Source organism: Carassius auratus, chromosome 2 (assembly GCF_003368295.1).
Source record: "Carassius auratus strain Wakin chromosome 2, ASM336829v1, whole genome shotgun sequence".
NCBI classification, from domain to species: domain Eukaryota; kingdom Metazoa; phylum Chordata; class Actinopteri; order Cypriniformes; family Cyprinidae; genus Carassius; species Carassius auratus.
Window position 1 is genome coordinate 13,413,800 of NC_039244.1, and position 260,103 is coordinate 13,673,902.

The following is a 260,103-nucleotide window of genomic DNA, read 5'->3' on the forward strand; positions in this document are numbered from 1 at the left end:
GTTTACAGAATCTGAATTCAGTTTTACTCGCTAAGTTACAGTTACGAGGAATTTGCCTTTGTCAGTTTTTCCATTAATAAAACTGCAGTTATAGTTATACATAATAAATTACCTAGACATACTGTACTGTACAATATATCAATATGCAGTATATCTGAAGGCTTTTCAAATGTCTTATCAAATTCATGCCTAGAAATATGTAGCTCTTCCCTGAGGGTGAGAATGCAGATTTATAAATAAAGACCAGCAAGGAACAAATTTGACATATTTTTGGAGAGCTTGACCATGTTTGACCTTTACACTCATGAGAAGCTGGCTTATCTGTTTTCATTATGGTACAGTTGTGGGAGCTTTGAGAGGATGACCAACCCGAATTCGCACAGTGCATAAACTCTATCATGTTTAATACACATTATTTATGCATATTAAAACACTTAAAAAAATATATATCTACTGTATATATCTATCTATCCATTAGGAACCATGTACAATATTTAACATAAATGCTTGCGTTCAATGCATTGCACCAGATTTAGCTAATTTTCAATATAACTGAAAGGAGCTGTTGAAGTACATTCAATCCAGTTGCTGTTATCCAAAATTAACAAGCTCCTAAATAACATGAGCAGAGAGACATCTTGTGTTTGTTGTAAGTAATGCACCTTTCAAATGGAGAAAAAAAAAACTTATGAGAAATTTAATGACATTTTTTTAATCATATTAATCATCTGTTTCCACTCTGTTCTTATAGGGCTCCTTTAGTGATGCAGCTTATTAGGCTGTGAAACTGTGGGTGTGTTTGACAGATCTCCAAAATGGACAACATAACAGCCGACGCTAATGTGGGACTCAAGCTCACGTGTAACATGACCTGGGACCACAATTTCATCTTCACGTTCATCCCAGTAGTCTACAGCTGCACCTTTATCATCGGAATTGTAGGCAACAGCTTGGTAGTCGCCGTCATCTACTACTGTTTGAAGCTGAAGACCATTGCAAACATATTTGTTTTGAACTTAGCAGTGTCAGACTTGACTTTCCTCCTCACCCTGCCTATTTGGGCCATAAACACTGCAACAGGATACCACTGGCTCTTTGGAGACTTCCTATGTAAAGCCATTGCTGGTATGGTCCTCCTTAATCTATATACTAGTATTTTTTTCCTCACTGCTCTCGCCATTGACCGGTATCTGGCCATCGTTCATCCCGTCAAGTCCCGACGGTGCCGTACGGTGGTGTACGCCCGTGTGACGTGCATCTTGGTTTGGGTGGTGGCTTTTCTTTTAAGCCTTCCCACAGCCGTTATCCGTAGGACCCATTTTATCCAGCATAACAATGTCACTGTATGTGGCATCCTAGATGGAGATCTTGGCAATGTGCAGGCAGCTCTCAGTCTGATGAAGAGTGTTCTTGGGTTCCTTCTGCCCATCACCATCATCCTCACGTGCTACTGCCTGATCGGTCGGTCTCTGCTCAAAGCACGGGACATTCAGAGGAATTCGAGATCGAAAGAGGACGAGGTGTTGAGCATGCTGGCCGCTGCCGTGCTGTCGTTTTTCCTTTGCTGGACACCACATCAGATCTTCAACTTCATGAACATGCTTGTTCAGCTTACAGTGATCACCAACTGCAATGTCATTGAGATCATTGACACCGTGATGCCGTTCACCATTTGTATTGCCTTTTTTAACAGCTGCATGAACCCAATCCTATATGGTTTTGTTGGGCAGAACTTTCGCAGGAACTTGCTGAAGCTCTTGAGGTGTTCCTCAACGGCTGTGGCCTCTCACCCCACCCTCAGTACCAAGATGAGCACTCTCTCGTATCAAGCCTCGGAGTCATTTCACCTCTCCGTCCATAAACCGTCCTCAATACCTCAAGCCACATGAGATAAACAGGAAGTGAATGAATCTCCAATGAATCATCGTTCTAAATTCACTGATTCAGTTCAGAAGGTGACTCTTGCTTATTGTGTTGTCGCTTGATGAATGGGAACAAAATATTGTGATTCATCTTTTTGTCTTTTAGGGCATTGTGTCTTCAGTGTAAATGTACTGCAAAGGATTCATTATCGACATGCTGGTATGTGTACATTTTATCCAGCAACATTATACTGTATATAAGTGTTAAGTTAACTTTTTCACTTTTTACTTTCGCCAAAGGACCAAAACTTTCTGAAAAAACTAAATATATATCTCATCCATCTAAACTGTTAAAGTGTCAATTGTGTATGCAGAATATTGTGAAATGCTGTATTTTTTCACCAGTGTGATGAATGAATGAAATTTGAATCAGTCTACACATTGAACAGCATTATGTTTACTGTTTTTAATGCAACATGGGTTCCTGTGTCTCATAGCTCCACTGAACAGGCCAGGGGTTTGCAAACTTTTTTGTCACATACACCTAAATATGATGATTTCCTTCCGAGGGACCTCCTTTATAATTTATATATAACTTAAATATTTTATACATTACCTTAATATTAAATGAACAATACATTTCTATAAACTGCATTATTTCCTACAAATGTAACTACACTATTGACAGTAATAATTTTCTGCTATTCATTTATTAATTCACTATAATAATCTCATGATTTCTGACCAGTCTTAAGAAAGCAGAATGAAACAGTGATAGTGTCAAATTCTGTAATCTTATTTATTGAAACAAATGTATTTAATTTACAATTTTTACACTACTTTTCCACAAACCTCCTAGCACTCCCTTGTGGCACTCTGAGGGTCCCTGGTCCCTAGTTTGAAAACCCCTGGATTAGACTTTGGCATGGGATCTAACAAGATATGGTAGTTTTCACATATGTTGTGCCATCATGGTCACTGATGTTTACTCTTGGTACAATCTATCATCTGATAAAAGTTTTATTTTTCTTTCACCACTTAATTATTTAGTATTCCACACAGGTTCTTGTTGCTGGTAAAACTGTTTATTCTTGTGAAAAAATGGTATTTTGCAACATGCTGTTCTATATAGGCCTAATGTACTTGAGTCTAAAATTGTATGTTAAATTTTGTCTTTTAACAGGAAAGCAAAATTTAAATATATTAAGTATCCTCAAGGTAATGAATAATTGGGGAATGTTTTTTTTTATCACTAGATCGCATCAAATGCAGAGGAGACACAATTCAATTGTTACTGCTATGAGACAAAAGAGGAACTTCCAGCTGCATTTGAACATGAACTGAAAACTTTTGTTACATTCAATTATATATTTAAACGTATGCATAACTAGTTTTTTGTATCTCAGATCATACTTGAAAATGTGAGTTTCGTGGTGTAATGCCTCCCAATGTTTTTAACTGAAATGTGGTAAGTGAGGGGGGCGTGTCTGTTGTCAGGGGTCATGTGACCACGAAAGTCCTGTCACTGGTATAAATCCTCAGACAGACTACATACTGCTTCTCTAGCAGTCCTGTATCCGGTTTGGTCCTGCAATTACGTGAGCTATGGCAGGTAGGCAACGTTTTGAACCGTTTTATATCGCCTGTTCCTGTAAATGATGTAAATGGCAGTTGTTTTTGCGCAAGTAACCTTAGCATAGTTACAGCCTATAGCACGCGCTACCTCCGAGGTCGCATGACTTGCTGGATATCCGAGCTGAAATTTAGTTTCGGACTAGGGTAGACTGTGTTGTCCTCTAATAGTTGACGATATAACTTACACAGTTTAGCGCTTGGTCTACTGCGTGAAGGGCCTGTTTGCCTCTCGTACGCAGTTTGGTGCTCAGTCAGCGTTTACGGTAGCTTGCACTGGCCTGTCATGAAGGAAGAGCTGCCATTAGTGTCACCCCGATCTCGGTAAGAGTTGAGCTCGGCGGTGCAGAGTTTGAGTCTGTCACGGAGAATACAGCAGTTTATCTTGCTCTGATGTATTGTGACCAGTTTCTCTCACATGTAACGTTACTAGTGCATCGGTTAACGCAAATATCAACAAATTGTCGGTCGCACACAAAAGTAACAGCACGTAACCGTTATACTTATTATTATTATTATTATTATTATTATTATTATTATTAATAATAATAATAATAATAATAATAATAATAATAATAATATCCACGTTTAGAGGCAAATAAACAAGTACCTACAAAAATAAATTAATTGTATTTTGTATTTAATGTATATTTATGTATAAAATGTATTTATTTTTCCTCGATCAAAGCGTAGAGCGTGTCGTCTTATTTTATATGACAAATGTTAGTTACATTTTCTGACAGAAACTGACCAGATATATTTTTCTTCTTTAAAGTGATAGTTTATCTGCTTACCCCCAGGGCATCCAAGATGTAGGTGACTTTAGTAGAAAACAAACGAAGATTTGTAACCGAAATCGTTGCAGTCTGTCAATCATATAATGGAAGTGGATGGGAATCATGGCTTTGGGAGTCAAAAAAAAACCATACACCAACAAAACCAAATTAAACCCTGTGGCTTGTGATGATACATGGATGTGTGAAAAGACACAGACCCATCAGTCTGTGCAAGAAACTGAACAGTATTAGGCCTGGGCACAAAAAAAAAGTAAATTTTTCAATAAATTCGTTTTGATATAAATTCTCAAAAGCCGTGAATCGATCTTTTCTAGTATTTATTTCAGCAAACATTTAAAAGAAGATCTGCTTAATGTGAATCTTTTCATTAGTCTTCTCCGCTAAATGTTACCCTCTTATTTACCTTGCGCAATGTCACAACAGAAAGCCTGCCACTCATTCAGTGCTTATGGCAGAGATACTGCTGACAAGAACCAAGACCAAAGCGTGATTTGTAATACTCTGTAAAATTCTATAGTAAAACTACAAATCCGTGGAAGCATTTGACGTGTAAAAGTGGCATAATTTCGGGAGTGAATGAATGGCGGATGGTGCAACACAGTTTACACAAGCGGGGACATTTTATATAGCCCTATTTTTGTTAAAAAAAGGACACTATAGCCCTATTCGGACGGGACTAGTTTTACAGGGGTTCGTTAGAGAAATTTGTGTTTCACAGACGTACTTGGTGATTTTAATCCTGTCCGAATATGCCACCTCTGTGTTTTTCTCACACAACCTCCGTACTAATTCCAGAGCAAATTACCTTCTGTTTTTCAGCAAACGCCGTGATCCTCTGAGAAAACGAATCCCGTCTGAATGCGAATGTCTGTGATTGCTGGTGATATTTTATTTCACAACGCGTTTCCTCATGTGTTTTGGCCAACGCGTATTACCGTAGCTGCTCTTACCGCGTGCATGTTTGGTATATTTGCTTTCTGGCAAAGAAATAATAATATAGGCAACTCCAGTCATCGAGGGCCACGGTCCTGCAGAGTTTAGCTCAAACCATAATTAAACACACCTGAACAAGGCAATCAGTGTTTTCGGGATTACTAGATAGATACAGGCAGGTGAGTTTTTATGAGGGCTGAAGATAAACTCTGCAGGATAGTGGCCCTCCAGACCCGGAGTTGCCTATCCCTGACGTAAACCATTAATACTGGCTATTGTAATATCAGCATCAGGTAAGATTTCTCACATTCATTTATGCACTCAGTTACATAATGTTTTAATTACAGATGTACCTTTATAAACATTTAAACATGGGTTTAGCCTACTACTACTACAAAAAAAGGAAAAGTTTAACTATACTAAAGAAACACATTAACATGGTTTTGCTATACTAGCCATTTAGTATTTATTGTGTAATAATTCGAATGGTAGTCAATCCGAATGACAATATGCAATGCACGTATACCGAGCGCATGATCTCTGTGATGCCCAGATGCACAAAACAGACCCTCCCACCTCCAGACCCTCCTGTAATAAACATGGAGATGTAGTCCCGTACGAATTGGTACATGGAAATTGCAGACGTCAGGTGGTAAGAGTCGAAACTCAAACGTAGTTTAGAAAAACTAGTCCTGTCCGAATAGGGCTTATTTATATAAAGGTTTAAAATACAGGCCGTTGGATCTTAATTCTTTTATGAATTCACTATTTGTATACTGATGTTTACGCTTCATTTTCTAGAAATTTCAATAGCATTTGTATTAAAGCTATATGCACAATGTAATAATAATAAAAAAAAACATAGAGAATCAAACCAAATCGAATCAAGAGCTTGTGAATCTAAATCAAATCGGGACATCTGAATCGATACCCAGCCCTAATTTATATAACTTTTTACAGCAATGTCCGAAATGTTTTGAGTGCGTTCAGGTCGTTATCTTCTTGCTTTACAGCAGATCGCAGCAGATTTGTAAGTGCATTATCGCCACCTATCTTTCAAATGGCCATTGACCATTTCAATCAAACCATTGACATGATCTGCAATTAGGATAAATTTTTTTTCAGAACCAATCCAATACTGAAATTTGAGTATCTGCTGATACCGATCCGATACCAGCACAGTTTTTTTTCGGGTGCACAATAATTTTATAAAATCTAGATAAATAGGACAAAACTAATATTCAAGAAAGAATATTAATAATATTTGATTGCACAGAAAACTATTAAAATACTAAAGGTGCAAATACAGAGCGTCTCAGAGCGCTTGTGTGCATCTAATGCTCAGAATGATGAGCTTGAAACCAGGGTGCGATTTGCCGGGGGGGATGCGTGGGATTTCCCGCTTTCTGGTCAATGTATCCTTGCCTCTGCTTAATTATTTTTATCCTCGGTGGGGACAAAAAAAAGTGATCAGTGCTACTACACTAGTGGCGAGACGGATCACAGAACTTATCACGGATCCGTGGTTTGATTAAAGTAAATTTTATTTTAAAATGCGCTACTTTGGCTGCCATGTAGTGTTATGTCTCGCCCATGGCACTATCTGATTGGTTACACCTCATGAGTAATAGCCTATCAACACTTACGAGACAGTTGAACTTGAAGCCGGTCCGCTGGGTAGTAGAGTTGCCAACTTGGCGACTTTGTTGCTAGATTTAGCGACTTTTTTCCAAAAAAGCCACTAGCGACAAATCTAGCAACTTTTTGGCCAATCATTATTTAGTCTCTGAGACTCTCTGGTGCTGTGAAAAAATTCACAATAAAACCTAATTTGGTTTCTATACACTTTCTGTGATTCTCCACGGCATATTTGAATATGTATGCAAGCAAAAAATACTTAATGAATGAGTAAGGGGCCATTCACATATACAATGGCAATCCATATACAGCTATGATCAGCTGTTCTTTCATCTTGGCTGAGCTTTCAACGTGGTTATGGGAAAGGTTGAAGCTGATTGGTTAGTTCTTGTCACATGACCTGCGGCGTGCTTGCGGCATTCTGAAAAGTTGATGTTTTTAACTAGATGCGGATGCGCCTGAAAAGAACGGGCACATCGAACCGCGTGCGCATCCCGACCGCGTCGCCTCCATTATGAGCGCGCATACTGCGTGCGTGCCTACAGCCAGTATGTGAACGGCCCCTAAGAACTGCGGTCTTCTACAGTACTTCAAATATGCCGTGGAGAAACACAGAAAGTGACTGAATTGAAGAACATTGTTGCGGCATCTCTCAAGCAAAGAATAAACACCACTAACTTGGAGAATGCAGTGAAAACTCCTCTTCTTGCGTCTGCCCTAGACCGTCGGCACAAACATCTCCGGTTTCTCGATGAAAACATGAGAGAAGTAGGAAAATGTGAGTGGTGCGGATGCAGCCGCCACCACCAACGATGAAAAGGATGCCCACTCGTCGGAAAAGGCTGAGCCAGATCTTCAGCGATGATTACAGAGAGTCCAGCCATGACGAGTGGGAACAATTTGTGCTGGAGCCATGTATTCCACCAGATGAGGATCCCATTCAGTGTTGAAACGAAAACACGAAGCCCTGCACAAAACGTATTCACTTGGTACATCGTTATTTGTGAGTCCCGCCAACGTCTGTGCTGTCAGAGTGCGTTTTCTCTGTGGCCGGCATTATTGTTAACAGACTAAGGAGCCGACTTTCCCCCAATCATGTTTGCATGCCCGTATTTCTTAACAAGAACATGTAAAACAATAGAAAAAAAGCAAAAAGGATTTGCTGAAAGTTTCAAAGTTAAGTGTAGGCTACGTTCTACAATAGCCTAATTGCTGCAGGCTGCTTTAAGTGTTTTCTTTGTTCACTTTTTTTTTTTTAAATCTGTACTTTTGTTTGTTTGCACGCATTGTTAAAGGTTTTCAGCTACAAAGCGTGTAATGTTCAAGCTTATGGTGTGTAAGCTTTTTCAAAATGACGGAAACAATAAATGTTTCTGAAAAATAACGTCTGTATCTTTAAACTTAATTTAAATAAATATTCAAATATTCGTTTTTTTGTGAGCTCAAATATTCGAATGTGATATTTGTGGAAAACGGCCATCCCTAGAATAAACATCACAATCTGATTATCTGTTTCTATGATGACAAGCAGAGTTAGTGTCCCAGTCACACCCCTGAGAATGGCCGAAGTTACACATACGGTGTTTCACTCAATTGAGGCTAAAGCAAAGGTTTTTTGATTACTCACTCACTCTTGAGCTTCTGCCGCGAGTGATTTCAATGTTTAGCCAATGTAGAGGTCCTACGGCGCGAATGAGGCGTTTAATTCTAGCATGTTGTTTTTTTATTGTGCATGATCACAGTTCATATGTTTGGGGCAAGATAAGCTATTAGAGTAAAAATATTGCATTAGACTGCTTCATGAGTTAATAAGAAAAAAGATTTTACCCCCCTCTCTGTTTTTTTCACAACTCTCACCCTTCTTGAAACAACACTGAGTCACAGTGTGCAGTATGCGCAGCTCTCTGAGTCTACATAGAACAGTTAGTACATCACACAAGCTGCTCGGCTCGTGTTCATCTTCAGTTCTCTCTTCACAGCAGTTCTGTCAGTGGACTGTTTGAGTAAATGAATTACTCCTGGATGTTGGTTTATTTCGACTTATTTCGAGGGAGTGTTAACCAAACAATTTCAAATGATTCAGTCCGATTTGGTGAACCATTTCAACTGGTTAAATCGAACGATTTATTTGTGGACCAGACATCACTAGTACAAAGGGAAGAGATATTGATGAATAGTGTATTAAATCTGTGCATTAGTTTAATGAGCCTTTTCTTTGAACAGTTTTAAGCCTCCGTTACTGTGCACTCTTGAAGAGAGTTTCACTGTTTTGATTGTAGTAAACTCCATTCAGTCTGATTGCTGAAAGGAGGATGACAGACAGCCGCAGCGGAAAGAGTTTGTGTACTTGATGACTACAATATTAGGGCTGTGTATTGCCAGTAATCTGCTTATATGATACGCATCACGATACCTGGGTTGCGATACGATATATTGCGATACATTGCGATTCTGTAAGCAAGGAGATATATTGGGATATTTCTTATTTTAGGTATTGTATATATTTTTAGGAAAGCTGTCATTTTATGAACACACCGCCATATGCAAACCTTAGCAATTCATAAAAAATTATTTAACCCGAACACATTGGGCTCTGCATACAATAATCAGTCCCAGTTAGCGATGCACCAGTTGACCGGCCATAAATCTGAACCGGACGTTTTTTTCGGAAGTGCGCCCACGTGCACAGGCTACATTGTAATCATTCGCTATCATGTTATTTGTGTGGAAGTATTTCGAAATCTGTGCGCAGGACACCTGCACCCGTTCAGCACTGGAAGTGCAGAGCTACATGTCTGAGGCACAGATAGCAGGAAAGCGCATAGTCCTTGTCTTCTCTGTTTTTTTTGTGTATCTCTGTGGAAGAATTACTGCGCCACATGCAGGTCTGGCATGTATACTACATCGTTTTTTGGTTGCATGTGGACGCAGATATTTCTTGAGATGAGGGGAAAAATAAGATCGGGGGGGAAAAAAAAAAGATCTGGATTTTGAAAAAAAGATCTGGATTTTGTGTGGACATAAAATAAGATTTTTACCAAAGCAACCCTGCCAAAAAACGTGTATTTTATCCCTGGGTTGCAGTTTGTATCGGGGAACCCCCTGGAAATGCATTGTGCTAGTTTTGGACTAGTTTTGAGAAGCAACTTGGCAGGCTTTGTTGTGAACCTAGCAACCCTGATCTGAACGCACGTGCTGGAGATATAATACTAATTACAGGACTGCCTTTTGCTGACAAGATGAGCATGAAAAATCTTTTTTTTTTTTTTTTTTTTTTTTTTTTTTTGCACAGCCCTAGTTTGAAATGTTGCTTAATTTAAATTCGACTAAAATGCTTGTATTTCAATATTTTTGCATTCTGCCTATGATAAAACTGTGCTAGATGTTAAGTTTTGTGAAGGAGGGCCACTGGTAGCAAGCTTTTTCACTGTGTTTATTATCAATATGCATAACAGTGACTGTAAAATATGTATTTTAGGTATGTAAATGTCATTTTCAGGTTTATTGGGATATGGTCATTGGGCATACTTTGGGCAATACTTTAACCAGCAACCAACCAGCCCCCGCCCTGCCCACACCCACTGTGCTCTTTTTGGAAAACCAAAATATGATGAGGCTACATGGCGTTCATGCGTGCACAAAACTTCTAGAATGGTACTTCTGTTTCACAGACACACCTGGAAATTAATGTTGAATTGCTATGCTTGTTAAGATAATGTAAATCCATGATGCAAGAAAAACTTCTGGTTACATGAGCCTAAGCTCTTCTCAATAAAATCCATGCAATAGTTAATATCAGATCATTTTAGAATACAGCATAGGATGTACCAAATATTCTTCAGTTTTATGCAAAACAGAAATGAAACGAATAGAATCTCAGATCTGTCATATGGCCAAAAATTAATGCAAAAAAAAAAGTGCTTTTTTTTTTTTTTTTTTTATGCATCGTTGTGTTTGACACCTGAAACTCCAATGTATTTAACATGATGTAACCTTGCTCTCACTTGAAATGTGTCCCCACATTTAAGTCCTTGAATTTGAGTGTATCGGACCTGGAAAGTCCTTAAATTTAAAAGTTAATCAATGCGTGGGAACCCTGTTAAAAGTTACCCATTTTTTGTGTGTTTTTTTTTTTTTTATAGCTCTGGTGGCTGAAGTGTCCTCCCAATAGTGAATTATTATTATTAATATATATATATATATATATATATATATATATATATATATATATATATATATATATATATATATATATATATATATATATATATATATATATATATATATATATATATATATATATATATATATATATATATATATATATATATATATATAATTTTTTTTTTTTTTTTTTTTTTTTTTTTTTAAATGGCTTCGATATTGATTCTCAAAAACCGCGAATTCATCTTTTCCGGTATTTATTTCAGCAGACATTTAAAATAAGATCTGATTAACGTGAATCTTATTACTATTCTCCACTAGATTTCACCCTCATTACCCTTGTGTGATGTTAAAACAGAAAGCCTGTCACTCATTCACTGCTTATGGCAGAGATACTGTTGATGAAAACGAAGAACAAAGCAACAAGTGTGATTCGCAATGCTCAATGAAATGCTATAAGAATACTATAAATCTGCGGAAGCATTTGATATCACGCATAAGGTGTCATGATTTCTGCAACAATCAAAATAAAAGTTTAGTTTAACGTTAAGAAGCGTCAGAATACATTACTATTTAGCAGCCTTAAGACTCAATGCTACTATTGCTAATACATATAAATCTTTATTTTGAAAGGAATCATCATATTTTTTCTATTGTGCAGCACTTTGTTTTGCCAAAAAATAAAAGGGTTTAATTTTCATTTGATTAGGATAAATTAAGTCATTTTATATTTTATGCCTACATCTGATTACCAGGAAAAAATAATAAGAAAACTTTATAGGGCCATATTATTGTTTAAAAAATGATGTGACAATTAGAGATTATGCTAATACACCTACTGTTGTCACAGTACCAAAATTTCAGTATTCGGTTACAATACCAGTGAAAGTCAACGGTTCTCTGTAAAAAAGCCAAACAAAAACGTTCAAATGCCCTTATAAAATAAGAAAATAAAAAAAAGCCCAGAACCGCTTTTCTGACTGATGACACAAACAGTGTTAACCATTTGTACGTTCTCTAACATGCATATTTTAACTTTACACAACAGAAGCTTTTAAATTAATTGTGAAGTAGTAAGTATCATCATTTCCTCCTGTTTTTACCCTTATAAATGTTATAGGAAAATTAGTTAATAAAGGAACTTAATTCTGATGCTCATATTAGCGTTAGCCGCGCTTATGCTCATGCTTGGCAACTTTTACAAACTTTTGTAAAATAACTCAAATGATAAAAGAAGCATATTTTCATCTAAATTACACAGAGGAAAGGATTGAACCGCTAACCAAACAAGGAGCACATCAACCTGGAGAGAGCTGGAGGAAGGTGCCTAATGGGACAAACATCACAGACAATGTGCATGAAGTTACTAGTTTCTTGCTCAATAATAAATGCACATTCATGATACAGCATGTTATTAGCTTGTGTGTGTATATATAATTGTTCAGTTAAGTTAGTTCCTTCAGATTAACAGTACATTGTGTCCTATTTTTCACAGACTTTTGTGTAGCACGCAAACTAACTACCAATACACTGCTTAAAATTGTTCAGAATGTGCAGTTTTACTAATTAATATGAAAATGCATAAAATAACTTTAATAATTTAAATGTAAAAAATCAGATCATAAAGATGTTACTTTCACAAATTAAAATGTTATGTTTATATAATTTTTATACTAACTATGAACTAATAAAAATTTTTTTTGCTGAAATTCCAGTGAACTCATGTATCCTACGTGAAAATGCTGTTTTGTGTAATGACTATGCAATGACGTCATCATGCAATGACATCGCAATGTTGTTTTGCAACTTTTTAACAACAAATCGACCTGCTTTTAGCAGCTTCCATTGAAAATTTGGTGGCAAGACTGAGAGAGGTTTCCCGGTAACGGCTGTGATCAAATAAGTGCTGAGCCTGTGCTCCCAAACGCTGTTCAGGCATTACAGGAAAGATTAAATAAAAATGATATCCATCATTCTTTGAAGACAGTCGGTTTTCTTTAGAAATAAAGGGTTTCGACTTTGACATGCACAGTGCTCATGTTTATTCAACGATGTCAAAGCTTTTTGGAAAAAAAAAAGTTTGATCCATTTCCTCATTTTGCGGTCGCCATGTCTAAAGTGCTTTATGAAGAGAGTGCATCAATGCATCTTTCGGATAGTGCATCAAGAACTGGGTTGACCTGATACTTGGTACCACCGGTACTTAATTTTTTTTATTTATTTATGTACCGACTTGGTAGAGAAGTACTGGGTCAATTGACAACACTAATACACACTATACTCAGTCACGTAATGCTGATGTTGTTAACATTAATGATTTGAGAATAAAGTATAATAATAATTTGCAGGGTTTGATGTGATATGAGCTAATAGTTTGCTACACTTAATCACCATTGGTAGCGCGGTTTATTGTAATGCGTTTTTTCCTCTGTTGGTCAGAACAAAGCTTGGCAGATTTGTTCAGGTGATTAAAAATTCTTATTTGGGTCATAAGACGTAGGCTAGAATCTGTGATTGCTAAGTTCAGTGAATATCCACACCACGATGACTGACATCTACACATTCACCTCAAAACAAATTCATCCGCTGAATCGCGACCAACGAATGGAATATAACTCCACAAGGAACTGCTATTCCAGTTTTTTAAACTTAGATGGCAAACAAGGATGACACGGAGGCAAAACTTAGGAACTGCAGCTTTTACAGTCAGACTTTTTACACCATAAACACGCATACTTGTGATTTGTGACCAATTAAAATGACAAACACTAGTTGGCAACATTAAGCAGCATGAACGTTTTCTATATAGTTAATATAAATGAATGTGCACGTAAAAAAAAAATGGCTGCACTCTTAAAAATATAAAGCTATTACTTAAATTAGAATGCATACAAGTAGGTCATGATGATGTTGTGTTTTTATGTGTGTTAATGTAGACCAGGCTTTTGTCACCCTCGCCACAACTGACAACTATGCCAAAGGAGCAATGGTACTTGGCAAGTCCTTGAGGAACCACAACACATCGAGGAAACTAGTGGCCCTGATTGGCCCCCATGTCTCAGAACCCTCCAGGTATAGTGCTTGCTGTCTTTTGTTGCACAGCTTAAGTAAATTAGTTGGTTTACAAAGATCATCCAGTCTCACATTGTGCTCTGATGCTACGTTACAGAGCAGTGCTTCGTAAGGTCTATGATGAGGTCAGGCTGGTGGATGTGCTGGACAGTGGGGATGCTGCACACTTGGCCATGATGAAGAGACCTGACCTGGGTGTCACCTTCACCAAACTCCACTGCTGGACTCTTACAGAATACTCCAAATGCGTGTTTATGGATGCAGATACTCTAGTGAGTGCTGTCTCAGAGTTTTCATTATGTCTTTGAGGGTCTTTTATTGGCCTTCCCTCTTCTCTCTAGGTTTTGTCTAACATAGATGAGTTATTTGAGCGGGAGGAGCTCTCTGCTGCACCAGATCCCGGCTGGCCTGATTGCTTCAACTCTGGTGTGTTCGTCTTCCGTCCCTCCAACGAAACTTATGGGAAGCTTCTCACCACCTGTTCAGAGGATGGCAGCTTTGATGGCAAGTGACACTTCTTTAGTGTTAAATTGAAGAAGCAATAAGGGGTGTTTTAACATTTCCATACTTTAACGGAGGGTTGCATAACTGCATTGCACAACGTTTTGGAAAAGAAGTTTAACCACATACTGTGGAATTCATTCGACTAAGATATTTTAACCCTGGCTTGTGAAAGAGTTGTGTAAACTTGCTAGAGCCATGAGTAAGTTCTTTATCAGGCATGTAAGCAGAACACAAGGTGGCTCTGTGATTTCTGTCATTTTGGGGTGCACCTGAGGGAGTTATTCCTAGGCTCGGTGTAGGATGAAGTAAACTGCTAAACCCTTGTGAACCCGTTTGGTTGTACTGTACTGGAACTGTCATTTATATATACCTGATTACATTTAAGTGTAAGTGCATGTTCAATTCCAGTCCATTTTTATGACCAATTATGTATTAAGAGACCCTGTGCTTTGATGTCTAACCCAAATTATTGTTTAAAAGGACTCTTCTTCTGTAGTTTGCTTATTAGTTAGAGACCTAATCTTGAACAAAGAATTAAGCCTCAGAGGTTATCAGTAGGCCTCTGTTTTAAAGGTCTTTGAGGCAGTTGTATTTCTGTTTCATCTCAGTATCACTCTGAGTAAAAAAAAAAAAAAAACACTTGCCTCCATGTTTTATCTTTCTATTTATATAGCACAAAATTGAGGGTTCTTGTTATGTAATCGATAAGTCCCAGTCACCATGCTATACAGCCTATGGCTTATTTCTGAATGTCTAAAAAATATCTGGCTTCTACTAGTGAGACATTTACTCAATAATGAAAAGTCATTTACTCACCATAAGAATTTTTGTCTTTCATTTTATAATTTACTTATTTTTATTCACACTTAAGAAGCTTTGGTTACATGATGGACTTTAAGATGTACAGAAATCTTTCATCTAAAATATATTTTAGGTTTCGATAATAAAAAAATCTTATGGGAATGGAATGACATGAGGAGTCCATAATTAATGACCAAATATTCATGTTTGATTGAACTAGAACTATATATAACTGTTCTCAGTCATAGTTTTGTCATGTATAGGACGTCATGTGCTTTTCATATGTAACACGAGTCACTTGTTCACTGATAACCTTAGGTCAACTAGACTGAGGTTAGTTTTCTTTGCATGCATACCTTTTGAGAAAGCAAGGGTCAAGGTTAAGCAAACAGCCAAGAAAGAGTCTCCTGAAGCAATCTTACATGTTCCCAACCCCTCAAAGGCTGAGTTTGCATAACTGCTCATTGCTTCATCTATTTAAGGAAGATTACAGATCTCCTGTAAATATTTTTCAAATCACAGTGAAGCAGCTGAAACATCTGCTTTGTTTTGACTTGTTTTCATCAGGTGGGGATCAGGGCGTTCTCAACAGCTTCTTCAGCAACTGGGCAACAGCAGACATTTCAAAACACCTTCCTTTCATCTACAACCTCAGCAGTATTGCCATCTACACCTATCTCCCAGCATTCAAGCAGTGAGTGAGATTTAACATGGTCGATTCCTCAAAGAGTTTTGGAAGTGGCTGTTCCTTTCATATGAGCCTTGGTGTTCTCGTATTTGTAGTTTTGCATGAAGAGTGCCCAGGTCAAATTAAAGCTCAATCACACAACAACATTGTAACGATCAGAATCCAGCACCAGAAATCCTTTCTGTTCCTGGCCTCGCACTTCAACTTCCTCCAAATACATACTGCTCTCCAAAAATAGTGGGGCTATTTTAGGGTCTTTACACAGAGACTAAATGTCATTTTGAATAGTTTGTTACATGATCTTTTTTCCATGAGCAACACGTACTGTTCTCTGGTTAGTCAAGCTCTCATTAGGATCGAATTTATATGTACATTTTGCATCTGAATGCTACAAACTGACAAATATCTTTATATAATATTCCTGTGACTATCCTCTGCTTTATTAAATCTGGATGGTTGTAGGAGGCAGAATTAATTTATTTTATATTCGTGTGTTGAACCGAGTGCATTGTATATGATTGTAGTATTATTATTGGCAGGTGCCTTTTAGCACATCCTGGTTGGCAAGTGTTGGGGATTTCTAAATCCGTGTAATTTTGGCAACAACAGTCTGATCATTCCTTGTTCTCTTAGATACGGCCGTGATGCCAAGGTAGTTCATTTCCTTGGCAAAGTCAAACCGTGGGATAACAGTTATGACACCACAAGCAAAACATTAAAGGGACAGTCCCAGGATGCTTCTGACATGCACCCCAACTTCTTGCTGCAATGGTGGGAGCTTTTCTCTTCTTCAGTATTGCCCCTCATGAAGGAGGAATACGGTGAACAGCCTTTCTATTCCGGATGCACAGAGGTAAGCAGCAGTGGCACGATGATCATATAGGCAGTGTTTGGCCAGTTTTTCCATTAGAATTTATTTGTTACTCTGAGTCAAATTGGATATGTAATAAGGAAAAAAAATTAAGGAATTTTATTTGAATTTTATAGTAGGAGCTCAATAACTTATCAAACAGTTTATTTTGTATTTTAAATGGCATGCACTAATAATGCAAAACAAAAGTGCGGTCACATGAAAAAGGGTCCATTGCATGCTGTCAATTTTATTTATTTTTTTATTAGGGCTACAACAAACTAATTTTGATAATCTAATTTAACGATTATTAGAATGATTTATCAACTAATCATCGATATTTAGCTGATTAATCAGTAGACATTTATTGATTCAGCTTTTGCAATTTGTTAAAATGGTTATGCATATTCTAACAAATGAAGGTAGTCACTTCTGCTTTTGAAAGACATGTAATTGCAGTTATACAGTTAATTTATACAAATATATTATGCACACAAAATGAGATGGCAGAGAAACTCTATTCAACATTTAATTACCTAAAATGCATTTTTGTGAGTCTTATGGATAAGAACCAAAATAATGGTTAAGTGATAAGACAAAGTTTTGTTTTTTGGTTTATTAAACTAATATTCACAACATAATCTCTCTTAAAATACCTTCTAGGGTTATGAGAATCAAAACCGTCCCGAGCTAGATCAATCTCTGCAAACAAAACTAACTTTGATGAAATGCTTTTTCACGACTAATAAAAAGATTCTAGCATTTGAAAATCAAGTTGTAATTCTAAATGAAAGCGACACTGATTTTCATGTTTAATACTGTAAAGCTGCTTGATTCAAGGCTATAAAGTACTTAATAAACGTGACTTTACTGGAGTACTGCACTAACGTTACAGAGCTGTGCAAAAATCCACATCTCTGTAATGAAGTGTTTTAAACTGCTGCCTTCTCACCACTGTCAGTTTGTGGTGTTTTTGTTGTTGAGAGGAAAGCGCCCAGTGTATATATATATTTACATATTCATCCAAACACCCCTCAGCAGGCTCAGTTTTGGCTGCCTTCGTTTGCTCTGAAGCGCTGCTGCTGCATCTTCTCTTGATTTGCATCAGAAGAGCTGAATTACATGTGTGCATTGAGAAGTAAACCGGTTTAATAAATGTTTTCCTTAATTGACATAAACTCCTAAATATTTACATGAAGTTCACTTCTGTTTAGCTGAAGAGAGAAATAATGAAGTAATCTAATTTCTGAATTCAATTTTTATTTCTCATTTTAAAATCATATGCTTGGAGTTCTGTGGTAAGACGTACCATGTACTGTATTACTGGGGCATTTACTATATGAAGTGTGAAGTAGTCGTCTTTATAAAGAAAACTTGATAAGACTAAGACTACAGCTTGACTGGTTTAGGCTCTGCTCTGGTGGATTGTGTATCCTGGGTAAATTTGGGAAGGTGAGGTGATGCAAGTAGATCGCTCTCTGAAATATCAGTTTTTGAAACCATGATCGCTGTTTTCAGCCTCTTTATGCTCTAACTGTCTACAGTTTAGGTTTAGAGGTGGGACTTCCTAATTTTAGCAAGTTGGTAAAAAGATGGGAAAATGTTCACTAATTGGGAAATGCCGAGAGACATAATTCTGCTGTAAATTCACTTCAAATATGGACCTAAGAGGATTTTATAAAACACTTGCTGTGGTTTTGGGCTTCGTTCATGAAATTTCATTTAACTGAACACATTTCACATGTCACATGGGATATTGCAGCCTACACGGACACAACTATTGTTAGAAATGCTGTTGTGTTGGGTAAAAATCTCTTCCTGAATGACTTTCCATCAACTGACATGGTTCACATATTGCACTATTAATAAAATAAGGTGATTTTATAACCATAAATGCATGTAAAAATTCTACTGTTTGTGATTTTTGCTTTTGCTTTTTTCCCCTTAAGAGTGATCCTCAGGTTGACGTGGCTCAGATGCACATTTCCCATCATCCCCCTCCACCCCAGATGTCGTCTCAGGAGCGCAAACAGAAGTGGGAACAGGGCCAAGCTGACTACTTGGGAGTGGACTCTTTTGATAACATCGGGAAAAAGCTAGATTCTTTCTTGAAGTGAGAGACTCGTAGAAACAGAGAATCAGATCTAGTTTTGTACTAGGGTATGTATAGGCCACGAAATTACATAAAATAAAATAAAAATACATCCTCTAATTTTTATACCAGTCCAGATCATCTGTGCAGCTCAACTACTCGACCTCTTACAGAAGGTGATTGCAACCGTTATTAGATGACAATGTGTCTAAATTTCAGAGGAGACACAACATAACCAATCAGTCATGGTTTCTGATCTCACTGAAGAAGACACTGTTACTTTTTTTATTATTATTTAAAATACCATAATGTAAATGTTATGGGCCTACAACTTATTTGCCTTTTGTGTGGTTGTGAAGATCAGAAACATTTGAAGAAAAAAAAAAAATATGAGAAACATACAGCAAACAAAACAATACCAAACCTTGTAAATGTCAAATATACTGTACACCACTCAATGTTCAATCTTAATCATCTAATGACCACCTTTGCAATGATATTGTGTTTACAATACACACTGTGTGCTGCCAACTCGCTTGCATTGTTAATACTGGCTCTGATACACATCAGCAACTCTTATTGTGTGAACCAATGTCATTCTGCTCTTGCATATTGGGCAATCACTCCCTGCACCGGGGATGGGGCACAAGGGTTTTGCTAAACCTTGTTATAATGCTGGTAACCCTGTAGCTGTTGTTAACTAGTTCATAACCTCTGTAGCTCTGCTCCAACCTGCAACATCTGAAATAAAGATCTAGTAATATGAGTCTTAATTTACTGTCATTAGAACCAGTTTAATCTCATGAACATAAAAATTGTATGGTGTTTATGGTAATAAAAAATAACCATCTTAGATTAAACTGACATTTTTGTATGTAATGCGAGTTGAAGAAAAAAACATAACTGAACAACTTGATATAAAATAGAAAGTCCTGTCTTTAATAAAGCAAATCATCTGAAATGAACAGACAACAGTAAAGTTATCTTAGTATATCTAAATCTCCGTGAGGGTTTGGATCTCCTCTATCGGAGCCCGTTTTAGGTCATGTGGCTATTTCACACTGAAAGCTTTGTCCACGAGCTCCTGCTTCTTCCTCTGAATCTTCAAGATGTTCTCTTCCACAGAATCTTTCACAATAAACTAAATGCAACCACAAAGAAAGAGTCATCAATTGCAAACTTCCTGTCTTGAAAGGCCAAACACTAATCAAACAATGCATAGTTTTACGCTGTCGGTCTTAAAAGCTTAATGTGCCAAAAGTACGTGTAATTCTTTTTGAGCAAATATTCCTATCTGATTGAAAGTTGAATGTAGACTAATTAAGTGTAAAACTACGTGACTTTTGAAAAATGTCTTGGCCAATCAATTTTTATTACAACAGCATTGTGATAAAAGAGAACTGTTGTGAATGTTGCTTTTAATGTATTGTAATGGAGATTTTGAAATACTGCATAAAAAATGGACTGAAACGGTGGTGTGCATCAGATCTAAAAATGTGCATTAAAACCTTTTTATTTTTACCTAAGAAAACAAGCATAAATTACAATGAAAATGCATTCATCTAATAAATTTGATTCACAACAAAAAAACATGGTAACTTGCCTCAACAGATCATGTACTGGATAACTGAAATGGTGGACTGATCTCATTGCACATCTCAGGAATAAAAGGGTCACATGCTTCCCTGGTTGCTGCAACTTTCAGTTACATTGCATTAGTTTCCCAGGAAGTTATGATTTTGTTCTCTTGAACACAGAATGGAAACTGTGCTTTATTCACAAATGTTTTATGCAATATTAAAATTTTCTGCACTAGTTAAACCCACAATTTTGGATAAAAACGTAGCTACTGTCACATTAAACACTAATGAATTTCAGTCGATGACTGGTGTAATGACAGTCAGACGGCGGTCTCACCAGCGTAATTAACGGTTCTTGGTTCATTTTGAATATAATATAAGTGAAAAATGCTCAAAATGGATATTCTGTAGTCAAAGTCAATAGTCAACAAAGTTTTTGTTGCTCACATTATTCCTTCTTATGTGTTCAGAAGAAAGTCAGTCATACAGGATTAGAACGGCGTGAGTGGGAGTAAACCACCAGTGAACTGTCCCTTTAATTCAACTGATTACCTGGGTCTTAAAGGTATAGTTCACCCCAATTTTAAAATATTGTCATTCTTTAAAGCCTCATGTCATTCCAACCTTACACGACTTACTTTCTTCAACAAAGTGTCATACCGGTTTTGAAAAACATGACGGTGAGAATATGAGTGCCAGATCACACTCTCTAAGGATGTAACAATATCCCCCAACTGTAAAAAATTTTTTAAAGGTTTTTTAATGTTATTTTCATTAATGTTAAGAGCTGTAGTCACGAGTTGATAAGAAAACCATTAATATCATGTATCATTTGTCAGCACTGTGTTTAACAATGAGAATAATCTCAGATGTGTAATAATTATTGCTGCAATCAGCTGCTAACTTTCCTCTGAGTGCCTCCCATGCAATGAATAAAAGACTACCTTAGTGATCACCACATCTCTGCTCTGGCCCAGTCTATGACATCTATCAACACACTGATCCTCTGCTGCGGGAGTCCAAGCCTGAACAAACAGTAGAGAAAAAACACACAAACAAATGAGCTCTTTTGAGTACATAAGAGTAAATACATTTCTTAGATAAGAGCTTGTCAAGTAAGTTTGCCACTATATATATATATATATATATATATATATATATATAATTAAAAGATAATTTAAGAAATTAATTGTTCAAAAATAGCACTAGAATTGCCTGTGATCGACTTTTACATTCTCTTTTGTAACTGATAGTGGGTTTTAGTCTTGCGTAGCCAAAGTATAGGTCTCTGCAGGAAAGTAATGGGAGTTACCAGATCAGGGTGTTTTACACCATGATACCTGAATGGCTGACGTCATAATGATGTTAGGTTTAGGGGCGGGGTTGGGTAAGGGGGATCATTTGAGACTTAGGTCTCTGCAGGGCAAAAGTGGGCATTTGTCACCATGTGGGTGTTTTCAAACTGCTGGGTGTTTCTGAATCATGCAATCTAAATGATAAACTCCCATCACTTTCTTGCAGAGACCTATACTTGGATAATTCCAGATGGAATGTTAAAGAACGCTACACACATTTCTAGCAGAAATCCTGTAGAATTCAACCAATGTGATGACGACTTCAACACTCCAGAAGTGTTTCCACTTTTGTATCCCATATGCATCAGGTCTGACGTCTGAGGCTCAGACTTAGTGAGCAGTTACTCTGTGTTAAAGGGGTCATATGATGCTGCTAAAAATAACATTATTTGGTGTATTTGGTGTAATGAAATGTGTTTATGCGATTTAAGGTAAAAAAAAAAACATACAAAAAAAACATTATTTTCCACATACTGTACAAGATTGTTCTACCTATGCCCCACCTTTCTGAAAATCATCGATTTTCATAAGGCTCATCTCTCTGAAAAGCGAGGTGTGCTGTGATTGGTCAGCTATCCAGCACATTGTCATTTTCCGAATGCCTCAAGCATGTGATGGAAATGTTACACCTCTTAACATATTGTGAGGCCTTCTTCAGCCGGAGCGACGAGACATAAACATAAAACCCATTATAAACGTGATATAAACATGATTTCTAGTCGTGTTTTTCTTCTGAGAATGGCGCAGCCGGCGGATTCTACAAAGGAGCGTCCATTGGTCTTGCAGCAACCGCATGTGATGACCCCGGGCTGGACGCTGCTTCATCCATGGTGAAACTTTATTCGGCAAACCACAGCGCAAAGTTGATGTATTTCCTCAGTGACCAGCACAGATCAGATCCAGGCATGTCGAAGCAGATAACATCTACTTTTGGAAGGAAAACAAAGTTTTGCTTTCACAGTGAAACACACAGCATCTATATGACAGCATCTATATGACAGCATCTATATGAGTGAGGTGGCAACAACAATACTACAACGAGAATAAAAGGTACACCTTCTTTCTTTGCTTGAACATCTGTGCTGCGTTATGCAAATCTTCCCACATGCTGACGTAGATATGTGTGGCCCTGTTAGAATGAGCTGTTTCAGGGGGGCGGGACGAGTGTTAACTTTTATAAAGAATATCTCTTTGGATTTGAGACTTTAGTCTTTGCAACTTCACAGATCTTCTTTATTCACCAAGAGCTTGTAACACTCCAAAGAGAAAGGAAAATATTTAATCGCATCATATGACCCCCTTAAATCCTATAGTTGGACAGTCATTAACAAAAAGCCACATTGCAGAATGGATAAAAATAAGTCCAAAAATAAAAGAGTACAGAATAAGCCCATTAATGGCATGTTTGAGTCATGCTCTTAACGAACTAGGTTTTATTTGCTCTTTCCATATTGCGAATAATAAATGTGTATCATTTTAAAGCCTAACTTACTGTAATAATTATTTGACGTAGTTTACTTTTACACAGGATCATTCCTTGGCATCATCACGTACTAAAGCGCATTTGTTAAATTGTTTTGCGTGCTGAAGGAACGCTATTTCGTGCAGAGTGACAACATTTAAACTCGCTGGTGAGAGAAAATGGCACTAAAGTGTCAAAATCACTTAAGACGAAGTGATTGTGATTAACTGTCTCTGTCAAGACAGATATATTTTCAGTTTTGGCCCACGGACCGCCTGTTGCCTACTACTGTCCTCAAACAACGACATTGCTGCCACCTAGTGGCAGATCCTGGGGAAATTCAACCCACTGGATCCATCATGAAGACCTGAGAAGCAGCGGTCAGATTAACACAAATCTTTCCAGTTTAACATGATGGTGGGTCTTCCTGGAGAGAAGTCTTGAAAATCCTGAATGGCCTTTGCTCTGGTCTTCTGAGCCATAGAGCATCAAACCGTGTGAAAGAGAATCCATATTCCCTGCAGACTGAAGCAGTGTCAGCACTCTGAACCACTTATGGCTACTTCTTTTGGTATGTAGTATAGTCTGTAGTTTATAGTAGCCTCAGCAATGAAAAATACCTCAAGGGATCTTCTGTAAGATCCATAAACCTGGTAAACTGAGAAGCTACAAGACTCTTCACAGTGGGGTCTTCATTGCAGAGCTTCAACAGGCTGCATTCAACAAAGCATCCACCTGCGTAATGGAAAGCACTTTATTGAAATATGTCAATGTTTACAACTTTAAATAAGTATTTAGTATGGGAAGATTTTTAGTTTCTGAAACCATTTCCCACGGTTTTTTTTTTCTCTCACACACACACACACACACAAAAGCAGCCCTAAAAAGCAAGGTGAAATATTTACACTACCATCTAAAAGTGTAGGGTCTGCAATTTTTTTCTCATATGCTCACAAAGGCTTAGTTTATTTGTTTACAAATACTGTAAAATATTAATATAGCAAACTATTTTTGTAATTTCAAATTATTGTCTCCCTTTTAAATATATATTTTAAAATGTAATTTATTCTCGTGATGTCAAAGCTGAATTTTCAGCATCAATTACTGCAGTCTTCAGTGTCACATGATCCTTCCGAAATCATTCTAATATAGATTTGCTTGAGAAACTTTTTTATCAACGTTGAAAATTGTGAAGAAAATGTTGCTGATTTGTATTTTTGTTCAAAACATCAACCTTTATTTTACATAGAAGTATTTTGTGAAAAATTACTTTGGAACTTGATCGCAGTTCTCCCCGTTGGCTGGTCCATCCTCTGTTTCTTCTCCAGGATACTTCACCAGCTCTTTGGTCTTGATCTGAGCACGACACAGGGGAAATCGGGCCTGCTCCTGTGAGACAGGAACAAACAATATCAAGAAATCCAATACAAGAGTACAGATGGCGCACTCCTCACCTGAGCATCAATGTGATCTGATTGATGAGACACCCCCGAACCTCACTTCATAGGCATTAATAATCTGTTCTTTTGCAACTATTTAATGGCAAAACATCATGGAAATTAAGAAATAATCCAAGAATAAACAGGTAACCTCCTAAGTGAACGTACCAGACAGGATCCACCTGCGCTCTGACTGCAGCTTCAGTACATGCTTTTTATACTTTTCTGGACCTTGACAGTGTAACATACTTGGACAGTCACAAGCCTCCTAGTTTTTATCCAAAATATCTTAAATAGTGTTCTGAAGAAGAACAAAGCTTTTACGGTTTTGAACGACATGGCACTTAGTGCAAATGACACCTAACTTAGTATAAACAGAACTCTGTCAAGATTCAAGGTGAATTTTATGATATTTTTATCAATTTAAAAGATCCACAGATTGGTTTCCCTCACCATGGCTTAGCATTTTGTAATGACAAACATTCTCTAGCAGCAAAAACATGAGACTGTGTTTTAAATCCACCATCCAAAAATAATATAATGATTGCACATGTTAATAATCTACAACAAATGTGACTTAATAAATAAATAATAAATACATTTGTCATCAGCCGAAATCCCACCAAGCACTTTTTTCTGGCCTTTCCTTTATATCAAAGTTAGTGAGAACAGTAAAGTAGAGGCCATGCTTCTCCTCCCAGAATGGGGGCAGATCGTTGCCGTTCTCACAAGAGGTCAAGAGAGCGCCTGCTTTTGATGTTGGAGCAGGGAAGTGCACACTGCCTGCACGGTCAGACATGAACAGAGACATCTGTAAGTGACTGATGGATGAGATGAGATTGACGGTACAAAAACAGATGTGTGTTCTTTCTGTGCTCTCACCTCTGCTGGCTCCATTTCTCTGGTTTTATCCCCCATTAAATCAACAAATAGTGTGTCAAAGGCATATGTTCAGCTGATTATGATTTAACAAAAATAAGTTTTATTATTCAGTTCACCAAAATTGTGCAAAAAGCACCATAAACATATTGATTGGTGGTTCTCTACTGGTGTGTTGATTGTTTGTTCCAAATCGATGAAAAATAGAATGTTAAATGAATGCTAAATGAAACTAACTATATCATCATGCCTCATATCATACTATGTATAGTTAAGACAGCAAAATATATCAACTTATCGCCTTTTAAAACTAAAAACAAGCCTCCCATATTATTTGTTGTTGACGTCAACAGCTGTGCATCCGATAAAACAAAATTAGGCAAGGAAAAAGTAAATATGGTTCATATTATATTAAAGAATATTAAAATAAATAAGGCTTATCATTTATTTATTTGTATTTAATATTATTTATACTTTGTAATGCGTGATTATACAGAGATTTTATAGATATTGTGTTGTGTAGGGGAAAAAAAACTTGTGAGAACCACTGATCTAGATTTGACCATATAAAGTCATACCAGACAAAGAACAATAATTCATTTGGACATCTTATAACTAACATCCGTCACATGGAATTTGCCAGGAATGGCAGATATTTTTGAAGACAAACCAAGCAGATCTCTACCCACAAATGTTTGTGTAGTCCCTCCTAAGATAATAAAATATCAATAATATAAGTGTTATGCGTTCACCAACTAAAATAAAGAAGCAAATAAACAAATGGCTGAACCTTTGACCTCAGTGCTATCTCATCTGATTATGCACAGCTTCTCGGTTCTCCTCTTTGCCCCAGAGTGTGAGGTTTACTGGCATTGAAAATGTATTTTTCCTCTCCATATGACACAACCCTATTAGGGAGATCAAACACAAAAGTAATCTGTTGCAATCAAATTGCAATAACAACCCCAACAAATAACAAATATGTAGAAAAGACACTGAGGAACTACTATACCCTTCCATACTGGCCAAATTGTTGTCCATAATGTAGGCCATTGTGGCTGCAGGCTCTTTCCTGATGTGCCCCACCTGACTTCCAGACACATTAACAACAATCACCGCATTTCGGTCATAGGGTTCTGCGGCTGCCTCACCACGGACACCATCTCTCCTCTATTGACCTACAGCACAAGCACACGTCATTCTTGTTATTAAATGAGATTCATTCCATGATAACTTAAACCACTAGAGGGCAATATATACTGACTGTTAGGCGTGTCAGAAGAATTAAGTGGATAGAAATGGCGGGAGAAAATGAATGGCGCATGTTGTACTGCAATACATAATACTGCATTCTTATAAATTAAAGTAGTGCGAGGATTGAAACTGCACCCTTTTTTCTTCTTCCTCGGTTTTATGGCAGGTGGCACCAATGTTAAGGTCCATCTATTGTTTTGGAGCGTGGACTAGAAGTAGATCTAGATTAGTTTCTTTCTCTTACAGAACAGTAATTTTGTAAACAGTAAACAGACTTTGGTCACTTTTGGATCCTCTGCAGTGAATGTGTGCAGTCAGAATAAGAATGTGAAGTGAAAATAAGCTGTGTTTGCTGTAAACAAATCAGTTGAGACGTTTGTTTTCCATTGCTTTCAGCTAAAATATTAACTCAGGTATGGTTCCAGCATTATGCTATTATATTAGGGGACATGGGCAGTGTGTTTTGGATTGAATGTGTTGTTTTGGTTATCCAGGCCTATGCTGGCTTGCTTATTAGATGATTGTAAGGGCCTAAAAATAGGTGACTGTACATTTTTTTAAAACATATGTAACCTTTTCTTTTCTTAATTGGCTATGTATCATTTTTTAATTTGTGAAATGTAATGGGTGCAGTAAATATAGGGATCCCGAGGTGCTGCAGTACCCCCTTTGGTCTCAGTTTTATAAACTATAAATAAATTATATAAAAACTATATCAACTCAGGCTTATAAAGTTAACAAGGCAACCAGAATTTTATTTTCTTTGTATATTTTGTGGTATGTAGCTTATAGATATAAAAGTATGTTGTATAAAAACTGTGTGATATAGATTAAAAGCTTAAATGCATTTAATAAAAAGACAAACTTGTATGTATAATACTTTATTATTTATTATTAAAAGTTGCACTTATCATTGTTAAGTAAAAGCAAACTAAAAGTTCACTATGGAAGGAAACAACATTCACAGTATACAAGTTGTTACAATTACAAATTAGTAGAAGATTTACAAAACATTGTGGTTCAGCTCTGAATGGGCTATAGAAATGGAAAAATAGACTCTGTAAAAGCTCAGTGTAGATTGTAAAGTGAACAACATAGCAAGAAATGTCATGAGACCGGCTCTTTATATTCATTTAATTAAATGTATAGGTAGAAACTGCATTGCTATTTCATTTAGAATGATGTATTCTCCACTTTTTAAGTATCCTAACACTCTTTCAATTTCAAAATGGAACAATCACAATAAGCCTATTGCATGAACATAAAGGACACACAAAGGGCAAGTGAGGAAATTATTTTTGGACTGCTGCAATGGAACAGCTGAACACTTACAACAATAGCTTATAATCCTGATATACTAGACTTTGCATTTAAATGTTGAAAATCCTAAATTGGAGCAATGCTGAAGCAAACACATCTCTACTGTATGCAATTGTAAATAAACTAACATTTACATTTAAACATTTCATCAAAAGAGATTCCACACTATCTTAATGCACAGTCAACATAGTTTCATGTTGTTGCAGATGAATAACAGGGTTAGATGTTACAGAGTCTGTAATTCTTAGTAGGCTCAGGTTAACGCTTTAATCAGGTACAGTTTATCTCCATATTCGCTGGTATATATGGGAGCCTTTTTGTAATGTTCCACCAAATCCTCCATTGAGCTGAACTTGCGCTGACCAATGCAGTAGAGCCCATCTATTAGCTGCACCTTGAAATGCTTGTTCTTGTACACTGCCTTCAGAGAGATGGAGAAGTCGTTTGGCTGGAAAGTAAAAAATGAAACGTTGTGTTCACAACAAAGCACAAGTGAAAATGTTTCTGACTCTCTGCATAGTCTAATTATAGTTCAACCAAAAATGAAAATGTGCTGAAAATGTACTCCTCTTCAGGCCATCCGAAATAAAGATGAGTTTGTTTCTTCATCTGAACAGGTGTAGAAATTTAGCATTACATAACTTACACCACCAATGGATCCTCTGCAGTGAATGGGTGCCGTCAGAATGATAAAAACAGCTGATAAAAACATCACAATAATCAATCAATTATCATCTTGTAAAGAGAAAAGCTGCGTGTTTGTAAGAAACATCCATCACTGTTGTTTTAACTTTAAACCGTCACTTCTGGAAAAAAATCCATAATCCAGTTAGAAAGAGCATCCTTTGTTGTCCTTTCACATCAAAATCAACAGACATATTTGTTTAGAACTATTTTGGACTGTTTCCGCTTGTAAATGGTACTTGATCTGTGCATATTTCTCTCCTGATTCAGGCGAGACAATTATATTTCAACCGGATACAACAGTTTAAAATGAAAAAACATAAAGATGGAACTGTTTATTATAAACACTTCAAAAAAGGTTAATTAATGCATTGGAGTTTGGTTGTGGATTATTGTGATGTTTTTATCAGCTTTTATCTTCCTATTCTGACGGCACCCATTCACAGCACAGTGAATAAGTGATGACATGCTGAATTTGTTCACATGAAAATCACACTTTGCATGGCCTGAATTTGAGTAAATTTGGATTAACATTTAAATTTTGGGTGTATTAAATAATTGTAATTGTATTAAATAAATATGTAAAAAATTCAATTATCTCAATTTTAAAACCAGTTTCAATTCAACTGAGTTACCGTAGACTCGCTGTCTCTGATGAGGAAGTCACCATCCACTCCCCTCTGGTTCAGTACCGTCTCAGCCTGATGCCGTGTCAGTTTGCCATAGTACCATGGTTTTCCTCCAAACTTTCCGCCCATAAAAGGCTTAATGTCATAGTTTGAAGAAAGTGGTCCTGAATTCCCCAGTTCTCTATGTGTCTTCTGCACAACTGTAACATAGTTCTTGGGCACTAAACCCACTTGCCCATTCTCCTTTCTACACTTCCACCATTCAGGATCGTTCTCAGGTTTCTCCAACACGTCCATAAGTTCATCCTTGTTGAAATTCAGCTCTTCGACATTGCCAGAGCTGAAATGATAAAGTGCCTGTACAGTCTCCAGAACCTGAGAGCCGTTGTTATTGTGCCCCACAGATGTCAGTCTCATGGAGTCGCCCCTCATCGTCCCATCCACATCCTCTGTGACATAATTGGAGGGAAACCATCCAAAAAGGCCATTATTGGTTCCTCGCCACCAACCATCACTGCACTTCTCTATGACGATGATCCTTGTGCCCTTCACCAAGGAGAGTTCATCGTCCCGCTCTGCGGTGTAGTCGAACTTCACCAGTGCAGGGAGATGGAGGTCATACAGTTGCTCATCACAGTCCAATTTCTCTGTGCTGGAGGGCAAATCTAGCATACAGCCTTTCTGCTTCACCTTCCCAATACCTGGAGAAAAGAATTATGTAAAAAGAGCATTTGGACAATGTGTTTCTTAAATAGCAAATGTGCTGTTCACAAGCTAGCATGGTCCTACTTTACCATTAGAAACTGACAGGATTTAGCTTTATAATGTGAAATTGTCAAGGTTACACTCATATGATACCACAGTTAACCCCCAAACAAGACAAATACAGATTTTTTTTCAGAGTTCAGAGAATTATAACATCTAGTCCTATTATGCGAACTTAAAAGTGAGGAGTCAGTAAGGATTTAACAGAAGTCTGTTATGCTCAACAAGGCTGCATTAAAAATACAGCAATTTTGTGAAATATTATTACAATTTAATATAACAGTTTTCTAGTTTTTCCTGTCAGCTGCCTTCGGTGTAAAAGGATCCTTCAGAAAAAATAAGCTGATTTGCTGCTCAAGAAACACTGATATTGTTGAAAACAGTTGAGCTACTTAATTTAAAAAAAAAATATTTTAATTATTAATTTTTATCAGGATTCTTTGATGAATAGAAAGTAGCTTATTCAATAGATATCGTTTGGAAAATTATAAATGTGTTTACTGTAAATTTAAAGAGTTAATTTCCTTAAAAAAATACATAGTGGTACATCTTAATCATTTAATAAATACATGTTACAAGTCCACTTACATGTAACAATTTATATGTGTAAAAGAAAAATTTTCTATTGAATTATTCTTCTCCTCTGTCCCACTTTTGTTAAATTTGTACAACAATGTTCCAGTTGCACAATCACAGACCTGACAGCCAAAACCGTAATAATTTATATGCTACAGACTTCAAATCTGCAAATCATTTATACCAACTGTGTCTTCATGACTTAACTGAGTATGCCAATAATCTAAACCCTGACAAACTGACATGCCATCCATGTTTGACATGTCTCTTGCATCAACTGTTTTACATGACTACGAAATCAAGTCAGGAAAAACACACCCCGAAATTCAAATGTAGTTACTGGGTAATGAAACGTCAATTTTGATCAGTTTAAAACACTAATTTCTGGGCCCGAATCCACTGGATGAGTCTGTGTGTCTGCATAAATTATAACATACATTCTTCTTTAGGAGTAATGTGGATCATAATAAAGATGCAAAGATGCAAAAGCTGTTTTATAATCATTTGCAACTATTCTAGCAAGCCTCAAAACAAGCATCTCTGCATACACAGGAAGAGAAACATATGGAGTAAAATATGTCTATCGTTCAAAAGTTTGGAATCACTATGAAAGTTTTTTAAATAAACTGATATATGTTCGCCAAGTTTCATCTCATGCTTTCTGCAGCACTTCCCACAGGTGTTAAAGCCTTTTTTCATCGGCCTCCTATTTGAACAATTCCCAGCACAACTTCTTATTTGCTTATTTAAGTTACAGATTAAACCATATCTGTGAAACTCAGTCTAAAGGCCAGCAGCTTCCCACAGTCTTTTCCTAACTGTTGCTGATGAAACTGATTATTTGAAACATATAGTTTTCAATGAAGCGTCCAGCTGAGCACCAGTGAGGGGGTTGTTTCTTGTGCTCCTCATTTTGTTGTTGTGCAGCAGCCGTCCACTTCTCTCTGTACTGGTTAGATCCAGTTTGTGCCGTTCTTTCAAGAGAACAGTCAACGGAAAAGTCTTCAGAAGAACAATAGGCTGATGAGTTTCCACAGAAACATGTTTCTTTTTGACCTTTGTTGAAGCTAAATTTAGGCTTCAGAAATGTGAGTGTACCCAACACTCAAGCAATTAAAAAAATGATGTTTTACACATTTTCAACAGTGCTAATACTACGAAAGGTGCCAGACCAGAATAATGAAATACTACAACTGACATATTTTACAATAAGTATTTGATTTATATACAAATGCCTTTTAAATTCTTTTCTATATTTTTAAAGATTGAAATGAAATTTATAAATGTATACATTTCAAATAATATTTTACATATAAAATGTAGAAAATATAATACTGTTATTTCAAACAGTCAGAATAATTAGATAAATATGTGCAGTTATATCAGTGGCACTTTGGTTAACAGAACTATTGTTATTATTATTTAAATATTATTAAAAAAATCATCATAACTTTTTTAATAGTTTTAGCATATATGTCTATCTTTTTTTATGATCCCAAACTTCTGAATAGTGTTTCATCTGAAATATAGCTGGTATATGTAAATGACACACTTATGTTTTGGTATACCACACTGATACACTTATTCATAAACATATTCATAATTCCCTTCAACCAGAGATGCATTCATAATTAAGAGTTGTTCGTACTGACAATAAAACACAGTTATTAGAATGTCCAAGAAAAAAAAAGGGATCGCCTTCTCCAAATGAAAAGGATATCTATTTTTTGCCCATCCATGAATATCAACAGGAAGAAAAAGCAAAAGAGTGATATTAGAGCTTCCTGTAAAATAAACACCGCAAAAAAAAAAAAAAATGTGGGAAAGAGCATTGAAATATAAAAGAGCCTTGTGATCCAGTTAACTCATTCATATGTGTTGAATTACAGAGTTCATCTGGTCCATCAAAATTAAACTTTCCAAACTCATCCATAGCAGTCACTGTACTCCAACGACCATGGAAACATAAAAAGTCACTGGAGGGAAACAAGCTGTCAGAGATAAATCGCTGTCATGGTCATCTGTGACGTAAACAATTCAAGAGGTAAAAGCATCATGCAGGCTTGTGGGAAAGCCAATTAAATAGATTTTTTTTTTTCAATGCAAATTCCAGAAAACGGTAATAAAAGCAGGATCCACACAGATCTAAACTTTCTTCATGACGTGTCTCAAGGATGGAGCGTGAGGCACTGTGTCCTATCTGCTTTTGTTCAATATGAGAGGAGGTTGGGAACAGCACTGAGATGGTCAAAAAGTCTTCGAGTGGACTTCAACTCAAAACTGAACAGGGATGCAAAGAATAGGTTTTGTAACCGAAATGAGTTTTCATATGTCTGACGAAGTTTACATGTGGCTTTTTTCCAATTTCACCATTTTTCCAAAGAAGCATGACTGAACATAATTTTGTTGTCATCTGCCCTCAGTTTTGAATGAGATCTCTCGCTCAGCCCAGGTTTCAAAAAAGCTGAGTGTGATTATCAGGGTAATGTGACCCGTGGCAAGCCGCATTCTCATATCCACGACAGAAACTGAGCGAACGCAGCCAAATCACCCCTCCTTTGTTTCTTTACAGACCGAGCTTACTCAACCAATGACGTCATGAGACAAATAGTCTCTTCTCAAACAGATGTAGCATCCAAGAACTGTCAGCAAAGGTAGCGCCGTTAATTCTCAAAGCAAATACAAACCCGTGATGAACTTGAATGTGTTTCTGTTCACTTTTGACCTCACAGCTGCTCTGCCCTTTTTTTTCCCCCATTCAACCAACGATAAGTTTGTTTTGTGGCAAATTTTCCACAATTTCTGAATGCAAAATTACACAACTAAAACTGCTGGAATTGGTCACGCCTCCGTTTGCTATACAGTAGCTTCTCTGAACTTCCACGGCTTACTAATGCACATATAGAGAAAGAAAGGCAGACGCAGAGATCAAGAAAGAGAGCTGGCAGGTGGCCATCAGAACAGCCTGCAGTTTCCCCCTCTTCTCTTGAATTTTCAAGTTTGGCTATTCAAAAGTGAGCAAACAAAACGAGTGTGAAAAAAGTAAATACTCAAATAAGGAGTATTGTTTGTTGAAGAGTTCTGTCCCGTTGCTACTGTTCTTTTGTCCTCCAAAATCCACTGCTTCCTTCTGCCAAGTCACGATACTTGTCCACTGTAATACGGGGAATAAAACACTTGGAAATGCTGAATGTGTTACAATGAGAGAGAAAGAAACCCTGAGTCAAAGGCTTTAATTATTAATTGCCTCACATCCTTCTGTTTTCCTGAGCTAGAAATCTGCTTTGAATTAGAGAGCTTCCGTCCGCCTTCACAGAGCAGCTCGAGTTGACAGTAGAGGAGGTTGAGAGAGCGGGAGCCTTTATGGGTTTCTAGCTTTGATTTTTGTTTTTTAAGAGTGTCCAAGCGACCCCGAAGGGCCTGGTGCTATTTCCTCCCTCTATTATGGCCAATAGTATAGAAAAAAGTACCTGAGTGCAGCTTAACTGCCCTGTTAAATGTATGTCAATGTGCTCGCAGATGTGCGTGTGACATCAGATGAGTGGCTCATCCAGGTTTACAAAAAACAACGACAACAAATCATTATGCACTTCAACCCTTAATAACATATTTGTATTCTTAATATTATAGAGGAGAAACACATACTCTGAATAATACCAGACTGAAAATAACTGTAATTTACTGTGCACATACAGTCTTTGAAACCCACGTTCAGCTGATCATAAAAATAACAACAGTAGCAGTTACAAAGTGCTGACAACACAAGTACAACTTAAAAATCACATCCAGTATGAAGAAACTCACAATAACGGTTCTTTCTTCAGAGATTTAATACAAAAATACATGGATACATGGGAATGGCTACAACTATATTAAGCAAAAGTGTTATTTTTAGTCCTTCAAGAGAAAAGATAATAAATATGTACTCACGAAAGAAGTGTTTGAAAAGGTTGGCCATATCCATTCCCAGCTCTGCGAGCAGCCCCCCTCTCTCACACACTAGCGCTCTCTCTTGCTCTCTCTGTGTGTAACAGAGGAGCAGCTCTTCCATGAGAACTTCCTGAAAGTCCAGAGTTATTGACAGAGCGACTCTCCACCCCACACACATGACTGTCCTCAGCCAATGGCTGTCAAGGGGTCCTTTCTGTAGACTCTGTATTGGCCTCAGACACTCACAGGGTCTTCTGTGGAAACTCAAGGCAACTATCTACATCACTGTTATAATTTACAGACAGATTGTGTGGCCTGCTGAGCCACAAAACATGCAAAAATGTTATTCTTATCTAGCCTTCTAATAAACATTGTACACTATGACTATTGTTGGCTCTGTGATGAATTAGAGCGCTTTGGATAAAATTGTTTGTAAAGTGTAAAAATGTAAAAAGCATACTATATTTACATTTACACATTTAACAGGCTTATACTGCATTCAAGGTATACTTTTCTGTCAATATACATGAATGAACTTGGTGTCACTGGCAGTTCATGTGAAGGAGCAGTTATACCAGTTCTAGGACCTGTATTTCATAATGATAAATATCACAGGCAAATTGCGGTTCTCAGTCTCAGTATGAGTTTGAAACTCTAAAATTACTAACTGGGGTGAATTTAAAACTAAAAGTGAGCTATAAGGAAAATAATAATAGTAATATAAATGACAAAAGGATTTAATATTACTAAAAATTCAACTAAAAGATCAAATGAGCATGTCAAATATGAGAACCGGGTATGACCCTTTTTATGACGTATTTTTCCAGAACAGTCTTACAGAAAATATAAAAAGGAAAAGAGGGTGTCTGGGTTATTAAACTAAATCAAATGAGTACCACCGGTGTATATAATGGAGAGTGAATCTACAGGTTGTACTGCAGTTTGATTGTCCATGTATGGGTCTTCACGGGTCATTTAATAGTTGGTCCCCCAGTGGATCAGTATTTTGTGTAATGTGAGTAGACTACACTGAACATGAGCAGCTTCTCCCAGCTCTCCTTGCTGTCATCTGTTTACAAACCTGCAGAGCTGTTGTGAAAGAAAGGTTGTCAGATGTACCTCTGGACTGGAGCACCTGGTCCAGTGAACAGAGCTGTAATTTCAGGGAATGAGCTCACAGTTAAAGGGAGCAGAATCACTTCCTGAGAGGTGTGAGAAGGTTCAATGACTGACAAAGGGGACAGGCATACATGCTATATATGAAAAAGTAAGTGAGGGTTAAAGAGAGAAAGAGGCAGAGCTACAGAGGCAGAGAGAGACGATAATAAACTCTTATTAAAAACTCGATGGAAGTCCATACTTTTGTAAATCATAATTATGATATAAAAAATGGTAATTATGACATATAAAAGTCAAACTTATGTAATACAAACTCATAATTATGATATAAATGGTCAAAATTATTACATAAAAGTTAATATTTTGAGTTAAAAGGTAATAATTATGAAAAGTCTTTTTTATAATTATATTTTTATAATTACCCTTTATCTCATAATTTACCTCTTAAATGAGCATCAATCCACTTTATTATCTCATATCTGTCATGGATATTTTCTTTATTTTTTATTATTACTCTGTCATAATTTTGACTTTCTGTCTCATCATTGACTTGTCATAATTTTGATTTATATTTCATAATTATAATTTTGTATCTCATAATTTTGTATTATGCCATAATTATGACTTATTTCCGAATGATGGTTTTTCATATAATTCTTTTAACTTTTCTCTCATAAATGTCTTAGTGTCATAATTAGAATTTGTATGACATAATAATGATTTAGCATCTTCATAGTTAAGAATTTTTACTGCAAAATTTTGACTATTTTTTTTAGTTTTTATCTCATGATTATGTTTAGTTTCTAACAATTTTTACACCATTCTCTTCATCTGCCACGAATGATTATGAGATATCTGGAACAATCGCAGCACCAAAAATGAACCTCACTTTATTTTCCTTTAGCTGCTTGAAGGAAGGATAACAAAGCCCTCATAAAATCACAAACACTGAAGCGTTTGTGACCTCTCCGAAACCTACAAATGCATGACAGCTGTTTACTACAGGAAACGCCTGCAGCCGCCCTCGCTGGAAATGAGGGTTAACGTGCTGGGATTTCATGCAACAGACAAATAAATAATGGAATAACAAAAAAACATATTGCCACATGTCATTCAGTTTGGACTTCACTTAATTATGGAAAACAGAAGTGAGAGTCATAGCCCATCCAGTTTGGAAGGCTTTCCAGGAGTCGAGGGAGAATGGCGTGGGGATATACTTCAGATGGCGACAATAATCAAGATATGGATTATCAGGAAGTAAGATACAATAAAGTAAAAAATGGGTGATGGATCTGACTGTAAGCAAACAATTAATAAAGTAAGAATTGCAAGAATTGACGCTGATAAAGAGGTGAAAAAAAGATAAATCAAAGTCATAATAACTTTTGCTAAGCAGTCAGAACGAAAAAACTCATCCTGTTAAGCTATCAAAAGCAGTCGAGAAAGAAATAGGAGTAGTGAAAGCTGTTTCTTGTCTTAGCAATGGAAGAATTGTGCTGACAAACTGCCTGGGAGCTCCTCAGTGGTGAAACTCCTCCTCCTTCAATCAGTGGTGAACCAGGTGGAACAAATCTTCCAGGTAATCTGAGTGTGCCAGTACCTGGCTTTGTTGTCTTTAGACCGCACTCAAAGGAGCATTTAAGGATCCACAAGACCAAGGGAACCATCTTTGTCATCAAGGTGACTGTGCAAGACCAAGCCTTCCACAATACTGTGAAGGACAGCCGGTAAGCGCCAATTGGCCATGTTTGGCTAGACTGCCTTAAGCAGTGCAGTGCTAATGGTACTCTGGAAAACACAAACTCTTGAACTCTTGTTGACTTTGATAGGACTTTTGCAGTGGTATTTGTAACTTCAAATGTTGTTTGTGGGGTAACCAAATTCCAAATTCATTGTTTGACAAAGAATGTGTTTGAAACTGTTAAAAGTAATTTCAACTTTGTAGAAATCTTAAAAAACAAAGTTCTTAATTCAGTTAAAAATGTATAGTCTAAAATTATTTGGCTAAAGATACTTCGTTAAAAGATAAGGTTCTGAAAATTAAAATAACAATTGATTGTTTTGTAAAGGATATATAGTTGTGTGGCTACAATGATGCCTTAGAATAATTCTTTACTATGAAAATACTTCTTAAACGTGGAAACCTTGTATTTTGTAATGACAGTACTGTGTTTATCTGAGGTGAATGTGAAGAATTGTTTAGTTTGGCTGTCAACTCAAATAATAACTGGTATTTGTCATTTCTTTTGAGGTTTTTCACCTGTTTACTGCTATCAAGGAATGGTAAATAAGACAAACAACTGTTCCCATGGCTGTTTATTGAGTGAAATCCAGTTAAAAGCTTCATGTGGAGGGATTGTCCTTTTCAAGTGGGGAATTGCACAAGGAATAGATCAGAACTTGACAAGAATGATTAAATTCTGGGATGAAAAACAGAAGCAAAAAATTCTGAAAATAAAAACACTGGCAGGAGGAAGGACAGCATGCGCAGAAGTACCTGGATGATATTAAAGGAAGTCTGAGTGGAGGCACAGTCATCTCTGCTAGAAGCATGCAGATTTGGAAAGACAAGAAAAGATGTGAAAGCATGAGCGTAACGATTCAGTTTGAAGGCAGTACTCTGCCGATTAGAGTGAAGCTAGGATTTGTAAGCTTCTTGGTATGAGAGTTCATACCTTGACCTTTGAGATGTTTCGAAATGTCAATATATGGGACCTACTGCAAATCTTTGTAAAGGGGAATGCAGTGTGCAAAATGTGGGGGAGAACATGAATATGGCAAATCTGTAAATGCAGAGGAGGACCTACAACAAGAAGCTTGTGAAGTTCAAAAAATAAAAACAGCGCAAAATTTTACATAAGTAGAAGCTACCCGTAAGGTAAAAGGAATAGTTGAAACAAGGAGAACTGATGTGCAAGGATTCAGGGCGAAATCCTATACACAGAAAGGATTCAATCCTGAGAGGAATGAATCAGATCTACATATTATGATGAATAAAACTGACTTTGTGGCATTCATATTTTTTTAGGTGGTTAATAGTGCTTCACAAGTGGGAAGGAAATCGGACAAGTTAAAGATTATCATAGGATGTTCTAACAAATATCTCAAGTTAACGGGAGTTACAGCGGAGGAGATCCATGGGATTTTGAAAGCAAAGGAAGGAACTGCTGCTTTGGATATGACTCCTATACATATACAGTAATAATACATAGCTGTATAATGTCTTTCCTACTACTATACAATGGAATGCAGGAGCTTAATAGCAAATGGGCAAGAATTAAAAAAAACATATCATAGAAATGGGAAGGGTACCAGGCATCATGTGTTTTCAGGAGCAGGGCCGTAGCTGGGGTTTGCGGGGCCCCAGTGCAGGTTGCAGCAGTGGGGCCTGTTTGAAATTGTTTAATAGGAGTGAAGAATCTGTTAGTGGCACTCACACGTCACTCCTATTGGTTGTCACTCCTTTGTGGTTTGCATAGAGTTAAACAATTCTTAATTTTTGTCACTTGACTTGCATGTCTTGACACGCCCACATTCTGTCGCCAATGCTCACTGTATATTTCTGAAATAATAATCAATTTAATCATTGTGTAAATAACACAAATCAATAAATAGAACGACTTTATTCCAACACACAGGGTAGCATTAATTTATGTTTACGTTTTTTCAAGCTTGTAGGTGTCCAGGTAGAAACTGAATAATCAAATGTAAAATAGCATCGTAGTCTTCACTTTGAAAATTAAAGACTTTATAAACCTTCTTCTTTATCTATGTGCTCTTAATACAGCATAGCTGTGCCACATATTAAGAGACATTTGCATTACTATTTGCATTTCAAAAAAACACAAGTGGTGAAATACATTTTCCTTTTTTTAAATTGTGCATAAACTCTGGTCCAGTCTGAAGGTTATCCAGCGAAGAACTGATCTGCCAGACCAATATGATAACACTGATATAGCAATCAATTATAGACCAGTGTAAATAAAAAAAAGTTTCAATCCATGATCCGCTGATTATAAATGATAAATTAACAATTTATGAATTATACAAATTAAGTCTGGTCTGCTAAAATCTGATCTAAAAGTTTCTAAATTGCAAACTATCAGAAAAACAGGAACATCCAATCAATGTGGAAGGCCAAGTATAAACCAATACGTGTGTGCTGTGACTCAAACACTAAGGCTTTCTTCCTCACAACACTGAACTTCTGCTTTGAGAAGCAGCGTTAGACACGTCTCACAGTGGTGATGGGGAGAGAGTGGCTGAAACTGATATCCATAGAGACATGGGTTTGTGGGACAAAACAGACCGAAATGACCTAAAGAACATGAGAATTCGGGAACATGCAAAGCTATAAAGATATTTATGAGATATATGACATGTGACACTTCACAGCAAAGCCCACTCACTTCAGATTTACACATCCTGTTTCAGTTCTCCGTTTCTAAACTGATTCTTTTCAGGGGATGTTCAAATCACCTGACATGCCTGGAAAGACCTTGATCAAATCAAATCAATTAAAATCAAATGAAAAGCTATGGACAGGTCTTTGCAAAGCTACTTTTTATTTTATTATTTTTATTTAATATAATTTTTTATTATTTCCTTGCCTAGCATGAGTTTTTTTTTACTAAGCTCCAACACATCAAAGGATCCTTTAGGATGTAGCTGTTTGTCTGATGAACATGTTTTCAAGCAATGTTTTTTTTCAGGTGAATTCAGTGTGCAAACTCTTAAGAATTAAAAGTCCATCTGTGAGTGATATTGTGAGAAGTCCACTGAGCAAGAGACCACATCTGCAACTTATGAGGCCTCTGAGCAATCACTTCTCTACAGTCAGAGAGCTAAACTCCAGCACACACTCAGATTTCAGTGAGCCAGCAGGCTGCCATTCTTTGAAGCAGCGGTAACAGCACTGATTGGTCCTTGATCCAGACCGGTTTATTTCTCAAGGGAGGCAATAAATGCTTGCACATGATGTTATGGGATGAACTTCATGCCTGTGCCGATGATATCAGAAAACCCACAAATCTAAGCCTACAAATTTCAATGCGCTGAGATTAATGTGTTTGAGTGTTTGTTATGACGACATGGTTGCACACTGAGATGATGTCATACAGTCCACAGATAAAATGTATAGGAAAGATTTGATACTTTACCACTGCAACTCACATACTGGTTTCATCATCTTTTTTGATTTTAAACTTAAGCATTAAATTAATTTCAAACATATTTATTTATATATTTTAGCATTTTTAAAATCATTTTTTGAAGCAACATTATTAAAATATAAATTCACTAGCTTTATTCAAGTTTTAATGTGATTATTTGGCCATTCCTACCACCTTAATTGTAAACACTGTGGAAAAAGTCCTATAAAACCTTCAAAACACGGAATATTATTGTGCTTCAAGAATTTGTTTTCTTTTTATAACTTGGTTATCAAAAATGGTTAGATTCTCACACAAATGCACAGTGAAATAAATACATGCTTTTATTAAAGAGAAAACAAATCTTTGTAAATATTTCAGTTTGAAACATTACACTTTTTGCTGTTATTTTTTTAAAGATACAACTCTGATATATTCAGGTGTTGTAAATGAAATTATGATTGTATGAAAAATCTTAAGTTTGCATGGATCGTGCATTGGCTTTTTTATTCCAAGAAAATGCATTTACTTTTATTTACTTTGTCAAATATTTTGGGTCTGTTACAGAGACTATGCAACCTTTTGACTTTAACCTCAAATCTGAGAACGCCTTGCCAAAACATATTATTACAGTACAATGGTTAAAACTGAGTAAGACTCTGGAGTGAATCATTACTACATCACTGTTGCAAAACTGATGTGATTCACTCAGGCTAATCAGGCTGTTCCAAAAATTGTTGCTCCACTTCTCATGGCCATGTAGTCACAAAATACCAACAGAGGGCACTATTGAGCATGTCAACTTGGAAAATTGCAGTGCATATTTATGAAAAGATCTCTTGTTGTCATTGCAACCTTTATTTTGATGTACTACCTAATGAAACATGATATGACATAGCTAAACATATATAATTACTTCATAACGGGCGAGAAGAATCCACCACCTTTTTGAGCTTCACATAAAACACCAAGACAACTTCACAATGGCACTTCATCAATGAATAAACTTTACATACTGTAAACTTCACATATAGCTTTTTCTCAAACATTCACAATAACTTTTAGTGTCTAAGCAAAAACCTGTGATTCAAGGCCTGACAAATCAGACTCAACAATAATATCTATAAAACAATAACTTTGATCACTTTATCGGTGAGTCGAGGATCTCTTCATACTCCTGTCTTTTGCTCTTGCCCACCCAGAAAAGCTTTACGGCTGTCAGCACGACTACACTGATGATGATGATGAGACCCCCGATGATGTCATACACTGAGGGGACCATGTGGAGCACAATCAGCTGCAGAAGCATAGCCACAACGATCTCCATATGCTGAACGGTGCTGACCAGTGCGGGATGAAACTTGTTGAGGGCATAATAGACCCCCAGGAATGCCACAGTGGAGCAGACGCAGATGCCGATTAGATACCCCCACGTTTCTCCATCTAATGGAATGATGGGCTCCTGCAGGATGAACATAGTGGACACTCCCCATACGGTTCCGGTCCAGCCGAAGGTGAAGAGTGCAGTCCACATGCTCACCCTCTCTTTGATGGCACGGTATATGATCATGGACAGGGCTGCCATTAAGCCTGCCATCACTGTCATGGTGTAGCCGAAGGCCTCCTTCCAGAAACCCAGAGACCGGTGCTCGCCTACAATGTTGGGAATCATGACCAAGCAAAGGCCGAAGACGCTACTGACTACTGTCACCACGTCTGTCATTCCTAGTCGCTCATCAATGAGTAAAAACGCCATTATGGCACTGAAGACCGTTGTGGTGGCTCTCCACATGATGGTGCCATTGCTGGGCGGGACGATGGCAAAGGAGGTATACGCACACGTGATGGAGATGACATTGCACACGCCATAGAAGAAAAGACGCAGTCTGTAGCCTTGAGGACCGAAGGGAGGCTCCTGGTAATGAAACACCACCACGATGGACAACACCTGGATGACGGAGCGGATAAAGAGAAGTTCGAGCGATGGCACCCTAGAGCGGTCAGCAGCTAGACGTGTGATGAGAGCCACGCAGCCGTGGGCCAGAGCCGCCCCAAACAGAGCGGCCCATGTCATGCGTGAGGCGAACACAGAGGCCTCCCCGAAGCTCTGCAGCTGACCTCCGACCCCTTTCTCGTTCTGATCCCTAGCCAGTTTGGACCGACTGTCAAGCGCGCCAAAAAAAGTCCTGCCTGACTTGCTGTCAGTGAGGTGCTTGCTGTCTGAGGTCTCTTCGACAAATGAGCCAAAGTCTTCAAAAGATGGAGCGTCATCATAGCCCTCGTCTCCAGGCTGGGGAAAGTGAGTGGCGTATTTGACCGTCACTGTGTTTGGGTGGATTTTGACTCTCTTCTTGGAGCCAAGAAGATGCTTTGATGGTGAATCATCCATTTTCTTATAGGCTAATACTTGTTGTTGAGTAACTCCTGAATGTAAAAAAAAAAAAATGCAATCTGGATCAATGACCATTACTCACACTGACTTTACCACACCATAAAACCTAAAGGCAAACTCTTTCTTTACAAAAACTTCATTTACTTTATATTACACGCTTTTTAATTTTACATGCAGGTAAAAACTGTAATTCTGAGAAATACTGTATTATTACAACTTAAAATAACTGTTTGTGATAATTTTAAAATATATTAATTTAATACATTGCTATGATGCCAAAGCTGAACTGAAACAAGTCTTCAGTGAATAAAAGTATTATTGTTTTTTTTTTCTCTTATATTTTTGTATGTTACCTGTTTGCTGCCTGTTTCATATATTGTTTTAGACTACTTTTTACATGTGCTTTCTTCCTCTGAAACTTTTGTTGTCAATTAATTGAGATATATTACATTTACAGTTACATTTATTCATTTAGCAGACGCTTTTATCCAAAGCGACTTACAGATGAAGACAGATATATGTTTCTACAAGAACTGACCCCCAAAAATAAACCTACACTGAGAGTAAAAAGTGTGACAACTAGCCCCGCTGTCCCCTACAAGCCATTCTGAAAACATGGTCTACTGTATATTATGACGCCTGCTTCGATGGTGTCACATGACGCAGAAAGCAGCGGATGAATTTGTCGTAGGTTATATGTGAGTGACATTTAGCAGAGAGAAACCGATTTCACTCCGGATACTGATTTTATGAATGAAGCAGAAGGCGCGCTGTCTAGTAGGCTACTACAGCACTGACTGTAGGCTAATCACGCCCCTTCTGTTATTCATGACATGATACATACCTAATATATCGTTCAATGTGAAACAATATGGCCATTTATAAGAAAGTAAGTCGGATATTTCTATTAAAAACCTCCTGCGCAATACCCAAGACAAACGATTCATTCTCACCTATCCTCTCCTCACACCGCTGAAGATACGCGAATGAATGTATTAAATCCAGCGATCATTGCTGTGTTTTTGAGGCAATATGTTTAGACTTCCCATGCCTTTTTTTCTGTATGGAAACGCTTCTAGATTTGTGAGTAAAATAATGAATAAAAGCAGGGCACCTCAGCCTCCAGTCGGCTCGCAGTAGGTCTCCTAGAGGCTCCTCTCGCAGGATGCTGGAAGTCGATGTTTTTTCTGGATTGTGAGATGATATCTCAGTCGAGCTGCATGCATTCACTACGATGAGGAGCATTTGCTCTAAGCGTGCGTCAGCACTCAGGAGGAGCATGTCATTGACGCAGTACAACTTCACCTAACAACATTTGAATCAGTCTATCACTCTTCATTATGGCCTGAATATCATTTGTATATTAACAGAATAAATATTTATTAAAGTAGCCTACTGTATGTAGGCTAATTTCAGAGCAAGGTAAGTAAAAGCGTGACTAGGTCGCGTTATGAATCCAAATGGGTCATTTATTAATAAGGATGAAAACTACATGGGGCTTTATACATTTTGGAATTAATAAAAAATAGCCAATAGCCTATTAATTAGTCATTAGTGAATTTAATTAGCCTACAAGCAATATTTATACAGCTTTATTATGCTGTTTGTCAGTAATACAGGTTTGAGACAACATGACGTGGCAGAATTAAGTGCACTTGTTCTGTCTATAAAATGAGGTTTTCAAATGCCACTGTTTAAAAGATGCTTTAAATGTGAGCAGGAGCAAAGAACTGCATCATTCATATTTCATGATATGATATGACCCCCGGGACTTGTGTTACTATATTGAGGGGAGATCTCAGCATGTTTGACCTCCCATCAGCTGGATGATTATTTTAAAATAAAATGTTTGAAAGCACATTTTTTCCTCCAAGAATCATCATACCTTTGTCTTGCCGGCTGGATTTGTTCTTGTCTTTTTAGTCTTAACCAATCAATTTTCAATTTAAGGAAAGCTTAAAAAATATTTGGTCTAGTTTATCATGTCTTGAGTGAGATTGTATTGCCCCTTTGTTAGTAATTACACATAGATACCCTTTAATATTTATAATAACCAAGGCTGTAGTGAAAATGGTAAGGCCCTGTTTCCATAGTGACTACACAGAGAGTTCACCAGAACATGCAGTTTAGCTGAGAAGACCAGTCATTTATCTTGAAGTGTTTATTTTTAATGCCTGCCTGTGAAGCTCCCGGAATAAACAACACATGAGTAATTGTTCTCCATGCTATAAACACTACACAGTCATTGAGACATACACACTACTCATTAGTGTTTGCTTCCATTGATTTCACAGATTTTGGAAGTGGATCAGTTCAATCATCAGATCAGTGGATCAGATCAATTCTGCCAATAGTGGCTGCTTTTACCTCTAACGAATTATAAATGCATAACAGATTTTATGTGCGATATCTGAATGCTCCTTCTGTCAGCGACCATTCTTCTGTCATTGTGACAGATCAGTGAGCGTATAATCACCTCTGAACTTTTCTCCTCTCTGTACTGGTGTGGAGAACGATGGGTGAAACTCATTCTGCAGACACAGAGAGCAAAGAATCAGTGCTATCTTCCCTGCAGCACAGAAAAAGTGCTTTAATGTGCTTTTAAGACGGAATTAAATTGTAACACTCATACATATTATTTAGCTTTTCATTCTTTAAATGGAATGTTTTATTACATTTAAAAAAATTACAAAAAAGTATCACATTATTAGATATACTCTAAAACATACCAGCAGGGGTAATTTTGGGAACCAAGTACTGTGTCAGAAAGGACAAACTCAGCAGCATTGTGTTGTTTTGACCCAGTAAATGCTGGGCTGTTGTTTGTTTAACACACATGTAGAATGACAACACAAGCAAAATAATCAAAAGGTGAAATTTATTGATAAGCAAGAACACTTGGACACAAATGCGCAAAGATATCAATATTAAAAATGAATGAATCATTAAACTTAAAAGCTTAATAAAACTAAAATGTCAAACATAATGCTGTTTATGTGAAAGGCCCAGCCATTAATCTATAATGTTAGACTTCAAAGACAGATCTCAACTGTGACGTTCAAACAAGTGTCATTCCTTCAAAAGTCCTTACTGACCCTCTCACAGAAAATTTCTTGGGTAAAAAATGGACTCACTATTTAACTAACTATACAGGGCTGGTTAAACCAGATCATGAAGAACCAGTGTAGTCTCACTATCCCTCACTGGTTGTTTATACTGGGCAAACAGGCGCTCTGTAACCAATATACCCACTCTCTTTAATATGAGCTACTCATAATGAATAGACTGCATCTTCTCCCTGTTATTTTGAAAGCATTAAATACACCAGCTCACTCAAGCACGCACAAGAAAATACTGATAGACTAAAACAGTAAAAGTGATGCAGCAAACTCCCATTTGACTAAAGAGAATAGCTATTTTTATTTGATGCATCTCCATTCAATGTTTCTAAACACTGTTCATTCCATGTTTTATGATTAATAATAATCTATAAAAATATATCAAACATTAAACTAATTTCATTAAGTCATATATATATATATATATATATATATATATATATATATATATATATATATATATATATATATATATATTTCAGAACATACAGCTCGGCATACTATCGAGGATGAAGGTTTATTCACCATGCACAAAGACAGCAGGTGTCATTATAATTCTAGGAGCTGCAGGCAGGATACAGCTGTCTTGGTGAATGAGGATGCTGAAAAACTGTTGATATATGATGATACATTATGATATTAATCATACACAATAATTATATTCATCATACATGAACCAGATACTGCATATCCTTATCCAACCTCAGAGTTAGTTATCTTGTCAGTCAAAGACTTTTCCCCAATGCTAAAAACAGAATAAACTGCAGAATACAAAACAATAATAGCTTTGTTCAGGACATTGGCATAACTGAAATAGGCTTGTAATCAAACACTAAAAGGGAAAAGGCATTTCCTGTTGAGAGGAACAATTGCTGATTGCTTTGGGAGCTGAAAATGCTAGTCTGAATATGAAACAGCTGAGAACATCAGTGTGATTTATTAATGTATTCTGTTTAATGGTTATTATTTTAGATTCTTTGTTGTCAGTCAAAACATTTAAAATATGTTTCTGAAAAAAATATTACATTAAGGCCTGAAACATATTCTACCCAAGGATGTTAATGCAGGTACAAATGTTTGGCTTTGTGCATTGTTGCATTCTTAAACCTGATCACTTCTTAGTGGTGCATATTTTCTTTAAGGACAACTGCTGACATGGTGGAGCAATGGTTTGGCAGTGGGCAGTTGCATTGCAAACCAATGAACAGGATGCATGTGTAACTCTCACAGCATTAATAACCTCATTAAAGTTAACTTAACTGCTTGACAGGTGACAAAAAGTTTGCATGTAATTTTACTGTAGGTTACAGTCAGATGCTTACCATGTGAATTACCTTGAGGGTCTTCAAGTGGCAGCTGGCATGCTGTCTGAGACGACATTTTTAAAACAGACACATAAGCAGTAAACATTACATTTCTGGGAAATAAAATGTTAATGTAATAATAAATAAATGTATTAAATAGCCATAACTGTATATCACTTTAGCTGTATCAAAATTATGAGACTGAATTACAATTTGAAACAGCTCTTGAGGTCAAGAGGTCAGTTTGGCCAAAATTGCCATTTTAGAGGAATATAGATAATTTGATTTGTTTTAAAATAACTACTTTTCATGCTAAGTTCATTTTATGTAAGTGGTTTAGGGTTTAGGGTTACCCTAACCCTAGTTCTATACAATAAAGTATAAATTAGTTAGCAATTTTTTTTTAATTTTCTGAAATAAAATGGTTAAAAATTATTTCATAAAGAAATATCACAGGATATTCGAATGTACAATGTGTAAGAAAAATGGAAAAAAAAAATACAGTTTTTAGTAATAAACAATAAACAGTTTACTGTACAAACATTTTAAGGCTCACACAAAGGCTGATAGCTGTAACAATAACTATAAAGTTTTAATTGCATTAATTCTATGAGAATAACAAAGTCCACGTGATAGCTATAACGACACATAGGAATCATAGTTTAAATTATTTTCACAATGTTTTTTCATTTTTTATTTCTAGCTGATGAATGATAAAAGCCGATCAGAATCCGTCCTGCTTCAGAGTTTGAGCATATAAAGCAGCAGACCACATAACTGTGGCATGCCTATAATAAACAGAATGTTTTCATGCACTGGTTTGGATGCCAGTGACGTTATTAGGTTTATCAGGCCCCAAAAAGGACGTTTCAGTTCAACTTTTGACCATCTTCTCCGATTCTCTCATAATCCTATTTTCACCTGCATCTTGAAAAAAACACACCATACAAGTCCCAAGCAAACCCAAGCGTCAAGTCCAAACCACTAATTGGAAGTACTTGTAACGACAGGTAAAAGAGGAGGAAGCAATTGCAGGCAATCAGATGATGTTTATTAGAAAGAGAGTCCAGAATGTTGGCAATGGCAAGGAAGGTCTACGGTGGCGTGAGAAGAGCTGGATGGTGAAGTCGATGGTGCAGGTGAAGGAGGTCAATGGGTGAAACCAGGAACAGACCGGAACACTGACACGAGGACGACAACACGAACCCAATCCAGCACACGAACACGGAAGACGATAATCCAACTAGGACACGGAGACATGAGAGAGGATCTGACAACAGAGAGAGAGCGAGGTGAGTATAAGTAGCTGAGGTGTGATGAAGATCAGCTGGAGCGAGACAATCAACACCCAGGTGATGACAATCAACTAAACGAGCACATGGAGACAACGTAAGTACAAAAACAACCACAAAACATGACACGGAGGAAACACTGGATTTCCTACCGTGACAGTACCCTCTCCCCTAGGACGTCACCTGACGTTCCCAGCCTGCTTTACCTGTAGATTGTAATCATCTATAAGGTGGTGATCCAATATGTCCCGAGCAGGAACCCAGCTTCTCTCCTCCGGACCGTAACCCTCCCAATCCACCAAGTACTGAAAACCGCGTCCCCTCCGTCTAGAGTCCAGAATACGATTAACCGAATAGGTGGTTTCCCCATTAACGAGACGAGGCGGGGGGGGAACCGGGGCAGGCGGATTAAGACGGGAAGAAATCACCGATTTAATTTTGGACACATGGAACACGGGATGAATCCTCCTGTACGCCGGAGGAAGGCTAAGACGCACGGTTACCGGATTAATAATCTTGGTAATAGAAAACGGGCCAATAAATTTGGGAGCAAGTTTGTTAGAAACGGAACGCATAGGAATATTCTGGGTAGAAAGCCACACTCTTTGACCGACGACGTAACGGGGAGGCTTCGACCGGTGGCGATCGGCCTTAGCCTTGGTGCGCGACCTAGCCTGGAGCAGAGCTCTGCGAGCTCTGGTCCAGGTGCGGTGACACCTCTGGACTAGTGCGTGTGCGGAGGGGACCGAAACCTCGGATTCCGTACTGACAAAATTAGGTGGTTGGTACCCTAAACTACACTTAAATGGAGACATGCCCGTAGATGACACTGGCAAAGAATTGTGTGCGTACTCCACAACTGAGAGTTGCTGACACCAGGACGAAGGATTATTGGAAGCCAAACATCGCAAAACCCTCTCGACATCCTGATTGGCTCGTTCGGTTTGACCATTGCTCTGGGGATGGAACCCGGAAGAAAGACTAACAGTCGCTCCTAACAATTTACAAAATTCTCGCCAAAATTTGGACACAAATTGGGGACCCCTGTCAGAAACCACGTCTGTCGGAAGGCCATGTATGCGGAAGACGTGGTCAATGACAGCTACCGCTGTTTCCTTGGCTGAAGGTAATTTGGGCAAGGGAATAAAATGAGTCGCCTTCGAGAACCGGTCCACTACGGTTAAAATCACCGTATTGCCTTTAGAGGGCGGGAGGGCGGTGATAAAATCTAGCGAAATGTGGGACCAGGGTCTTGAAGGGACAGACAGCGGTAAGAGTAACCCATCTGGAGGTCGATTGGAAGTCTTACCAATAGCGCAAACAGAACAAGCCAAGACGAAATCGTGGACGTCACGAGCCATACCAGGCCACCAAAATCGTTGCTTGACTAGAAATCTAGTTCTACTAACCCCTGGGTGACAAGCAACACTGGAACAATGACCCCACTGGAGAACGTCTGACCGTAACCCCTCCGGCACAAACAATCGGTTCGGTGGGCAACGAGCCGGGGGCGTTACCCCTTCTAAGGCAGTCAACACCTTCGATTCGACCTCCCATCTGAGCGCGGAGATAATGATGGTCCCCGGTAAAATGGGCTCGGGAGTAGCAGTACGATCGGAACGCTCAAAAAGACGGGATAAAGCATCGGGTTTGATGTTTTTGGAACCCGGCCGGTAAGAAAGTGTAAAATCGAAACGACCGAAAAACAATGCCCACCGAGCCTGCCTGGAGTTAAGTCTTTTGGCGGTTCTAATGTATTCGAGATTCTTATGGTCCGTCCATACAATGAAAGGTACACCCGACCCCTCAAGCCAGTGACGCCATTCTTCCAGTGCAAGTTTGACTGCCAACAACTCTCGATTGCCAATGTCATAATTAACTTCTGCAGGAGATAAACGGTGAGAATAATACGCGCACGGATGCACCTTTCCGTCTGAGGATGCGCGTTGGGATAACACTGCTCCTACCCCCACCTCTGACGCGTCGACCTCCACTATGAATTGACGTGAGCGATCAGGGGTGACGAGAATGGGAGCTGAAACAAAGCAGCTTTTCAATTTGGCAAACGCAGCCTCAGCTGCGTTTGACCACCTGAACGTCAAACTAGGGGAGGTCAAGGCGGTCAGAGGAGCGGCTAGTTGGCTGAAATTGCGAATGAAACGCCGGTAAAAATTGGCGAACCCCAGAAATCTCTGCAGGGCCTTGCGAGACTCTGGGGATGGCCAATTTACCACAGCCTTAACCTTCTCAGGATCCATGCGAACACCCTCAGTCGAAATGATGTGTCCTAGAAAAGAAACAGACTGTGCATGAAAAACGCATTTCTCCGCCTTGACAAACAATCCATTCTCTAGCAACCGCAGAAGCACTCGTCGTACGTGTTGCACGTGTTCCTGGAGAGACGAAGAAAAAATCAATATGTCATCCAGGTAAACATATATGAACAGATCGACCATGTCTCGCAACACGTCATTAACGAGTGCTTGAAAGACTGCCGGCGAGTTGGTTAGCCCGAACGGCATCACACAGTACTCAAAATGGCCTCTAGGGTTGTTAAAGGCAGTCTTCCACTCATCCCCCTCCCTGATGCGGACCAAATGATAAGCATTACGTAAGTCCAATTTAGTGAAAACGGACGCTCCCTGCAACCTCTCAAAAGCTGAAGACATAAGCGGCAAAGGATAGGTATTCTTTACCGTTATGTTGTTCAGCCCTCGGTAGTCAATGCAAGGTCGCAAGGATCCGTCCTTCTTTCCCACAAAAAAGAACCCCGCCCCCGCTGGAGAAGAAGAAGGGCGGATAAACCCCATTGCTAGAGAACTGGATATATATTTCTCCATGGCCGCCGTCTCTGGAATAGACAAAGAATATAACTTGCCCTTAGGCGGAGAAGTACCTGGCAATAACTCTATCGCACAGTCATAGGGACGATGAGGAGGAAGAGAATCAGCACGAGACTTACTGAACACCTCCTTCAGGTCGTGGTACTCCGCGGGCACGCTAGCCAAATCCACTGCTTCCCCCTGAAACACAGACTCAGAAACATTAACACCAGCAGACAAAAGACAAGACAAATGACATTCCTCGCTCCAGCTAACCACGGATCCAAGGCGCCAATTGATCCTGGGGTTGTGTTTCTGAAGCCAGGTGTGACCGAGAACGATGGGGGATTGAGGTGAGTCCGTGATGTAAAATGAGATCTCCTCAGTATGGTTGCCAGATGTGATGAGAGAAACAGGTAAGGTGGTCTGTGTGATGAGTGGTAGTCTGTGTCCGTTGAGAGCAAAGGGTGCAATGGGGTGTTTGAGGGAGGTGAGAGGAATGTTAAGCTTACAAGCGAACTTGAAGTCCATGAAACTACCCTCTGCCCCAGAATCCAACAAAGCGTGATGATCGAGTGCGTGGGTGGACCACCGTAGACTCACCGGAAGGAGTGTCGATGTAGATGAGGTCTTCCTGGCAGAGATCCCACCCGATAGTAGCCTCCGTTTTACTATCGGGCTTGGTCTTTTACCGGACAACGCTGGATGTGATGTTCTTGGCTGCCGCAGTATAAACATAGTCCCAGGGATCTCCGCCTGATCCTCTCCTCCCGGGAGAGCCGAGCTCGCCCCACCTGCATGGGTTCAAGATCTCCCGGTGGGCTGAACGCAACCTCTGAGCGCTGACACTGAGCCTCCGGTCTGTTCGCGAGAACTGCTCTCCCCCTCCGTCTGGCGGCTTGATCGAGTCGGTTGTCAACTCTGATGGTGAGATCAATCAGGCTATTGAGAGAAGTGGGGAGCTCGACGGCGCGGATCTCCTGTTGGATGCGGTCAGCCAACCCATGCAGGAAGTGATCCCACTGCGCCTCTTCGTTCCACTTACACTCCGCCGCCAGGGTGCGGAACTCAATCGAGTAATCGGATACAGACCTGTCCTCTTGATGTAGGTCCGTGAGAAGTCTAGCCGCTTCCCTCCCGGCGACGGAGCGGTCGAAGACCCGTCTCATCTCCTCCGAAAGGGCGTGGAACGAGGCACAGCAGCTGTCTTGATTCTCCCACACCGCCGTCCCCCAGAGGGCAGCCCTTCCTGTCAGTAGTGACAAGACGAATGCCACCTTCATTTCCTCGGTGTAGAACGTGCGGGGCTGCATGGCGAAGTGCAGAGAACAATGAGACAGGAATGATCGACAAAACTCTGGCTCACCCGCATATTTCTCAGGGATGGGGAGGCGTGGTTCGGGCTGGGAAATACCCCCGGAGACGATCGGCGGTGTGGGTGGCGTGGGAGGCGCAGCGGGTGGCTGTTGTTGTTGGTGTTGAGTCTGGAGAGCGAGCTCGGACACCTTCGTCACCATTGCTTGGAAGGCTCGACCCATCTCATCTATCGCCTTGTCTTGGCGATCCATACGACCCACGGCTCTCTGCAGAAATTCCTCCAGATGAGATGGGGAGCGATCGCCTGCTGCTTCCATGATGGTCAGATCCTACTGTAACGACAGGTAAAAGAGGAGGAAGCAATTGCAGGCAATCAGATGATGTTTATTAGAAAGAGAGTCCAGAATGTTGGCAATGGCAAGGAAGGTCTACGGTGGCGTGAGAAGAGCTGGATGGTGAAGTCGATGGTGCAGGTGAAGGAGGTCAATGGGTGAAACCAGGAACAGACCGGAACACTGACACGAGGACGACAACACGAACCCAATCCAGCACACGAACACGGAAGACGATAATCCAACTAGGACACGGAGACATGAGAGAGGATCTGACAACAGAGAGAGAGCGAGGTGAGTATAAGTAGCTGAGGTGTGATGAAGATCAGCTGGAGCGAGACAATCAACACCCAGGTGATGACAATCAACTAAACGAGCACATGGAGACAACGTAAGTACAAAAACAACCACAAAACATGACACGGAGGAAACACTGGATTTCCTACCGTGACAGTACTCTTTGACAACAAGATCATAAACGGCTATGAATGAGGGATGAAGCTTGTTGGCTCAGTTTGACCAGCCAGTGATTGCCCATCATGACTATGACTGTCTATGGAGTATTCTCAACCTCCTCCATTTTTTATTGGTGCAACAGAGCACAGACACCAATGAAAGAGGTGGAAAAGTCAAAGAGCGGCTGTGAGAGCTCACAGCAAGGTTACTGTGCTTTAAAAATAGAGCTAGGCTGCCGGACATGATTGCTGTTAGCTGTCCTTGCTTCAAAGACATTTGCTGGACAATTGTGTTGTTAAGGGTGTTTACAACATCACGCTGAGTTGTTTTGTGCCAGCCTTTTCTCTTAGTGAAATTTCACTGGAATCGCAGATCTGAATTTATGGACAGCTAAAGCAGTAAATATTTTGTGACAAATGCTTGTATGAGACAGTGGCCTTTTCCCCCTGCATTATTTATGTAAATTGTACATGCAAATTCTCTATGGACATATGATGAGAGCAAAGCACAATATATTTTAATCCATATAGCTGTGAAAGGTGAAAATCATGGCGATTAATGATGAAAACATCCCTTTAGAGACTGCTAGTGCAATTTATAACTCTTTCAACTAGAGCTGTTCAGAGACAAAGCTTTAATGATTGATCAGACTTGCAGATGTCTAAAACTTATCAAACACTGAACATTCTGTCCAAGTGAAAATGTCTTGCTAAGAGGAACCATGATCAACAATTAAAAAGCATTCAAACTGACTGAGCAATCAGGCAATTGCTCACGAGTCACGACAATTGCTTGTGCGGAGATGTACAGAAAAGGATACATGAAATCCAATTGGTGATTTAAATGTCCATGATAATTGGGATTTACAAATAAAAGTCTAAAAAATGCTTATCAAAAAAAGTGTAATTTATATCTAAATAGTTTTATATGTACATTGTATATACACACTATTTACATGTAAACATTTAAAGTCTAAGAAAGTGCTATTAAATAGACATGTGCTACATTTTTAATTTAAACACTATGACTATGACAGTAGTCATGCAGGATAAGAAATGATTTGATTAGCTCATCACTGACCTGTTAGTCAGTTAAAACTGTTATGTTCCTTTCCACCTGCTGTTTCTCCCTCCCACCAAATGTGTCCCAGTGAAACGGAAGCAGGGGATGAGGCATCTTCAAGTACTTTTGGCCAGGGTAATTACATCCTTTATGTCAAGTTGCGCTGGAGACAAAGAGGAGAGCTGCAATCAGTGCAAACATTTGCAGTGGCTGCAGGGAACGGCTTTGTTTGAACCTTCTGCGACATGTGATTGTGACTAAGAAACTATGAATTAGTTGTGAAATATGGTGATTTAAAACTGGACAATAACATGGCATGGTAGAAGAATCATTTACATACAGCAGTGAAACGTTCAGCAGCAAATCATGACGCATAATGGGAGCAAATTAAACTTCGAACAGTAACAACACTAATTTATCTCTTCACTTTTAATAGTCCAGAAATTTCAATTTTCCTTTTTTTTAAATACAGTATGCATAAATAAGCAATATAAATGAAAAGCATATAAAAGAAATATTAAATACAATAAAAAATAATAAAGTGTGAAGTGAAGTGACATTCAGCCAAGTATAGTGACCCATACTCAGAATTTGTGCTCTGCATTTAACCCATCCGAAATGCACACACACAGAGCAGTGATCACACACACACACACTGTGAGCACACACCCAGAGCAGTGGGCAGCCATTCATGCTGCGGCGCCCAGGGAGCAGTTGGGGGTTCGATGCCTTGCTCAAGGGCACCTAAGTCGTGGTATTGAAGGTGGAGAGAGAACTGTACATGCACTCCCCCCACACACAATTCCATCCAGCCCGAGACTAGAACCCACAACCCTTCGATTGGGAGTCCAACCCTCTAACCATTAGGCCACGACTTTAATACTAAACTTTTATGACTAAACATATTAAAGACTGCTGGTGGACGATTCCCAATGAAGACCAATTGATGCTATTAATCAAGGGCCAGTTGCATAAACTGCATAGACTTGTCTTAAAAATTAGACATCTAATTTATTTCTTCAAAACTGGCTATAATGTTTTAATTTCAGTTACAAATAAAGGTAAACTGGTCTTAGTGAAATCTGAAAAGTAAGACTGATTACCCCTTGGCTAACTGCTAATTGGTCAAACTAGTTATAAAATAGTGTTTATACAACTGTCCCCAAAAGAGTCTCATTATTCCTGTCTATATTATATATTTCCTTCGAGCATGTGTCTGTCTGTCTGAGTTAGTGTTCAGTGGAAAGACTGTGAAAGTGAAGTATTGATTCCCGAATGAACTTTACACAGACATAGACGTTATGAGAGCGGTGGGAGCATGAGTCCCCGCTAAATATCATCTTTGAAGATGGCTTGAGATCAGAATACGAAGACCTATATATAGTGATCTTTCAGACGTGTGTTTAGTGACAGAAGCCATGTGTGCCAATAGACCCATTCCCTTCAGTGACTCACTCTTTCCACCCTTTTCCATTTCCATCATTCGTCTCTTGGAAGAAGAATGAGGCCTAGTAAATTCTCCTTTGTCCTGCGTAAATCTAGAGTCAGCTAATTGGGTTAGAGTGTCTCGAATCTATCAGACTGACAAAGGCCACTGCTGGGGAGAGATTCTAGTGTACAGAAACAACACTGGGACTAGCTGATAAATCCAGATGGGGGAGGGAACAGGAAATTCAAATGCAAAGAATATGCATGTATAGATGAATAAAAAGTGCTCTCTTTGATCTTCCGTGTTTGTGAGGAGAGTAATAAGCTGGCCTGGTCTTAAAATGATGTGTTCTGCAGCTCATACCATATCCAGTATTGTTTTGTATCCATGTAATCCTTATCATGCAGTGCAATTTTGGATCATTGGTTGTCAGCATAAGCTATTGTTTTCATTTCACACATTTTTATTTTTTTGTAGGCAAACAGCACAGAAAGAACAGATGAAGAAAATAAATGTCATCTCAGTTTTATGTTATTGTTTGCCACAGCATCTGAGGTGGCCTAATGGGTTGTTTTCATTGTAATTCAGACCTTTCTCTTAATTTGAACGATTCATCAGACCTAGAAGATGAGAGGCCGATGTGGACGAGACAACAGCTCCAGGCCTTCTGACTGTTAAGACCACCCATTACACTCCAGACCCCTGGTGCAATTACTCAAAGGTCACAACAGATTAGTCAATTAGTAAAGACTGAGAGCTTTAATATGTTGTTTTCACATAGAAAAAGTGTGCATGAGGGCAGTCGAAGAGATTCAGTTTAAGTAATCAGAAAAAAGGGAGACATTAAAAGGAAGTTAAACATGATTATACTTGAAACAAAATCAACAGATTATTCAATATGCTTTGCAAGTGAAAACAAATTTATGGAGAGTTACAAGGAATACAAATCATTATAATACATATAAGTCTATATATTCAACAGATATATTCAACAGATTCAAGAGCCAACATTCAGACACAATTCTGGGAAAGTACTGCAGCTGTTTACAATTTATAGAGCTCCTGAAACATCAATCACCCAATGAAATATAGCAATACAGTTTATTATGTTGACTAATTATGTTTTAGAATTCTGCAGTTTTAACGCCTTTAAGCCCGAATAACTTTTCTTTCAAAGAAGAAACACATCAGGACCAAATTGGTGCTATTTTAGCGCCTAAACTGCAGACATGCTTGTCCTGGTGGTGAGGGTCTCTCCGCCTCCCCCTGCCGCCCGCTGTGCGTCGTCTATTCTCGGCTGTGTCCGCCAGAGGGCGCTCGGGCTCCGGTGTCAGCACGCGCCATTCGATTGAGGAAAATGCCACCAGATGGCGGTTTAGGATTGCTGCTCTTCTGAAAGGCGCGGTTCCTTCTCCCGGTCCAATTTTCAATTAATAAATCCATATTTAGCAAAACTTTTATCGAATTCCGAATAGCGGGAACGCCGACCTTTGCGGCCATGAGCATCCCAGGTGAGTTGTATTCGTTTGTGTGCTGTTAGTGGTGTGTGAAGGACAGCGGGTCCGGAGATTAAAGATGGAGGACGGCGGGGCTGGTGGGGGATGGGCGGCTTCTCCTCTCCTCAGGCCAGAGACACACTCCCGCAGCCGGGCTGCAGCGGCTCGTCTGCGGCTCTGAGGGCGCAGGCGGCTCGATCGTGAAGAAAAGACTCGCTTTCTTTAATGCAGAAGTGTAATTGAACTCATATGTGTCTGCAGAGCTGCATTGGTTTTGTTGCATGTTTTGAGCTGCACTCATTATCTAATGATCAGTTTATGGCAAACACTGATTGCTGCAGACTTGTAAGTTAGATGCTGGTTTGTTTCTCAAGGCCACCCCCCCCCCCCCCTTTTTTTATTTTTTTATTTTTTCTTTTTTTTCTTTCTTATGACATAATGAAGGTGCTTATATGTTTATTTTAGCTTTGAAACCTCATTGTCATGTGATCATCAAAAACAACATTGTATTCTTAGATTTAGACAGGTCTGGACAGATTTTTGTCAGTTACTTGTGACTTCATTTCTGGTTATTCTTGTTATGTTCATGATTTTTAATATATATATGTATGTGTGTGTGTGTGTGCATATATGTATGTATGTACATTAAGTCACACAAATTTCATATTGTAATCACCGGACTAAAATCTTATAGCTGGCTTCTCTTCTGTCTTAAATGTCAGATGCTATAACGTGTGTTGCACTTTGAGACGAGCAGCGGTCAGGAAAACCACTAGCTGACTTTTTCGTTGATGTGCAAATTATATAAATATTTTTATGCAGGGATACATATCATAGCATATCCTGTGGTTAAAAGTGTGGGCATTAAACAAACCATCTGAAGAAACGGACTCCAGTTCAGTGTGTGAATTATATACCTGACGTTAGAGCAAGTCAACCGTGTAGTTCCTACTTTGCATTTTCTTTTCCTAATGGATTGAAAGGATAAAAATCCTGCTGTGTGAAACTGAAAGATATACTTGATGTTCAGTCGCTGGTCTCAGGGAGAACAAGAGCGTTAATGTCTGATATAGAGGTGTTTAGTCCTTTAGCAGCCAAAACCCACTGTGTGTCCACATCTCCATCTGTTCACCATTACTCCGTCCTCACAGCACAGTCATAATGACATCTCAGTGAGAAGGCATGCGTGCTTTCACTTGTGTTTGTTCAGAATGATCTGTTTGATGTCAGCAGGGTTTCCTTTAGTACCAGACATGCAGAAAAATCAACAAATCTTTGAAAAAGTCTCGCTCTGTCTTTTAATATCTAGATATAGATAAATCAAATGAATCTGGCATTAGTCTGTGTGTATACATTATTTATAACTCAAGCTCTTTCATTGTGTAAGCTCCTATTTATGATCACCTTGAGCTCACTTTTACAAAATACAACAGGCTAGATATTAAACATGATCAATGCCAAATAGTTTTGGATGAAATATGATAAGGTTTAAAGCTAATACATCATGCAAAAGTTCAATTCCAGCTTCCTTGCATCAGTGCTGAGTTTATTTTGAATGGGTTTTGTGTTCGGCGAAGCAGATTGTTTGCTGGCAGTTAATCAGTCTTTCTCAGACCTGAGGCCAAAGTCTGTCTAATGAAGAGAGTGAACAAGTTGAAAGGTTCAGTCTGATGATACAAATGCCCTATTAATAAACGAAAGAGGCTGTTTTACTATTGAAGTACTGTCCTCTTTGATTTAATTTGTATCAATCTCTTCAGCACGAGGCAGTTTCAGTAATAGTTGGTTGATTGAACTACAAAGAAGGCGTTTTAAGCAGACATTGCAAAACTCATACGAAGTCAAATATCTGCAGCTTTATTCTGACACTTTTTTTTTTTACACCCCGCAAGACCTTCCATTATTGAACTTTATCAACCTCAATTTTTGATTCATGTTTTTGGACTGCCAAAAGATGGCATTTTTATACAAAATTGGTGCAAAAATGGTTTTCCAAGTTAACCGAAAATGCAACTGAGGTGATTTGACAGTAATATAGCGTGCTGGTGTTGAAATATTAATTGGTTTTCATTGAAAAAAAGTTAATTAAATGAACAGAAATAGCCTATTAGAAAGGGCTCTTTTAGAAAAGAAACTCTTTTAAAACCCACTTTTCACATTCTAAGTTGTTTATTTTGTATAATGAGCCTTTCTAACAGTGAACACACATGAAATATTTCAGGAGAATTCTACTTGTGTCACCAGTGTCACTTCTATCACAGAATCATTTCCATTACAGTGTCATTACAGCGTTATAATAACATACTGGAAATGACATTGTAAATTTCACATTTCATTTCTCCTTGGTAAATGAGCTCACTGGGGGAAAATCAATGATTATGGTGGGGAAAACAAAAACTGATGGACGTCATTATTTGCGTACAGATTCATAAATGTCGAAAAGCAAGCCATGTGTTTATTTTATGCTTTAATTAGATACTGTAATATAATATTTTTTACAGTGGCTTTTTAGTGTGTATCTTTATAGGGTTTTCATTAGGTTGGGTGCATAACCGTTGTTAAATATTGATATTTATACAATTAAAAATATATATATAATTATAAAGGTATAGTAAAAAGTTTCCATGATAGTTTATTAAGACCATCAAATAACAAAAAGGATATTAGTTTTAATAATGTTCAACCACTGGGTCATAAAAGCAGCTATAACTAAAGAAGCACCAGTGTATTTCCAGTAACTCTGTGCCAGATTGGTGAGATTTTACCAGTTATTTCACCTGACATCTTCAGTTTGTCAGCACACTGCAGCGATACGTCTGACAGTATGGATATACGATTATCTTGTAACAGAATGTGATTGAAGCTTGTTAAAGTGCAGCAGCTCTGAGAGGAAGATGTCTCTCCTCCCTCTCTCTCCTGCAGTCTCCATTTTGTGATGGCCTGCAGCGGGGCGGCCATCACTGCCGCCGCAGTGACACCAACACAAAAACACTCTGCCTGTCCCATTCAAATGCATGTGACCGGCGCAGACTAACTGCTGTGAGGATTAAAGTGCTTTTGTTGTTCAGGCTGCTGTTTGTAAAGGATTTAATGGTAAAGTGCGTTGTATTCTGGTGAGAAACATTGCTAACCTCTAGTGAAGCTCCCAGTGGCTCGGTCTCATCAGTTATTACTGTGGTTTCTCTCACATACAGCACCAACTGCTGGTCTGTGTGTGTGTGTGTTAGAGAATAGGAAATGTCTTTCTCAGTCTTCAGGACCATCTCTTTTTTCACAGTTTTTGTGTTTGGTATGGCTGCTGAACAAACCCTCCAGAATAAAAGCAGGAAGCCAGCACAATGACATTATACATCATCCTCAGAGCTGCAGCTGCATTCACACACCACACCTAGAAAAGTGATTTTACACTAGTCAACAGTCTGCCTTTGTTTATTAGCTTTAGCGTGCATTCAGTTCTTGGGTCTTTGATAAATGTGAGCCAAAATCATCACAGTTAAAAGAACCAAAGACTTAAACTACTTCAGTCTGTGTGCACTGAATTTATTTAATACACAAGTTTCACAATTTGAGTTGAATTACTGAAAATGTATAGGTATGCATACAAACTCTTCCAATATAGTGATGCACCAAAATAACATCTTTATCGAAACGCTGTTGAGATTCGCTAGAAGTTAAAGGGGGGGTGAAATGCTATTTCATGCATACTGAGTTTTTTACACTGTTAAATTAAGTTGTACATTTGAAGGAGTATTTTTGTTCCAAAAATACTCCTTCCGGTTTGTCACAAGTTTGAAAAGATTTTTTCGAGTATGGCTCTGTGTGATGTTAGATGGAGCGGAATTTCCTTATATGGGTCCTACCAGAAGCGCTCTTCTGCCAGAAGAGCGCGCGCTCCCATATAGCGAGGCTGAGCAGCACAGACATTTCACTGATCAGAGCGATTCACTGATCAGAGCGAGAGCGTCGTGAAATGTCACAAAAGGAGTGTGTTTTTGGTTGCCAGGGCAAGACAACCCTGCACAGATTACCAAAAAAAAAAACAGCATTAAGGGACCAGTGGATGGAGTTTATTTTTACAGAGCATCAACGGAGTTGTGCAAGTGTTTTTGTTTGTTCCCTGCATTTCGAAGATGCTTGTTTTACAAACAAGGCCCAGTTTGACGCTGGATTTGCACATCGTTTATTTCTTAAGGATAATGCAGTCCCAACGAAAAAGGGTCACGATCGTGTGTTGGAACCGCAGGCGGTGAGTAAAACTGCTTCAAATATCTCTGTGTTGTTAACTTAGCTATCGACGCGTAAGCACATCAAGTAAACAACATGCGATGTTATCATCAAACTGCACTTTCCACATGTACAGCTTAAAAAAAAAAAAAAGACGACAAAGTGGAACTTAGTCATTTTCCAAAACCGCTGAGCAAATATATACAGTTTCAGTACATACCACATAGAGACGTCGTTGCTGATGCTGCTCTTGTTAAATTTCAGCCTCTGGATCTGATTCTGGATCATAAATATACGCTGAATCTGACTGTTAGCCATGGTTTGTTTTGGATGGTTTTTTCTTCACGGTAAGGTCACAGCTTCCAAACGCTCTCAACGCAAAAGCTTACTGGTGCTCGTGATTCTTTAGCTCCGCCCACACGTCACGCCTCCAGCCGGTCGTGTTTTTCTGGGAAAAATCGGTACAGACTATCTTTCTCTTATGAATATAATAAAACTAAAGACTTTTTGGTGTTATGAAGGATGCAGTACTACTCTTTAGGTACTCAAGATTAACAGGATATTGAGTGAAAACGAGCATTTCACCCCCCCTTTAATGCTCTATCTATCGGGTTGGAAATATGCTCTACACCAAACCCAACCCTAAACCTACCGATAGTATTTACAAATGCAAAACTGAAATAAAACAGCATTTATTGATGCAATTTCAACTTCCTTATATGCAGATTTGAACTGTTTTGTCTAGGGATGTTCATTTTTACTGGTTAACCATAAACCAATCGAATAATACAATCAGTTAAACTGTTTAAAAAGTCATTTATTTTCAGCAATTTATCAAAATATTTAAAAGGTTTGCCGCATTGTTAAAATAGGCTATGCTACGTGTATAATTTTTTTCGTGAGCAGTGTGTTTTTTTTCTCCATTTGTTTGACTGACTGTATTTTATGATGATAATGAATAGGCTGCATTGTCAAGGTAGCAAAGCTTATCCTCGTGCGCGCATGCAGCGCCATCGCAATCACTTGATTTTTTTGCCTTCTAACAGTGGAAGCAACTTCTCCTTTTAGTAATAAAGATAATTGGAATTGTAAATGGTTTTCATTTATTTTTTACATTCACAATTAAAACAAATCTTTGTGCGTAAAATAAGTCTAAAGCAAAATAGGTTGCCGCTTTCTGCTGTTTCCTTCGTTTATTTTCATAATTTATTATTCAAGTAAATTTTTTTTCTTGAATAGGCCTATTTATTCGCTATATATAGCCTAGCTTTACTATGTTTTTCTCCGCTCGCAGAAGCGCTGCAGGTGCGTGATGTGAAATGGAGACCATGTGAATCCTCATGTTCTGTTGTTTGTTGCTTTATGCACATGTAAAATTAATCCCCAGGAAACAAATGTTACTATTTTTTTAACAGGTCAGAGACACTTATCCTTTCTAATTTAAAATAATCTTGTCGGTGAACGTTTAATAATCGGTTAACGAGCGTCGGTTATCAGTTAGGAAAAATAAACAAAATGAACATCCCTAGTTTTGTGGAACCATGGTTACACGGGATTCGAACCCTTGTCTCTCAAGTACATCTTCATACTCCATGAGCTACCAAACAAACCTACCATCTATGAAAACACATAGATATGAAGCTGGATATGTGCGATGCTAACGTTCAGAAGCATCAGTTTTCAAATCCCCCAGCATACTAATATTGTTTTGAAGTCATAATAAAAGGTGTCTGGGTTTTACTGCCTCTAGTTTTCATTTATTTTGAAAACTGCAGTGATATGTACTTTTTGGTACGTATTTTGCCTCTCGCTTAGAAGTGACACAAGGTACGTTTATGCCATGAGACCAGGTACATCACACCCTTATCTTAATAATTCACCCAACTCCACCATTATGAGTAGACACGCCATAGATCACCGTTTCGGTCAGAGGTTTTGCCTAAAAAAAACAGGGCTGTATAGCTAACCATTTTTGGGTGCTGATTTTTTAGTGCATCAGTATTCCCATATCTTTTGTTGTTGAGGTCAATGTCCATGCGTCCAATGAAAAACTATGTCAACAATTCAGATTTAGGAGAACCTATAGGACACACTGATATGTTTTACTGCCTGTGTGCTTTTGCTCATGCTGGGCTGTAGTATTGTTTAGCAGACATTAATGGTGGAAGATTATAGCGAGCCCAGCATTCAAAGTTAATCCTGAAGACTTCCCATCAGAGGAGAAAGATCCCTGAAGATTAAGGGCTTCTCATGTCCCCCGGGTCAGTCATCTGCTATTTGGAGAACCTCATCCCATTAGTGTGCAGTTAAAGCCTTATGCTTTAAACGGTCTATTTTGTCTCTGAGATTTAGCTGTTACATAGAGGGGCTGTGTGCTTTTATAGTTACATAGTGCTGTAAAACACTTCGAAATGTATGAATGTCAATGCTTTAGACTGGAAAAGGCTTCTGCAAACAAACAGTGCTAGACCTTTTGCTAGAACAGTTTTCACTCTGAAGCAGATGCATTCAGATATTTCTTCTTCTCCACCTTATGTGTATAAATCAGCATGGCAATGAGTAATATATCTGAATAAATACAATTTCTAAAGCTGACCTGCTGCTTCCATTAAGATTATGAAATGCACACTTTATATGACAGATGTGATGTCTGTGGATCATATTTATGAGCTCACACTAGACTAAGAATTCAGTATTAGCCTATTTGCTTCCGATCCCAGATATGGGTAACAGGATATGATGGCACCTTCTAGAGCTCCAGTATTGGATTAATAATGAATTTAATAGTAATAATAACAATACATTTCATTATATTGTTCAAATGCAGTACCTTTCCGCAAAACTGCAAACCATAAAACTTTGTGTTGAGCCTGGAAGTTTTTCTTTGAGGTTAACATTTAGATTTACATTTAGATTTAAACTTTTGGCCTGAAAAGTATGAAAAATGAAATAAAATGACATGGATATATTAAGTTAGCCATTTTGGGAGCCATTGTATGGAGACATTGATTGGCCTGCGAATATGTCTGGATTTGTTATGACTAAGTAATAGATGGACAAATTGAATACTTACAGGTTATTATAGTTCACTAAAACAAAAACAAATAGTATTTTTTACAATTTATTTATTCTGTATTTTATTTCAGCTAATTGCCAAAGCAACATGTTTCATTTTCATTTATTTGATCTTTATGTACCAAAATATATAAAACGAAAATAAAAATGATATGGACATATATATATAAAAACTAATGCTAATAATAAAACTTATAAAACTTATAAAATTATAAAGATGCACAACAAAATTACTAAAACTTTAATATGAAAAATACAAAAATAAACGTACTAGTTTAATTTGGTACTAAAATAACAGAGTCTATTTTACTCTTTTGCTTTTGTTGTATTGACCATAAAGAAACCCAACTGGTCAGTCAACAGTAGCATCATTGCAACTCTTGTTGGTTTTAATTTTCATCTTATTCCCACATCCTGTCGCTTCGGGCGTTTCTTTCTGTGCACTTCAGACTGTGATTCTTAAAACGCCTCTCTGCTCAGCCGTCATCCCCTCCCCTGACATTCCTCTCCCGCAGGTGAGGGCAGACGTCTCAGAACCTCTTTCCTTATGATGACTTGTTTCAGCAAAGCCCTTTTGTTAACTTGGTTGGTTATGGGCAGACTAAGGCTTTTACTTCATCGCTTTCCGTATGTTCTGTACGCACCGGGCTCTTTCCCCTGGACAAGACCGAGGGTCCTGAAATATTTGAGATTGAAGGAGAGCAGATGGAATTGCAGACTGTGGTGAACAAATCAACAGAAAACTCAAGCTGCTGATTACACAGATCTGGTTTCACTAATGCGTTTTGTGTTGCAATTCTCCTGCTCTGTAATGCAGAACGTTTCCACTTATGCAGTCAATCGGATCATTACTTTGGATGAAAATAATGCAATTTTTGCAACTGCACCTTTTTACAAGTATAACCACAGAATCCCATGCTGCCATTATCTTGTTTTCCTCCCTCTTCAGAACAGATGGCAATTTTAATATTCAAGAAAATAAGCTTCATTTATGTGCCACTAGCTCATTTCAGATCTGTTTTAGCATGTTTTTTTGAAATACCCATAATTGTTTTCATTTCTTTAATTTGTTTGGTAATGGTGGACTAAAAAATTACAAGAGAGTCTTTGATCTGTACTTTACGTCACAGTTAAGGAAAATGGAAAAGCCTTAATATAGTCACAAGGCTTTAAAGAAATCCACATTTCTCCTCGTAGACATCTGCTTCTGTATCCCAGCATGTCTTTACACCCTCTTACTCTGCCCTGTGTCACATTAAGAGGCAATCAGTTTAGCCTGTTCACCAGTCTCCCATCACCCTCCATTGATTTACTCTTAATAGAGTTTCTGCCCTTGACCGAATGGAGGTAGAGTCATTCAGCTAATGCCTTCACATTTTGAACATCGCTGCAATAAATAGATCATTTCTAAATGCCTGCTGTTGCTTTTTTTCCTTCAGTGAAATTTTTTTTGTTTGTTAAAGGAACACTCCGACTTTTTGGGACTTTAGCTTATTCACAGTACCCCCCAGAGTTAGATAAGTCCATACATACCTTTTTCATTTTTCATTTCATTTTTGTGCGTTCTGTAAGTGTAATTTGATGCACCCACCGCTAGCCTATCTAAGCACAAAGACTGGATGTAAATGGATACTGTTAGCATAGTAATCCCAATAAGTGACAAAATAATGCAAACATTTTCCTATTTACATGTTGTGATCTGTATAGTCACAGCGTGTACAAATAACAAGGCTATATGAGACAGAGACCATTTTTAATCGTATAAATACTGGGACCTATATTTAGGCGGAGTGATTTGCGCAGCTATATTAAAGTGTTCCTTTAAAGTCAGCATGCAACCATTTTACTTTTCTAATTTGATGTTTCTCTGAGTGAACCAGGTATTCAACTGTATTCTTGATTACAAAGATAAAATCTTTTCTAAAAAATAACCAGGAGCATGCATGAAAAAAGTAATAGATTTTATGTTGAAGCATATAACAAATAATAAAATCTCACAATGTGTTAACCTACAAACCTAATAATCCATATAGAATTAGGGGAGATTTCACAGCAAATCATCAGTCCTGTTCTTAGCTCTTCTGAAGTTCTGTCAAACTTTATTCCATTATTTTCTTTAGGAGCGGATGTTTTAAATCCAGTGCAAGAATTTATATTTATATGGAAAAGGTTTTGATATAACAAAACGTTGTTGTTGCACGAGATGTCCTTCAAATTTTATTCATTAAATAGCCTAAACACTTCAGAATTGTAAATCTCTCTCTCTTTACAATTTTCTAAATTCTTCTGCTTAAATTCCAGTTTTTCAATCTGATCTCAGACTTTAATCCCTAGTTTATATAATTTTGCCTGTAGTTGTGGTCTTTTAAATCTGAGTCATGTTAGTCCAGTCATCTTTATCTTCTTCTGCAGTGCAGCCTTGATGTACAGCTGTATAATATTTAAATTTCATGCATTCGCTGTGAAAGGCATTAAAGGAGTCAGCGTCCTTGAGCGAGTGAATAAACTTCTCACTCTGGGTGCATTGAAATACATTTAAGTTGACTGTAAGTGGGTGTTATTTTATTAAAAACCCTGCTCATGTAATCTTTAAGTATTTTTTCTGTATCGCTGAGTATTTGTGAAAGCGCACCTACTGTCTCTCACATGTGTGCTGTTTGTGGCTGGTGGATTAATTAATAGCTCTGTGTGTGTGTGTGTGTGTGTGTGTGTGAGTGAGAGGTTTAGTAATAGTTGCCAGGGATGTGAACGTGCTCCACGCATGCGTGTGTTGCTTTTACTGTAAAGCACTTAACATGCATGACATGTATTCCAGACGGCAGGCGTCCCCATGGCAACTCGTGTAGGTCATAAGCTGCAGGTTTGATTTGATTGGCTGAATGAAGCGAGCGCACACGGGAGAGAGATCAGTCAGCGTGCAGGACTGTTTATCTACTGGATGTCCTTTTGGATCTGCTCTACCAATCTGATTTCTCTCTTCAGCTATTTTATGTTTAGAAGCACTAAGGATTGCTCTGGCATTCTGTATCAAAACATGCTCTGTGTTTCATATTTAGTTTGAGGATTGGGATTGGCTGTGATGTGTCTGAACTTGTGTTATGGTTTGTTTGTTTGTATAAAGTCAGATTAAAATCATATTCTGACTTTTTATGTCTGTGAGTTACTTGCATTTCTCACCTCATCATAATAGGGGTGGGTGGCATGACCAAAATGTCATATCATGATCCAAGTCATTTATTTCACAGTATGGGCCAGTATCACAACATTTTATTTCGTTTTTATTTTATTTTTATAATCCAGTTACGGTAACTAAATACAGTGGAAAGGTAAATTGAAACTTGAGTACACATATTCATAACATACGCTACAGTTTAAAAGTTTTGAGTCAGTAAGATAAAAAAAAAAAAATTCATACTTTTATTCATCAAGGATACATAAAACTGATTGAAAGTGACAGTAGTAAAGACTTTTATTGTTACATAAGATTTCTATTTCAAATAAACTTTCTATTCATCAAAGAATCCTGATTTTTATTTATCACAGTTTCCACAAAAATAGTAAAGAGCACTGTTTTCAACATTGATAATAAGAAGAAATGTTTCTTCTGCACCAAATCAGATTATTATAATGATTTTTAAGGATCATGTGACACTGAAGACTGAAGTAATGACTGCTGAAAACTGCTGTCATCACAATAAATTACATTTTCAAATATATTCCATCAGAAAACAGATTTCATAAATTTTTATAAAATCTTAATGACCACAAACTTTTGTAAGGTAGTATATATTATTTCCAATATTAGGCTATATATTATAAATATTATATAATACCAACCGACTCTGTTGCAGATGTGCCGTTGTTTTATGCATGCAGTCTTGCAAGGATAACTCAAACTTTGCATTCAATATTTTGAGACTTAAATATGATGAAATATGATTTCTTTAGACCGGTTGACAAATTTCTACTGTTGCATGGCACACACTTCCGCCCACTTAATTTTTTTTATATCACACTATAAAAATGGATAATTGATGTCATGCAGGATATGTTGAAAATTACAGATGAATAAAAGAATGTGTGAACATTTTCTTTGAAATGTGTTTTCTTTTTTTCTTTTGCCATCTTGGTCTATTTAATTACTATTCTCTGTCAGCCTCAAAACATCAATGCAAATAATTCATCTCTGCATCTGAGTGAGTGTGTGTGTGTGTGTGTGTGTGAATGGAGGACAATAATAATCTAATGTGTCTGCGTTCACATACGTGTCTGCTCCTTCCATCATGACATGTTGTGTCTCTTAACATTTAATCATTTGCTGTGACAGTTTTCTTTGGGGCTTTAAACTCAATGGAGCAGTAGCCTCGAGAGTGAATACAGAGCATGTGGGTAGTTGATGAATAACATCCATTTTCTTAACAGCATCAAGATTTTAGGTTACCTTATGTGAATGCCTGAGGGAAAGTATAGGCTATATGTTGGGTACTGTAAAGCCCCTTTCACGCGAATCATTTTCAGAAAGATTCTGAATAATACATGGGAAATGTGTCCCGGCAGTTGTACCCGGATCGTTAGGTTTTGGTTCATTCACACTGCCAGTGATTTCCCGGAATCTGTGCATGCATTCACACAAACCATAAACGTCCCGCAATGACACGTGACATCAGGATATGATGTGTAATGTACGAGTCAAAAACGCTAGGCCGCCAAGAAACGAGAAGAAGGAGAAGCAGCAAAGCAGAAGTGTTTTCAATGATTTCTAAACATGGCAGCAGATCAGGTACCAGGGACATTGTTTTTAATGTATAAAGCCTCTTTCACACAGAAATTCCAGAAAATACATGGATAATGTGTCCCAGGATCATTTGATTGTGGTTCATTCACACTGCCAGTGATTTTCCGGAATCTGTGGGTGCGTTCACACACATCCCGTAAAGATCATGCAAAGACACGTGGCATTGCGATCAGTCCCAGGATGTGTTCACACAGAAGGCACTTCGGCAATTTTCCAGGACCAAATGAACTGGTGAAGAATGTATATATGCTGTATTGACTATAACTAAGAGATCATTCAAGATTCTCTTCGTGATTTTTTTGTTGTTGAGGGAATTAAACATTGTACTTTAATATTACTGTTATTTATTATTATTATTGGCAAAGAAAAATAAATAACATTATTAAATGGTATGTTTTCTACTCAAACCGGTTTTACAGAGGAACGCAGGAACAGAAACAAAAACATTCTTCTTCTCAGAGTGAACCAATCTTTTTTTCTCTCTCTCTTTTTAAGCCCTGATCGGTATCGGAATCGCCCCCCAAAAAATCTAACTGTGCATTCTTAATTAATAGGGCTGCACGATAAATCGCATGTGATATTTAATGCGCATCTTGTCAGTTGCAGGTGATGGATATTTACCGATGACTACAGAACCGGCTTTACTGACAAGATGCGCATTAAATATCGCATGCAATTTATCGCGCAACCCTTCTAATTAATATATACACACACTATCCCTATGCTATGTTTGTTTACACTGTGAATTATAATCAATGTATGTTTTTAAATAATGCTAATGCTCAAAGAGGGCAAATATCAGCTTTGAGTTTTCTGAATTCGCACACATCTTTTTAATGGCTTGAGCTGAACTCTGGCAATGGTAAATGCCCCATTTATGTCATTTAAAGTGTTGCTTGACTTTTCGCAGCTGGAAGGTTTCTGTTAATGAAACAAGAGTGGCTTGGAAGGAACAGATATTGGAATAGCTTGTGGAATTTCACCTTCTTGTAAAACAAAAAACATCATCTATGAACAGTGGTCATGTTCCCACCTCTGAAAACAAGACTTGTTAGGAATGCATTGGTGTTAGTGGTAATATGTGATGTCATAATATTTATTAACCATCTCATTGCTTAATTATATATATATTCTTTTTTTCTTTTTTTTCTTTTTTTTGTAATGTTTGTCTCTTAAAAGCTTATGAAAAATAAAATCCCAGGTGCTAAACTTGTGGCCACTGTTATTTTGATTGTGGTTTTCAAATATTTTTCATTAAAACCCATCCAAAAGAGGACGTTACCAAGAGAGAAAGGGCCCCGTTCCTGAGCAGACCGGTGTAAAACAGAGGTTGTTGCATTCAGAACTCACTTTGTTTTACACTGCTCAATGTCTCTTTGGAGGCTTGTTTGGGATCAGTGCATTTGTTACAAGCCATTGTGGATTAAAATGCAGAAGATGGTCAATAATACTGTCTCGGCTCAACTTGGCAGCCACACTGGGTTGGCAGCCGGTGACTGAAGAGCAAACAGTAACATGCTGCAAAACTCTGATGTAATTTATTTGCATCCCTTTGAGAATGTTGCACAATTTCTGCTCTGCCCTCAAACCACCAGTGTAATTGAATAATAATCTGAGTGAGTAATAAGCTATTATGATGTGCCCTGGCTTGACTGCCTTAGTAATTCACATACTTTCCAGGTCTAAAATAGCTCATATTTCAAAAGATTCAACAGACAAATTTATTATGCATCCAAGTCAAAGAACATTCGATGCAACCCCCCCAAAAATTGCATTTTATTATCTCTTGAATATGAAAACACAACAAGGCCATTTGTCTTAAAGTGGTGGAACATAGTGCAGAACAAAGTGCAGTCATTAGGTTGCCCCAACAGGATATTGTGTATCAAAAAGTTAAATGAAAATAAATAAATAGAGTGAAAAAAATATTACATCTTTATAATAAAAAAGGTATACTGTGCCTGAAAGAAAATTATGCATTTAACTGTTTGGTTACCAACATTCTGCAAAATATCTTCTTTTGTACTCACCCTTAGGTTTGCAACTTAAGGGTGACTAATTGATGACACAGTTTCCATTTTTGGGTGAACTTTCCCTTACGAAAGCAGTTTTAGTATAAGTAGCCTACAAGCAGTAATGCAGTGAAGGTACAAGTAGTTTTATAAATTTACATAAACATATTTGCATACTATACTTTGTGATGTAAATATGTAAAATATCACAGATTTTATGAATAGGCACATATTGCTTATTTGACATTGATCTCTTGATTTTCATGAAATGAATGATATATATTTTTAATATAAGACTATTTAAATATTTAGTTTATATATTATACTTGTTTATTATATTCATTTATTTATTTAGCAGATGCTTTTTTCCAAAGCGACTTACAAATGAGGACAGTGGAAGCAATCAAAAACAACAAAAAGAGTAATGATATATAAGTGCTATAACAAGTCTCAGTTGGGTTAACACAGTACAAGTAGCATGGGATTTTAAATAATATAATAAATAAAAAGAAAACAGATAGAATAAAAAAATATAAAAAATAAATAGAGCAAGCTAGTGTTAGAGGTCTTTACACACACACACACAATTGCATAAAAAATGAAAAGAAAATAGAATACAAAAAGATTAGAAAGGTAGTTAGATTTTTTTAAAGAATAGAATTAGAATAGTGAGTGTTAAAGTTAGAGGGTCAAATAAAGATGGAAGATATTGTTATTTGTTTATATATTTTATTTATTTATGTTTACTTATTATTGAACAATCAGGTATTTTGATTCTTAGAGGTGCATTAGTTAAATGAAAATAATAAATAAAAATAAATCAAATGGAGAAAATATCACATTTATATAATAAAAAAGGTACACCTTACACATTTTTTTAGGCCCATAGTATTCAATGTCTGACTGTAGTAGGCGATTTCTATATATAATTCTGTAAATGTAAACTCATTAATTGTCTGAATTTCAACATTATAATGGAACCATATAATGCAATATTTTGGCCTTTTTTTTACAAGACAAAATGTCATAAAAGAGAGAAAAATATAATCTACAGCAATTAATCCCATTGTGTTAGCTCTTTATCTTTCCATTCTTCCTTTTGTATGACTGACTGAAGTTTGTAAACTGCTGCTGTCACTTGAAAACTGGAAATCCCCCAACACACATAGGATAACCCTATCAAATTAAGGTCTACTGTACAGTAGAAATGTCAGTTAAAGGGTTAAGTATGTTTAAGGTGGGATATTATGAAAGCAAAAAGCATTCAACAAAACCAATAACCTTGATTTATTAACCTATTAACACAATACAGGTCCTTCTCAAAAAATTAGCATATTGTGAAAAAGTTCATTATTTTCCATAATGTAATGATAAAAATTTAACATTCATATATTTTAGATTCATTGCACACCAACTGAAATATTTCAGGTCTTTTATTGTTTTAATAATGATGATTTTGGCATACAGCTCATGAAAACCCAAAATTCCTATCTCAAAAAATTAGCATATCATGAAAAGGTTCTCTAAACGAGCTATTAACCTAATCATCTGAATCAACTAATTAACTCTAAACACCTGCAAAAGATTCCTGAGGCTTTTAAAAACTCCCAGCGTGGTTCATTACTCAAAACCGCAATCATGGGTAAGACTGCCGACCTGACTGCTGTCCAGAAGGCCATAGTTGACACCCTCAAGCGAGAGGGTAAGACACAGAAATATAAATTTCTGAACGAATAGGCTGTTCCCAGAGTGCTATATCAAGGCACCTTAGTGGGAAGTCTGTGGGAAGGAAAAAGTGTGGCAAAAAACGCTGCACAATGAGAAGAGGTGACCGGACCCTGAGGAAGATTGTGGAGAAGGACCGATTCCAGACCTTGGGGGACCTGCGGAAGCGGTGGACTGAGTCTGGAGTAGAAACATCCAGAGCCACCCTGCACAGGCGTGTGCAGGAAATGGGCTACAGAGAAGCAGCACTGGACTGTTGCTCAGTGGTCCAAAGTACTTTTTTCAGATGAAAGCAAATTTTGCATGTCATTCGGAAATCAAGGTGCCAGAGTCTGGAGGAAGACTGGGGAGAAGGAAATGCCAAAATGCCTGAAGTCCAGTGTCAAGTACCCACAGTCAGTGATGGTCTGGGGTGCCATGTCAGCTGCTGGAGTTGGTCCACTGTGTTTTATCAAGGGCAGGGTCAATGCAGCTAGCTATCAGGAGATTTTGGAGCACTTCATGCTTCCATCTGCTGAAAAGCTTTATGGAGATGAAGATTTAGTTTTTCAGCACGACCTGGCACCTGCTCACAGTGCCAAAACCACTGGTAAATGGTTTACTGACCATGGTATTACTGTGCTCAATTGGCCTGCCAACTCTCCTGACCTGAACCCCATAGAGAATCTGTGGGATATTGTGAAGAGAAAGTTGAGAGACGCAAGACCCAACACTCTGGATGAGCTTAAGGCCTCCATAACACCTTAGCAGTGCCACAGGCTGATTGCCTCCATGCCACGCCGCATTGAAGCAGTCATTTCTGCAAAAGGATTCCCGACCAAGTATTGAGTGCATAACTGAACATAATTATTTGAAGGTTGACTTTTTTTGTATTAAAAACACTTTTCTTTTATTGGTCGGATGAAATATGCAAATTTTTTGAGATAGGAATTTTGGGTTTTCATGAGCTGTATGCCAAAATCATCAGTATTAAAACAATAAAAGACCTGAAATATTTCAGTTGGTGTGCAATTGTCAACAAAAAGCACTTATTAGTAACATTAAAATTACATTTGTTTGGAAGGGGTTTGCCTTTGCCATGCTTCCTGGAAGTAGGGGCAGGAACTTGACATGTGACAGGAACGAAGTGAATATCTTATTATTTATTTATTTTTTTAAATCCTTTATTTGGGTGTTTGCTTGCATGTCATTGAGAAATAAAACATGGATAAAATCTAGAACAACACTTAAAGGAAAATGACAACTATAAACTGGCAATTATAGATGCCGTTGGGCTTAAATGGGTTCAAATTAGTACATTTTTCTTACCCCACGGATCCTTTTCACATTTTCAGATTCTTAAAAGCAGGAATCATCATAGTTGGATGAACTTCCATAGAGGGGAACAGTAACTACAACACACATCATTTTTGCATTCCCAATTGCTCTAAAAGTAAAAAAGAAGGGGGAAAAAAAATCCATGATAGTGTTTCTATGAGAAAAAAAACCCAGAGAAATTGTTGATGGTCAGGAGAGAAAAAGATGTTATTTGATGTAACTCCCTGAGCCGTTGTATTAGAAACAATCACACAGCAGTGTTAAATAGGTTTCTTTAATTCAAGCCAAGATATTATATCACAAGGTACAGTGTTATAAATGTACAATAAAAAAAATTGTAATGAAAAAGAAAAAGAAAACCCTGCATAGTTAACAACAGTGGATACACATCACCACAGTCTGTGAAAATGGTCCATTGGGAAATTTTTGTTTACAAGTTTTATTTTCTGCTGTCAATAGTGTTGTGATTTGTCCTGTTTTATTTTTTTATTTTTTTGGTGATGCTGTACATGACGTGCATGTTTTTGGTTAATTCGCAGTGTTTGTGTATTTTCCTACCATATAAAGCTACCAATGTCTGTTTCATCAAAGCTTGCAGTTTGAGTTTACCACCAACTAATGGTGTAGAAGGTTGGGAGATTTCTTTTTTTTCACAAATGTACTTTATGGTTTATTAAGTTGAGGGAAGAAGACAAGGTCTGTGAGAGCTGTGAAACAGAGGTGATTATATCAGAGAAGACCGATCTAAAAAAAGAAGCACAATTTTTCTTCACAGTAGTGCTCATTAATCATATCTCCACACGAGAATAAGAGAGCGAGAGAAACTGTGTAAAGCCAAACTACTTTACCTGCTGAATCCATGTAATTTATTTCTGGAATTCAAAAACAGTTTTCATTCTCAAGCAATCCTTCAAATATTCTCCTGTTGTGTTTACACTGAAACAGATAACAGCATGTTGGTTTTAACAACATTAGAGTGAGTAAATAAGGATACTGTTCATAAAGGCATTGTTCATATACAGTTCATTTAAGGCGGGCGTACAATTCGCGATTTTTGCTGTCGTACGAGCTCGCAGACAATTTTTTTTTTCTCGGGAGAAAGTCGCAGATGTTCGCATGGTCGCGGCTCGTACCGTGTTCAGAATAATTACGGGTCGATCTGAAAATGTTACTAGCACCTCCCAACCTTCCGATAATTTTCAAACATGTCTAAAAAAAATCGGACGCTGTTGGTTTAAATTCGTGGCAATCGAATTTAACGATTTAATTCGAATGTAATTTAATTCGACAGGTTTTGGCAATCCATCTGAAGTTGACCAATCAGAAGATGACAAAATCCAGTCTTTATAGTAATTTTTTTTAATTATACAGCTCTATTTTTTTATTTGTTATCCTGAATTGTGCCAGATATGCCTTTCAGCTTTATGAATTAATAGACCTTATGTATTTCCAGTAAAATGAGCAGAAATTCAGAAATAGCCTTCTCACATATAGTTGTGCATGAAGAACAAAAATGTCCATGCTTTTTTTCTGCTTTTCAGCCATTCTCTTTTCCATGTCTTAGTTTCTTTTTTCGGACGTCACAAGCCATAGCTGCCACAAAGAAAACTATTTTGTACTCAGAATCAATATTTTTAGGAATGGCGCAAAACATAATGCTTACATCAGAGTTAGTAAAATCGTAGTAAATTTGTTTCGTTGTGTGAATGATTTCCAGATAAACTCAATCTTGACGTGTGACGGCTCTCGACATTCTGACCTCCAGAATGGCACTGTGTACGCCGGCCTTTAGATATGCTCCTCATCGGTTAATCACTGTAATTGTGAGTGATATATTAGATTATTAGTCTGTTGTTCTCCTTGTTCATGTTCTCTGCTTCTCTTGCTCTGTTCTATTCTCTGTTATTACTTTGGCAATAGGAAGCAATTTTGTTATGCCAATAAAGCACTTGAAAGAGAGAGAGTGAGGGTCCGTCTCAACTGCATTAGCCGTTTCAGTGCGCCTCAGACTGATTCTGCTGGACATGAGGAGCAGATGAAGGTTGTCTGTTTACGCCCACACTCATAATGTTTTCATATTGTAACTTTTTGCTGGTTGTTTTCTTTTTCCCCTTAAGAAATGCTCATGGTGTAGGCTTAAAGATTTTATTTTTAATGCAAACCCTCTTGCAGCCTCTCATTTTAGATGTTGTTATTAAATATATATTTGTAGGATTGGGTGATATGTATTGGCTCATGTTTGGCCCTGAGTGAGTCCGGCTGTGAAATCAAACAGAAAATCAATATAACACAGAGACTCACTGAATCACTTCCAGAAACAACATAAACAGGCTCTCTAACACCTTTATTTAGACATTGATCACTCACCCTCTCCGCAGAGGACTCAAAGCCACGATCTGGGAAAGAGTTCATTGCTTCTTTTTGTTCACTGAGAAAAATTGAGGTTATCGTAAATGCTTTAATATGTGTCAGCTGATACACCGTTCACATTAAAAGCATGTGATAGAAATTAGAATGATAATTCTATTGGTAATTCCGGGCCGGAATGTCAGCCTTTGCTTTGGTTTGTGAAACCCGCCCACTGCCAGTTTACACAATTGCATCACATGGGAATATTAAGCCGACCATGATTTTTTCAGCATTTCATATGAGTGTTTTAAGATTGCATTAAATGCTCCAAACTAGGGAGGTTCATTTCAGTTATTTTTCCTAACTGACAACCGATGCTCCTTAACTGATTAGGCCACCCTTAAAAATATTCTTGTTTGTCGTAACCTGACCGACCCTGTCAATTTAGGACCGACTCAATTTTTTTTTTTTATTTATTGTTTTGCTTTTAGTCTGACCATCTTGCCGGTAGTACATTTGCGTTAAGACCGACCAATTATTTATTTTTTACTCTTCAAACAACTAATACAAAAGCAATAAAATAATATGAATTATATTTTATTAAGTATTGTAAATATATAAATTGCCTAGGCCTACATACAAACGAAGGCTACGTTCTTTCTTAAAAAAAAAAAAAAAACGTGGCCTGTGCGTTCGCTTCGTCTCCTCTCATTCACTGTCAGAGTCAATGGGAGTCTTGGTAATGATGGCTGCGGCTGCAGTAAACAAAATGTTCGCGGCCACTGTTCAAAGTCATACGGGTTCGGGCACCATAATACATCTAAAAATTTCATTAAAACAGCTCGACACCGCTTTAACTTGGCACGAAGTTCTGGAAAAACTGTGCCCAGATCTTTTCCCATCCATTCTTCCCTCCAGTCTAAAACTTTGAAAATCTATTTCACGAATTGATTGGACCAACCAACACAAATTTCGAAAATGAAAATAGGAAATTGATTTTAACGGCCTTCTCTTGGAGCGCGTCCAGTTTTCTTCTCTTTTTTATTTCTTTTTTTTTTGAACACGTGTCACACAGCAGCTGCTGCTTCAGACACACGCAGAACAGCAAATAATACTTCTGCACAATGTTTCTCTTTTTACAACAGAAAAGTGAATTCTGCTGGTAACTTCTTATATTTTTTATTCTTGTTTTTAAATACTGTTAATTGAAAAGATTTGTTGTGGAGTGAGGGGAACTAAAATAGAGAATATGTTAACAGTGCTAATTATAATGTTGGTAAACATTTTGCCTCGGGATTAGACCTATTTTTGAATTTAATTGTAAAAATGTAAAAATTTTAACAATTTCTCTCTTTCTCAAAAAAATAAATAAAAAAAGTATACACGTAGCGTATTTTAACCATGCAACAAACCTTTTTAAACATTTTTATAAATTACTGAAAATAAATAATTCAGTTACTTTTTAAATCTTTTAACTTTACAATAATAATAATACACTTATTAATCTGCCAAAATTCCTAATGGTCGGTTAACGGTTAACCAGGGTTTATTTTAATATTTTTTAAATTTATTTAAAAAATTTTTTACTGGCCTTGAATTGAATGATATGAAATGTGACATAACAGATAAAAACAAGAAATAATTACATCGGTTTTTTTTTGTAATTCAAAGTCGATGTTGGTCTCTGTCTGTAGCATTCCTGCTACAGTCTATCCCTGTGTAATTTGAGGGCGGTGTGTGTTGTTTTCTCTGATGTCACTGAGGTGTAATGTGGCCGGGTGGTGGTGAGGGTTTAGCAGCAGTGGGGGAGGGGAGGTCATATTTGGAGCGCTCTCATATGTGAACCACGAGGTTACAGGGTCATATTTGAACCACTCAACTTTCCTACACTCTTTTACTTGCATATATCCTGCTTATTTCTTGTCAAAGCACACAAAATGCGGCTTTGCTTCTGCAGCTGTTTGTGTCCCTGCGGTGGCTCAGTTTAACTCCACTGCAGACTCGCACATGTAAATCGAGTCCTCCAGGTCCAGGACACCTACAGCGTACAGCCATCTAGTGTCAGTCTAATGAGAATAATATACACCTCATCTTTACCTTCACTCAAATCTGTCAACACTCACATCCCCTCCTGTTGAGCGTTTCAGTGAGCTCTCATTTCATTGACTCTTATTCACTATATGATGATGGTCAAGATGAATGGCCTGGTTTTCCTTGTGCATCATTGTAAGTGTTCTCTGCATTAAAAGGGAGAGTGATGGAAACAGCTAAAGAAAGAAAGTGTGTAGTGTGAATCAACTCATGTGCATGGAAGTATTAGTGGAGAGGGAACGTTTTAATGAAAACTTTCTTAGCCTGCCCCCTACTGTTGCCCAAGAAGTGCTTTACATCCTCTGGAGTTCAGCGTTGTGTTACTGAGAGAAAACTAACTCAAATAGTCTGTTTATGATCAGTACGGTCTCTTAGAGGCAAAAATACATTAATTTAGATTTTTATAGGTCTGGAAATTATCCAGAAACACGTTTCTTTATGCCATCAACGAATCATTATAGGTCAAGTACTTTATGGTTCATACTGCCCCTAGTGGTGATAGTTAACTTCAGTCAGAACAGCATTCACATTCATACAAGTCTTTTTAAATTAATTTGTAATGACTCTTTTTAAAATTAAATGCTTAATATTTTGTCTCCATGTTGTAATAACCAATCAAACAGACCCTTTTTTTCTTCTGTTGTTTAGAGAGATGAAACTTAATGCTAATTAAATCGGACTAATTCACTTTTGGCCAGTCACTGACAGTTTGTCTGATATTTCACCTAATGTTAAGGAAAGTGTTAATTTTATGAACAGAAAAAAAGTTTATCTGAATTTAATATATATATATTTCCCAGTGATGTTAATTTGGATTTTATTCTGCTTTAAAAATGTTTAATGAAGCAGGGTAGCGGATGTCTGTGTGTGTGTTTGTGTGTGTGTGGATCTGTTGAGATCTTCCCTGTGTTTATGTAGATTGACATCTCTGTTAACGATGTGCTGCTGTAGTTCATCAAATGACCAGTTGGTGTCTCTGTTTAGCCTTTTAAACTTTACTTCTTATTCACTTCTTATTCATAATAGTGTTTCAGAGGGCTAGTAAGGTTACAGACCCTGCACGGTAGGTCAGGTTCATGGCTTTGGCATCAGAAATGCATTTATGGAGCATTATTTACACTAATCCAAATTTCTATGGACCAAAAATCAAAATCTGCAAATTATCACTGTATGTTTAAATTAGAAATATATTGACGTATATTGCGTATATAAAGCATGCTTTTCTAGTCCATAAAGACCTGCTTCTGTAGAAACAAACGTTTGATGTATTTTTTTCCCTTCTGTCTCCTGCAGGCTCAGAGCTGCAGTGTTAATACTGTCATCAGCACTTAAAGCTCACTGAAAGACCTCCTCCCAGCAGAGCGCTACACACAGCAGACCTGTAACACACCACCTGCCCCTCCATCATCATGATCACCTCAGAGCTGCCGCTGATACAGTGAGTCCCGCTTCATTTCCATTCACACACTGAGGTCACTTCAGCTGCAAAGAAACCACATGTCAATGTTGGTAGTGTAAACTACAACTAGCTTTTGGTAATTTAAATAAAGCTTATACGTATTAGAACTTTCAACTTTAAAAAAAAACCTTGCAATAAGTTAGAATAAATTTAAGTACTAAAATGACTAAAGCTAAAACTGAAATAAGAATAAATTAAAGCTATTATTTTTGTAAAAAAAAAAAAAAAAATATATATATATATATATATATTATAATATTATTTAAATGATTATAATGAAGTTTGCATAAGACTAACTAGCAGTATTTAGTGCACTTCATCAGATGTGGACATCTTTCATTGGATGACTCGGATGTTTTTGGCTGTGGCAGAGTTCATGTGGAGCTCATAGTGTTTTCCTCCCAGGGACTCCGTTGAGTCGGGTCAGGACACTGTGAGTCTCAGTATGAGTATGAGTGAGCTGGACGACATTGGAGATGGAAAGACCAAGAAGAAGAGAGGAAGGCCTGGCAGACCACCTGTATGCCTCACACGAAAACCGTTTCCTTGATTTGCCACAAAAAAAGATGATGTATTATTCATTGTTTAACTTTAGCATCTTTATTCCCTGACTCCAGGCACCTAACAAGAAACCTCGGAAGTCACCATCAGAAAAGGGTCCGATGGGAGTCCAGCGGGGGCGGAAGGCCAATGGGATGTCCCAGCAGAACGGAGAGGGCGATCCTGTCACTCTGTTTGAAGTGGTCAAACAGGGAAAGAGTGCTATGCAGGTATAAAACACTAATAAAATCATAAATGGCGATAATAAAATAGTGTTAGACTTGTTCACTACCATTCAACATTTGAGGTCAGTAAGAACTGCATGCATTAACACATTCATCTGAACAGCCCTAATTATGAAATATAAATAGCATGTATTTTTCAGTGTAAAATGAAGAGTGAAACGTATATCTGGTATCCAAATGTTTCAGATCAGGAGCAGATGTCGAATATGTAACAGCTGGAGGTGTGCAGCTATTACATCCACCATGTCACACTCACTTAAACTCAATTAAAAGTCCAGACTGTTCTGCTTATGGAGCAAGTGTTGAGCAGATTGTCCGCTGTGTTTATGTAAACAGTGACACAGTTGTCCGTGACTCTTTCAGTCGGTCGTTGATGATTGGATCGAGTCATACAAACAAGACCGAGATTTAGCACTTCTGGACCTCATCAACTTCTTCATCCAGTGCTCCGGCTGTAAAGGTACAAATACTTCACGCTCATAAATGTCAATCAATAATAATAATAGTATATTATTCATGATAGTAGTGATTACTGGCCGTCCTTCATTTCAGGCACTGTAAGAATTGAAATGTTTCGCAACATGCAGAATGCTGAAATTATTCGCAAAATGACAGAAGAGTTCGACGAGGTATCCTTTCTGACGGATTTACAGAATCTTTTGTAGTCGAATAATATTTGAACTCTAGTCTGAGTAGGTCATTTTTGTGCTGTCATGCAGGACAGTGGCGATTACCCCTTGACCATTTCTGGCCCGCTGTGGAAGAAGTTTCGCTACAACTTCTGTGAGTTCATCTGCGTCCTGATCCGCCAGTGCCAGTACAGCATCATCTACGACGAGTACATGATGGACACGGTCATCTCTCTGCTCACGGGTCTGTCGGACTCACAGGTCCGAGCCTTCAGACACACCAGCACTCTCGCAGGTAAACCCAAATTTGAGATGAGAATAACAATTCTAAATCCGGTCTCCATGTGGGTTTCAGGCACAATAGAAGTTTGCTTTCATGTTCAAAAGCAAAAAACTGAAGACCGCCATCGATATAAGTTTTGTAATTGTATTAGTTTTGTAAGACAGCTGACGTAGAGAGAGAGATTTTTAGATTCTGTTAAAATAAACAAAGTTAAGGTTGCATCCCTGTCCTTTGTCCTTTTGGTTTCAGCCATGAAGCTCATGACAGCTCTGGTGAACGTAGCTCTGAATCTGAGCATTAACCAGGACAACACACAGAGACAGTATGAAGCCGAACGCAACAAAATGGCGGGAAAGAGAGCCAATGAGAAACTCGAACTCCTACTTCAGAGGAGGAAAGAGGTATGAATTCCTACACACTGTTGTCTTACTGCATCGAAAATTCAATTATAGTGGCCCTTATGAAATACCATGCACAGGACTTCACAAATCTGCAGATTTCCTCAGAAATTAAACATTTCCTTCAGAAAGTGTGCAATAAATCTGCAGATTAGCAAACAGTCATTCTATTGCTGACCATTTACTCATATGAACAAACCTTCTCACCAGCTTCAAGAAAACCAAGATGAAATCGAAAACATGATGAATTCAATCTTCAAGGGAATCTTTGTTCATCGTTATAGGTGACCAGACTTGCATGCCTTCACATTAATAGCGTGCATGTAGCTGTGGATGTCTGGGCTTATCTTCTGTGTGACTGGCAGGGATGCGATAGCTGAAATCAGAGCGATTTGTATAGAGGAGATCGGTGTGTGGATGAAGATGTACAGCGATGCCTTCCTGAATGACAGCTACCTGAAGTATGTGGGCTGGACCTTACACGACCGGGTACGCCATCTGACTCCGCATACACAAGCAGCAGCACTATTGTCCCTGTAATATATTCATTTTCAGTGTATTAATATCAGCACCCTCCGTTCCCAGCAAGGTGAAGTACGCTTGAAGTGTTTGAAAGCCTTACAAAACCTCTACACAAACCGCGAACTGTTTCCAAAGCTCGAGCTCTTCACAAACCGTTTCAAGGTCAGAACGCTGTTCAGGAGAGGTATCACAGTTCTCGAATGTGTTCTCCATGATGATGCTGATGATCAAATCTCCTGACAGGATCGGATCGTGTCTATGACGCTGGATAAAGAGTATGATGTGGCTGTGGAGGCCATCAGACTGGTCACGCTGATCCTTCAGTGAGTAAAGCTCAGATGCTGAACGTAACCGCAGTCTGGATGATTTCCTCCATCAGCTGTTCTTCATTTGTTCAGGGGTAGCGAGGACGCTCTGTCTAATGAGGACTGTGAGAATGTCTATCACCTGGTGTACTCGGCCCACCGGCCTGTGGCAGTGGCTGCTGGGGAGTTTCTACATCGAAAGTGAGCCGGCTAACATCCTTTAAACAACAACCAGTTTTGGGATATTTATCTCTTTGGCTTTTGTCTGATTATTTAATTTCAGTGCATTTATTTTAATTTTTTCTAAGTTAATTTTCATGAATTTTCTCATTTCTTTTCATGTGCAGGTTGTTCAGCAGACATGATCCTCAGGCGGAGGAGGCTCTGGCCAAACGCAGGGGCAGGAGCAGCCCGAATGGAAACCTCATCCGCATGCTGGTGCTCTTCTTCCTGGAGAGTGAGGTAACGCCACAACTGATGAGAATAACGATGGGTTTACACAACATTGGTCTCCTGAGGTGGCATCAGAATCCAGCTAGTTTAATTTATATTGGTCTAAGGCTTTAGTTGGTGTCGGAGCTAACAGTGTGTGTTTGTATTTACAGCTGCACGAACATGCTGCCTATCTCGTGGACAGTTTGTGGGAGAGCTCTCAGGAGCTGCTGAAGGACTGGGAGTGCATGACCGAACTGCTGCTGGAGGAGCCAGTGCAGGGCGAGGACGGTACGGCTTTCACTGCTGACCACTGCAGATTATATTAGACAGAACGCAGAAGATAGATTGGAGCTCGTTTTGACAAGATCAAAAAGTAGTTTAAAAAGCTGTGCTGTTTCAGTAGTTGTTTTATGTTTCAAAATTGGTTTATTTAAATCTAGCTGTAAAGCACGCCTCTTTAACTCCAGTCCTAGAGGGCCAGTGTCCTGCTGAGTTAGCTCTTATCAAACACACCTGAATAAGCTTTTACGGTTTTAAGGACATTAAGGCATTCAAAATTGCTTGAAAATTAAAGACCGATGGTTTAAATTGGGTACTAAAGCACAATGGTTTTCAACATTAATGATAATAATATGAAATGTTTTTTGTGCAGCAAATCATCATTTTAGTGAAATCTCTACAGGATTGTGTGATACTAAAGACTTGGGGTAGTGACTGCAAAAAATTCAATTTTTCCATCACAAGAATAAATTGCATTTGAAAGTCTATATTATACAATATTTCTGTTGTTACTATAATTTTGATCAAATAAATGCAGCCTTGGTGAGAGCAAGAGACGTTCAAAAACCAACCCCAAACTTTTGAATGGTCAGTACGTCAGATGGGCAAACAGTCAAATTGAGAAATATGGAGTAAAAGGTGCCCCATATTTTCTCCCCTAATTGAGTAGGGGTGTAACGGTACACAGAAGTCACGATTCAGCATGTATCGTATTTTTCGGACTATAAGTCGCACCCGAGTATAAGACGCATCAGTCCAAAAATATGTCATGACGAGGAAAAAAACATATATAAGTCGCACCGGACTATAAGTCACATTTATTTAGACCAAAGAACCAAGAGAAAACATTACCATCTATAGCCGCGAGAGGGCGCCCTATGCTATGCTATGCTATGCTCTAGACGGTAATGTTTTCTGTTAGTTAATTTCTCTTGGTTCATGTCAAATTAATTTTGATAAATAAGTCGCACCTGACTATAAAGTCGCAGGATCAGCCAAACTATGAAAAAAAGTGCGACTTATAGTCCGGAAAATACGGTACCTCGGTTTTGGGGTCATGGTTGGATACCAGTTCGTTACAACAGGAAATGTATTTTTCATTTATTTTGAACAGACAGTAATGGCAGAGATTGTCTTACTATAGGGAGATGAGAGGGTCTGTATTATTTACTACTGGAGAAAGCGTAACGGTCAACTTGGTTCACGTGTGCCTTAATAACCAATCACATTACAGCCTTGACATCACTGGATTTCAGTCGAGTTGTGCTTGTGCGACACTCAATCGCCATTCACGGATACCATAGGAATGAATGAGAAATGCCGTAAGCTGTATCCTAACTCTCGCAAAAAGTCGTAGTTCAATCCAAAACTATTGCTCAGTGTAAAACATGTTGGAGATTAGCTGAAAGGCTGTCGATTCATTAAATGATTAGCTATTTTCTCTAAAAAGCTGTAAAAAACTCCTCCAGGCCTCAAGTGTTAGCATTAGCCGTTTATGCTTTTTTTTGGCTAAAGGTTGCAGGCTTGCCTTCTAGTGGCTTTAGTAAAGCTACACACCAAAACATATAGACTGACTGTATTTGTCGTCTGACTGCATTCTGTGATGTTCGGGACGAATACATGTACCGTTACAGCAGTTTTTGGGTGAGAAATCCGTGTCATACATCTACTTCTCTTAAATGTATGCATCTGCAGCATAAGCACGTCTCTTTCTGTCTCTCTGTTTGTGTTCAGTGTTGTTGGAGCGGCAGGAGAGTGCCCTGATTGAGCTGACCGTCTGTACCATTCGTCAGGCTGCTGAGGCCCACCCGCCTGTGGGGAGAGGGACTGGGAAAAGGGTATGACCTTTACTTGACAAGCTACACTATATAGTGTTATTTCCATCAGTATTAAGTGAAGTCCGTCTTGTTGTGCAGGTTTTGACTGCAAAGGAAAGGAAGATGCAGATCGACGACAAAAACAAATTAACGGAGCACTTCATCATGGCTCTTCCCATGTTACTCTCAAAAGTAGGATGAAAAGTTTCCTGTTTTCAAGCTCGCATACATCATGACCAGGTCAGTCGTATGCTGATAAACCCGTTCTCCATCTACAGTACCAGACAGATGCAGAGAAGATAGCCAACCTCCTACAGATCCCGCAGTACTTCGACCTGGACGTGTACAGTGCTGGGAGGATGGAGAAGGTAAGCAGTTTCTCCAGCTGGAGCTCTGTAAATGCTAAACCTGAGCTGATAGGCTGCATCTGAATGTTCCAGCACTTGGAAGCGTTACTAAAGCAGATCAAGTTCGTGGTGGAGAAGCACACGGACACGGAGGTCCTGGAGGCCTGCAGTAAGACCTACAGCATCCTGTGCAGTGAGGAGTACACCATCATGAACCGCGTGGACATCGCCCATAGTCAGCTCATCGATGAACTAGCCGACCGCTTCAACCACTCGGTGGAGGAGCTGCTGCAGGCGGTGAGGGCAGATCTAGAGAGTATCAAATCAGTTACAAGAGATATTGAGAAAGCACTTTATCAAAGAGGAGACTGGTTTAAAAATGAAATAAAGTAAGGCATGGTTCACCCCCCAAATGATAATTGTTATTATTAAATCAGCCTCATGTTATTTAAATACTTGTTTATAGTGACCACAGCTGTTTCAGCATCATACAAATAGTCCTCATAAACCCCTTTGCTAAAATTCAATAAATTGATCAGTGAATTAATTATTTTTTGATTGATTTGATCCAGTTTAGAAATTGAACTGAATTATTCTTTAACAAATTGGACTAATCTGCTACTCACTTGAGTTCAACTCAATAAATAAAAAATGTGTTAATATTAATAATAATAATAATAATAAATAGAATAAATAAATAATTGGAATTTATTTTATGGAAGGAATACAAATTATATGTAATTATAAGTAAATAAATAAAAAATCTAGTAGATATTTCAATAAATAAATATTTTCCAAATAATATTTTTTGTATGTATATTTATAATAGTCATTTTTGTCTGTAGCATGTAAAAGATTGAAAACCTTGCTATAGACTGCTTTTACTTTTCTTTTCTTTTTTCTTTTCTTTTTTTTTTGACTTTTATAGATGGCTGAATAGCCATGGTCACAGTTTTGTTTTTGGTTGAACTATCCCTTTAACATTTCAGTGTTAAGACATCTCAGAGTTTCATTCATTGTTCTCTCTTTTAAAGTCTCTTTTAGGCCGTTGAAGTTGAGTTTGGGAACATTGTGTAGAATTCATAGGATTGTGCAAGGGTCTCTGATCAAACATTTGTGAACGTCTGCCTCATTTACAGGGGGAAGAGGCGGATGATGACGACATCTACAATGTTCTCTCCACTCTTAAGAGACTCACAGCCTTTCACAAGTACGCTGCCGTCTTGTTAAATCACCATGCAAATGCAAGTTACTTCTGACCACTTTAGTTACTGAGTGCTAATGAACAAGCAATGTGTCTGTCTCTCCTCTCCATCAGTGCTCATGACTTGACACGATGGGATTTGTTCGGGAACTGCTACAGGTTGCTAAGGACAGGAATAGAGCAGGGCTCTATGCCAGAGCAGGTGCGTCTGTTTCAGATATGAGACGAGGGAATCAAGAACATGTCCGGGTCACACTTCAACCCAAAATTAAAGGAACGAAATAAGAAATTACATTAAGAAAAAGACACAAAAGAACCGAAGACAGTTCTCAGAAGTGTACATTTTAAAAAAGCAGTATTATTTCAATGAATTAAACTACTGGTCAGATGTTTGGTGATAAATAAAAAAAAACAAGTCATATTGCATTACAATTTAAAAGAACTGTTTTTATTTGAATGTATTTGAATATGTCATTTAATATTGAATATATTTGATTATGTATTGTATATGTAATGTATTCCTGTGATGGCAAATCAGCCATTACTCCAGTCCTCAGTGTCACATGATTCTTAAGAAATATTTTGAGTTTACCGATATGCTGCTCAAGAAACATTTCTTTTAATACACTCCGGAAGAATGTTTTCTTTGCTGTTTTACAGAATTGAAAATGAAACATTAATTCATCAACATTTGGCACAATTTAGTAGCATTTAAAAAGTTTGTATAATGCAAAAAAAAAGTAATCATAATGCTATAGTTGACCAATACGAATCAAATATTCCAGACAAAGAAAATATCTTGCAACTGTTATTTGATTTTGCACTTTCTTTATAAACAATTTTGTGGGATTCGCCCAGTTATTAGAGAAGTTTTCAGGTGACATTGCAACATTGATTTGATGTAGATCCCATTATGTCCTGATCACTCACTGAGTGTGTTTCACTGTGTTTGTAGATCGCCGTACAGGCTCTTCAGTGTTCTCATTACTCCATACTATGGCAGCTTGTGAAGATCACAGATGGAGCTCCATCCAAGGTATCTCTAAAGGCATCTGTTTAATGATTCAACTTCTTATTTAGCAGATTGATTTGATGCAACATCTCATCCTATATTGAAGGTGACTTGGCTGAACAAGCATAAGAGAGCTGTTCATTAACTGATTATCACAACCTCAAACCAAAAGCATTAAGTTTTCTTTGATTTCAGGATGATCTGCTAGCACTACGGAGGGTTGTCAAGTCTTTTTTAGCTGTGTGCCAGCAGTGTCTTTCAAACGTCAACACGCCGGTTAAAGAGCAGGTGAGCTCCTGCGTTCATCCTTCCATTCAGGAAAGAGAAGATGCGTCTGTGCAGTAGTCATTCATGCTAACACTTCCTCCAGGCGTTCATGCTGCTGTGTGACCTGCTGATGATCTTCAGTCACCAGCTCACCACAGGCTCCAGAGAGGGTCTGCAGCCTCTGGTCTTCAACCCAGATAGCACCCTGCAGAACGAGCTGCTCAACTTCATCCTAGACCATGTGTTTATAGACCAGGATGACGAGAATCAGAGCATGGGTGGGCCTACAGTCAATATTAATGACATTTGAAATAAAAAACAAATGATATCTGTAAATAATGTTTGGAAGTGGAAATTCAAGTGTTTTCACGTTCGCTACCAGAGGGTGATGAGGAGGATGAAGCTAACAAGATTGAGGCCTTACACAAGAGGAGAAACCTCCTAGCTGCCTTCAGCAAGCTCATCATTTACGATATAGTAGACATGCCAGCCGCTGCAGACATCTTCAAACACTACATGAAGGTAAGATAAGCAGTTATCATCTTACCTGACATGCCCACTGTCATGAAAGCAATGAGTTCAAGCTGCATTTGAAATCAGACGATGTGATTTCAGCACTTAAATGAACAGAAGCTGCTTCTGGCAAACATCAGTGCCTCATAACCGTAACCTCATAATGATTACTTTAACTCTTATATGCATAAAGTTGAACGTTTCTTAGCTTTTTATGCTCTCGCTGCTTGTTCTGCCCCATGTCAGTCCCTCACCCAAACATCATCTCGCTCGCTCTGTGCCAGTGGACATGCGTTGTATAATGTACTGCTATCTACAACACACATTCTAGGGTAGTTCTTACATATTTATCAGACTGTTGTAAACCGTGTGTAGTACTACAACGATTATGGAGACATCATCAAGGAGACTCTAAGTAAGACCAGACAGACGGACAAGATACTGTGTGCCAAGACGCTCATCCTGAGCTTACAGCAGGTGAGGTGACAGCCTTCATTTCGAGGGATATTCTAGCATAAGGTTCACATGATATCTGCATTATTATTATTTCAGATCTTGATTATTCTACTAACCCTGCTATTTTTTCTGTTCTGTTCTTCAGCTCTTTAATGAGCTCATCCTGGATCAGGGGCCTAACTTGGACAGGACGTCATCTCATGTGAGCGGCATTAAGGAATTGGCCCGTCGCTTTGCCCTCACCTTTGGCTTGGACCAGATCAAGACCAGAGAGGCTGTGGCCACACTGCACAAGTACCTTCTCTTTAAGATTTAAGATTATTACTCATCAAGCACCGGACCTCTTCTTAATTTTACAGATCACAAATAATTCTGTTGTTTTCAGAGATGGCATTGAGTTCGCCTTCAAGTATCAGAATCCTAAAGGACCAGAGTATCCCCCTCCAAATCTGGCCTTCCTGGAGGTCCTCTGTGAATTTTCCTCCAAGCTTCTTCGCCAAGACAAGAAAACAGTGTAAGTTAGTCTGAGAAGCACTTTGTTTAATGTTAATTTGGTTAATTACCAAAGTTTGGTTTAACGCTCATTTTCTAGAGCTTTGACTTTGTAATAAGAGACTTTGACTGACTGTAAAACATCATATAATGATGAGCGAAATGTCTTTTCACTGGATGGAACCTCTGAGAACATGAGCAGAAAGATTGCATTCATGTATATAAATGATGAAGAAAAAAATGATGGCTCTCTCAGGCACTCATATCTGGAGAAGTTCATGACTGAGCAGATGATGGAGAGGCGGGAAGACATCTGGCTGCCGCTCATCTCCTACAGGAACTCTCTGCTGACGGGTGGAGATGAAGATCGCATGTCCATCACCAGCGGCAGCAGCAGCAGCAAAGCTGCGTCCGTACGGAGCAAGAAGGGCCGTCCACCACTACACAAGAAACGCATCGAGGGTGAGGATGCCAGTAGATGTAATCTTACTGATGTGAGACGCGAGGCCTGTGGGTTGGTTCAGGTGATCGAGATGCCTAAAAGTAAGCAGTCATGGGCTGTTTTGTGTGTGGTGTCGTGGTTCTGCAGAGGAGAGTGTGGAGGGCTCTTGGATGATGAGGAACGACACCCTACAGACCCCCGGAGCCCTGCAGACACCCCAGCTCACCTCCACCGTGCTCCGAGAAAACCCTCGGCAAGCTGCTGAGCACCTCTCTGAGCAGAACTCTGAGCCCGGCTCCGAATCCGACTATGTTCATAAGTAAGTAAGGGATGCAGGATGTGTCGTTTAAACATCGATATCGCGATGTACAAATCCACGATAGTCACATCACAGGATGTGCGATGTAGGCTGTCGTAGTTGATCTGTTATTCATTAACTGTACGGTCGGGCCAGCTGCTCCCCGGCCCTTGACGAATGTGATTCGCGGATTAATTGCACAGCTTAACCATCATAGAGGGAAAGTTTTGACAGGGCCAAGAGAGAGAGAGAGCACGCGAGAGATAGAGAGAGCACGAGAGAGAGATAGAGAGAGCGCGAGAGAGAGATAAAGAGAGCACGCGAGAGAGAGAGAGAGCCCCGGCTGCACGCTCACTGTCTTCAAACAACACGAGCGTTGTCTTGCTCTCCCTCGCTCGCGCATATTAATCACTTGACACAATGGTGTCGATGTTTAAATCATTTAAAATTAGAATGTAAGTGTGATCACCCCATTTTTGTTTGTAAGAAAAAATTTGATTAGATTTCATATCGCAATATATATCGCATAAAAATAAAATATCGCAATGTCATTTTTTCCCCAATATCGTGCAGCCCTACTACATACCCAAACGTTTGTGAACAACACTGGTTGTATTACGTCAACTATTATGAGTGTAGTGTAAAGTGCTTTTCCTCTCGGCCAGTCCTCAGATGCAGATGTCCTGGCTTGGCCAGCAGAAGATGGAGGAGGTGAACAGGAAAGAACGCACAGCCGTGAACTACATGAAGGCCCGTAGCGGAGGAGTACGGCAGACTGTGTATGTGGAGAAAGACATGTGGGGTGTTTCACACGAGGAACGTGCAGTAGTTAATGTTACTTTAATGTCTCTAATCTAGACGTGGTCTCATGGAGGACGACGCAGAGCCCATCTTTGAGGACGTCATGATGTCATCGCGAGGTCAGCTGGAAGACATGAGTGAGGAATTTGAGGACACCATGGTCATTGATCTGGTAATCAGACGATGCTAGCAAATAAAAGCATGTCAGAGTACATACGTGATTATATATAGAAAGAAATTCCAAATCCCATGATCTCATCTCCTCTGCAGCCTCCATCCAGGAACAGACGGGAGAGAGCAGAGCTGAGACCGGACTTCTTTGACTCTGCAGCCATGATTGAAGATGAGTCGGTAAGGCTTTGACTCATTCATTCATGTACTGAACACTGCCCTGCATCATATTTGCTGAAGAAAAAAAATCTATTACGTTTTTCTCATTAATTTTGGGGTGCTGAGTCCAAAAATACCGGCTGTTTTGCCAGGAATTTTTTTCCAAGATGCAAGCTGTGAAATTGGTAGACCTGTATGATTATTCAAAATAAATCCAAAAGCATGATATGACAAAGGCTGCAGTTTCAGTAAATATATGCAGTGCACATTTTAGAGTGAATCGCGGCTCTGTTTTTTTCACAGAAGAGCTCATGATCCAATGTTTTCAGTGTCTCGTTTGCAGTAAATTCTGCTCCATGTCAAGCGCTATGAGTTTGGCTTTCGTTTGTAACTCTGTCTCTGACAAAAGAAAAGTTTTGAGGTCCAATTTGTCTGCCAAATAAAAGCGCTTTAGTTTAACATTTAAAAGCCAAGAAATTAGCACACCATAAATTTGGATTTCAATTTTACAGTTGTAGCTACTATTATTATAACACTTATTATTACTATTACTATTTTTACAGTTATATTTAATAGTTTTAATTTGGTAATTATTATTAATATTACAATTATATTTTGTAGTCACAAAAGAAATTCCCAAATTTTGCAGTGGTTCAAAAAAGCACATCAAACCTGGAGCTTAAAAAAAAATATCAGTGTCTTAAATCACAATTAGATATTTCCCCCAAATCATGCAAACCTAATTATCAACAAATAATCCCGTCATTTTTCTCCAGGGTTTCACTATGCCCATGTTCTGAGGGGCCACGACAGATGGAAAAGGAGCATTTGAAGCGATCAAAGGCCTGAAGAGACAAGCACTGGTACCCAGGTTCTGAGATTCTGGAGCAAACCCTCGACCGTCCTCTTTTATCAGATGCCACATCAGAGGAGCTTTTATTCAGCCAGAGATTATCCAGTCATGTCACATACAGGGATGTGATGGTTTTTTCTTCTTCTGTTGTTCAAGTTCTTTGTCAGCTCATTTGAATCGCACTGGATGGAATTTACATTGTGGTACAAATTTATCATGTAAGAACATACGGTCCTCTATGTTCAAGATGTACATATTTGTGTTTATCCATCCTACTATGTATATGCCCTGTACAGTTCGATTATGAAGTCACTTTTACTATCAGGTCAATGAATGGATTCTTCCTACCAAAACAAGCAGTTGTACATGTTGGTCAAACGTCAATCTGTCTATTTTTACATAAAAAAAACACTAAGTAGACATAATTATGGAAGGAAGTTTAAAGGAAGCTTAGAAACATTTGGTCAGTGTTAAAAATGTTGTTAATATTGTCAGAAAGCCAAAAATCTCTGTGACAGTTGTCCTGATGGGGCATTCCATTACATGTGCTGTGTATTTTGGCTTGCAGAAGCATTTGAATGGTCAGTATTTTCTTTCCAGTAGATGTAGTTTTAATGAGGTGAGGTTTATTTGTGTCAAATGTCTATACGGCAGGGTTTCCATCAGTTGCTCTGGTCCGGGGCTGCTGTGTGTGCCAAGTGTTGAGTGTGGCCCGTTCAAGTATTGCCTCCGTTTAAGTGCTTTATCATCCTGTGCTATCAAGAAGTGAAACGTTGTCCTGTCAACATGAGTTTCCCATGATATCCTCATTCCCCCACCTTGAGCCCCGGTTAGTTTTGCTAGCGTACCTGTAAATTGTACATTTTCAATATAAAATGATTTTCTTTTGTACAACCTAGAAACGACGTACCACTTTCCCTTTTAATGGAAAACTGTTCTAAACCTTTTCTTCAGTGAACTTGTGGAAAACTTTTTCAGAAAAAACAATTAAATCTGTAATCATGAACCGTGGGAGTGTTTATTGATTTGAGAATGCTTAAATAATAGGATAATGCATATGAGAGAAGATAAGGCACAATGAACCATGTGGAAAAACATGATATTGTTGTCTTCAATCTAACCACGGATACCGCTGTAAAAACGCTAGAAAATGAGTGTTGAGAAGAGATTTACAAGGGAATGTTTGCGTGTTTTTTCCAGGGGTTGGTCTGCTTCTTGCTGGCGAGCACCTCCAGGTCTCTACAGATCCTCATGCGTGTGGTCGAGGGCTGAATGATGTCATCCACAAAGCCTGTGAAATACATTCATTAATATTTAGCGATAATACACAAGCAGAAGCAGAGGCGAGCGCATGAATGAATGTGTTGTGTGTCTGGTGATGCACCTCGGACAGCAGCGGGGAAGGGATTGGCAAACTTCTCCACATATTCAGCTTCAGCCTCGGCTTGATTCTCCTTTCCTCTGAAGATGATTTGTACAGCACCCTTTAAAAAAAAAAATGAAATTATATATTACTATGTAGCACATTTAAGAAATTTTTTTTAGGGTTTCACACTTTCGGACCAATCAATTTCCGTTGAATTGTCCAGTAATTGTGATTACTGGATTTTTATTTTTAATACATTTCACTAACAATAAAAGCCAAAGAAATGCATATCCTAGACGAAATGTAGTTATACCCGTATTTTTCGGACTATAAGTCGCACCTGAGTAGAAGTCGCATCAGTCCAAAAATACGTCATGACGAGGAAAAAAAACATATAAGTCGCACTGGACTATAAATTGCATTTATTTAGACCCAAGAACCAAGAGAAAACATTACCGTCTACAGCCACGAGAGGGCGCTCTATGCTGCTCAATGTAGACTACAGAGGCACTGAGCAGCATAGAGCGCCCTCTGGCGGCAGTAAACGGTAATGTTTTCTCTTGGTTCATGTCAAATTAATTTTGATAAGTTGCAGGACCAACCAAACTATGAAAAAAAAAATATATATATAGTTGTTTTTGTTTTTAAAAAGAGCCTCTGACAACAGCTACAAAATAATGTTTAAAAACAGTAATATTTTGAAATATTGCAATTTAAAAACTTTGAAAATAGATTTTTCGTAATGTAATTTATTCCTCTGATGTCAAAGCTACCTGTAGTGTATCAGTTTTTGTTTTTAATTGAATTTTGTTAGGGGATTTGTTTTAGATGTTATTTCAAAGAAATCTGAAAAAAAAAAAAAAAATCCAGGTGTCCACAAAATTATTAAGCAGCACAAATGTATGCACAAAATGATTTCTGAAAGATCATGCGACACTCAAGACTGGAGTAATCAGCTTTGTCATCACAAGAATATATATAAAAAATATTCAATTAAAAAACTGTAATGTTGTGCAGTTCATTGTTAAGCTGTTTTGTAATTAAAATGAATTACATTTTATCATTTTATTAACTAAATGCAGCCTTGGTGAGCATAGGATGCTTCTTTCAAATACAGTGGAAAATCAGTGAGCGTCATTGTTGCTTTAGTGTCACTACTGGACACCCAGCAGAAACATTTATAGTGTGTATTTGAAACAGTCAACATGTGATATGATCTATGCCATCCACACTCAGTCCGCAGCACCTGTTACTCAACTCAAAGCGTGAGCCTCCTGCGTAGAAATGAAACGGACAGCAGCATAGTGATCATGGCTGCAGTGTAAGTGTAGAACAGCAGAGATCTGTGAACACTCAATTCTGTCTGCTACTTACAGTCTTCAGGTTACAAGAATTTCTTAACTCTTATTACAGACTGCTGGAACACAGTTTTCTATATGAGATAGGACCAAATTTGAGCTATTTATTTAGGCCAAAAGATATCCTGAGATTGAAATGCAGCTCAATGGAGGGGTTTGGCTTAAAAGCTCATGAATGCCTTAGAAAGCCCCAGAATTCACTCACAGTACACATTTATTATGCATTAGTGCATTAGCCATGTCTTCAGGTTTACCTTTGCACCCATCACAGCGACCTCAGCAGATGGCCAGGCGTAGTTGACGTCTCCTCTCAGATGTTTGGAACTCATCACATCATAAGCACCTCCATAAGCCTGGAGACAGAACATGCCATATTCAGCACACGAGACAGTTAGTACACACACACACACACAGGGGTGTTTTTGTGAAAAGTGGGCACATCCCATACGCGTAATGGTTTTTATACTTTAGAAACTTTATATGCTATGGCCCTACACCAACCCTAACCCTCACAGGAAACTTTGTGCATTTTTACTTTCTCAAAAAAACTCATTCTGTATGATTTATAAGCGTTTTGAAAAATGGGGACATGGGTTATGTTCTCATAAGTCACCCTCTCCTTGTAATACCTGTGTCATACCCATGTCATTATACAAAGTTGTGTCCTGATGTGTCACAAAAACATACACACACACACACAATTCTGTCTCCTACCTTCCGGGTGATGACAGTGATTTTCGGAACGGTGGCCTCTGCAAAAGCATAGAGCAGTTTGGCTCCGTGTCTGATGATGCCTCCGTACTCCTGAGCTGTGCCTGTGGAAACAGAACGTTCTGTCAGTGTCTGATTTAAAAAGGGAAACACGCTGGTAATTCAGGATAGAATTAATTTATAGAATAGAAAAAACTGCAAAGTTAAGGTTCGGATAATGAAAGTTTCTAGACACCTGGCAGGAATCCAGGCACGTCCACAAATGTGATGATGGGAATATTGAAGGCGTCACAGAAACGAACAAAGCGAGCCCCTTTAACAGATGAATTTATGTCCAAACAGCCTAAAAACACAAGACAAATCATACATTTTTTTTTTTTAAACGGGGTACAATGTTTATTTTTTTTATTTTTTTTAAGTATCTTATTCCCACCAAGGCTGAATTTATTTTATATATACAGTAAAAACACTAACATTGTGAAAGAATTATTACAATGTAACTTTTTTCTATTTTAATATTGTAAAATGTCATCCTGTGATGGCAAATCTGAATTTTCAGTAGCCATTTCTCCAGTCTTCAGAAATCATTCCAATATGCTGATTCGCAAACACGTCTTATTATCATCAACGTTAAAAACGGTTTATTATTAAGTTAATTTTGGAAGAAACTGATTCTTTTTTTCCTTTTCAGGATGTTTCGACAAAAAGCTCAAAAGAACATTTATTTTAAAATATTTGTATGAAAACATAAGTCTTTGCCACTTTTGATCCTTTGGTGAATAAAGCTAATTAAAACAACACTACCACTCACTGATCTCGAACTTTTGATAGGTAATAATAGAATAGAATAGAAATCACCAACCAGATGCCACTTTAGGCTGGTTTCCCACTATGCCTACAGTCCGTCCATTCATCCTGGCAAATCCCACCACAATATTTTTGGCGTAGTTGGGCATAATCTCAAAGAATTCTCTCTCATCTACTATCTGAAAGAGTGAGAATACAACCAGAAGAACTGTGTGATGAAATTTGACCTGACTGTCTGAATCATTTCAGATCACAAAAGATGTACATACACTGTGAACAATGTCCAGCATGTCATAGGCTTTAGTGCTTTCAAAAGGAACGACAGTGTCCAAACCAGGAACCGGCCGGTCACTGAGGAACATAAATTGACATGATAATAGAAGATTGCATGTGACTGAAGACACTGATAATTAAAGACCAAGATAATTTGACTGATATTAAAAAAAAAAAAAAAAAAGTTATGCAACAACAGTTTCTCACTGAGGATCATGGCACTCTGTGACCGGAGATGGGTCTTTGTTGCTCAGTGGGAGAAAGTTGAAAAAGTCTCGCAAGTTCAGAAGGGCATCAACGTCATTCTCAAAAGCCCGATGAGCAACACCTGAAAGAAAACAAAATGCCAAACACAGTCACAAAACACATTCAGATGGAAGCACAGGCTTAATAAAACGACCTACCTGACACTGTGGTGTGTGTTTTCGCTCCACCCAGCTCCTCCTGGGTAACGTCCTCATTCGTTACAGACTTTACCACATCTGGGCCTGTGATAAAAAGATAGGAGGTGTCCTGCAAGCACAGGCCACTTCATGAAACACGAGTGTGCCATCAGGGATCAAGAAACTTACAATTCATTTAATAAGCGTCTATATTCTCACCTTGACCATGAAAGTGAAGTCTGTGAGAGCAGGCGAGTACACGGCACCACCTGCACACGGGCCCATGATGAGAGAGATCTGAGGAACTACACCTGAGGCCATCACGTTCCGCTGAAGAACACAGAACATTCTCCACTCTTAGTCCTGCAGTATATATACACTAAACATTTTCTTTGAATTTTATATGTAAAGAATCAATTGTCTTTAACAAAAATATATTCTATATGCAGCACTACCGTTTTCAGCTTTTGCATCACAGAAGTCAATTGAATTTTAAAACATAGTTGAATTACTTCTGATCAAATAAATGCAGTCCTGGTGAAAGACTTGGGTTCGGTAGCGCATAACTCAAATGTACAGCTGTGTTAAAGCTTTCAGCTCACCAAGAAAATGTCGGCATATCCTGCGAGGGACTCGACGCCTTCCTGAATGCGGGCTCCGCCGGAGTCATTGAGCCCGATTACTGGAGCTCCCATCATCATTGCCTGGTCCATGATCTAGAGATTCAGTTGCAGAAGTTTTGTGTGAGATCTCACCGTTTGACAGCCTTACGCCCGTGTTTAAACAAAACCACTTTAGCCAGGTCCGACGACGCTCGGCAACCAACCTCACCTTGCAGATCTTCTGAGCGTGAGCTCCTGATAAACTGCCTCCAAACACCGTGAAGTCCTGAGGACAGAAGAGCATTTCACTCATGAGAGCAGAAGTGAGATAGTAATAAATAAGATATTTTGTAACTGCAAACACCGATATTCGAAAGCTAGTATCATACCTGGCTGAAAACATACACCAGTCTGCCATTGATCCTTCCCTGTCCGGTCACCACGCTGTCTCCTGGGTACTGAACACACAGATGCATGAAAAAGACATGTGATTAGTGTCCCTCATTTACATTTGTTACAAATACTAATAAATAGGTTATGCTAACATCTAAAATGTGTTGTTAGAGATAAAAATGTAACTGTGGGTATATGTACACGACAATGATGTTGTAAAAATGGAAAGTTTTTCCTTAGCGTTTTGAGTACTGATGTCTATGCTGATAAAACAAGTCCACATGGATCCATGAAAATGACTAAAAAAGGCTGAATTATGCATGCCAAGCCAGTAGTCACTTTGTTTCAAAAATACAAATAAATAAACTCTAAATACACATGCACATAGACAATCTTACACAATCTTCACGTATTCAAACGCCTTATATGCATGAGCATGACATCACCATGTTCTCAAATGTGTATTTTTGTAGTTTACACAGAGACCATGACTGTATTGTTTTCGATAACTTGCACTTTGTGCATCATTTTAAAAAGTTTTTAGGCCCCCAAACCACCGATGTCGTGTGAATGACTGACCAAAATCCATAAGCTTTCTGTTTTTAGTTAAAAATGGTTTTGTGTAAACACAAAATACAGTAACTTGATGAGGCCATTAGTTATGATAATGCCATTTTTAAGCTGTTACCAACCTTCCTTCTCCTTGCTGTAGTACTAAATATGCACCATTTAAAGGGGGGGTGAAATGCTCGTTTTCACTCAATATCCTGTTAATCTTGAGTACCTATAGAGTAGTACTGCATCCTTCATAACTCCAAAAAGTCTTTAGTTTTATTATATTCATAAGAGAAAGATAGTCTGTACCGATTTTTCCCGGAATAAACATGACCGGCTGGAGGCATGACGTGTGGGCGGAGCTAAAAAAATCACAAGCGCCAGTAGGCTTTTGCGTTGAGAGCGTTTGGAAGCTGTGACATTACCGTGAGGAACAAACCATCATCCAAAACAAACCATGGCTAACAGTCAGATTCAGCCGTTTATTTATGATCCAGAATCAGATCCCGAGGCTGAAACTGAACGAGAGCAGCAGCAGCAACGACTCACACCGAGCAGGGCTTGAACCCGGGTCTCCGGCATGGGAGGCGGACGCACTAACAAGGAGGCAGAGATATTTGAAGCAGTTTTACTCACCGCCTGGGGTTCCAACACACGATCATGACCCTTTTCCTTGGGATTGCATCATCCTTAAGAAATAAACGATACGCAAATCCGTCGTCAAACTGGGCCTTGTGAACAAGCATCTTCGAAATGCAGGGAACAAACAAAAACACTTGGACAGCTCCGTTGATGCTCTGTAAAAATAAACTCCATCCACTGGTCCCTTAATGCTGTTTTTTTGGTAATCTGTGCAGGGTTGTCTTGCCCTGGCAACCAAAAACGCACTTCTTTTGTGACTTTTCGCGACGCTCTCGCTCTGATCAGTGAATCGCTCTGATCAGTGAAATGTCTGTGCTGCTCAGCCTCGCTATACGGGAGCGCGCGCTCTTCCGGCAGAAGTGCCTTAGGACCCATATAAGGAAATTCCGCTCCATCTAACATCACACAGAGCCATACTCGAGAAAAACTTTCCGAAACTTGTGACAAACCGGAAGGAGTATTTTGGGAACAAAAATACTCCTTCAAACATACAACTTAATTTTTGAAACTTTGTCATGTTTAGCATGGGAATCCAACTCTTTAACAGTGTAAAAAAACTCAGTATGCATGAAATAGCATTTCACCCCCCCCCCCCCCCTAAATACTTTAAAAAAAATGTATATTGTTAGCTATTTATTAACACTTAAACCCCTTAAAATATCAAAAAATATCTGAAAATATCTAAGCTGATATGTGCCTCTGGTATTTTTGTAATGTACAACAATAAGCTATTTTCCACATACACACACACACACAAATATATATGTGTTTTTGGGTAGCATTGTAATTTTAGTGTAATATTTTATCACGTGAATACAATTACACTTAATTTTTTACTTATTGGGCTCCACTGCAAGTTTGCCCCCTAGTGGGCCCCGGGCCCCAGGCTAAGAATCACTTAAGCCATTTACTTTTTTTTTTTTTTTCTTTTTTTAAACCTTTTTATCTTTTAAACTGTTCAACTAAAAAAATATATTTTATTTAACGCTATTATTTCATAACTCATGACATGCAAATGTAAATATTTCTGATGATGTGTTACGTAAATTCTTTGACTGGAAGGCGTTGGGGTGTGTCATACCTTATTATGATCTGCCTCCATGCCAAAGTCAGAGCAGCGATGCTCCACAAACATGTCATACTCCACAAACGAGTCCGGGTCCAGCAGGAGCTCCAGTCTCTCGCGCGCTGTCAGCTTACCCTGCACACAGCAGTTCATGGCTCTTCAGACTGTTGTGCTTTCATTTCTGTCAGCTGCATTCATTCTCCAATAAGTTTTCATTACTCACCCTTTTGTGCTGTGCAGCTATCCTCAGCTGTCCTCCTCCTATAAGCGCTGCCTTTCGTTTCTTCTCGATCCTCTCCTGCACAGACAGATGCTTGACCGAATAGCATCTTGCATTTTGAAAACCTTTCGCCTGTGTAACTGCCCCGGCGGCAGCGCCGTGCGGAATCTGACCTACACTTTTAAAAGAACATTTCAGACCATGTAACAGTCCCAGGCTGCTTCGCATTAACGCATAGGTCGCCATCACACCTTCACTGAGGGCACATTCTGTCGAAAAGAGGTCGGTGTCTTCAGCCAATCACAAAAGAGTGTGTACTTTTTACAGCCAATCACTACCCGGTTAGTGAAGAGGGCGTGAGTGAGTGAACCAATCACCGCAGAGATGTGTGTGGTTAGGCGAACTTGATAGATGTAGTCCGTACCTAATGTCAACCATGATAAACTACAGTTCCCATCAGTTACTCGGTTGTTGTGAAAATACACGATTTTGAAGAAGAAAAAAAAACTACTGGAACTGTTCACACCCTTGGACTAAGCATAGCTCCTAATGAATCTAGATACTAAATGCATTTGAAAAAATAATATAAGGCTAGATTCGTTTTAAAAGTGAAAATGAATTAACATCATCCTCTCTATTTACATTTATAATTTATTTCCTTCTTTTCCTTCCTTTTTCTTCTTTTACTAAGACATCAGATATAATAAACAAGTTAAGAAAGTAGTCAATTTATAGGATTCCATTTACATAAGATCATAACAGGGGACAAAAAATGGCTAAGAAAATAAATAAATAAAACACACATTTTATTATGGGTTTCCATAAATACATAAACATTACTGCATAAAGTTGTAGAAAAAAAAAATAATGACATATTTGTCAGTGCGCTTAAAGTGTAGTAACATATTGTTTTCTAAGGGAAAATAATAATAAAGATGTTTAAAGATGAAAGGTTTTTTTTTTCTTAACAAGGTGACACTTCCAGAAGACGTGGGATAATGTTTCAGGTTAATTTTGTCAAGCGTGTGGTTAATACAGTCAGACACTAGAGGGCAGTAATCACTGCAGGCCGTGTTTAATTCCACGAGCTCTTTTACTTTTGTTGGTATTGTTCCTCTCAGGATGCAAAAGTTAACAGAGGAACGAAGCTGGCTCTTTGCACAGGCTAATGTATGTAAATATGCTGTAGCTCAGTTGAACGCTACATAAACATATCCCTCAAACGTAAGGTTATCGCACTCGGTTAAAGAAAGAAAAGCGCTCTTATTCAGCAAGACGAAGAAAAGTCAGCAATATTAGCTAGCTAGCGAACAAGTAGACAGGCGAACCGTGATCTGTTCTGTTAAGCCTCATGAACAGCCGCTGTGTTGGAATATTTCAAAGATTATACTTTTTTCTCAACCGAGACTGTTTTTCCAGTTCGTATTTGTGGACTGATCATTCGCGAAGCTCGTGCCACCGACAGTACAGCTCGAGGCCTGTTGTGCCTCTTAGTAAAATGCTGTTTATTGTCCAGTCCTTCGTGTCTGTGTTTTTTGTTTTAAAGTGTAGCGCTCTTTCTGTTGAGGCTTTTGGGATCTGACACGCATGGAAAGCAGACTTTAGTCGGTGCTATACCGCCTACAGCACCTTATTTTCTCCGGACTGACCGTCTCTGGAGGATCTTCGAAATACTGAGCAAAGCTTTGACATGTTAACAAGCAGACGACTCCGAACTGCTCATCTGCTTGCGAGTCATGTCAAACTACACTCTTTGTGTGAGGCGTTGGCTCAAGCCTGGTTGATTGTGTTCTCACAGTTATCGTCCATCAAGACTGGCTCAGAGTAGCCGATCAGCTTCTCTCGTCCCGCTGTACACGGACCTCGCGGAGATGAACCCGGTGAACGCCACCGCGCTGTACGTGTCGGCGTGCCGCTCTCTTCTGCAGTGCGACCCGATGGACCCGGGTACATACGGAGGGTTGTTTAACGTCTTGCCTTTCTTTAGAGACTCCCTATCCTGCTTGGTGTGTGGTAAGTGCCTTTATGCATGAGAGCCCGTGCTATGTTTTCGCAGTAAATTTGGCATTGGTAAGCAACACGCGCAGCGAAGTTGAGGTATCGGCATTATCATTCATAAGTTTGCACTACAGCGCAGTTTCGAGTGTCTCATGGCTTTTATTAAGCGTAATATTTTCTGAATTAGTAGTTTTTAAATTTAAATTGTATTTTACTATTGAGTTGCTACACCACAGCAACGAAACAATCTCCGCTTCGGGGTCATATGGTCAAAAACTGTATCAACAAATCAGCATTCGGGACCGCTACTGTGTGCTGCAACATTGCCCGCCCACTTTTCAGAAGCCTCTGTCCTGCTAGTATTTTTTCCCGCGATGTTTTGGACAAGTCTTCATTCGAGTTATGAGCTATGAAACAAACTAACCAGCTGCAAGGGGAATCATAACATTTGGTTTGGAGGAAAAAGTATTTGAAAATTGGACTTCAATCTCATGAAGCCTTGATTTAATGATTAAATAAAAACGATGGATAAGTATGATATTTAATTTTTAATGGTTTATAATTTAATTGTTAAAAATCAGTTTTCTCTATGGAGACAATTAATAGGATTAAATTTTTCTTTCAGAACTTGACTGTTGCACTCACAGAACTAAATATAGTAAGATGTTAATTAGCTATGCTTAATTGCTTTAATGTGTTGTTTGCTTTCTATATAGGGAATTTGCTTCAGGATCCAGTTGCTCCAAAAAACTCCTCCTGCCAGCACTATGTTTGCAAGGGTTGTAAAGGCAAGAAAATGTTTTTAAAGCCATCCTGCAGCTGGTGTAAAGACTATGAGCAGTTTGAGGAGAATAAACAGCTCCAGATTCTGATCGACTGCTACAGGAATCTCTGCGAGTGTGTCTCAGTGTGCGTCACATCCGAGCAGAGTGCCTCGGGGGTCAAGGGTTACCCCGAGGTCAACAAGATACTGGAGGAGGTGTTGGGGGTGAGTCAGGAACACGAAGACCTCAGTCCTGGCAGAGACACTTTGGATGTTCCTCATCTCAAAACAGAGACTGACTCTTCACAAAGCTCTACTGATGTCAACCTGACTGACTCGGATAAACCCTCTGAGCAGATCCCAGCTGAACTAGAGACCCCTGAGCCTGTCAGGGCTGACGGACCTCTGAAATCTGACTCATCACTACACATGGGTGCTGTCACTGTTAACGCAAAGTCCAAAGTTAGTCAAGAGACAAGCAGTGAATCGTTGCAACTCAATGCGGAGAGCACAAGCGTCCTGGAAGACCTTAAATCTGACATTACGAGCAAGGATGTATCATGCGGACAGACTAAAGCAACACCAGAGCCATGTCAGAACTCATTACAGTCCCAAACCAGCGGCGCCCTCGCGCCAGCACTCCCTCCGCAATCTCAGACGGGCCTGACTTGCCTCGCCACAGCCCACAGAAAAGTGCATCTGAGCCGAAAGCGCTCTCGCTCTGAAAGCGACAGTGAGAGTCTCCAACCTCTAGCCATCACCAGCCTCATCCAGGGGCCATCGGTAGCAGCCACAGTCCCGCCTAATACAGCATTTGAACCGAAAGCGCCCTCCCCACCTGCTGTCGTGCTCACTAACGGAGGCGTTTTGAAGGTTAATAAGGCTGTGCTGGGTTCAACAAAAAATATCCAGATAAACACAGACCTAGGTAATAAGAAAGTTCAGGCGAAGTCTAAAGTGGCTGTCCCGAAGGCAAAGGGAAAGGCAAAGGACAGGCTGCTGTCAGCTAGCGTTTTAGCAGGACAACCAGGACAGCCCCATAAAGCCGTGTACAAAAAGACACAAGAGAAAAAAGGCTGCAAGTGTGGACGAGCCACCCAGAATCCAAGTGTTCTTACCTGCAGAGGCCAAAGATGCCCCTGCTACTCCAACCGTAAGGCCTGCTTGGACTGCATCTGCAGGGGCTGCCAGAACTCATACATGGCCAACGGGGAGAAGAAGCTGGAGGCCTTCGCCGTGCCCGAAAAAGCCCTGGAGCAAACCAGACTCACGCTCGGCATCAACCTCACCAGTATATCTGTGAGAAACGCTGGAACGAACGCTACAGGAGTTCTCGGCCTGTCCGCGGGCTCCCCTATGGCCTCTTTCCTCACGTCCAGCACCGACGAGGACCAGAGCTTTGAAGAGGCTCTAGAGATGCATTTCGACTGTTGATAGCTCTCCTGCTACTGATATCTCTCCCAGCCGTGGCCGATTCCTGGTTTATGTCGAACAGAAACTGTTTGCCAAAACTCTAGTCTGTAGTTTTCATGTTCAACCTCTACCATAACAAACAAACACACACTGCTGTAATGGAAAGTTACTGTGAAGCTGTATGGCACATTTTGTTATTCTGAAGGAATTGTTTGCTTCTGTGTGGCTGTTTTATTCACAATGAACTTAGGATCTGATAAAAGGCTGTTCTTTTTCTTTGACTATTCAATGACCCCAAACTTACAATGAGTTCCACTAGTGTGATGAGTTTGTTGGGTAACACGTCTAGCAGCTCATTACAGACTGTCCAGAAGCAGTGATTAATGTGTCTACATTCTGTGGTGAATTTATTCCCCAAATTAATTTAAATATATATAGCTTCTAAACATTAATTGAAGGTAAAATTATATACAGCTATGTGTAATGCCTGTTTAACCTCGAATAAAATCACAATTTACTAATGGTGGAAATGTAGCACTTAGTCCCAATAGTGTTAACTGGTTTAGACACTGTCCTGGTTGCTATAGTGATCACTTCCTGTGTCACATCCCCCAACTCTTGGTTATGGGACTGGGTGTCCCATCAGGATATCGAGTTATTTTATTTTCTTGTTTAATAGATGGTTCTTTGTTTTTCTGAATGGAGAGTAATGGCATATCTATTATAATTCATCATGTTCCAGGTTTGAAAGAAAGACATTTACATTCCTGTGGTTTTGTAAGGATGATGAAGCACAAATTTGTCACAACAGCTATGTTTTTCTGACTTCGAGAGTTCATTATATCCTCACTATTGTTCATTGTTAGTTCAGACTGAGCTTACTGTTTCATCAGTACAGTAAAGTGGGGGAAATATTTATTTGATCCTCTGCTGATTTTGTAAGTTTGGCGACTTACAAAGAAGTGAGGGGTCTGTCATTTTTATGGCAGGTTTATTTTAAGGTAGAGGTAGAAGGATGTAGATCCACTACTCTTTACAGATCCTATCTAAATCCTTAAGGTTTCTTGGCTGTTGTTTGGCAACTAAAAGTGTCAGCTCCCTCCACAGATTTTCTACAGGATTGAGGTCTGGAGGCCACTTCATGACCTTAATGTGCTTCTTCTTGAGCCACTCCTTTGTTGTCTTGGCGGTATGTTTCGGGTTTTTGTTATACTGAATGACCCAGCTTCAGTGTTCTGGCTAAGGGGAAGCAGGTTCTCGCTCCAAGATTTCGGTCCATTTGCCCCTCAATGTGGCCCTCAAACTTACAAAATCGTCAGGGGATCAAATAAATATTTTCCCCACTGAATCTACAAAGATTTCTTAAACAAGTGAATGTAAGAGTGTTCAGTGTGTTGCCTGAGAATGTATTCATGGCAGTGATTATTTTTAAAGCAATATGAAAAACAAAATGATAGATAACCATCTTTTTAAAACCTTTTCCCCACACAGTCATCATTTTTGTTTAGATGCAAACTTTAAATGAGTATTTCAAGATGTTTTGTTCTTTAAACGTTTGCCTGAGCACCTTTTAGCACCCAGTCATGCCTCTTTACTATGATCCTGATTTGTTGTGTTTGTCTTGCAATTGTGTTGTGATTCCTGTTCTAGGGACCAAAACTAGAAATATGTGTCGAGAAAGGTTAGTGAACATGTGTTTACTGTTCTACTGCACCATATTATGTCTTATGTAATGAAGCAGGGGAGACAGTGCTTCATCCGTATCCTTAAATATGATTGAAAACTCTATCGGTAGGGCTTTGACCAAAAATGGAAGAATCTTCTAGTTAAATCTTGGATCTTAGTGGGATATTTTGTTGTATTTTCAAATCGTATAGTTTTGGTATTGTTGTTTTATTCCTTCCTTTGCTTTTCAATGGTCATTACTTGAACTCAGATTTTAGTTTCTTGATTTGTGAATTACTGGAGAACCTCTTATTGCTGGTTTATTCACTGCCACATTGAACTAATGAAAACTGCAGAAAACAAACAAAAAAATAAATTATAGTTTTTTATTTCTTGTTTTTCAAACCGTTGTGTCGTGTCATGTTTTGTCTTATGCATAACAAATATGATTAAGACCTTTAGTAGGTTTCATTGTAAAGCTTGGCATACTCCGGTTTATAGTTAATAGCCATACTTCTCATTAAAATATCAAAATGCTAATCTTTTGGTATAAGGACAATTTCATAATTTGAATATAATGATCAGCTAAGGTTCACGAAGACAGTGTATTAGGATCATTTCATCCTGCCCTTGGTTATTATCTATTGTGGTGCCAAGTTGGACAAAGTTCATCTGAACTGGCAAATCAAAGTCATCCTTTAACATGTCTCTCCAAAAACAGATGGTCCTCTATTAATAGCTACTGGATGTTATCTTTTAGGTTTTATACTGTTTATACAATGTATTATATATACTAATTTTTATTAGCTCTCTGTAGATATGATGTATATTATATAATGCAACAATAAGTTGAGTATCTCTTAAGTTTAATGACAATTTTATTATTATTATTGTATTATTATTGTTATTTTGATTCTGTTAAAAAGACATGGCCTACAAATTAGGCAACATAACCTGCTATTTCAGTTTAGAATAGAATATAAAAGAGCTTTCCAGCTCAATTTTTTACTGTTACTTCCTGTGAATTGTCAAATAGCATTCTGGGAAATGTAGTCTTTATCATTTATTCTTACCGACCATAATCATTGCACACTGTGCTAACAAAGACAATAGTCTAAGTGTAATACCTTATTTAATGGACATTCATTCTCACTAATAAGGTAATTTCAGTTCATTTCATGCAATTGATGAAGTCCTTAAGGAAAAAAAAGTCAAAATCTACCGTATTATATAATTTCATACTCCAATACACACTTTTATATTTTTTGAGTCTACACTTTTAATATACCTGTGTAATATGGTAATTTTCAGTAATATCAGGTTTACTCCTTGACCTCAATAGTCATGTCAGATGTCTACCACTAGGGGTCATTGTTGTTATGGGAAAAAACATCACAAAACATAGATGATAGAACATTTGTTAGATCTTTCTATATTTTAATATAAACACATTTTAACAAATATTTAAACATATACACAAATATAATAGGCATAAATAAAATTATATATAGGAGATAAATACCCTCACACTTGTGCAATTGAATCTAAGATCAAGACAATTCATTTTAATTGTATTAAAATGCAATTGTGAGTTTCCAAGTAATTAAGTAAAATACTTTTACAAAGCCATATTGATCAATGCAAGGGCAGCGCTGTTTGCTATTTACCAGGGTAAAAAATACCTATATGGACAGCACAACGCTGATCCTTAGTTAACAGTATAAAGTAGTAGCAGTGACCTGGTTTCAAAAGTGGTCTCACAAATGCTGACGAAATAGATTGTGTGACAAAAATGACATATTAAGCATATGCCAAGTGAGTAAGGTCTGCGTTTTGAGTTGAAAACCAGACAGGTTCTAATGGTAGGTTGGACATTTACCGTAATCTCTCCTCACCACAGTCCATGCATGAAGTCCATGTGCCCTGAGCTCTTCTGTCAAAACCATCCCCAGCCATTCAGGATTTTTGTTACTACTGTGCAGTGATTACTGTAATTGGAAAAAGACTGCGGCTAGCTCACTGAGGACTGCCAAGTCAGGAGAAAAGAGCAGTAAAGGTTTCTGCCATACATTGTGCTCTTTATTCATCATAACTGTAGTTTCTGCATTATCTATGATCCCTCCACTCTTATTATGACTCAACTGAGGTATATGCAACTGTTTGCGTTTGTAAAACGACTTCGGTCAGAGTTGAATTGTTGAAGAGACAGTGAGACAGTGACATTGAACTGAAGAACCGATTTCTGTGAAACTAAACTAGAAAAAGAAAAAGTTCTTAGTAATCGACAGATTGCACTGCTATAACTTTATAAGACCATTTATGATACAAATTTTCTTTGGTATAACTAGCATATGGCTAGCACTGACCGTAACTTACCGGCTTGTAGCCCAAATATCCATAATAAATCAGAGAGAAATGAAACATTTCTATATGAAACCATCTGTGGTGTGAAAATAATTACAACGAGACCAAAAGTATTATGACTAGATTGTTATAGGAGGTTTAAAAGAACTAAAAAGGATTAATGATGCTAAACCCATGCTCACTTGGTTTCAATGGTCCTTACTTACTTTCCAAAACAAACATGTAGTCTTTCTTTCTCATAGATATTGCGTCATAGTGATAATTCATAAATCAGATGTCTAAAGAATGATAAAAGAAAATCTGATTTAAAACTCAAAGGATCCGTGTGCCTACCTCCAACCTCTCAAACTCAAAAATGTCATTTGTCATGATTTTTTTAAAGAGTTCTGTATTAGCACTTTATTCATTTTTGATATTTTTTATCTTATCTGACAACAGTGTTTTTTTTGTACAGATGTGGATAAACAGGCTGAAATGTTTCTCTCCCTCCTCTTACAGTAAATGGTCATCTTTCATCTTCACACATATTGGTAAATCTATTGTTCTCAGATGCAGTATGATTGAAAACTGAGAGTGCCATTATCTCATTGTTTAGATATGTGATATGAGACAAGTCAAGGAGCGAAAGAGATTTTTAAAGTTTTATTATTACCAAATCTCCTCAGTGTTAAAGAGCTTTTAGGAGGACGTGGGGCTCCTCTGTTCACCACTGAGACCAGCAGTAGTGCAGGGGGTCTGGGCTGTTTTATGTCCCTGGTTCATGCCATTCCTGTCCTGTTTTTAGACCGGGTCCTCACTGGTGAAAGGTACAGCAAGGGGACAGTGACCCTTTCAGGCTCTTCTTGGCTCCAAAATACTCTCAGTGTTGACAGGTTGACTGATCTGAATCTTGTGTCGAAGAGGCACAGCAGATTTTGAGAGGTTAGTGTTTAGTGTTAGACTGGAATGACGAGACCTGACATCTTTATACACAGATATCTTACAATAAAACTTGCAGTAAAGTAATTGATTAGATTCAGATTAATAAAGAACTTTCCAGAAATGAACTTGGTAACATGATTTTTTTCACCCAAAAATTAAATAAAAATCTGTTTTATTTAAAAATAACTGCTGCAGCTTAATACACTGATGTATCATAAAATTTGAAAGGGTGTAACTCTTTTAGGGAGCAACACACCCCATATCACATATCAACAACTGTAGAAAGACTCACACTTGGCTTTATAAGCTTTGATAATAGGTATTGGCAAAGCCACGGAAGGCAAATCCAGGGCTAACCCCTTGAGAAGAGATGTAAGACAACTATTCCCTTTACACAGTGTTACTTGGATCAGTAACACCTGGTTCACTGAAAAGCTTGTTGAAAACAAAAAGAGGAGGCTTATTTCTCCATATGGGGCATTTTTAATATGCCCTGAATGAGAGACTCTGCTTTTTTTACTCACAATGACATCATCTCTCATCACGTTCCTCTGGGCTGCTGTCCCAATCAGCAAAGAAGCATCGGCCAACCTTCATTTACTGCAGCTCCATCTGAGAGAAGAGAGAGGACCGATGAAGTCACAGAAAGTCTGTAAATGTCAAAAGACTCCTTAATCCAGGCCCTTACTGTGCTAATCCAAAGAAGTGGCTTTAATGATTTTTTGAGATTAGAGTTCTTTGATACCCCTATCAGCTTCTTTGAGTGAGAGTTGCCAACTCTTGTGTCCCAAGAGAAATGAAATTTAGAATCTGAGCACAGATGACTGCTCCTTAAGGCCCCACCGCTGTTTAAAGGAACAACTGACACCTAAAATAAAAATTCTGTCATCATTTACTTACTCCATGTCATTGCAAACCTATATGACTGGCTTTCTTCTGTGAAACCCTAAATAAGATGTTTAGCGGGATGTCTAAGCTGCTCTCTTATGCTGTCAAACTTTAAAATGTCAACATAAAAGTAGTCCAGACAATTCTTTTGCTATATTCCAAGTTATATAATAGCTATGTGTGATGAACAAACTGAAATGTAAATCATTATTCACAAAAAATCTCGCTTGCTTAGTTATTGTATGGAAACAAGCAGGACATTCACCTGATAAAGATGAGTAAATGACTGAAATATTAATTGATTTTTGGCTAAACATTACATGTGGGATTTGTTTAAACTGAAGACAGTATACTGTGTTGATATCCAGATGGGCAGTTGTTTGGTCACTACACACAAAGTCTAGTTTCCATAGCAGCAGAGTACACTGGATTCTGCTAATAATGTGTGGAAATGAAGGGATCATGGGGTATTTGACTGAAAATGGATTAGAGCTGTAAATTAATTCTAAAAATGAATGGCAAATCTTAAAATACCATGTTCTGTCATGGTTACGGATACTTAGCTCATTAGGAATGTACAAAATGTACCTGCAACCTTCATGTAGCAGCAGCAAAAAAAAAAAAAGCAACAAAATTCTAAAAATATAAAGGAAGGAACAGAGCATAGAGGATCAGTAATCCAAGCATGAAAGTGTCTTTCAAAATCTAAAAACATGTAGAAATAACCCTCAGGCATCCCAGCCAAGCCACGCTAACCTGCACCTGTCTTCTGGTTCATATGATATGATGAACTTGTACAAACAGGCAAAATTGATGTATCCTATTCTCAGCTCTTAACAAAAACCCATAAATATGGATACAAATGTTGAAAGGTGCTCTTTTCTTAAACATGCTTTACACATAGTGTGTACATATACACCTATGTTTGTAGTTTCATCATTTTGACTTTTTGACTCACACTTTTGATTTATTATGTCATAAGTTTGACAGTATGTCATAATATCAATGTTTTAACCCTTTTAATGTCATCCCATACGGGACGCCTACATTCACTTCACTATATTACAATTAAATCTAATCTAATCTCGACAAAATATATATCGTTGGAAAGGTCTAAGACACCCGAATATATCTTTTACCAATATTTTTTGTTAAAAATTATGACAATAGTGCACCCTCAAAAATCTAAATTATAACAGGAGTTTTGACCTTTGTTTAAAAAAAAGACTTTTTCGTTGCCTTTTTCTGTATCACATTTTTGAAATCATCAGAAAACTTAAAATCTCAACATTCATCCTTTAAAACCCATTTTAAAATCAGACATTGCATTACCATGTAAATGGTTCATCAGTATCATGTTACAAAATGTTTTCATTCATGAATTATACAAATTGAAGTTTGGATCATGCACTACAAAGTCAATGTTCAAAAATATGAGTGACAGTTAATTAATGCATTGCCAAATGTAATTTTTAATCTCACAGTTATGACGTGACATACGGTGAAAGTGACGTGACCACATAATTACATAATTCTAAATTATGATTTTATTTTAAAGAAGATTTTTTTTAGAACTGTTTTTAGAAATGTTACAGGGTGGTCTATCCATAAAAGAATTAATTTAAATTATTTTTTTTTTTAAATGAACAAATAATAACAAATAAGTCACCACTTGCCATATCTATATAATAAAAGTTAATGGATCCCAAAAAATACTGAATTTCACTAACTTTCACTGTATGAACAAAAAACACAGAGACATTTAAATCTTCTTTTGTGTTTCACGGAATAAAGACATGCATACAGATTTGGAGTGCTTTTTATTTTTTTGTCTTCATTTCATTTCACTCCAGTCGGCAAACTCAAACAGCTTTCCTAAATGTCATTGTGAGCTCTGTTTCTGTTTTCTACCAAAGGTTTCACAATTCAATCAATAAGACTTCTTCCATAAAAGTTTCTTTCTTCTTATGTTATGCCAAGGAAACATCAAACTGTACACACAATAGAAGCTCACCTGTGCACATCTGCTTCCATTTTACCCATTGAAGGTGCTTCACTGTCCCTACATCCGCTGAAGGCAAATAAAGAGGTGTGCAGTCTGACATTCCTGTCTGCGAAGTCAACTAGAGAAGAGTTACAACTTGCAGCTGTCATTGAAAATGTCTCACATGCACACACATACTAGTTGAATGTTTACAGGAATTACAGTGTCTGTTTTTATTTTCTTTCTTTTTTTCTTAAATTTAATGGGACTTGTACTAGACTCTTAGTGTAGGTTAGCAGGGTAGGTTGCTAAACATGTCATTTCTGACAGAAGAGTCTTTTTTGTCAAGTCATGGAGGGTTAATTGATAGGACATGAGGAGTGTGGTACACAATGCTCTTCCTCACTCTCGGTTCTGTGCCCGAGTTGAAGGAGTTGCACACAAAGGATTGTTTCATGGAAGTGAAGGTATACGCTTGTACAGTCATCCAGCTCAGATTCCTGCAAATTCCACACTGACACTCCCCTCGGCAAGCTGCCCTTATTCCGCTCCAGATCTCCATGTAATCAAAGGGAAATCTGAAGGAAGAAGATACAGTCTACAACAGAGAAGATCCTCCACTTCAAAGCTGTTTTCGATGTCTCCTTGTTAAACATGACATACTGATAAAAACCACACACTGCTCCAACCAAATATGAACTATATGGGACTAGAAACTTCACGATTGGCACACAATAACTGATTAGCATTAGAATGATGTGCCTATTATCGCTATTAGAAACATCTTGACAGTCGTATTGTCTATAGATGAACGGCTGTCGCGAGTTCTGACAGGATTCTAGCAGTTCTTTCTCTGCTGTTGTTGTTATCGCCAAAGTGGGATCAGATGGATAGAGGCGAGAGAAAAGAGTGATATTAGAGGGAGAGGACAGTGATAGTGGAAATTGATGGTAGTGATAGTGTGGGCTGATAAAAATCAGACATGGGTTGTAAGAGAAATGGGCCACCAGTCGGGGAGCGTTATGATTTGATCCCTTCTGGTGGTGCTTCAGAAGTCAGGTACAGGGATCCCTTAAGACACCTCATTTCCAGTTTGCCTCTGGGATGATAGTAGCACTAGCCTTCACTTTGATCCTCCTGTGAGACATGCATGAGAATAATTCCATTGTACCAGGGCCTCACTCACTCTTCTGGAGGGGAGAGGAGTGATGCAAGAGGAGGGGAGAGTGTTGCATTTCCCAGGCAGAATGGTGACGCTGGTGGCGGCTGGCGGCTGAACAGGCAGCCTGCACAGTATTTATGGGTGCTGGAGTAAGAAGCAGTCTGGCTCAGAGCCTCGCACACATCACTGCAGACATTCATCAACAGCCGAGAGAACGTCGCGCCCATCTTTCAGCTGACAACCTTTAGCAATGCTAGATCTCGGCGTCTCGCTTTGCCTTTTATTCTGTCATTCCCTTTCATCGCTTCTGCTTTTTTCAGTCCACGGTCATTCTCCCTTCAACTCTGTTTGCTTTCAGCCTCAATTTCTTTAGGTTTTCCTGCATGTTTTTAAGGGTATATTTAAATATATACACAGTCCTAAGTGTGCCTCAAATGAAACAGCTATATAGTGTATCAGTCATTGCAGTCAAGTTGGCTAATGTGAATGTAATCGAAAGTAGGGTGCAAATTATGAAAAGTGTATTCAAATATGTATTTTTTTATTGTCTTACATAATATGCATATGTTTCAACAGAGATTTTCTCAGCCTTAGTTAACTTTAACTAAGCTAAACTTCAGTTAAACAAAAGGCCCTTTCACACCGAGAATAAAAACTATCACTGTAACAATATAATACTCTATAATGCTATACTGTAAATACTAGAGCTCTTAAACTGTGTGAATCATTTTATTGTTTTTTAAACTCTGTCAGTTTCTTTTTTGCCACTTCTGATGGATTGCCACTGATTACCACTTTATTACATCACAAATGTACTCAAAACCATCTTTAAGATAATCAGCGGTTAGAAAACTAGCTAGCTTAAAGCTGCGGTAGGGAACTTTTGAAGCTCTAGCGGTTAATAAACAGAACTGCTTGCGTCTTGCGGAAGAACATCGTAGCCGGAACTACTTCTCTCTGTTTATGTCTATGAAGAATCACAAAGGTACTGGGTTACTCCGCCGCGGTACCCCCGAAGCAATCTAAAATAGTCCGAATATAAACACGTATTATAGGTGCACCCTAGTGATTCAGGACAAGCCAAAAACACGGTTTGGAAAATGGATTCATGGTGTTCTCGCTTATTATATACATTTTTCTACATTTTGAACACAAACAAAGTTACGGACCGCAGCTCTGATTGGTTATTTTTTTACCGGGAGCGATGGAGTTTCTGCAAATGGCAATAGGAGCACTGGGAGGAGCCAGAGGAGCTTGATTTTTTTCACAGATTATCTGTCTCATATTCTACTGTCAGGACATAATGACAGGTTTAATAAATATGTAAAAAAATATTTTTTTTTACAAAAGTTCCCTACAGCACCTTTAAGTCTTATGTATGTTTCCTTCCTCATGAGAAAACTTTCTTAGTATTAGTCTTTCCACGATGTATTGTCTGTGTCGTGGGATCTTAGTTAGCAGCTTATTTAACAGCTCACAGAAATACAAGGAGGTGTGATTCATCAGTTGTAAATTATCTCTTTGAGATTTGTTGGCTGAAGTATTGTCTGAGTTGCCAGCCATCCTCTATAGACCAGCAGCCCAAAACAAAGATTTATGTGCTTGCACTCTAGTCCATAGTTCGACTGCAATGCACTTTATTTCAAAGAGGTATTTTAAAGTCTCAAAGAAAAGAGGTTTGCATGTCTGTCTGTGGTCATTAGTAAGTGAACAGAACAGCAGCCTACAGCCATTTTAGGTAAAACAAAAGAATTCATGCCGTTATGTCACACAACCCACTTCCTGAAACAAGGCTCCTTTTCAGTTGATTTGTAAAAAAAAAAAAAAAAAAAAATTACATAAGCTTACGCAGAAAAGCCATCAGTCAAACGAGGAAAGGTGTGAAACTGACAGAGAGTGTAGACAGCTTGTGTTGATCTAGTATGCGCTTTGGTTGTTGATGCTATTTTCGAACATGTTATTATAGGACCCTTACGATTTGAGAGATAATTGTTATTTTCGGCTTGCGATTCCATATATAGTTCTCAAAGTGCCATAGCAATCACGAATGACATAAATGCCATTTTGAAAGGTCAAATAATAAAAACTGTAGCCACAGAAAGAATGTCTGTGCTCAGCTAAGGGGCATTTCACACCAAAACTGGCACTGCATCAGCGTGACAGAATGAACACATTGCCCTGTGTCATTTCGTGTCCAGCTGTGTTGGTGCCATTAGTCTCGACAGTAGCGCATTCTATTTCAGCCTCATGTTAACACGTCGGCTCATCAGCTTTTTATACTTTGTATTTGCAGACAGTTCTGAGGCATGTTGTGTAAGTAAGCTACTGTCCACCTACGTGACTGCCCAGACTTTCCAGTGTACCTCATAAGGCAGATTCTATCATGCCTGAGGTTGAGAGAAACGTCTGAATTAATGTCAGTGTTTTATTAATGATATTCAAAGCCAGACTGTGGTAATGCAAGTTGAAATTTAAAAACGGTTACTTCACTCATACATTTTCATATGGAAAAACCTGTGTGTGTGTGTGTGTGTGTGTGTTGTGTCTCAGTTACTGGCTTGTCTACCAGGGTTCGATGTGGCTCTGGCTTTCAGGGGCACCAAGGCATTGGATCAAGACCCTTTGATTAGGTCTGTACGATCTGGACTCAGCAGCTGGAAATACAGGCCGCTGTCATCCTGCAGACTACCAAAGCAGACACTTAATAAGTCATTCTGTATCCAGCAGGATTAAGTCACTGTTATTCTTGGCTCAGACAGAATGAGGTGTTCAGTAGACCTTCTATGAACTTCCATCCTCTTTAATCAGTATATTAAAAAAAAAGAAAATTTTGAAAAAGAAAAATGGAGTGAGTAATTATGCATCTGAGTTTAATGTGCATTCATCTTTCAGAATATGCACATCTTTAAAGTCTAATGAGAGGAAGATTGATCTATCTATCTATTTATCTTTCTTTCTTTCTATCTATCTATCTATCTATCTATCTATCTATCTATCTATCTATCTATCTATCTATCCATCTATCTATCTATCTATCCATCTATCTATCTATCTATCTATCTATCTATCTATCTGTGTGTCATTTTATTTTTCCTGAATTTTAGCTTCTAAAGTGTGAGAAGAGACGTAAACATGTTTTACATATTAAACTCTATTCAGATTCAAAGCAGAGTGCTGAAAACATACCTTGTATCACGTCCCTTCATTAAGATGAGGTGTCTGTATCACCTAGTTCAGACACCTCTACAAGATGTTGATTGGGTCTAATAAAATGTGTGTATTTTAATTTTATTCTGCTGCACGTATGAGCACGGGGTGAGTGCCACGTGTAAAGCTCTCATTCTGAGTGTGAAGTTAGCACTGGCTTCGGAGAGTTTGGCAACACACGCAGTAAACACGAATTATAACCTGTTTTCTGACAACTATAAACCAAGTTTAAACAAGCAGCAGATTCTCTTGGCTCCTCTCTGCCCTGCCATTCAACGGCACACGTTTTGCTTATCTTCTTTGGTTGTTTTTCATTCATTATTTACACCTGATAGAGTGGAACAACCATAACTGTGCTTCTCTCGGGCATGAATTTAAAAGCCTTCTTCACCTGACATCTGACCTGAGAAGTTGTGTTTTACACTATTATAGAACTAGGAGGGTAAGAGTGTAGCCACAAATCTGTGCTTATTAAAAGGCCATGAAAAGAAAGATCATGCTCATTCAAATCATTCTGTGTGGATCGCAGACAATTTTACTCATATAGCTTTGAGGCAGAGCAATGGGGTCATCTTTCATAGCTGGGGTCCAGCTCTCTGATGTGGAGGGCTTCATGCTTTCAGCACTGACCCTTGACATGGAAGCACAATGGCCACTGTGTTCAGTTGCCAGTGGGCAACAGCTACCCATTGGCCTGACTTTGACCATCTCTTATTGAGAACAATGAAGAACGGGCGGCGCACCAGATTCTTGACATTTAGTCCTCTTCCTGAGTGAAAGAGCTCTTTACTTCCTTTCCGTCTCAGCAGCTGACTCCTCTGTCTTTCTTCGCTCTCTTTCCCACCGGCCCCTCTGGGATTTAATTGAATCCTGATGGTGGCTTTGCTCCTCTCCGTGGCCCGGCCAATTCTGATATATATTCCCCTCCCCTTGTTGATGTTCCATCCCAGCAGCTTTAGGCTGACTACAGACGCAGAGCACAGACAGCTGTGACTAAAGAGGAGGGGCTAGAGTAATTCAGTGAGGAGATCTGGGACAGCAGGACAGTCCCAGAAAACAAACCTATGGTCAATGGGAGAATTGACATTACTTTGTATAGAGGACAAATAAAACCATGCAGTTTTTCAGTCGTTGTGAACACCTCTACATACAGTAAATGCTACACTGTGCAAGCATAGGGGGAAAATGGATGTTTATACGGTGGTTGCACTATACATTTCCCCCCATCATTTCAAGTAAATTGAAGAGATTACCTTTTCAGCAGAAATTGCTGCAGTGGTTGAAGTGTATGTGGAACTGTGGTGTGGATTTCACCAATGGAAAGCAGTATATTCCATAAATGAAAGACAAAAAATTTGCCTGTCAGACATCTGTCTTTTAGATTTAACATCACTTTTGTAGAGTCCACTAATGCTATTTTATAATTAAAATCAGTAGCGGGATGAACTCATAACCTTCACCTGAAGAATTCCATTGAAATCTTCACAAAAACATACCTGACTAACAAATAGCCTTTTGCACTTTAAATAAGTGGTTTTCGCTTATTCTCATTTGGATAAAAGCACCTGCTAAACAAACAAATGTAATGCAAAATGTACTATTAGTGTTTCAGAACCAAAAGGCTCCAGCATCTTATGTCCCCTGCTGCAAATGTTGATTTTGGGTGAGGGGCTGACCTTGTGGCTCGACCTTACTGCTTTCTTACTGAGAGGAAACCTTTTCCAATGAGCTCAGCTTTTCTTTAAACATTCTGTTATTTCATTTGCTTGCTTGCCATATGGATTCAAGGGCAATCTGTAACCTTATTTTGCAGTGTGATATATATACTACAGACATTCTAAATGTATCTGATTTGTTTCAGAGGAACGGCAAGCATGAATTGTGTGGATGTTATCACATTACTGAAAGTCTGTTTTGGTTAATATTTTCGGAATATATAATACAACATATCAAAACTTGATAAAACTTTGACTCTGACATATTTGCGCAGTGTATGCAAGCAAAAAAGTGCGCACTGGATTCAATTCTTATATGACTATAAACATTGCGTCTGTGTTTCGACATATAGCAGGAAACCTAATGTATTTCTGGATGGGGTTCAAGAAAGTTAGAATACCTTTCAAGATTTTGTTTACATATTTATGTATAAAAATGACAAAAAATATAGAATATAGAAAATATAGAAAAAAATTAATGTTTAAAGAGAGGGACAAGGTTTAGAAATGGCTCTCCTCGGGAACAGACTGTGCTACATAGTCCATTTGAGAGGCAGACAGTGCCATTTAACAAGCTGTGAAATACAGTAGCATGCAGCAACAATTATATATGCACTTTACTGGTTGAAAATTGTGCTGGCCATGTAACAAACCAAAAATGGTCCTGCCCACCAATGAATAGAAGATGAATACAGTGTTCTAACAGTTCTTGTTTTGTTGTTCTCAAATTACACTCCAAAATGTTTTTTCTACCTCTATTATATTATTTTTTCTTTTAGCTACAAAAGTTGTGTCTAAATCTGACAGCGCTAGTATCAAACGCCATAGAAAGCTTTGTACTTTAAAAGCTATTCTCTTTGCTGTGACCGGTTTTGGAAGCGTGTCATTGTTCATCCAAGTGTTTCTGAAATAGGCACTATTGACTATTTATATGGATTCCTCCCCCAATCATGCCTTAAGACAAATGAGTCCATGTCTAACTGTCTCTTTGGGTCAGGACATTGCCACATTAACTTAGTCTATGACATGTAGCGAAGCTATAAAATGGAGAAGCTCTTACTTGGAGGTTAGTGTGGGCATGGGGTGAGAAAATTGGCTTGTGGTGACTATGTGACAGTTGAAGTCTTAGGAGAATATGGACCATAGAATTTCAGACATGACTGGGACTAAACCCTCCATGCTCCTCTCCTGAAAAACATCTTCTCCGGCAACTGATGCCTGAAGGCTGAACAGGCTCAGCTGAACATAACAGGCCCATTAGCTTTAAATAGACCTGCACACTTTGTCAGGTGCCTGTATACTGAATGCTCTTTATTATCTGTCAGGAGAGATGAGAAGAGACAGCCAGAGGGAAGCTAACCACAAGTGTGTGGATGCATAAGTGTGTCTTCCTCATTAGTTGTGTGGTTTAATCGCCTGTGATTCATTAAAACTTTACAGCTAAATAGCTGATCCTGATGTATATCCTGATAGCTGATATAGATTCTCTTTAATGGATCGAATTCATACTTTATAGAAAAAATTTCATAGAATCTGTGGCAAGCGTTCAAAGAGTTAGTGATGAATTACAGACGAACCGTGTAATATGGTTTCTACCTACATGCAGAATGATTGGTGAGTCATGGCAGTGACAGTTTTAGCAATTATATCTCACCTCTGCACTGATATAACTGTCTATATGTAACTCTATATTTATCTAAACCTTTTCAATGTAATTTGTCAGTAGGTTCACTGAAGCTGGAATTTATTGGTTGGATCTGACATAGAGCCAAGCTGGGGCACCGCTATGGTGTCTGGGCTCCCTGAACAGCATATTAACTCAGGCCCCCTCCACGATCGCCCTCTCTGGTTTCCCTCGGTAAAAAAATTCATGTTCCAGGGCCCCTCTCCCTCATTGGGTCCTTGGAATTGTCCTAACTTTCACACCTGTTACAGCGCCCCTGGATCCAACATAAAGACAATGATCAGTTTGGTCAGTCTCTTCCCTACATGCAATTTATTTGTGCTACATACAGAATGACTAATGACTATTACTAGTTGCTGAGCATGGAAATTCCAAGCATTCTTTTGAGATACTCGTCACCAAACGACTGGCAGAAATCCAACAGAGCTCACCATCCAAATAACACCCTTCCTACAGTAAAGCATGGAGATGGTAATATCCTGTTATAGGGGTGTTTCTCTGCAGCAGGGACTGGAGCACTTAGTGGAGACATATCCCAACAGATTAAAGGCTGTAATTAAAGTAAAATGAGGTTCAACAAAATACTGAAACAAGTGGGTGATCCTTTTTCCAACTCAATGATTCAGTTTTTTTTTTTTCTGACATGTTTGTGTTATATCTTTCACTTGGATATTATAAGTTTCACTGAGTAAATACAGCTGGATAAAACAAAAACTGTGTCTGTATTCATTTCAGGCTGCAAAGCAACAATATGTGATTATTTTAAAGGCGGGTGATTATTTTCTATACCCACCCTATAAGCTTCACAAGAAATTTACATATTACCTGGCTTGCTCTTCAGCCATCTGTTTGAATAATTTTCAGATTGCTTCACATATAATTTGGGTGCACTGAGGAATATATTCAGGTATGAATGTAGCTAAACATCTTCCATGAATTGTACAGTGCATGTTTTTGGTGCATTATGTGCATTAAGATCCTGTTTATTTAAGATACTGAATTTCATATCTGAAAATTGTATATACATACATACATATATATATATATATATATATATATATATATATATATATATATATATATATATATATATATATATATATATATATATATATATATATATATGAAGAGTTCAGATGCAAAAACCTCTAAATGCCATCTGAAATTTTCATCTAAAATTAGGATTTTTATCAAGGTCCTATGCTTAGGTTGAGTCATTTTACTTTAATTGTGATGTGCAGGTCCTTTTCCAAGCTATTAAAGTGAAATAACTGAATATAAATATAGGAGCCTGATAAAAATCCTAATTTTAGATGAAAATTTCAGATGGCACTTAGAGGCTTTTGCATCTGAACTCTTCAAATATATACATATATATACATATACATATATATACATATATATACATATACATATATATACATATATATACATATACATATATATACATATATATATATACATATATATACATATATATATACATATATATATATATATATATATATATATATATATATATATATATATATACATATATATATATATATATATATATATATATATATATATATATATATATATATATATATGTATGTATATATATATATAATTATAATTTTTTTTTTTTTCATGTCTTTCGCAAATGTCTGATGGTCTAAACTGTCAAGACAGTTCCGTATTAAACATATTATGATGACAATTAAAGTTAATCTAATATTCTGTCATTCTATCTATCTGTCTATCTAGTTCCTAGGTAACCTGTTTCTGGTACGCGTTTATACATAGTGTCACCGTTTATATATTCCCGCCCAGCGCGTATGTGAGGACCTGCCCTGTCCACGGTGACGGTCACGGTGTGCTGGTGTAGCTCTGCTCATTCTGCACGGGCTGCTGTCAGCACGCAGAGTCTGAACGGCGAGGCGTAACACTGTTCTCCACAAAACCGTGTGTTGACACGCTAGACATGAAACTGTCGCTTTGGATATCGGACTGTCCTAAAAGCCCAGATGACAAGCCTTAACCCAGAGCGAAACGGTATGTGTTTGTTGATCTATCGAGTGTTTTAGTCCTCGTGAATACTTGCCTTGTATATTTAAGTAGAAGTTACGCGTGGTTGTCAAATGAAATGTCTTCGTGACTTCAAGGGAAGGGCTGAAGTTCAAATAGACTTTATTATCGAAGTTGGTTGTTGTGGAAAGTCACGGTCGGTTGTTTTAGAGACGATATCAGACAGTGTTTGAGTTTCATACATGAGATTGTGGAGTGATATTACCGCATCGCCTGTGTATTAAACTCACGCGTGCAGTAAACTGATTACGGTACACGCCTGCTTTTGTTTGTACTCCGAAGACACATTAAATCACGGTTGTTTGTAGGTTCACTTATGTGCTGTGATGTTTGTCACTTTCACTTGACTAATGTGTTAATTTACCAGAATCAAAGAATATTTAACTTCCTTGTCACATTTCTCACAGTTACAGGATCTAGAGCTGTAAGATGAATGTGGAGCATTTTCTTCCTCCCCTCAAGCTACATAGTTATGAACAGTTTCATAGTTTGCTTTTGGATGGAAGGGATAAGCTTTTGTTTTTGTTTTCAGACTGTTCATCTAAATGCTTATTTGGCTGAGGTGCTGTTTAACTCATTCAGCAGGAACTGGCACAGCACTATATCCTTTGCATCTTGGAAAGATCAGATCTCTGTCATGCTGTCTTTATAAATATCCCGGTGGGGTCTCTCTGCTGTGGGTGTAATTGGGCATCCCGCCTGCACTAAATGCATGCCTGTCCTGCCTGAGTGCAACCTTGAGCTGTGCTCTGTTCTTTGTCACTAGCCTGATAACTTGACAGATACTGAGACGGCTGGGCAGTCTCGGGATCGTTTCCTCTCTAATTAGCCCAAAATAGCTCTGGATCACAGCTATGCGCTCCCTTGCATTAATCACTTCCTAAGTGCTGGAATTGATCGTTCTGGGTCAAACGCTGCCTGTTGTCCTAACACATAATTTTTTCCTCCTTCACAAGATTTAGAGTTATTCAGCGGCACAATATGCAGAAAATACACTTCCTAACTGGCATCCCGAGAGTGAAGTCATTTGGCACCTGATTTGATTCCTCTCCACACATTCAGCCGCTCTGGGACTGCACGGGTCTGGGTGGCTGCCAACGAGCCACAGTGGAGTGCATTGGTGAGGTTTTGGTCAGCTGTGGTTTTTATGTTCTTCCCATTGTACCCCATCCCCACTGCTCGCTATTGACCAAAGCTCATAAAATGCCACATGAAGGCCAGAGCTGAACCACTTACCCCTACAATAAGGCTTTTTTTGGGCACCTCCTACAGTATTTGTGTGTGGTCCTGCACAGAAGTCTGTCCTTAGTCCCACAAGGCTGTTTATAGAGACAAATATCATTTGAAGTGACACATGATAGATAACAGTAGATCACATGCAATTTGATTGTGACTATATAAAAAAAGTTTTGAAGAATGGTTTTAATATACCTTATATATTTTAATATATATTGAAATGTAATTCATTCCTGAGATGGCAAAGCAAGATTTTCAGTAGCCATTACTCTAGTCCTCAGTGTCTAATGATCATTCCTATTTATTCATTTATTGATTTCAAACTGTTTTAATAAAATAAACAGGACATTTAATTTTAAAACGTGGTTCGAAGGGTTTGAAATGGACCCAGTCAGTGGCCTTTTGCATTGCATGCTGGGCAAGCATGCAGTCAGAATTGCGCTTACTCGCGAAGGCTTGCACGTAGCAATTTTCGAGGCATGCAATTATCTTGCTTGCACAGTCAGTCTGCTTCCTCTCGTTTTTTGTTTTTAGTAAAGCAAAGCAAACCTCGTAATTTTTAGAAACATTCACTGGGCCGTACAATCTATTTCTGGGTCTTGCATTTAGGCACTTTGTTTAACAACTCAAATTAGACTACATTTTAAGTAGAGGGAGGTCAGGATTTTGAGATCTGTGAAGGTCTTTTTGGATGTAAATAGCTTTGGTCACTTCGTGCCTCGGAAGTAGTAGACTGTCATTGAAGGAGACACTTGCATGCTGTAGGTATAAATGGTTGTCCCATCATGTAGTGCAGGAAGTGACAGCTGGACTTAAGTGACTTTCTTGGAGGCCACACCTGAATAAGATCCTCAGTACGAGCAGATGGCACGGACCATGAACCCCTCAAACTCCCGGGCCGTAGTGTTTTTTGCTCTTACCACATAAGTTGAGTACCAAAAATTCAACAGGGGCTGAAGTGATTGGATGTTGATTGCATGTCCGTTTTTGATTGTTTGTAGCTGAACAATAGCAATTTTAAATGAGATAATATTTAGATGCATGGTTTGAGTTATTTGTCCAGTGTTAACAAGGTGACATGTATTGCTCAGGCATTATTTTTTCCAGCCACGCTCATAAACCACCACATACCCGCTCCATTATGAGCATGACATCTGTAATGACATGTTAGGATTACAACACAGCTTATGTTTATAAACCAAAATGGCTTGGTAAGCACAGCATGTTTACATCAATGAAAGACACTGGTTCAGGGCCCTTCTGTGAGCTTCTCTCAGCAGGAAACCCTCATTGAATGAGCATTTTATGCTAATTAAAACGATCACCTCGGGAAGGTTAATGTCGATAATGGCAGCAGTCTCAAGTGCAGCATTAGGAAAACCTTTTGGCAACTAGTCATGTGTCCATAGAGACTCTTCATTTGCTCCTTTCACCTGTTTACTTCCATTCAGAACACTAGAATTTCTATGCCACAGCCATTAGAGATTGTATTCAGAAAACGAGCGTTCCTCCGGGGGACGGCTTCCCAAGAAAGCTCCTGATTCTGAATATAGTTCAATTTAGATGCAAAAAAGCTGTGTGAGGCCCTGCTCCTTTTGCTGTTATTTCCATACAGCACAGACAAAACACTGCTTTCTGTGCCCTGAATAAAACTAGCTGCTCACGACTTTGAGTGTGTGCGCAGCACAGACTCGCTGCTATTGGAGATCTGAAGCTTGCAGAATAAGACGTGACAGCTTTCTGGTGATACCCGGTGGAATTGTGGGGTTATGATCAAAATCTTTCGGAAACCATAACAACAGACCTTAGCAAAGCTCAAACATTATTGCAGTTTCTGTTGAGTTCTGCATGGCCATAGTGTGGAATCTAGATAGAGTGTGGCAGACGGGGATTCGGGGAATGTATTCCCTGATGTAGACGGAGTGTTACTGAGGTTGAAGGTCCTTTACCCACAGTTCTTTACAGACTTGTCTTTTCACAGATGCATGTGGTGCCATGCAGGAGAGAGAAGAATGCTGGTTAAGTTTGCGTACTGGTTGGTCAGAGGGCAGAGTGTTTAGATTGGAGACTTTCCATCATTCCAGTTTCTGCAAGGGAGGCTAAAAAGTCCTGCTTGAGAAAATGCACGATTTGGTGTGATCGTCAATGAATCGTGTTTCACACACATTTTGTGTTCGTACCAGTAACCCATAATAGTAACCACAGAATAAAGAAGTAAAACAAAACATTTCTCACAAGTCCATTTAGTATTTGTTCTTTGGCTGTTCACACTCTTGAAATGGTATAAGTCTCAAGCTTTGTTAGATGTAATCTATGAATTATTTATGACCATTTTGTATTTAAAATGTACTCGCTTAAGATTTTTGGCATACGCGCATTGCTGTGGAAACTCCTGCTCATAACTCATATAGGGCCTTATCTTTTCAATCTGGTGTGGTTTGGAAAGTGTGAGTGCAGAGTTTCACTGCAAGCATTCAGATCGCATGGCAGGTGAGGGAAAAATCAGAAAACCGTTCCCTGCAACTTATTTAAAACTCAGGCATTGCCATAGTAACTGCTTATCTGTTCTAACCTAGCGAACATCTATAAGTGGAGAGCGGTATTCCTGTGATTCAGAAGATACTTTTGAGCTAATGCAGGACGCTCAAGTGAAATGCGAAAGTGCATGCCGCATGTTTACGTGCAGCTAATGAAGAGGTGAGTCTGTCATACTGAGAGGAGGCTTTCATGAACCGTAATAGATATAATCTGAGCCGGTGAATGATGGACATCTATTTGGTGCTGCAGAATTTTATGACTAATGACAGTCTGTCTAGATTACTAGTTAGCTTGATTACTGTTATGTACAAATCAGTGCAAGGTTAAGCTCCCGTCTCTTGGGAAATGTTTGGCTGCTTGAGTAAGTTGCTGACATATCTAATTATTTTAGCTCTGCTGCAAAACCAAGCCATCATGAGCGCACACCTGACATGAAGTCTGTGCCAAAAGTTGGCCTCCTAAAATAACTTCAGAGTTTCGACCAAATTTTAAGGCAGCATTGCATGTATCCTTCATGAAGAAGACAATCCCAGAGACAAGCTGGGTAAAAAAATTATTCCAAAGCTGCACCCAAAATGGTTTTCTTTCCTACTATAGAGTAGTATGTGCAAGGAGTAGTGGGTCCGATTTCACAATATTCATAAAACAGTAAAGTGACGCAGCTGATGGTGTTACTGTATGTCACTTGTAGTGCATCCAGATTGGATTTATACTATATTAATACTGTATAGAACATACATTTTAATTATTGTGAAGTCATTTAAAAGAAGACTACTCAGTGTGGAATTTTGGATATTTTTTGTGCAATTTTTGCCATTATTAATGGTGTCTGAAACCATAGTTGACATAATTGAGTACACTTGTTCAAACCCATAATGCACCGCAGTAACAAGTACACTCAACAGCTAGCCGCAAAAGAACACTTATTTACTGAATGAATGAATTTCTGCATCTTATCAAATGGCATCCACAGGCCTTCTGCCACATTTACTGAATGCGCTCACTCATTTTTTGTTCACTTCTTCAAGTGTATTAAATTAGTAAAGTAGGGAAGAGTGAATGAGGTTATGAGCGAGATTTCAGATGCAGTCTAAGATGACAAAATAGCAAATGAAAAGTCTAATATTTTAACCAGTATTTGTGAGTTCTATGTATTTTTATGCTTACGGTGTCACACAATTTGCAGAAAAGAACATGCTTTGTGAACACGCAGGTTGGTCATTAGCTTACCAACATGTTTATACAGACATTTCAAAATAAATGAGTATGACAAAAAGCATGGCATAATGGAATCGGTATGTCCTATCTTGTCTCTTGTGATGGTATGGTTTAATAAATCGTCAATCAGACAGTGGAGATCATTGTTTTGTCAGTGTAGTTTCATGTTGCAATCAAGATGTTCTGTGTGGTGGATGGCCATTTCCACAAGGCCATGACACTAACTCGTGTTTGATGCAAATGACAAAACTGTCATTTGAAACTCAGAAGTATGTATTCCTTTCATTGCCTTCAACAGTAACTTAATCCTCAGCTTGGTTTCGTTCTAAAACAATACCAAACTAGGGCTTGTGGCTTGTTTACAGGGTTCCTAGTGACAGGTCTTTCTCATAAAGGCTACATTATGCACATTTCTGGAGCGGAGCCCATTGCCCGAGCTCCTTCATGCTCACAGCGGGATGTGTTTCCTCGGGGCAGCTCTGGTGTGTCATTGCACAGGCCTGTATCATGGAATGCAGCAGGATGAGTAAATGTCCATGTGCTGAGCGGCAAATCACTGTCCGCCACTCTAACACTGTGCTCTTTTGTGTGCTCTTCTCGGGCATGGAAGCAAAGACATTCTTCCAGTGCCAGGAGCGCTGCCAAGAGTTCCACAGGAAAATTAGAAAGGAAGGAGGGCAAAACTGAGAGTCAACGAGAACAAAGCTATTGTGTGGCTTTAGTTACATGCCTCTCTTATTGCTCTGCTTGAATGGCAGAGAACGTTGTAGTTTTTTATTTATAAGGCCATGTTAAATGTTTTATGGAAGGCGTTGCCTCTAACAGTGGGAATCAGTCTCTTCTGGCACAATGGGTAGGATGCTAAATTGGGATTTTTGAACTTTACAATGACTATGAGAACTGATAGAATGCCAGTAAATGTTTCTTTCTTTTTATATTATGGAAAATCCTGCACTAGGGTGAGTCCATGTGAACAGCAAGCATGTGGAATAGTAATACCAGAGAGGTGCCGCCCTATTTCCTTGTTTATTTTCTTTCTAAGCGTCACCACAAGTGAAGAACACAATGATTGGTGGATACTAAGCTATTTAGCACATGCAAGGTTGCAGGGTTGTTGGAGGTAATTCAAACTAAAACCATGAAAATGTTACTGGAAATAAAATAAACTTCCACTAAAATAAAATATTACAAAATTTAACGTTTTTATTTTATTGCCAAGGAAACATTTCTTGTTTTTGTTTAGTTGATGTTCTAAAATAACTAATTTTAATAAAACAGTATAAAACTATATAATAAGTATATAAAAACACAAAAAGTTACTAAAACTAACTAAAATGTAAATTAAAAGTCTAATAAAAAATATTAATATGAATACAAACTAGAATCTCAATGATACTAAAATAACACTAGGATGGGGTGGCTGATATGGCAAAAATATCATATCACAATTTATTTCTGGAAAATCACAGTACACAATTTTATATTGGTTTTACTGTTTTACAAGTTGTCTGATCAGTCAAGCTAATTTCCCATTTTAAAAACAAAGCCTTGTAATGTAACGAAATCTAAAATAAAAAATTTGGCCAAAGTGGGTGAAGATAAAAAGATAAACTCTTTTTCATTATTTTATCTTTGTTATTAAAAATAAGAAAAAATGTACACATTATACAAATTAAACAAACAGTGCTTTATTTTACGAGTACAGTAGGTGTATTTAGCAGTAGCATTCAAAAAATGTAATTAACATATAAAATAAAACACTATATACACTTCACCTTATAAATTATACATTGATTTTTTTTTTAAAGCAACTGTATTGAAGTTCTTCTGTCAAGATCAAAAAGAGTTTCTTTCTTCTGTTGAATATAAAAGTTGTTTTGAAGACTGTGGGTAACCAAACAGTTGCTAGTCCCCACTGACTTCCACGGTATTTTTTTATTTTTATTAATTCAACAGTTGCTGGTCCCCACTGACTTCCACGGTATTTTTTTATTTTTATTAATTCAACAGTTGCTGGTCCCCACTGACTTGGACAGTATGTTTTTATTTTTATTAATTCAAGTCAATGGGGACCAGCAAATGTTTAGTTACCCACATTCTTCAAAATATTTTTTTTCTGTGTTGAGCACAAGAAAGAAATTAATAAGTTTAAATGAGGGAAAAGAAAAAACCTGAGAGTAATTAATGACATAATTAACTTTTCTGGGTGAATTATCCATTAAATGACAGGTGTCAGTTCTTAACTGTTTACTTTCACTTTAGGCATAACCAGCTGTGTTTATTTTTAAACCTTGTGTTTTTTTTTTGTTGTTTTTTTTTTGTTTAATTGTCTTTTTATTAGTTTTGATATTTATACACAGGATGCAAAAAAATGCATAACAGAGTCAAGTAATCAGGTGCTGTTTGACAGGCTTTTTGTCAGAACAGTGCACAAATTAAATGTTTAACTGGCATGGCTGTAAAGCACATGCAAATAATGCACTTTTGTGACTGTGATTTAAGTGTAGTGTTCTGTGAGTGTAACAAGTTAACATTTAATGGGGATATACAGGTGCATCTCAAATTAATTAGAATAAAAAATGTAAAAGTAAATTTATTTCAGTAATTCCACTCAAATGGTGAAACTCGTGTGTTAAATAAATTCAGTGCACACAGACTGAAGTAGTTTAAGTCTTTTGTTTTTTTAATTGTCATGATTTTGGATCATATTTAACAAACACCTACCAATTCTCAACGAATTAGAATATGGTAACGTGGCAATCAGCTAATCAACTCAAACCCGAGCCTTCAAAAAGGTTTTTCAGTTTGGTTCACTAGGCTACACAATCATGTGGAAGACTGCTGATCTGTCAGTTGTCCAAAAGACAATCATTGACTCCCTTCAGAAGGAGGGAAAGCCACAAACATTTATAGCCAAAGAAGCTGCTGTTCACAGAGTGCTGTATCCAAGCATGTTAACAAAAAGTTGAGTGGATGGAAAAAAGTGTGAAAGAAAAAGACGCACAACCAACCGAGAGAACTTCAGCCTTATGAGGATTGTCAAGCAAAATCGATTCAAGAATTTAAGTGAACTTCACAAGGAGTGGACTGATGCTGGGGTCAAGGCATCAAGAGCCACCACACACAGACGTGTCAAGGAATTTGCTGAACCACAGACAACGTCAGAGGCGTCTTACCTGGGCTAAGGAGAAGAAGAACTGGACTGTTTCCCAGTGGCCCAAAGAGCAAGTTTTGTATTTCCTTTGGAAACCAAGGTCCTATAGTCTGAAGGAAGGGTGAAGCTCATAGCCCAAGTTTCTTGAACATTCTGTGATGATTTGGGGTGCAATGTCATCTGCTGGTGTTGGTCCATTGTCCAAGTCACTGCACCCGTTTACCAAGAAATTCTGGTCAGAAGAATTTCATGCTTCCTCCTCCTGACCAGCTTTTTGAAGATTCTGATTTCATTTTCCAGCAGGATTTGGCACCTGCCCACACTGCCAAAAACACCAAAAGTTGGTTAAATGACCATGTTGTTGGTGTGCTTGACTGGCCAGCAAACTCACCAGACCTGAGCTCCACGGAGAATCTATGGGCTGTTGTCAAGAGGAAAATGAGAAACGAGATCAAAAAATGCAGATGAGCTGAAGGCCATTGTCAGAGAATCCTGGGCTTCCACACCACCTCAGCAGTGCCACACACTGATCCCATCCATGCCACGACGAATTGAGGCAGTAATTAAAGCAAAAGGAGCCCTTTGAATTGTTTGGTTTTTGTTAAATGTGAACCAAAATCATCACACTTAAGAGAACCAAAGACTTAAACTACTTCAGTCTGTGTGCATTGATTTAATACACAAGTTTCACAATTTGAGTTGAATTACCCAAATTAACTTTTCCACGACATTCTAATTTATTGAGATGCACCTGTATGTCACGTTGTGTTATTGAGGTGGAGGCACCAGAACTGCAACTGATAAAATATGTGCTGTAGGATGATACTAAGATATTTCTTCAAAAGCAGATCGTGGAGAGATTTTAATTGTTGAAATCAGGATGTCACTCACCCCTACAACCCTAGGGGATTTGTTTGGTGCTTCTGCAGAGTATGACCTTCTTTTATCATCTCATTGGCCACAATACTGTGTACCTTTGAATCATACTTGGACTGGAAGGAAACAAAACCTAGTATGATTCCTAAATCATTCATTTGATCTATCCATCCCCGTACAGCCTCATTGGTTTGCCTGGAAAGCACTGCAGACATGTGAAAGTGTTGTTGTTTAGAGCCTTCCAGCAGCTGTGGAAAGGACAGGGGTCGTAACAGTTGCCCCTCCTTAACATGTTAATGGGAAAGTGCTGTTCATGCATTTGTTTGCTCTTTCTTCACCCTTAATGGTTTCGCTGTTCTGTGGGGTGAAACAGAAATCATAAATCAGATCTGGCCCTGGGGGAGAGTGAGAGGACAAAAAACAAGCATGAAAACTTTCATCACGTTCCATAAATGCGGGTCATGGCGGCTGCTGATGTTTATGAACGCTGCCTGCCTCAGACACTGATGGGCCTGATGCCGGGATGGCTTTTAGTCAGTTGTGGTTTATTGATTGTTGGATAAGAGTGGATGTTAGCTCTCAGACTGAAGCCATGCTGAGGTGGTCCGTGGGCGTCGAGATGGAGCTCAGGGTGGCTGTTATTCGTTCTGCCTTGCAGGCTGGTACGCACAATTCCAGTGCATGTACAATCAGTAATGACACCCCTGTGTACTATAGAAGAGCCACATTGACAGACAGGGGAAACAAGCAAAATAGTAATTGTAGCGTAGCTCTGACATTCCAGTACTCAGAAGAAAAGTAATAATCAGTTTAAGCATTACAAACGTCATTGCTGTTGGAATTTTACATTCTAACTTGGCTGCCTGATGTTTTTTTTTAAATTTCTAAATGTGTGTATTTTGCTAATTTAGATTTAAATTTAGGATGAAAAACTTTATGCTGAAGGCCTTGTAGCTACTTTTTCAGTCAAATATTTAGCTTTAAATGGAAGATAAGTTATCGGGGATCAGCTCTAGGTTACCGGGAGGACTATTGTCAAAAGATGATGTTTTTTCCGTGAAAGTCTATTCTTGGTATTTGGGAGATAATTTTTTAAATGTTAAAGTAAAAAAGACTAACAATAGTGCTAAAATAATGCAATACTACTACTAATAAAAACACTCTAAGTTCTGACAGGCTGCTTGGCTCATGAATATGAATCATCGTCTGTGTTCACTCAGACTGATTTACTGCTGTCAAAAGGTGGACAGTTACAGGTGAGTGCTAGCGAATGAGATTAACGCTTGAGCATTAGTTCCGCCCACTACTGAAGAAGCTATATTTTTCTAGAAAAGGCTAAAATAATGAATAACTCTTAACAACCTCCATCATTTTGAAAGTAAACAACAAAATATAATTTACATGTTGTGCATAAATTCTACATGCTATGTTGATTTGCATATTTTTGTGTTTTGTTTATTTGGATGCACATAAAGACTTTATGCTGAAAGCCACTTTTTCAGATAAATGTCTAGCTTTATATGGAAGAGAAGTTCACATTTTTGCCCAAAATAGCTATTTATGAAGTCATAGGGGATCAGCTATACCCAGAGGACTGCTGTCGAATGCTGATGTATTTCCTGTGAAAGTCAATGCGGTGTTTTCTTGAAATGTAAATGCAAAATACAGCCTCATTACTGTCAGACTGGTGGGCAGAAAGCTGACGTTTGTTTGTCTGCAGGCAATAAACTTTTGAGCTAAGGCAAATATTTTGGAAAGATCTTAATGATTGTTCATTGGAAAACGCCCTGGTCGTGGGTGGGGTTCCGAGCAAGGAACAACACTGTAACATAGTGAAGGTTGCAACATGTCGACATGACTGTAATATCAATGCTCCTCTGCTAATGAGGGGAAGGTACAATGCTAAATATGCCAAGTTTATACTACCTTATGCCTTGTGCTATCAAAGCCTATAAGGGTTTTGTGCAAATGACTATGCATTATTTAAAAGACCTTGGGGCTACATGTGGCCAAACCTGATTAGTATTTAGCTGCTTGTGTTTTTATTTTTACCCTATTTATTCTGGTGCATTGCTAAACACAATAACACACTTCCTTCAGGCTGCTTTTAAGTAGTTTCCATGGCTACAAACGCTCTTGCAGCTGGATGGGCAAAATGAGCAGAGAGCATGGTCGTTAATGTACTCCCAAACACCCCTCCTTCACTCTTTCTCTGCTCTTTCCCAAAAGGTTTTGTTTTGGCACTGTAGGGAGGGATTTTTGGGAGGTTTAAAAGTAGAGGAAGTTTGATTGCACAGATGTTGCACCCCAGCACAGGCGTGGCCTAACTGGAGCGCCCTGGAGGAGCTGAATTGAAGAGATGGGTAGATAGAAACACTTCTATATGCATAGGGAGCAATTGAGAGCCAGGTAGAGATGTTGGTTACAGAGAAGATCTAAGATGGGAGAGTCCCAGGTGAAGCTTTGGTCGGAAAGCCTTTGGTAAATGCATCAAGATCATGTCAGGTTCATTTGACAAAGCAAGGTATGTATTCACTCTACTTTTCATCTTACACCAGAGAATTGTCATGAAACTACAGAGATGTTCTTTTTGCTGCAGTTAATAAAAAACACTTGAGGATGAGATTTGGATGTGAGGAGAGGAGAACAAAGTAACGACGGAGAGCCTGGATTTACTGTGGTTTGAAATGTGAAGCATTAATAAGGTAAAAGATATAGGAAAGCTTTACTTGTGTAAGACTGACTCGTGTATCCTTTTAGTAAACAGTAGACATTTTAGAATGAAAGTTCTGTTGTAATTTACTTTATTATTACCTTACCTTATACATTTTTTTTCTCATGTAATATACAAAAGGAGATATTTTAATCTATATTGTTCAAAGTATCTCTGAGCTCTGAATCTCTGCTGTTTTCCATACAGTGAGGGCCTTGTGTGACCATCAGGGATCCCAGAAAAATAGAAAACCTTAAGATATTTTTCTTAACGTTGTTACATTATTTTTTTTCTTTAGGCCTGGAAAGGACGTAGAAAAGAATAAAAACTTAAAGTCATGTAAATGTTTGTAAACCTAAATTTATCATTGTGTATCATTTTAAATATGTTTATTCAAAAGATTGGTTCCACAAAACAAAACAAAACAAAACAATTGAAATCAGCCCAGGCCAGCAATCTCTCTAAAATGAAAATAAATCCGTAATCAGAAATGACTGGGAAGGTCATGGAAAAATCAGTGAAACATCATTGATATTCATTTGGTTAAAAAAGATGAACCTTTGGTCATGAGCAATCTCCAAAAAGGACAAATTTGCAATATAAAAATAGTCCATGTGACTCATTCTGTCTTGTGTATGATGCTGAAATACCTAATGGGTTTATTTCACTCCAGACATCTAAATATGCAGAGTTTATGGATTCACACCCAGTCTTTAGACTGAATGATACAGTCAGTCCTCTTGTAACCTCCCTGGGTGGGTCACTAATGGCTGTAAATTGTAATTGTTTTCTAACCACATTATACAAGGAACTTTCCTGTAAGAGCTTGCAATGAAGGGTGTAAAAGGAATGAGCTTTTGCTCATTATTGAACATCCCAAACTGTTAAACTGATGATCTGTTTGTGAGTCAAGCTTGTCATGGAAAAAAAAAATCAGCATTTGCTTTTCTCTTTTGTTTTGACAAGATTTGTTGCTAGTGTTATTGTTAGCTATTATATCACATGTATCTACCAAACTAGGTCCTATCTATCACACAGAGTTTAAAATGGGAAGGGGCTATATTTGCATCTTTACCTTGAGGTCATGTCAACACTGAGCTCATCAGAAGGTTTCCAAAAATACAGACCTGAAATAGGCCCATCCTCTCCGAGGTTACAAGTTCAGTAGCTGCTCCGATTGTTTATCAGAAAAAACATATTTAACATTCATGTGAATCTTATGAAAACTTTCAAGATGTCTGGGTTATATTTCACCCACAAATAAAAGAAATTATATTATGTTTAAAGAAGACTACGCCTATTTTCAGAAGTTAAAAATAGACTGTACACTGAAAATAATTTTCACTTAGAAATGGACGCTGTTAGTAAATTTCACAATTACAAAGAAACAAGAAGTAACAAACTGAATTAAAAATGGAATTCTGAAGTACAAAGACCGAAATAGTATTTTCTTGTAAAACAGTGATGACATTTCATGACATTAAGCACATATTTAGTAACATGTAATATGTTATTCATTCATCATAAATTAATTTTATTATAAAATATAATATTTATACATACTCAGATAAAAAAAAAATGTATTACCCCCCCCAACCACATATTACATTAATGATTTTTGGTGAAACGTGTTGTCATGAACTTAATGTCACAATGCAAAGAAATCTTAATTTAGTTTATTTCATTTTGCTAAAAGTGTGGGGATAGAAGTCTGGTCTGGTCAGTCTGTTAACAGAGATAAACAAACCAAAGGGCTAAACGGCAAAAAAAATAATCCTTTGATCTTCTGGGATTTATGGCACTGACAAGAAAAAATATATCATGGGTTTGCACCTACACAATGTTTTTTTTACCCCCTCTTTGTGGCACTGAGTCAGGGGACAACCTGGGCTCTTTGTGGTTGTTGCATTTGTATGTGCATTGTTACCTACTCATACTGAATTCCCAAACTCAGTATGTTTCAGTGTATGTAAACAGCTAAATATATCAACGTGGCATAAGCAAGCTCTTATATATCACTCTCTAGAGTTCTAGGTATGGAGTTCTTCCAAACTACATTGATTTATTCTTTTTACGGCTATTTTTATAAACGCATCCACCCAGTCTGGGTGTGCAGAAAGAATGAATCAGCAATTGTGATTTCAGTTGACGTGTGTCTTAATGATGTGATGAATCATTTTGTGAAGTGATTTATCCGTCAATGCTACAGTGAGTGAAGCTCTGTAATGGCAGAACCGCATCTGATTCTGAACTAATGCAACATTGCTCAACGTTGGCCGATGGCGTCTGAAATGACTTTTTAATAACATGCCCATTCGAAAGTCCTGTTATATGCTGAGTAAGAAAGGCTGATGAATTGAAAGATCAGATTTTAAGGGAACACTAACACAGCAATGGGTCTAAATCATTTTTCCATCTTGTTAGAAAGGTTTTGGTTTAAAGTAGGACACTAGTCCGATGAGTACATTGTAAACTGATTACAGTGATTCACTTCATGCAATAGAGTGGTTAGTGGTCTGCTGTTTCATGGTGTCATGTAACACTGCATTGTGGGTTGAATTAGTAATTTTCAAGGGAAAAGCAGTCTTCACACAGTCCTAAGTGTACCATTAGATTAGTCTTCTAAAAAGGAGCAGATAGACAGTGGAGGGGAAAGTGGTGCACATAACGTCTGTCTTTCATTTAAACAAAAAGCCATTTCTTTTCTTTTGTAAAAAATGTTCAGTTGAATATTGAGAGCACCTTCTGAACTGAATCCGTTTTTTGCTCTTTATTCCACAGGTAGGAGTATGAATCTTCTCTGGACTGTGAACGCTGTGCTAGGCTAGAGCTGGACTCAAATAAACAGGTAATGAATTGAAGGAGCAGGTTGCTAAAACTAAACCCATGTGATTGTTGACAGATGGTGCTTGTTTGTTTTCCTGCCTAGTGTAGAAGAAGTGTGTGGTGGAATTTTTTTTTTTTACTTTACTTTTCTACAAACATAATGCCTGGAGAAAGTGTAGCTATTACCTCTGCACCACTGAGCCACAAAAGCACCATACCAAACACTATGTGTATGCTCGGACAAAGTAATCATCTGTATTTTTTTTCTTTTTTTCTCTCCATTTTATAAGTTGGTGAGTATAGCATTTCTGACAAGGGGCTTTTACATGCCACTGAGTAAACTGAAACATGGCAGTAATGACACGGCTTACAGCTCTCACTCATATTCAGATGAAAAAACTCTGCAAAGACGTTAAATCATTGCCGTAACCTGTAAATCAAGGCAGCTTTGTAGAAACCTCTGCGTAGTCCACTTCAGTGTAGATCATTGCTCAGAAACGCACACGAGTCACACTTATTGCAGCGGTAAAACAACCTCACTATCTGGCCTCAGTCTCATGGGACATTCTCAAGGAGTGAGGTAAGACTGACCCAGGAAACCTCCCAGCATTTTATTCTTTGGATTATTTCTCTTTATTGGAAAAAACTGTCACCACTCCCTCTTAGTGTTATTCCCTTTAAAAGAAAAGAGCCAAACAAAGCACTGGATCAAATTTAGACTAATGTGTCTGCACACATTCCCTGGACAGATTGATAGATTTAGATGTTAGATATAGATGGAGATGACTATAGATAGAAATAGATATCTATGGATATATAGATGAGAGAGATGGATGGAGATGGAGATGCATGTATAGACAGATAGTGATTGATTGATATAAACATGAACAGATAGATGGATAGATGAGGTGGATAGATAGATTTTGAGATGGATGTAGATAGAGGAATAGACAGACATTTGATATATAGATGGACTGTGTTGTCATTTTTTTGTGATGAACAGGAAAGACCTCAGGCTTGCTGACATGTTTGATTAATTATATATATTTTTAAATTGTGTAATTTCAAAGTGGAAGTCTCTTTCCTTAGTATTTTCACATGAGTCGGTTGGCATGTGGAAGCTTCATTATATAAATACATTTTTTAATGATTTGTCACACAGAAATCTTCTGCTCTTATCTGTGAAAAGTTGTTCATGAAAAAGTAACAATATAAATTTGTAAAAATTCAAGAAAAACAGTGGCGACTGTTTTTCCTTGTAATTGTGATCTTTATATAGAACTATAGAAAAAACATTTCTGGTTACTAACGTAACTTCATTGAAGAAGACAATCCTCGAGTGAAGCAGGGCAAGACTCATGCTCTCACAGTGAGAGCAGTCTTCCTCAGTGGGCACTCACTGTGCCCGTCTAAAGCCACCTTCATGGCAAAACATGTGAAAGAGCTCTGCTGAAATGTGCTCCTTGGTAATCTGCTCTAGGAAAAAGTGCTCTTTGTGTTTGCCAGATGGTTTCAGGGCAGAAGCACAGAGGAGGAGGGTCTTTCCTCTGCTGTGGCTCTTCTAAGGTGAGTAAGTGGGCTGCTTCTTCTTTTCTATTTCCAGAGTCCAGTGAGGAGATGATCTTTACACTGAAGGACAAAATTGGGACAAAATGGCATTTAGAGCAGACTTGTATTCGGCTCTGCCCATTTTGGCAGGATGAATTGCCCTTTGTTTGTGCAGCTACATGAACCGATAGTAAAAAGGAGTTTCCCCGTAAGCATTATACACAACGGGAGAGACCGTTGTGAAAGAGAACTTTATTTATCCCACAATTATGAACTTCATTATGGACAATGAGCTTCCATAATCATCAGTTATTTCCTAATCGAATGTGTCTCAGTAAAAGACAGTTACTATCAAATAATGGCCAATGGTGTCCCTTAGCAGGGTAAGAACTGACCAATTAATGGCATAATTTTATTGCAGTATGCAAATCATTTGTCATAAATCGCGGCTGATGGCCTTAACCACATGTGGAGTTGTATTCGTCACACTGCTTTGAGTTTTCCTCTGATCCTCTGTCTTAATCGCAGGTTTGCAGCAATGCTTACTTTGCTCGTTTGGTAGGGACACTTGTTTTGAAATATTGAGAACATGGATCTTATGAAAACAGTGCCAGCTGAAAGACTAAATGTTTCTTTTAATAAATGCCTTCACTATTATTTTATAGATGTCTGTGACTTGCAGGCATAGAGGCATTTCTTCTACTTCATCAAAAAAATAAAATAAAAAAGAAGCCTGTCCAGACCTTAATTCATGTTTTTTTAACTTAAGTAAGTCCCAAGGTCTTTACTCTGTGTGGCTGTCTAATGCACAATCATGCATGAAGGGCGTAAACCCAATGTAAGGATTGAGTTTGTGAAGCTTGAGTGAAAACACAAGTATGTGGTTGGAGACTATGACTATGTCTGTAATTCGAGTCGAGTACGAACAGCTCTCAGTAATGTTCAGTAATCTCCATGTAACCCCACGGGTTTTGGGGGATAGCAATGGTGATGTTTTTCCCTGAAACGTAGTTGGTGACTTCATTTGTTTTTGCATTTAATGGTTTTATGTAACCATTTTCCAATTAGAACAGTTTTTGTTGCAGGGAAAATGACATGACACACGACGATCCCATTCATTTTTATGATTATTTTGACCCTCTCCCCTATTATTTGCATACATCACCGCTATTTTTAATTGATGGAGAGGTGGCACATAACAGAGGTGTTTGGGTTATGGGGGCTGTCAGACTAATAAATCACAGTCTGCACAGATCTGCCTCATTTCCTGTCTCCTTAAATCCCTCAAAACACCAGAACAAATATATATAATCCTCTGAGAGACTGCAGTTACAGAAGCTCTCAGCCAGAATGTGCAGATTGACCCACTTCTCCAGCTTTGACCAGCAATCACTATTTTTGAGTTTACTCAGTGTTGGGAAATCACTAACTAAAAGTAGCGACTTTACTAACTTGAGTACATTTTTAGTTGCATGACTCTAGAACCAAATAGCTTTCAAAATAAAATGGCTTTTCCAGTAATAAACTTTGTATGCAACAAGTAACAATGTTCACGCTAGTGAATCAACTTTTTTATTTGGCTGCATATTTAGTTAAATGCTGCTTTTCATGTCTTTATAAATATTATGTTTATTGGTTTAATTTAGTGCACATGTATTTGGTTCTGTTTATTGCTTTATTTATTTAGATAGATAGATAGACACACATATATGGTCACCTTGAACTTCAATTTAGATTTTAGTATCATTTTATTTTAATGGCATTTTATTTATTTATTTTTGTGGCTGCATATATAATTTAAATAATTTTTGACATGGTTATATACAGTATATGGTGTTTTTCCAATTTTATTGGTTGCATTTAGTTGAAATATATGGATATATAAATAAATATTCTGTTTATTTATTTCAGACATATAGACCTACAGGGGCCCCTTAAAAAGCTTAATTATTTTGTAGCCTGTAGTCTAGCTAATTACTTATTCAAAAGTTTAGCTTGGCTGTTACTTGCTTTTAAACTGTTATATCGAAGTGCAGGATTACACATTTAAACCTAAAAATACTCATTATTTAAAGCATCAACACCAAGTCATGTGAATCTACTCTGTCTGACTGTACGAAACTGTAATGACACTAACTGAAGGATTGCCAGTTCTTCATTTGACTTTGAGGTTTGAGAAGCAGCAGCGCTTGGATTTACTGAAGGCAAACCACACTTCTCTGTTACAAAGTGCACTTTAAAACCGAGCTGTCTCCTCTAAGAGTGGCTTGTGACGTTAGGGAAGTGGAGCCACCCTGTCTCCTTCAGACAGCTGAGGATGGATGTGTGAAGCCTGTGTGCTCTCTCCTGTATGGCGCAACCTCGGCTCTAAAAAATAACAATATTAAATACATTAATTACTTATTAATGCTGTTAATTACAAGTAAAATAAACATTAGCATGTACTGTAGCCATAACAAAGGGCAGGTCTATTACACTTGCACTGCAAGACTTAATTCTCAAATCTATTTTAATGTATACATTGCTATGCTTATCATAATGTCGAACATATGTGAATGAATCACTTATTTACGTTGTGTTTTTTACTATGTTGGTTACAATGACGCGATTTTCAAGCATGCAGAGCTCAAGCTAAACAAACTCTGATGTATCGAGCGGAATCTGACTTAAAAGCCTCTGATTGGCTATTGTGTTCAGGTCAGAGTTCCGTTTCTCCCAAGACGGTAGGCGGAGATTATTATGCAAAGTGTTCCTAGTGACGTACATAGAGATGGGCAAAAGATTTGCAATCTATAATGACTCGTTTCAGCGATTCAGAGTCGACTCCTTACTTTAGAAGCCAATAACTTTATAAATCTTGTACTTTTTGGTTTAATTTACTTTGCACATTGTTTACACTGATGGACAGCTACATCATACACTGTAATACAGGTAATTTTTTATTTCCCATCTGTGTGGCTCTTTAATGTACCAATGCTTACAAATTCTTACATGCTTACAAATTCTTACATGCTTACAATTGTCATTAAACTTTCAAATCATATGATCATGCACTTTTAAAAACCTTCAAATGATTTTGACAGATGGTTTACAATGATTAAAAGCTTCATTAATAAACCATTAACAGACATTATATCAAACTTAACAGATCATACGACAATAATTATAAATGTCATTAAACCTTTAATTCATACAATCATCCACTTTTTAAATTTTATTTAAATGCTTTACAGTCCCTCCAGAAAAACGCGATTATGCGATCGTTTGATTTAATGCATAATCAGCCAAGGGCCGCATATTTTTGCGGGGGTCGTATTTTTTAAAATACGCCGCACTTTTTTCTGGAGGGACTGACTTTAGTATAGGGACCGCTTCTCAGTATTTGCTAGCTGCTTATTAGTATGCCTGTTATTAACATATTGGCTGTTTATTTGTACTTAAAAGGCACATCTTCTGCATGACCATATTCTACATCCCTAATCCCACCCAATATACATGTATAAACTTAACTACCTCACCAACTATTAATATGCAGCAAATTAGGAGTTTGAGGCAAAAGTCGTAGTTAATTATTTGTTAATATAAAGAATTGGATTTCAAAATAAAGTGTGACCGCGATCTGGTTAAATATTACTCACTGTACATTTGATAATAGCTAAATGTTTTAGATGATGATATTTGCTCATTAGGTGAAAGCTGCTTTACAGAGAGGCGTGACCGTAATGAGTCTTGTGATCAAGACATATGTCGCTCATAAAATCAGGGAAGTGCTTTCCAGGAATAGAAAGGTTTATGGCTCCATCTGAATTAAAGTATCAGTAATAATATTAAGGCACCCATGATCTCCTCGGAGAACTCCAGAAGAAAATTATAATCAGCCAGCTGCCTAGAATAGGCATTTGAGTCTTTTACCATCTATGGTACCAATTATGCCTGAAATAAAATACAAATAATATGATGGGTCCCAATTTATTTAAATTTGAGTACAGACCAGTGTTGGGCAACTTACTCTGAAAATGTAATCAAATTACTGATTACCGATTACTTCTTTTAAAAGTTATCATGTTACTGTTCTGATTACTTTAAAAAGTAATTAGTAATTAGTTACATTACTTTTTTCTCCATGAAATGTATGAAATCCCAGCATACACGCTCCCGATAAATATGTTAAAGCAATAATAATAGCTGCATGATTTGGCAGATTGCCAGCAAATAGCGCTGCATTTATAATCTCTAAAAGACATCTCAGTTATAACACAATAAATACAATAGTACGTTATACTGTGTTTATAATGTTCTTATAGTCCCTATAAAAACCTTGACCGAAAGTCATAACATAATGCATTTTTGTCTTTATGAACATACCAGTCAGTGTACAAACCAAAGTTTGGAAAAATGTCTTGATTCCTAAATTACCATATGTATGGCCAGTTTGTGTTAATTTATATGATCTCATTTATACGTTATAATATTATCTGCTTACCCCTGAGAGTTAGGGGTGGATGCTTGCTTGGGCATTTATTTATTTATTATGATTTATTTTTTCATAAATCATACAAATTTAAATCACCAAGTTAATACGATAACATCATACCATCACCATAACATAATACTGGGGCGGCAGTGGGTCAGTGGTTCATGTAGGTTGTCTACAAACCGGAAGGTTGGTGGTTCGATCTCCGGCTCCACCTGACCAAGTGTCGAGGTGTCCTTGAGCAAGACACCTAACCCCAGCTGCTCCCGACGAGCTGGATGGCGCCTTGAATGGCAGACACCGCAGTTGGTGTATGAATGAGTGTGTGAATGTGAGGCAAATTGTAAAGCGCTTTGGATGGCCATGTGGTCTGTTGAAAGCGCTATATACTGTAAATGCAGTCCATTTACCATTTAAAGTTTTACCATTTTTTTTGTTTTAATTCCAGGTTGTTACTAGTGCTGTGCTCAAAATATAGATATGACGATGCATCGTCACAGATATTTGACAATACGTATATCGATATAGCAGGCCCTGTATCAATATTGTGGCACGTGCACAGCAGTGGACAGTGCTTAATTTGAATACAAGAACACTCTTTAAAATTGAGTAGAAAAGCGCAAGTTTTCTAAAAAATAATGAATAGAGCTTAATATATAGGCTACAACAAGGTTTAATCTGGCTGCAAAGGAACAAAAACCGGGGTTGCCTTATATAAAGAGAAAATGTTATCCCCGAAACATTGTGCAATACGGAAATATCTGTTAAGCGTGTTAATTATCTTTCTCAACCTGGCAACCCTGTGTATGCGCTCTCTTTCCACTATAAATGCGCTTGCTTTCTGAAAACACATGTTAGCTTGCAGTTTAGCCATCTCCACTTCAATATTCTATTGCCAGAACATTGTAATTCATCAAGTGTTTATTTAAATGAGAGAGAGAGAGAGAGAGAGAAAGAAAGGAGAGAGGTTGTGCACATAAGAATTACCTCCGTTTTGTCGCATTTCTCTATTAACAGTTAATTCCTCTAGAAACGATGATGTTACCAGCTCCTTGTTGAGAAAGTTAATATAGCTCTTGAGCGATTAAGCTATTATAGTTTATAAAAATATGTGGGGCAATGCTAAAAAGTTTGTTCCTGAATGTCTGATTGCATGCAAAGCATGATCTGTGTGAATGACTGAGTGTGTGTGTGCGTAAGATTCAGAGGACAGCACATTAGTTTAGAACTCTTTATTTTATTTGTAAAAAGTAGAGAGTGCATTAATTTGTGCAAATTACCTATATTGTACTGTGGTACTGTTATGAAGGGCCAGAGGTCAACTGCTTATAGTTAGCACTGGCCCTAAAGTATGCAGTGTTTCATAAACAGCTGTTTTACTAAATTCTACTGAGGTAAAATTCAGTGCAGTCCTGTATCGTGATACATATCGTAGCATGGTCTCTGTATCATGATATGTATCTTATCATGACTTTTTTTAGAAACTCAACTAAAAATCTTTTTCATGAATTGAAATAAAGCTGAAATACAATATAAATAATAGATAAAAAACAAAAATGTAAGAAAAACCTGTTATGTTTAAGTTAAACTAATATAAAAGAAGTAATAATATAAAAATACATTAAAAAAGCTAAATATAAATATTAAACTAATAAAAATGACAAAAGAACTAAATAAAAATGACTAAAATTAACTAAGATAACAAAAAGACAAATGTAAAAAATAAAATTACAATAAAAACTGATAATAGAAGAGCTAATTTAAAATACTAATAAGTACTATAATATTATATAAATAATACTAAAATAACATTAATGAGATTTATTGTCTCTCTGAGTTCAATCCTGGATTGACTGAGAAGCCGCACGTACATCAAGTTGTTTTGCTGCTAGTATAATTTGTTGTGGGTGGGAATGAATAAATGTATTTTCACTAGTGGTCTCATAATTTTGGTACCCATGGCTTCGTCATTGTCATCTTGCTAGCTATTTTAGCACACCCATTATCTGCACAAGCCTTCTTCTGTCACCGTTCCTGGTTTGGTGTGCAGCGATAATTAGAAGTGCTAATGAAAGAAGTGCTTTCAGTACTAATCATATGTGCAGCACATGGTACCCCCACCCCTCCCTCCCCATTTCCCATTATCTCATTAAATGGCCAACCTCACAGTGCTACCCAGAATACTAGACTGTATCCCATCCAAAGCAGCTCTCTGCAAATACAGCTGGGGCTGCTGGATCACTCACGCTCAGATGGTTTGTTCATTATAGGGCGTCACCGTGGCTCTTAATGAAGCATCTTAGTATGGGACATCCTGTCCAGCATCTTTGTTTACACCGAATTTCTGACCCTTTCCAGATGCAAACTGGACTTTCTCGCATCCTGGAACCATTTTCCAACTGGATTCTTCCATTTACTGTACACAAGTATGTGTTTTTGATACTTTTACTCATACGGTGGGCCGATTTATGGCTGGTCCTGTCTTATTTCACCCCAGCTGTAGGGACACTGGGGCTTCGTCTCAGGAATCAGATGATCTGGAGCAAACACAGCTGTCATGCACATCCATCCACCGCAGGAGATGATTGTCTGTTAATTACACCTAGCAGCTTCTCAGTCATTGTTTTACAGGCAGATTAGATTAAGATGATCACCATAAAGACGTCGTCATTCTGAAAGTCTGCTTGAAGTCTCATGATGTTTGAGTTGCAGCAGCACCTGTGTTTTATTTATGCATCTTCATGAAGCATGAGCAGGGCTAATCATATTGCTGAGGTTAGCAAAACAGACGCCCTCTTTAACTGAACCTCAGCTGTAGAGAATCTTGTCCCTTTAAACTCATTACTCCCATTTGAAGCATCTGGACTTCCTGGCTGGCACAATAATATTTGTATTATGCAGTATGCTCCTGGCATATTCATCAGACGGCAGGAGTAAGGTAATGACTGCCTGGTCTACAGGAGATGAATGGCTGCGAGACATGACATCTGGGGAAAAGCGCTTATTCACTGTTTGCAGAGATCCTCCAAGACTAGGGAGAGACAATAAAGCAGATGTGTGGGCTGTCAGGGGTGACCCGTTAGCGTGTTTTACAGCAGGTGTTTCCTGGATATTCATATAATATCCTGTCATTTACTTCAATGATTGCATTAGCTTGTGTAAGTATAATATATATTCACAAAAATTAAATAACATAATTATATGTATATATTTCATTAATTATAATTGGATTTATTTATTTATTTTTATTTCAGACCTTGTAAATCAATGTGACTGCAGTCAAATTTGTTATTTACTCTTCTCCAATCTTTTGCTGTCATGTTGTTTTCAGATGTGTTAAAACAAGGGTGGAGTCTCACTGTGTTGAAACTGTTTTGTGATTGCAGGATAACCTTATTAAACAACAACGGATAACAGGCCTGTGAAAGTACTGGAAAGTGTTGACTAAAGTTCAATTCTTGTATATACATGCTGTTGCCATGCCAATGCTTGTTTGTTGAGAGCAACTGGGCAGTGATAAGGCTTATCAGAGCTAGATTGCAGCGTACAGTAGATGTTTTGTGTATTTTGTTTTGTTTCTATCTCAAGCTGTTAAGATCTGTCAGGAAATGGCCCCAGCTCCCAGAGCAATTCAGTGTGGAATAATGGCCGTCCAGCTCTGCCCAGAATTCCAGGAGCTGCAGCCATAATTGATCCCTAATAGCTCTCACGGTCACACACTGATGTGGCCGTAAATAAAACCGCCTCCATGAAACGTTTTTAGAGCGCTGCTCTTCCTGTAAATTTGACCACTTTTCCCCAAGAGCTAGCGTAGAGAATCAAGGATTTGATCTGCATCACAACAATCCAGTTTCTTCAGAGGTAGTTAATTAGGGGGTGAAAAACACTACTAATGGCATTTTAAGAACAGATTTTCCTTAAGTGTAAGGCATTTTCACCCTGCCTTTTATGTTCAGTAATCACTTGTTTGATTTTTACACTAAGGATGCTTAGGCAGGTCTTAGAGAGTGGCGTCAGAACTTTTCAAATTGTTTAAAAAGGGCTGCTGCTGTGTGATTATTATGTTGCTTTCCTTGAAACCTGCAGCATGGAGGATGTGAAAGTCTCTACATGTTCAAAAAGCTAAATCTTAAAGTGAGTGGAGCCATCCTGGATGCCCATCTCTCCAGATGAGGAGACGAGAGGCGAGCATGTAGAGCTAGTATCAGGGCCCTAAGTGATAGATGGAGACAGCTGGGTTATATGGACCCTGCAATACACACTTGCTCAATGACAATTTTTGCTGGGCAAGATGGGTTTTTATTCATTAATTCAGTGAGAGACAAACCAGCAGGGGCTAACTCTAACACATTAGCATATTTTTCTGTTGACTGTCTATTCAAAAGTAGCTGTATCTCATAATGAAATACATTTAAGTGTAATATATAATAACACATCAGTTCTGTTCAGTAGGCATGTTACCAGTGACCAATTATTATTTGAGGGCTCTTAAAATTGGCTCACTAAAATAGTGTATTTAATGAAATGCTGCCTTTGTCACAGCTCAGGATAATCACGTGTTAAGCCGTTTCTGAACTTGTGATGCCATCAGTGTTGTCACAAAGACATTTTTTTTCGCATTATATTTTAAGCTCTGGTATTTGGCCTAAAAACAATAGAGTACTGCAGGAATTAGTTGTAAAACCCAGGACTGAGTTTGAATTTTGGAACTTCCAGTTCCATCATCCCAAAGTTAAAGATATTTTTGTATGGGGTTTTAGTTGAATCTTGAAAGAATGTCTGTTGTTAACACAAGCTTAGTATATTTTCATGTTTTATTATGCACTATAAAATACATCAGTAATAACCCACTAATGACTAAAGCTTTTACAAGTCTTGTCAAACGTTATTGCTAACAAGAGGTTTAATGGGAGGGGCGTGTCCAGGCTTTTATTACTGGGGTGGCCACATTGAACTGCAGTTTCCATCATTTGTGTAAATGAGTAAATCCATTTTCAGTTTAATTTAAATACAAATTAAATACAAAGTTCAGAACCAAAATATGCATTATTGCAGTTGCATTTTCAAGATTACCAGCATAAAAGAGTTTGGACCGCATCATTTCAGGGGGAAGTCTGTTCTCAATTAATGCGAGAACATGACTAAAAATGTATAGGCTCTGTTAATGCAATGCAAGTTGCTTTGGATAAAAGTATATATAAACATAAGATAGCCTATACTGTTGAGGTCAGTTTGAGGCAGAGCATAAACCATTATCAGTTCAGTTCAAAAACACTAAATACTGTATATCTAAGCTATATAACTATATGAACATGACTTGCATTACACATAGGCATATGCAAATAGATCATATTTATTACAGCAAATTCTGCTGCCCCAGCTGAGTCTGGTTGTTAATTATTTTTACAATCTAAACCCTAAGTGAGTATGATGACAGCATTTTCATGTTTTGGAATTTAAATATGCCCTACCAAAATGAAGAATTATGAGATTGTTGGTGACAATGAAATGCATTGTGTCTATATGCTAAAATCACTGTATAGCACCTTAATTTAGAACCGCTATTAACTACATTTTCATTTACCTGATTATGGGTGGGCGATATTGAAAAAAATATATCATAATTGTTTTCTAGAAATATCACGAATCACAATTTTATCACAATTCTTTTACATGTTGGTTTTACTATTTTGCAAGTTGTCTGAGCATTACAGCCAAACTAATTTCCTTATTATAAAGACAAAGCCTTTCAAGGTAACATAAAAGAATGGCAAATATTAATGTCAAAGAGGGCGAAGATAAAATCTTTGTTCTTATTTTTTATAACAAAGATAAAAGAATGACAAAGATACACATTACAACTACATATAGTATACAAATAACACAAACAGTGCTTTATTTTCAGGTACAATAGGTGTATTTAGCAGGAGTGATTTTTCTCTGTGTTTTGTTGTTTTATTAACGTTAAATAGTTCACCCAAATATAAAAATTCTGTCAGCTGTCTGTCAATTCTGTCATAGTGTTTTATTTTTATACCACCATTTACTCACTCAAGTGTTTTTAAACCTTAATGAGTTTCTTTCTTCCTCTGAACATAAGTGTTATTTTGAGGAACGTGGAAAACCAAACAGTTGCTGGTCCACAGTGACTTCCATAGTTTTTGCTACTATCAAATTCATTGTGGACCAGCAACTGTTTGGTTACCCACATTCTTCAAAATATCTTATTTTGTGTTCAGCACAAGAAATAAATTGATACAGGTTTGGGACAATATGACAGTGAGTAAATAATGATAGAAATTACATTTTAGGTTGATCTATCCCTTGACAGTAATGACAGTAGGCTGCTTGTTTAAAAGGCCTACTGTCCCTTTAAGACCTGCACGCGTCTAATATACAGGCACATATACGTTTTTCTCTCAACTATTTACTTGAATTTTAGACATAACCAACCTGAGTCTACATGTGAACCTTGTGTGCTTTGACAGTATTAGCACAAAAGCTAACTTGGCTCAATAATCAGGCGCTGTTTGACACTGACAGGCTTTAGCGCGCATGCTTTGGGTGTATGCAGCATACAGAAAAAGCACAGATCAGACCAGCGCACAAATTAAACATTTAAAAGCACATGTAAATAATAAGGGAGTAACTACCGCTGAGTTAACAGTGCTGTGAATGCATTTGGTGTTGTACAGTATATGATAGAAATAGAATGTGTGCTGTAGCACGATACTATGATATTTCTTCAAAAGCAGATTGTGGGTCAAAAATCGTCATATCGCAAACCCCTATACCTGATCAATACTTTTGAAAGACCCATGGAGACAACCACCATTAATTCTATCAGAAATATAACCTCCTAAACTTGTCTGATTTGAACGATACATCTGCATTTGGCTTTTTAAGAATTCCTCGCATCAGTCAAAATCATGCTGCTCTACTCTGCTCCCACTCCCCAACACTCACATACTCTGTTTTGGTAAGGCAATGGGGTGCAAAGCTCAGTTTGAGGGTGGTAGCTGCTACCCTGTGCCACACTGTTAAAAATCGCCGTTAAAACATGCTGTTTTCCATTATAACAGTGTATTTTGGGTAATATTTGTAATTTTTGGAGAAAGTAGCCTGCTGCTTTGTATCGTGAATTAACAACGTTCAAAGTCGACACTCAGAGGCTGTTTCAAATCACATCCTACACCCTCATTCACTGTTCCCTACATGAGTTTACTAATGTAGTCCACCTGACAGAGAGAATGGACACTATTGAGTTTTTTCAGACACTGATGAAAACCTGCTGTTAATGAACATATTCACTGAAGAAAAGAGAAATAAGACTCACACAAGAACTACAACTGACTTCAGGCACAGCCTTAGATGAAACCAACTGAAGATTTAAACATTCATCAAACAGGTTTACAGGTTCACGCATTTTTAACCAGACTGACTTTATTTCTATTAGATGTTTTTAGAAGATCTTATTGAGAAATACAGAAGTTTAGACGATGTTTTATTGTTTCATTTGCTGTTACCATTATGGGGATCAGTGTTTGCTTTAGTTGGGCTCCTGACCTTTGACTTTTGAATATTAGCTTTTTCACGTTGCTATAACTTTAAGATGCATCAGTTTCAATTGTTGCAAATTGATGCAATTGTTATGGCTGGTCAGGAGATGTTGGCTGTTTAATTATAAGAGTGTATTATATTTATTGTACTTTCCCAGTGATTTACAGCAAAAGATTGACCAGTGTTGTGACAACCAGAAAATAAGGATTTAAAAACAGTTTGGGTTTAAAATATTTTGATCTACGATGTCATTAACACTCAAAGAGAGACCTCAAGAGTCAGCATATGAATCTCAACAATGGTGACAATCAAAAGCTTTATGATGATAATTCATGCTGCTGAATTGTCCACTTATTTTCTTGAATTCTTACTATGTTTTTCTTTTTGTCTTTTGTTGTTTTAATGGCATGTTTTTTGATATCCAAGTTTCAAAAACACATTATTACAGCAGTCAAAAAATCTTTCATATTAAAAAGTCAAGGTTCAAGAGCCCAGCTAAAGTAAACACTGATCTCCATCATGGTAGTGAAATAAACCCCAACAACATCTAAACCTCTGTAACTCTCAAGAAGATCTTCTATAGAGTTTAATGGGAATAAAGTCAGTCTGGTAATAATTGAGGCTGGAGATTCTGTTTTAGGAGTTGTTTAATAAGAGTTTGAGAGATTGAATGTCTTTTATTTCAGATGATTTCATCTAAAGCTGTGGTTGAAGTCAGTTGTAGTTTTTGAGTTTCTCTTTCATTCACTTATTCTGCTTTTTAACAGCAGGTGTTCATCCCTTATGCTCAATCATCACTTATTTAATCACATAATTATCTCATTAACGCCATCAGTGTTATTCTAACATTCTGTAGTGTGGACATTATAAATGTTCATTTAAAACTGATGATTTTGCTGTGGGGTTTATAGGGTTAAAGATGTAAGATGAAGAAAAACAGCATGCTAGGTAATTTAACAGTAATAAAGTGCAATTAATTTAGGGCAACAGACTGTAGAAAAACAGTAACATGCTGGCAACCAGAGCTGCCAGTAGATTACTGTTAATTAAAGGAAAAAAACTGCAATATACTGTAAAGCATAAGTCAGATTTACCAAACAAAACATGTTAAGTGGCCATGCCCCTGCAACTACATAATTTATAGGAAATTTGTCGTCTTTTATAGCCTAATTGTGTTTATAATTGCATTCTTGCAAACTTTTATAACTTAAACTCTCCAACGTTTAGATTTTAGAGTTGGATTGATGGTGGTGATGTTGAAGTCTTGCAACCATGGTTTTATAGCCGAACTTTATAATAGTCTTCAGGTAATATAGTCTTCAGGTAATATAGACATTCTTGTTTCTGACACTAGTAGATGACAAGTAATAAGAAAATGATGTCTAGTGCAATGTGTTCAGTGCACTGAAGCATGACCCTTACTAGAGAAATTGCAGTCAGTGTTTCTCAAACTTGTTTCAGGCAGGAACTTTCAGACTCCAAGAGAAGACAGTCTCTTGTTAGTGCTGGGACTTTTAGGCATTCTGAGGGGAAGCTCAGGTCAGACGTGGCTCCTGTCGCTGATCCAGCATTTACAGAGGATGAGGAAGAGATGATCAGCTTACACAGTCTCAGTCACCTGTCTCAAAGCTTACCTACACTTCACAGCACTTTATCAGTCTGATCCTCTGGAGGAACAACTGCAGAGGAGATTTTCAGTTCATAGTAGAAGGACATCTCGTGCAATAACAAAAGTTTTGTGATATCAAAACCTTTTCCATATTAATGTATTTTAACAGTAAATCATTGGTTTTAAGTTGGGATACTGGTGAGTGGTGAAACATTTGCATCACATTTGTTAGACGCTTGTATCCAAAGTGCACTGCTCTCAGTACCATGTTCTACCATGTGAGCTATGTCTTGAGGAAATACATCCTGTTGACTAGAATAAACCCCGGGATCGAGTTCACGAGAGATGTGTGGAGTAAGCCTGGAAATACCCCTGGTTTCTTGTACAAACATTCAATTAGAAGTGTGCATAGGCAAAGTTTTGTGTCCAAAGAGACATGTTTTATGGAAAGTGGCTAAGGTTTATAATGTCTGAAGTGTATAGGTAATGAAGAGGTTAAGGGTTACACATTTGCTGCATCCATGGAGTGATCCAGACAAATTCAGGACAGCTGTCGGACATGATTAATATTTAGAGCGGAGAAAGGATCCAGGATGCAGAGAATTTCTGCTCTTGCTTATACACACTTGCACAGCTCTCTCTCTCCTCTTTCCTCTCTCTCTCTCTCTCTCGCTCGCTTTTACTCACTGTCACACCACCCCTTTACTCACTCTACCAAGTGTCTGGCCAACATTTCCCTCCCGCAGCCACTGGATTTTTATTTTCTGCATGAAATGGGTTTCTTTTTTCTTTTTTTGGACTACCATAACATTTTGCAGAAGCCTTAAGTCTATGGAATTTCCACTTAAAGAAAAAAAGAAAGTTTAATTGCCAGAGTTGAATTACACTACCAGTAATGCTAAAGAGAGATCCATCAGTGTTACTGTGGAAACAGGAATTGCAGCAAAACTGCTCACATATGGCCATCTTCTTCCATAAAGAGTTACAAATGATGTAATTGAGTCAGTCTACACTTTGAAACACGTCCCTCAACAACTCTAAAAGTAGGGTGTTTTATACTTAAAATCAGTGATTCAGTGATCAGTTTGTTTTACAGCATTCGTAATGAATAATGATTCTTTTATTTTTATGTTTAATCATTTGGTGGTAGATAGATGGCCAGTAATCAGTAAGTTATGTTTTTACCATTTTTATTTTATTTTATTATTTTATCATATTGAAAAATGCCCGGGGATGAAATAAACGGGGAAATACTTCTGAAAACAAGGTGGTTTTAAAAAGTGAGCAGTTGCCTTTGTGCTCTATTGTTTTTACATTTGTATATGTGTGTCTGTGCATTAATGTAGTGTGGTATTTCTATCATCTCTTTTATTCCTGCACCTCTCCATCTCATAAAATCAGGAGAAGTGGGAGAGGGGAAAGTCTTTAGGTCCCTTTATTATTCCTGTGCAAGTAAGCACTGAGCTGTAACATCTGCTGATGTGAAAACATTCTCTTATTGAAGACTGAAGTACCTCCATTTCATTTATGGGACCAGTGACCTGAAATAATGGGTCGTAGTGTTCATGTGAATGGACAAATTTAGCTCATGCACAGTTCTCTTAACCAACAAAATGACATGAATAAAACTGGCTGATTTTCATTAGTTTGATGTAGCAGAACAATTCTCCACTGAGTTATTTGAACACCATCTCATTAACAAATCAAACTATGATGATTGTATTTCATAAAAACTCAGCTCTGTTTGAACTAGCACCTCTCTAAGTGTCACACAATCTATCCATCCATCCATCTATCCATATGTCTGTCTATCCATCTGTCTGTCTGAATGATCAGCAAATCTATTTGAGCCCTTTGTTGTCCAGATGAATTACTCTGAATATTTTGTAATTTTCTCACATTTAAATTTTCTATATATAGGTTTCCAGCTGAGCATAATTCTCACTTTGCCACATCAGATGACAACATTGAAAGCATAGAAAACATAGAACTGTCTGCTGTACTTGGCAGTTGACGGTGCAGTGGAACTGTTCTGGACAGCGTTTATTGTAACTGCGGTTTGTAACTTGACCTAGCTGATATTTGGCGTCTTTGTTATTTTAGCAGAGACTTTTGGATTGCCGAACAAAGCGGCTTTGAAGCGTCAGACAGTCTTTCTGCACCGACACAAACTGAAGCTAGGCCTGTGTTGACACAAGCCCAAAGAGAGTGATTATTTATTAAGGCTGTGCTTGGTGGAGAAAGGAAAAGAAGTCTTCTCAGCCTTATATGGTCCAGCTCTTCTAAAAACGTCAGGAAGTGCTGGATAAGAAAAGACATCATTGCCATTTGACTCATTGTTTCTCGTTTTAAACCTGCCAAAGAAAATCTACCCTTATTTTTTATATTGTTCCTGGCGAATGGAGTATTTAATGCTTCCCTAACCTGTTGTCTGATTCTTTTATGTGGCTAATGAGCAAGTCCACACTAAATCTGTGTGGTTTTCATATCCCCTGACCCTTAATAATTGGCTTATTTAGTAGTTGACAAGAAGTATAGTTCCAATTTAACACATTTTGTCAAATTTAAATCTGCTTTGCAGTGTCGTCTCATCTGTGTGTTTTTTTTTAAACATATTATTCCTTAACCTGGTGTGAATAGGCTGTCTGTGTTTTCTTTAGGAGGCCTTACAACTGAAATAATTCAAAAGAATATCACCTTGCTGAGCGCAGAGCATCTTTGAAATGTGTGCATCATTCAGACAAAGTCACCTTTTCCTCACCTTTCATTTTCTGAAGACACAGAAAGTTCATTAAGATTTCAAATAATTGTTAGTGGCCCATTTGCAGTAGTTGGTCTTGGTCAAGTGATTTTTAACTTATGTCATCCGGTCCCTTCAGTCCTTTTACAAAACTTTCCACAAACTTATTTCTGTGCTTTTTGTAGCTAGAAAGAAATGGAGTCTGACTCCGACTGAGGGCAAAAAAAGAGCCTGATTGCCACTGAGAGAATTAATGTTGGTCTGGAGCAAATCTTTCCAACCATGCCTCATTATGCTCTTCTGTGCCACGATGCTAAATGGTCTGTCAGACCACATAGATGGACCAGGAAACTCTTGAATAGTTAAGTAAAGATCGGTACACCATTTGAATGGTCTGGTATGTGAAAGTTAGCTGATAAAAAAAAAAAGAAAGAAAAGTTTGCTGTTGCTTTTTGTAAATCCCTTCTCTTTCCTTCATCTGTTTACACTCTCTTTCTCAGTCTATGTCTCTCACGTCTGTCTGCTATTCCATTTTCAAGAGCAAACACACCATTGTCAACCAGCAGTGTCTGCGGCTGAGATGACATGCCTGTCACCTGAGATGTTGAGCCAGCCATCAGATGAGAATCAAACATGACTGTGAACATGATCAGAGCTCAAACTTTTATATACCGTTCAAAACCGAAACTAAATTATTTTAAAATAGTAAATAATTTAGTTAAAATAGTGCAACAGTTATTTTAAATCTTAATATTATTTTATTATATTGGTATTTCACTGTGTTTTTGGTCAAATGTATGCAACATTTTAAGCATAAGAGACTTCTTTCAAAAACATAAAAAAATCTGCAGACCCCAATTTTTTTAAACAGTAGGTTACGTGCTGTGCCTTTCTTTCTGTTTTATAAAAAGGATAAATTTGGCTCAAATCTAAATGTTTGTAGCCCTAAGACACGATTTACCTTTTGAGGTTATGATTCTCATTATCCCCTATTCCCACATTCCCTCTCAGTCTCTGACAGGTGTTTCATCTCATCATCATTTATTCATTAGATTTTGGGGCTTTTTCTTTTTCTTTTAGAATAGAACTGATCCAACAGTGTTTCAGCAATTCTGCTAGATGTCATAAACTTTTATAAAACATGAGAAGTTCTCAAAGATCACTTCATGTGAAAAAAAGAGTTCTGTAGATCAGAAAATGGTGCTTAACTGAGCTTAGATTAGTGATGAAAGTGTCTTTATAAAATAAGTAATTTCACACGTGGTTTGACCAACTTGCATTTAGGTGTATTCTTCTGAGATAAGAAGTACTACCAATAAGTCTGTGCCGTGAGCACCTACAACTGTGTTCGCGGCGCTCCCCTCTCTCCACCCAAAGCCTTCCTGTCTGGTCTCTACTGTCCTATCCTAATAAAGGTTGGGTTGTGTGTGTGTGTGTGTGTGTGTGTGTGTGTATATATATATATATATACAGCAGATGTTTGTTTGATGAGCTCTACTGTTTTAGGTAAAGTTTTAGGATTCTTCTTGATCAGGTTTTTTTCTGGAGCTTTCATCAGAAAATTGAAATCTCAGTTATGCCTTTCTTAGACTTTATATATATATATATATATATATATATATATATATATATATATATATATATAATGTATATATAATATATAATTTCTGTTTGCCGCCTTCAGAGCATTTGCAGTACATTTGTAAGGCAGATGTACGTGTTGTTATGTACTGAAGCTTTGGAAACAAAACCAGTGGTTCAAAAGCATAAATATCAAATTAAAGCGAGCAATGCTACGCATTTTGCCGTCTTCTCCTGCAGCATCGTTACTAAGCAACGGAGTAAACAGCTGCTGGCTTGATGACGCAAATGAACTGCGGTATGGACCCAAATAATATAATGTGAACACAGTCCAGCAGGGGGAGGGGGCAGCAATCGAACTCTGGTTCGCACGAAGCAATCAAACCAAGTGTGAAAGAACCCTTAATGGTTGAATACTGCTATAAATTCTTTTTTAAAATGAGAGTGGATGATTTCCCAACACCGATTTCGCAAAAGGTTCAAGTTAGTCACTTGAGTTTACCACGTTTGCAAAAAAAAAGCTGCTTGGTTTGAAAGTAACTTCTCTGTCAGCTGTGCTTTATACATTACAATACTGTCAACAATAGACTTTTCCTACCAAAATTTTGCAAATGTTTACATATATTCCTGTACAGATCCACTTAATGAAAAATGCCTTATGCTGGCTCAACCAATAACTGAGTTTGGAGACAGAACTTTGTTTGATTGTAAGATGTGGGTGGGAAAATGATACCTTTAAGCTATAAAATATTTGGAAGTATTTGTTGAGGCTGATTCCTAAATCTAAAGATTGTGAGATCACCTAACAATTGCAAACTTAATTTTACTGGAAAACAGGTCTTATATCATTTTAGCTGCCGTATGCTATGAGAGCCCTTTCAAGACATATTTCAAACATAACTCTCACACACATAATCACTAACTCTCTCACGTACAGTGTTATAATATCTTTCACTCAATATCAAAGCTTTCACACGCTCTGTCAAACTCTATAAACTGCTATAGCAGTACCGATACTTAAACCGTTCAGGGCAGTTCCCAGATTGTGGTTTCTTCTGTGCAATCTAATGCATTTCACAGAAATATTCATTTCAGAAATATTATTTGCACACAGCCTGTTTTATTTACCTGTGCAGAGTTAAACCTGTGTGGTGAAGTGGTGCTAACCACTGGACAGGTGAAGCACAGATCAATGTTCAGTAAAGTGTAACAGCGGTTGTAACTTTTTTTTTAGGAAGTACCCTCAGGTTTGGCAAGGTCAGGTTTGGATGGTCACTGAAAATACTGTTATGCAAATTGGCTGAGGGTACCGAGGATGCCTGTTTGTTTCATGACTTTTGGCTACTGCTAATTTTATGGATAATGTTAGTCTATGTAAAACTCTTTTTTTTTTTTTTTTTTTTTTTTTACTGGTTTGTATTTATGTATAATCAAGTTCCATGATGACATTTTTTTAAGGATTTGAAATATATTCCCTGTAATGGAGAAAAATGAAAAAGGTACTGTGAAAGCACTGTGCCATTATGCAGTGAGTTTGGCCTTCCTGCGTGAATTAAACATCAATCATGAATTCTCGTTGACAGTGTATTATCTCTGGTTTGGTCGGAATACGTAATTGTGATCAATGAGCACTCCATGTCCTTTGTGTAATAAAGAAAGTGGTTTTGTGGAACAGATATTTAAGAGGCACTACGCTTATTCTGTTCTCTTTTGCTAACCATATTAAACTGCATGATACACGTGGAAGAACATTTTCCATAGCTTTAGGTTTCACCAATTTTTTGACACTTTCTTGCTTTTTTCTAGCTGTCATGTTACACTGGGTCTCTTTTCAGCATTATATCTCATCTTTGAGATGTTCTTTTAAATCACTCTAGAAGTTAGAGGTAGAAGACAATGTGATGTCAGCTACAACATCTTGCGAGGATAACTAATGTGGAATAAGACTAAATTCAACCTAGAGGTTACATTCTGGAATTTATTAACTGGTCCTTAAAGCATCCCTCGGTTCATCTTAAAAGTGTATTTTGAGAATCAAAATCAGTGGACCGAAGTCTGGAAGTGAGCAGGATGTAGAAAATGACATGCGCTGTGCTTGCTACGAAGTGGCCCTTTTTCTCATCAGGGCTTGAGTCACCATGAATAATTGTGAAAGTGTCTGGACAGCTGGTGGACTGACACCTGCCCGTGATCGTTGCTTCTCCCCTTCCAGACTCTAGGAAACCCAGCAGTGCTCTTCCTTCAGAGCCTCATCGTCTGCTTGGTCAGGGGTGTGGATGTGGTGCCCGGCAGAAGGAACCTAACTGGTATGAGCTCGAGTGTGTGTCAGCATTGCTCTGCGTTCCCTGACCGGACACTGATGTGTCTATCCAGTATGCTGTTCTCCTGTGGCTGTCTATCATCTACACTGTCACCAATGTAGCGAGGCACTGCGATACAAGGAGCCAGGCTCGAGTTACTTCCTTCTGGGCGCCAGTCTCCATTAGAATTCCATCCATTTGTTTATTAAAAATGTAAATACATAGTGTCTACAAAATGTATTCGAACACTTACTGTACTGTATTAAGTACGTAAGTATTAATGCACCGATATAAACATTTTGGCCAAATGAATAAGTCAATAATTAATTACAATAAACAATTATATCAGCCTTAACGTGACTAATAATTAAAGTTTTATATTATTTTGTTTAAATACTGTTTTACTGTATTTTTTAACAAACATGCAGCCTTGCTGACGGTAAGAGACTTTAAACAGTACTGTATTTCTCTTTGTTTTTTTGTGTTTAAAATCTAACACAGAGTTTTGTTACATTTTGCTTGAATAGTGTTCCTGCAGTGTTACGGTCTTAAACTACAGTAAATATCACTTGGTTTGATATTTTGAAATGCAGTGATGATTCAGTCATACCATTTCATCTGTGGCCTAAGCGGTCAATTACTACTTTGGGCCACTGTGTACAAGTACTGCAGGGCTCCAAATGAGAATGCAGCAATGAGCTGGTCATGTGTTGAAACTGTCTAGACATAAAACAGCCTCAAAAACATTCATGCAGTTTATTGATAGATGGGATCTGATGGAGCTTTGTAAGAGCTAACTATAGAGATTTACTTCATTTAAAGTCCACTCACGTAGTAAATGTGGAGATATATCAGCACAAGTTTGGACTTCATAAGCTCTGAAGTCTTTTTACATTTATAATGTGCTCACTGGGGCTCAGAGGTGAAGAATGTTTGATCCTCAGACTTGAATTATTCTGCTCTGGACTCTACAGGGAAACTATACTGTATCTACTGTATTTAGCTCAAGTGTGGTAACATGGTAACAGTGTCTTCTGGGTGTTTGTTTCTAAACCAGAATTGATTACGTTTTAGAAGTCTCTTATGCTCACCAATGCTGTATTTATTTGCTCAGAAATTTCAATATGTTTTAAAATGTAATTTTACTTTTTTGATGCAAAGTAGAATTTTCAGCATTCATTACTCGAGTCATCAGTGTCACGTGATCCTACAGAAATCATTCTAAAATGCTGTTTTGCTGCTCAGATAGCATTTCTGATTATTCTGAATTTTTAAAAACAGATGCTGCTTAATATTTTTGATGAAACCTTGATACTCTTGTCAGGATTCTTTCATTCAGGATGAATGTGAAATAAAACAAAAAAACTGCATTTAATTTAAATGGAGGTCTTTTGTAACAATGGACAAGTCTTTACATTCACTTTAGATACATTTAATGTGTATATGCTGAATAAAAATATTAGTTTCTTTGAAAAGCTCACCCCAAACTTTTGAACTTTAGTGCATGTGCAGTGAGATTTTAGATCAATAGGATTTTACCCAGAAAAACAACACATAAATTGAAACCAAGCGGCCAACAAAACATCCTGTCCTGGCATTTCTTATCAAGTCATGACTGGTTAGAGTTGTGGAACAGTTGCACTTTTTTACTATTCTGCCATTGAGTTTTTGCTAAATTCCTCTCTCCCATATGTCTCCTGTCTTTTTAAGTTTTGCTTCTTTTCTTTTCTATCTGCTGAAAACAAACTAATAAAATGTGTGCATTAAATTCACTATAAATCGCTTTGGATAAAAGTGTCTGCCAAATGCATAATGTACAGTAAGTGTCTGCACTGGGTCAGCTGTCTGTGTGTCCTTTCAAAAGCTTCTGCTCACTATATCTAAATTCTGTTTGAGGCCCCAGGGAGACTTAAGTGAAGGAAAAGAAGTAAGGGGAAAAAAGGAGGAATGGAACACAATAAAAAGATGACCAAGCGATATAATACATCTGCTGTGTTGAGTGAGGTCAGGGTCACCCGGGTCTCTTACTTGGAAATGAAATAATCATGGAGTTTGTCTGTTTGCACAAAATGCAAAACATACTACATCTCCTCTCCTTTGACTTTTCTTTGTCCTTCGTGACCTGCAATCAGTTAGATAAGACAGTAATGCACAGTGGAGGCAGTCATTACTGTTAGTGCAGCAGCTGTTGCACTAAAGCATGATTAGGGGCAGTCGTGGCCTAATGCTTAAAGAATCAGACTTATAACCCAAGCTATAAGACTCCTCACTGCTTTGTGTGTTTGTGTGAACTTGGATGGGATGCAGTGCACAAATTCCGAGTGTGGGACACCATACTTGGCTACATTAGAGTTGGGCGCTATGGTAATTTTTCAAATCGACATATCGTCAGCCCGTGAGATCGACGATATAGGATATTATCGTGCATGGGTGGAGCAAGAGAGAGACTCTTTGTTCTTGTCATTGCATAACTATTTGGTGTTTTAAACCACACAGTTGTGCTAGAGAGAGAGCCTATAGAATAACCAATAATCGAAAAAATATACTTTTAAACATACTGATAAACTAACGTTAAATATTAAAATACTGTATTTAAAACAGCTAGTTCATAATTCATATATAGTCGGGCGCAACTGTCATGTCGTGCGTCCTGTGACAAATTTGCTGCATCTCTGCACGGAAGTTATCAGTCTAAATGTTCTGTAAAATCAGTCAACGGTGACACTCGATAGTAGCTTTCATTTAAAGACGAGACCGTCACAGAAACAAGAATGAGATGCGTTCAAACATAACTGGGGCATTAATTTCAGTTAGTGAGGACTCGACAGAGACATCTGCTATCATCGACATCTCTGACTATTGTCGATACACGATACTATCGTCTATCGGCACAACCCTAGGCTACATGTCACTTTTTTTTTATAATTAGTGCAGAGTTTTATTTATTTTATTTTATTTTATTTTATTTTATTTTTTCAGAGGTTGCTTTGATGTAGCAGAGGGCCTTTGTTGATTAGCTTTTCTGTCTGTAAAGCATTCATTCTGCTCTGTCTTCATACGAGTCATGAATAGTTATGACCATCTCTTCATTGTTCCGCCTGACTGATGCGGTTTCTAAACAATAAACACTAATTAAGATTTAATTGCTGACTGCTGGTTTCTTACTGCTGGAAAAAAAATTGGAATAGAATCTACAATATCTCTGCCCTTTTGGGGTGTAATTTATGCTCCCTAAGAGTGTCCTGAGAAAAGAGAGCCTTGGAAAGTATTTTGATAAACTGCATTGTAGATTTAGGTCAGTGGTTGTTTCTTTTAGACAATGAAAAAAAAAAAGCATGACATTTTGTGTTAACAATTATGAAAAGTGGATTTTTAAACCGCCAAGTAGGATGTGGTCTGTTGTTCTGTTTGTCTGTCTGCCCAACTGTTCAAATGTTTGTTTTTTGCTTTTATTCATTTTTGGAAAGAATTTTAAAGTATTCGCCGTAAACCTTCAAACTTTAAAAAAAAACATCAAAACTGTTTTAAACAGGAAGATTGTCTTGATTGAATTTCACTTTGTTTTAATCCCACATCATTTACATTTGAATTCTGCAATCTCTGTGATACTTCAGTTAAATTGAGGAATTTAATTGTATTTTAATATACATCTTCCTTTAAATTGTGAATAACAAACAACAATCTTTTTTTGGTCCAGGAGCACGATTTGCCAACGTTAACTATTAACAACCCTTAATATTAGAGGGAGATGGTAGGTTGATAAGAATATCTGATAAGAACTGTAAAACCTAATAGTTGATAAGGATGCTGATTCAGGAATGTCTTGATGTCTGTCTTATTTAAATCACATGTTAAAGCATATAAAAAATGTTTGTTGTTTCATTGTTTTTTTTTATATTGTTTACTTTTGTTGTAAATGCATGTGTGGGGAAGTTTCAAAATAAAACCAGACAATTATGATAGAAGTCATCGTGATATCTAAATTGATTCAGTCTGTGTTTTTCTTTTGATAATTGTATTCTGCAATCAATTTCATTCCCAGTCTCTCACTCGGAATAATAATTGAGCACTGAATGCCACATTTTGCAACATTTAATTGAATTGCCGTCTTCAGTTTTTAAAGCATCCATGGTTTCCTTCCTTTCAGAGATGTGTGAGCTCTTGAGGTTGTGAAGGGTTAAGTGTGCTCCCTGGTCACTGTGTGAAGGAGTGTGTGATCCTTCCTTTATTAATGTGTTGTTGTCACGGGGGTCAGGTTCTCTCTTGCAGCAACAGCTTTTGAAAGTCATTACTCAAGCAGAGACAAACAAAGCTCACGGCGGGCCCCCCTTTGACAGCTTGTGCACAGTAACAAGACCGGTCCTGACCACTAACACAAATTCCCAGTTTTCCTTCCAAAGGGAAAGCTTTCCATTTGCATTGATTCTTTAATGAGTGCTACTGAAACATATATGGGTTCTTCATCCTTCAACTCTTAATTGGGCCAAATATAAGCAGACCGGCACATTGTGATTTATTACTTTACATGGCAGAAATAACAAGATCTTTTTTTCTTGGTGAGTATATAGCATGTTGCGTGTGTCATTTCGAGGAAGATGCTCCAAAGCTGCCAATATTGTACAGCCTAGAGTCTCGACACGAAATTGAGAAGCACTGGCAGATGTGGCAAGACACGGATGTGACTTCTCGGCGTGTGACTGCAACGGTGTAATTAAACATGGAACGAACGTACGGCGTGAAAGCAACGGGATTAGAAAGATAATGAGGCTGCTGCATCCTCATTCCTCATGCTCCTGCCAGTAGAGAGAGTCTCAAAACTGTGGGTGGATGTTGTCTCGCTTTCCAAACAGTGTGTTTGCATTTTATGCACTGTTTTCTCCATAACAATCACTGTATGCTAATTACAGCATTAAGCTGATATAAAGACTGTTGCCTGACAATTATAACTTAATCTTCTAGGGTCATTCTTCATCTCTATTTTCATACAGAGCTAGCCACCCCAAAACAGGCTAACCAGGGGGTCCTATACAGTAAGAAGATTCCCATAAGAAATATAAGATGTTTGTATGGGCGTCCGCACCCACTGAGTGATGTGAGGGTGTGAAGGCTTCTGCTTGAGCCCCCCACCGGCCCTGAAATAGATACGGCAGGCAAAGGAGAGAGTCCAGGATCATGTGTTGATCAGCCCATTAAATTGTCATTAAAAAGCTGTCACTTTGCTACGGTCCACACTCTTCCTGTCATACTGTGTTCATCCCGACTTGACAACCAGCTACGTCAAAGCCCACTTTGAGAGCACACTAGGTTATTGAGAGGCTCTGTTTGAGGACACTGGAGCTGAAGAGGGTTATCCTCAATGATAAACAAGTTCTTCAGTGTGTCTGTACTGAACCTTGGCCATGGGAAGTCAAAGCAGCCCATGGTAAACGGAAACATGCACGACCACAAGTAAAAAAATCATTATAATTTACTTTCAACCTATGATATTTAAGAAAGAAGTGCCTGCTATTCGTTTAACTATTGTTCAAACCTATAACATAGGTAATGTTAAACTATAAATATAAATTGTGATCAGAATCGGCATTTTTCAAAGAGACATTAAAGATACCTTTCTACTGACTCTGAACGACGCCAGGAGAAAGATTCCCAGGGTTCCAGAGACCATTGTTCCGATGCTGTGAGGAAATATAGACGTGTAATGCATTTATGAGTCTATATTGTGAATGCAGATTATACTGCTAGAAATGCTTTCATGCATGGCTGTAGTCAGAGTTTATATGAGGTAAGGTTTTGGTAGAAATCCTGTAGACTTGTTCTCTGCAGCTGCTCTGCTGAGACACGGAGAAGACTAGGCTTTAATGAGGCCTGCTGTGAGAGGAAGAAGAAATGGTAGAAAAACAATGGGGCCAGAAGGAGTGAGAAATAAAAGCAACAGGGAAAAAGTAAATGGATTGGAGAATAAAGGAGCACGTGCTTTGGCCGTGGAGAACATTTTCGGCTAAGATATGCTAATAATGAGCTCATTCCCTTATATGTATTGAAATAAATATGTCTCCAGTCTCTCAATGACTCATCTGTTGACATAATTATCATCAGAGAGAGGGAGAGTGAGCAGTAGAGACATGAAATGATTATTTATTCATGCTGCTGATTTCATTTTTCTGTGCACTGAAGGAGACGTTTTGAGAACTTTCATCTGTTAAGGAGAGATGGTTTAGCCAAAAATTAGTGTCATAATTTACTCCCCATCATATTGTTCCAAACCAGGAAAATTTATTTTTTTGCTGAGACACATAAAAGAAGATATTTTGAAAAATGTTTCAATAGTTTTTTCTTCGTACATTTAAAGCTATGGGGACTGAAACAAAACTGAACCCCACTGACATTTACCGTATGGCCAAAAAAAAATAAAAAATTCCCCCTCTCAAAGTAACGTCTTTTCAAAATACCCGAACTGAACTTCCTTTTGGGTATATGAAGGACATGATCGATCGATCTAGTGCAATATGAGATCCAAAAATCGATAAAAGACACTGTTTACAATGAGACCAATTTAAACGTTTTTTTTTTTTTTTTACTTTAAACAGTGTAGTAAAATTCACAATAGTTTTAGAAGTGCATGGGAGCAGGACGACTGCTCTTATGCAGGTTGTTGCTGGTTAGTGCTGGTCTTCAAAAATACAGTACAAAAATTTGTTATGAGAGCATTACAGGAAAGAATATTCCTTGCCTGAGGAATGATTCCGTATGCAACCTAAGGTACAAGTAAAACTGTTCAATTATGGTATTTGTGTATTTGAACCGCTCTCTTTTGAGTAAACTCACTTTATAGGCAAAAGGGGCCGAGTGAGGTGTATTGTCAAAGAATGCTAATAATGTGTCTGTGTACTTTCATCACAAGCTCTTTAACAGCTTCCACTGATGTGGGCCTCTTTGAACATGGCTTAAGGACTACATTTGATAACACAGGAGACCTAAGATGCCTGTAGCTTAGGTATTTTTATAACCGCATTAGAGCACGTTGTTTTCTTTTTTGGTTTATATTTGATTGAAAGACAGTTTGTGGTTCACTTCTGGCTTGTAGAATATTTGAATGTACTTTGAGCTTTTTGGTATGCATTATTTTGTGGTTTAGCTATACCAGAGAAAAGTTAAATGTGTAATGTGCTTATAATCTAATGGAAAGAGATGTTAACCAAAGACAATATACAATCTTCATTGTTCCCTTTAAAAATAAATAACATTAAAGATATGCCCCACTTGTTCTGTAAAATCTGTACATTGAATAAAGTCACTGTGAATAACATCCTCTACAATACACATGAATATAATATATTTCACTCAGAGGCGGAAACTTCCTTTTAATGTTCTCATTGTGTTTCCTGAAGAAAACCAACATGTTTGTGGTTGTAGACTATTTGGACAGAGGCTGTATATTCAGTGGTGTTTATAGTTTACACAATTAGCTTAAGGATGCAATAGCACAATCTAGGGGCTCAGAGACTTGTATTTCAATTGATCTGAAAAAGTGCTTTCTCTCTCCACTTAACCCACTTCTGTCTTTTTTCTCTCAGGTGGATTTCACATTGGATTCTTAAACATCTGATTCTTCCCGGTAAAGCAAGATAAAGACAGAGGGTTGTAGATCTGCTTAACACATTAGCGGAAGGCTGTCACCAGGTGGGCTGTATGCTGTGGCTTTGGAGACGGAGCCAGAGGACTTCTTTATGCCCACAGGCCTTGGCTGTTCAAAGGGGGGATGATCTGGATCGCTGCACACAGGCCTATCATTAGGCCATTGGGGCCCATGCTAAGGAATGGATCGTTTTGTGCTTTTAACTATGGGGCACCGATGAAGGATTGATATGGAAATCCTTTTTTTTCCTTGGAATCAGCTAAAGCAGCATTTGAGGCTAAGCAAAGCAACTTTTATGTGCTTTTTAGGATTCATATAATTTGACAGTTTTATATAAATGTGTCTACATATCATTTACTGTTTTTAGGTGACTAGCGTTATATTACAAAGCAGACCTTTGGATTTATGAACAAACAAAAACCATGGCGGCTACCTATCGCATTGTGGTCAGCAGTATTAACTGTTATAACAGTGTTGTGATTGACCGTCGTGTCCAGCACACTGTACACTACTGTAATGGGCCCTGTGGTGCACCAAAACATGGACTAAACTGCACAGTGGCTCACCGCAGCACTTGTGCAGAACTTCTTGATACCCCCATATCTAGAACCTGCTCTGACCGGCCCATCATTATTCATGAGTCCAAAACAATGGAGAATGGCAGCACCGGACCCGGTGCTTTCTGTGATGACTACCACCAGGTCATCCCCAGAGTTAAGAAAGGATCTGCCATCCAAAGCTCGGCAAGTCTCAAGGATATTACAGGGGAAGCTATCAACCTGGCCAGTGGAAAAATCAAGGAGTTTTCATTTGAGAAAATCAAATACTCTTCCAGCCACGTGACTTTCAGAAAAGGCCGTAAGGTTCGGCCGGACTCCTTCAGCAGGAGGTCCACTGATCTAGACATCATCTACGGCCAGTTCACAGGCAACGATGAGAACTGTCCTCCATTCGGCCTGTTTCAGAAATCTGTACTGGAAGAGCATAAGCTAAGTCGCAGTGCATCCTTAGAGCAGAACCTAAACAATGTGGCCACGCTCTATCTAAACAGCCTCACAGAGGAAAACCTAATTACCCGTATACTGGAGAAGACCAAGTCTGACAGCAGTGCCTCAGGAGAAGACATTAAAGCCTGTCTGGACATTCTCCTCAAATGCTCGGAAGATCTGAAGAAGTGCACAGACATCATCAAACAGTGTATCAAAAGGAAGTCGATGGATGGAAGCATCGACGACTCTGGGAACCCTGAAGTCATTTATAAAAATGTGATGGCTCGTCTCTCCAACTATCTGAAGAGGCTTCCTCTTGAACTGGAACAGGGGCAAAGTGTGAGGCAGGAGCACAGCGAGCTTGCCGAACTAGTCAACAGCATACACGGGCTGCAGCAAATCCCTTTCTCCCCCATCTTTGGCAATGAGCAACCTCCACGCTACGAAGACGTTGTTCAGTCTCCTCCGCCCACAAAGCCTCGAGCTAAACCCTCCAAGACAGAACCTCCAGAAGGCTCTAGGGATCTTACAGGCAGTGTCAAACCAATTCAGAGCACCCCTGGTTTGTCAGCACGTACACCTCCTTCAACTAATGGGTTCCCACATGGCACCTTACCTTCAGCCTCCAGTAGCGGTTCAACGCCTTATATCTGCCACCACACAGTCTCAACCAGCCGACCGGACACATTTTCTTCCACAAACTCTCTCTTGACTAGTAGTAGTGAAAGCCTCTGTAAGGATGCCATGGAAGCTCTGTATATTGAGGAGGAGGAGTCTGATGTGGGAAGGATGCCGGACAGGGCATTTAAAGGGGATGGGAAGCACAGCTGTAATATTTCGGAGTCCAGATCAATCTCCAAAAGACCCACTGGCTACTCTGAACCTAGTGGTGGTGTTTCAGAGAAACTTCATGAACTTAGCAGAAATGGAACCGTGTTCAAGCCTAAAAACGACTTGACGGTCAACAAGATGTACTTGCCGAAAAGCACAGATTCCAGACTGTTGTCCAGGTCAACCTCGCACAACAATAAAGGGGGAGCCGATGACATTGATAAACTGCTGATGGACCTGGAGTGTCTTTCTCAGAACATGCAAAAGGAACCTCCACTGCCCCCTAAACTTAAAAACTGTGCCCAGCAGACAGGCTCCCCCCAGCATTTGATTGGTAGCTCTGCTAATGATCTTCAAGTGGCGGGTGTGTCTGGACCCTCGGCGACCAAGCCCTCTGAAAACACAGTCGAGGCCACCGAAGAGGATGATGGAGCTCTGCTGCTCAGGATTCTTGAGAGCATTGAGAGCTTTGCTCAGGAGCTGGTGGAGAGTGGAGCTGGGAGAGGAACTCAGTCTAAGGAGCGAGAGGTCATGCGTCTTCTCCAGGACACTCTGGCCAGCACCAAAGCAGAGGTGGCTCCACCCCCACTGCCTGTACCTCTGTCTGAGACTGCATCTACACCAACACAAACACTTAAATACACACCTGCACCAACACCCTCGAGTGCACCTGCTGCCATACAAACCCCTGCTTCTACTGTAAGGGACACAGGCTCGACACTTCTCATTCAACAGACACCTGAAGTCATCAGGGTGAGTTCAGCTAAACTATGTCTCTGTAAGGTTTTCATGCCTCTTGTGGAATCCGTGCAATGTGTATCATTAGTAAAATGTAAAATAAGGTTAAGAAAAAATATAGTTAACTTATAATTAACACAATTTTCTGTTTCTAAAATTTTAATGTACCCCTTGTTGTTATCAGCTTGTTGTTATCAATGGCGGTTTGCTGCCGTTTGTGAATGTTGCACATGGGTGATTCAAATGTCCCTAACGGTAAAGCTGGATTTAAAAAATCATTAAGCTATTCTGAGGATGAAGTCAAATGCAGAGTATGCAAGGAAACCAAAGAACTTGCAGTACACAGATGATTTTTTAAGAACAGTGAGCAGCTTTAGGATAAACCAGGGACCCATATACAGCTACAACAAAAAACAACAGTCATGGATGCTCAAGGAGGCTAAATGCAATGTTAAGAACTAAGGGCAGGTAACGTTTTACAGGATCATTTTGGTTAATTCAGTTATTTTATCTTTGCAAACATGGTATTAATTATTTTAAATCGTTTAGGTTTTAAAATTACACACACAGACACACACACACACACACACACACAAACACACACAAACATATATATATATATATATATATATATATATATATATATATATATATACATATATGTGTGTGTGTGTGTGTGTGTTATTCAGATTCTCCAATGGGTATTTACCATTATACCATTACTGACGCACAAAATTATAGTCTGCATAAACCAAAATCATTACATAAAATCTTCTCTTTGGAATACTGTGGTGTATGAATTTATCATTTAATATAAGCATTGATGGGGAAACCATTTTGTATTTGACCAGTCTGTATTTGACATTGGTAACGTTTGAACAAGTTTAATTTCAAATTATTCCAGTTTAGTTGGTTTATCATGTGTTGACTTTTATAAAAAGAAACAATCATTTGTTCTGTATTGTTACATTGTTTGTTGTATTTTACTTGATGATTTCCATTCAAAGCCTTCCTAATTGCACAGTTACATTCTGATGTCCAACTAGAAGACATTTAACTATACTAACTAGAATACTTTTAAGACGGTGTAATTGCCTAACCTGTTGCACCTGGGAAAGATTACAGGTTACAGAGAATCTTGTTGCAGTCAACTGTGGGGTCGGTATCATGTGTCTCCCGGAGCTGGCTGTCACCCTTAGTCCATTTTTCTGCTCATCCGTCATGGTGAGGAAAGCACAGTTTGTCATCCTCTAGTTCAGGGATCTTGGGGGAGACTGGACAGATACTGGACATACTTGTTTAGATATGAATGGCTTTTTATTTTTTTAAGTGTGAACTTTTTATGCGCATTCAGTGCAGGTCAGTACTCATCACAGCTTTGAAAAATGTGTCAAACATAGGTGAAAACTGCATAAAAGGACAGCTCCCAATGCCTTAACCCCTCCTAAATCACTCTTTCAGTGCAAGTCTTGAGAATGTTTAGCATATCATGATGCATTTATTGGTAACTGTCAGCTCTCTAAAGTGTTGTCAAGCTGTTTATATCCCATGTCAGTCCTCCCAGCACATTTAACCCTTGCTCTTTATGCATCCTCTGTTCAACCTCTCTCCGTCCCTTTATCTTTTTTTTTCTACCTGGTAAATCCTCACTTGTTTATTTCCTGGCTTTGTAAACCAATAGCAGCTCAGGATCTATCTTGGGCCTGCTATTTATGACGTTGCCATGACATCTGTCGAGTGGAACCCCCTTAATAATGGGGCTCCTCCTCCAATCCTATTTCTGTACCTGCTACGCGCATAACTAAGAACCCTTAAGGTTGGATGAGTCACATAGTTGTGCACGAACATGCACGTACACACTCCAAAGTGCATATAAGAAATGCCCTAATGGCTAATGATTTAGATTTTGTGGAAACGAGTGATGAAGTCAAATAAACAAGTGCATTTTTGCTTTCCCGAGACTCCAAATACTAGAAGTTTGATCTCAAATAGGGTTGAATTAGTTCACATTTAAAGTATGCATGTCATCCTTGGAGCGTTAGCTTAATTTCAAAGATACAAGTGTGAGATATTTAGTTAGAAAACATGCATGTTTTCATAATACGCACATCTCCCAGTAACCGTTTCTCATTGGTCCACATGTTATTTTGGGACTGGGTTGTGATGCTGTAGCCATGCAGTTGGTGTGGAGGGTACACAGTCCTTTTTTGAGAGCTCTGGTAGGTCATAACAAGAGCAGGCAGTGGGGGGTTTTGGCACAGACACTGTTAATGGTGTTGATTTGCCCAGGGCACTTCTCCTCCTCCTTGTCATCCATAGACAAAGGTGTCAGGAAGACTAAATCAGCTTACTCCCCGCCTACTATTTCATTCCGCTAAGAGACTGGCTGTCGCCAAAGGGAAAATGGACCCAGTGTTGCCGTGGGGGTCACGGCTAAGTTTGGGAATAGCTTTCTGCTAACCCGATCCCCTCTCTGGCACCCGAGGGAGCAATAAAAATAAGAGTGCTACGCCAGGAGCCCTGCCCACTGTCCCATTTAAACACAAAGCTGCCAATCACGGAGATAAACAAATCTGCGGAAACGTTCGATCTATGCGTTCTCCCTCTGAGCAGTTGTGTCACACCTGTTTCCCATTAACAATGGGAATTGTGTTTTTAATATGGTGCACCTGCCATGCTTTCCTTGTTTCATCTCGTTTAGTACCTGCATGTGTCATCACTAATACAAAAGCACTGAATGGATCAAGATGTGGTCCATCTGTCATGTGTCAGCATCTCAGCATTTAGGAAACCAGCTCTAAATCTAGCAGTTGCTGTTGTGTATTGCTGCAAGACCTGAGTGTGGTCTTTTGTTTGTGTGTCTCTTTCCGTCTCATTGCTAGACCAAACAGCAGGTGAAGATGAAAGTGGACACTCAGTCAGGTTTAGGCCTCCTCGCCTCTGTCGCAGTGCTGACAGGGTAATCTGTTTCGCGGATGCTGGGGCTAGTTCTTCTTTATTGAGATTGCTTATTTACTGCTTCTCTCTGTTTCTTGGTTTCACATGTGTGAGTCATGTTGAAACTTAGGAACTAGAGACTTTATGTAGACCTGAAGATGAAGGTAATTGAAATAAATCTTCACTAGGTTGGTAAAATGAATTGTGGCCCCTAGTAGCATCTGCACACACTTTTGCCCATAAGACTTTAAGAATTATGAAAATAAGTTCACTGTACAAAGATTCCCACAAGATGCAGTCTGCAATTCGTGTTGGAAGGTGCAGTTTATGAGTAGGGTTACACAATATATCAAAATTTAATTATTATTTAAATATTTTTACATTTAAGATGACATTTAGCATCCTCTAACACTCATTTGATAAACAAAAGATCTTATACAGATTTTAAAATTAATTGAACATCCTGCATTTTCATGCCTTACACTATAATGTTATGATGCCTAAATCCACTTTTAGCATTTAGATTGATTTTAGTTGTAAATGGTTTTTAGTGTGTAGTTAATATTCGTTTTAAATTTAGAAAAAATAATGTAATATTTTAATTTTTAAATCAGTCAGCTTCCCTAATAATGAGCCTAATTTATATAGAAAAGGTTGTCTTTGTGAGAGAATAACAATAAAACAATAAAAAAAAAAAAATTGGTGGTACAGTGCTATTTCAGCACAATTAGCAGCTGGTTTAACCTAATTGTCTGTAGTTAGCACAAGGCTTTACACTGAAATACTTTCACCCCTCAGATTTGAAGCCTGTTTGGAAAACCTTCCTCCTCTTAGCCTAGCGACGTGCTCTCCCACCATGCTGGACTGGAGATTTTGCCCTATTGGTATGACAACATGGTGAAGACAAGGCAATATGTCCTTCACCACCTGTCAGGAAGTGCTGTTAATCTCCATGGTGACAGGGATCACCCTGCTTGGCAATAAGAGTGTTACAGTCATTATAAATCAGAAGTATCTCTTCCAAGAGTTCAAGCCAACTAGTCATGCTCAGAGCCACAGACACACCACAGTGGGTCACCACTGGTCAGGCCGCATTCAGTGAGAGTCGGTCAACATGACACATCTGTTATTTGAAGTGAAGAGAAAATCCAGAGTTGTGTTGAAATGGAGAATCAAAATGATATTGTTCTTGTGCTTATTTTATACAGAAAGCAAAAATTGTTCTCTTTATAATCGCCGTAGCAGTCAATTCAAGATCAGCTCCATTCTATGAGTAATTTGATTTCTAAATCTTCATTAAAGCCCATGAAAATTCAGTTTACCCTGCTCAAGCCTATTTACTGTTAATGATGATAAAAGTATTCATGTGTTGCATTAAGGAGCTCATTGCATTGTGTGCTCAGTAGGCATGACTGTGTTCAGCGACAGTGCAGAGCTGCAACCTTTATTTTAACATTTAATTTTTTTACATTAATCTTGGCGGCTTTTATAGTTTAGAAAAAAAAAACCGCAAAAGTTTTTGGTAGAGTTCCACAAGTAATGCTTAATTCATATGCAAAGATGACAGCCAATCACAGCTGTGGGCGTTCATATTGAAAGCCATATGAAGATTATAAGTTCAGAAAACATAAAGTGATATAAAAAAATGCATTTCATGACTGCTTTAAAAAAATGAGGCTTGAAGTGAGTGGGGAGAGCGACCCAGGCTCTCACAAAATAAAATGCATCCATGCACCACTGAAAACATTGCTCTAAGACAGTTCTGGTTCAGTATTATTTATATACTATTTTTGTTTTTATGAATATGTTTTGCATTAGCTTATATATATTTCTATTTAGCTTAATTTTTTGTTGCATTTTTAGTTTTATTCTAGTATTCAACTTATTATTTTATTTTATTTCCATCAGTTTTCATGCAGCATTTCTAATTCGTTTCTACTATATTGTTGAAACCCATATTAAATCTTCAACCTCATCCGAACAGGAGGTTCAAATGACCATAAATGAATGACACAGAGTGATTTTTCCTTCTGAAAATGTGTAAATCGAGAGAATGCGCAAACCACTGCAATTAATGCAGCTGCGTTGAAACAAGAGCAACTGGACACCTGTAAAAATAAGGAACAGGCAGAAAAAGTGAGCGAGAGAGCAAAAAAACAATACAGTGGGTGTAGAAAAGAATAACTCCTCTTTAAAATAATCAATTTTATTGTGTTGTAGCCTGAAATGGATAGATGGACACAGTTTTTGTTTTATTCAGCTGTATTTACTCTTTTAACTTATAACATCCAAGTGAAATATAGAACACCAACATGTGGTTTGTTGAACCACCTTTTGCTTTAATTCCAGCCTTTAGTCTGTTGGGATATTTCCCTACTAACTTAGCACATGTAGACTTTGCAACATTTGCCGACTCTTTGCAGAACTGCTCAAGTTTATTTCAATTTGATGATGACCATTTGTGGACTGAAATATTCATGTTATTCCACAGATTTTTGATGGGGTTTCAGTCTGGGCTCTGACTTTGCTTGTGTGCTTTGGGTCATTGTAATGTTGTAATGTAAACCTTCTTCCCCTTGACTACTATCTGACAGAGTAGTAAAGACTTTCCTCAAGAATTTCCTCAAGAATTTGATGTTATTTTGCTCCTATCCCTTAAGTGCTGCAGTCCCTGCTGCAGAGAAACACCCCCATAACAGTATATTACCATCTCCATGCTTTACTGTAGGAATGCTGTTATTAGGATAGTGAACTGTGTTATATTTTCGATAGACATATCATTTTGGTGTTGAGGCCAAATAATTCACAAATGCTGTCTCCATCTTTATTTCAGGCTGCAAAGCAACAAAATGTGATTATTTTAAAGGGGTTTAATGATTTTCTATATTTCATTCATTTCTCACACAGTTCAGTTTGTACACTTGCCTATGAAGTACATTTTTGGACTTTCACAGTCAGAATCATTCAAATTTTCATCACAAGTGACATAAGTGTTTCTTTGCTAACTCCCTCAGGGACAAAAAAAAAAAAAAAAACCTGATTGAGGATGTCTGTATGCCTTTTGTGTCCATCTTATTTGTTAGAATTGTTTGCATAGGGTCAGTAGGGGATTACATCACCAGGCATGGCTGTCTTGTACTGAGAGGAAATGAAATCACAGCAGAGGTCTGAGCCAAGAAACCCCCTTATGTACAACATCCTCATGTGAATCACTGCCTGTTGCTATTTGTGAAGGGTTTCCAATGCAAAAAAAATAACGGAAGCTATAGCTCGGGAACGAAACAACATAAAAGCACATGGCAACAAGACAAGAGCCTCTTCAAACAACAGTGTGTATCGGTTTAAGTACTGATAGAGACCCCTGATTGATGTCCAAGCTTCTCCCAGCCCTTAAGGATTTTTCCCCCAGGATTAAGGATGTCTGAGGAGATGAGCTAAGACAGAACTTAAGCCACCATTTGTGCTGGGGGCTGCTTAAGTTCTTGAGCTGGCATGAAGATTTGACAGGACAAACAGGAGCTCTGTGTTACTTCCTGTACCGTGAGGATCAGCACTGAACAGTGGCTTCCTATTTTTGAACAATGAAACCGTAGCTCATTCATAGTTTCAAACTATTTGTCTTCTATTGGCTGGGTTAACAGCCTGATGGGATAGATGAAGGAAGATTTGAGTTAGCCTGGTTTTCTTGCGAGAGGGTCAAATATTGTGTTTATAAAGGTTATTTGACACTGATTGTTTTGTAAAATCTTTTATAGGAAGATCACAGAGTTCTGTTTATGGTTTTGTGAGATATGGTGAGATATGTCAGTATTAGTTAAAAAAATATGAAAGTGGTATATAAGTGGTTCCTTTTGTGTTTTATGTATTGCGTTCATTAAAGTTAGAGTGCTTTTGTCAGAAAATGCAACTGAATTGCATCTTCAACCTTCTAAAACAGCATTTCTTTGAATCCATCAAACAAAACTCCCAGACTAATTGATAACGCTACTTTTGTGCACTGAAATATCTCTGGAAATTAGATGGCAGATTGTTGTCAAATTCTTCAGAAATAATTCAGACAAATATTTCAAAATACTGACTTTTTATATATGCCACAAAAGAGGTTTGGAAGTTGCTCTATCAAAGCTTAACAAAATTAAACCGCATTAACAACCCATGTGGGTAGTCAAAGCCATGAAAATATGCATTTTAATCAAAAATCAGGCTGTTCATGTAAGCAATTGATACTTTTATTCAGCAAGGATGCATTAAATATATCTAAAGTGCCAGTAAAGACATTTAAAATGTAAGACATAATTTCTATTTTTCTCACATTTTGAATAACTTGTACAAACCTGAAAAAAAATATTTTCCAAAAATATTAAGCAGCACATCTGTTTTAACATTAATAATAAGAAATATTTCTTGAGCACCAAATCAGCATATTAGGATGATTTCTGAAAGATCGTGCGACACTGAAGACTGGAGGAATGATGCTGAAATCAGCAAAAAAAAATCTACATTTTAAAATATATTTAAAAAGATTTTTTAGTACAATTTTTTTCTGTATTTTTTTAACAAATTGTTTTACCTGGGTGAGAATAAGACACCAAAATTGTGGGTGGTTATATAGACACAAACTTAGACAGTTAAAAGTTACATAGGCATTTATATTTTTGACAGAATGTCATGGGGTGTCCAGTAGTCAGACAGGTCTCTTCACTTTAACATCCTGCCTGGAGAATATCCAAGAGATTATTCATTGATCTTCTGAACTGTGCAAAAGACAAAAATCACATTTATAATTGACAAAACCTTCCAGACTCCCATGTGCCCTGCATTTGAGTAATCAGAGCAATGCCAGTTTAAATGCCTGAAGCTCAGCACAAGTGCTTAAGAGCCTGCTGAAATCAGAAACACCAATTGTCGTTTTTATCAGCTTGTCAATTTTATCATCTTACTGAGCTCTGGAGGCAGCAGTGTTTTTCATGGAATCTCGACTCTTGTTATATCTCACGGTCAATTTTAGATTTGAGGTTCGCAGATTTTGTCATAATACATAAAATCAGTGGTGACCGACTGAAATCAGCATGTGTATCTTTGGAACAAATAAAAACATTTGCTTCCATATATTACAGACCCCGCTGCTATGCCCAAATCATGGCACCTGGAAAGTCGGCAGCTATCAAAAAAGGAACAAGTTTGTGATGTAGGGAAGTTTTCGATTTTGTCTGCGGTTTGTCTCTGTGAATACTGTTTTGTCACAGTGTTTTGGGGAGATCCATGTCACTGAGTTCTGACTTTGGTGGGTGTTTTTGCAGCTGGTGCTGCTGGTGGGAGTGAGTTGAGGGGAAAAAAAAGAGCACAAGACAAAAGGGGAATGGAAAGTAAGGTCTCACCGAGCACAAAACTAGATAATCTGATCCGAGAGTGTTTACAATGAGATGGCCAACTACTGACATGAGGAGTCATATGTTCCCATGCTTTTAATCCTCAGATAATGACTAGCCAGACCCGAAGAGAGTGTGTGAAATATTAATTCAAGCATGGTTGATTTACTCTGACTCCGCTTTGGAAGCACTGAGTGCCTTATGTGTCCATGACCTCCACTGACCACATTATTTTACTGTAAATTTGACTGGTGGACTGTATGGATGACTGGCATAAAGTCCACTTCTAAAAGTCCAAAAGCATATGGTTCCCCAGAAGTCTTTAAGTGTCCTTAGTTGAGACAATTCTAGTGTTTATACACTTTCAAGAATCCTAGTCTGCCATCTAGTGTTGAAGAGAGATCTCACACCATAAACATACAGTAGCATGTACACAGCATGTCGTGTCTGGAAAAAGACAAATGTTTGCCTGCCATTACAAAGTCTTTTTCCAATAAGCCACATTTGTTGCTGTTACTCGCTCCTGACCGTATTTTCCACCTGTGATCCAGGGTAGTCAAGGGTATCTGGGAGGTGTCGGCCAATGAAAGCTTTCATCGTCATCAGAGATTCCTTCTCCCCAGAAGCCTCAGTCTTCAAAGGCTGCATTACCCTAACTAGACCATATCCCCTGTCTAGAGCTCAGAGGAACAGGAAATGAGAGCTGACACGGTGCATTTAATGATGAAACTCTCTGATCGTTTATCCACATAAAATGAGGTGCATAAAGTTCCTCAACTGTTTTAGATGAGTTGACAAACAGTGAAATGATTCATGGACAGGGGATCGTGACCTTGTGTCTCCTGGGTGATAAACGGGATAGCTTAAAAGGCTTTTAACAAGTCTGACAACTGCTTCAAATGTGGCTCTGACGACTACTGTATGAGCTGAGAGAGACGCATCGTATTTCAAAGCTTCCGTGTTCAATCCGGGTATTATTCACATTGTTTCAATGACAATAGGAATATTTTGGTTAAACCGTCACATTATTTGTTCTTTAAACCCTTGTGAATATGCATGTGAAACTTTATCAAATGCTGGTTTGCACAAGTAACAATTAGGTTCAAATTATGAATTTCTGAATGGATCTGAATCCATTAGTAATTTTTTCTTCCTGTTGCTTCAGACCTAAAAGATATTTAAAGAATTTGTTGTTGGTTTCCAACATTGTCGATTTAGAAGAAGATCTTACAGGAATTGTTTGGGTGCACTACCCCTAACCCAAGCACATATGAGCTCATGCCCCCATCTGCTGGTGAGGACAGTTAGTGCAGCAGGTCTCTGCTCATGGCTTAAAGTTGTTACATATGCCTGTTTTTAATTGTGTATCTTTCCTCGTTATTGCCAATAGTAAATAAGTATATTAGACAGGCAGTGATATTTCATCAATACAGAAACAAAGCTGCATCAGTACAGCCGCCAGCATATTGTAGTATAGCTTTACTTGGATTTTTGCAAAATAACGTCCTTAACTCAGTGATGTGTAGACCCTTACAGTTTCACTGGTCACCTGTATTTAGTTTTCAGGCCCTTAGCTTGTTTGGTTGTAAAAACATGAGCAGAGCCTTTGGCCAGCACCTGCGGGCTGCTCGGAAGTGCCCTGAAATAGATGGCAGCCAAGTGGTAAACAACAGCATGTGGAGACCGCATTGAGCAAGAGCCACAAACACAAGGCCACAAATCATTTACAACAATGCTGCATGTTCGTGTCACCTCACACAATTACAAGGTGTTCAGCTAATCTTGGAGCTTTCAAGTCACGCAGTACTGTACCAGTGTACTGTACTGTCAGATTATCTGCAATGTTTCACTACTTTCCAATCAACACTCTTTAATTAAAGGATCCAAGTATTCTTTATTTAAAGCAAATGCTGGAGTTTTATTATGATTAATCGTTAATGGTGCTACTATTAAATTACTATAATACTTTTTCTTTTTATAATTCTTTTTTTTTTTTTTTTTTATAATTTACTTTTTTTTTCATTGCAAACTGAAAGTTCACACATCACAAATTCACTTTTTTAGTGAGTGGTGTAGAAATTGTGCAAAATATTGAATTGATTAAATATCAAATGCATTTATTTCACTTAAATGTTCATTTATGTGTAAAATAATAATTATTAATACAATTAAAGAGACCAATATAATAATAATAATTGTTATTATTATTACCATTAGTATTATTGTTATTATTATTAGTATATTATATATTCATTTCTATATTATTATTTTTTTTTCAAGATTTTGAACACCCCCCAAAAAAAATGTATATTGACAACTGTTATTATTAGTTGCAGCACATGTATTTTGACACATGAAAATGTTTTTTAAACTTTCATTGGCATGTGAATATTTAATGCATTGCTTAAAATTTCACTGTCACAACCTGAGGGGTTGATTTAAAATGTCCTGTCTCTAAATTAAGATTATTTCGAATATTCCGGCCTTTGAAAATGCGTCCCATCCTCCATTGGCCCAGCCTTTGTGATCTGTAATTTTAATCGCACTTCTTTCAGTGGCTCCATTGTGTGGCTTTTCATAGAGGAAATTCAGCTCAGAATAGAATAGGCCCTCATAAAATCCACTTCCTCAATTCAGCTCTCTGCCGAGTGTGTGTGAGGAAATAAGGCCCCTTTCATGCCCCCACATTCCTCAGAGGCTCTCAGAAGTCCAGGTAAAGGGTTATCGCTATGGTGATGGCATTTGGCACATCTATTTTCAAGCACTCAGATTTAAACACTGGTGGGTGTGTGTGTGTGTGTTGGAGTGTTTGGTGGGGGTAGGGTATTTGTATGTATTTCTAAAGTCTGCCCAGTGCCTGCTGCAGAAATAAACTGCAAATTAGAAGCTTAATCTTTGGGGATCATTTTACACACATGGCAGTCGCTCCTGCGTCAAAGCGAGTGTGGAAAGGTGGGGGTGAGGATGAGATGGGCCGTCCAGTCCCGGTGCTCTCTTTCTGCACTGCATTGAAGTGAGTTAGACAGCCTCTGCCATCTGCCCCCAGTCACTCCAACTGTTTGGGTTCAGCATGATATAACTGTTATATGAACACCAGTTTGCTTTAATACTGTGTCAAAGCTAAAAGGATAGTTCTGATATTAACAGGATGGTTGTGTTCTTATGTAATTCAGAATAGACCAGGATACTGTATAGGACAGTACTTTTAATAAATCAGATTAAAGAAATTGCATAATATAATACCTGAAGTACATTAATTTAATGCCTGTGTGAAATTGATCAGTGTATGACATTATAGACAGACAGCTCCGGTACCGACTCTCTAAAATCTCAATGAACAGGCATTACCTGAAGGATTCTGCAGTATGTGGTGCCGTGACCCTAGCATTAGCTAGACAGTTTTCTGATATTCAGGACTTCATGTATTTAAAGAAATTTATAGTGAATTAAAGACATGAATATCTGTCTGTCACTCTTTCTATATGTCTATCTGTTGCTGACTCTGTCTGTCTTTTGCTCTCTCTGTCTATCTGTCATTTTGTCTGTTTATCTGTTGCTGTTTATTTCGGTCTCTCTAGCCGTCTCTCCCTCTGTCTCACTATCTTTTGCACTCTATATCTTAGATTTACATTTAGTCATTTAGCAGATGCTTTTATCCTAAGCGACATACAAATGAGGACAATGGAAGCAATCAAAATCAACTAGAGCGCAATGGTATGCAAGTGCTATAACATGTCTTAGTTATCTTAAAACAGATTGTGGCATTTCTTGATGAGGGGCCACAAAGTAGAATATGGCTACTTCACTATGCAAGATTTGAAATATCGTTCTGTCTGTTTCAGAAATTCAGGCACGGCAGTTCCGCACATTCATTAAGGATCTAATATAACTGTGTGCCTCCTCTACACCCCATCCTCCTCCAGTCTCAGAGGCCTGTGCTGCACATGCTGTGCCATAAATCAAAACACTGAGCATGGCTTTGAAAGCTGAAATTAAACTCTGGATAACTGCTTTCAGGCAGCTATGTACTTTTTCTTAGTATTTAGAGTGAAGAAAACCCTCTGATTGCTCAGAAGTACCCAGTACTGTCACATTGCTAGTGACAGTCGCACACTGTGAAGTTATAGCGTTAAGTTGTGTGCAGGGGAAGAGGGGTGTACCAGGCTTCAGCTGGCATTGGCATCCCAACACTGTGCAACTGAGACCTGTGGAAAATTGATGGAATGAAAACATTATTATTCCCACAAATGCAACAAATTTTGCCAGATTCAACAATTTGAGTGTCAATAAGAGCAATACACCATGAGTATTTCCAAATCCTAGAGAGTCAGTGCTCTTGTAGTGGAAAACTATCTTCTAAAGGTTAAGGAGATCAATTTGATAGGTCATGGCCGTGGATGGATGACCCCCATACAACGCTTTGATAGCTCTGGAATGCCATAGTGTTAATTGAAGACTCTGTGTGGTGCTGGAGTGTCTGGGATGATGGGAAGGAGACAGGTGTGAGGAGCCTGGCTCCTGTCAGTGCAAGAACATACTCAGCACCTGCAGAGCCATTGAGAGGCTCGGGCACTGTTACAGCATGCCGTAGAACAAGCTGGCTGGCATAAGCAGGCAGACAGGTGTGATTCTGGAGCTGAAAGGAAAGGCACTGAATGAACACTCCTTGCTCATAGGATTTCCCATCAATGAACAACTCTGCTGGTCTCAGCGAATCCACTCATATGAAGAATTGACAAGCCCATCTCTCCTTTAGCACCCAGAAGCTGTTTCATAATGCAGCCCCACAAGATACCTCCAAAGATAGGCCATGACTATGGTAAATACACTGAACAAAATCATAGGCGCAACACTTTTGTTTTTGCCCCCATTTTTCATGAGCTGAACTTAAAGATCGAAGACTTTTTCTATGTACACAAAAGGCCTGTTTATCTCAAATGTTTCTAAATCGGTCTAAAATGTGCAGTTTTATCTCAAAGCACAATGCCACAGATAACGCAAGTTTTGAGGGAGCGTGCAATTGGAATGCTGAGTGCTGGAATGTCCACCAGAGCTGTTGGCCGTGAAATGAATGCTCATTTATCTAGCATAAGCCGTCATCAAAGGTGTTTCAGAGAATTTTTCAGTACATCCAACCGGCCTAACAGCCGCAGACCTTGTGTAACCACACCAGCCCAGAACCTCTATATCCATCATCTTCACCTCCAATATCATATGAGACCAGTCACCTGGACAGCTGCTGCAACAATCTGTTTACATAACCAAAGAATTTCTGCGCATACTATCAGAAACGGTCTCAGAGAAGATCATCTGCATGCTCGTCTTCCTCATTGGGGTCTCGACTTGACTGCAGTTCGTCGTCGTAACCCGACTTGAGTGGGCAAATGCTCACATTCAGTGCCGTCTGGCACTTTGGAGCGGTCCCAAAGAGGCCCATTGTGTGCCATTCAATTAGGTTGCAGCATGATCGGGTGCGAGGGCCCGTTCATCGCTGCTTGCAGCTTTAATTTTAAATTGTTCTGCAGCAGAGGACAGTAAAGTCCTAGACTTCCCTAGCATCATGACTTCTCAAGCCCTAGGATTCTTCATAATACTTCATACAGTGTGTGCTTGATCCCATGTTGATGCTCACATGGTTAGTTTGGCCTGTGAAGTGGAGCACAAGGCCCATCTGCTGGACAACATCATGATCATTGCTGGTCATTCATGGCCATTTTTATTTCAAATAAATTTGTATTGCTTTACGCTATGCATAGTGTATTATTAAAGGTAAATGCAAAATGTAGTTTATCCATAAAAAAATGTATTAAACCATGAAAAGTTGCATCTGAAACCATACAATAGCTTTGTGTGAAGAACCAGAATTAAATCTTTAAAGTTGAGCTTATCTAACAAGGCGTTTTAAAAGTAAACTACCACACGTAAAAAACAACAATAACTGCATGGTACAAGACATGCTTATGAATAGCATCACTTAAAAACTAGCTCTGTGCTTCGACTGAAGAGACATTTATTACAGTACAGTAGGTCAGGAGCAAACTGAACACGAAACATTGGTGAACCTAACATTTGATTTACAGCCAAAAAAAGATAACAAGAGTTTATGTAATGGAATTCAGCTAAAATTATTAGGTAGAATATTTAAGAACAGATAAAAGAGAATAACAAAAACAAAGTAGGGTAATAATAACAAAAAAGAACATAAGATAATAAAAAAAATTGCAATAGAATTAAGAAATAAGGCTTTGATCCAAAGAATATTCAGATTTATAATAATGGTGGGTTTGGAAAATGGTCGTCTGCACAAAAGCACCATTATGCCACGTGTTGGCACACGTGAACCATCCACCAAGACTTGTCACGGCCTGAACTTCAATTAAAAAAGATAAGGACTAGAATTTCTATCTAAAGCCCTGGCTGTGGTGCAGCCGTAGCATGCTTGTGTACATGAGCCATAATGGGAGTAGTGCTCCTCTGGGAACACAGGTTTGAACTCAGCCTATGTCACTTTCCATACTAGATATCTAGTGTGCTAGAATACAGTCTGAGTCAGAAGCATGCTAATCTGGTTCTGAGGTTTCTTGTTTCATGGAAGATAACTTAATTAATGTTCTATTTGCAGCGGGTTTGTTTTCGGCCGAAGAATCGGCCTACTCAAGAATAAGTATTTCATTACATGTGCTTGGAACTGTGCATGCATTACTTCTCCTCCAGTGGCCTGCCTTTGCACTAGATGAGGCTAATGGTGTAAGCAGCAGGCAGGCAGGCCTCCTTCTGTACCTCTGCCCTGGCCACAGAGGAATCTTGATGCGTTTGATATTCTCCTAACAGCTGCCAGAGACAGAACAGGGAATGCTGGGATTGCTATGTACAGCTGAAATGTCAGGAGGCCTCTTGTACAGCGGGTGTTATTTATAAGGCTTAAAGGAAAGGGGAGAAGATCTGCTGGGCGTTAGAGCTTAGTTACGCAAAGAGATCAGCTCCATTACCACAACTTTTTTTCTTCTTCTTGAAAAGTTCATTGGTTTATTTGTGCAGATAAAATGTAAACATGGCACTGATTAATGCAGCTGTCTGTCAATATGACCCACAGACCACGATGTGTGAATTTCTGGAAAGATAGCCATTGAATAATTTATAAACCCAGACACTAGGTGTCACTATAACTTTTTAGTTCTCTGTTTTCTAGTTCACACAGGTATAATGGGCGATAGACTAGCAGTTAAAAGGGTCATATGGCATTACTAAAAAGAACATTATTTTGTGTATTTGTTGTAATGTAACGTTTTTAAGCAGTTTAAGGTTAAAAAAACACATTATTTTCCGCATAATGTACATTATTGTTGTTCCCCTATGCCCCGCCTTTCTGAAATGGGTCGATTTTTACAAAGCTCATCATTATGAAAAGCGAGGTGTACATTGATTGGCCAGCTATTCAGTGCATTGTGATTGGCTGAATACCTCAAGCATGTGACGGAAATGTTAAGCTCCTTATCATGGGGCCTTCAAATACTGCTGTGAACAATGGGGGGCCTTGGAGTCACAATAGTTGAGAACAATCAGTATATAGACAATAATTGGGCCGATGCCATTGTCATTTGTTTATACAGCGCATGCTAATTTACAAATAAAGAACAAATGGATAACTGATTTAGAGTGATTTTTTTTTTTAAAGTGTAGAGCAGTATGCCATTTTTTATAATTACCTATGATGAGTTTCCTGAGGTCAGTAGATCAAGATGATCTAGTGTGCACTTTTTACTTGAGTTGTTGTTCAGTGACATGACTCATCAGTGCTATTATTCTTGTAGTGCACCAGTTGGGCATCGCATGACTCGAGTATGAAGTTCATTGTCGGTTAGTTGGAAACTTTCTAGAGCAGAGAGAAGGCTCTGTGCACTCCATAGACATTAATGTTTTTATGCTGTGAGTGCAGTGCCCTGGAACATTTTTTTTATTTGTCCTATTACTCCACTCCCCAAGTGCACCCCTTGAACCCTCGGGAGCCGAAAAATGCAGGGGCCTGGCCCTCTAAGCTATCTTCCCTCTCTGACTTCCCTCTCTCTCCTTCCTCTTCACGTCAACAAAGTCTTGATCGAGCAATTTGCACTTCATCTGTGCACTGGCTAACTTTAGCCTTTCTGTTTGGGGGTGGGAGGGGGCTTCCATTCCCATAATTCAGCTTGCTCACCCATACGGACATTTGACACAGCTGAATCCCCCTCCCCTCCGTATTGCTGAGTTCAACCCCTTGCTCATCAGGAGAGGACAGGCACAGAGAGAGAGAGATAGGACAGGACCGGGAGGCAGACCCCAAAGGGGCTCATGTTTCGCAGGGCTGGGAACCTGTTGGCTATGGACTTGAGTTGAGATTTTGTGTTTTGTAGTTTCGAAAGCAAACAGGAGGCTGGCGGCCTGGCCGCTTTGGTACAATGCTCCTGGATTCTAGCTGTCACAGTAGCAGGCACGATTCTAGGAATTGCTCGGTGCGCCAAGACACATCCACATTGCATCCCTGGACAAAGCCTGGCAAATGAGAGTTTTGAAGTGAGCAGACCACTGGGAAAAAGAGTGTTCGAGGGACATTGGCCAGAACGGAGTTGTCTGCGAGATCTTTAACAGAAGCTGATCCTCCTTAGGACATACTGTAGGAGTAGCTTGTACATTTTCATTTTTTTCTCGTTTCCTACTTTTTGATTCCTTTGATATTGCCAATATGATGATCAAGGAGGCCTCGTTAAGGGAGGATCCCGACTTTCGGGGTGAACTGGCCTTTTTGGCCCGCGGTTGTGACTTTGTTCTTCCATCACGGTTCAAAAAAAGGCTCAAATCTTTCCAGCAAGCCCAGGTCAGTAACCAACCTCTGTAGTTCAGCAAAGAATGCCATTTCTAACTCTCACATGCCAGACAAGACAAACTATTCACAGGCAGATACCAACTTGTTTATTAATAGGACAGTGGAAGGGGGTGAGGCTGGGCAGGAATACAGTGTCCAAGTGTTGCATACAGGAGCTTCAAAGAGGGGGGAGGAAGTGGATGGGCCAGGCTCGAGCCACAGCTGCTCTCTTTAATACGGGCATGCAAGGCCTGCTCCGCTTGCAGTGGAGTTCTCAAAAATTCAGTCACATTTCAACAGCCCTCTTTCTCTTTGATTGACAGTAAGACTCTGCTGTTCAGAAATAAGCTGCCTCAGGTGTGCACTGTGACTCTAGGGTTTTGCCCAGAGACCAGAATAAGAACAGTATGTCAAGACTATGTATAGAATGTGTTAGACATTTCCACAGCTTGTTATTAGAAGTTTAACCTTGGTGCTGGAAGGTCCCTTTTGAAAAGAATGAAGTAAATAGACATCAGCTGTCAGTGTCTGGTCTGTGAATTAGACTGTATGCATACAGTGTTTTGGATCATCATGTGACATGTCCCAATCATTTATCCAGTCCACGAAGAGCTTAGTACAAATCACTCTCATTCACCATTAGATCAACGAGAAATAAATATACCCTGAAATGAAGTCTTTGGCTTGTTTTGGTGAGGGCACCAAGGTTAGATGGAAAATGCTTGTCTTATTTTTGCTGAGGAGTTCTTGTCATCACATTGGCTGGAAAATTGATGAGGCTGTCTATTGTTTTACTGTTTTTTTTTCTATATTTTACTGCCGTCTTTTTAATCCACATCACTTCATTATTGTGAATATGTTATCAGAATGAGAGCCAGCCTCCTCACACAGCAAGTACTGGGGGAAAAAAATCACACAAAGATGATTAAGCAACTATCTTTAGCACCATGGAAAACTTTAAAGACAATATTTACTGTACTTTAAGTTGCATATTCCTACATATACTTCAGATAATCTAAAGAGCTTGGAGATGATGCTGAAGTAAACACTTATGAGAAAATGAGCACCTAATATAAAAAAATATGTGCTGAATTTTCTCAGTATTCTCAATACTAGTCATTCCTACTTATCCATCTTGTCATGCAAATATGAACATGGTATGCACACACACAATATTACCAGTGGAAAAAAAAAAGCTATGTTGTGGTTAGCTTTGTTTGGATGGTAAGAACACCTCATGTGACATCCGGATGGTTATTCATCATTTGTCTGTACGTTCCTATTAACACCATTTGATTCAAGCACATCTTCAGCTGAATAAGCTTGTCTTTTGAGATCTGTTTCAGAATATCTTCCTTTTTAGCTGAACGTCAAAATACAACTTGGCCTAAAAAGTTGTCAAACCAATGGTACTTTCTCTAACTGTCTCTCTCTACAGATCCAGCCTGAGAAGAAACCTGGAACACCTCCTCCAGCTCTAGCACCTGCACCCTCTTCGCCAACCCCACGGCCGCCCAGCCCTCCGCCAGCCAAAGTGGTGGCCCCGCCCCCACCCCCCTCCATAAACATTCCACGCTTCTACTTCCCCAAAGGCCTTCCAAACTGTGCAGCCAACTATGATGAGGCCATTGCCAAAATCGAGGCAGCCTTCACAGAGTTCGAGGAGGAGAAAGCTGACATTTATGAAATGGGGAAGATAGCAAAGGTGCATATGAATTGTGAATGGATTATTCATAATGTCTGAACTGTTCTTAGTAGTCTTTGATTGAAAGTTCTGAACATATAAACTGACACTTGTTTTACAAAGTCCTCATCCGTTGATGTGCTTGGCAAATTGCATTGCCATGATGGATGCCATCTCATGATAACATCCTATTTTATATTATCATTGTTTGAATATTATATAAACAGTATCATAAAATGAAGAAATATCAACAGAATAACCCATTCTGACATTTACATTCTAAGAATCAGATGTTTGGACCCTTTAAAAGATAGTATTAGTGTAACACGGTTTATTTATAATTTTTTTTACAGAATTTAAGTAATATTGTTATGTAATAATAAGTGTTATACACTGTTTGTATTTATTTTTGTGTCTAAACATGAAAGTGAATAAGGCTTCTTATGTCAGTGCCAAAAAAAAACAGCTTTTTCATGCATGTCTTTTTGCAGGCATGCGGTTGTCCCCTCTATTGGAAAGCACCAATGTTTATTTGCGCTGGTGGCGAGAGGACAGGTTTTGTTTCTGTTCACTCATTCATTGCAACATGGAGAAAGTAAGTGTCGGCACACATACAGGATCACTTTCCATCAAAATAGATGCTTTTGTATTTGTAATTTTGTATGGCATCTGATCGAGTTTTTGCCCTTATTCTTCTTCACAGGTTATTACACAGCTGCTATGATGATGCATCCAAGTTTGTTTACTTGCTGGCCAAACCGGGCTGCAATTACCTGGAACAAGAAGATTTCATCCCTCTTTTACAGGTCAGAACATTGGAACAGTGCATTTAACTTTGAAAAGTACTTCCAGGACTACCTGTATTTCTGCAGGGTTATTTACTTAAAAGTAGATATAAAGTCACGATAATGAATGAAGTCTTCTTGTCTACGTAAAGAACCTCTTGGCCTGAACTTCAGTCTTATAAACAGCATGATTTGTGGTGTTGTGTGTCTGAGTGCTCAAAGCCAAGTGTGACCAACGCTTGACACATAGATATTGCACAATATACCTTTAACAAACAACACACAACAGTTTGCAATGTGCAGATTACAAATGGCTGAAACAAACAAACATATATATGTTATATTTTATATTATATATTTTCAAACTGATTGTCCTATGTTGGATCCCACGAATGTTGGAGTCTATATATACATAGTTTATAACAATTGATAAATTAAGTAAATTCTTTACGTAGGCTATCAGAAGTAGCTTAATAGATTTAAACCGTTAGGTCAGGAGTCATCTCACTCTTTTGTGTTTTTAGGACATCGTGGACACTCATTCAGGGCTGACGTTTTTAAAAGATGCTCCTGAATTCCATTCCCGGTACATCACAACAGTAAGTCACTTTATTAATGGCTCAATGACACAGACAGGAGCTATTTCATGGGGATAAGATTACAGGAATTGTGGTTTTGCTGTCATTGGAACACACCGCTAAATTCTTTGATTGTTTTTAAACATCGCTCCACAGCTATTTTAGTGTCAGCTGCTGTCAACAGGAACATGACTTTGCTTTGTCCTGAGTTAATTGTCAGCCGGACAACTGGAATCTCTATTTGTAGCATTGCTTCAATATTTCAATTTTGAGTTTGAAGGCTTGTTATCTTTCAGTGTTTATGGTAAATCAGATCCAGCTATTTGAGCTAAGCTGCTGGAGCATCAGAACAGTGAGATGTGAAGGCCAATGCGTCTGTCTGTCTGTCTGTCTGTGGGACAGCTGCAACACGTGCTGCGCAGGGGGTGGGAAGGGTAATGCGTCAAAGTGGCCTGACATCACGGAAACACGGATGCCACCAACAGGCCGCTGAGCCTGGTTTTGCACGAGCCCATATTTAGACACTTCCTTGCTCTGGTGCACTGGTTGACACACCAATGAGCACCAATCTCTCCATGAAGACTGATCTGCCAAGAAAATGCATGTTAATCCACACTGATGTCACTGTTTCTGTTAGAGTCTGAAGCATGGGGCCTTTGTCACCACAGGGCTAGATATAACTCAGTATGGTTAAGTACAACCAGCCACTAGACGACTGTACCTACAGGCAAATGGAACTTAATGGATAGAATGATCAGCCCATAAAGGAATGGTTTAAGAAAGAAATGGAAACTTTTGTCATCATTTACTCTTCTACCCTCGTGTCATTACAAACCTGCATGGTTTGAGATTTCAGAGCTGTAATAGATGGAAAAAAGTAATGTCTTAAATTTAGTTCTGTTCCTCGCACAAAGCTGTCATAGGACTTCAGTGAACTTGAATATAGCACACATGTCATGTGGGTGGCTTTTAAGGTGCTTTTTTTTCTTTTGGAGCTTGACAGCTCACAGTGTTTTGGATCATCATGCGACATGTCCCATGCGATCATTTATCCAGTCCACGAAGAGCTGAGTACAAATCACTCTACTTCACCGTTAGATCTACGAGAAATAAATATAGGTGGAAATAAAACTAAACAAATCCCCTGAAATTAAGTCTTAGGCTTGTTTTGTTTGTTTGTTTGTTTAGGTGCATAATAATTGTATTTTTTTTTAGATACCATGGTTAGTATGATGTAAAATGTGAGGAGATCTTGTAACAGCTTCAGATACTTTTTTGGATTATGTCCAAAGTAGTTGATTCTTATTATTATCGATTGTTCAGTCATGGAGTGTTTTCAAACAGAAAGAAATTTCTTTGCACGTCAGTGTTGGAGTTTAAGCAAGCACTTTATTCCTTTCTTCTTTTTTTTTTTAAGTAAAAATAACTTTTTGACATCCTCAGTTCCATGATGTCCTCTCTCTAACCTCCAGGTGATTCAAAGAATATTTTACACAGTTAATCGCTCTTGGACAGGCAAAATCAACATGACAGAGCTTAGGAGAAGCAACTTCCTCCAGGTGAACACCATTATTGCCACCATAACTTTAGGCTTTCAATGCCTTCAATTCAATTTCCAGAACTTGAAGGAATTGCATCAAAAGCCACTTTCTCTTTCACACCAGACTCTGGCCTTGCTGGAAGAAGAGGATGACATCAATCAAATCACAGATTATTTCTCTTATGAGCACTTCTATGTTATTTACTGTAAGTTCTGGGAGCTGGACGCTGACCATGACCTCTTCATCGACCCCAAGGATCTGGCCAGGTACAACGACCATGGTAAGTACACAGTGAACTTGTTTTTGCTGAGAAAACTTGGGTTATATTTGATCAACATTTAAAGTATAGTTCACTCAAAAAGTTCTGTCAGCATTTACTCATTTTTGGGTAAGCTATGCATTACATGAACTCATTTTGTTACTGTAGAGGAGTCTCATTCAGTTGTCCACAGACTTATGGTACTGAGAACTGACTTTTGATGTGTATCTGCTTTGTGTTCTTCTTTGGAAAGCCTCATCAAGCAGAATCATTGAGAGGCTGTTCTCAGGAGCTGTCACAAGGTAGGAGCTGCTGAGGAGGAATAAAGTGGTATCTTTGAGTTTTGGGGTGGCATACATGTGACTTATGATACAAGTTTCTTTCTTTCAGGGGAAACTCGGTGCAGAGAGAAGGAAGAATGAGCTATGCTGAGTTTGTTTGGTTCCTCATTTCAGAGGAGGACAAAAAGAACCCCACAAGGTAATTAAACAGATGTATCAAACATGACAGACTGGTAATTGATATAAATGTGAAAATATAAATATTAGATGAAACTTGAACATAAAAATAGAAACTGAAGTACTAAAATTGAAATAAATTATATATTAGTGGTTGACCGATATCGGGTTTTTGACATCTGATGCTGATATCTTGGAAATCAGGGGAGTTGATATGAAGCCGACATAATTATTATTTATTTATTTATTAATATTTAAGAAATTTGAAATCATTTGACAATGGATTAAAAAAGAAATGTGTAAAATAAACAAACTTATACTTTAGATGACTTTAGATATTTTTCACAAATACATAAATATTTAATAAAAATAGAATTTAAGAAGCAGTAAACACTGTATCCAACAGGACACTCAGTATTCTGGGAAGTTTGTGTGCATTGGGAATCATATTTTTCAAATAAAGCCAGGGTAACCCTAAGTTTGTGAAATTAAATGTTCATTATCCATTTAAAGATTTGTTTAAATGATGTAAATGTGGATTTGCTTAATGTTGACGGCAAACAAGAAAGTATTATAATGTTTGCCTTTCTATTACTACTAATATAAAAGCAATCGTTATAATACTTTTTGTATAAATTAATTCCATTGTTAAACCATTCTGATTATTAGACAGACTTCTATCCATATAAGACAGAACTGTTAATGATGACAGCAAACAAGAGGGAGAAGTTAGCACTGTTCTCAGCGCTGTCAAAATAAAAGTCCCGCCTCTACTACATCGGGCAAGCAGAAAAACGTATTGGACGATATTTAAAAAATTGGCAAATTTCGGTCAATATATCGGCCGTCTCTCTCTCTCTCTCTCTCTCTCTCTCTCTCTCTCTCTCTCTATATATATATATATATATATATATATATATATATATAAAATGACAATGAACACAACAAAATTACTTAAAAATAAATTTAAAGGAAGACTGGAAATAACACAGTTAAGAACATTTGCCTCTAAAAAGTGTTTTGATTTATTGATAAATTAATTTATATGTTTAAAAAAAAAACATGCCATGTATGTCCTCTGGAATACAGATAGGGATAATTATTTCCAAATTAGCACAATAGGGATTAGGACGCTTAAGCCTTACTTAAAATATATTTATATATATTTATATATTTGCATTTTATGACAAAATATAAAAAACCAAGGATGGTAGTATAAACTCATTAGAATTTTGAAGTGTAAAAAATACCCCAAAAACTTATTTTAGTTGCAGTATATCTTTATAACGTTATCTCTCTCTGTGTTCAGTGTAGAGTACTGGTTCCGATGTATGGATATGGATGGAGATGGTGTTCTGTCCATGTTTGAATTGGAGTTTTTCTATGAGGAGCAGTGTGAACGTATGGAGGGGATGGGCATTGAACCACTGCCTTTCCAAGACCTCCTGTGCCAGATGCTGGACCTAGTTAAACCAGAATGCCCAGGTAAAGAACCAATTCTGATCCTCTCAGTCATATCACCCAAATGGTCATTCAAAACCGGAAGAACATGAAGCTACCTCTAAAGTAAAAATAACACTCAGTCATAATGGAAAGTCATAGAAGCATAGTCATTCTGCAAACGTAAAATCGGAATTTACTTTGAATAAAAGTGGCTGGCCAGTGAATACACGAATGTGTAATGTAAAAAAATGGCATATATTGGCAGGTAAAATTACTCTTCGAGATCTGAAGCGCTGCAGGATGGCACATATATTCTATGACACATTCTTCAATCTGGAGAAGTACCTGGACCATGAGCAGAGAGATCCCTTTGCAGTGCAGAAGGTCAGAGTTTGTTGGGTTTCATCTTTGCCCAAATCCTGTTAGAACGTTAGTTGGTGCGTTCTGTAACTGTATGCATGTGTGTGTATCAGGATTTGGATAGTGATGGTCCAGAGCCCTCAGACTGGGACAAGTATGCTGCCGAAGAGTATGAGATTCTTGTGGCAGAGGAGACGGCCAATGAACAGCTACGAGAGGGGTGAGTCAATGCACTCTGTAATGGAATGAATTCGCTACAGAGTTCATTGCATTGCATAGAGATGAGATACCATCTATATATGGTTGAACTTCAGAGCAGCATAAAGCGTAACTGTTGCATGCTTGCTTTTGCAGATCTTTCGACGACGATTACGAGTCCGATGAGCTCACAGTCTCCACAGACATTGGAAATAAAATGAATAAGCTGGTCATATCTGATTTATCGGGATAAGTTGCCATCTTGGTCTACACACCATGACGTTTTACGGATAACCACCTCACCATATTTTCCCTCCCGTGTCAAAAAGGGAAAACGGTTTTCTACATTTCACGACATTTGCGTGTGTGTGCATGTGTGCAATAGAACTAATTCTAAAACCAAAAGGCTTCAGACACCCACGAAAAGGCTTTATGTGCAATATGTCTTAACGTGTAAATGTAAACTCATTGTTTTTCACTCTCTTACTGATGGTCACATCCACTCCCCTCAAACTAAACTGCCGGCTGGTTCCATCCACCCTCCACAACTTTAGAAAGAGTTTAGAATGTGCTTTAATGTGAGTGAATCTATATATAATGCTGCCATATATTTTTAAAGGGTGGGGAGGGAAAAAAAGAGAGACTTTATACTTGTGTGGCACGTAACGTAACAGAAACTTGTCCTCTCGGACTAAATCTGAAATTTTAGTCATGAGATCTGCACATATCATGTGCTATGCTGTGTTGCACATTATGTTTAAGGGATATGGCAACGGTGCAAACGTGTTGCTCTCAGTGGTCACTGATGGTATTGCATGTTGTTAATGAAAAAAAAAAAAGACAAAAGTTTTGACTTTTACAGTGTTTGATCTTAACTAAAGATATCGAACCTACATTTACATATTTCCAGATTAACTGACCAGGACAATGACTTGAAAGTGCTTTTTGGTAATGTCCTTTCTCAACCATTATAATATGTTTTTATCTGGGTTTTAAAATGAAATTTAAACATTATATATATATATATATATATATATATATATATATATATATATATATATATATATATATATATATATTCATCATGCTTTTCATCCTCAGTGTATAGAGACATCTATCCTATACTATTTTGTGTATGTATTTAATTCTCCTGTAATCATGTAAAGAGAGCTGTAAAGCACTATTTATTTGGTGTAACTCACTGTTTAAGTTTATATAGAAGATCCCAATCCTTCTGACCCCTAGTTGACCACTCAATCAAGCCAACATTCAGTCCACACAGAATTCAGTGTTCGTGTACCATCTTCTTCTGTTAACTCACGTTTTCACATTTATAGTGAAGCATGCAATGTACAACAAATTGAAATTGCAAAAACAACCACCTAAAACTGTTTTGCCATTGGTCAGTCAAACAGCAAGTCCCGCCCCAAACACACCATTGGGTTCAAAGCACCACGGAGCAATAGTGTTTACAAGGAAGTCAACTTATTCTTGCTTATAGTTGCGTATCGTTAAACTGGGATTGGAGAAAGTATTTAAATATCCAAAATGACACAATTCGGCTTTAACAACTGCTCTGTCTCTTAATGCTGGCCAGCCTGATTAGTGTTTTGCAAATGTCTCTCCGTGTGCTTGATGGCCAAACCTCCCTCTACTCCATCACACTCTTTGGTTTATGTAATTAGTGTAATATATTTATATATGTGAAGTGGTTTTGTTTGTTTTTGCTTGGCTAGCCATTTACCTGGTTTACCAGTAGCTTTTTCTTGTCCTGTAGTCTCGCTGTTTTTTGACATAGGACATTTATTTTATATAGCCACTGTAAATGTCTTTGTATTTAATTTTTCCCATGTGATTGACTCTGCCACTGAGTGGTAGGGGATGTTTAAATTATGATCTATCTCTAACTGCCTGTGTTCTATAATGTGCATTAAGCTGAGTGGGCAGGGGCTTGACAATCAACTGGACTTGTTTCTGCGGTTAATGACATGCAAGTAGCACTTCTTAGAAAAACAAAACAGAGCAATACAACTGCTGTAGTGTGATTACACTTTTATCAGGACTATTAGACATTGGGATAAAAATGCAAAGCTGAAACTAAACTTGACTAATGCTACAATCCTGGTTCATTTTCATCACTAGCACATTGAGCGCTATGCAAATCGGATCTTCTGGACAGCTATTGGCAGCTACAGAAGCTGTAAACAACAAAACATGTTAGTGTGCAACTTTTTTTTCTTTTTTTTGGAGTTTTATATCTTTCCATGTGTTCTTTTGTCTTTTGGACTTGATATGTCTTGCAGGCAGTGAAAGACGGGACTTAAGTAGTGTGATCTCTTAAGTGCTCTGATGAGATGGCTCTGGTGTTCGCATGAATTTTGCCTCTTTTTTTTTTTTGAAAATTATTAAAATAAATAAAAACGTTAATTCATGCAATGTCTACAGGCTGTTCATTGGTAAATGATAAGGAACTAGGGGTGTCCATGGTTAACCGGTTAACCGATTAACCGTTAAAAATTGTGTAACCGAGTGAAACATTTTGCTCGGTTAAGTGACGTCAATGGCGTGCATTGAATTTAGTTGTAATACATTTTTGCACCACCAGAGACCGCCAGAGCGCTCCCAGACATTTGTAATGTCCACAAGAAGAAGTCATTTTTCTAATATGAAGCGGGCTAATACGAGTGACGGGGCAAACTGCAAGTATTGCAATACAGTGCTAAGATATACTTCAAGTACAACCTCGTTGTTGTAATCTCAACAGCCAACACCCGGGCATCATTAGGCCGGTCAGGACACACTGCATGCGTGGCGAAAGCATCTCAGCTGCGTGGCGTGTCTGTTTTTAATTCGGTTCCCATGTTAACAGGTTAGAGCTTGCCGACTGCCTGCGTGAGACGAGCGGCTCAGGCGCGGCTCTACGCGTGCATGCTAGAAATAGAACCGACGCCTTGTTGGAAGCGTTTCCAGGCAAAGTATAATAGGAAAATATGTTTATATGTCATTTTGTACAAAAATACATATTAATTCATGACTTTTTTATATTTGAAAGTCTATAGGTTGACATAAATTCAGATATAAATGTAATTTAAATAAATAAATAATTATCGATTTTCAAATATTGTACGTGTCAAACATAGTCATAGCCTTAGCGAGGCGGCCGCGGAGTCTGCTTGTTACCTTTTGCCTTATACATTTTAGGCTTATTCTCAAATTCAGATTGTGTTAATGGGCGGCATTATTAGGCAGTTTTAATAGGACAATTTGACCGGAGAGATTAAATTTTGTCGGACATTCCTTTTTTTTTTTTTCGGCCAATGTCCGGAAATTACTATGGTTATGGTTACTATGGCACACTATGGTTAACCGAGTATTAACCGCTAAGGGCCTCGGTTAACGGTTAATGAAAAACTTGAGAACGTGCAGCCCTATAAGGAACAATTATAATAATAGAGGTTGTAGGGAGGAACATGTGCAAACATTTTCTTTAAAAAACGAAAATCCTACTGTACCTAGACCATAACCGTGAGGCATCCCCTTTTTATGATCCGTTATCAAACACAGTGGACTCTTATTTATTCATTGCATGCAATTTAAATGCATGAAGTGACTGCTTTGTGCTAAGTGGTGTTTCCCTGCAGCCCATCATTAAGTGGGATCCTATATCCTTATGTAAAAAAAAACTGATTTAAAGAAATATGCTCTTTCATAAAATCTGTTAAAGTGCTTATAAGTTTTGAAATTCCATCAATGGGGAAGGACAAATTTCCGTGCAAGATTGAAATGTTCCCTTCAAACAATGTTAAACAATAAAAATCAAATAATACTCTTTGGTTGTGGACATAAAAATACTAATGTGTCTTATTGAGCATAAACCTTCTGGCAAAATCCAGTAATCTGATAATAGAGTTAAGCAGCATTTCAGAATGATTTCTGAATTCTGGGCACTATTCTGGTCTCCAGGGAGAAGTCTCACTGAAGAAGTTTCATTCCATCTGCAAAACACTCTTCCAGCTGTCCTTACCAGAATAACTCCGTGTTTGTCCTGTGCTGTCAATGATGGGAAATCTGTTATCTGATCAATACAGACAAACACTTGTGTCTGCCTTTTCTTTTTGAGCATGTCATGAATTCTAAATACTTTCCATCCACCTCTTTTCTGCCAGATGTGAGGGGATTGCATTACCCTAGTGTAAATGTAGAGTAGAAACCCATATTTTAGCTTTTGATGGGAATGTTTTTAGTTCAATTCAACAGTAAAAAAGAAAGCGCACAAGATTTATGCGTTGTCCAATCACAGTCTAATTAGAAAATGTACGTATTTCACAAAGTGGTGATTTCATATGAATTTGTACTGTTAGTCCAGTAAATGCCAGTTCTGTCAGCTATCGAACAACAATGGTTGGAAAACGGAAAAGTCATAGGAACCTCCCAGATGTTTCTGAGATAGCATCTACCTAATTAAATATGTATTTTATTGTAATTTTTCAAACCTCACAATGGACATTTGGAAACAGAACAGAGACCATTGCTTGCAGTTATATATTCTTTATGATGGGGGTTTCTTGTGACGGCAAACTTAAGTTAATAGTGAGAATTTGTCCCTAAACTAAAAGTGTGACCTTTTTGTTTAAAGGGGGGGGGTGAAATGCTCGTTTTCACTCAATATCCTGTTAATCTTGAGTACCTATAGAGTAGTACTGCATCCTTCATAACTCCAAAAAGTCTTTATTTTTATTATATTTATAAGAGAAAGATAGTCTGTACCGATTTTTCCCGGAAAAACACGAGCGCCTAGAGGCGTGAAGTGTGGGCGGAGCTAAAGAATCACGAGCGCCAGTAGGCTTTTGAGTTGAGAGCATGTGGAAGCTGTGAAACAGATCCAGAGGCTGACATTTAACAAGAGCAGCATCAGCAAAGGCGGTATGCTATGTGGTATGTACTGAAACTGTATATATTTGCTTAGCGGTTTTGGAAAATGACTAAGTTCCACTTTATGTCGTCTTTTTTTTTTTTTTTTTTAAGCTGTACATGTGGAAAGTGCAGTTTGATGACAACATTGCATGTTGTTTACTTGATGTGCTTACGCGCTGATAGCTAAGTTAACAACACAGAGATATTTGAAGCAGTTTTACTCACCGCATGTGGTTCCAACACATGATCGTGACCCTTTTTCGTTGGGACTGCATTATCCTTAAGAAATAAACGACGTGCAATCCGAAATGCAGGGAACAAACAAAAACACTTGCACAACTCCGTTGATGCTCTGTAAAAATAAAATCAATCCACTGGTCCCTTAATGCTGTTTCTCTTTTGGTAATCTGTGCAGGGTTGTCTTGCCCTGGCAACCAAAAACACACTTCTTTTGTGACATTTCGCGACGCTCTCGCTCTGATCAGTGAAGTCTGTTGTGCTCTCTCTGGTCTGCTATACGGGAGCGCGCGCTCTTCCGGCAGAAGAGCGCGCACTTAGGACCAATATAAGGAAATTCCGCTCCATCTATCGTCACACAGAGCCATACTCGAAAAAAACTTTCCGAAACTTGTGACAAACCGGAAGAGGTTTTTTTGGAACAAAAATACTCCTTCAAACGTACAACTTAATTTTTGAAACTTTGTCCATGTTTAGCATGGGAATCCAACTCTTTAACAGTGTAAAAAACTCAGTATGCATGAAATAGCATTTCACCCCCCCTTTAATCTTTTAGTAACCAGTTACAACTTGTTAAACATGAGCTCACATTTAACTTGATATGCCTGTTTATATGAATGAACTTGAATGCATCATGTGGTCTTTTCTTAACTTCTGTTTTTATGGTGGTTTTAGTACTAAAAATGCCTATTTTTATTGTTTATTAGCCGCAGTATTATTATTATTTTTTAACAGTGCAACAATGATTTTCAAATTTAGAGTCATCATGGTTTCCTGTGGCAGCAGCTAGATACAGTATGTCAGGGCCGTCGCCAGAACAAACCAAATGGGGGGGCATTTAATTTTCATAGGGGGGCACACTTTTTTAATGATCTGAGACAGACCATAACATAAACCCATATTAGGCTATAACTAAAATAGACCACATTAGTCTTGTTTTGTTTAATTATTCAAATAAAATACTTCACCGTTTGATCTCAACGTCTCTGTTTATTGTCTCTTAACATTTCCAAAACCGCCAAAAATTTATTCTGAGATCGCATGCAACGCGCAGCTCAGCTGCAAAGGAATTGCGTATAAACAATACAATACTGTATGTTTAACTAAATGAATTGCATGATTTATATATACATATACATATACTTACACACAAACTGCATATTGTAATTTGAATTAATAAAACTACTAACACAAAAATAACATATTGAAAGGTCTGCTGCTGGAGACTTGTCATTGGCTGTTGTATTTGAATAATTAATGAGGTAGGTCTTTGCAAGGTTTGGGTTATGTTTTGGGATGTTTTAACAGTCATTTATGAATATAATTATATTTAAAATTATGTTCTGTGTAATAATGCGTTGAATAATGAATCGTCTGAATCATTTCTGAAGGTAATGTGTTATGCATTTCTAGTGTTACCGTTGTAGTGATTACTGTTCCTGTGAGCCAAGTTCTGCCGAAACAATGTTTTTAGTGCAATGATCTAAATTAATAACATTCAATATCAGATGTCTAACTACGCGTTCATACCGACTACGTCGGGAGCGTCAGAAATTCCTCTTGCAGTTCTGCTCACCACGACGCTGCAGAGAGATTCGTGAGCGCTAAGAAGTTCTGACGTGGTCCGAATTCGTATTAAAAGTGTCCGCAAAGCTAACAGACTTGTTGATTTTATGCAGACTAACCACAAGGAGGTTAACGTTATAAGGTGATCTCATTAAATGTTGTTGTGGACGAAATATTAAGATCCTTTACTTAAAATGAACGATCTCAGACACCTTGGTCCACGTATCACTTTTAATTATTTTTTTATGTCCCTGTAAGCAAACAGGGACACATCATAGATTACTGCAAACGCGAAACAGCAATAATCAACCTGTCCTTTATTTTGCTTGGGAACTAACGTGATCGGAGCTGCGTCCTCTGGAATCCTCTCAAGCGGTTGACTTCTACGTTCCGATTGGTTGCTGCCCAACCGCGTCATAGCTCAAAGGCCAAGTCGCGCCGCGCCGCTCCTCGCTACTGCTCGACGCTGGTTTACATTGAAAATGAATGACTTCCGGCCACTTTGACGCTCTCGACGCCGGCGGTGTGAATGCACAGTAATGCAAGTTTGGTTAATTGTTCTGTGCGTTACGTTTAGGGGGGCACAAAAAGTCATTTGGGGGGCACTGCCCCCCGATGCCCCCCCTTGACGACGGGCCTGCAGTATGTGCCTGTCTTCTTGTGTTTAACTTTTCATCTATACAGACTCTGCTTTATCAGACCTGAGCTGAAGAAGGCAGAGAACGAGAGGGATGTGCTCCACACCTTTGAAAGCGTTTTGATGTTTGACTCGGAGCACACATAGCTCTTCCTGTTCCAGACTGACACCTCTGACACTAGGGAACTTCAACAGGAGGGAACACCCTTTCCTGTATCAGCCAGAAGCTGCCTGTGATTAAGAGAAGCACATTTCCATTCGAAGATGATTACTGCCTTATTCGTATCAGATCTCCATCTCCAGGAAATCCCCTGACCATTCAGCCTCTACAACATCAACGATACTTCACTCCGTCACAGAAGAACACCTGGACTCTGCTTTGATACATCATCCATATTTGCACCACACTATATTTCTTACACTTTGTAGGTAAAAGTTTTTTGGTGGTGCACTTGAATGTTGATTTTTAAGACACAGACAGCAATCCAGGACAAATGCCATGCATAGACCTGCTGGCTAGTGTTGATGGTTAAAAATGCCTAGTATGAATCCACTTTCTCCAGTCATTTTCACTTATCAGACATTTGAAGGCCCTGTACTTGATGCAAATGGTTTTGTAGTGAGGTCAGTGGACTTTATTTCCATGAGGAACCTACGAAGAAATGTCTAAACAAACATATGAACAGAACCAAACTGTAACCGTATGTGTTTTAATGTGAAAAGAAGCCAAACCTCAGATACTTTTTTTTTTAAATACACTACTGTTCAAAAGTTTTGGGACAGTCAAACTTTTTAAGATAATTCTTAGTCTTTTATGCTTAACATGGCTGCATTTATTTGATCAAAAATGCAGTAAAAACAGCAAAATAGTAGAATATTATTACAATTTCAAATAACTTTATTCTATTTGACTATCTTTTAAAATGTAATTTATTCCTGCGGTGGCAAAGCTGCGTTTTCAGCATCATTACTCCAGTCTTCTGTCACATGATCCTTCAGAAATAATTTTAATATGCTGATTTGCTACTCAAGAAACAGTTCTTATTACCATTGCTGAAAAACATCATGCTTCAATATGAATCCTTTTTTAACAATTCCAAAGCCTCAATAACATCTAAAAATGAGAATAATTGCAATATCATGGATGATTAGTTTTCATCACACGTTACAATGTGACTAATTAATAAATAAGAGCACTAAACATGCTACAGTAAAATGGCAAACCACAGTATTTATGATCCTCAGCGCTGTCATGCACTACTCTTAACTGTCCGGCTGGTGGCAGCAGACACATTTCCACCGTGAGACCTGCCTGCCCTGCCACTGTTAGCAAAGTGAAATGTAGGACAAGGGGCATTGAGTTTGTTCAGGTGTGCTCCTCTGATTTTGAGATTCAAAAATAGAGTATTTTCAGCTACCTACATAATTATGCCATGAGTCACAGACATGCAGTGGACTTAAAATAGTTTGCATACTTCAATGACAGTTTAATAATCCACTGAATTTTCTAAATTTGTCTTGTGATGACAGACACAGGATGGTGCAGCAAGCAGTCAGAGACCAATAATGTAAAGACATTTAGGAGAACTGCAAAAGAATGTAACCACTTATTCCCAATTTAGGGAGTTTTATGGAATTTTATTTAACTGTCAATTTAGAGACTCAATCACTGTAAACATTTTGATTCTGAATATTGTGTGGAATTTCCCTCTTCATAGTGGTTACAGTAGGCCTATTGTATTTTGTGTGGCTAGTACCAGCTTGACCATTTTAAAAACACTGGTAACACTTTACAATACAGTCAGTTAATGCATTAACTAACATTAACTATCAAAGAGCAATACATTTTTTTTTAACATTGTTTATTAAATTAATATTTGTAAACATTAATACAAAAACAATAATAAAAAAAAAAATGTTCATTGTTAGTGCATGTTCTAAATCTCAGGTTCATTAAATAATAATAACAGCCAAAACTTGTTTTTAATAAAGATTTAGTAAATGTTGAAATTAACATTAACTAAGATATAAAATAAAATATGTAAATAAATTATATAAACAGTCAACTAATAGGTATTAATTAATGGAACCTCATAGTAAAGTGTTAAACAACAAACCACAAGAGACAGCATAGAGCAAAGATAGGCAAGTTACCTCTGTTTACAAACTGCAATAAATAAACAATTGTTTAAATACATAATAATCAGTAACATATACTAATTGTATAACGACATAATCCTGCAGTCACACACAATAAAATAATCTTGCATTATTTTGACAACAAAAAGAGCCTTGAAGTGTTTCTTTACTTGTAAAAAAAAAAAAATCAACCAGTTTTATTAAAAACAGAAAACCTGTTAATCAATATGCAATCTGGTAAAAATCCATAAACCAACCTAGAATCTGATTGGGACTATTGAACCAGCATGGATCTTTGTTAACGCGGGTTTATTATTATAGCTGCTGTGGTGGATATTAAAACTGTGTCTGGTGATGGTATTTAGGTACCATCAGATCGTCTTTTGATTTGTTCTCCTCGGCTCTTCGGTTGAAGTTGGTTTATGGTTGCTTACGGTAAAAGGGGCAGGATCAAGCTCACATGTGCTGTGGGACATGGCGCGGAATCTCCCCCTGACGGAGCGCTGCTGGAGCAGACTGGAGCAGGGATTGCCAAAGTTGTGTCTGGGGTGAAAGTGGAGCTCTGGAGTTTCTTTCAAGATCATTTTATTGCAGCGAGGTGAGTTTTTCATAGCGCATATAAGCTCTGTCTTTTGCCGTAGTTTGTGTTTGTGTGCCTTTTCCCAATTAAACGATGAAGATATGTTCATAACGGAGAGTTGCGTGCATTTTTGTGTCTGGATGGCGGTGACGCCGAGAGTCTGGGTTAGTTGGCCAAACAGGAGAAGAGACGGAGAACTTCAATATTCCACAGGAAAACTGTCAGTTTTGTATAGATTCTTTTTTAGAACCGTTATTTGCCCAAAGATGCGCAAAACTCGTCGTGCAACTTATAATGACTGACGCACTTTACGAGGAAATACACAGTATGACGTCTGCGTCGCTGAATTCCTACCTTGGAATTTTGGGGAGCTTGTGATGTTTTATTTATCCTTTTATGTAAGCGTTGCAATTTTATAAAAACGCTCAACTTTAGCTTTATTAAAAAGTATTTCGTTATATCCGTGAGTCTTGTTATCAATTTGCTCAAGTGAAATGTATTTGCTGCATTTCGATGTCTTTACTTAGCGAATAGAATGTTCCAAAACAGGCAGTTGTTGGAATGATGTCGAATAATATGTGGCAAAGATTTCGGGAATGATGATTGATGATGTGAAGTGAAGGTGGTCAACTCCATCATGCCCTGGTATTCCAGACAGCCTATTCTTCAGCAGCTGTGTCTGTTTCTGGAGGAAAACATCATGTGCTGTTGTCGTGTGCTGTCATACATTGTGCACAAAGTATCTCGACTTGATACTTGTTTGTTTTTCTTTCGTTTTATTGTTTTGGTTTAACGCAACGCCGCGCATCGTTTTCCCAAACGTCAGAAAGAGTTGCTCTTTAGTGCTGGGAATTAAAGCGCTCTAATTAGGAGCTCCAGAAGAAGTCTTTAAAGGTCGCTTTTAATCTCTTGGATGATGTTGATTGTCACTGAAATGACGCTTTAAGGTAGTTTGTGCCATGAGTTCTGCTCTTGCCTGGATCCAGAGGGCTTATTGGAGAGAAAGAAGCACATTATCTGTGAGAGGAGAAATGTGATCTGCAGAAAATGATGTCAGGTTTGCATACGCCAGCTGAGTGAGGGATTTCATAACTTTAAAAAGAGTAAATTATTGCACCATGTCATAAAAAAAGTCAATGTTTTTTTAAATAAAATGTTGCATTCCTCACCTCCTTATCATCTGATGTCTACAAACTTCAAAAGCAGTGTTTCTCAAACAGGGACTACATGGGGCCAGTAGGCAAACTTCCAAGGAGGCCACAAGATTATAAAAAATAAGCTATATAGAAAAATGTTATGTTTGTACAATATTTTTTTTTCTAGAGCAGCATCAAACTATTTTCCAACTACTTCCTATGGAGTGATACACACAATCCTCACTTAACATTTGTTCTGACCTGCTTGCTTTAGGTCCTGTTACTTCAATCCTGCATATAATTTCTTTTTACCCATGAGACATTTTTTTCTTCTTCACTTGAACACAAAGCTGAAGCTTGTTTTAGTATTGTGTCAAAAAACACACCATTGGAATTCAATCTATAAATAAAACATAGTGTTGCTGCATTTTATGCTTGTATTACGCAACACTCTGGAATGCTTGATTCTGATTGGTCAGTCACAGCATTCAAAACACATATTTCTGACTAATGCCTTTTCCCCATGGCAGCCACTGTGGAAACCTATATCCCTTCCGTAGCTGTGCTAATGTTCTGTCTCAGTCTCTACAAGCAAATATAACAATTTAAAATTCAATTGATATTTAATATGAATCTATTTATTCATTTTGCAAATAGCCATTCTTGCAAAAGAAACTCTTCTAGAAACCATTTTTGGGTTAATTCTACGACAGGGAACGAGTGACTGAACAGTATGCTATAAAACAATGACAAAAGTGAAAAGAAGTGCGGCTGTTGAATATTAAATATATATTGAGGACTTTAGAGTCAAAAAGCTTGAGAATCATCGTTCAAAAGTATGCACTAACTAGCAAAATGTGCAGAAAAGAGCAGTACAACTGTAGTTTTTCATGTATCCACAACCAGCATATATCTGAGACACTTTCAAAACAAAGAAGTTGTTTTATTTTTTGGCTGAAATCTGATGAATGGGCTTCGACAGCCATTGTTTCATCAGGTTCTGTGCTGAGAGTGCTGGCATGGGGAGTTAAACTCAGGACATTGGGCATAGCTGCAGGAATGTGCTCTTCCTTTGAGGTCACGGGGTTGTACCTGGTGAGCTGGAGGTCTGTTTCCCCAGGGGCACCTCAAATACTACACTCATAACCCCCCCACACACACACTTCCCCGTCATCCTGGGAGCAGCTGTGTGCTTTGATGTGTGCTGATGTTATGCAGTGCAGCGTGATAAAATCTGTTGTGATTGTTCCTAATTGCAGCGGAGAGTCCACCTTCTTGAGGATGTTTCCTGATTTTCTCTGACTGGTGCCCTTTGAAACAATTTCACATCTTTTAGTCACACTTGCTGGTTAGTAGACATTGTAAAATGTGAATTTGTTGCATCTTGTGCAGGTTCAGAGAGTTCTTCTATAGGAATGACTCTCTCTGTTTTATACTTTTCTCTCCATAACATCCAGTGAACTCAATGTCCTCCTTCATCTGCATTTATGTTTTTGAAAAAAGATGAGTAGAAAGGCAGTGATGTTTTTTTTGTTGAATCTGATTTTTCCTTTGACCTCATTAGGCAGAGAAATTCAGCATCTTTCCAACTGTTAAAGCAAGAAAGAACAAGTCTGTATCTGTGCATTAATCATTAGCGCTTGGGAAATATGCATGCAGTGATGATGTGGCCGTCAGCTGGTCCATGGATCAGGATCCTGCTGCTCATCTTGAATCAGCCAAACACAGTCGCATAGTTCTGAATAACTGTAAATGTTGTGTTATTATTTTTACGCTGCTGTATAGGCTCTTCTCCTGGTTTTGCAAGTTTGTTTGGCACAGTGCTGCTATGTTTGCATTCTGAGCTTCTCTATCTTCATGGTGATTTACTATTGTTGACAGTTGATTGAGATGGAGATAAAAGCGGCCTTTCAACTCCATTTCCCAACACTTTCTCTAGAGTTGCCTCTCCACCTAACTGTACACCCATCACTTTAGCCAGCATTGTAAGCGACAAGCATCGCATCTTTTGGAACAACCGGCTAGGGTTAAAAAGAATTTGAGATTGATATCTTTAGCTTAACACGTTGACAGGATCTTGTGCCTTAGTTGTCAGACAGTTTGCAAAGTCAAAACGACAGCATGGCAGCCATGCACGTTCAGACCAATGTCTTTTTCCATTGTGTGCAAATTTTACACATTTTTGGGGCTTATCTCATCACAACTATTGTGCTTTTAAAGGCATAGTTTACCTAAAAGAGAACCTTGTGTCATACTCACTCTCATGTTTTTCCAAACCTGTATGACTTTTTCTAATATTTAAGGGTGTTTTGTACCAATAATTTGCATCACATTTACCATTTCTTGGTGAAATTTCACTCATTTTCAAGTTGCTCATGTGAATTCTCTGCACTGACCAACAGAAAGCTTCTTGGCTTGAAAGTTACCTATTTGTGATTTGTTTATACATCGCTTCTCTATTATCATTAGAGAATTTAGATTTTTTGCCTGTGATTTCCACTGAAAATTCACTAATTTGACTGCATCTTTATTGACAGTTATTATTTGAGCAAAAACAGTTCCAACATTCTTTTAAAATTTCTCTCTTTGTATTCCAGTCATGAAAGTCATGCAGATTTGAAATGACATGAGTTTGAGAGATGGCTGTTGTGAGCTGGAAGATGGAAACTTCAGATGCAGCAGCAGCTCATTAATGATGCTTTTATTTGACTGGTACTGTTTGAGCCAGCAATGAGAGTTTGGCATATGATTCTATGTTTTATTGTGGTGCATTTATCAGCACTTCAGCCTTGCTAACTCCATCTGATCTGTTGTAATTCACACAATACATTCTTAGGGTCTGCAGTACGTATGCTCTGGGTGATCCCATCTCAAGCTGCCCTGTGCAAACACATGTCAACAGTGCCACTGTGCATATATTGTAGTCCCAGACTTCCTGTTTTCTTATGGCCACCCACCCCCCTACCAGCAGGACCTTAGACCAACACCTCCCACAATCCCTCTGTCTCACCAGGTCTTGTTAACCCATCCCCCTCCTCAAGCACTCCCCCTTAAAGTGTGTGAAATCTGGAGGCCTGATGGAAGATGAGGAATTTCACCCTTTGACCTCTGAGAGCGAGGGCTGGACGGGGGCTATCCATTCTCACTGCCTGGTGAATTTCGGCCTGGTGAATTTTTCCAGCTAATTCATATTTTTCTTTTGGATTAGTACTGCTGATCTCTCTTTGTCTGATAGCCATGTTTTGGATGTGTGAAAGTTACCAAAATAAGGTAAACCGAGAGGTCGTGGGAATGGCAGGCATTGCTGCGAGGCCAGTGGCATCCCAGGTGGCACTGAAGGAATGCGTCACTGTTTAATTTTCACTTTCTACAGCATTCCAGAGTCAACATGGGGTCAAAGGGCTGCTCCTTATTATTCCTGTTGGGGACTTCCAGTTTTTTTGATTACATAAAATTATTTATAAGTAATACATTTTTCTGTTCTGTTCTGCAACTTATAGATGATATAATGATATAATAAATGGCTAGTATAGTCGAAATTAAAAATAAAGCAATAAAATGAATGAACGAATGCATTTTAAATGTTGTATTTACATAAACATTGCATTTATTGCTGATATAAAATTTGATTTAGAAGATTGCACAAATTAAAATAATAGTAAAATCTAAAAATCAGTAAAATTTGTATTTTACATAAATATATACCACTTAAATATAAAATAACGCAAAAGCGCCATTAGTTAAAAGTGAATATGTGATCCATAATCTAAACTGTTATTAGTTAAAACCATTAATATCAGTCGATAACTGTTATATGCATCCCTAATTTATTACGGAATGTTTACAAAGAACTAGGGAGCTCAGCTGATGCCAGTACCTTTCTGTCTGACATGCTGAGTTTGCCGAAATGTGTGTGAGGTGAAGTTGAGGAGCGGGACTGTGTTTGACCTTTTTTGGGATGTCTGCAGATGCTGAGCCACACAGGGCCGGCTGTGTTTTGGCGGCTAGCTGTTCTTTTCCCCAAATGACCCGGTGAGGAGCGATGAACGAGTTTCTGTTTAAAGGCTTTGTGTGCAGCGAGGAGGAAGTGGTTATATTTGTTTAAACTGAGCTGCCCTCTTTGAGTGTGTTTAGCCATGTGGGACAAATGAGCAGAATCTGTCCCCCAATTTCAACACCCCCACTCCATTCCCTGTATTCTTCTGACTGAATTCATCACACCCCTTTCAACTGGGAGTTGGGGGATTCCTGAATGTTGTCCTGGGCATAAGATTTAGTTGTTTAAAAGCACTGATTCATTCAGCATTCAGGACCATAAAATGGCAATCCAAATGGAATCTGGGCCGAACGTGGCCACATCCGCATTGAAGTGCAACCTTGTCTGGAAGATAGTGTGGGGACAGTTGCGGTCTTGGAAATACTTTGCTGTCATAGTAAACATGTATCCCATGTCTGTAAGGGGGTTAAAACGCAACTGATTGCATTGCATTTTTGCATTCAGCTCCTGAGGACATCCCAATAGAAAACCATTTTTTGCCTTATAATTTTCATCAAACTAAAGCATTTTATATAAATATATATAAATAATGTTATGTTCTAGTTTAGAAAAACAGACCTAGATGTTTGTAGTTAATTGGAACACTCCACTTTTTTGGACTCTCTAGAGTTAAACAGTGGAGTTTTACTGTTTGCGAATCCACTCAGCCGATCTCCGGGTCTGGCGGTATCACTTTTAGTTAAGCTTAGCAAAGATCATTGAATCTGATTAGACCGTTAGCATCTCACTCAAAAATGAGAAAGCGTTTCTATATTTTTCCTGTTTAATAGACTCTTCTATTTTAGATTCTTCTGCAGTTACACTGAGTACTAAGACCGACAGAAAATGAAAAGTTGCTATTTTCTAGGCCGATATGTCTAGGAACTTTACTCCCCTTCTGGCATAATAATCAAGGAACTTTGCTGCCATTCAAGGGGTGCAGCAGGCGCAGTGATTTCACAATGAAGTTAGCTGGGGACTATTTTATTATAATTCCTAGCCATTTCGGCCTAGAAAATCGCAACTTTTCATTTTCCGTCGGTCTTAGTCAAGTGTTAAATAGGAAAAATATTGAAACTCTGGTCATTTTTGAGCGAGATGCCAACAGATCATATTCAATGATCTAGGCAAGGCAAATTTATTTATATAGCACATTCAATTCATAATGGTAATTCAAAGTGCTTTACATAAAAGAGACAATCATTTTTTTTTAAATAAAAAATCACAACAATAAAACAAGAAATTTAAAAACTTTTAAAATGATTTAAAATTGATTTAAAAGGTTTAAAACAGTTAAGAATAGAAAATGATTATACATAAAATATAGTTAAATCAGGACATTGTACAGTGCTCAGTACATGCACAGCTAAACAGATGAGTTCTGAATCTACATTTAAATGTGACTAATGTTTTAGCACATCTGATCTCTTCTGTGCTATGCTAAGCTAAGCTAAAAGTGCTACCGCCAGACCTGGAGATCGGCTGAATGGATTAGAAAACGGTAAAACTCAACTATATAACTCTTAAAAACTCTTGGAAAATGAGCCTATTTTCATAAAAGTGGAGTGTTCCTTTAAATATTCAGTAATACATTTGGTTGTGTATTTGGACAGATGACAATAGCTTGCTTGACTATGTAAAAAAAAAACATTGTAGCTTAGGTTGATTATAACTTCCCAAGCAAATGTACTGACTGCTGTGGATTCATACACTGATCTCCCTCAGACCGAACTGAACTCTTTTTCTAAGCTGCAGCAAAAAACAAAAACAAAAACAGAAAAAAAAGGAAAACAGAAAAATCTTGAAGCACAGCCATGGGTATAGAGTGAGTCATTTTCATGTGTTTGTGGGAGTTAGGCTGCTTCCTCTCAGCTTGGTCTAAACACAAGTTCAGCGTGCCAAAAAAAAGTTCAGGAGAGCTGAGATCTGCAAGCTGTGTGGTGACCTGGCTGTTTACACTCTTAGTAGTGAGGTGCATATTGGATGTATTTTAGACATTACTGTTTTTTCCTGTTTGTGGACAGACTGAGTCACCAACAAGTCTAGACCGTCCCACTACAAGAGCCACTGAGGGAATCTATCTAAACTTCATTCATTAACGTCACACACCAAACAGCATGATCCACTAAATCTATATATAATAACAGGTTATTAATTAATTACACTATTACTATTTACAACATTTATTTACTAAAGAAGTTTAAAACGTCACACTAAAGGGATAGTTCACCCAAAAATCACATCTGTCTCACTCTTAGGATTCCAAAACTGTATGACATTCTTTGGTCAGTGGAACACATGAAAAAATAATATTTTGAAGACTCCTTTTGTGCATAAAATGAAAGTCAGTGTGGCTCAAAACAAAACAACATTGGCCCTCATTGACATTTATTGGACAGAAATTGTAACCAACCCCCCCCCCCCCCCCCCCCCCTCAAGTATACAAATATACTTGTTGATATTTTGAATGATCTTTAATTTTAATATTTTCAATTTATTTAAAGTTTTTGGAATTTTGTTATGTGCTTTTGAAATTAGTATTATTTTTTTTAAAATTCTATTTAGTGTAATTTTTGTGCTTAGAACAATATTTTAATTAGTTGCTAAGGCAACATTTGTAATATTAAAGTATAGTTTTTAGTTAACAATAACAACACTGTGAATAATTGAAAATGATTGTGACTTGATTTGACTTGACATAACAAAATGAATTGGTCTTTGACAATGTTTATAAAACCAACTTAATGTAATAATTGATGTGAATAATTAAGTCTTCACGTCAGAAACTTGTGAAAATGTCTGACACCCATAACCACATTCTATTTTTACGAACCTTTCCAAGTGATCATTATCATGTTGTCATATTACATAAAAACTGTGACATTGCAGTTCAATAACAGTGTGCTGTGTAGGCAGACGGGCAGATGTGCTTGTGTTACTCTGTGGGAAAGCGTTTCTGCAGAAATAAGCCTCTTCCCTCCTCTCTGTCCTCCTGCATTAACAGCTACGTGGCAGTCACACGTCGGTCAGGGACTTTTACTGAATTTTACTGCCTCCTGGACTTCTGCCTAGTCCACATCCAGATGGTTGGATGAGTTTTCTCTCCCTCTCCTGCTCTCTTTGGCAGTGTCGAGGCTCCTTTAGTCTCCTTGCTGCTGAAAGATAGACTGACTGTTTCATCTTTTCAAACTTTTTTTATTTTAAATTTTTTATTAAAATATCTCTATAGTTCCTTTCCTTCCTGACTTGGATGACTGACTAATGTGGGACTTTTGGAGTACTAGTTCCTCGTCATTAGTTTGGCATTATCTCTTTTTTAATGGCTTTTGAAAATGGCTTCAAATCTGGCCTCTTTTTTTATTGAGCAACAGGACATTTGAGACATGAAAACTTCAAATATTAATAAATAAATAAAAAAATTCCCCAGTCGTTGCTTGCCAATTTGCGACAGGCCAAGATCTTTCATAGTTAATCACATAAATATTGTAACATGGACAAACAAAGCTTTTAATTGTTCTTGTGCATAAAATAACTTTATGTGGCTCTTGTGCATAGATTATTGAATTTAGGTCTGTTTTCAATGCTAAAGTCCGGTTCACGTCAAAAATTATAACTGTAAAGTTTTCATAATAATTTCTGAAATGTTCTGGAAACATAATTGTCATATTTCTATGAGAATAGAAAAGTTACCACAACTAATGACATAGAGAAACAATATTATAGGAATCACTTTCAGAATATTTTTTTTTCCAGCTGATGAATGATTAATCATTGACAGCCAATCAGAATCAACCTGACCTTAATAACGCGCTTGAGCAGCGGCAACATAATTGCAGGGCATGCTTAGAATTGTCCTTTGGTGTGGACACCAATATTAGGGGTGTAACGCTACGTGTATTCGTACCGGACCGTTTCGGTACAGGGCTTTCGGTACGATGTACGTGTGTACCGAATGACCGAATGTAATATTTTGTGTGCGGAACATAGGTAAATTTTCGTGTTTCCCAACGAACATATTAAGTGGCGGAAGTCTCCGCGTTCAGGGCAAATCCCGCCCTGCAGCTGATTCTAAGGTTTTCAAAAGGCATCACGCGACTGTGAACATCACTACAACTAGGAAAAAAACGATTGTAATTCAAACGCAGCTCGCGTCGGCATTTAAACATACCTTTGAGCAGGTCTAAAAAATGAAACTGTTGATGCTGCACTTTACACTTTGGAAAAGTTATATATATATTTTAAATATGAGCAGGCATACAAGCTGGAATTGGTAATGCTGCACTGTAATTATGGTTATTTATTTATATTTTTCATTATATTTTATTATATGATATTGGTTTGAAACTGAGAGTATTTTATTTAGTGGAGAACTTTGCAGCAGTATTTTATTTCTTATTCTTTTTTATTTTATATATATTTTATTAAAAAGTGTAAACAAATTGTTAAAAAAGTTTATAGTAATAAACAACCTGCAGTTTAATGTTTGCATTTCTTTCCCGTACTGTACCGAAAATGAACCGAACCGTGACTTTAAAACCGAGGTACGTACCGAACTGTGATTTTTGCATACCGTTACACCCCTAACTAATATAGTTATTGTTATAATTGTCCATATCAGTTATCTGAAAGACCTTACTTTGATATTAGTCTACAAAACTCAACATGAAGTAGTTTTCTATTTAGTTAAAGAACTGTTGGCAGTTGAAGCTAATATGCATCAGAAATTTCGCCATGTGTTCCCTCATTAGAAACTGGAGCTACTTTTCACCCCTCTGGTTTTAGGAAGCCAGTTTAGTTTAGTCTAAAATGGTCTGAGGTAACCATTGGTGATAATGTTGCTGTATGGTAGGCAGAAAGAATGAGAAAGTACAATTGGTCCATTCCTGTCTTCCTGCCAAAATTGCCTCAAAGCATATTCATGCTGCAGTTCCAAAAGGCCTGTCTGATTACCCTCTGAAAGAATGGCATTGTTCGGGGTGTTCAGGGCGTTCAGGGCCTCATTTTAATATAATGGCTATAGGCCAGAGGAGATTTTTCCTTTCCCATAAAGGCGATTTGCCTGGCACACAGACTTTGAAACCATGGTGTGTGTTCGTTTGGCCGATCTTCACTGTGTGGATGCTGGATTCTGTGACTTCAGGTTTGTCCAGTGGATCCGGCTTTCATTATCATCGAATGTGTGAGGCTTCTTGATCAGTACACAGAACTATTAACCTTAATGTCTAACGTAGGCTCCTTTGCAGGACTTCAGGGATCAGTAAAATGGATTTGCATTGTTGTGAGACCCCCCAAAAATAATCCTGTCTAGAATCCAGTTAGCTTATATGTGCAATAACCAGTATAAAATGTAGTGTAGAAAGCAATAGGATTGGCATAAAACATGATCAGCCTAGTGGCGCTCAACACCAAATCTCAGGCCTACACAAGAGCCTGGGGTTTTTATGACCTCAGAGGAATGTATAAACACTGCAAATTCCAACCCATGAAGAAATGTAAATGTTAAAGAAGTCTTTTATCATAGATTTGGGTCTTGATGCTGGCTCACTAACTCAACATTTCAATACAGATGCTGAAAAAAGCCTGAAGTGTTTGATAGAGACAAGTTAGGTTGAATTATTACTTCACAAGCTGGAAATTTGAAATCATTGGTGTTGCTGTTGCCAGCACTAGGCAAAGTCCTCTCCTCTGAGGAAATTCACTGAACAAAGGAGTGTTTGGAGGCAAAAGGGAGATGTCGGGGTGGGGGAAACTCCTGAATGACGTGTTGTGGATCGAGTCCTCTCCTCAACTGTCTGAAACAGAGAGTGCAGTGTTACTGCAGTCTGCACCACCCATAATACTCACTGTGTGCTTCTATACATGTTGATTATTTTGATAACCTGTTGAAAACGAGGCTAGTGCAACAGCATTGTTTCTTCCCCTGGAGTTTCCACCTTGATTTCTATCTCACAGATTCCAAACACAAACCAGGTTAATTTGACTAGCAGATCTTGAACTGCACCTGCAGAGGAAACATCTGACTGGACAGTTGGCAGCTGGTCTTTTCCAACAAATACCTGATCCTTAATGCAATGCATCTGTTTGACACAGGACGTAAAGCAGGCTCAAGTTTTTAATTATTATTTTTTTAAAGACGGTTGTGTATTATTGTTAACACATACACAAACACACACAGTGCTCACAGTGTGTGTGTGTTCACTACTTTGTATGTGCACATGGATGGGTTAAATGCAGAGCACAAATGCGGAGTATGGGTCACTCATCATACTCGGCCAAATGTCACGTCACTTCACTTCACTCAGGTGAGCCTGACTTGTAAGTAGGGCTGCACGATATTGGGAAAAAATGACATTGAGATATTTTATTTTTCTGCGATATATATTGCGATATTTTTTCTTACAAACAAAAATGGGGTGAGCACACTTACATTCTCATTTTAAATGATTTAAACATCGACACCATCGTGTCAATTGATTAATATGCGCGAGGGAGAGAGAGCAAGACAGCGCTCGTGTTGTTTGAAGACGGCTCCCTCTCTCTGTCTCTCTCTCACGCGCGCTCTCTTTCTCTATCTGTCTCTCTCGCGTGCGCGCTCTCTCTCTGTGTCTGTCTTTCTCGCGCGCGCTCTCTCTCTGTCTCTCTCACGTGCCCTCTCTCTGTCTCTCTCGCGCTCTCTCGCTCTCTGCCCTGTTAAACTTGCATGTGTTTTTCAGTCTTGTCAATGATAAACTTTCACTCTATGATGGTTAAGCTGTGCAATTAATCCGCGAATCACATTCGTCAAGGGCCGGGGAGCAGCTGGCCCGTACAGTAAATGAATAACAGATCAACTACGACAGCCTATATCCCACATCCTGAGATGTGACTATCGTGGATTCGTACATCGCGATATCGATGCTTAAACGACACATCGTGCAGCCCTACTTGTAAGCAAGAGTGACCTGTCTGTTTCTTTGCTAATCCATTTGGTAATCTATTAGATATGGAGTTGTTGGTGGGATCTGACCCGCACTGCTATAACAGTATGCAGTAATTTTTGAATGAGCAAAGGTAAATGCTCTGTTCCATTATGTTGTCATAAGTGTAAATTTTCAAAATTGACTGAATAAATAAGCTTTCCATTGGTGCAAGTTTTGTTATGATAGGACAATATTTGTCCGAGATACAACTATTTGAATATCTGGAATCTGAGGGTGCAAAAAAAAAAATCGCCGTTAAAGTTGTCCAAATTAAGTTCTTAGCAATACATATTATTAATTTAAAAAAAAAAGTTTTAATTTATTTACAGTAGGAAATTTACAAAATATATTAATAGAATATGAACATGAACTTTTAATTTCTTAATTTCTTTTGGGCATAAAATAAAAATCGATAATTTTGACCCATACAATGTATGTTTGGCTTTTGCTACAAATATACCCCAGCAACTTAGGACTGGTTTTGTGGTCCAGGGTCACATATGGCCGAACTATAGTTAAATCCTTTTGTTTTTGATGGTGTGCGTGCATGAGGTGTGATGGCAGTTCACACATTCTTTTACCATCTGCAGTCTCCAGATGTGTAAGGGGGTCACGAGGATGGAAACCACACTCTAAAAAATGCTGGGTTGTTTCAACCCAACTTTGGATCAAATATGGATTAACCCAACTTTTGGGTTAAACATTTTATAAAAAAAATTTAACCCAATGGTTGGGTTAGTCCATATTTGACAACCCTGCATTTGGGGCTTCGTTTTACTGTAAACACAGACCCAATCTGGTTTTGATCCAGCACACAACCGTGTCTGTCACCGGAGTCAGACGTAATGAGAATAAGGTGTCGTGAAGGGAGATTCTGTCAGATGGGCTGTAAAACCAGCATTGATGTTCGTGCTTTGGGATTTTGCATGGAGCATCTGCTCCGCTTGTTTACCAGAAGAGATGTGAAGTAGAACCTTTTTTGCTGATGTTCCAAAGCAGCTGGCTATAGTGGCCCTCCCAACAAAAACTGCAGTAAATCTCAGTGTTTGTGTGTGTGTGGAATTACCGCACACAGAATACCCAAAAGGATCATGTGCAGTTTGCCTGGTTTCTCTAATTTGAGGCTGAATCAATGCCCAGACTTGTTGCAAGCTCTCTTTACTGACCACTGCCATGGGAGCAAGCCGTGCTCCGAGGAGACCTTTGCAACGATGCGGCCTGGTCCAGACGCACTGACTCCTCTCTCACATGGGAAATGATGCATGATGCAGATCAAGCCAACTTGATTGCTTTCCCACAAAGCTGAGGTTCAGTGGCATGATCTCAAAAACCCATTGCCCCATTGGAAGTTGTGAGTGGGTGATTATGCCTGGAAGTGTTGTGTGCTCTGCTGACAGCATGTAAATAATGCCCTGGCGCTGTCTCTCTCCTGTAATGGCTTTCAAAGCAGCTGCCGAATTCTCTCATTCACTGTACCGTGCCAACCTCACCCTCACTCTCTCAACACATGGAAAACGCCTCTCTCACACACTGTACTTAACAGAATATTCTGGGTTCAATAGAAGTTAAGCTGAATCAACAACACTTGTGTATGATGTTGATTACCACACAAAATAATTCTAATTTCTCACGTAAGGTAGAAGTATAGCATTTTACAGGGGATGTAAATGTGGCTCAGTGAAGGATTTGAAAACAAAAAAGTGAAGCTTTGAAGAATGTTGGCAACCAAACTGTTGCTGGTAGACCATTGACTTCCGTAGGAGGAAGAAGTCATGTTATCAATATTATGAGGATGTTTTCAATAAGATTTAGAACATGTATTTATCATCCAACAATTACCCCCACACACCTTTAGGTAATCGATAGTTGTATAGGATAAACAACCAAAAACAGGTCAAACATTAAAGCATAAAAGAATACACTATCCCTACTTGCAAATGTATCAAAAATAGATTTATTCACGATTCGTTCCTATGATCTTCATCAGTCATATATGACAGGTGTCTGGAATTGTATTCTTTTTTGCTTTTAAAACATGAATTTCTAAAATTAATAGGAGGAATTTTTATTTCATGCCGACTTAATTGAATAGCTGTCTGTTGTTTTTCTGTCTCTATTTCAGTGTCTCTCTCACTTGTTTGCACTGGTCCTGGAAGTACTGTTGGAAAAACTGAATGTTGTGTGCAACTTGGGATATTGGCTTCTCAAACTCATACTTGGGTCCTCTGACAACATTTTTTTCCCATAAACAAACCACAGCTGCCATCATTTTGGCCTCTTTAATGGATTTAATTCTGTGGACCTCTAGAAATGTAGATCCGCCTACTCAACCCAACTGGCGTTGTTTTCATGGACCAGTTGCTCGGGCGGAAGCTGCTGCCAGCTGATGTTCCACCAGTTCGGGGGAGAGCACGTTCTCTCCAAAAATATGCCTTTGAAAACTTTTGGGAACATTGGCTTGGTTGCCTTTATGAGGAGGAATTTTTCTACTGCTTCACTATGGTTGTGTGGAATGTGAACATCAGTTTTTGATTAGGGCTAAGAGACTGACAGGGTTTGAGATTTCAGTTTTTGTTTTCCCGGGAAAACAGAGTGGAAGAGAGACAACGATGACTGTTGTGCATCCCTTTCATGATGTTGGAGTAAAACTTGTAGATTTAGACGAAAAAGAAAGAAAAGAAAACTGCTGATCCTGCCAAATTTTTCAGGGCCAGGTCTGGACACGTCAGAACTCAAGAACTTGTGATATTTGTCTTCTGGAAGCCAGGTGAGGGTTGTCTGCTCTGAGGTGCTACTCTGGAATGAGAAGGTCTTTTATTGAAATTTTCAGTGAAATGTCAATAGCATCCAGGACAGCCTCATGTGGTATTTCGCTTGCATTTTGCTTCTGCACTCTCTTTTCTTATTAAGGGCTCTTGAGGTGCTCTTGTGTTCAATCAGCCTTATGAAAACGCTAATGTCCTAGGCTGGCTCCAAGCACAGGGAAGCCTTTGTTCCTGACAACTCCCCAGTGCAACAAGCTAAGTCTAGGAGACAGACAGGCCTCCTCTCTTCAAGATTTTAGAGTAAAGTGTCTTGTTTATCTGAAGTGGCGTACGTGCCGTTAGCATTGTCAAAACATAGTGAGATGAGGTCTCAGGTAATTATTGACAGAACATAACTTCAATGGCTGTTTGATTAGCCTTAGAGAGAGGTCATTAAAATGTTTGCCAAATCGTAGAGAGCAAGTCAGATAATGCTCGAGGCTGTATGAACTCTGAGGGTCTCTTCACTCAGCAATATAAGAGGTTGGGTCAGTGAAATATTTTTATTTATTTACATAATACATTTTTATCCGGAAAGATTTTCTGAAAAATGTACAAAGTTATAAAAATATTTATTTTAAATCGTATTCATATTTGAAAACCCTTTTTTTCCTGCGAAGTCAGATTTAGTTTTAATACAGAAATTGACATTCTTTATATAATAGGTGTAGACGTGTGCATAATCTGCATTCTTTTATAAATTTAAAAGAAAAAGTGGAGAAAAGGAGGGCCTTTGATCTGGTTGCAGGTGGCTGAAGGAGTGCACCAGGAAGCCTCCCATTTTTTCATTGTTGTGTGCGAAGCTTCTTTTTTCCCCTCCCTGGCAATAAAACCAGTGAGGATGAATGTGGACAGTGAGTTTCCTTGGACTCCCCCCTCTCAAGTGTGGGTATAAAAATCCTCTACATCCTCCCTGCCTCACCTCTCCTCCCCAAGTATCCCATTTCTAGGAAAACCTTGACCTGGGGCTGCAGCTTTTCCAGGAGGGAGACCAGTCGAGACATGACTTAGCAGCGGGGGGAGGTCTTTCTTTTTCTCTGTAGTGGAGAGATTTTATAGCAGAGAGGAATTTCTGTGCTGCCAAGGCTCCTCTGCATAAACGGCATGTCATTACTTCAATTACAGGGAGCAGATAAACTCCGCTCCACTCCGCTCCGTGTGGGCCGCCCTAAAATAAACTCTCAGATAGTCTCTCTTTGTCACTCTCTTGTATGAAGTAAACTGTGCTGTGTGTGTGGTCCGTACTGTGTCCATGTTTTTCAGTTTAGGTGGGCAGGTAGCACGCTGAACGTGCACCTCACGGTGCATTATGCAGGTATGCACGTGTCCGCACTCAGCGTCTGAACCTGTTGAACTCTCTGGCTCAGTCTGAATGGGCACACTCATTTAGCTCAGTCCTGCTCCTGAGATCTTATTATACATCTTCATCGCTGCTCAACTGAGCCTCTCTGTTAAAGCTAACAGAAGTCTCCTGCATTCCTCCCAACCCCCCCAACACTCACCCTCGCCCCACCTCACCCACAGCCGCCTGCACAAAGGTGCTCCATTCTGGGGACAGGCTTTCTGTTCCTCTCTTTACAATACTTATTGTTGGGTGCAGGGAGCTTAGTGGGAGGCATGCAAGAGCTGGTTTCCCACAATATTTGAGTACCCTTCTGACTTCCAGAAAAGATGTGGCCAGACTAAGGTTGAGCTGGGGGAAGGTTTGCTCCGGTGCCACCATCACTGAGCTATTGGCCATTTTAGGACATCAAGGTGGTTGATTGACTAGTTTAAAGTGCCCCTATTATGGATTATGAATTTTTACTAAATTACCCTTCATGCAGTGTGTACCACAGCTTCAAGTAAATGAAAACATCCTGCAAAGTTTTTAATCTAAAAGTGCACTGTGTATGAAGTTATTGTCTTTAAAAAAAAAAGAAAAAAAAAGAGTTGACTCCGAGTCATGAAAACGAATTGTTTTTATAACGAATCTTTAGCTTGTTTCAAGGTGACGTTAAAATGAAACATTAGCATATTTATGCCTGCCCACTTGTTAGGCGCACAAATCCGGGAAAACGTGAACCTCTCCTCTCTCAAACACCATAGCGGATTCCTGTGGAGAAGACCTGTGAGGGTAAATCCATTAGGGTACAGTTAGGGTATGTCGAAAAACTCCTATTTTCTCCTCCAACTTCAAAATCATCCTGCATCGCTGCAGAAGCAACGACCCAGTGTTTACAAAGTGAACATGCAATGAGGGTCAAACACCCATTACCAAAAAAAAAAAAAAGTGTTGGGGGTTTTTAGACATACCCTGTGTCTTGAACCGTTGTACACAGAGTACGCATGCGCGTTGTAAAGCTTGACAAGACAAGCATGTGGTTAAAAAGTGTTTATATATATATAATTTTTTTTTTTTTTTTTTTCATTTCGCTATATAATTTGTGCCTGATAAATTCTTTGCGACTGAAGAAAGGGAGACATGAACATCCTGGATGACATGGGGGTCATTGGGGAGTAAATTATAAGGAAATTTTATTCTGGAAGTGGAGTAACTCTTTTAAAAATCTGTTGCTGTCATGTATTCTGTACTGTAGCATGAAAAATACATAGGTCTCCATCTAACAGCAATATATGTTCACTTGCAATTGTCTAGAAATGTATCGATGAATAGTGAATGTTTGTTGTTGTTATTACTTGTAACTTAGTTCTGATTAAGAATAGAACAATACGTTGGTGTACAGACTGCAATGCTTTATCAATACGTTTCTGCATTAGGCTAACGAATATATCGTGGCTGTTTGGGTGTTTACCACCAAGCATTGGGCTAGTAATGGTGATGGGCGTTCTGTTATTGACCTGCTCTGCACACAGTAGACCAATCACTACAGACTGCACTACAGACTAGGGGTGTCCATGGTTAACCGGTTAACCGATTAACCGTTAAAAATTGTGTAACCGAGTGAAACATTTTGCTCGGTTAAGTGACGTCAATGGCGTGCATTGAATTTAGTTGTAATACATTTTTGCACCACCAGAGACCGCCAGAGCGCTCCCAGACATTTGTAATGTCCACAAGAAGAAGTCATTTTTCTAATATGAAGCGGGCTAATACGAGTGACGGGGCAAAATGCAAGTATTGCAATACAGTGCTTAGATATACTTCAAGTACAACCTCGTTGTTGTAATCTCAACAGCCAACACCCGGGCATCATTAGGCCGGTCAGGACACACTGGATGCGTGGCGAAAGCATCTCAGCTGCGTAGCGTGTCTGTTTTTAATTCGGTTCCCATGTTAACAGGTTAGAGCTTGCCGACTGCCTGCGTGAGACGCGCGGCTCGACGCGTGCATGCTAGAAATAGAACCGACGCCTTGTTGGAAGCGTTTCCAGGCAAAGTATAATAGGAAAATATGTTTATATGTCATTTTGTACAAAAATACATATTAATTCATGACATTTTGATATTTGAAAGTCTATAGGTTGACATAAATTCAGATATAAATGTAATTTAAATAAATAAATAAATAATTATCGCTTTTCAAATATTGTACGTGTCAAACATAGTCATAGTCATAGCCTTAGCGAGGCGGCCGCGGAGTCTGCTTGTTACCTTTTGCCTTATACATTTTAGGCTTATTCTCAAATTCAGATTGTGTTAATGGGCGGCATTATTAGGCAGTTTTAATAGGACAATTTGACCGGAGAGATTACATTTTGTCGGACATTCCTTTTTTTTTTTCGGCCAATGTCCGGAAATTACTATGGTTATGGTTACTATGGCACTATATGGTTAACCGAGTATTAACCGCTAAGGGCCTCGGTTAACGGTTAATGAAAAACTTGAGAACGTGCAGCCCTACTACAGACCAATCACCAAAGTTTACCGTCATGCAATGGAGGGTTTGGAAAAATGTATCATTCGGGAGTAATTGAGCAAAAAGGAAAAAAATAAATGCATGTTTATTTATTTTTCATTAAGAAAATGAAAGTGTTTTTTGACCTTGCGTGCATGTCTGCCTGTTATTGGGGACTCCCAAAACAAAATATGAACCTTTCATTACCCATAATAAATTATTATTATTATTATTATTATATTTTTATAGTGTATGTAAGGGATGGGAATCAAAAAGAATCGAACTATTACAATTATCCATATTTACATTATCTTAAGAATAAATATTTAGGGAGTAAAATAACATGCATTTCCAGTGCCAAATGAGACATTTCCAAAAAAAATTCTTCCAGAAATGTCTTCCCTTTCTTTTTATATTCCTCCACATCCTTAAACTGTGAAGCTCATGTGGATGCTGGAGGTGCCCTAATCCCATTTTAGCTTTCTCTTATACGATTTCCTGTCGCTTTTTACTGTGGTTTAAAAATGGCAAGAGCCCTAAAATTACATTAGTAGTATAACCCCTGTAGTAGTTGATAGTAGGCTTATGATATGCAGATATCACACTCTTAGTGCACTTTCAAACTAAAAGTGGGATCATGATTTTGAATAGAAATATTACCAAACATTAAAATTAGACACTTTGACGATGTGCCAATGTTAACAGTAAAAAGAAAAGAATGATCCAACCACATGTCGGCGCACGTGATTAACCGCTCACGTGTGACGTGCTCTGTGAAAGATTTGAATATATCACCAGGTTAAATTCACACAGAATTCGCTTTTGTGTTGACAAAGACGGGATGCGGGCAGTGGAATAGGAAAAAAATTCAGGAAGATGGGGGTTGAACTTCTTTTTAACTTGAGCACTTTAGACATGACAAACATGACAAACACATCCATGATTACATAGAAAAAACTGGAAAAGCAGTGCAATCGAATGCAAACCTGTAAAGAACTACTACTATATGTATGACATTTCATCTTTGCATCATAGTGACATCAGGCAGGAAAGCTGCTGGTGCACTTGGAATGAAAGAATTAAATTAAAGAATTAAATTAAAGGAATTAAAGATATATTTTTTTTTAGTTAGAGGGTTAATAAAGAAAATAGTGTCTTGAATCTTGCTGTAGTTACTTTTTCAAGTTGATTAAGATCATATTTTTTTGCCAAATTGCTCAGTCCTATCTAATATCTTGCGTTCCTTATTTGTTAGTCAGTTTGGATAAAATAATTTGCAGAATGATTAAATGTAATTAGTGGTTGACCGATATGTGTTATTTGACAGCCGATGCCGATGCCGATATCTTGGAAAGCGGGGGGCCAATAGCCGAAATAAAGCCAATATGATTTTTTCAATTATTATTATTAATATTTAAGAAATTTGAAATCATTTGACATTGGATTGAAACATAAATGTTTAAAAGAAACATGCTTATACTTTAGATTACAGTATTTTTCACTAATAAATTAATATATAATAAAAAGAAAATGAAAAAGAAAATAAACACTGTAACCAACAGCGCACTCAGTATTCTGGGAAGTTTGTGTGCATTGGGAATCATATTTTTCAAATAACGCCAGGGTAACCCTCATTTTTCATGCAGCACACAGTGAAAATGACATGAATATGACAGTTGAGTTATCAAATGCATAAAGTGCAGTATAATTTGAAATCATGAGTTTATAGTTTAAAGCATTCAATTCACACGGATTGACCATCACACAAGAACACGTGATCGTGCTGGATAAAAATGCACCCTTCACAAGATCACACAGCTGAATTCGACTAAGTTTGCAAGATTTGTGAAATTAAATGTTCATTAATCATTTACAGATTTGTTTTAATTATATAAATGCGTATTTTGCTTAATGCTGATGGATGAATTTTATATTACTAATAATATAAAAGCAATCATTATAATACTTTTTGTATAGATTAATTCCATCGTTTAACCATTCCATTTATTAGTCAGTTTTCTATGTGTATTAGACAGAACTGTTAACGATGATGGTAAACAAGAGGGAGAATGTAAGCACTGTGTGTTCAGGCGCTGCTGTTCTCAGCACTGTCAAAATAAAAGTCCCACCTCGAACAAAACGGCCAAGCAGAAAAACTTATCGTCCAGTGCCGATATTTGAAAAATTTTAAATATCAGCCCATATATCGGTCTTTGCGATTATATCGATCAACCACTAAATGTAAATATTTTAAGGGGCCCCGAGCTCCATCACCTCTCTCTTTGTCTATGGGTCAAGTATGAGGCAGGTACTTTGCTGATGAGATGTTTTGGGGTGCATTAATAGTTGTGGTTTCTTTCTGGTCTCCAGTATGTGATGTAAATAGTGTGTGAGTTTGCTCCAAACATGCTGGTGGTCAGCACTGAACTTCCTGTTTGTGCCATGCCGTCTTCCTTTAGAGTTGGATCTTAAGCCTTATACAGCACCCGTGCCACTTTTCTCGTCTGGTGATTTTGGTAACACTTATCGCTAAGATCATATAATATCATATCATACATCTCACAAACAAAAGACTTGTTAAATACATCTTGACATGTTAGCCCATTACAGAATTCATCCTTTTCCTCAAGCTGAGCATTGAACTTCAGCGTGACCTGGAATAAGGTAGGTCGTTGCTTAAAGTGCTTAAAGATATGCTGTTGCCATGAGAGACGGCCGTTTCCATGGTGTCACCGATTGGTTCTGTGAAAACATCAGTTGTGAACCCGATTGCCTGAGGTGTACTGCTGGGAAATTCCTTTCAGCATATGCATACATAAAACCTCCTATGGAAGCATCCCACCAATAAAAAACAACCATGCATTTTAGATTTATGCTTTACCTGTTTTCAGTGACAACTTACTATTGGTCTTACTCTTATTATTTAATCTTGGAACTTGGTAGTTTGCTATTTAGGTCTGCATGGTTTGTATTTATTCATGGCTGTGTGGGGATCTCTACATATAGTGAAAGACTTACGTTTTATATTTATTGGAAGACATCTCCCTGCCTGTGTTAGTATTATAATTGAGTGAGCTGTTGTTGTCCAGCCGTGACAGAGTGCGACTTTGGGCTCCAAAATGGGCAAACTTAATATTTTTATCAGATTAGATCTCAGTTCAGAATTCAGTATTACCCTCAGCCCAACATCAACTTAATCTTGCTGTTGCTCTCTTTTTGAATTTGCTCTCAGTTGAATTTGGAAAGGTGTGTTTTAAAATGGATGGAGTCATTGGAAATGATACTTTGAACCACAACAGGCCAACGCCATAATTCACCCGATCCAGAACACCCAAACACAGTGCAGCTGGACACTGAATCTCTCAGTACATATTCTACTCATTCCAGGCCAAATTATAGGCCTTTCTCTCCCATTATGCAGATTTCAACCCAAGCAGACCATTAGAGGGAACGCTACACTCTCTCCTGCTTTTATTTATGAAGAGTTTCATGGTTGAAGAGATGGAATGAATCGTCTGCATGGTAGCTTTTCATCTTTTTCTGTTTAGAAAAGAACTCTTGTTTGCATTTAATCCTCTTCGTTTACAAGATTTAGCTGTCTGGCTTTCTAATTTTCTCTTTGAAGCACTTAGTTTTAAAGAAAAGCAACTTTGATCAAATGTTGAATGTGTATGAGCATGGAGGATCAAACTTTTGTCAAATTAACTATGGCAGCACTATGGTTTCGTGAGAGTATTATTAGCACCCAGGTACTTTGATATATACCATAGGACCTGAAAGACAACCTATAAATTGTATGAAAATGTATTAATGAAAAATGTAATATTATATATAGTATTTAATTATATAAAATGAAAAATAAAAATAAAACTTTTACCTTTAACATTTGTTATAAAGAAATTGTCTATGAATATTTGGAATTATATACACAAATATCATATCGTAGTTGGATTGGCAGTTCCCAACTTATTCCTACCTTTAACTGGTACATGTACAATAAAAAAAAAATTATCACTGACTTCCATCTTTCCTGTCGCTTCTCAGCATCAGCATTCCTCTCAGTTCTGCCTTCTGTCTTCTCTCCCTGCGGTTGCTTCTGCCTGCAGGAGCCAGACAGCTACTGAGGATCTTATTAATTGCCTGTGTGTGTGTCTGAAAGTGTAATTGGCATTCTCTGAGGCTGTGGGTCCGACGTGGTTTTGTGCAGTCTGTGATTAAACTGAGCTAATAAGCAGATATCAGACAGCCTTGGCAAAAGCTCCTATCTGCAGCCAGCTGGGCGCATACCTACAGGTAGAGCTCATGTCTCCTTGTGTCTCATTTTATCCCCCACCCCACCTTCTTGTTTCTATCTGTCCTCGTTTTCCTCTCCTCCTCCTTTAGATACAGACTGTTGTGTTATTGGCTGATGGTCTATCTAGTAAAACCTCTTAGTAGTGGAAATAAGAAGCCATTTGGCTTATGTTTACCAGCACTGAAACTAACAAAATATCCCCAGTTTCCGTGTCTACGGCCCTCTCATGTTTCTGCTCTACGTGTTAAGATTTGCCCTAATCTGAGTCTGTACCTGCTGCAGCCGCCAAAAACCGCCTCCCAAGAGCTTTTTAACAACCCTAAGTGTTGAATAAGATTGTGTAATTAAGATTATGTTCTGTTTTCTCCACATGAACTGTAAAAGTGTGGGATGGGAATCTTTTTAACATAGAATACACACATAAGACACATTTACTTGCTTGCTTAACTGTTCAGTTCAATATATGAATCAAAATATCATACACCACTTCATGTTGTGAATAATAATAATAATAATAATAATAATAATAATAATTATTATTATTATCTTTTTGATTTTTTTTTATGTACAATTAAAAAAATTATATTTTAAGATCAGTTAATATGATTTTTAATTCATTCAGGTAACCAAGTGAATAATTGCATTCTTTGTTATACAAAAAACAACAACAAAAACAAAAAACAACAACAAAAATTTTTTTTTACTCACTCTCATGTCATAGTTTTCCAAAAGAAGATATTTTGAAAAAATATAGTTTATTTTAAATATAGTGTGTACATCTTGTAAATGATTTACAGTGACATTACAGTACTTTTACATTACTTCAATTACAGAATATTTCGAGTAAGATTTACTTTATAAATATTTTCTAGAAAGAAAAATAAATCTCTTAATGTCTTAAAAATTCCAGCCACAATCAATCACAATGTTTATTCAATCACAAATGATTAAGCATATAAATCATCAGTTTGTTGTCTAACACACACTCACACAGATTTTTATACACGGCTACTCTTGTATGTTGTGAGATGCATAAAAAATCTATAGACGCGTAACACAAACCAAAATCCATAACAACAAAAGACAATATTTATCCTTTTCTGATAAGAAGTGTGTGCTACAAACGCAAGCATTTTTGACGATTGTTTCTTTCCAGTCCACTCATTTTATTGTGTTTTTAACCACAGCTGGCGTCAGTTTTTTGTCTGGCAATGGCAGCAGGTATGCAGTAAAATTTCGAATTGGAGCCTGTACTCTGTCAAATCTCTACTGGTTTGAATTGGCCGCCTCCAGTTTTCCCTTTGTTTTGCCTCCAGCTAGTGCTGTGACGTAATTGTGACGTCCACACTAAAAGGTTCTATTAAAGCATGGTTGAATCATCCTGTTGCTGAATGTGCTCTTCAACAAACATGAAGAGCATGAGGGGATGACAGACATTGTTCATTATTTCTTCATCTCACCCACACCCTCGAGAAAGTCTCGGTCAGACCCAATGACAGAACATGCTTTTTGATAAGCGTTTTTAGTCGGTTAGCAAACCTGACACCTAGCAGTTGGTTGCAAAAAAACTGTTTTAGTGAAGAAAAGTCTCACTTGAAATAATAACTAAGAGTCTTCATAGCTTGAGGGTTTTGTCCAGCACAGCACTCCGGTTACAATGACTAGAGTTTTTTTTTGGGAAATTCACTGCAGTTTATTTAAAACACTTATTTGTAAGTGAATGAGGTGTCAATAGCCTATTTTTTTCCATTTATATTTTATGCAGATTTTGGGATATTGCGTAAAAATGGTGAATGGAGCCACCATGGTGCAAATAAAATGTCTTAGATGAATGACTTCCACCGCCATTGGCAAGTTTTTTTATTAATTCACTTAGTGAAAGATGCATAATGGTAACATGGCTTTTGATCACATCTGTATATTCCACTTTACTCTCAGAGTTTTCAGGTTTACCTGCAACTAAACATTATAGAAAAATTTGACCAAAATTGTGGCACACATTTGATGACACCATTTTTGGGACATCTATGCAGGATTGTGTTCTTTCAGCACCACTTCCTTGATCTTTGCCATATTGATTTGCTGGTGAATGTCTCCAAACATCTCTCTATGTGCTGTTAAAGTAGTCCTATTTACTCTGCCTTCAGCCTTTCCTCATGCAAGAGTCATCACTATCGAGTCATCTGAGAACTTTTGCAGGTGGCATAACTTGTTGCACAGATAAGTTCCTGTACTTCAAGGCTGAAGTGTAGAGCAATGAGAGGAAAAGGGTTCCTATCCCCATGGATCCCCTGTGCTACTGCTCTGTGTATTTGTACAAGACCATCGCAAGGTTGAAGGCCTCCCACCGATGGATGGGAAGGACTTTCAAAAGCATCAACGCACTTCAAAGAGTCCCCGTGCCTCTGTCAATAGCTATAATTTTGGATGAAACTGTCAGCCAACTCCTGGCAATGGAGAAGTCCACAACAGAGAGTCAGCTCTTCTGAGAAAAGTGGGATGATGGGAGTTTTTTTTCCCAAAAAATTATGCTTTAACTACCATTCAAAGGCAAAGCCAGAACTTGTCCAAGAGGAGGAACACAGGGTGAAATAAGATCGCAGACCAGCTTAGTATATCCAAGAATTCATCAATCACACCTGACCTGAATACCTACTGAATTATTTTCCTGAACTATCGAGAAGCAAGTTCCTGATCAAATTCACCAGTAAATACTCTGAAAGTACAGGAATTTGGATGCAGTCTCAGAGTTTCCAGTCGTTTTGCTGGACAAAGAGGGAACAGTTTGTGGCACGCTGTCCATCTGACCCATTGCTGTTTGTTCTTTCATTTGTTCCTTTTTTGTGTCCACCTAGACTACGGAAACTATCTGGCATGTGACAGGAGGTACTGGACAAGAGCGAGAGAGACAGGCAGACAGAGACTGGCTGTACTGCACGCCTCGCTGCCCAGACTGCCCAGGATTTAATTAGTCTGTGTGATATTTATGCATAAATAAAAGTGGGAGCTGCCATATTTGCTCATTCTTGCAGCCCACAAATCTCTTGCCTTGTTGCAGCCTTCCTAAGGCCACAGATAGACAGCTGCGTTGCATAAAACCTTGAAAGTTGCGGAGGATGTCCTTGTCACCTGTGGCATGATACTGAAGCTCTAAACCACAGTATAGCTGCAGAACATTGCGTTCCATTGATGCCATCTGGAACTTTTGCCATTGGTCTTAATGTCTGTGTCTTGCTATGGGAGAGGAATGTTGTGGATGTGGCTAGCCCACATCTTATGTCATGTGATGAGGGTGTTAGTGAGTTGTTATTGTCCTGGGATAACATTTGGACGTGTCGTCTTGGCAGAATGCATGGTACATGAATTAAGTTTGTGAGTTGTTCGTGAAAGCATCTAACTTGTATTATGCTCCAGATGAGTTGTGTTAGTGTGGTTGTGCAATCATGACCCACAGCTGGCCCTTTCCGCCAGGCTGACAGGAAACAGGAAAGTCCGGGTGTGCATTATTTATTTTTGTGCCTTGCAAGACTGAAGTGCTATGGCAAATCACCCACCATGTAAATTGGCTGAGGGGAGTGTGTGAGTGCTTATGTATGTATAACTGTACTCTATTTCCCGTATTGTACCGCACAATGTTGAATATGCATTCTGCAGCGAGCAGGCTGTAGGACAGGAAGTGGCTTAGTGTTTTGTTCTCAATGGGAGACAGTGATATTCATCTCTAGTTAGTCAAAGCAGGGCCTGTCATTCAAAAATCCCCTGCGCCTTCATTGAGAAACACCTTTTCTTTTGTATTTCCCCAGACCTGCACAGTTCACCACAAAATCTGGAAAACTAGGCTTTGCACTAGAGGGAGACTCTAGCAGGGAAGGAAAGCCATTGGTAGATGCAACAAAACACAACACTCCGGTGAAGCCCTTAGCAACAGCGCTAAGCTGTTTGACACACCTTACTGAGGACTCTTTTAGCATTTTTGAGGATGAAGAAATAAGCAGTGGAGCATTCCATACAAGTAAAAAATAAAACATTTATATGCTCCTTGTGGCTTTTGATGCTGGTGGGAATGGAGTTGTGGACCACCAACATTACAAGTTGCTAAAGGCTAGAAGATTCCTCTCCTCCCTCAAAGCACAAACCTTCTCACAGCCACAAATACACACACACACACACACACACACACACACTCACTTTAAAGTTGGCATAAAATGAAACTTCACCCTGTCTCTTCTCTAAATACATATATAGTTGGATGTCTTTACAGTAATATTTTTTTTTTTTAACCAAAATATCATAACTGGACCTTCCAGTGAAGGCAAACTTTATTTCTGCTGACATGTGAAGGTCTTTTCCATTGATTCCCCAAAGTAAGCCCAGCCCATGGAAGCTCACATTCATCTGTTTCCTTCAAGTCCAGCACCCTCATCTTAAAATTCAGTCAACAACTGATGTATAGAACCTAGTCTCTGCTCTACATTTTACAACATACAGAACTACCAAATATTGCTACAAGTGTGATTGCATTGTATAATAATTGCTGTTAATAGTGTTCATCATCTGGTTGACTATGTCTTGTATTAATATTTCTGAAAAATTCTGTCATTATGCACATAAATTGACAGTCACCACTGAAAAGCTACTACTAAATATTGTAGAAACTTAATTTTCTTTATAGCTGCTTTGCAGTGATTTGTATCGTAAAACCACTATACAAATAAACTTGAATTGAATTTTTAGATAATCTGTTATACTGTTATAAGAAAGGAAATACTTGTTTCCAATTCCATTTCATTGTGACTTTAATGTCAAAGTCCCTTTAAGGGAAGTCAGTTCACTCAGCAGCCATGTTGACAACAGGCCATTATCTAGACATTGGGCAATTACAGCTCTCAAGTATCTACTTGAATTGTGCAAGATAAAAATGTCATTGCATTTCTATTACATATTTGAAATCAGCAATAGAATCTGACAGTTGGCATATCACAAATGCAGTGTCTTTTGCTAAAATAATGATTTACTGATGTTTAAAACTGATAAGCTGTTTTTTTTATGTTGCGGCAAATAAATTATATATAAAAACTTGTATTATCTACACTACTTAAAAGATTAATTGAACTAAAATGCCTCACTGTAACATCTTATGTAAACGATATTGTGCTGATATAGATATTTATAAACGTTGTATTTTGGCTCATCCAGCTAATATAACTATGTGCCTTCTAGGCTTAATAATAAGATTAAGATGATTGGCTCTTTTAATAAAAAAAAAAAATGGGACTCCTATTCTTAAGTCATATTTTGGTGAATTTTGTCAATCTCCTTTACACTGTCTCTGCTAATGTTGGTCCCTGCAAGATTCTAGGGAGGGTTATCCTGAAAATACCCGACATTATAAGCATGAAAGGTATGCTCACATCTCATGCTATGATCTCCCAAGGCATACTCAGCCTGTTTTCATCTACCTTTAATCTAAATGCCAATTAAAGAGCTGTGTGTTGTGAAAGCTTGTGTTGTGCTTATGGATTCAATTAACCCTTGTTTTTAAAGTTTAATAGGGTTTGTTGGTACTCAGGTTTTGACCAGCTGGTTAGATTTTTTTATTTATTTTATGTTTTTTGTTTTTTTAAACACTTAAACGGATAGTCCATCCCAAAATGACACACTGATTTTCTACAAAAAAACAAACAAACAAACAAAAAACATTTATTGTTGTTATTATTATTATTATTATTAATGTGGAAAAGAGCTGAGAATATTTTTTCAGTTTTTTTTTTGGTTACACTTTAGAATAAGGTTCCATTAGTTAATGTTAGTTAATGTATTAATTAACATGAACAAACAATGAATAATACATTTATTACTGTATTTATTCATCTTCGTTAATGTTAGTTAATGAAAATACAGTTATTCATTGTTAGTTCATGGTAATTCACAGTGCATTAACTAATGTTAACAAGCACAACTTTTGATTTAAATAATGCATTAGTAAATGTTGAAATTAACATGAACTAAGACTTATAAATGCTGTAGAAGGATTGTTCTTGCTTAGTTCATGTTAACGAAAGTAGTTAACTAACATTAACTAATGGAACCTTATTCTAAAGTGTTACCTTTTTTTTGTGTGTGAAAAGAACAGTATTGTTTGTTACATTTGTTACATTTAGATTTATTTTCTTTTGAATGATATAGTGTATATTGTTATTGAAAATTTTATAATGTTTTACTTGATTATACATTTAATCAGGAATTATAGTTTGGAAAGAGTCTAACTAGTAAAATGTTTACAGATTATGTGAAACCTAATACAAGTATATAAATAAATAAAAAGAGACTTACTCATGTTTATGATCTCTGCTGAATAAAGCGCTTCTTTTTTTTTTTTCTGAGGTAATCCAAAATTCAAATCCTGAGATAATCCACAGCGCATCTTTTTGGGGTGAATTATGTCTTATTCCTCTCAGCGTGAAGCAAACAGTAAAATAAAAAACTTGGAAGAACAGTCTCGCTGCTTTGTTTTCTGTTTTATGGGCGTATTCAAGCCGCACGCTTCAGTGAAACATTATAATCTCAAAAGCGTGTTCAGCGCGGGGGCGTGGTCACATTAGATACAATGAAGGGAGACGTGAAAAACGCACATCGCGTTGTTTTCATATGGATTACTTTATCACAGAACATTTGTTTTCGGTAGCAATTGTTTAGTTTAAAAGTAAACATGTCAGGCTTTCTATAGATATCTCTCTCATATCTCTTCGTTGAGTATTCACTTGAGTTACAGTTCATTTTAATGACGCATGTATAAATGAAGATCAGCGCAGACAAAGGCTGCAGACAGCACACATTGTTTGTTATTTTTATTTTATAAATGCACAAAGATTTGTTGTTATTATGTCTGTAGACAAATAAAAGTAGACCCTTTACAGATTAGATTGATGTGTTGCTCTTATCTGCATGATCAAAACTGAAAGTGTACTTTAAGTTCTTTTAGGGGTTATCAGGAGAAAATGCCTTATAACGCGTATATGCATGAATCGACTCCAGAGGGTTAAAAACTTACCCCCATGTCATTCCAAACCTGTTAAAGCTTTGTTCGTTTGATGGGCTGTTTTCTTTCAAATTAAAACGTAAATTCACATAGAAAACGTATCCTTGTGGCGCGGCTGAGCGTACCCAGTTTGCGTTCAGCAGTTGTTTTCCCAAATAGTGCTGACTGTGATTGGCAGTCAATGGGACAGTCACAAGCCTCCCGGTTCTCATCCAAAATATCTTAAATTGTGTTCCGAAGACGAAAAAAGCTTTTATGGGTTTGGAACGACATGGGGGCGAGTAATTAATGACAACCTTTTCATTTTTGGGTGGTGGAGTATCCCTTCAAGAAAAAGAGAAGGGTGAGGAGGAGCAGTAGAAAGAGAAAAAGACAAGTGAAAGGATAATGTTGCCCATCACCCTAAAATAACAGTTTGCGTTACTTGAGGTGCTGTGCCGTCAGCCCAATGTATGAGTTGTGGGAGTTTGCATGTGTGTGGCATTGCATGCAAGACTCTGTGGCAGACTTCACAAGAAAGTGAGTTCTTCTTTTTGTTTCTCAAATTGTGGATGTAAATTACTGTGAAAATGTGGTAATGAACAGAGAGGATCCAGAAGGCCAGTCTCAAATATACATCATGAGACTCCTGTGTCTATTTGTTCTGCTCTAGTAGCAGTAGTGTGTATATATGTGTGTGTGTGTGTGTGTGTGTGTGTGTGTGTATATATAATATATTATTTTTGTCACCTTTTTTTTAGGTAAGTAAACAACAGTGCTAAGGTAAATGTCAGATGTCAATAGCTGAATGGAAAGGTTTCACACACTCAGGGCTCTGGGTTTATAAAGCTGAACTGGGCCTCTTTGGCAGATGAGGTGACACCTCAGTGAATTATGGTATTTTACGTCCTCTGTTAGATTCGAGAGGCAGTCCTCAGTTTTCGCTTCCAGGAGCAAGCCTGGCCCCTTCACACAAGGCTGTCTCTCATCCCACCACTTCCCTCAGCCTCAGTGAACAAGCGGCCGATTGTTGGGGCCTATCCTTGAAGGAATTTTTCAATTTAACATTTTATCGTCTTTTGGAATCGACACCTTATTAATCAGACATTCTTTCAAAGAGGAGGAAACCTCAAGGATTTCACTGGTGGAACAGCCTTCACAATGGAAATCCATGGACATAACAGCAAACAGAACAGCTGGAGAACAAAACTATTTCAAACAAAGGCTGCAAAGTGTATGACATAATTAGTCCAGCATTTCTGTAAACACAGCTATTAAGCTATCGCAGCCTTTTACCATCTCATTCTAAGTTTCCACTGTAAGTTGGACAAATCCTAAAATAAATGCAAGCTTCAGTTTCAGTGGAAATACTAATTATAGCTTTTGGTGGGTGAGAGGCCAAAGCTTTAGCATAGGCCCCATTAGCTGCTAAAGCTGGAGGGATCCAGGCATCAAAGCAGCTCAGCAAGGGCCGCTCAACTGAACTAATCTCAGCCTAACCATCCAGCACTTTAACCTGTCGCCTGAAACCACGACTGCATCAGGACCACTCTTCACAGCTGACAGCTGACTCAATTAACTCTGAAGGCCTTTATTTAGTCATTTAAACCCATTTTTCTCCTTTTTGCTGTCTCTTTCTTTTGTTTTCCATCCATCAGTCTTCCCCTCAGCTCTCTAGGACTGTGGCTTAGTGGCTCTTAAAAGGTCATTAATTATTTCTGGTTAGCTGTAGGGTTTTGTCTCTGTGTGTGGTCGTCTGTCTGTCTTGTCCGTCTCTCTCTCTCTCTTTCTTCCTCTATTTCATGTGTGATGGTGTATTTCACAGTCATTCTGTCTGTTTATATTTCTGACACATTCAGAAGTCAACTTTCCTATCTTTTCATAGACCTTTTTTAGATATAGATCTTTTCAAATTCATAGGCATAAACAGAGAGAAGTAGTTCCGGCTACGATGTTCTTCCGCAAGACGCAAGCAGTTCTGTTTATTAACCACTAGAGCATCAAAAGTTCCCTACCGCAGCTTTAACACAGGACCCAGGACTGTTGAATAGAAAGTACATTAGAATATAATTTATTATTAAAATCAGGATTTTGGATTATGGAATATAATAAATGCTCTTGTAGTTTCATCAGCCAATCAGCATCTCCCAAGCAGCAGATGCTAAAGTCAAGATTTGACAAGGTCCGACTGGGTCTCTGGTCAGTACTGGTAGACATCATAATGCTAGAAAACCAGATGAAAGATGGATTGTTCCAGGCTGATCTTCCTGCATTTCTAGTCCAGAGCCACATTCTGATCTCATCACAGAATCATCAGGAAAAGCTCAGATCGTGACTGGGCCTAAAGGAGGTCACCATCTGTTTAAACTGTTTACTCTTGTTTTGCCATGTCAATCTCACCTGATGCACTGCATAAACATGGAGCATGAGGAGCGGGCATAAGGTAATGAAGGATGGATGGAAAGTCAAACAGAGTGGAGAGAAGAATGGAGATACAATGGGAGTGTGGATGGACTACATTATTTCACAGAGAAGAATCAGATTTTCGCTGTCCGGATGTCCACAAACAATAATAGTGTCTTCAGCTGGGTTTTCACCTCTCGTTTGAAGTGAACCGACTGCTGCCAAATAACTGCAGATTTCTGTTTCTGCTTATGTGGGTGACAGAAAAACGAAACATTTAACATCAATGGACAGAACAGAATGAAGGGTAAAATGGCACATGATGTACTTATCTGTATCCAAAAGATAATTTATTGGTTTTTGCTAAGGATTGCTAGAACTTTGGAGTCATGCTTCCGTGCTTATTTTATTTATTAATATACGAAGAGTTCAGATGCAAAAGCCTCTAAGTGCCATCTGAAATTTTCACCTAAAATTAGGATTTTTATCAAGCTCCTATGCTTTACTATAATGGCAATGTGCAGGTCCTTTTCCAGGCTATTAAAGTAAAATAACTGAACATAAATATAGGAGCCTGATAAAAATCCTAATTTTAGATGAAAATTTCAGATGGCATTTAGAGGCTTTTGCATCTGAACTCTTCTTACATATATATATACAGTACCATTTAAGGATTTATCTCTTATTATCTTATTCTCACCAAGGCTGTGTGAAACTTTATTACAATTTGAAATAACTGTGTTCTATTTTAATACATTTTAAAATTGTATTTATTCCTGTGCAGGCTAAGCTGAATTTTCGGCATCATTACTCCAGTCTTCAGAAATCATTCTAATGCTGATTTGCTGCTGAAGAAACAGTTCTTATTATTATCAATGTTGTCGAATGCTATTTAAAATAGAAGTCTTTTGTAAAATAGTTTTTCTCATCACGTTTGAGCAATTTAATGTGTCCTCGCTGAATAAAAGTATGTATGATTTTTATTATGTAGAAGTCTGTAAAAACCTGTCTGACTTTCTTACGTGGAACCGAGAAGCTGATGTTTTAAAAAGAGTAAAAGTCAGTGTAGTCTAGAACAACACTGGCAACCGCTGACTTTCATTGTGTGGACGAAAAAAGAAACAAAGCTGTCCTCTGTTTTCCACAGAAGAAAATATAGTCCTAAAATTTCGGGAACTGTATGAGGCTGAGTAAATAATAAAACGGTCTGCAGTCCTTATGCGTAGTATTTTTTTTTTGGTATGCCTTCTGGTGAATCATGTGTGAGGGTCTGATTGATGAAAGTCCGTTTTTTCTTTCTTTTCTCTCTGCATTTGGGTCCTGAGGGCTCTGCACATGTTGTTCCTCTGTTACAGTGGTGGTACTGTTTATGTGTGTGTTTATGTTACAAACGGGTGGCCTTGCATCCAGTATGAAGAAATTGTGTGTCTATTGCTCCACTTTACTCTTCATTGATGACTCAGTCACCTTTTCATTCCCCAAACTATTTCCTCCATTAGATCACAGTCATGCAGCACTAAACGAGTGGATCATTACCAGCTTGCTTTTCTATCAAAACGGTGTTCATTGTTTGTGTGGAAATCACTCATGGGGTGAATGGGGCTTCAGTTGCATGCTGAGTCACTGCAGTGCAACTCTGCATCTTCCATCCATTTATGAATCTGCTCAGTCACTCAAACCTCACAAACCAACCAGATATTGTGAAATCACTTCAGATAAATGTACACGTCTACCTTACTTACAGCACAAAACAAGGACACCCAAAGAGGGTGTGTTTGCAAGTTTAAGATCATATGACTTTATTTCGGAGTGTTTGCTCACCATCTATTCCTCTTTCTTCCTCACAGAAAGGCAGTCCTGGAAAGTTCTCCATGAATGTACGTCACAATGATGATGACAGACCAGATTCCGCTGGACCTGCCGCCACCACTACTGAACGGGGAGGTGGCCATGATTCCGCACATGATTAATGTTAATGGGGATGGATCGCAACAGGTGAGCGGGAGTGTTACTCCGGGCAGGGCATGAACTGATAATGTGTATCTTGAATGCTGTATAAGTTGCTTTCCATAATGCCTCTTCCAGATGTATGCATAGAAATGTAAATGTAAACTACAAATTGCAAAGGACCCTTAAAAAGATGATCCCATTCCAGTCATGGAGACTATTTTTTGAATCCTTGAAACAAATGACAATAAATAATCTTTTTGTGAAACTATATGCAGGCATGTTTTATTTTTTAGTGTTAAAAATGTTGTCTATCAATGGAATGATTTATTGATTTAATTTTTTTTAAAATAGAAAAGATACAGCATTTGACTGAACAATGCAGTTGTTTAGTAGTGTTCAGGAAACCTGTTAGAAAACCTGTTAGGTGCACAAAATACACTCTTCCCCATTTAAAGAGGAACAAAAATAAAAGTTAATTCTAAGTTCAAGACCATTTTTCTATGGGTTCATGCCTTGCTGAAGGAAGAGTTCCCACCTTGATAAGTTTCTTGAGAGTTGAAAGTGAAAAGTTTTTTGGCTGCAGGTCAGCCGTTACCTTAAATTAAACTGACATAGGATAATTCCTGATGGAAAACAAAGCCAGAAACATCCATTCTGAACCAGGTCAGTATTTTGGTCAATGAGGAACATTGTATTCATCTTACATTGGACATTCACGCAGCGCTTCGAGCCTTCAGGCATGCCTCACATTTCCCTCACACATCTCTCTGTAGATCTGTGCTATCAGAGCGGATCAGTCTGTTCTGATCTCTTCTCCAGGTGCTGCAGATACAGCTCCCCGGTCGCGTTTCATCCGGTCAGAGCGGAAAAAGAATCAGACCCTTGTGAGATAAGGAAAAGGGCATCTATACCAGATAGTGAAGGTTAAGTGCTTTGAATTCCGCCAAGTCCATGTCCACGTTTCCCTGCATCACCGGAAAGTGTAACAGACTGAACGACCTTCCTGGTCTTGGCGAAGCTGTCAGTCCCATCATTCTCAATTAATTACATTCGATTACCCACACTGTCCGATGTCAGCCAGATATGACATCAGTATGATGCTTGCATAAGGTTGTGGAAGTGTACATTTGCATTCTGCCAATGTTACGCGTCTGTGTGTTGGGTGAGCCCTTTATCTGCATTAGGTGTGTGCTGGTAAGAGGAGGGAGGGGAGAACACAAGGTTTTCCTCTGGAAAGCCAGCCTGACTCTTCAGTGCATGCCACCGTTCCCATAGCAACTGCAGCAGCAGACAGTGTGTGTGTGTGTGTATATGTGTGTGTGGAAGCAGGAAGTAGTTGCCCAGATATCAAGGGCTAGAGAAGGGAGATGGGAGGTCTGCCTGACACACGAGCATCAGGGCTGTAAGGAAACGTAGGGCTCGTGCAACATGGCGGGCCAACTTTTTCACATCTACAGGCACGTTTGCACTCTCAGCAACCTGTGCACTGAGAACATGATGGTAAGCAGAAGATGGCACGGCGAACGGACCGTTTCAAGGGGCTTCCACATCTGGTTTCATGACATCTGGTTGCATCATACTTGCTTTCTTGGCAGTTGTGGTGACTAAAGTTCGCTAAATGTTCCACGGCTCATTTTAAAGTAATGGATTAATGCATTTTAAGGAATTGCAACTTTTTTTTTTTTCCTGTCTTGGATTGTGTTTGCTGACAAAACTTTGGCTTTGCATCAGAAGTTTGGCATGTCTGATTCCCAGTGTTTCCGCAGGTGATCTTCGTGCAAGTCAACCCTGGAGAGACCTTCACTATCAGAGCAGAGGATGGATCCCTGCAATGCATTCAAGGTATGCTGGGCTTCCTGTTTCATGCAGTTTAACTTGCAACAGGTTCCTCCGTCCTGCCGTCTCAGGAGGTCGTTTCTAGAATTGGGTTGGTGCTGTTGTTCACTCTTATCTGGTTTCGTGGTGTGTTTCTAGTTAATTGGAACCATGACTGGTGTGATATTGGATTTGGAGCTGGTGTAAACTGATGAGAGGCTGGACGCAGGGCCACGACTGGCATGCCTCTGAGGAAATAAAAGGCCGATTGTACAATGGCAGATTACAATGCCTCTTTGTCTCATTAACAGTCCCCTTTAACATTTAGTGTCTCTGTAGCTAATTAACGATGGACAAGATGGATTGTTTGCATTGGCTGCGGTTGAGTTCTCTGAACAGCTGCGCAGATAAGGACAGCTCTCAGAGGAGAACTTTAGTTTGAGAAGTTGCACAACGTTCTAGTGTGTTGCCTTCTAAAAATACAATTTTTAATAACAATTTTTGTTTATACAAGAGAGCTTAATGAATGATTCATTAGCTGGTCACAGTATTTCAGTTAGCCAGTGTTATCTAGTGCAGTGTTTTCCAAACTTTTTTGCCTTGTTATTATATATACACTACTGATTAAAAGTTTATTGTCAGGAAGATAAAAAAAAAAGTAATTAATACTTTTATCCAGCAAGAATGCATTAAATTGATCAAAATTGACAGTAAATTGACAGATTTGTACTTTTATAATGTTATATTTCAAATAAACGCTGTTCTTTTAAATTTCTATTCATCAAAAAATTCTGAAAAGCAACAACTGTTCAACATAAAAAAAATTTCTAACCAGCAAGTCAGCATATTAGTATGATTTCTGAAGGATCATGGGACTGAAGACTGGAGTAATAGCGATAGAAAACTGTATTCAAATAGAAAATATGTATTTTGAATTACATAAATGAAACAGAATTTGTATGTATAAATAGATGTAATATATATAATTTCCAAGTATTACTGTTGCTGCTCACATCTGAATATTTGGGTTGAACTGTTCTGGAACAGTGTTTTAAATACAACTTAACTACTGATTTCTAGCAGTGTGCTATTTTGGAAAGCCGAACAAAGTAGTTACGCTTTCACAAAGAAACACACCGCGTCTCCACAGCATGGTGATAGCAGCAGTAACAATACTACAGCAAGAATCAAAGTTACGCTTCCTTTCTTTGCATAAACATTTGGCCGGTGTTATGCAAATCTTACCACACAGTGACGTAGACATGTGGGGCCACGTTTAAATGAGGCATTTTAGGAGTGCGTGGACAAGTTTGAACTTTTATAAAGAATATCTCTTTGGGTTTAAGACTTTAGTCTTTGCGACTTTAGGGATCTTATCTATGCACTTATCATTGTAACACTCCAAAAAAGAAAGGAAGACATGTAATTGCATCATAGGACTCCTTAAAGGTGACATAACAGAGATTTCCCTGCTCAAAAGTGATCTTCAGGTTGTGAAGGCATAGACGGGTGGAGAGCAGGCTGGATGGTCTGTGAAGGGCATGCTGTTGTGATAAGAGTCAGAAACAAAGCTCTGTAGGGTTTGGCAGCAACATGTGTTGACACAAGAATAGAACAACAGACCATAGCACTGGCCCTGCTCGTTGCCACAGTGTGCCTTTGTGTGTTCGTCAGCTTTAAGTCCTCACCTGATTCCCAATGGCACTTTTTTTCTGGCTTCAGTGCATTAACTTTCATCCATTGTAATCTCAGCCGGATTGAGTCATGCCAAGTGTGCTTGTAGCTTCGTTTTTGTCGAACCAGTTACTCCTAAAGGAAAATCATCAATGCTGTAATTAATGGCTGTACTTGGCTTTAACCTCTCTCTGTGTAAGGTTAGAATCAACAAGCCAGTACTTATGTCAAGCCTTTCAGGTTGTTCCATTGTGTTTGACAGAAGCACACAAGCACATCCGATGCTTAGTGAAAAGGATCAATTTATGGCATCACAGCATTGAAAAAAGCGAGGAAAAGCAACCCGGCGAAACAACGAGAACAAGGTGTGGCACATGGGGGAGAGGGGCATTTCAAACGCACGTGTTTACAGAAAAAGGTCACTGGGTTTAATTAGAAGTGTTGACTGAAGCACAGGCTCTGAAGTAGCTGCCTTTTACAGAGAGGCTTCTTTGTCATTATGCAAACCTCAGAGCAGAAGCCTGGATTTAGGATTTTATATAAAGTAACCGCTGTTTAGCCCGTGGACCGCTGGCAACACAGAACGCACAGAGACATTTCTTTTGGAGTCGATTTGGACATTTTGTTGGCATTTGGAGTCAAAAGGTTTAATTTAAAGGGATAGTTCACCCAAAAAGATAATTCTGTCATAATTTACTGAACTCATGTCGCTCCAAACCTGTATGGATTTCTTCCGCAAGGCATAAAAGAAGATTTTGAGATTGTTTTTATTAATATCGTTTAAGAAAACCACGAAACAACATTGCTTACTTTCACTGTACAGACAAAAGCACTTTTGTGTTCTAGTGAATGATATTATGGTGAATAAATGATGATGGAATATTATTTTGGTGAACTGTACTTTCAATTATAAAAGCTTGTTTCTCGGCCACTTGTTTTTTGACTCCAGGCTTCTGGAATTCTTGAAGTAGGCTAGCGGAAAAGTGGACAGAAGAGGCTGTTGAGTAAGAACATTATAATTAAGGATTCTCTGCTCTTATTGGTCGCTTTCTGTCCTCCCTCATCATCATCATCATCTTTCATCGCAAGAATAGCCACTTTTTCCTGTCTACCCACGTGGAGATCCCACTCACCTCTATTTTTGACACACTTAGCTGAATGTTGTGCAGTTATTTTTAGCATCTTAAGCCTCAACTTCTTGACCCAACTCAAATCTTAACCCTTTGCCTGCCAGGATCCATTGTCAGCATTGCAACAGCTAGTGTCTTTAAGATTTTTGGCTGAGTGGCAGGTCATTACAGTGCTCAGAGCCCTATGTTTACTGAAGTTCCAGCCCGCTCCTATCGCTGCTAATTAGAGTGGAAGAGTTGAACTGTAATCTCTGTCATGTTTAAGCAGTGTGACCTTTTTCTTTTTCCAGGGGACTGCTTAACGACCCTCTGCCACAGTCCGTTCTCGGCAGTAAGGCCACTCTGTGCTGCTTTCCCACACTTTTGCAAATGAAGGGAGGTCCTGCTGTTTGAGTTCAGCCTGTCCTGGGGTTGCTCATTGTCTGTTTTGTGTTTCTGTATGTGTGTCCCGTTCTTTTTGTTGTTTTGTTTTGAGGTCAGGGCAATGTGTGAAGGCATTATCTCCAGCATTTCCCCACCAAGGAAGAGCACAGTTGTGATTTGACTTGCCTAGCTGGAGAGATGTGGTCTTTATGAAGGGCAGGTAAAGGTTTACCTAAGGTCCTGACATGATCAGCAGCCACTTTCATTTCTAATGCTTTTGGACAGACATGAACCATTTTCATTTGTTTTCCTTCTCTCTTCAGTATCTGCTGATAAGGCACCAACTGTTTTTGGTATTTAAGAGCAGTTTCTTCTGGTAATTTATGAAAATTAACATTTGCAACACATTTGTACTTCTTTCATTTGACTTATTGTCTAGTTGAACAGGATATTCAGTAAGAAAGAAATGTAGGTTGGTGCTTGATTTCTTTCCAATTGGACCGGATTGGCTGGCAAAAAGTAAGGGTTACATACCAGGATGAAGGTTAGTTACTTAAACAATGCCTACAGTAGATAACTTTTGTTTTTTGCTATTGGTTAAACATTTTCTAGCCTGTGTGGCCTTAGGTGACGTCCTCAGAAAAAGTTGAATAAGCCTGTAAGTCCTCTTAAATCTCGCTTGATGAAATGACATGAAAAGCCCCAGTATCTGTGTCTGTACTGTGAGTATGTTTGTGTAATTAAGTGTGTTTTATTGTTTCTGCTCTGAGGAGCTATGGAGAACGGCTTCTCGGGTGTAATTGCAGCTTTTGCTGAGAGCACGTTATTCTCATCTGAACGCCGTGATTTCGTAATGACGCACGGCAAAAAACGATGAACTCTGCAAGCTCTCGAATCTGATTTTCCTGCACAACACACACCAAAAAGATTTCATTTAAGCCTTGGAAAGCGTATTGAAATTAACCATGCTGAATGTATTTGTAAGGAGCCCATGGGAGTCAATATTGGCCAGAAAAAGAAAAACAAAAATGAGCAAGGAAGACATGTTGTATTCTCTGACCGAAAGAGGACAAAAGTGTTCTTGTCCTTGCCATCGTACTGTATCTACATTGACTGAAGGTCATTAGCTATCTTTAGAAAAGCCCCATGAATTGCTATTGTGGCATGAAGTGAGTGACTTTCTCAGCTTACCATACTCCCACAAAGCACAGACAGAGGGGGCAGATATTACAAGCCACAGGCTCTACAGACTAGGAATGGACTCAAGTACTGAGGTAATAGCAATGTGCTTGGTTGATTTACAGTGTCTGTCAAGTACTTGAGGAGTAGAAATGAGCAAAATACACATCCCTGCTACATTTCGGCCTCGGCACATCTAAAGATTTACATCCCACCTGAGCAATCGCTTCTCCCACTTACTCCACTAACTGCAGTCATTTCATAACTGATTAATCATCTTTTGCATCAGGAGTCCATGTGCTTATTATTGCGTTGTGCTGAAACAAATCGGAGGGTGGCAGGCAGATACAATACTGAATCTGAACTGTAACCCTGAAGGCAGTGGTTTTTACGGTGGTGAAAGTGTGTTACAGTCCCTCCTTTAGGGTTTATTTATCTATGTGCATGAAGCAGCTGGTCTTCTATTTATGTTTGGGAGCCTCGTTGCCCTGAGAGACATGTCTAGCTTTAGATAATAGGTCAACTGGAGAAGACACTCAGGTGATGTGCAGTAGTATGTGTTAATGAAGTAGAACTTTCCGAAGGAACCCAGAAGATGAGTCCAGTATTGCCTCAAAAGGAATTTTCCAGGTTTAATGCAAGATCTGTTGACGGGATTTGTGGCTTTATATTTATATGCAAATATTTTCTTTTTAAATGTATTTTAATATTTATAAATATGTGAATATTTAAAATATTAAATGTATTGATATTTAAAAAATAATCCAATAATAATAGCACATCTAGAAAGAGTGACAAGTTGAACTCATGAAAGTGAAAGACCACTCCATTTAAAAGACCACCTCAATTTGAAGAACGTGATCTCAGATCTGATTTTCTTAAATCTGTTAAAGATCCAGAATAAACACTGACAGACTTCTGACACTTGTATTTGATATCTCCAGTTTCCAACAACAACAACAACAACAAAAAAGTCTGTGGGATTGTGTTGGGGCTTATGGAGAAGAGCAGATTCTCTGAGAAAGACAAAGAGTAGGTGAATTGAGACAATTCCTCCTGTCTACAGGCCAAAGCTCAAAGGATAAGAACAGTTTGGGGTGAGAGGGTTCATTAGGACAAGGCCCAGTGACTGTGGCCGGAGAGGCACGGCTGAGACGGTTTGCCCTGCTTGTTCCAGATGTGCCTTACAGGCTTTGGCAGAAGATTAAAGCTCTGCCGCCCATTCCTCAGCCACACCCTCTCAGAGCTGAGCGAGAAGAAGGGAAAGAGTGAACACATCAGCTCTGCATACCAGACGCTCTTTAGATCTTTGCAGTTTCAGCACAGTGTTACTTAAAAATGTTCCTTGCAGACCATTCCAGTATCATAACCAAATATTAGAGCACAGGAGTCCAAACCAAACCCTACATGGTAGTTAGATTTCATCAGGAAAGTATGTGCGCTCCAGTGAGGTTTCAGCTGTGTGACTTGGTGTGGCACCAGGGTAGTTTGGTGTGATGTGGATCAGAATGCAAAGAGGACGGATCTGGAAGTGAGTGTGTAAAGATCTTGGGTATAATCAATCAGTGTTGGGTATAATTTTATATACTTTATATATAATGTCAAATCATCAGAAGTTCATATAATCAAGGAACTGTGAAAAAATGTGTCATGTTTCCTACAAAAATACTAATCGGAACAACTGTTTTGAACATTGATAATGAGAAGAAAAATATCTTAAAGGATCATGTGACACTGAAGATTGGAGTGATAGCTACTGAGTTAGCTTTGCCATCACTGGAACAATTTAAAATGTAATAAAAATGGGAAACACTTATTTTAAATTGTAATAATATTCCACATTATTACTCTTTTTGATCAAATCAATTACAGAGTGCAAATGCAGATGCCGACCCCACAATTAATTCAATGCAAATATTCAGATCAGCATTACATGAAATATTAGAGTAAGTAACTAAGTTAAAGTTATATTGTATTTTATATCTGATTAACTGCTTTTACTGTTTTCTCATCAACAGTATGCTTTTAGTTGAAATTGTTGAATTTTGCTCTGTATTTCTCATTTGTCAGTGGATGCTTGTGTTTTTTTCTTCAACTTGCGGCCACTTGATCACTTGTGCAAACTCTTGTATTTTTTTTATATGACTTACCACCCTCATTGAATTTGATGTTTAGTTAGCGCTCTCTAACACAGTGAAGTGTCGTCCAGGTTTCCAAGGAAGGCTTAGTCAGGATTAGTCCGATTTGGAACATGTTTTCGGACCTCAGATGACTGGAGGAGAGGCATCTTTTTTCACTCCTTTTCTCCTCATCTCCAGATCTTCACATCTGCCTGAAAGGTTTTAGGAGGCCAGATGTGGCTCTTCCAAGAATAATTGCTAAAGTTCCTTAGAAATCAGGTTTTTTCTTTTTGTGGAACTGGGTTGGCCGTTCTGAAATCTCAGACTGAACTGAACTCCTCGAGTCTGTCAGCAATTCTGTCCAGCAGCTACATGCCCCCACCTTTCATCAACTCTCTCTCTTCTCCTCGGCTTCCCCTTGGCCAGACACTTGTGTCCTGTCTTTTGTTTTTAATCTCTCCTTGCGCCTTTCTGCATTCTCGCCATCTCACTGGGAGTCTAGTCCTCCTTCTACAGTAATATTCCTTTGCTCACTCATCTCTCTCTCTCTCTCTCTCTCTGTAGGCAGTCTGCTCCAGACAGCTTGAGTGCGACCTGGCAGCAGTTTTGTTTGCTGCTGACGTGGCTCTGCTATATCAGGGCTGCTGAAATCCCTCTCTCTCTCTCTCTCTCTGTCTACCTTCCTCCATCTCCTTTACCTCCTGCTTCAGTAGCTAGCAGTCTCTCACAAAAAAGTCCCACAGGCCTTTAATACTGACCAGTCGGGTTGTTTCATTTGGATCTGGGTCATTCCTCCGTGATGGCGTATGGAACCGAGTTGAATATGGTTGGTGTGGTGTGGTTGCTGTGCCATGTCTGCCCTGCTGTGCTCCAGCTGAGGAGTCTGTGGTCTGTGCCGGAGCCAACCATGAACACCGCTCTCGAAAACATTCCGCTGATGCAAACTCTTCTGTGTGGAGACAGAATGTAGCCGTTTAAAAGCATAGTTCACACCAAAATGAGAATTCTACTGTAATCCAGTCATGTTGATATTTTGTTTCCTTAGAAATTGAATTATTTAGAAGAAACTCAATATTGCATGACTCTTTTAGGGGTGCATAGTGTGTTGGCGGGATAGCAATTATTGGCCAATATTGCAGTTCTTCTTAAATGTAACTGTTTCAGTGAATATTAGATATATATTCGTAATCACTCAATCTTTAAAAACACTGTGAAATGTAATCTTAACCAAATCTTCCTTTTCATACTGTTTGTGCATTTATGCTGTAAAGCCTAAATTCACTTGAAGAATTTGAATCAACTGGTCTTACTTTTATACATGCATACATACATTTTTAATAACACTTAACAATTTATTTATTATAAATGTTTAACTTTAATATTGGCCATTTAGCAGCTATTAGCCTCAACATGAAAATTATTATTATCAGATTTGTACATAAAATGTGCATTCATTGTAATATCTAAACCAATTGTTTCTAGTTTATTTTTTATCGTTTATTGTTTTTAAATTTATTGTTAATATTGTCTCTTTATCAGTTATCAGCCACAACATGAAAATAATTATTAACGGCATATACCATCATTTTAATACTGTTTGGCTTACAGGAGAAGTGTACAGAGACCGTTCTGGGAAAAAAAAAATAATAATAAAAACATATGTTTCAGCAATTCCGAGAGGTGATGTTTGTGGTGCAGAAAAGTTTTGGCTCAAAAGTTATTCTGAACCTCAGAGTGCCCAACATTGCTCTGCTGGTGCATTCACATTCACAATATGTTGTGCTGAACAAGATTTAAGCAAAATCCCTCCTTGTGGAAATGGTAAAAGAGGACGAAAGCTCAGCGGGAGCTTTTCCTCTAGGTCTTGTAGGACTTCCTCTTGTAGGTCTTCAGCTAAAGGTACTTTTGTATATTTTGTTAGTGGGCCATTGTTATCTCCGTGTATCTTCCTTATGTGGGGGCAATTCATAATAGTACAAGAACAACAGACCAGCGGAAAGATGTTTACACACTTCACACTGTCCCAGTCTATCTGTGATCATCTGAACCTTTCTGTTTTCCATTGAAATGTCTTTTATGCATGTTATTTTAACACATACCTTATGCTAGTGTCAAAATGCAGTTGCATTTAATGAGTCCAAAAACACATAAAACAAAAAACACAAAAAAGAGGATGCCCGAGGTGTAACGCACACTGCGCACATATACAACCTCCCCTCTGAGTTCTACTGAAAGCCACAGGCTCCAGCTTAACGGTTCCTCTCATGTTAATGGAAACCATTAACTTGGTTGCTGGAGTCAGTAATATCCTCATAACCACTCTGTCTCTCTCTCTCTCTCTCTCTCTCTCTCTCTCTCTCTGTGTGTGTGTGTGTGTTTGTACATGTCTTACATAAAGGAATGGCAGTTTTTTAGTCTCACAAAGATAAGTATACTGAAATATTAAATGAGTAGCGGTAGTCATCAGATATCTGCTGTTTTTTTTGTTGTTTTTTTTTTGCTGTGTAAAATAGGTTTTAAACCTTTGTGAGCTGCAGCCTGCTGTCAGCTGTACTTTTTAGCATAGCATGCTAACTGAATGCATAAAGAAATTGACTGACTGTTTTGAGACGTTCTACATGTGCTCATAATGGGATGTAAATGACAGCTCTCGCAATTGACTCAAGTTTTCAGCTGATTCCAGAGTCTGACATTAGCATGTTGCTAAAATAATATTTTGATAAGATGAAGACATACTTGGCACATACACAAATACTGAAAGAGTACATTTTCAACAAGATGGAACTATTTTTAATACATTTTGGTTCAATAATAATGTAATATGGTCACTATTCTCCTCTTGGCAGCAAGCTGTGCTTTGCGTTTGTTTCTTTTACCTGGTTCTTCTGGCTGAAGATGTCAGATTAGGTAGAAGAATGTGAGGTCTGGGTCTGATAGCACCGTGAGGGACTGTGAATTTCAGCTATGGGAAGCATGAGCTTATCCTCACTCTTTTCATTCACGCATTCTTTCCCTTGTCCTTTTAGAGAAAGTTCAGCTAGACTTTGAGCCTAATGAGACCAGACTGAGGATAGATATGCTGCACAAACGTTTGGTCTTGAGCCTTCAGTGTTATGAACTGCAGTTTGCCAGCATGATGATCTGTTATATATTTGCTTGATGATATGTTGAGGATATGTTTATTTATGTTTGTGCATGATTATTTTAATTTATTTGTATTATTATTACTAGTATAAATACAATTAGGTTTAATATTATTTATTGTTAATTAATATTAATATTAATTATTATTGTTATTTATATTAGTAATAAATATTATTTATTATTATTATTATTATTAATTATTGATTTATTTTTGTCCACCACAGTAAACCACTAGTTGGTTGTTCTGCACATTCTTATTTTGAGACTAATTTAGCATCCCCAATCACAAGCTTGTCAATCAAGCATATTTTATACATCATCAAGATGAAAGAGGAAAGTCAGTGTTTACTGAATGTCCTTGAGGAGAAACATCTGTTGGGTTTGAACCGCATACAGAGCAGTGCAAGAATCTGCTCTTTCAATTTATCACTCTCTCCTTTCTTTTCTTCACACACACACACACACACACACACACACACACACATACTTGTTTTTGCTACATTGTGGGGACTCATGACTAGGAGGTTAAATGTGGGGACAGCAATTTCTAAATACAATAAAGCCATAATTGTAAGTCAGAAGTGTCAGGACGAATTTTTGATCCAAAAAAATCATTTTAATTATAAAAAAATCTTAAATTTAAAAAGCTTCATTTTTGTCAGGTTTTTCTATTCTGGTGGGGACGTCGTTATTGTGTGTTACCACAAACCACCATTGGGTGTCACTACTATGAATTATCTATAGATTATCTATTTTATAAGAATTATAAACCATTATAAGATTAACAACAAAGTTTAAGTTTGGACAATCATTAAAGAGTTGTTTAAAAGGGATAATGCTGTCTGTATTTATATTTTTATTGAATTTGTATTTGATCTTGCCTTTCACTAATTTCGTTCAACTGTATTTGAATAGACCATTTCTGGGGATGGAAACAGTGAAAACGAGCCTTACCTCACTTCCTGTTTAACACATCTAATTTTCTTCAGTTTTGAGAATCTGAAAAGGTCCAAATAATAACCATGACAAGTTATGTTGTATGACGAGCAAGAAATGTTCATGGAGCTTTGACAGCATGGGTATCATGGTCTAAATAATAATGATCTGTGCATACTGGAATCCACTCTGAATTAAAACACCATACTGCTATATATTTCTGTAAATATTAGGTTTGTAACAGTACACAAAAATCTGGAGTAGGAGGAATAGATCAAATGAATCAAATTTTTTATTCAATATTCAATTTGACTTGCACAATATGCAACAGGCTGCATATGAATAAAAATGTGCAAAAAAGAGCTTCAGCAATTGTTCACATTTACCTGTCTTTGTGAATTCAAGAACTCAACACAAAACTGACTTCTTAATTCAATTAAACACTTATTTAACTTGTCAGTGTTAATTTGAAAGCTCTATTAATGTACTGAAATTAGTTTTGTAAGCAAACACATTTTTAACTTGTTGCCTTTAACAAACAGGAAAAACATCTAGGTGAAGGAAGGCCTTTCCACCTTTGCTTTTACATTTTTCGCTTTAATGAATCAATACGATTCTTAACATAAAATTTCACCCCCTCCCAGCTTCTCCCTTGAAGTGCTGCCGGGGAGCTTTCAATGCACTCCATGCACTGAGCTTTCCCAGGAACCTTTCCTGACCTGATGCAGCCCATCAGAGTCTTCTCCACAGCCTCTATCTCCTCTGTAGACCACTTTCTGCGTGAGTTTTGTGAAGATCCTGAATAAAATAAGAGTAATTAGTAATTGTGATTGACTCAACAAAACATTTCAACACATTTTTGCAAAAATCCAGTTAGAAAATTCCAGTTAAATCATAAATTACTGCATGTGAAATTAGTGAAGTGAACTTTGTTCTGGAGAACCCTTCCCTTTCTTTTCATGTTTAAGCCTTCAGTAGCTAAACATTTTAGATACAGGTCTGAAATAGGTTTTTGTTGATTAAAAGCTGCACATAAGCTTGAATCATATTGGCCACGGGAGACCAACAGCAACAGATCTAAAAATCAAAATTATAAGGGATTTTGTAAATGTTTATCCGATCTTTTATCTCTAGTTGCACTGCAGTCTATAGCAGTTTTGTTGATTCTTTAATTAGACCCATTCACATTTCAGTCATACCCCTACACCCCCCACAGTGTTTCCTTCTTGAAAAACTGTGTCACAATGTAGGGCCCTATGATTCCCGCGATGCAGAAAATGCAGGCAGAATCGCAGAATTCAGTCAAAATTTATTTACTGTATAATGTGGAATTTGCCAAATTTTGGATGGACAGGCCCAGATGGTGTTACACCAGCCTGTCTGGAAACCTGTGCTGACCAGCTGGCCCCCATCTTCACACAGATCTTCAACAGATCCCTGGAGTTGTGTGAAGTGCCTTCCTGCTTCAAACGCTCCACCATCATCCCGACCCCAAAGAAATCCAAGATACCAGGACTTAATGACTACTCGTTTGAAAAACTGGTTCTGGGTTATCTGAAGGACATCACTGGACCCTTACTGGACCCCCTGTAGTTTGCTTACCGAGCAAACAGGTCCGTGGATGATGCAATCAGCATGGGATTGCACTTCATCCTGCAACATCTGGACAAAACAGGGACTTATGTGAGGATCCTGTTTGTGGACTTTAGTTCCGCTTTCAACACCATCATCCCAACAACACTCCAGACCAAACTGACCCAGCTCTCTGTTCCTAGCTCTATCGGTCAGTGGATCACCAGCTTTCTGACAGATAGGCAACAGTTAGTGAGACTGGGGAAATTCATGTCAAATAGCTGCTTCACCAACACTGGTGTCCCTCAGGGATGTGTTCTCTCCCCTCTGCTCTTCTCCCTGTACACCAACGACTGCACCTCTAAAGACCCCTCTGTCAAGCTCCTGTAGTTTGCAGACGACACCACAGTCATCGGCCTCATCCAGGACGGTGATGAGTCTGCTTACAGACAAGAGGTTGAGCAGCTGGCTGTCTGGTGCAGTCTTAACAACCTGGAGCTGAACACGCTCAAAACAGTGGAGATGATCGTGGACTTCAGGAGAAACCCCCCTGCACTCCCCCCACTCACCATCATGAACAGCACTGTGACTGCAGTGGAGTCATTCAGGTTCCTGGGAACCACCATCTCTCAGGACCTGAAGTGGGACATTCACATTGACTCCATCGTAAAAAAGGCCCAGCAGAGGTTGTACTTCCTTCGCCAGCTGAGGAAGTTTAACCTGCCACAGGAGCTGCTGAAACAGTTCTACTCCACCATCGAGTCTGTCTTGTGTACTTCAGTAACTGTCTGGTTTGTACAAAATCAGACATCAGAAGACTACAGAGAACTGTTCGGACTGCTGAAAGGATTATTGGTGCTCCCCTGCCCACCCTTCAAGAACTGTATACATCCAGAGCGACCCTCTACGGAAACCTTGGCAATTGAATCGCCATTGGCTAGTACATTTTGTAGATTACTCGCCAGACTGAAATAATACTGATAAGATGATGATAATAATAATAATAATGATAATTCTACTAATAAGAACAATAATGGATTCATGAATATTAATCAGGTTGTCTGCGTTCGGTCAAACTGATTTGCTTAATAGGTGAGCACCAGCCAATGAGATTGCAGTTTGCGCATTAGTTTCCGCCCACTACCGGAAAACCCGGCAGTTCTTAAAAACTGAAAAAAATTCACACTAGAGCTCACGGTACGTCAAACACAGGTGCACTGCACGTCCAATCAGATAAACTGAGAAATATCACAGATCACTTGACGCTAAAGAAACTCAAGCGCTCAGTCAGAGTTTTCGGCGAGTGAAAGTATATGTGCTAAACTTATACTTAGCCTCCAACTCACACACTGGTGAGTAAAATCTGGGATTTTAATAGCCATTGGCTAATATTAGACAATTTAATTGCCAGAGTGAAAATCTAGTTGCATATGCGAGTGATTTACTCGCAGTGTAGTGGGTTGCAGAGTGAGGAAAAGGGCTTAGAAAATCATTCTGGATCCCTCACATCCAAGTTACCCCATCTTTGAACTTTTGCCATCAGGCCAGCATCACTAAAACAAATTCCTTGTATGCGCAAGGAAGGAGCGCATACAAGGAATCCATTACTGTTCTTTATTTATCATATGAATCCATTACTGTTCTTATTAGTAGAGGAATTATTATTATTATCATCATCTTATCAGTATTATTTCAGTCTGGCGAATAATCTAAAATACACACTTTCAATATGGTCAAACAATATGTCAAACTCCTCCAAATTTCACGTCCAGATGAAAATCAAGGGAATTCTGTTGTCATCAAAATGTTTTTTTTTTTTTTGTGCAGATTCCTATTGAAATGACTGAACTTTCACAGAAAAAATGGAAAGTATTAGAGCTGTAATCGGGCCTTAAAAGTTAGGCCCGACAGGTTTCGGCCCGAGCCCAACAAGTACATTTTGATTGACAGCTTTTTTAAAGCCCGAACCCGTTTACAGCCAGACATTATTCAAATGTGCGCACACACACAGCTCTTTTGCCTTTTGCCAACAATGAGCAATTTATTCATGTTTTTACATAATTTACTCATAACTAACCTAGACTAGACCACTTGGAAGTTGGAATAAAGAAATAAAATAAGTCCTCTGTAACATCGTAACATCTCAGCATTCTAGACATATGGGCTCATTTAACCTATAAATAGACCAACGCACCAATAAAAACGAGTCATTTAAAAAAAATTAAATTAAGATACATTTTAAATTAAGATGGGTATTTGGCAATAACGAAATTAAGATAAAGGCTCCGCCGGATTTGCTTTATTTAATAAAAGAATAATGCCAACATTAGCGTAAATCAGTGTTAATTTCGTTGACTAAATATTTTCGTCATTATTTTCGTCACGAATATATTTTGCTGGCGAAAACGAAACGAAAACTAAAATAGAAGGCACTGATGGAGACTAAAACTATGACTAAATTGATTGACATTATCGTCAACGAATAAAGGACGAGACGAAAATAGACTGTGACGAAAATCAAATCAGCAGACGGGAGAGATGCGAGGAATGAGCAAAAGAACCGGCAAAACAGAACAGACTGCATGAGAGAAGAGAACCAATCAGAGCCTGACTTATTGAGACGTGAAGCGAAGGTTTTCAGTTTTTATGAGCTCCCGGGAAGTCGGCATTCGAAGAGGTGATAGGGACTTTAAGCAACAGCCTCTGGTGGAATGGCAACGCCATTCTGGCGTTGTATTGCGCCTGCGCGAATTTAACTGCTACTTTCTGACGTTCTAATTTAACGGTCTACTACGGGAGAACAGCTGATTTGCCAGAGTCGCTACAACGTGAGAGGTTAGGTAAATAAATGTTATGTTTTTAGACTTATTTACATCATACAATATTAAAAACTCCTCTTCTGACAAAATATTGTCATTTAACGCCAAAAGCAATCCTTCTCTTGCTTTTTAAATTATATATTTTTTGGATCTCAATAAATGAATTAATGCTGCGTTGCGCTGTTTTGTTTACCGTTGCTTACTGACTTTTACCTTCTTGGCTACAGCGGTGTGACGGCAAACTTTCGGTCGCTGTAGCCGTTCCATTCGCAGCTGTTGCTTAAAGTCCCTACTGTCTAAAAGAGCGACAAAATGTCCACAGCTCACTTCACGTTTGACGACGAACAAAACAAAACAAAGTGTAAAGCACGCAGAGCGCTCATTCGTGGCAAGAACACAACCAATTTGAAAAGACATTTACAGACGAGCCACCCGGACATTTTCTCAAATGTAATTTCACAACGAAGTTCTTTTGTTTATTGAGCTAAGTGGGAATAGTGCAGTGGGTAGATGTTGTAGCATTAAATATTACGAACTGAAAAGTACTGTAAAATAGCCCCTTCTTCAAATTAGATGCGAGCACAATACTAATACGTAATATCATGATAAATTCATTTGATTAATACTAATGTTTAGTATATTTTATAATGTTCTACTTGTTGACAATATCACAAATATTTCTATATTAGTCATGTGAAACATGAATGTTCACATCCTATCATTATACATACAAATCTAGCAATATTGTAGTATTTTAAAACATACAATATTGCTAGACAAATGAATACCTTATAAAATCTTGTTACGTTTTTTATCCACCTAGCTGCCAAATTATTAAGTATTTACTTTAAATGTATGCACTTATTTTCAAGCTCAGCCTGTAAACTTTAAGGTCCTGGACCTAACTTTATTTTTCTTTTATTGATGGTCAATTGGCAGCTAGTTATTGTTTACATTATCATGACAGTGTTTGTTGCTGCATAAAAAGCTTTTGAATCGAAATAAAGACACAGTTGTGTTGAAATAAAGTTGAAATTGTGTTTTATATATTTTGGTTAAGTTGTGTTCCTAATACCAGTTGTAAAAATTGTCTAGTAAATCTGTTATTGATTTTAGTCTTTATTTTAGTCGACTAAAATACCAAGCAATTTTAGTCGACTAAAAATACCAAGCAATTTTAGTCGGACTAAAATAAAGACTAAAATTAAAACAAATCAGATGACTAAACTTGACTAAAACTAAAAAAGAATTATAGTCAAAAGACTAAGACTAAAACAAATTAAAATTTCGTGTCAAATAACACTGCGTAAATACTCTGTCAACATTTATGCAATTTAAGCCTCAATGAATAGTTTAGTTATCATTGAAAAACCTTTACTCACAGAGATTAGGCTAGGTCTACATGATTTTGTGGAGGAAATGATTGAATCCACTGTATATGTCTTCAGCGCGCTCCTGCGCTCACTGATGGTGTGTCATTATTCACTCATTATTCTCATTATAAGCATGGTTAAACTTTCACACTCGCTCAGAGTTTGCTTTAGTTGCTGGTGCAACCAAAACGTAATCACCAGAGGCAAGCCTCCGTTACACCTGCTCAGCATTTCATTTTCACATCTTTCTCGCGCTAATCGAAACACATCAATGATCCGCGCGTTTACCTCGCAAACCGGAGCGCAAGCCCGAGCCCGGCCCGAGCCCGCGTAAGATGATAGAAATTAAGCCCGAACCCGTCGGGTCCGGACGGGTCGCGTCCGGGTTCGGGCAAAGATCTTCAGCTCTAGAAAGTATGACCTTTTTCATAAGACACTGAAAAAAACAGCTTACTCTTTGTTTGTGTGTGGTTCCTCCAAGTCCTTGCCATTCAACTGTAGTTTATCATTCTTGCCTGTTATAAACAACAAATGAGCACAACTGTTGAAGACTTTCAATATATGGCATATTCAGTAAAAGCATAGATACTGACTAAATGGTTAACCGTAATTGTGTGACATGTAAGATGTAACAGGTGAAACAACAACAACAAACATCTTTTCACTTCCTTCTCTTCTCAGGATATTAAAATATAATATAGCATGTATAGGATATAAAAATAATAAAAGGCATGCAAATCATAAAAGCACTGCATGGAATGCACTCTCTTTACAAGCACAACAATATCAGAAGTTTTCTTAATCCTTTTACATTTAAATCGTATACCTTTTGGAGGTTGTTGATTTTTGAGTTGTTCAACTCCAGCAGTGACTTCTTGGATTTGTCTGGACACATAAATAGATTATTCAATAACAACTGGAATATCAGCAAGCACACACTTTTTTCTTCCAGTAATATTAAGCCTTTTATAGCTTTCCCATCATTCCCTTTCAGACTGTTGTGAATTAAAAATTAGTAATAGTGAGTGTTTTCCAATAATGTCAGCAGTAACATTTTAACATTGTAACAATCTTTATTGTCCTGTACCCTTTTAGAATATGTTGCCCATAATGCTTTGCAAGACTGAGAGCATGCTGGAAGGATGAGAATAGTGAACGACACGTGTGCACTTCACAAGTGATTTCCTTCTTGTATAACACTGCACAAAACTACAATAAACCGCTGTTTTGTTTTTAATTCAAGTGGTCACTGGTCTTTATTGCCTGCTAAGCAAAAACGATTACATACCAGATGAATTTGAAGGTGAATCTGAAGCATCATTTTCTGTAATTTCTTTCTCGTTCTCAGAATCTGATCCATCACTGTCCATTAGTACTCTCTCTAGAAAACACAGACACCAAAGAAACTAAATAATTAGGAAGCAAACTAAAAATTTCTTAAACCGCTAAATTCAATAAATGTCTATGACCAACAATGGTGTTCCTGCCGATTGTAACATGGTATTTGATATTTTTCAGTCAGCTTTATTTTTTCATTGACATCTGACAAAAAAAAAACCTATGGAAGAAGATGTGTAAATGAAACTACTTCTTGTTTTACCTTGTGGATCAATCTGGATCTCATCGAGATTCCTTCCTTTGAATTCAGATAGCTGTCCTCGTTCCATGGCCATAAGAATTTTACTTATCTTGGCCAGCTGTAATGTTCCTTCAGGTAGCCTATAGTACTGTCGATGGACCCTGATGTCATGCCCTAGGAAGTCAGCAAGGTCATCCATTTCATTGTCCTTTAAGTTGAGGACCTTGGACATAGTGGCCATGTGCTTCCTCAGTCTTGTGGAGGATAACGCTGCTGGGTGTTTGGCTCCACAGCTTCGAGCGATCTGACGAATAACATCTGATCCTCTGAAGTGACTGAGTGCTTGTGGTCTTCCAAACATGAATATGTTCTCATCGAGCACATCACAGTTACGGCGAGTCTTGACAAGCAACTCCATCGATGTCACCATATCTGGTGTGAGAAGAATGGGGACCTTTCGTCCACGTTTACCTCTTATTTCAATCCTCTGGAAATACTTGCAAAGTGACTTCTCGAGGTCTGATAAAGCAAGCTCTACATCTGGATGAGTTGAGGAGGTGTCTCTCAATATAAAAGAATTAAGGGACATCTTGGATACCTCTCCTTCCCTTCTACGATTAAAAAGTATCACCTGACAGAGTGTCACCTTCGCAAGTTCTGCCCAGTGCTTGATACTTGGTTGTTCTTCAAGTTTTGTCAGATATTCATTACTTTGGCTGTCTAGATACTGGTGCATTTTCTTCACGTCTTCAGCAAAGGGAAGAAGTTGTGGAGAGTTCCATTTTGCTTCACTCAAATTTCGGAGGGCCTGGGACGACACGCACTCACTCCATTTAGTGTCGCAGATTTGTTTAAAGGCCTGCACATTGCTAAGTGCATTCTTATCACCGGACATCATTGCCTCACATTCAATAACGTTAGCCATCTTCTTGAGGTTGTGCCCTAACTTCAG

At 38.2% G+C, this 260,103-nt stretch overlaps 8 protein-coding genes, 3 long non-coding RNA genes and 1 pseudogene across 13 annotated transcripts in view; 8 read left to right on the forward strand and 4 right to left on the reverse strand.

Annotated features, from left to right (window-relative positions):
- The window catches only part of LOC113116419 (type-1 angiotensin II receptor), a 4,306-nt gene extending 1,222 nt beyond the window's left edge, over positions 1 to 3,084 (forward strand). The window contains exon 2 of the mRNA XM_026284580.1: positions 752 to 3,084. Coding sequence (XP_026140365.1) covers positions 816 to 1,889 — 1,074 coding nt within the window. The 5' untranslated portion in view covers positions 752 to 815 and the 3' untranslated portion in view covers positions 1,890 to 3,084. The remainder of the gene's footprint in view (positions 1 to 751) is intronic.
- A 255-nt stretch (positions 3,085 to 3,339) lies between these two features.
- Positions 3,340 to 19,806, forward strand: LOC113116426 (glycogenin-1-like). The gene is made up of 7 exons (XM_026284592.1): positions 3,340 to 3,474; positions 13,963 to 14,098; positions 14,196 to 14,370; positions 14,440 to 14,602; positions 15,971 to 16,097; positions 16,725 to 16,944; positions 18,891 to 19,806. The coding sequence occupies exons 1-7, from the start codon at positions 3,468 to 3,470 to the stop codon at positions 19,056 to 19,058; spliced, it is 996 nt and encodes a 331-aa protein (XP_026140377.1). The 5' UTR covers positions 3,340 to 3,467; the 3' UTR covers positions 19,059 to 19,806.
- Positions 19,807 to 21,413: 1,607 nt separating this feature from the next.
- On the reverse strand, positions 21,414 to 26,947 carry LOC113116434 (uncharacterized). The gene is made up of 4 exons (XR_003294015.1): positions 26,761 to 26,947; positions 24,701 to 26,656; positions 24,051 to 24,165; positions 21,414 to 21,638 (listed from the first exon to the last, which is right to left on the reverse strand). It is a non-coding gene; the product is annotated as an uncharacterized LOC113116434 (long non-coding RNA).
- Positions 26,948 to 27,874: 927 nt separating this feature from the next.
- LOC113116440 (cytoplasmic protein NCK1-like) lies at positions 27,875 to 35,031 on the reverse strand. The gene is made up of 3 exons (XM_026284613.1): positions 34,907 to 35,031; positions 29,642 to 30,336; positions 27,875 to 28,770 (listed from the first exon to the last, which is right to left on the reverse strand). The coding sequence occupies exons 1-3, from the start codon at positions 35,025 to 35,027 to the stop codon at positions 28,576 to 28,578; spliced, it is 1,011 nt and encodes a 336-aa protein (XP_026140398.1). The 5' UTR covers positions 35,028 to 35,031; the 3' UTR covers positions 27,875 to 28,575.
- Positions 35,032 to 37,617: 2,586 nt separating this feature from the next.
- Positions 37,618 to 39,042, forward strand: LOC113116455 (uncharacterized). Its single transcript, XR_003294020.1, has 2 exons — positions 37,618 to 37,752; positions 38,277 to 39,042. It is a non-coding gene; the product is annotated as an uncharacterized LOC113116455 (long non-coding RNA).
- Positions 38,327 to 44,834, reverse strand: LOC113116446 (solute carrier family 35 member G2-like). Of its 2 annotated transcripts, none has more exons than XM_026284623.1 (2): positions 44,682 to 44,834; positions 38,327 to 43,599 (listed from the first exon to the last, which is right to left on the reverse strand). In XM_026284623.1, exon 2 carries the CDS (start codon positions 43,562 to 43,564, stop codon positions 42,317 to 42,319), a length of 1,248 nt encoding a protein of 415 aa, XP_026140408.1. In that variant the 5' UTR covers positions 43,565 to 43,599; positions 44,682 to 44,834; the 3' UTR covers positions 38,327 to 42,316. The 2 variants fall into 2 exon arrangements, with proteins under 2 accessions (XP_026140408.1, XP_026140415.1); XM_026284630.1 differs by lacking the exon at positions 44,682 to 44,834 and adding an exon at positions 44,521 to 44,675.
- Positions 44,835 to 81,193: 36,359 nt separating this feature from the next.
- Positions 81,194 to 93,658, forward strand: LOC113116461 (cohesin subunit SA-1). The gene is made up of 33 exons (XM_026284645.1): positions 81,194 to 81,222; positions 81,649 to 81,763; positions 81,861 to 82,013; positions 82,392 to 82,488; positions 82,581 to 82,657; positions 82,748 to 82,952; positions 83,190 to 83,341; positions 83,549 to 83,622; positions 83,704 to 83,827; positions 83,924 to 84,022; positions 84,104 to 84,183; positions 84,259 to 84,366; positions 84,513 to 84,627; positions 84,771 to 84,888; positions 86,614 to 86,717; positions 86,796 to 86,888; positions 86,975 to 87,064; positions 87,137 to 87,340; positions 88,183 to 88,253; positions 88,362 to 88,449; positions 89,203 to 89,283; positions 89,455 to 89,547; positions 89,630 to 89,804; positions 89,909 to 90,048; positions 90,415 to 90,516; positions 90,641 to 90,789; positions 90,881 to 91,009; positions 91,244 to 91,449; positions 91,577 to 91,748; positions 92,393 to 92,506; positions 92,586 to 92,700; positions 92,799 to 92,879; positions 93,635 to 93,658. Exons 1-33 carry the CDS (start codon positions 81,194 to 81,196, stop codon positions 93,656 to 93,658), a joined length of 3,777 nt encoding a protein of 1,258 aa, XP_026140430.1.
- Positions 93,659 to 94,705: 1,047 nt separating this feature from the next.
- On the reverse strand, positions 94,706 to 102,368 carry LOC113116469 (propionyl-CoA carboxylase beta chain, mitochondrial-like). Its single transcript, XM_026284657.1, has 15 exons — positions 102,091 to 102,368; positions 101,883 to 102,002; positions 99,601 to 99,669; positions 99,441 to 99,497; positions 99,212 to 99,325; positions 98,829 to 98,939; positions 98,631 to 98,739; positions 98,434 to 98,554; positions 98,223 to 98,304; positions 98,009 to 98,132; positions 97,382 to 97,489; positions 97,150 to 97,250; positions 96,690 to 96,788; positions 95,096 to 95,195; positions 94,706 to 95,002 (listed from the first exon to the last, which is right to left on the reverse strand). Exons 1-15 carry the CDS (start codon positions 102,331 to 102,333, stop codon positions 94,881 to 94,883), a joined length of 1,680 nt encoding a protein of 559 aa, XP_026140442.1. The 5' UTR covers positions 102,334 to 102,368; the 3' UTR covers positions 94,706 to 94,880.
- A 797-nt stretch (positions 102,369 to 103,165) lies between these two features.
- On the forward strand, positions 103,166 to 108,331 carry LOC113116475 (E3 ubiquitin-protein ligase MSL2-like). The gene is made up of 2 exons (XM_026284670.1): positions 103,166 to 104,100; positions 104,802 to 108,331. Exons 1-2 carry the CDS (start codon positions 103,959 to 103,961, stop codon positions 106,280 to 106,282), a joined length of 1,623 nt encoding a protein of 540 aa, XP_026140455.1. The 5' UTR covers positions 103,166 to 103,958; the 3' UTR covers positions 106,283 to 108,331.
- Positions 108,332 to 123,691: 15,360 nt separating this feature from the next.
- Positions 123,692 to 195,822, forward strand: LOC113116485 (serine/threonine-protein phosphatase 2A regulatory subunit B'' subunit alpha). 2 transcript variants are annotated; one of them, XM_026284679.1, is made up of 15 exons: positions 123,692 to 123,888; positions 138,438 to 138,504; positions 167,869 to 170,503; positions 189,069 to 189,335; positions 189,806 to 189,909; positions 190,018 to 190,120; positions 190,624 to 190,698; positions 192,150 to 192,236; positions 192,342 to 192,498; positions 192,731 to 192,779; positions 192,868 to 192,957; positions 194,245 to 194,420; positions 194,644 to 194,762; positions 194,852 to 194,958; positions 195,093 to 195,822. In XM_026284679.1, the coding sequence occupies exons 3-15, from the start codon at positions 168,353 to 168,355 to the stop codon at positions 195,187 to 195,189; spliced, it is 3,582 nt and encodes a 1,193-aa protein (XP_026140464.1). In that variant the 5' UTR covers positions 123,692 to 123,888; positions 138,438 to 138,504; positions 167,869 to 168,352; the 3' UTR covers positions 195,190 to 195,822. The 2 variants fall into 2 exon arrangements, with proteins under 2 accessions (XP_026140464.1, XP_026140472.1); XM_026284687.1 differs by lacking the exons at positions 123,692 to 123,888; positions 138,438 to 138,504; positions 167,869 to 170,503 and adding an exon at positions 186,622 to 187,642 and having other exon boundaries at positions 195,093 to 195,756.
- An 8,884-nt stretch (positions 195,823 to 204,706) lies between these two features.
- On the forward strand, positions 204,707 to 241,949 carry LOC113116501 (uncharacterized). Its single transcript, XR_003294028.1, has 3 exons — positions 204,707 to 205,027; positions 239,345 to 239,492; positions 241,214 to 241,949. It is a non-coding gene; the product is annotated as an uncharacterized LOC113116501 (long non-coding RNA).
- A 17,648-nt stretch (positions 241,950 to 259,597) lies between these two features.
- LOC113040487 (calponin-2-like) overlaps positions 259,598 to 260,103 on the forward strand; it is a 2,847-nt pseudogene continuing 2,341 nt past the window's right edge.

Bases quoted from the DNA above. Each gene is read 5' to 3' on its own strand.
- LOC113116426 (XM_026284592.1), top strand. The intron at 14,099-14,195 runs GTATAGTGCTTG...GCTACGTTACAG, and splicing joins CATGTCTCAGAACCCTCCAG to AGCAGTGCTTCGTAAGGTCT. The intron at 14,371-14,439 runs GTGAGTGCTGTC...TCTTCTCTCTAG, and splicing joins TTATGGATGCAGATACTCTA to GTTTTGTCTAACATAGATGA.
- LOC113116469 (XM_026284657.1), bottom strand. From the start codon at position 102,333: ATGGCGACCTATGCGTTAATGCGAAGCAGCCTGGGACTGTTACATGGT. The intron at 102,003-102,090 runs GTGAGTAATGAA...TGCTGTGTGCAG, and splicing joins TAGCTGCACAGCACAAAAGG to GGTAAGCTGACAGCGCGCGA. The intron at 96,789-97,149 runs GTAGGAGACAGA...TTCTGTCTCCAG, and splicing joins TCACTGTCATCACCCGGAAG to GCTTATGGAGGTGCTTATGA.
- LOC113116485 (XM_026284679.1), top strand. From the start codon at position 168,353: ATGGCGGCTACCTATCGCATTGTGGTCAGCAGTATTAACTGTTATAAC. The intron at 190,121-190,623 runs GTCAGAACATTG...TTGTGTTTTTAG, and splicing joins ATTTCATCCCTCTTTTACAG to GACATCGTGGACACTCATTC. The intron at 192,958-194,244 runs GTAATTAAACAG...CTCTGTGTTCAG, and splicing joins GACAAAAAGAACCCCACAAG to TGTAGAGTACTGGTTCCGAT.
- LOC113116440 (XM_026284613.1), bottom strand. From the start codon at position 35,027: ATGGAAGAGCTGCTCCTCTGTTACACACAGAGAGAGCAAGAGAGAGCG. The intron at 30,337-34,906 runs GTGAGTACATAT...TCTTTTCTCCAG, and splicing joins CCTTTTCAAACACTTCTTTC to GTATTGGGAAGGTGAAGCAG. The intron at 28,771-29,641 runs GTAACTCAGTTG...TTTACTTTCCAG, and splicing joins TCAGAGACAGCGAGTCTACG to CCAAACGACTTCTCCATCTC.
- LOC113116461 (XM_026284645.1), top strand. From the start codon at position 81,194: ATGATCACCTCAGAGCTGCCGCTGATACA. The intron at 84,023-84,103 runs GTCAGAACGCTG...ATCTCCTGACAG, and splicing joins TCTTCACAAACCGTTTCAAG to GATCGGATCGTGTCTATGAC. The intron at 89,284-89,454 runs GTATCTCTAAAG...CTTTGATTTCAG, and splicing joins CAGATGGAGCTCCATCCAAG to GATGATCTGCTAGCACTACG.
- LOC113116446 (XM_026284623.1), bottom strand. From the start codon at position 43,564: ATGGATGATTCACCATCAAAGCATCTTCTTGGCTCCAAGAAGAGAGTC.
- LOC113116475 (XM_026284670.1), top strand. From the start codon at position 103,959: ATGAACCCGGTGAACGCCACCGCGCTGTACGTGTCGGCGTGCCGCTCT. The intron at 104,101-104,801 runs GTAAGTGCCTTT...CTTTCTATATAG, and splicing joins CCTATCCTGCTTGGTGTGTG to GGAATTTGCTTCAGGATCCA.